At 40.7% G+C, this 207867-nt stretch overlaps 8 protein-coding genes and 1 non-coding gene across 18 annotated transcripts; 6 read left to right on the forward strand and 3 right to left on the reverse strand.

Moving 5' to 3' along the window:
* The first annotated feature begins 6437 nt into the window (after positions 1-6437).
* LOC145459154 (transcriptional adapter 2-alpha-like) lies at positions 6438-9042 on the forward strand. Its single transcript, XM_080337783.1, has one exon. It carries the CDS (start codon positions 6527-6529, stop codon positions 7874-7876), a length of 1350 nt encoding a protein of 449 aa, XP_080193909.1. The 5' UTR covers positions 6438-6526; the 3' UTR covers positions 7877-9042.
* A 3931-nt stretch (positions 9043-12973) lies between these two features.
* LOC145458738 (phosphatidylinositol-binding clathrin assembly protein LAP-like) lies at positions 12974-30061 on the forward strand. 5 transcript variants are annotated; one of them, XM_080337199.1, is made up of 16 exons: positions 12975-13202; positions 13826-13968; positions 14969-15044; positions 16333-16435; positions 17838-17934; positions 19453-19564; positions 20501-20649; positions 20821-20897; positions 22143-22227; positions 23515-23643; positions 24982-25180; positions 25263-25358; positions 26162-26324; positions 27630-27807; positions 27868-28002; positions 28571-30061. In XM_080337199.1, the coding sequence occupies exons 1-16, from the start codon at positions 13073-13075 to the stop codon at positions 28580-28582; spliced, it is 1884 nt and encodes a 627-aa protein (XP_080193325.1). In that variant the 5' UTR covers positions 12975-13072; the 3' UTR covers positions 28583-30061. The 5 variants fall into 5 exon arrangements, with proteins under 5 accessions (XP_080193326.1, XP_080193327.1, XP_080193325.1 ...); XM_080337198.1 differs by having other exon boundaries at positions 28771-30061; XM_080337200.1 differs by lacking the exon at positions 25263-25358 and having other exon boundaries at positions 12974-13202; positions 28771-30061.
* A 9357-nt stretch (positions 30062-39418) lies between these two features.
* On the forward strand, positions 39419-39544 carry Trnal-caa (transfer RNA leucine (anticodon CAA)). Its single transcript has 2 exons — positions 39419-39456; positions 39499-39544. It is a non-coding gene; the product is annotated as a tRNA-Leu (tRNA).
* A 515-nt stretch (positions 39545-40059) lies between these two features.
* Positions 40060-48506, reverse strand: LOC145458745 (multiple inositol polyphosphate phosphatase 1-like). Its single transcript, XM_080337210.1, has 6 exons — positions 48254-48506; positions 45622-45815; positions 45232-45405; positions 44816-45009; positions 43944-44061; positions 40060-40515 (listed from the first exon to the last, which is right to left on the reverse strand). The coding sequence occupies exons 3-6, from the start codon at positions 45386-45388 to the stop codon at positions 40166-40168; spliced, it is 819 nt and encodes a 272-aa protein (XP_080193336.1). The 5' UTR covers positions 45389-45405; positions 45622-45815; positions 48254-48506; the 3' UTR covers positions 40060-40165.
* LOC145458742 (uncharacterized) lies at positions 46392-123260 on the forward strand. Its single transcript, XM_080337206.1, has 15 exons — positions 46392-46416; positions 112831-112964; positions 114435-114523; positions 115231-115368; positions 115696-115791; positions 115864-116023; positions 116083-116180; positions 117181-117294; positions 117974-118083; positions 118139-118254; positions 121035-121124; positions 121181-121243; positions 121304-121400; positions 121458-121661; positions 122684-123260. Exons 2-15 carry the CDS (start codon positions 112874-112876, stop codon positions 122862-122864), a joined length of 1647 nt encoding a protein of 548 aa, XP_080193332.1. The 5' UTR covers positions 46392-46416; positions 112831-112873; the 3' UTR covers positions 122865-123260.
* On the reverse strand, positions 77149-88086 carry LOC145458677 (somatostatin receptor type 5-like). The gene is made up of 10 exons (XM_080337125.1): positions 87743-88086; positions 85693-85854; positions 84763-84897; positions 83937-84009; positions 82177-82320; positions 81427-81656; positions 80728-80903; positions 80533-80661; positions 79516-79612; positions 77149-77421 (listed from the first exon to the last, which is right to left on the reverse strand). Exons 1-10 carry the CDS (start codon positions 88013-88015, stop codon positions 77356-77358), a joined length of 1485 nt encoding a protein of 494 aa, XP_080193251.1. The 5' UTR covers positions 88016-88086; the 3' UTR covers positions 77149-77355.
* A 151-nt stretch (positions 123261-123411) lies between the features above and the next one.
* On the forward strand, positions 123412-138282 carry LOC145458740 (NAD-dependent protein deacetylase sirtuin-1-like). Of its 2 annotated transcripts, none has more exons than XM_080337204.1 (15): positions 123412-123765; positions 124352-124462; positions 125002-125126; positions 125186-125305; positions 125373-125465; positions 125896-125996; positions 126570-126676; positions 126733-126812; positions 126876-127062; positions 129134-129293; positions 129604-129959; positions 130255-130392; positions 130920-130987; positions 133791-133893; positions 138177-138282. In XM_080337204.1, the coding sequence occupies exons 1-14, from the start codon at positions 123648-123650 to the stop codon at positions 133851-133853; spliced, it is 1827 nt and encodes a 608-aa protein (XP_080193330.1). In that variant the 5' UTR covers positions 123412-123647; the 3' UTR covers positions 133854-133893; positions 138177-138282. The 2 variants fall into 2 exon arrangements, with proteins under 2 accessions (XP_080193330.1, XP_080193329.1); XM_080337203.1 differs by lacking the exon at positions 138177-138282 and adding an exon at positions 134812-135293.
* On the reverse strand, positions 136930-207021 carry LOC145458737 (voltage-dependent calcium channel type A subunit alpha-1-like). 2 transcript variants are annotated; one of them, XM_080337196.1, is made up of 43 exons: positions 206833-207021; positions 206071-206195; positions 204649-204812; positions 192681-192899; positions 190651-190756; positions 189258-189397; positions 185928-186031; positions 184518-184667; positions 175288-175505; positions 175105-175208; positions 171708-171823; positions 171303-171353; positions 170074-170242; positions 168181-168308; positions 168002-168114; positions 167826-167938; positions 165550-165681; positions 164476-164548; positions 164285-164405; positions 160853-161021; positions 159274-159493; positions 158727-158773; positions 158391-158663; positions 157354-157543; positions 156624-156730; positions 156449-156554; positions 155437-155597; positions 155228-155368; positions 154178-154379; positions 152861-153025; positions 152407-152517; positions 151930-152013; positions 151469-151585; positions 151249-151406; positions 149821-149977; positions 149642-149764; positions 149105-149206; positions 148899-149035; positions 147976-148076; positions 147523-147713; positions 147417-147458; positions 146909-147035; positions 136930-138314 (listed from the first exon to the last, which is right to left on the reverse strand). In XM_080337196.1, exons 1-43 carry the CDS (start codon positions 206870-206872, stop codon positions 137011-137013), a joined length of 6921 nt encoding a protein of 2306 aa, XP_080193322.1. In that variant the 5' UTR covers positions 206873-207021; the 3' UTR covers positions 136930-137010. The 2 variants fall into 2 exon arrangements, with proteins under 2 accessions (XP_080193322.1, XP_080193321.1); XM_080337195.1 differs by lacking the exon at positions 175105-175208 and adding an exon at positions 172932-173047 and having other exon boundaries at positions 206833-207020.
* Positions 140578-144169, forward strand: LOC145458747 (uncharacterized). 4 transcript variants are annotated; one of them, XM_080337213.1, is made up of 8 exons: positions 140578-141135; positions 141582-141745; positions 141808-142017; positions 142079-142153; positions 142211-142394; positions 142716-142859; positions 143103-143197; positions 144023-144169. In XM_080337213.1, the coding sequence occupies exons 2-5, from the start codon at positions 141737-141739 to the stop codon at positions 142331-142333; spliced, it is 417 nt and encodes a 138-aa protein (XP_080193339.1). In that variant the 5' UTR covers positions 140578-141135; positions 141582-141736; the 3' UTR covers positions 142334-142394; positions 142716-142859; positions 143103-143197; positions 144023-144169. The 4 variants fall into 4 exon arrangements, with proteins under 4 accessions (XP_080193339.1, XP_080193341.1, XP_080193338.1 ...); XM_080337215.1 differs by having other exon boundaries at positions 143106-143197; XM_080337212.1 differs by having other exon boundaries at positions 143103-144169.
* Positions 207022-207867: the final 846 nt, after the last annotated feature.

Genomic DNA, 207867 nt, shown 5'->3' on the forward strand with positions numbered 1-207867 from the left:
ATCATCGGCTACCTATTATTATAAGGCCCTGTGGATATAAAGCTGTATCAGCTGTATCACCCTGTGGATATAAAGCTGTATCAGCTGTACCACCCTGTGGATATAACGCTGTATCAGCTGTATCACAGCTCTATCAGCTGTAGCACTCTATCTGTATGGAATCGGTGTCTTGTGTCCCAAGACTCAAGTTTTTTTTGCGGAGCCTGACGAAGTGCTGTTTCGTTCCTGCCAACGGGTATACACCCGGAGATGTTTAATTAACTGTTATTCGAGGGGTCCTACATTTTCAAACACACCTCACTCAGCTCTACCGGTCGGTAGCCTAAATCTGATTACGTGAGCAGAGAGAGAGAAAAAAAGTGATAGCAATCTAGGCCTATATGCAATTTCTGATCATATATTGACCGACTCAATCATGAAATATAGAAATTTCTCTTGCTTTGCGCGTTTAGGCGAGAAGACCTGACTCACTAAATGGACACCCAGTGTAGATGATATGTAGCGATAAACAGTGTATAGCCTGAGGGGGTTCGGTTTATCAACCTATAGGGGGCCCAAGACCAACATTTTTTTTTTGGGGGGGGGGGGGGCTGACGAAGTGCTGTTACGGCCCTGGCTATAATGCGACCTGATAATGCTAATGAACCAATGATGATGATGATCTAGTTTACGTCTGACATTGCGTGTTTGCATAATCACTGTAGGGGACGATACCCTTGTGTACCTGCATGACTATTTTGCATCCCAGACGTAGTATTGGCGTGATACTTTTTATGCAGAGAGAAACCTGGATGATAAAACTGATAATTGAGTGATACAGTTCATACCTGAGTAACATGGTTGATACTTGAGTGATAGCCTACTAAACTATTTCGCGCAACCCAGACATAGTGTAGACGTGATACTTATTTCAGAGTGATACCTGGGTGAATCTCGGTACGGTTTGTCTTATATAACATGGGAGCAGCGATGATTCTCAAAGTTAAAGTAGATAAAAAAATAATAATAAAAAAATCAAGAATTTTTTGAACACAAGACATCGATTCCATACAGATTAGAGCAGGGGTGGGCAAACTACGGCCCGCAGGCCGCATGCGGCCCTCCACACCGTTTTGTGCGGCCCGCGAGAGTCTAAAGAAACTTTTTAAAAATACTGATAAATTGCGTATTAAAAATCGAATTAATGCAAGAGACTTGATTAACTTTTTTTAGTATATTTTACCATGATAATTCTAAAACAGTGGTTCTGAAACTGGTGGGCGCGTGCCTCTTCAGGGGCGTGAAAGCACCTGAAGGGGGCGCGATACTGAGTTCAACTGAAAAAAATTTTCGCGCCGTGCGCGATTTATAGCCAATTGATAGTTATTGCTCTGTATTTAGTCTGAATTAGATATTTTAAAACCTCTCATTCACAGTCGTAACCTTCCATGCCATCAAACTACCCGTTAGGTTTGCTAGCATCCTGGTTGCGTTTTGTGATATGACGATAAGGGGGCGCGAAATCTTCCACCTTCATAAGGGGGAGGGGGCGTGTCTCAGAAAGTTTGAGAACCACTGATCGAAGGTAAATGCCTAATATCATAGCGGGATAGCTGCAACGAGATTGGCATAATTTGGATCACGAGTGGGATTTCAGATTGGCCACCCCCTTTTTAATTATTTCAGTGATGTGCCTATAAAAAACGATACGGGCGTGTCTTAGGTAGATTCGTTGTCTGTATATGCGTAGAATTGATGTATTTATATTTTATCTACACATAGTAGAAGCGTGTTTGAAGCTAATATGGTTATGATGCTGTCCGCATTGTGTGTCCTGGAACTGCACCGAAAGTGGAATTTGTAAATCTACGAACAAATCGCTGCTCACAGATTTAAATTTCCCTCCTGTTCTCAGAATCGGGCCAACCGACTTTCATCTCTGTAGTTTTGACAAATTGGTGATTGAGGTTCGCCAGCCTATGAAATCTCGCCAAAGTACTGCATATATATATGTTTCTGACGTGTGTGCGATATCATCAAAGCAATGCTTGGTTTGTTTTAAATATGCACATATATTATCTCCATGTCCTCACTATATAATCAAATATCAATATTGCGTTTTGGTTTATAATCCCAATTTTATATAGTGCGGCCCGCGAATGGATTCAGATGTTGAATGCGGCCCGCGAGCTCAAAAGTTTGCCCACCCCTGGATTAGAGTGATACAGCTGATAGAGCTGTGATACAGCTGATACAGCGTTATATCCACAGGGCGGTACAGCTGATACAGCGTTATATCCACAGGGTGATACGGCTGGTACAGCTTTATATCCACAGGGTGATACAGCTGATACAGCTTTATATCCACAGGGTGATACGGCTGATACAGCTGATACAGCGTTATATCCACAGGGTGATACAGCTTTATATCCACAGGGTGATACGGCTGATACAGCTGATACAGCGTTATATCCACAGGGTGATACTATAGAAATTAAACATGGACGGCAACGACCGATTTTGCAGCTTCGTTCCGCTTCGCTGAGGCTGGAGTGAAGAATTGTTTTCCGTTAGCGACTGTAGGATTTCTGGCAATCCAAAAGCTATCTTCCCGAGCGCATAAATTACTGAATCTGGCCTTGATCAAAAGCTATTATTGCACCGATTCCGAAAATATAAATTAAAATATTGATCAGGCACTGATCCACCTAGAATCTGTCCTCTAAGTCTGAAATATCGGCATTGTTCAGAACAATCGGGTAACCGCAACACAATCGCCATAACAATGACCCGTTGCGACTCTTCCATTGTTCGAACAATGCCGATATTTAAGACTTGGAGGATGGATTCTAGGTGGATCAGTGCCTGATCATCATTTTAATTTATATTTTCGGAATCGGTGCAACAGTAGCTTTCGATCAAGACCAGATTCAATATTTTCTGCGCTCGGGAAGATAGCTTTTGGATTGCCACAAATCCTACTGTCGCTTACGTAAAACAATTCTCCACTCCAGCCCCGGCGAAGCGGAACGAAGCTGCAAAATCGGTCGTTGCCGTTCCATGTTTAACCCTAGACAGCTCAGGTTGGGGTCAATTTGACCCCAGGCGAGCAAATATATGAGTCATATTTTCATGTGCGGTCAGATTGTTCTTGACAGCCATGTAATCCTAAATGGTCATATGCACTATCAATTGGAATCAAGCATTAGCTGGTTATCTCTATTTCCTCGCCGCTATGAGCTATTGATTTAGCGTGGGTCAGATTCTGAAGGTATAGTGGCCAGACTAAGTATTTTTCTCCTCTTTGTAATCGGACCGATTCCGGCTGTTTATATGATTCTTTCGCATTGTCTAGGTCAAGTGGAGTCAACGAGACATGACGAATAGCTTTCCGATTGTTGTATTGTAATAATTTTTGTATTAAATAACTGATGGGGGGTGTTTGACCACAGCTCGCCATTCGTGTAATGGTATTAGGCCTCAGCGGGAACTGTGAAATGGGTAGAGAGTAGAGTTCAATGTTCCAAAAAGGTAGATGCATCGTTATAACGCCCCGCAGGAGGTTATTAGACAGATCTATAGCGAAATTGGTAAGAAAAAAAGCATATTAACTGATGGGGTCAATTTGACCCCACCTGACGCATCGTGTAACGATATCCCGCCTGAGCAGTCTAGGGTTAATTTCTATAGTGATACAGCTTTATATCCACAGGGTGATACGGCTGATACAGCTTTATATCCACAGGGTGATACGGCTGATACAGCTGATACAGCTTTATATCCACAGGGTGATACAGCTGATACAGCTGATACAGCTTTATATCCACAGGGCCTTATTATAAACGGCAATTCGGCGTCGCAACTCGCTCAATTTGAGCCAGGTATGTACGATGGTGAAGATCGCTCAGTCGCGGGATAGCAGTTGCGCGAGCGGGAGAGAGAGAGAGTCTTTATTTTCATCGAACCAAAATACATAACAAACGGCAGTGATGGTGGTACAGAAAATATGCGTGCACAGTATTCGGTATTAGATAGGAATGATCGATAAGACCGTGAAGGTCATCTAGTCTGATCACACCAGCATCAAACAGGTACACTTGACTCAGAACAGTCTGGCTGTGAAAAAATGTTTAGTTAGGAAAGGAAAATATAAAAAAAAATTAAACAATGGTAGCAAATGATCAATGAAGCAATGTCTGGGCGAGGTAGGGCAACAGTGTTAGTGTAACGACAAGAGGCGATCAAGTAGGGCTTTTTTGAATCTATTATAAGGCAATTCACGGATATGTGATGGTAATGCATTCCAGATGATAGGTCCCGAGTAGTCGATAGATCTCTTAGTTAGGTTGCTATTGGGTTGGGGTAAGTAGACGTTTCCTTTAGACGAAGATCTCGTGTAATGGGAATGGACATGTTAGGGACGTCATAACTTCTGGTGGAGGGGGTTTGATGACGTCTTATTTGGTGTGACGTCGGATGAGATTGTACATAAAACGTATGTCAAGTTTGGTGCCTATAGGTTGTATAATAAGGTAGGTTGTATAATAAGGTAGTAAATAAGGTGTGGATAAGAAAGTAGACTAGACCCTGAAATCTTAATGTTGATATGAAAGTTTGATTTGAAGTTTGGCTTATGCGCGGACTAATTCAACCCTAATGATTGTAATGAGATGACCCTAACCCAACCCTAAGGACCCTAAACACGCTAACCTCCAACCCTATCATTATGGTGACTGTCTGACTGACCTTATTTTGCATGCAATCAACCCAGGTTGGAATCCCGGTACGTTTAGCGCAATATCTTTGGTGTGCCAAGGCGGTACTCGGCGTCACACCTGTGTGCAGTCAGTAGAATCTTTGGTGTGCACGAGACACCGATTCCATATTGAGCAATCACACCAACCCTGTATAGGGTGGGTTTAGGTCAAGGTTGGGACATCCTAAGATTAGGGTCGGGGTGGGAGAGATTAGGGTCGTGGGAAGGGTTTTTTGGGGTTGGGTTGGAGATATTAGGGTTGGGGAAGGGGGTATTACGATGGGTCAGGGTCAAGGTTGGGATATCCTAGGATTAGGGCTGCGGAAGGGGTTATTAGGGTGGGTTAGGATATCCTAAGATTAGGGTATCGGGTGAGGGTGCTAGGGTAGGTTGGGGTCAAGGTTGAGTATCCCGAGATTAGGGTTAAATTTGGGATCAGGGTATCCCGAAATTAGTGTTTGAAATATTGTTATCTTCCCTGCCAACCCTGATCTTAGGATATCCTAACCCCATCATTGACCCTAACCCACCCTAATATCCCCCTTCCCCATCCCTAATATTCCCAACCCTAATCTTAGGATATCCTAACCCTAACCCACCCTAATCTCCCCAACCCTAATCTTCTTAAGCCACCCCAATATCCCCCTCCCCATCCCGAACATCTCCCGACCCTAATATCCCCAAACCTAATCTTAGGATATCCTAACCTAACCCTAACCCACCCTAATATCTCCCTCCCCATTCATAATATCTCCCGACCCTAATCTCCCCAACCCTAATCTTAGGATATCTTAAGCCACCCCAATACACCCCTCCCCATCCCTAACATCTCCCAACCCTAATATCCCCAAACTTAATCTTAGGATATCCTAACCTAACCCTAACCCACCCTAATATCTCCCGACCCTAATATCCCCAACCCTAATCTTAGGATATCCTAACCCTAACCCATCCTAATATCCCCCTCCCCCATCCCTAATATCCGTCTATCTCACCCCAACGTGAAAAACAATTCATTTTGACGTTTATAAATTTTTCTGTTTATGTTCATGGGGAAACATTTATTGGTGTCATGGGGACCATTTTTTCGATGTGTGGGGAATAACGAAGAAGTGCCAAATAAACTACGTCCTTTCCTTTGACGACCCTGTATGGAATCGGTGTCCTGTGCTCATACTATGTTTTATTTTTTAATAAATTAGTTTAACTTAGAAAATCATCGCTGCTCACCTGATATATCAGGCAAAAAGGCCAGCGATTCCAATCAGGTTGACAACAAAGATGCGATACGGCCTTTATAGTAACGTCATCTAGTCTGCACCCCGATTTTTTTCTCCTCCATGCTATCCGTGATTGCTGAGCGCCTAGCAGGATAGCCACGGATACCAGTTTTCGAGTCGTTGGTCCGACCCGGCCAGGGATCAAACCCACAACCTACCGATCATGCGATCAAGAAGCCGGACGCTATCTCGTGATGATCTCTGATCTCAAAGTAAACTTGATATCGTGTTTACACGGCTGGTCAGTGGTCAGTAATAGTAATGGAACTTACCTACTTTTTTCAAACTAATTGCTTGTGTGCTTTGTCCGGTCTACCTAATCTAAAAATTTCTACTTCCGCGAAGATTTGTGCTGTCATTGCCACAGTGATACTTAGTGATCAATAAACACCATTTACGTTAACCACGTCCGCGTATATTTGTGATGATCGAGAATCCTGTACTGATATTTTATTGAATACGTTCTTCTACAGATATCATTTACCAATAGGCTATTAGTATTCTTGATAGTATGCCGCTGCAATCTATTAATACACCCACCAATGATGGTTCCCACATCAAGACTTTGAATCTTGACCAAAGTGACCGACCGCCATGTTCCAGATGTTCCTCCTATCTTCAAGAACCATTCATCAGGTGCAAAATTTGCCGACCAACCATCTTCTTATGCTTGACATGTTTCTCGCGGGGAGTAACGATTGGAAAGCATCGCAACGACCATGTCTACGAAGTAGTCAATAATTCCTTTCCTATTTTCGAATCCCATTGGTCAGCTGCGGAAGAGATGCGTTTGTTGGAAGCATTGAGTGACTGCGGCGTCGGAAACTGGGCTGCTATCGCAAAGCAAGTCCGCACGAAATCGGCGCATGATTGCAAGAATCATTACATGAATTGCTACATTATAGCTGCTCGGTATCCGCTACCCGAACTTCCAAAGAGACAGATCACAAGGTTACATCCTCCTGTACCTTTCAAAGCTTGCGAAGACCCATGCCGGCCATTACCGGAATCTCATCGTGCTCAGAACTTGTCAGGATATTTAGCAGCAAGGGGCGATTTCGCGGAAGAATACATGAACACTGCGGAATGTGCGATAAAGGATGTGCAATTTTGCAGTGGTGAATGGCCCACTTTGAGAGCGCTCAAAATCGGATTAATCCAGATCTATCAATCGAGGCTGGAGGAGCGCAGACGCAGGAAACAAATTATATGCATGCATGGTCTCATGAATAACGCAATTCATCAAATACACTACTCAAGCCGACTTGAAGCTGAGGTGAGAATGATTGAAGACACTTTACGCCCAATCATGAGACTCACCCATCCGATAGCTTATGATAAAATGTTTGCTGGTGTCACGTTAGAGAGGCAGCTTATAAAGAAAATTCGGAAGCTGCAAGATTACAGGAAAATGGGGATCACGACTCTAGCAACTGGAAAGTTGTATGAAGACATGAAAGGAAAACGTAGACAGCAGAGACTGGGCACCATGAATCTTGATAAAGTGATATCGTTGAAAAACGATCCCGCATCGCTGGTGAAATGGCTTCAAGAGCAAATACTTCCCACTGAAAACTTGCGAACCACAATCATCCCGAGCACACAACGAACGCGTAACCCAATAGACATTTCTACATTGCCGGGAACTGAAAAACTTGATTCTCGCGAACATCAGTTCTGCTCGAACGCAAGGATTGTGCCGGAAGCGTACTTGAAGTATAAAAGTATACTCGTTAATGCGTACCAAAGCGCTGGATGTTTGAAGCTCGCTCAAGCACGAACTTTGGTCAAAATTGATGTCAATAAGACTAGGAAGTTATATGATTTCCTAAAGCAACAGGGACATATTTGTGATACATAATGAAATCTCATTATATGCTGTCTATCAAGTATCATGTTTAGCCCAGGGTTGTAACCAAGTCACAAGTCTCCGAGTCACAAGTCAATCTCACTTTTATAGTTTTGACTCGGGTCAAGTCGAGTCATTTCGATTCACCACCGAGTCAAGTCCGAGTCCAAGTCAGCGAGCAGAGGTTCGAGTCCGAGTCATGGAATTATGACTCGAGTCCAAGTCACTGAGTTCACTGCTCAGTTTCCAGTTAAAATCTTGGTAAACCCACTTTTTATAACTCTGTTTGGTGATATCGAATGGTTCGCATTTAAAATATACCAATTTTCCTCACTCTTAGCAGTTTCTGGTCGTATTTTCAAGTACCAGTACCAATAGACGAAATCCCAATAGTGTGTTGGCTCTGGAATTACAATGAAATGTCGGTCATGGCTGTCTGAGACTCGAGTCAATGACTTGGTTCGAGTCATGCGCAATGACTCAAGTCCAAGTCGAGTCATTTCCATATTTTGAAAGAATGACTCGAGTCAAGTCGAGTCATCAGAAAATCGTGACTCGAGTCATTACAACCCTGGTTTAGCCTATATCATGTGGTCGAACATCTTGTAATATTAGACATAGGATGGACAAGCTACTTGGAGCATGTTATTTCACATGATTTTGCAATATGCCACCCAAGATTTATGCTTCACCCACCCTAGCTTGCCACACCACTGATGCAATATTTAACTTGTCTGTGTCTGTCTAACATCCATTGTCCAATATGTTGTCCAATGTTCAATATTTTTTGCCTTCTGACAATTTGTGGTATTTTAGTAATGTGACGTCTCAGGATTTATTTTAAAATTTCACATCACTTGTCACATTGACAGAGTTTCGCATACTCGGAAACGGTCGTTCACCCTTTCATTTGTGTTCGTTGCAGTCGACTTCTATCAAAATACACCTGCCAAGGCTGTATCAACAAAAAGAGTTTGTGTATCATCTAAAAAATAGTACCTTGAACGCTCTCGTATTCGCCATTTCATACTGGTGACGTCATATTTTGTGATACGATTGCTGATATACTATGTTCTTTTGAATTCTCTACTAGTTACTGACGATTACCCCTGGCGAGTGTCAGCCGATAATATTCGGGTTCATTTCAATATGAATATACTATTCAAGTGTATATTAAAGTTCTGTGCCTCCAAGAAGCTGACAGAAGTTTATGTGCACCGTGGACTGAGAATGTCATGAATTGGGAAGGAATCCATGTATATTGTATACTGTAGTGTATAGTTACCAATGCAATGTTACTGCAGCCACTTGAAATTTCTGATAGTCAGTAGGTCGGATTCATTGTCCACGACATTGAATACATATGAGAAACCTGAAATGGTGAATAACGTGTGGGCAGCAATGGACAAGGCTACACGGGAGGGAGTGGTTACTGGTTAGTCATTAAGATTGGTGCAACCTTCCTTGTATGCATTGCACAGTTAAATTAGTGCATTTTTCGCTGACATAGGCAAGTCATGTATGAAGTTTGAAGATGTTTTTCAACAGTCTACTTCTGTAACGCCCCCTTTCACCAAAATATCCTTCCTCGACACACAATACACTGGAGCGCTTATGTAGTGGTAGCGATGGGCAGTATTGAGACCATAATGCTGACTGTTTCATGCAAAAGTAGAACCGTGGAAGGCAAGAGTCTTGAAGGCGATTCAAGTTCTGAATCGGTTAAAATAGTAAAAACGAGAGGGATTGTCGAAGTTTTTTCATGACATCGCTAACAGATCCGACAGTAGCGCGTTTCGAAGCAGGGCCGAAACAGGACTTTGCCAATCCTCCTGCCAAAAGGCTGGACTCTGGCCGAGATAGAATGTTCAACTAGACATCTGGGGGGATAACGTCATCTTTCAACGGATCATATCACAACCTTTTTCAAACGAATCAAACGCTCTCTTCGTGGCAGTCCATTACGCGAAATATTTAAGTCGAACAGTATGCTACATGTTACGAAAACGGACTGAATCCGTTGGTTCAATATAGCATAGTGGCGACATCCAGCACCAGCCACCTCGGCGGCACGGGGTCGATTCCGCGTCGGAGAATTATGTGGACTCCTCCTTTCCCCGCGTCGCTGTACTTTCGGCGACAAATAGGCCCAGAAGAAGACGCTCAAAAAGAAAGCGAATGGAAAGAGCACGAAAAAGCCGTGGATTCGAGAATAACATCGAAAAAACTGTGACATCGGGCACTAATAATTCGGGGTGGATGTCAGTCAATCAGTCAACCAGGTTTATTAATATTTTCATCGTTTCAAAACATCACAAGACTGCGATACAATGAAAGGATAGGAAGGTGTCGAAACAACTTGGAGTAGCCTTTATTATCAGACACCCACCTTAGCCTAGGGCCTAGGCGAAGTAAAGAAGAGCCATGCACACGGAATAAAAAGCAATGCAGAGAATATAAGACGCAAGCGACAAAATGAGGTGGCATGTGGCGGAGGGCGAGTCGATGTTAGATCGTGGTCCGGTAATCCTGAAGACTGGCTAGTATTCATTTAGAAGAAATTGCTTGTATTTCGACTTGAATGTGGACACTGGACATGCTCGACGACTGTCGGATAGCCGGCGAGATGCTGTTCCACAATTGGGGTCCGGTATACTTGATAGAGCAATTCGTTTCCTTGTATTCAGTCCTGATCATATGGTTCGTAGTTGTTCTTCGTTGACGCGCGTGTGCTGCACCTGTGCGTTTTTGTCTCCGAAGTGAAGTAGTCGTTGAAATTTGAGGGACATTGACCGCAATGGAACCGATACATAAACTTTGCAATGTCTAGCTTCCTTATATCTTTTAAGTTTAGAACACCAAATCTTTTGAGAAGCGATTTATCAGTTGCACATCCAGCCAACCCCCCCCCCCCTTCGATGTATCCGATGTATTTTTGCAGTGGGTCAATTGTATTCTTGCAGCCATGCAGCACCCCAACAAAGAATTCCGTATTGTAACTTTGATAGGAATAGAGTGTTGAAGACCGCAACTGATCGTTTCGGCATCCATCCTTGTAATGTAGATTGTGCGTGTCCTGATCCGATGAAAATATTTGACCTGACGATTATTGGAAAGGAGAGGACGTAGTTTATTTTTGTCCTTGATGTTTTTGCGGCATATACATCGACTCATGATACACATACACATAGTATTGATCACGTGACTGTGCCTTAATGACTAAAATTGACTCAACAATTCGTCTACGAGTCATTCTATGTTTTCACACGTCCAGTCGATTCATTTTCGGGTGGTGACTCCAGTCAAATCAAGTCATTCCACAATCATGACTCGAGTAATCACAACGCTTCCATAAATCTCAAGAATGATCCTGGTGAGTGGTGACAGCTCACGGACATATTCTATTTCGTAATGCAAAAATTATTTCTGTTTTGGAATTTCAATTTTGATTATTTTGCCTGTCGCCAGTTCCGCCACAGTCGCAGCAGTAGCGGAGGAGGAGTGACTTGCTTACGTGCGACGTTCTACTTCATTTTCGTAGTTTAGTTAGGTGAAATTAGACTTCGATAAAAAGCGTAACGAAGTAAGTATCAAGTGTCACAATATAACGACCACAAAAATCAGCTATGAAACGTGCTTCTTATACAAAATCAATTGTTATAGTGGTCCGGTCCGGTCCGATAGTAGTGTTAGGCTGTTAGCTTCCTATCATTCATTGTATTGCAGTCTTGTGATGTTTTGAAGTGATGAAATTTTATGAATAAACTTGAACTTACAGAGTGAAATTGGTGGCAACGTCACACAGAATTTTCTGTTTAAATACTTAATTATTCTTTATATAAAAGCTCTCATCTCATCACGCCGGATTTATTTCGTAAAATAAACCGAGATTCCATAGGCCGAGAGAATCCCATAGCTGGAGACTTGAGAGAAAAATAGAGCAATACTTTCCTTGGTCGAATGTGCTGTCGGCACTATTTCCGAAACACGAAAATTGAAATTATAATCATCTGTGTACTGGAATTCTCAGTCGAAACGAAAACCATACTCGCTTGGAAATCGGCATTGTTCAGTATCGCCGTATCGGTAGTTTATCAGGAATATAATCATTCTAAAAACCACAAGACTGCAATACAATGAAAAGATCAGAAGGTCTTAAAACAACTCAAAATATACCTTTGTCTTTGAAATCAGACACCCATCAGAACAGAACGCTGCAACATAATGACCGATTAACGTCCCGCACTGATTTTGTATGTTTGTATCGTCAGGGAGCGTCTTGGCGAGCCGTGTTCTCCTCTTAGGCTGTCGCCTTTAAAATACCAATCACCCAGAGTGGAATTGGTGGCAAACGTCACGCGCAAGTTTCCATTTAATTCCTTGATTATTCTATTGAAGAAACCTTGTTCTATTGAAGAAACCTTTGTCTTTGAAATCAGACACCCATCAGAACAGAACGCTGCAACATAATGACCGATTAACGTCCCGCACTGATTTTGTATGTTTGTATCGTCAGGGAGCGTCTTGGCGAGCCGTGTTCTCCTCTTAGGCTGTCGCCTTTAAAATACCAATCACCCAGAGTGGAATTGGTGGCAAACGTCACGCGCAAGTTTCCATTTAATTCCTTGATTATTCTATTGAAGAAACCCTTCTGTCACACGCAACTTATTGACGAAAACCACTGATTCCAGTCTGGCCCATCACTCTGAAATCACGGGCAAGAAATTATAGGTGAAAAGGTAGGCCTACTTACTACTAGATAGTTGATTCCACCCCAAGGTGCAGTGAAAATATAATACAAAATCATCAGAATGGCAGTCCTATATAATTCCAAGAAACAATATCCATGATGCAGAGGTTCACATGATTAATGATTATGACACATTTATAACCAAACTTTAGCATTTACTAGGCCTTATTTTTCATTGAGTTTTTGTTGACTTAGTCTAATGGTAGGCGTACGCTTACATTGAAATATATACGAAAATTATGAGAAAATGGAACATCGAGTAGCACTGTAGTAGTACCGTAATTAATTTCATGACTTAAATATAGTTAGACCCGGATAAGAAGTGTTAGCAGACTAACACAACATCATGAAGGTCACTGGCAAAATGTTGAGCTTATGTCAAAATACCTTTACAGTTCACAAAATAAATTATATACACGGATAGGTTAATCTAGCACGCTAGTCAAAGAAACTGGGAAATGGCTGGTCAAAGTTTCAGTGACCGCTTTACCGCTGCCCAGCATACCATTATCGGGTCGGATATGTCAAAGAGTGTTTGTAAAGCCAGTACGCACGAAATCATGGGACCAAAGAAGAAGCACCTTGACTGTAAGTCCGAAATTGATATATAGTCTATTTTGTCACTCTGTGAAAAGAAACAAATATTATATTTCCTGTGTGATCCAGGTTATTAACCATCTGTACCTGCAATGAGATTGCTTTCGTGGGATACTTGCAACTTAAACTAATAAATTAGTGTCAAGATTTGTACCATGTGCTATAATTTACTTTCGATTTTTTATCAATTTAGTCTTGTCTAGAGATAAATTCTTCAGATTGTTGTGAAAGGTCGGATTCTATTGTAAGATGTTTCACAAAAAATTTGGTTTAGCATCTGTAAACTTTACTATTAGCAGATAATGATTTATGATATGTTGGATATGCTTCAAAAGATTGACTTGCTGCTAGCTGTAACTTGTCATTTCTGACCAATTTAGTTGATTTGTAACTTATTAATTTTCAGCTATAGCTATATCAAATCAAAGAGGTATCTCATTCTGACATTGTTTAGTAAAATTGTATAATTTTTTAAACTGCAGTTTGTAGTTTTCAACATCATTCAAGAGCTATATTTTCCGAAGAAAATACCAATGAATTTTTTGGAAGATGTGTAATTTCTATATTGTATTATGATGTTGCAAGTCTGTAATTGTTTTATCAATATATTTCAGACCTGACTGCTCTTACCCGTGAGCAGAACGTGAACATTCCGGAATTAGTCGATATTCTCATCGAAAGAACGAAAGTCGGAAGCTGGGTTGTAGTTTTCAAAAGCCTCATTACTGCCCATCACCTCATGTACTATGGGAACGAGGTGAGTTGTAAAAGATTTTTCCTATGTCCTGTCTCTTCAGACCAGGATCGTATTCTGGATTCTTGGATGGATTTAATCGATTCAGTCCATGGTGTACATTTTAACTGATCATTTTAGTAGTGCTTATGTGCTATGTCAGCTGTTTCCCATTAGGTTGTTCAAATGTTCATCATTGGCTAATTGTTAACTAGTATTTCTAGTAGCACAAATTTTACTGGATAGCAAGCTACAATATTTAGTTACGACATTCCTTATTATGTGCCCCAATTCATGAAGTGATTGACGTACATGTCCTTGAAGAGTCAATATGTTATCTCTTATGGTTTATTATGCGCTGGATTACACCACAGTACATCTTCTTGCTCTTTTCATCATGCAAATCCCTTATTGAATTTTTCATAATCATAGTTGTTTTCCGTGAATGCCCTTTCAAGACCCTGCGGGTCCCTTGTGTATGAGTTGGATTAGCCTAATTTGTGAAAGTATATTTTGTGAAATTTTCAAGTTAACATATTTGCATACCGGTAATTTAGCTAAAACTATAAATTTGGCAAATCAGGTCTAATTGAAGAAGCAATTTATAGGCCTCTCTTTCAAAGCAACCTTCGAAGTGAAGAAAAATGTAGTATATTGTGATAAGGTATAAATTAGCTCGAAATTCAGTTCATCACGGTAGCAAAAAGAATTTGTGGAGTGTTATAGGCCCACCGCCTAGTCTAACTTGAAGTTTGCGACTTTGTTCGAAACTTGAATACCGGTATGGCATATCTGTTATCATTTCTGCATTTCTATGATTGACTTTTCATAAAGTGCTGGCATGATTCTCCTGCATCATAAAAATATTTGAAGATCTCTGAAGAAGTCATGGTAATTTGGTGTAAAATCATAGAAAGCCTGTTGTCGCTAGTTGCATTCTTTTTTGGTGTTGATCTGACCGTACTTAATTGCGTGCACTCATTAATTTGTCTGATTCTAACATGATATTTCTTTCAATTTTCAGCGGTTCATCCAGCATATTGCATCAAGACACGCACTCTTCAACCTAACAGATTTTGTTGACAAGACTGGTGTCCAAGGTAATCTGCAGCTATCCAACTGAGAATCTGTCTAATTGGTATTTGCGTTTATTGACCAGTTAGTGCTTGCTGGAAGTAGTAATCTGGGATGACAGGATGTGTAGGCTACTAATCTCGTAAACAAATACATCCTTTTTGTTATTAGGGAAATCATGAAAACTCTGTTTGATCAATGTTACGCCCATAATTCATTTCTAAACACTTGAATGATACACTGTCTGGGCTAATTTCAACTACTCTCGACCTACTTGGGTTTAGAAGATCTCTGTTGTTTATTCGTGAAAAGGGTAGCATCCTCTGTTACGGTGTTATTGACTTTATGTCATGTATTGAGTAGATTTTCTGGTTTCAGCTTGGTGGGCCATTCATGCTGTACCATGTATCATAGCCATTGATTCAAAGTGTCATGGGGCCAAAGAGTAATTAATCCTTTATATTGTAGCATGTGTCCCTATGGGCACGACAAACTTTGTGCAACATTAAAAAATAATGGCATATATTGTACTTTGTAAAAATTTTGTTTGGTTCAATTAGCAAACCTTTTTTTATCAACTGCAAATTGCCTATTGCAGTATAGCCTGTTATGTTGTGATTGTGGTCCTCATTACGTTTTTGAGTCGTCCATGAAATATGGGTAATATTGGGCGTTGCACATTGGATTTGTTCCTATCTGGTAGATGCTTACCTTGTGAAAATCGATACTGAATTACTGATAAGTTCAGCAAGGATAAATTATTCGTGAAAATATTTCATCTCTTGCGATCATCATGATAAGAGTAATTTTCTTTATTCACGATTATTATGTGTTATGTTTCGGTAGGTTATCCAATATTCGTTTTTGCTGGTCGAATGTCTTGCTGAATTTGACTTTTGTCAATTTATGTAATCTCTTCAACTGGAGTTGTTTTGGTGTTGCTACAATGCTACTTATCTGGAGGGGATATTGCTACTTATCGGGAATGAATCTTGGTGAAATTTCATACACGGCTTGTGGTAATTCGTGTAAACGCTTGTGACTCATATCGTCCAGGGCATTCAGTTAATGATTATGTATAGCTAGTGGACATGTACATATGTATGATGATTAGATATACCTTGATTCTGTGTTTGAGAAGGAACAGATGATCAATCCTTTTGACCTTGGTATGTTCTTGGTGGTTGTTTTTGCTTTTTATAGAGAATAGCTAGTATACCTGACCTTGGTATTACACAGGAATGTTCATGGCTTTGTCAGAAAAATTGCGGAGGTTTATTCGACAGATGTTGCTATTTGACATATATTTTTTAGGATATGACATGTCGACATTCATCAGAAGATACTCAAGATATCTGAATCAGAAGGCTGTATCATACCGAACCGTTGCTTATGACTTCACACGCGTGAAGAGAGGGTAAGTCTCAGCCGGAAACATTCACAAGTAATGTGTTATGTGTAGGCTATGTTTTTCCAATTACTGATCAATTTCTCATGGCATATGATGTAATTGCTGTGCTCGCCTATGGATGAACATTTTTCTTTCTCGCTGAATCTGCATGTGAATTCACGACTGCGCTCATTTCTAAACCAGGATTATACGGATTGTCAATGACCTTGTTGGTATGCATTCAACCGTAAATTGGTAGTGGTAGGTTTCTTGGTCAATGATGGAAACAACTACAAATTACACCTTCAGAAGTGCCTTCGATAGGAAGTAGTTGCTTTGAAATGCCCAAATTTGACCCTATTACGCAGTCCTGCCTTCTTATAGCTGTATTGCAGTGTCTGGTACGCATGAAAAAATACACATTGTACATATTCTATGTCTTGTTGTTACTTTCAATCCGGAACCTGTTTTTTCCCATGTAAAACTTGACTAATTTGGGCTTTTACTAATGTTCTCCTAACGGATACTAGATTGAGTTCATTGTGTCCAAAATGATATATCTTAGTTATTGCCTAATGGGAGTATAAACTAGCAGAGGAACAAAGCTAGACTTTATAACCTTTAATAATATCAAATAAATCAAAGCCGTGTGTCTTCTCAATTTGCTCGTAACTGTTTACAAAGGCCACCTGCCTGTATCTTTTTCTGTCGCAAACTTATTTAATACTGTTCAGTAACTATTTCTCTTTGGTGCAGAAACTGTAGATTCCATACATTTATGCAGCTCTGAAATTGAACATGATTACCTTATGGTTAAGGATGTTGTAGTAATAGAATTATCATAATGCAATAATAGGCAACATATTTTTGTTAACAGTGTAGTAATTTTGGTCGGGTATGTGTAGGACCTTCAATGAACTCTTCCAGGAAGTTTCGGAACAGAAATGGTGGCCGTTGACTAATATGTATCTATAAAGTACAGACGCTGGTATTGGGCAATGGGCATTGAAAATTTGTAATTGATATTGCCCTGGTAAATTGGACAGCACCATTGCCGCAATACGTTTATGTGCGAGTGCCGTAATGGTACGTTCCGCCAATAGAACACGGGCTCGATTACGATTTAGTTCATCTCTGAAATGCCTGCCTAAGTGTTCAAGGTTTTTATCGGCTTCCCATTGCCATCTGATCGGTGTAAGACTGAAACTATAATTCGGCAGTTCAATCTAATGAAAAATGACCATTGATGTTTAAACACCATGTATGCCAAACAACAACAAGTATCAAGTGTGGCAATAACTACTAACTAATTTGTTTTCTTGCAACTTATTTGTGATAACGATGAATTATATGTGCTGATGTCTCGGTTAAGCCTGCGACGTTAGTGACAATTAATTAATTGCTGTTTCACTTTGATCCATTCTCGCAGCAAAGACAGCGGAGTTTTACGGGGTCTGCCTGTCGAGAAACTGCTCAAGACTCTTCCTACACTCTGTACACAGCTAGACGTGCTTTTGGAATTTCAGGTTGGGTTCGATTACACTGTTTTGTTTATCTATGAGCGACCCGCCATTGTCCAAGTAAACCAGTCCTGTTTTCACAACTGTTACATAGTTGGCAGTTGCCCTTTAGTCGGTATTTCTTACTTTCATTGTCATTAGGCCCACCTACCAGTATATTATACCTTCCAGGTGATTTTAATGAGAGTGAATCGAGTTAACTACAGGATTGGTGTCAAAATTCGCAATGTTAAATTGACACCAAGACTTTTCACTACCTTATGAAAACTTTATGAAGACAGTATCAGTAATCATAAGAGTGTACAGGGCGCTGCTTACAGCAACGTAACATGGCAAAACTAGTGTGCTGAATAGTGGGTATATTTTTGGTTTTGTGTAAAGGAGATCTACTCTATGGCCATCTTTTTAACAGATTTTGATTCATCCTGATTGCTTATGTGTGTCCTAACCCCTGTCACAGCCCATTGAGCTATAAAACTTTCAGTTTCATTCATGCGCACATTGTGACGTTGCTGAGATTTGAAACCCCGAACATGAAGACCTGTGAAGATTGTTTTAGCTCCATGCCATTGGTTGTGGTGTTCTGGTCCATCTCAGAAGAAACGACTGTCTTGCATTAAAGTGAAAGTAACGCTAAACTGCCTAGTGAAATAGTTGATTCTGAAACCAATGTTAATCCATTGAAACATTTCTTTGTAGTTGGCAGAATTTCTAAATTTTTGGCTCGAAAGCTGCCTGTAGAAGTAGCCTGAAATTCAAACTTGAAACTAGAACTTGGCTACTCACTGGGAAACTGTACAGTTTTTTTTTCTATTATCGAAGTTGTATCCTAGTTAAAAATGATTGCTGATGTTTTGTAGAGTGTTGGAGATTTTGAAAGCTAATACCAATTTTAGAAGAATTAGCACTTTTTAAACACACAATAAAACTGCTGCCATTTTAGAAGGGCTCCAGTAGCTTTATATACTTGGGACAATGCATATGAGATACATTTTCCTACACAGCTCATCAAAACATACAGTTCTGAAATAACCTACCGCTTTATGACTAACCCACTTTAGCTGAAGTTTAAGCTGTTCGAATTGCCATGATGCAAATCGCAAACTGCGAAACTTCCCACAAATCTGTGAAGAAATCAGAAAATATGCAACTTTGTTGTGTAAAACTGCAGAGTGATCCTAGAACTTGATAATAGCCTGTGTCGTTAGTGGGTATCCTACATTGGTGTATTTTTTAAATACAGTTCTATTAAGATAGCAAGATATAAATCTCTCATTGTCTGTTTTGAGTCGAATTCCGTATGACTGATTTATTGTGCCCATTCGTTGTGATTAGATATTGATTTTAGTGACGTGTTACTATTTTTGTTGAATCCTGGTTGTTCTGCGTTTTCGAATAATTTAATGTCGTATTTTTCAAATTAATTTCTCCCGCCAGATGCACTTATCAAAAATAGTCGTTTTTAATATTTCTCCTGTCGTTTATATACTATTTATCGTCATTCGTTTGTGTTTTGTATTGAAGGCTTACCCTAACGAACTGACCAACGGCGTGGTGAATAGCGCCTTCATGCTACTTTTCAAAGATCTCATCCGGCTATTTGCTTGCTACAACGATGGCATCATCAATCTTCTGGGTGAGTGATGGTTTTGCAAAACAGATGAAAAAAATTGTATCTGTAGCTGGTGTCGTTTTGAAACTGAGCCAAATCGACAAACAATAATTGTAGCCATAGCTTGTGCCATAGTAATTTTCGCCTTGACGTCACATTCCTTTGGCTTCAATTGATCTTACAAGAAATGTTTTATTCTTGTTGCACATTCTAATCTATCATACCTGCTAGCTTTGTGGACCAGTCACTCAATGTCGTCAACATTGAGGTTCAAAGTGCTCAGGTATATCTTGATGTATCCAAATAATTTATGGCATTACAAACAGAACTGAAGGCGCCCTAACACTTTTGCATTGCTCATCGCTTGTTTGTGTCCCTCACTCATCTCTTGCAGACACGTAAATCATCAACAAATGATATTAACATAATGTGACTGATACAGCAGGCCTAGTTATTGGGGTATTGTGAAATGGTGATATTACCTGAATCAATAGGTAGGCTGATAAAGCTATCAGTAGCCTATTCAACGGTAAATTCTAGAGTGTTCGTTCTATAGTTTACCAAAACAATCTTGACAAGAGAGCATAATGGTGGAGTTTCCAGCTTCTTGATCAATTGGTCGTTGGTGCAATCCTGGGTCGGGTCCGACCAAAGACCTGATTAGTAAAACTGGTATCCATGGCTTCCTCGCTTGGCGCTCAGCATTACCGTGTTAGTATGGAGTGGTGGTGCAAGACTTGAAAGCCTTACAAGGCTGGATCTGCACCTTCCCTGTCCAGCCGCATGTGCACAGATCGCGTGTATGTATATCATGAGTCAGTGTATATGCCGCAAAAACATCGAGGACAAAAATATACAACGTCCTAGGAATTCAGTTTTTGGGCAACTGTCTGAACATGACTCGTCTAACTGCAGTTGTCATAAACTCTCTGCCGTCTACAACTTTATTTTGTTACACAGAAAAATACTTTGACATGAAAAAACATAACTGCAAGGAAGCCCTCGATCTTTACAAGAAATTCTTGACTAGAATGGACAAGGTAGCCGATTTTTTGAAAGTAGCGGAGCAAGTCGGTATCGACAAGGGTGACATTCCCGATCTGACGCAAGTAAGTTTGATTTTCTCAGATTTCTTATAAGGTGATTTACTGACTTCATAACAATTGTGAATCAGGAATTTTTTACGCCATATCCCTGTTTCCTGAACTTGAATTGTTTAATGCTAGCCGAGAAATAATAGTGCCCACCAAATTATAGAACATCAATTTCTTTTTCTCTAGGCACCCAACAGCTTGCTAGATGCGTTGGAACAACATTATGCGGCTCTGGACGGGAAAAAAGCACCAGCCACAAACAAGTATGTAGTCCATTCCGCAAAACTGTTACAGTAGGTCCACAAGATAGGAATGTTTGTAAATTGAAGTAGAACCCGCGGAAAAAACTATTCGCGATATGTAATTATGGTAATTTCCTGTTGCACGCACCAGATCGGGTTATGACGCGCGACACTACTGATGAGCTCCCACTGCATTCTCACTTAGCCTTAATCATGACTGTGACCGGTTTGCGATTTGCAAAAATTTTCAGTGCTCCCCGTAGGCAGACTTTATTCGGCCCGAATGGTAGGAAGTCACCAGGAACCAATGTTATGATGACCCGAGTCACGTTTTTTGAATTACTCAACTTGTCTCGAGTCACTGCCCGAAAATGATTTGACTTGACTCCACGGTCGACACGATGTGCGAGAAGTATGTAACGTCTCGAGTCAATTTTCAAGTTATTGAATATTCTGCTTTGTAAAGCATTCCGAACCTCGGCCGCACTGAGAAATAACCACACCATCAATATTGATATTTTTGACGAGGTTGATTCTATCAGCTGCGACACAGCTGACAAAACAGCTATGACATATCCTCAACTGCCTTGACTGGAAGTATAATATCGCCGCAACCATGCATAAATCATCCATAATAAGTATGATTTGCCTGAAAGTAGGTGAAGACTCTGCAGAATTGAGTATTCTTGAATAACATATGTTTGAATTCTATTTATGTGACATTGCAAACAGTTTAGAAGCACCAATTTAATCAACGATAGTTTAGAATAGCTATATACTTTTGCCCATTTTTTCCTGTCTGTGGTTGAATTCGAATGCATATTGAATTAGACGTGTATACGTTGAAACATTATTCCTCCGTGATGCGCATATGAGGTCTACTGTAGGCTACCTATAGCCTTCATAAAACATTTAAATCAATGAAGTTGATTACCGTTAATTAAACTTCTATAACGTTAAGCATGCAGTGTGCCCTGTAAGCAGCGTCCCCGCAACTGACAGATAACGTGTGGTTCATATCGCGATTGTCTTAGTAGTGTGGAAATGGCCTGCCTTGTCGCATGGCATCAAGTTTGGCCTGGTATAGCACTAGTCTAGATGTATTTGTATATGCATCCGTATCCGTACATGAACTCAAACGACTAGAACTGAAATATTTGTTAATTTGAAATTGATTTGGCGTCGGAAAATTTGAGGTGACTCGAGCCATTTTTTTGAAAATCTGATGGATTTGACTTGGTGTATATCATCTCGCGTAATATTTAGGCCTTCTTCGGCGACTTCAGCGCAGATGCAAACGTTTTCTGCCGTCGGTTCGTCTTTCGAAGAGATTGATTTGAAGGACAAGGAGGTAAGAATAGATTTGTCCGTTCCGGTAATAGCACGGAATATTTTGATCTGTAGTGAGATTTGGAAGTTGGATTTTCCTAGTGATGTACATCTGTAACCTTTCTCTTCAGATTAGTAGGTAGTTTGATAATTTCTACTACTGGAAACTACTGAAAATATTTTATCTTTGAGTGCCAACGTAACGCGAATCTTGTCAAAAATTTTAATTTGATGATGGAAATGAAGCGCAAAGCGTGTCGTGACATCGCGATATTGTTGTGATACTTAACTGTACTCCATCACTGCTCTAAAAGCACGTACTCAATCCATCAATCTTATTGGTCATTTATTGGTGGTTAGGTACTTATGCCCAGTGCAACCACGTGTTTCTGCCTGATAATTGAGCGAGCAGGTAGCAAATATGCATTCCCTATCAGCAGTTGTCATGCCGTGGAGTAGGTTATCTAGTTATTGATCGCCACCCCCATTTACTTCAATCACGGATCGAATTTACGCATCTCCGATTGCATGTTCATATGCCGCAAGCAGCATGTCGTAGCGTTGTTAGGTGCGTTTCTCCTGTCCTATATCCTTTTACTGCCCTTGTGCGATTGATTTGAAGTAGACCTTTTGGCGATCGAACTGGAGAAATAGAATAGCAACATAGCATAATATAAGTTATCGATACTACTGTACCGACTCCTTGCTGTGACGGAAACTTCATCAATTGGTAGCTAGTCAGCGCTCTGGTTTTGGCTTTATGCCATATCCAATCTTCTAATAATTTCGTATTGGATGGCCGGATTTAATTTTTCGTACATATATCCTGTGTCAGTTGGTGGATATTGTGTAACAGTTTTGGAGTTATTGCCTATAAAACTTATCGGAAAGCTTACCCGGATTGACAAATGTTGACTGAGAAATTTCAAAAATGTCCACGTTGCTTGGAGGTTGAAGTTTCATGCCTAAATTGTACATTTTGAGAACATAAACTCTGTCTGCTTCCGAAAATGGGACAAAGTCTATTGTATGTCTTGACAATCAAAGTATGGAAAAAAGCTGTCTTGGCTTACTGCAAGTTGCATCGTCATGCCTGTTATTGCAGTGTTTTTTTGTTTGTTTGGTAAAACTGAATGTGTGATTGTAGTTCAAATCATAGTGCCACGACGGCAAGCAATTCTTGTACAGGCGTGTACAATCAAATTATACCTGCCGCGATTTTGCGCTGACGGTGCCCTGTTACGTTCGATTTGCCGCCCGTTCTCTTGTCCTTCACGCGTGTTCACTGTTTCTCGATCGCGAAAATCAGGCGACCCTGCTGGAGGAGGAGAAACAAATGGAAATGTTCAAAAAGCAAGCGGCGGAGCAGCAACAGGCCAAGGCGCAGCGGGCGACCGAGAGTTTCACCGCGCCGGTCGCGACCACCAGCAACCAACAGGTGTTATTCGCGAGCTACGTGTCGTCGTGTCCTAGTTCAGTTTCGAGCGGGGCTGTGGAGTCGGTTAACTTTACCAAACATTTAATGATACCGATTCCTATTATTTTCCTCACAAAACTCCCGACTTGGACATTCTTTTGAACTACATACAAAATTATACATTTATTACACTTCTAATTGTCATTGCCAAGTGCATCAATCTAATTTTTTAGTATAAAATAATTGTGCTCGCAGAACGAAATTACTACCTACGTGAAAAGCTTCATAACTCGTGCAACTGACCCATTTTAGTAACATTTGGTTCGATTTTAAAGTACTGGATGTTGCAGACGAAGAATTTTAACAAACTCAAACTCAAACATTCGTGTAAATCTACTCATTTATTACATCTTCAGTTATTATTAGGGCAAGTTTTTGCAACTTTTTTTACAGCTTCCGGCAGCTTCCCAAATACTCGTAAGATATGTAGAATGCTGTTTCAAGCTGTTTGAAGGAATCTTATAGTGCAACTTTTTGCAACTCTTTCGATTTTTCATGAAAGTATTTTTGATTTTGGTGAAATACACGGTCAAATTCGGCTGAAATACCGTAAATAAGCACTGAAGTAACGCTCTTGCGGTTATTTTGGGAGGTGAACCTGAAAGTTGACCTTTTTTTTTAGTCAATCAATAGAGAATGAGGATGGAAAGCTGTATTTCGGGGGGTGGAACTGTGAAGTTGACCTTTTTTTTTAGTCAACCGTGCAAAATGAGGTCTAATATAAATGCAACTTTTGTCAAAAATAAATGCAAATTTCCACGGGTTTAACTGCAACAAAAACTTGCCCTAGTTATTATTATCAGCAAGGTAAATCAAGCTGCACTTTTTAATTAAAAAAAAATCCGGCCCACAAAGATATTAGGTTTGGTCCAACTTTAAAGTAGGTAAAGATGGAGTCAGCAATTTAACCAACGCCGACCCAAAAAAGTTACAAAATCTCTGTGACTCTGACTCCACGACCTCACAGCCCCTGACCCCGAGCCCCTCGTACTCCCGGTTGATATTGTTTTTTCAATCGCGTTCGGACTGGAAAAGAGTAGCCTCTGGTCTAGCGTCTATCCTCTAGATTTGGTACGTTAAATTTGGAACGCATGTGTGAACACTAATTTGACAGCGTTAGCGCATGAGCTGGCTTTGTACTATTATTTCTGACGCTCGAACTGTAGATTTCAATTCCTTTCCGTTTCGCGTTTGAATCTGCTTTTTTTCCTCTTTTTGCTTGTCGCGTAGTCGTTCGCTGTTATCGTGCAACGCACAATCGAATTTGAACTTACGTCTGTCTTTGTCTGGCGCTGGCAGACTCCATCGTCGAACGTTGACCTCTTTGCTACCGAACCGGCGAGCACCGCCAACACCGCCAGTCTTTTTGACATGTTCGCTACGCCGGCGGCGCCCGTGCAATCCGCCCCGCAAATGAGCGCCCAGCCTTTCGGCATGCAGCCCGCGCCGGTACCTCAGCAGTCGTTCAACGCGGCACCTGCCATGATGGGGAGCCAGGGTGAGTAGGCTTTTGTGGGGCGGGAGAAGATGACTCGACCTTTATGAATTTGTGGTTCAATTGCGTGATTCTCGATTTGCAGCGTTTTTGGGAGGAATGAATCAGCGACCGACTGTGAATCCCGCCGAGCCGTCTCAATCAAATTTTTTTCCATCCAATTCAAGTTTTTTCGATTCCAGTAAGCGATTCTTCTGTGATTTGAATGTTGTTTGCCATGCGGCGCTCATGATTTTTACGCGATGCTTTGAATATAATTCTACATCGCAGCAAACGATGATATGTTGGTTGTTCATTTTGTTGCGACATATTAATGACAAGTACACAGACTCGCAAGCGGCATATCACACTTCATACGATTATGTGAAAACAGAAAAATTAGACCATAAAGGTAACTATAATCATAGCTCAAAGCATATATGCCAAAAAGCTCTGAGTATGAGTGAAATATATTTAGGCAATATGTAGCCTACAGTACCTATTGTATTTGCGACATCGAGGTTTCATACCTCCAGAAGCCTATCTGATTATAATTTATTAGTCATTCCTTGTTGGAATTATCAAAGAATGGTACCACGGCGTGTGGCAACATCGCGCAAGGCAATTTATAATTATTGTCCTCTCAGTAGGACAACGATTAATGCATCCCGCACAAACGCCTAGTCATACCCCATAGAATTTTTGGCGATCCATTTCCTTCTTGGCATGAACGGGGATAGATTTCATTTACACAACACTATCGCAATGGCATGTGGTAATTGGCCCGGCATCAGGTTGCTTTTAATTCAGTGCGAATCAGGCGTGACAGTGTACAGAACCCAATGAGCAGCGGATTACATTTAGTGATGTGTAGCATATCATATGTGACACTCGATTTCGACGGTAATTTGCAGACTGTTGATATGTCAACATTCTCTGGCATTATCGATCTCTGTGCTACCGTTTTTATGTCAGATAGCTTGACCGTGGCATGCGATTTTTCAGATAATTCTGTACCGTTTCAAAGTGACGTTTTATTGCCGACCGTGTTCGGTGGCCAGCCGCAGACTCAAGCGGCTGTGTCGACGCAGAATTCTGCCGTCCCGGTCAAGGGCGATCTGGACCTGTCTCTCGCCAATGTCATGGCGGATCTGACAACAGGGGCCAAGTAAGAGATTACGATTAGCTTTTTCTCGGTAAGGGGTGTTGCGCATTCTTCCTCGTGGCATTGGTGCGGTTGATCGTGTTGTTGTTGAATCAGTAAATATAAAATAGGTGCTTGTCACCGAAATTTGTTTACCCATCCAACAGTGGTTTACTATTATTCCAGGTTACAAATGCGTTGCAGTTTAACAAGGTTGCCAAGGTTTTGTTTGCTCTTGATGCATAGTCAGTTTACGGTATTGTGTGTGATTGTAATTTTCAGTCAAATGCTTGCTTCAGCTACGCACTACGGGCTGTCGTGTTTTTCATTGTCACAAGATTGGTCTTTGTCACAAGATTGGTCTTCGTCTCCAAAGGCCTGCTATAAATGGCAGAGGGCTAGGGTACTAATTAATTTCTAGTGTCCTATAAGTATTTCGAAAATCCTACATGGATTTTCTTCTAGACCATTGGCTTCCAACCTGTTCTGTCATGTGGACCTATAAGTCAATTTCGATGACAAAATTTTACTATTGCAAAACGTTGTTTTTGCACGAAAACTCCCACTATTCACTGCAGTGCTAACCTCTTCAGTCTGCAATGTTCATCTCCATGCTAAAGTAATCGTAGATGAAAGTTGCGCTAAAATATGATATAATATTATTCAGAATGGAAGTATCAGTGCGTTCAACTCTGCGTATTTTCTGTCGCAACAATGTTTTTTCCTATAAAAGTCTCGTGTGCAGCAGTATATTTCAAGCTCTGAAAATTAGTGCTGTAATGTCGATGGTGCTTCTTTACCCACAATGTGCAGGAATTTATATCGAATTTCTTCTACCAGCCGAGTTATACCAATACATATCAGAACACGTGTACGATCACTCTCTCGTAAAATTAGTGTCGCCCATCAGCTACTTCCAAACTATCATGGTTGAATTGTATGGCGTTAACATTTCAAACCGCAATCACAAGTTTGAGGACTATAGTATCATCGGTACATGAAATTGGTTAGATACAATTGCTCACTTCCCATAACAGGCTCTAATGATGACAGTGCTACTTGCCTATGTGTCGCCACGAATGCATTGTATACTTGCTCATTACTTACACTTTACTTCTGGGCAAGAAACATAAAGTGTGTGAAAACATAAATTCAAAATTGATTTTGCTGTCTTACAGTACTGTACATCAGTACTCCCGTATTTTTCAAGCGGGCAAGTATTTTAGTGAAAATTTAGCTTGTATCTTCAACAGTAGTGAGAATTGTAATGCTACATTGCGACCAACCTGTATCCCGTATTCCTTATTTTGACTCCGTACTTTTCGTCAGGGCCAATCAAAGTTTTCAGCCGAAAACGGAGAAAAAACTGACGGGCGGCACAAACTTCCAGCCCAGAATGAATAACGTGACCACCGTCCCGCCCATGACCATGCAGATGCAAGCGCCCGGCATGGCTCCGGGGATGATGCAGCCCATGATGGGCGCTCAGATGTACAACCCGCAAATGGTAAGGCGATTTGTAAAAGCGGCGTGTTGCTTTACGACATCTTGACCGATGCATCCGCAGTCCGCACAGTACCAGATGGGCATGCAGCCTATGACGCAACCTACCATGTATGGCCAACCGCCGATGGCGATGCGACCTCAGATGAACCCCGGCAATGTGCAACAGTTTAATCCTAATAACCCGTTCGGACCAATGGTGAGTTGAACTATGGATTTGCAATCATGGATATATAGAGTTGTTATCCAAGACTTCTACATATCCCTGTTTGTAATGTATGCCGCTGGGCCAATAGAGATGTTTAGGTTCCGAAAATCATTGGTCAAAGTGGTCAGTTTTGGAACTCGTATATAACGCCGTAAATGTCTACTCAATTACAACTAGCATTAGCGATCTCCAAGACACATCACTACATCAGCCGGGAGCAGAGAATGTAGCTTCATACAGTAAAAAGTAAACTACTTCGTTACTGAGCGGTGAGCACCTCTGGTCAGAGTCGCCATTGATGATGCTCAAGACAAGTGCAAGCAATTTTATAAACTGAAACTAATGTTGTTCATGAAGTCGAAGTGTTTTTCACAGTTGACGAAGTAATGATTCGTAGCAATTCTCCAGATTGACAATCGATCTTCACCACTAGAACTTAACCTTTACAATCGGTGGTCAACTTATTAAGGTTTCTCGGATTCGTTTGCCCAGCCCTTTGTGAGCGACTTGAGCGAAGCGTACGGTCACTAAACTTGCTGCACAATAAACTCTCTTTCAGATCAATTATTGATGATTCAATCCGCGGCCGACGCTACCTGTGTCCACCCCTCTCCTGTTTTAATGAAATATGCGAAGGGTGCACGCAAATGTGATTCGTATCCGAAAAAAAAGCTTTTGTTCGATCCGCGCTCCTTGACACGTTTCTCCAGGTCATTAACAATGTTCTTTGGTTTCATGCCGTTCGTCGTTCATTTACAGGCCGGTTTACGTTGAGCGTGTGGCGCGCTACTGGCTTATAGATTTCTTCGTTATGGGCGTGTCCTTGATCTGTCTTGAAGTGTCTTACTCAAATCTGCAATGTGAAAAGGATGCCTTCATCCTGCTCTATCGGTGTGATCCGGTGTCGATAGCTTATCGCATAGCGCATTTTGATTGTTATCCAATCGTTGGTTAGAGAGCGTTGCTGGTGATAGCTCTTTTGTCGAATGCCTGGTATCCTGAGTCTCTTATTATATCTTTTGATTGTCATGGTGCAGCACCGTAATATTATATCGTTTTCCTCATCCAGCTGTAGTAGCTTTCTATGTGTGTATTCCGATGTCTTTTCCGTTGCTTGATGACGGATAACTTGTACCCATGGCTTCTGTTCCAAATCCATGGTTGATTCATTAGATAAAATATTCCTGCCTAGTCTATTCCATGGTCATTTTTGCGGGCCGGTTTACATAGTCGGCGTACTGGAGTCTAGTGTATCCACAACAACGTGACCATCGTCGAACGAATTTATGGCGGTTATAATTGATTTAGGGCATCATGGGAGTAGTCTTTGCCCTCCCCCCCAACTCTAATCCTGCAATACCCAGACCTGACCGCAAATCCCAACCTTAGTTCTCCGATACCCCAACTCTAACCCAGCTCACAACCGTGATCCCACGATGCCCTTCAACTGTTTATGAACATCATATTGTTGTTGTGTATAAGCGATTACACTAGACCCCCGGCAGTGCGTTGTGATCATTGTTAGGGTGATGGTAATCTGAAATATTGCTGGCTAGACCAGCTGATCAGAATTCTGTTGCCTGCGTCGGAGTTGCCATTTCGGTACCGGCAGTTGATCTGTTGTCATACCAGCTTTGATGCAGAATGTGCTCTGATAGAAACTATGTCCGTGCTTGCCGTCCCCCATGCATCTAGACTACCAGAAATTCGAGTCACTTGTGAGCAATTGGGTCCGGACGCGTCACTCTCTGTAACATATTTTATTGAATCAATTGCAACGTATCTTGGTGATTTTCTTTCTTCGTTTGTTTGACGCGTAATCGCCGAAAATTGCATCGCCCCGCGGCTTACTCTACGATTGCTCTGTGCCGCGCGTGTCTCCCGGTCGAGCCGCGCGCCTTGTACGGCCGCTTTTCGCTTAGATACGTCTTCATGTATAATGATCATATATCTTTGGTATATCGTACACGATTAATACATTGTACCACTTGTTCGCTCTTGTTTTCTATGGTTAATCACTAGCCGATGAAATATATATTCGAATCTCCAAGGAGTGATTTATTGCGAGGTTTCGCAGGGATTAGGGCTTAGAATTAATTGTACAATCAGAACATTTTCAGCTTTTCCACATTAGATTAGAATTAGAATGATAGCTGCACGTTTTCTTACATATTAAATTAGAATCAGAATGAGTGAATTTACAAAAAACTTGACATGTTGTTGACTCCGAATTACGCAGAAACGACGAGAACCGCGTTCGTTGATATCAACAGTTTGTTGTCATAAGCATGAAAATGACAAATATCTCTACACCGATCTTGGCTCGTATCGCGCAATGCACTTCTCCCGTGATATTTTCACGAAATACCATAACTGAATTGGAATTGGCGCATAGAAACGTTACGCAAACTAGATTAAAATTGGACTAACGCCATTTCGCTCTAATTGACAGTGGCGGCTCGTCCTATAGGGCAACTGGGGCATTGCCCCACCTAAAATTCTGTTCAATAACAATTTAACCATTTATAGATGCACAGCAATCAATATATACCGAGATCACAGCGAAACCCGCGTTCTTCTTGTGCTTATCGAATTCTCTTCTGTGTTTTCGCTATGTGAATGCCTAGCCCGTGCTTGCCCCGGTAGCGCTCATAGCAAGCTTTCACTATCTATTCTCTCAAAGCCGCGCACAATAAAGAAACTGTGATTTACTCTCTCCTATTCGTAAAATGGCCGAGCAACCGGGGCAAATATACCTGGTCGCCCCTAAGGTGTGATGTAACAATCGTATCTATATCTGAACTCGGTTACCGTAATATGCGTTGAGTCGACCTTTGCTGGTATAGGTCGATTTTGACGGTGTTTCGCACCATGATAATTCTTGAAACTGGGTATGATATGTCGTGAAGGTAGTATTTAACACTGCTCCAAGTTTCAGACTTGCTACTTAAAGATAAGGGTAGTAATTCCCTTTCCGAAGTTCAGTGTGTGCTGATCTATCATGTACATAGTACAGCAAACAGATTTTACTCAAAAGCCGGTATTGGTCTCCATTGATTTTGACGATGTTCTATACCGAGATCGGTCATGACATTTGGCACGGTAAGTGTTAGTATCGACCGCTGTAACAAGTTTTAAGTTTGTCACTGAACTATGTGGGTGGTAATTTCGTTTCCAAACTCGAGTAAGAGCTGACTTTTCATTTATCGCTAACAAATTTACGCAAAAGCCGTTATTGGTCTCTATTGATTTTAACGATGTTCCATACCTAGATCTGTCATGAGCTTTTGTCTTGATTTTAGTATCGAACGCGGTGCCAAGTCTTAAAGTTGACACTCAATGATTGAGGCAGTTATTTCGTTTTCGAGGTCGAGTATGGTAGAGATGCGCGCTGATCTGAAACTTAGCCTACCTTAGGGTTACCATATTTTTGTGAAGCAAATTCCGGACACTCTTTAGCGCCCACTAGCGGATTTAAAAATGAGGTGTCAATATGACGTCACACGAGCAAAGCATTGCCAAACGACTGTATACAGGAATGGAGTGGGACACATAGGTCATGAATTGGGCCCTCTGAAATGTGAGCTCTGGTGATTGCTACTTGCTATGGTGTGCAATAGATTTCTCCACTGGCCGGATGAAATCGTCTGGCGGGCCGTGTTTGGCCCGTCTGGATTGTGTTTGACAGCCCTGCTATCTACTGTTAGGTCGGTGCGGCTATCTGATTGTGTGTTTTTATTTTAATCAGGTCCGAAACAACATTTTTTCCGCCCCTTCCGCCCAAAAAAAGAGCACTGATCTCTAACCCAGCATAGGGTAATCGATGTAACTTTTTGGACAATTACTATATGCATTTGACTGTGAAATTTTATGAATGAATTCTTCAACAATATTGATTCTCCCATTAGGCTACCATAAAATGCACCAGCAGGTTGCACATCCGGTGATTTCCAACCTTTAATAGTCGCGACCTCCTTTCAAACTTTAAAATGTTCCGTGTCCCAGCTAAAAACTTGATAAGCTGATTGCTAAAATATTTTAACTTGCCCAAACTTACTCCCGGCCTAGGACGGTGATTACGTCCAACATCATCGCGATACCCAGATAAAGGTAAACGACCCCAAGATTTGGAACCACTATATCTGTGACTAAAGCATCTAATCGGCGTTGACCAACTCTAGTACTATACCGTTTGCTTATAATTGCGATTACCATTGGACTTATTTCAGTAAATGATGGTAATTTATATTTATTTTGATTGCATTTTTTGGCGAAAGTGGTGCCTGGTGCCCACACTAATATCAACATACGTGTCATTACCTCGCGCGCTGCGCGAAGAAGAATTTTGAATATCATAAATCTGCTTGAAAAAAATATTGTTTATGTTGATTTACGAAAAACTTTTCAGCCTACTTCAACCCTTCAAAATTCCGGACATTTAGGCATATTTTAGAAATTCCTCCCGGACGCAGATTTTTCAGCGAAATTCCGGACATGTCCGGGAAATTCCGGACGTATGGCAACCCTAGCCTACCTATACGTCATTGCGGATCTCACGCAAAAGCCGGTGTCGGTCTGTGCTAATCTATAGTCTGCGTTCCATAACGAGACCGGTGATGATATTTCCAATGGTATATCTCGATGATCGCATGAAACAGCTAACCAAGATTCTCGGTTTGCATTCAAATATTCACATAATTTTATGTTCGCCAATGTCCATTTCACTGTGAAATTGTGGCCTTCAAACCATTTGCTTACAATCCCCTGTCAAATGCGATAGCTATTTCATTTTCGATGTCGGCTAACAGCTGATCATTCGATCAGCCTATTCCTCGATCTATTTTACTCAAAGTTCGGTGTTCGTCTGTTTGTATTGATTTTGACAGTGTACCATACCGGAATGGGTTATGAGATTGCGTATGCTACTTCTCGATGATTTCTTGTAACAGTATACTAAGTTTACGGCTTTTATTCATGTATTTATTGATTAATATATTTTCCAACGGCGATTTCGCAGCAGACTTATAGACAGTAAGCCGTATATGTGTTGTGTCACAGTCTCCAGTTTCAAGGCCAAAATGTCCTATGTTGTTCCGAGACCGAAGTTCCGAGGCTGCTGTCCTTAGTTCTTCAAAGACCATTCAAATTGATGTTCTGGATTCAATATGACAGGCCCAATCTATGAGATAACGATTGCGTATTATGCGTAGCCTATGTGTCCGAACTCGTTGACCTTTCCAGTTAGGCTTACGCAATCTCTCGAGTTCTAGTCATTGGAATTAGTCAGGTCAAGTCAAGTGCGAACATGAATCGTATTGAATCTTTGCTCCGTCGTAGTTTACGCAGTTGCCTTTAGAGCGAAAATGAGAGGTCTAGAAGTTGTCCAGTCTATTGATTCAATCGTACGCCGGGTGCCTCCACTTTGGTTGCCTATTATGACCTGGTCGTAACCAGAGATGGCCACAGTCCGGTTCAGGAGCCGGAGCAGGATTTAAATGTTTTTTTACCTGGCCGGACTGGATCCGGATTTTGAATTTGGGGTGACGGTCGGATTTTAGCCGGTTTTTTTAGCTGTGATATGATTAATTAGCATTGTTCTGGCAGGATTTTTTGGATTCCGAACTGGACATTCACCAGCCGGATTTCTTTGGACTCTGAATTTCCAATTGCCAGCCGGATCCGGATACATTCGGATCCCGAAATTTTGGAATCCGCCCATCTCTGGTCGTAACCACCAGCTCAGTGGTCGTAACACACCAGGATCGTGTACGAAACACTTTCGGACGGGCTTAGAAAAATTAAGGTCTATCGATTTGCGTAATCTCTAACTCTACCATGAAATCATAACGCATGCTACTAAGGAAGACCTGATACTTGATTCGTGGCATAGGGACGATTCTTAGTTCACGTACATTTTGTAAAATAATCCTTTGATTAAAAATAAATGAATAAAACATTTGTTACCACACTTCAAGTCACGGCTCACCGGCAAACCTCTCGCGGCACCTACGGTAAAATCACTGTTGTCGGGAAATTAATGTGACCATCATAAAGTTACTTTTTTACGTTGGAAAACGCCATTGTGACGTCATGTTGATAAAAGTCGCTCGCAGCCTTTGCCCCGCCACCCGATATTGTCACGAGCCGCCACTGCTAATTGACTATTGTGGGAAAGTGTTTTAAACAAAGGCCTTTTAAAAAAAGAAATTGTGTTTTCATTTTTAGTTGTAAAATTACGCCATAATGGTGTAAATGCTTTCCAAAAAACTTGTTGTATGAGCTCATGGCTGAGCTGACGTATATCGATATGGCATGGTTGGCAGAGATGAGCATGGATTGGGATTGGATTGGGATTTAAAAAAAATTCTGACCGAATTTTGATTGGATTACCCGATTTTCTGGGAGATTGATATGTCGTGTGGCAAATGGCAACAAGCATTACTCAGAACAGTTATTATTGTACTTATGGTACACTCTGTGCCAATGAACATGAGAGATGCTGCCCAAATATGCCAAGTCATCTTAAATCAAGATAATTGTTGTTGTGAAAGAATAAATTCCCATTCCCGCCTTGCATAAATTACCATTTTTTCTGAATTTCAAGTTAAATATATATACAAGAATTCTGGATTAGGATTTGAAGCTTCGGATTTGGATTGGATTGGGACATCGAAATTTGAAATCCGCTCGTTTCTGATTGTTGGTACCCTCAAAATAGTATAGGTTCAACAGTTATAGTAGAGATATTTCGCGAAAGAAGCTATATTTCCCCTATCATTTCCGTTATGATGTCACAACTGAATATTCGTGACGACATGACTTGAAAAAAAAACATTGGCCCAGCTCTCGTAATAGCCGCCGGGGCGTTACTTCAGTGCTGATTTATTGTATCTCTGTCGAATTTTGTCCTATATTTAACCAAAATTCTCAAAAAATAGGACAAAATCTCAAGAAGGAGGACATTGGCGTCCTCGGAGGTCATTTTCAAAATCCTGAAAACGGTAACCCTATATAACAGTAAAACGTGCCTTACTAGTGGTGGTAAAAAGGCCCGTTGCGAAGCGATGCCCCGGAAGTTTGTTTTCTAATCCTATCGGAGACCCATGACGAAGTTTTTGTTGGGGGGGGGGGGCTGGCGAAGTGCTACTTTATAACGCCCACGCCTCGCATTATACAGGGGACTAACTGCAGTTACAATATTTCACCCGCCCTGGATGGATCAAAAGCGCGGATTTATCGAATTTTCTGTTCTGTGGCAGGTGGACCCGGTATTGTTTCGAATAGAATCATGGTGTAGCCGCACTTATAAACTGACAGGTATAGGCACCCCTACCTATACCTTCAGCGTAGCTCAAACGCACCGGCCTAGGAGCTGGATTGTATGCCAATTTCGCGGTGCTACGCGCCATTTGAAATTGCCCCTTCTTCGCGGGCCCCCGCTATTGTCTTGGTACTGTTATTTTTAGGGCCGCCAAGTGTCTAGCACCGACTACGTGAAATGGACACTTGGTGGACACATGGCCATGCATGCTTCCCTATTGTCTGAACTGGCTGCCCTGAGGACGCAGACATAAAGCTGTCTAAAAACCAGGTCATGGTATGGTATGGAATGGAATGGAAAATTCCCAGACTCCACACCCGCCTCATTGTTCCATGCCATACTTCACAATTTTCTATGCCATAGCAACATTATTCCATTCCATATTTGATACTTTTTCCATACTTTCGCAACTTGCCCAACCTCTCAAACAATATTCTATTTTTGGTGTGTGGAAATGTTCCGGCGTTTATATTCCAATTATTTTGGATGAAATTATCCATTAAACAGCCCTGATGCACCAATGATATCACCAGTTTATTATATATCATATGTCGTCAGCAATGCAAGTTGTCTAATCATGGAGAACGGAAGGTAAAATATAGACAATATGCCCACGGGATTTCTTGGAATCACAACAGAATCTCATGACATGCAGATGTAGTGTGGTAACGTACTTCTACCAGCAACACCATTTACAAAATTACGTAAAACAAACGTATTTTCAAATTAGAAGAGTGGTTCCCAATCTTTTTTCTTCATTCCTGACAGCCTGAAATCTTTATTTCCACCCTTTAAAATTGCCACACCATTAAAATTTGGAAATACCTAGTTCTGTGAAGACTTGCTATTGGCGAAAGATAAGACCCCAGAAACAGCACGCAATAAAATTAATGAGCAGTGAACTGGTAACCGTTCATGCACTGTTATGCCTACGTAAAGTATATATGTAAGCCGACAGAAAAATAGAAAAGAGTTGAAATTTTAACTATAGCCCTTATCTGACGATACCTTGCGGACTAGCATTCCACACAAATCGTGAAAAAAATGTGATTACTATTGTGAATTCCCGCCTGGCACGGAAAAAATGGTTGTATTTGGAATAGTATGTCAAAATATTAGTTATAGACACCATGCGAGAGTGCAAATGCATCGTAACATCCTAAAAGCTGCCTCGTTATAATTTTGCAGCTGGTGGACATTTGACGTGCCACAATAATAACAAAGATTGATCTGATACCAGAGCACTGGAGCAGTACAGCCTAATCCTGATAACTAGGATATTGATCATATCATTACCAAAGTCAAATTATATCAGCGTTAGATTTACCTTCGAATATTGGAACAGATCAATAACAACTTGAATATAATGATTGATGTGCCATAGCAATAGAAATGTCCAATCGTCGAAGAATCCATTGGTGATACAGCTGGGAAGCGTACCACACAGCCACTACTTTACTCACCACCTTCGATTATAGAGATGGATACCTAAAGAGACCCAAGATGACGCGAGATGCAACTATCGGTTCAGAATGTCAATGGTTGCCAATAGCCATACCGCCCTGCTTAGATAGCTAAATACGCAACGCAACGCAAGCTATACGACCTTTCGATATATTACTATTTCTCATAACAGTCTAATAGTTTGTGGCGTCTGTGGTTGTACCAAGTCACGGCATTAAGAGTCACAAGTCCTTCTCTGATTGTAACGTTTGACCCGACTCAACTCGAGTCATTTTTATTTTTTCTCCCCTTCAGTCTGAGCTCTAGTAATTCTACAAAAGTTCGCGTACAAGTCCAAATCACAATTTTCAGTCACGAACCATCAACGGGTCATGTTCTACCCAGGGCTTCGAATTGCTCCAGCTCCGGCTCCAGAGCTTTCTTCTATCATACATTAGCTCCGGCTCTAGCTCCGGAGCCGCATTATTACCACTGCTCCGGCTCCATCTCCGTCTCTGAAAACGATCGAATGGGTTTTTCTATATCAAGGGGGCAAAGCAGCGGTCCGCGGGCTATATGTGGCCCGCGAGAAGGTTTTGAGTTGCCCGCGAGGTAATTTCTTACTATATTATCGAAATCCGTACATCGCAATAAACTAAAATAGTGTGTTTAATTGCCACACGATTTATTGCTTTTTAGCCTACCCCCTCCTGCAAATGAAAAAAACGCCTATTAGCCGATTGAGTCTAACTATATTCGCAATTACGAGAGATCGCGTTTGCGCTCGCAGGAAGATCGTCGACGATGAAATGTAGGCACAAAATGATTGTCACATTATCGGAAACCTTCGATATCGATATGTCCAGATGCCGAATAGTCCTGTCCTTGCAAACTGAGCCCACCGGATGGTATGCAGTAGACTCGCAATATACTCAAGTAATAATATTATTGACCCAGTTCATTTATAAACTTTGATAATTTTACGCGCTTGGCGCGGCTAGTGGACAGCGCACGCGTTCGTCAATTGCATGTGGCCCTTTAGCCGAAAAGGTTGGCCACCACTGGTCTATAAAGATTACTAATCTACCCGTAGGTTAGTTATCCATCTATAGTAATCTTGAGTCTGTCAGCCGTCTGTAACATCGGATGCAGCAACGAAGACATAGGTGCAGCCGTGTCGGCTTGTGACGTCATAATGAATTCTTGTCAATTGTGCATGTGCATGACATCATAGTTGCACTAGAGCGCACTTTACTCCATGCCATTGCTGTGTAAGCATTACAATTCTGATGCGCGTTAACATTAAGCCATATAGCTGAATTCAATCGTTAAATGTACGATTATCATTCAACTGTAACTTCAGTGGAGCAATATGGGCGGATATCGCGACCTGATCAATAGAAATCCGTTTTGTACCAAATAGCCAATGGTTTTAAGTTAGATATTAGTGCACTCGTTACCAGTTCACCTGGTGTCGATCAATTTTATCGGAATATTATATTTTCCCGTTAAAACTAATCGAATAATCGAAATAAACACTGCGCCATACACATTGCGCCCTGCCCGTAACGAATTAAACTATGTACATTTACAAGCCACAGTGCGCGGTAATTCGAGAATACTAGTGTATCCAGCAGACACCAAGAATGAATATACGAAACAGATGATTACAAATTGGAAATCGCGTATCAAATCAGTGATTTGTCTACAAAATAAAACACCATGGGGTTCTGACATCGCATGGAGTAGCTCTCAACGCGACAAATGTTTGCTCAGTGTAACGGCGTTCTGGGCTATTCTTCTGCCATCCCCTATTTACGCTCGAAAATCCTTACTGGAGTGAATGCCGATCATGCGCAGTAATGAATACCAATTCGCAGGGGATGGTTGCATACACAATACCACTGTCCAATTTCGCGGACCGATTACAAAACTATCGCGAAATAACGAGTAATTGCTTATCCGATTCAGAACAACGATGAGATGGAATTTCGCAGCGCGTGATCGTCATATCGACATGTGCAACGAAATCACTATAGGAACATGGTTAGTCGTAAAAGGTAGCGCCAAAGAGGCAAAGATTCTTAATTTCGCGAAGGCCTGCGGTTGAATTACATGTAATCAGCAGATATGGTTGTTGTATATATAATAGCATCTCATGAAATACGTCGGAGCCGGAGCTACACCTCAAATAACTGGCTCCAGCTCCGGATCCGGATCCGGCTGAATTTTATGTAGATCTCCGGCTCCAGATCCGGTGAAAATGCCCGGCTCCGGGGCTCCGACTCCTTCTCCCGCTCCGGCTCCAAAGCCACATGGTTCTACCATCATAAACAGGTAATGTGACGTAATAGCTGATCTTTCACCACATGATAACCTTTGAAAATGAAGCTTGATGAGTGGTTTCCGGTTTCTGGAGTAAAATTTTAACGATTTTTAAGTTCTCAAATCTAAAAAAAGATATGTGGCAGTTAAATATTGTCAAAAATTTCAAAATTCATAATGCGCACGCGGGCCGGACAAAATGATCTCGCGGGTCGCGTGTTTGAGACTTTTGTGCTACATGATAAGTCGATTTCACGGTCCGAACGCCATTTGAAATTGGTGCTTCTTTGCACAATATTATGACATTTGCGAGCCGTTGTCAGGATGGCCGAGTGGTCTAAGGCGCCAGACTCAAGAGCATCGTCTCTTCATCGCGGCTACTGCTGCGGGACTGGGGTTTCTGGTCTCCGAATGGGGGCGTGGGTTCGAATCCCACTTCTGACACGTTTTGACATGGAGAATCACTACAAAACATAATCGAATTTTGTTAAGAGTGGATAAGCGTGATCGAGATAAGATATTCGCTGGTGTGACAAATAAATAAGTGATTAATTGATTGATTGAATTTCAAGCTAAGATATGATGTTGCAAGGTTGCAGCATCTAGCTTCGAGCAACAATGTCCGTCCTAATCACCAGAAAGGCTGCTATGACGTAAAATGCGGATCAGGGATTCTACGCGCCCCCATCGTTACCTATGTTACTGTATTTTATATCTGTAGCTACTAGCTATATTGCATGATCGTTGCATTATCATAGTGCGCCGACTACCATGTCCACGCCCACACTATGTTTGCTACTCGATCCTGAACTGTCGACTTAGCACGGTCTACTACATGGTTGTAAGACGATACCTTCGTAAATCATAATTCTTACTTTTTGTACTTCGGTCGCTACCTTAACCACCACGTCATGATTTTCAGATGACCTTATACTTGCTAATTACAAAATTGTTTCGATAAATTAATTCAATAAAATTACGATATATAACGACGAAAGGCAATGGAAAACTACACATTATACATTTTCCCATCAAACATGAAACTAACTGTACAACTTTGGTTCATCAGATCAACCAATATATGGCAGTTATCAGAGGTAACGCTAAATAGCGACAGTACGCTTCGTACGAATATCCAGCGCTTGTGGTATCTACTGTTACACGAGGCGTCGCTTTGTACGAATATCCAGCGCTTGTGGTATCTTCTGTTACACGAGGCGTGTTTGTTGCTTTTGTTTCGGGCGCGTCGGTACTGCTTTCTAGAGCACACATTGCATCCCAATTGCAATCATTCGGATCGTTGAATCCGAAATAATCAAGAGCGTCATTCAAGTTCCAAGAGCCGTCTCTAACTGGGTTGCTGTGAGGCAAATCCAGTTTGTTTTCATTGTGGAAAACCTGCAACGTCTTTGTACCTGTTTTCAGAGATGCAAAATACAATGGCGGTCATGACGAAGTGGAGGTCGCAGCCTAGGGTTGTATTTAGAACGAAACTAAATTTAAAACATACATGTTTAAAAACATGGTTCTTGTTTAAACATTTTTTTAGCCATGGCGTCACGAATATTCGATTTTAACGTCACAGTGGATTGACGTTGACAATTGAAAATATAGGGTAAATATGGCTCTTTGACGAAAAAGGCTGGCGACCGTCCGGACCAAAATATATCGCTGACCATCTTTATCAGAACATCCATTCGGTACCAATGATATATATATCTACACTACATGCTAAAATTGTTGAACAGACGACGATTTCAAGGTTTCCAACCATTTCTCCCGACCACTGTCACAAACAGACCAAAAATATCTTTAACGAGGATTACGTTGTTATGCAGCATTTAACGGTCGGTGGTCATTATCATCAGAACACCCATTCCGTACCAATGATCGATATCTACATGCTATTACTGTTGAACCGACGACGATTTCGAGGGTCCAAGCCCATCCGTATCGTATATGTCGACTATAGTGGCTGCAAATCGTCCGTCGGCTCATGCTACATGTTTTTTCGAAAGTATTTACCCAATTATGGCAAAATAACAACTTTTTACCAATTTTTTAAATGACAATTTTCAAAAACACTATTTAAAACGTTTTAAACAGAGTGTTTAAAGCAGGGGTGACCAACATACTGCCCACGGGCCGGATCAGGCCCGCGAAGGGATTTTGTCCGGCCCGCGGACAGTTTTCCGTCTTACACGATAATGTGGCCCGCAGCCCCAGTCTGCCGAGATTTCCGACTACTTGCTTACTGGGTAAAATTTTAGTGACTGTATATTATTATATACGTGTATGCGCAACGTGCTAGGGTGGAGCTCACGCGTAAGTTCGTCGAACTGAGAAGACTTGCATTATCAGCATTTACGATGTTATCAACCCTAATGTCGTTTGTGGTAATCATGGTGTTTGTCGACTACAATGGTTATTAACACCAGGCGGGTATTTTTTATTTTTGATTCCGTAACCGCCGACTTGTGTCTCGGCACATTTATAGGCACCGCTTATGCTAGGGGTCGCCAACTCAAAACGGGTCGCATGACTTTTCAAATTTCGTAGAGGACGCCGGTCGCATGAATCAATTATCGAGAATAACTAGGCAACGACGACGCTATCTCGTCACCCACTCAACGTTACTTAATTGATATCTTGGTAAATCTTGGGTACCGGGCTTATCGCCGCCTTGAAATCATAATTAGGGATTGCACCGTGTGTTGATTGATAAGAGGGAAGCAGACATGGTGGCGCCTGTATGACATTGCTGTTCTCAAATCCACATTGTCGTCTTCACTATCGGCGAGAAATGGCTTTGAAGTGACATTGGTGTCGTTAAAATACATTCATTAAATACGATATATTCCTTGCATATGGGCGAATAATGTGTCGATTCAGCAATCCGGCCCGCCAAGTACTTAATTTTCCTATATCCGGCCCGCCGACTAAGAGTAGTTGCCCGCCCCTGGTTTAAAGAGACAATTTGTTATAAATACAATCAGTGGTTCTCGAATATGTTATATTCTTTTATATCTCAGTTCGAAAATGCAAGAAGTTGGACGCTTTTCCGATAATTATAGAAATGAAACACCAGATTTTAAACTGGTTTCCAAATGTGAAACGTATTTTACTGGTGTCGAGAGTTCATATAATCTGCTTTGGAAGAAGTGTGTTTTCACACCCGTGTATTACCCGTGAATATACAATATACATCCCTGTTACACGAAACCACTCCAACTCAGACATACACCACGGTATATCTCAAACACAACATTTTAATCCAAATGGCGCTTGCTCGTATGGGGCGTAGGAAGGCATAAACGTACGCACCAAAGATTTGTAACCGCGATTAAACTTTGAGTTAGGTTCTGTTTTTCTGTAGCACCCTTTGGGTGTGAAGACACATTCTTTTCGCTACGAGTGTACGCCACAATGCTTCAAGTGTCGTACGGAACTGTTTAACAGAAGCATATGCAATTCGTTTAGGAACAGTTATATGTTAAAGTTATAAGAAATTTTACGTTCATGCAGAGTTCGTCAAATTTCGACTACAATTTAACGACATTTGGCAGTTGAATAGAGGCTATAACAAACAGCAAACAACAAACTCGCGTTTCTTTCAAAAGAAACCGAACAAACAAACTCAGCTCCTCGGAGAAAACTTCAATAGAGCCAGCATGTATAACAGGTATAATATCAAAAAGCAGCATTCAATGAAGTTTCCATTATTTACTTTATGGTTGCGTACATTTGTCATGATTGAAATTTGGGTTTGTTGTCAAAAGGTTCGCCGGGCCGTAGCATTTTTTGACCTAATGCAAGGAAGATTCTGACCCAAAAAATGAAAATTCTGACATTTATTTGAAGTTAAAATCTTGATTTTGACAACAATTTGCCGCATGTATGTAAATTAAGCGTTTTCGCACATAATGTTAGAATTGTACTACTTATCTTCATTTCTGGTTGGAGCTGTCTGTCCTTACGAAGTAGTTTGGCCTGAAAAAACTTTTTGACATACAAACTAACAAATTTTTACATGAATTTTTTTATTTTAACGAAACCTCGACCCATGAAGAATTACAGTAGTTACGCCACGCATTATGGTAGAAATAGTTAAAATTTGTTGTAGTACAAAGAAATATACTTTCCAACATTTTCGCATAGAAAGTGTATGTCCTTGCTAAGAATGGAGAAAAAACGTTCAACAGCAGCAGTTGTTGGCCGACAACACTGAAATTGTGCGTACACTGCTGGTGACAAACCGTGTTGCATTCGGACAATGTTGGCTATACATCACAAATTTTCATCATGCACTTCTTGATATAAGAACCAATGCCCGCGCAGTCATACTTCGGATAGGATATTGCGGTACGTTGAGCATAACACCATGTCAGCCTATTTGTTTCATTTGACCGTTTATGATTCACATGAGCAGGCAATTGACCGTCTACAACGGTAGGCCTATAAAGTAGGCTACAAGTTGTACTATGCCAAATGATAAGTTCACCGACAGTTCAGACATCTACGATACAAACGAAATGCAGGTTGCAATTTTTTTTGACTTTGTAAGCAATTCTGACAATTTATTGACCCAACGCTACAATTTTGACTTTTTTGCAAAGTCAAGAAAATCGCCCTACTTATAAGAATATAAGAATTATACGAAGCTTTTTACTGATGTAATGTGGAATTCGCAAAGCTCCGAGAAAGCGCCGTCGAATAGCATAGGGGTTTATTGAACCTGAAGTCTGCAGATTCTAGAGCAAGACCACAGTTCAGTGTAAATGTCTCTACTCAAGCTCAACGCACGTTGGTGAATACTGTCCAAGTCCGAATAGATCTTACTCACCATTACACTCATTCACAAGAAATGCCACACCGCCAGACAAGGGTGATATAAATGCACCTCGGTAAGTTTGATTGCTGAACCTTTCCGGATATTCGTCCGCAAAGAATGGCCCACCGTCCTGGTGAAAGGCAACATCGTTTAGTGTAGGCTTACCATATTTTGGAAATCAAAAACGAGGACACTTTTTCAGAAATTTGCAACTTGCAAAACCGGGGTGAAATTCTCAAAAACCGGTTAATTTTTCCCACTTTGTGATCGGTTGACTAAAAAAAAAGTCATCTTTTCGCTCAGAGCTAAAATCACCGTTTTTCGCCCGTCGGAGCTTCAATTCTGTACTAATATGCGGAATATCACTCGCAGTTTGCACTAAATCTGCTCTAAATCTCAAAAAAGAGGACAAAATCTCAAAAAAGAGGACAAAAGGGCGTCCTCCGAGGACACTTTCAAAAACGTCAAAAAAGAGGACAAATCCTCTTAAAAGCCTAGTTAGTGTTGTTCAGAAGATTGATCGAAGGCTTCAGAGACTTCGATTGATTCGATTGATTTCGATTCCATTTGCATATTTCACATGGTCCGTGGACATGAGCGTGCGGGGTTGTGAAACCGCATGTCTAATAAGTGACGCATGCTGAAGTGTCGCATGCTGATTTGTCGTTTCTCATTGTGAAGTGTCGCATGCTCATTGCTCATATGCGGGCAACCATTCCACATAACGGTGAATGTCGTATGTTGGCAAAGGAATTGGCTATGTTATACGGGTCGAGAAACACTGTGATATACACCAAATTCTTTGTACCCGTCTATTCTTTGATAAACGCGTATAAAGGTGATAAAACATGCATTATGCTATACACAAATACATCATATCTCACCTCTATCAATCTCATATCAGCAAGCAACCGAATACTATAATGCCCGAACAGATACTGATTGACTTCATCGCCGTTGCTTATGTTTTTCAATGCTGACATGATATAACGTTTAGTCGGGCAACTTAACTTGATAGTGAGATTGTTGCCAAATCCGTACTGGGCATAGTCTCCCAAATCGTTCCGGTATTCGAAAGCTGTAAGAGTAACAATAACAAGAATTCGATATTGGTGGTGTTCCCAGAATCCCAACGCATTGTTGCTCTCGGGAAAGTTAGGGATATGAACTCGTTACATGTAACTGCAGTTATAACTTGTTATATATGTTTTATCTTTCTAAATTGACAAATCATATCAACCGGACCAGTCCTGTAGACCTACACATTTTCGATTTGCACCCTGCTGCATTTCGCTGTTACCTTGCAAGTCCCCCTTGGTGAATAACGCACACCACGGGCTGTCTTCCCCATTAATTAGCTGCTGCTCTGTGCACCCCTCGCGATATAATATGATCAGGGTGTCTAGAGTGATGTTGTCTTGTGGTACTCCTAGTCGTTTTGCGATGTCGGAAGCCATTGTGGAAAAGACCGGGCCTAGACGGGAATAGAAAGTTGGAAAGTTGTCACGTGAGATATACCATGTTGCGTGTCCCTTCAATTCCTATTTTATTCAGCGAGCACCACACACTTTGACGCAATGACGATTGAAACAAATCTGTAAAGGGTATCGTAATTGCTACTGCTGTCTATATAAATTATAAAATATAAAGTGTCGAAAATATTCCGCTGGACGTATATCGATTATAGTACCGTTGAAAAACTTTCTTTCCTCCGCCAATGTTTCTTCATTTTCGGCTACTTCCCTCTCGTACCTTTCGCAGGTCTGACTAATCGGCAATACAACTGCTTCATCGATAATGATAGGCGGTGCTGGCTCTGTGCTTACTTCTTTTGCGAATATTTCGGCAGAAGTAAGAGCTTGCACTCTGCTCGTTGAGAGATACCTGCATACGACAATTGCATGAGACATAAGCCTCCTTCAAACATCGATTAGGTTGCACGACCGCGTATTTTCCGCCCAAGGTCCAGTCATTATCCCCTGAGATCCAGGGTTGTAAAATCAAGTCATGAAAGATACAATGAAAGATAGGAAGGTGTCGGAACGACTAGGAGTATGCTTCAAAATCCGACACCCAAGGCCGAGTCATAGTACTGAGACTCGAATCTGAGTCCAAGTCATTGTGTTTACTGTTCACAGTGTTCAGTTTGGAGTTCTGTTCATGTTCCACAGACTTTTTTCAACTCAATACATCAAATGCCCTGCATTCATAATTTCCTCACTTCAATAGTATATTCATATTGAAATGACCCCTAATATTTTCGGCTCGTCAGGGGCAATCGTCAGCAACTAATAGAGAATCCAAAGGAACAGCGTATATCAACAGTCGTATCACAAAATATGACGTCACCAGCATGAAATGTCGAATACGAGAGCGTCCAATGTACTAATTTTAGATGGTACACAAACTCTTTTTGTTGACATAGCCTTGGCTGGTGTATTTTGGTAAAACTCGACTCCAGATTGGAGTATTTGGTTGTATTACGGTAAGCAGGGTTTTTCGCCGGGCACTCCGGTTTTTCCCGCAAAACCCCTGTTTGCCGTACCTTAACTGGAAGATAAACTTTGAAGGTAAAAAAAGAAACCGTAGTAACTATGGGGTCTTCGTGTACAACGACACTTCGTAACCCTATTACCATCGGGGAGTGCCTACAGTTGGGTGAAATACCTCAGCTGTAGTCACAACTATCCCCTTGGGGTGAGGTTGGCTGTGGCCGCTCCGGACCCCTACAAAAAGTCGACTTTTTTGTTGTTGTTGTTGATTATTATTTGATTGGCGATTATAACGCAAGTGGTTTTGTTCGCCATATCCAAAAAGTCATTTATCGTCTAGGTGTGGGTATTGCATTACAAAATATAAACTCAAATATATGGCTCCAAGACACACAAATGAAAGTGCGAACGGCCCCTTCCGATGACGCGAAATCTGTCGTCTGTCGTCTATCGCGAATATACAATTCAATTGCATATTGAAGTTCTGTACCTCCAACAAGCTGTTCAAATTTCATCACTCTAAACAGTTTCTGGCCCAACTTTCAAGTACCGGTACTGATAGACGAAATACGAATAGTGGTAACTTTACAATTCTTCGAAGTTGCAACAATGAAATGCCTGTTTGGCCGTACAAGTCTAGAGTCATGTGACTTGGTCAAATCATGCGCAATGACTCGAGCACAAGTCGAGGCAATACAAAAATTGACTCAAGTCAAGTCGAGTCATTTCCGAATTTTAAGAAAATACAAGTCAATCAGAGTCGCCAAAAAATCGTGACTCAAGTCATGACTTGACAAGAATGACAGCCCTGATGAGATCACAAAAGGTATGACCCAGTGGCGGTAAGTCACAAGCCGAGCAGATGAGTAAAGATATTATTCGAGTGCATTTTATCTTTATCAAGTGAGGATATGAATTTCGTTGAATATTTGAATCTTATGCAATTGCCTTTAGAGAGAGAAAAGAGAAGTTAAGCGACTCAGTCCTTTCGTACCTATATACATTTATGAAGTTACTCAAATTACAAGTTTACGTCAATCTCGTCATTTTCCTTTTGGAGCAGGTTGCTCCCGGATCGTATGTTAATTTGCAGTATTTATTGTGAATAAAGATAATAACAATAACAACAGTGTGGCGAGATAGCGTATTAGTGGTATAATCCATAGCCGCAACACCAATGGGTTGCGGATTCGAGTCCGACCGAGGTCGACTCAGGAATCCCTACTTAAGTATTGGAGGTTTATCTTTAGGCTCCTCTTCGCCATCTCATCCGTGCGAGCGGTGTCTTATATAAGCCTAGAAGTGGGCCGTGCTACAAGTCGGCAGCTACGGAATCAAAATGAAGAAAATTGGCCTAGAGTGTAAATGACCGTAGCAGTCGAAAACACCACGAATACCACAAACAACAACGACAACAACAACAATAATAACAGATATGAATCGTAATGATCATTACAATGTAGAATAGCAAATCATTTTAAGCCAAGGAAGAATTACCTTGACTATAGCGATGACAAGAGGTGGTAAAGTAGTCATTGTAGATACTCAAGTATAGAAACCAAAGTAGTGTTTTAGTAGTACAAGTAGGCCTAAAAGTATAGATGGGGCGATTTCCAAGTAACCGTAGGCCGAGTATAAAAAAAACTGACAACTGTTAAATAGAATTGTGAATATTCTACAATCACAACCCTTGGAGTATAGGTATATTTTCAGTAGGCAAAACCTACTTGAGTACTTCGAAAAAGTATAAATACTTCGTCACTGACCGTTACTGCAGTGTCGTGATAGAACGCCTGTAGTATAGTAGGCCTACATATGGATGTCACGTACTTGGCACGGCTTGTTTCAGCGAACAAATCTGGGAAAGCTTTGACATATCTCTTTCCAAGTTCGCTAATTTCACGTTTGCCTAGCGGTGTAAGTTTGCTTCCGTTGTCCTCATCATACCAGGTTCGCCATTCTTTTATTTTCTAAACACACACAAGCATAAAATAAACATGAACGCTTTTCGATGTAGCTATATAACACTGGGCAACAATTTAGAACGAAAAATTTGTTGACTTTGATTTTGCACTTGATTTAGGCTAATTTTGACGTGCTGATTCCAAAAATGCCGCTGGTCTCAAAAATGCCGCTGGCTTTCTTCTATCAAGTCAACTTTTTGCTCTGTGGCATATGCCCAAAATATGCAAATTTTGACGAATTTAGCCATATTGCTTTTCTATACCATATAAAAATCCACACTTTTGTCATATAGTAAGTTGTATAGCCAAGGGCTCAACTGAATTATTAAGAAAAAAGTTACTGGCATACGAGCTAGGCCAGGGGCGGGCAACATACGGCCCGCGGGCCGGATCCGGCCCGCGTAGCTATTTTGTCCGGCCCGCGGACAGTTTTCCGTCTTACATGATAATGTGGCCCGCGGCACCAGTCTGCCGAGATTCCCCACTGCTTGCTTACTACGTCAAATCTTAGTGACTGTATGTTATTATATACGTGTATGGATGCGCAGCGTGCGAGAGTGGAGCTTGCGCGCAAGTTCGTCGAAGAGAGAAGATTTGCGTTATCGCCATTTTTGATGTACTCAACCCTAATGTCGTTTGTGGCAATCATGGCGTTTGTCGACTACAATGGTCATTTACACCAGACTGGTATTTCTTATTTTTGATTCCGTAACCGCCGACTTGTAGCACGGCACACTTCTAGGCTTTTGTAAGACTGCGCTTATGCCAGGGGTCGCCAACTCAAAACGGGTCGCGGGCCACTTTTCAAATTTCGGAGAGGACGCGGTCCGCATGAATCCAATATCGAGATTAACTAGGCCACACAGTTGAACAACGAAGCTATCTCGTCACCTACTCAACCCTAATGAATTGATATATTGGTAAATCTGGGGTACCGGGCTTATCAAACGCCTTGAAATCTTAATTAAGGATTGCACCGCGTGTTGATTGATCAGATTGTAGCAGACATGGCGGCGCTTGTATGACAATACTATTCTCAACTGCACATTGTCTTCGTCACTATCGTCGAGAAATGGCTTTGAAGTGACATTGCTGTCGTTAAAATAAATTCATTAAATACAATGTATTCCTTGTATATGTGGATAAATGGGCGAATATTGTATCGATTCAGCAATCCGGCCAGCCAAGTACTTAATTTTCCTATATCCGGCCCGCCGACTAGAGAAGTTGCCCGCCCCTGAGCTAGGCCGATGCTTTCACCCATTTTCGGTTAGAGGACGCAATTATCTGAGGATATTTCAAACATATTTTATGCAAACTGCAGGATGTGGCAAGAAAATTAAGCATTACATTTGCTATCAGCTATAGGTCCAATGCCCCATTCAGCTTATCCAGTGTAACTTGAAACTCCTATACGTTCGATAAAATAGATCAAGATGAAGATCTTAAGGATAGCCGTCCTACTGATGAAGATTTTGAAATCGAGGAAGATTCTGAACGTAGAGTAGCCGATGAACACAAGTTAAATGATCTGGCATAGGCTTTGGGACTTGGAAAAGAAATATTCGGAACTTTTAGCATCCTTGCGAATTCAGAAAAGATTACTTGGCAAGAGAGAATATATCTCACTTTTGATCATGAGAAACGGCGTTTTCATCGTAGGCTACTTTCGGTATTTTTGTGTATTGCTTTGATACTGGCTTAGGCATGATACTGTTGCCATGGATTGCTGGAGGAGTTTGGAATCCCGATTTACCACTCAAGTGACTGGCAAATGTCAATAGGTAGCTCAAAGAGGATACTAAAGTGTGGCATTCTCCAAAATGGCAACGTCTTAGGTGCATAAACAGTTGCACACTCAGTTAGTCTTCGTGAATAATACAGAAACGTTGAAATGTTGCACTATCACAAGCCCGATTGGATCATTTGTGTCAGCTTTGAAATATTGTGTTCTCCTAGTGGCCAGACAATAAGTATGCCCATGTAACCCTATGTGCCACCATCAAATGTTTATGATCAATTGTCTGATCAAAGTCAACAAAAATTGTGTTGACCTGTGTAATCGATCCTCAAGGAGTTCATCGAAATAATCGGATCTATCTGTATATATATATATCGACTTTTCAATTAGATAAAATAAAAAAGGGCAAAAGAAAACAGGAGACAAAAAGAACATCGAGATAATCAGTTTTGGGCTCGTGTTAAGCGTCTCCAACGTGGGCGGTCGTGGGCGTCTTCAAGCGACAGCCCGCGTTGCGCTAGATCAGTCTCCATTGTCGAGCGCCATGTTCTCCGATTCCAGCCACCTCTGCGCCTATCTGTAGTAGGCTATTAATGAAGCATTGAAAATGCGTGCATTGAGGTAAGGGCATTATTTATAATACTTGTAAAACATATAGGCCTAAATATTCACTGCACGAAACAATGTAGCGATGATATTGGCAGGATGAGAGTGAAATCAAATATAGTTGTAGGTAATAGTCGAAAAAAACTCGCACACACGCACAATTATACATACACATATACACACACACACAAAATTTATACATCAGTGTTGGAATCAAGTCATTTCAAGTCACAGCTAATTCTGACTCAAGTCATTCCTAGCTTTGTGGTTCAGAATGCTTTACGAAGTAGACTATTTGTTGACTTGAAAATTGACTTTGTCCCTGAGTCACAAGTCACATTCTACATTTCTCATATGTCGAGTCCGAGTCAAACGAATTCATTTTAGGGCTGTGACTTATTAAGTCAAGTCTAACGTGACTTGACTCATCCCAACACTGTTCTATACTCAGATAAAGTCATAGAGTCTGAGTAACCGACAGTAACTATGTAAACGTATGGACAACTGGCCTATATGTAGGCCTAACGAGTATAATATCACAATTCACTCGGTCATAATGATTATATTACATATATACAATATATATATATATATTGCATATGCATATTCTTGCCTGTAGATCTCCATCGCACGCCGTTGCATTTCCGGTAATATTAATGGTATCTCTGATTGCCTCCAGAAAGCTGAATCTAGCTACATCGTCGATCCATGGAAAGTACCGCTCTCCGTGACGTGAGAAGATGACGATGCCTACATTTCTACAGCCTGTTGTAACAGAATTATAATTTGTAATACATTGGGAGAAAATTGCACGCCATTGACTCCAAAGCGCTTTCAGAACACACTGGAAGTACAGGCCTGGTGCACGAATGTAGGAATGAATATCATTTGATTTCGTAATTGCATCGTAGTTGTGATAAAGGGACGAATGGTGAGCTTCGTGGAAGTGATTCCCATTTTGTATATATATAAATATATTAGGATTGATATGCCTCAAAGCATGTCATTTCTGTCAAGTCAAGTCAATTTTTGAAGCGACTTGAGTCACCTCGTAAAAATGACTTGACTTGACTTGACTCGAGTTGGCATAAATGTGGATTGACTCGTGGCAAAATTTTCACAAGGAATTAGCCTCCGATCATCATTTATACAGTATATAAGCCCATCGTCGGCCACGGGCCCATACATATGCTACAAGAGCACCCAACCACCCTGTCATTGATATAGATATATCTCACCATCTGGGATTTCATATTGTGTTATATTCCCCCTTTCTGAATCTTTATAAGCAGTTAAATGCTGGTATTTCTTGTAGGGATATTCCGGATCGCCTTGAAAATTTGTGGAGCAAAACGTCGACGTTGCTGCCACTACGCGTATAAATACTAAAACGGCTGCGTAATACATCATAGTCATTCTAAATGGAGATGCTTCTGAAGATAAAAGGTGTAACACAAACATATGTAACGGTCATGTTTTGTAGATGCGTGGATCTAACAAATGCAAATATCACAACGCTATAGGACGGGGCTCCTTTGAGTCTATATGGCTGCAGGGCAACGATATAGGAAATATCGAAGGCTGGTCACAGTGGTCAGCTGTCAAGATATATAGATAGGGCTATATATAGGGTTTCATTTAAAACAAACGCTTGTTTTAAAAATACTTTGTTTAAAACATGTTTTAAACAGTGTTTTAAACACAGTCATGTAAAAAAAGTTTGAAGTTGTAAAATTGCAACATAATTGTGTAAATACTTTCCAAATTACCACCGGATATAGCCGACGTATATAGATATGGCATGGTTCGAACCCTCAAAATAGTCGGTTCAACAGCAATAGGGCAGATATTTCGTCAAATGAGCTACTTTCACCTTATATTTTCAATAGTCAATGACAATCCACTATGACGTCACAATTGAATATTCGCGACGTCATGGCTTAAAAAAGAATAAAAAACATGTTTTAAACAAGGGCCTCGTTTTAAACATGTTTGTTTTAAATTGATTTCTGTTTAAATGCAACCCTACCTAGGATGCGCCCGTGCACCACCGGTTTAGAACCCTAACCACCGGCGGGAACTTATTTGTGATATATAGACTTCCATATTGTCACATTAGTCAAAAGCATTCACTTTTACATAGTTACAGTTTCTTATATTGTAAATACATCAATTGTAAATTCATTTCTGCAGAAACAATTTCTCTAAGAACTCGATTTCGGGTTGCTGCCAACTTGTCATCACCGCCTTGCACATCGATTACGATAGTATCGCTTTATGAATTTTTTAGGGCCCGAATATACCCACGCAGACAGCACAAAACACAAACTAAATATTCGAATATCTGATGATGGGTACTCCGCTGCCGATCTATATAATTCAGTGAATGCGTGCATGGGGTGACCCGAACCCCAAAATAAATATTTACTGGATGGGCACTCCGATGGAGCGGAAATTCTACTGCACCTAAAATTCTATTGTTATTTAAAGAGCTTCTTGGCTGGTACAAAACTTCAATATACAATTGAATAGTATATTCATATTGAAATAAACCCGAATATTTTTGGCTGACACTCGTCGTTATTTAGTAGTAAATTTAACGACACTGGTCATAAAGCAATGATATCAAAAATATGGCTCGGATTGCGGGTATTTAACTTGTTTTATTGAAAACTGCGTTTAGTTTCACGTGCTACTCGTTCAAAATCGTGCTGCATAGTTGAAAAGACTATCTTTGCTCTTTACACACACGCCCTTTGAGGTTATTTACGCCACGGCAATGATTATTGTCAGTGGCGGCTCGTGACAATATCGGGTGGTGGGGCAAGGGCTGCAAGCGACTTTTATCAAGATGACGTCACAATGGCGTTTTCCAACGTAAACAAGTAACTTAATGATGGTACGGTAACATGAATTTCCCGGCAACAGTGATTTTAACGTATATGTGCCACGAGAGGTCAGTAGTATAGTAGATCGCTCGTGAGGTGGGTGGGGTTCTTATGGGCGGGGTGGTGAGGTGCCTGAAAACCGGGGGTGGTGAGGTGACCCTTATCTCTTATGGCGGGGGTGGTGAGGTGCCATTGTGTCTTATGGCGGGGGTGGTGAGGTGACCCTTATCTCTTATGGGCGGGGTGGTGAGGTGCCTGAAAACGGGGGGTGGTGAGGTGACCCTTATCTCTTATGGCGGGGGTGGTGAGGTGCCATGTGTTCTTATGGGTGCGTCGGCATATCGTACTTTCGGGTGTAGGCATCTCTCGCACATCGTACTTTCACATGTCGTACTTTCGCGTATAGGCTGTGTTGGTGATTCGCTATGTGTTCTTATGGTCGCGTCGGCATATCGTACTTTCGGGTGTAGGCATCTCTCGCACATCGTACTTTCGCATGCCGTACTTTCGCGTATAGATTGTGTTGGTGATTCGCCATGTGTTCTTATGGGTGCGGTCGTGATTCGTACTTTCAGGCATCTCTCGCGCGGTGTTGAATAGTCACCAACAATAACCGCACAAACGGAAACGTGGCTTGTTGTGAGGATTTACGCAGTGCGTGCGACAGACGGCGATTCGAATATCAACAATAGTCGCGTTCGCAAACTAACACTTCAAAAAGATGTGAAATATTTGTAAAATCCTACGATCGCTCACAAGATACCACTTCCGGCATATCAATCTATCACTCAATACACAACCGAAGTTGAATTGTAATTGAATGCGTAAATTTATCACCTCGACATCAAAATTCGAAAACAACAACTTGATGCTTTATGTTCTCACTCTAATTTCATGATAAGTGTAATAAGTGTCGAATAACAGATACACCACCGGCGAGACTTGAATACCAACAAATTGTCACTTATTTCTATTCTAGCCGTAATCCTTTGTGAAGTTAACGCTTATTCAAAAAGGTGTGAAATATTTGCAAAACCCCGCGATCACCGACAAGATAATGTCTCGGACATAACCATCTTTCACGACTTGGTGTCATAACCATACCGATCGCTCACGCGGTGAAATTTTAGTAATCAGTTTGTCACAGAACTTGATTTCGCTGGTAAGATTTAACAAGTAACGAATAACAGACCGCCAATGCCGGTAACTTGAATAGCGACAACTTGTCACTTATTTCCGCTCTAACCCTAATCCTCTGTGAAGTGAACGCTTATTCAAAAGGGTGTGATATAATTTTAAAATCCGACGACCACTCACCGGATAATGCTTCAGACATAGCAATCCCTCATGCCCGCTCACAAGGCAATATTTCGGTAATTAGTTTGTCCCAGAACCATCGCAGACGGTGATTCGAAAACCAACAATTTGTCACTTGCCCGCGATCGCTATATGTTTCACGCCTCTCGAATAGTGGCTGACTTTAGTTGCGTGATAAGATCCATGAAAATATTCAATCAATGTGTTAGTTTGTCAACTTGAAATGTAACTCACTACACAAATCAAGTTGAATCGTATTTGAATGTATTGATTTGACCCAACTCAAATCCTTTGACAAATCCTATTAACGCGATCTGTTGAATCGAACGTAACCTGAATATTACTGACGCCAACATTCACCCGCATCGGATCATTCACACATTCCACGCCGCTGTTTTAACACTTATAGAATCAATACCAACTATCTCTAACCCGATAATATTCAATCATTTTGGTAATTTGCCAACTTTAAATCCATTCGCGGGATGTACTAAAGGTAAATCCAAATAATCCAGAATGAAATATTTGGACTTTGACATTGCGTGAATTGAAATAGGTTTGACAAACATGACTACCAACTTTCACCCAGTCACATTTCAAGATTATCCTTTGAAACAATCCTTGAAACTGACAACTCTATTCACGACTCCGTTTCCGTTTGTAAAATAGAGTTTCAGAAATACTATCACTATGACAACTCAACATTTTAACATCTCGCCATACACAAACGAGTAAAATACAAAAACCTTGGTAAGTCAATCCGTTTGTAGTAACTCACCAAACCAAAACAAAAAGTGTCCGTATGAAAAGTAGACAAGACTACGCGAGTAATCACTACAACCCACAAACATACCAACTCAGTTGTATCCATATCCCATATTTTTTATTCAACTGGAAGATGAAGTAATTACTACTTGGCGCGCGACTTGAGATTAACACATTACATTTGAGTATACGAGATTTGAATGTCTGACCAACGTAGCTGAGAATTCTTACAATCGAACGCAGGTGTTATATTGAAAATTTTCACGAATTGACACATTGATTTTGACATATGAGATTTTGTAATAGTCGATCATGACTTGATTATTAAATTATGACATTATTAGACCAGGTTGTCTTGAAGGTTATTACGATACCAACAAACTTTTCAGAAACATTGTTATTAACATATCGATTTGTAAAACTAGATTAACATGTCTGAAATGTTTTGATTGGGAAGATTAAGCCGTGTTCGTAAAAACCACGCAGCGTATTGTGGAAATCAGGAAATAATTTACAAATGTAATTGTCTCCAGTAACCAAGACTAAAGATGAAACAACAATTTTCTTTGTTGAACAATAACCGGTACAATACTTTATCGTCGTAATCTGCGGTGGGAATTGAAACACTTTCGCACATTTCCCGGTGTCAAGATATCACACTAGGTGAATTGACATATCGCCGCTTGATTAATGCTTAATCCGTTCGCGCCATTTCACACACTTTGATCATTACAAAAAACAAATTGGAATATGTTTGCTAGATGCATTCAATTCAGTTAGAAATGTCTGGTACACAACAATCGTAATATCAATGAAGTACTTGCTACACTGTAATTCACTTAACGTGTTTTGCATTGTTGTTCATTTGTAGTATTGATTGTTTTTGAACCCCCAAATAATAATTCCCCGACATGAAACCAAACCGCTGAAAGTCGTTACCATCACAACGAAACAATTTGTACGATGTTTGCCAAATGTATCCTATAGTTAGGTGTACTAGAATTATTTGTCTAACACATACACCGACAATGCAATCGAAAATTTTTCCGTTGTCATTCGCTAGAGTAAATGTCATCACAATACTCTGTCACTAAAAGACGTTACTTGTATGTGATTGAATCCCTAACAATTATCTCACTAAACCGAACTCCAAAGAAATTTTACTCACTCGACGGATATGAAACAGCGTCGCTTAATCGGTCTATATCGTTTTTCTAAAGGTAAATCATATCCATCCAATAGAAAACAATTTTCACTAGCTTGGTAATGAAACCGAAGTCTTCATTCGATATTTTGTTTGTGTCAAATACTTTGTAATAAACACATTTGAGTGGTTGAGCTTTACATCATCAAGCTGTTATTTGTAAATCAAGATTTCGGTAAACTTGTAAATGTATCGTTTAACTAACCGACATTTAGTGATTGGCGAACATACCAAACGATACACACCCATCTCCGAAATACTGCATTGATCTTAATTTCCACCATCGTGATAATCGAAGTACATTTCTTTCGAATTCGTAACAACCGACTACGACACGATAAATTTTTGACAAGTTACGCTTAGAAGATTGGTTGCATATCGCGAAAAAAATAATATACCACTCATATTGGTACTGTTACTCCATTGATCGATATTTTCAAACGAGTAAAATTTATTACTTGAGTTTCTCCGCTTAATGTAAATGAAAACTCAGCCGTCTTTTAACATCACAAAGACATTGATAAAAAGTAGGCAATCAAACACAACACTTTGTACGACACTAATTATTGTTCCACACATCTCATTTCATACTAAGTGTACACGAAAGATATTCATGACACATGAAAATATTCGCTCATGCTACGAACATACGCAATGATTGGTGGTGCTTTCAAACTGTTTCGATATCACAAGAACTTTATTGTCTGAATGGGTGTTCATGTATCTTAATAATCAAATAGTTCAACACAGAACTAGTACGAACAGAAACATCAGAGTTGTTTACACAAAAGTTTGTATGTGTACAGTATGCGAATACCATGTGTAAGTCCAGCGCAATTGTGGTATCCATCCGAGTTTAGTTAACACAAATTTATTACAACGGAGCCACGTAAAATTTCGTGAAAGAAAAGCATACTCACTTCCAGAGGGTTATGTCAATACCATAGCAGTAAATCAGCTACTCCAACAAGAAAGTACATATGTTTCTAGCCACGGTCCTTACATCTTTCACATAGATCAATCTACTTTGCTAACGAAAAGTGCTGAGTCATCACATGATCGCCCTCACAACAAAACAGCTAGTAGATATTATCATTCAAAATATTCCTAACCCTTTACACACCAGTGACAAATCATACAACGAATATGTTTTGTGGGTCGAATTGTTGTTCAGTGTCAAGTCTACCTGTTGAAACGTACATTAAAACAACACAGTCACAATTCAATTAAAACCACGAATCTATTTTCATTTCGTCACATACAGAAAAATAAATTTTATTCCGCCAAAAAATACTTGTAACCAATCGCTTTCATTAAACACACAACACCATAAAAGTATTTACTTTCTACAACATAGACATTCCGATGTAGTCAAGAAATATTTTTATTAATCAAAATCATCGACTTCTGTTTACGGCGTTAGTGTGTGCATGTCATACATGTGGGATCCGTATTAAAATGGACACGACACGACTGAATGTAAGGAGATAGAAGTCTATCGCATAGATTTACATGTGCTCTTCGCTACGGTTTCAAAAAACTAATCATCTCTTTTGCATTGATCGAGACCGAGCAAGTTAGTTAATGGTCATGATTGTGTTTGTCATATGCGAATGATAGGGTTACTGTCAAATCTACATACAACAACCTTCTGGCACTCATAATAGCAATTTCATTCTCTCCCTTCGTAATTGTAGACTCACGACAAGTATATTGTACAACTCGACAGCTACTTTTAACAACACCAACGACACTAAACATACGATACCTACCCAAATGAAATTACCATTTTCACCTGGAGGTCAGTCGTTACCTGAGTAAAAATACCATTATTCTTTGGAGATTTATCGTTTAATCAGAGTAACAAAACATTTTCACTTGGGGGTCTATCGTTTCCAAGAGTAACAAGCCCCCTTTCCTTTGGAAATCTATTTTTCCCTGGGTAACAAACCTTTTTCACTTACAAATATATTTTTCCCCCCGGGTAACAAACCTTTTTTCGCTTGGAAATATATTTTTTCCTTGAGCAACAGACCATTTTTACTTGGAAATATATTTTTTCCCTGAGCAAAAGACCATTTTTACTTGGAAATATATTTTTTCCCTGAGCAACAGACCATTTTTACTTGGAAATATATTTTTTCCTTGAGCAACAGACCATTTTTACTTGGAAATATATTTTTTCCCTGAGCAACAGACCATTTTTACTTGGAAATATATTTTTTCCCTGAGCAACAGACCATTTTTACTTGGAAATATATTTTTTCCCTGAGCAACAAACCATTTTCACTTGGAAATATATTTTTTCCCTGAGCAACAAACCATTTCACTCGGCGGGTCGTCGTTTACCTGAGTAAAAATATCATTTTCCTTTGGAGATCTGGCGTTTACCCATTGTAACAATACATTTCACTTGGAAATCTGTCGTTTACCTGAGTACCAATACCGTTTTCACTTGGAAATCTATCTCTTCCCTGGGTAACAATACCATTTTCGTTTTGAAAACTGACAACCACACCGGTCAATTTGATATTTTTTGTATATTGTTACAACAGCCAGCGACAAAATATACACCAACAACGACTCCGATACATTTGTCTAATCAAATATTCACTTGCTCTGATGCATCCCATCAAAATCATTGGTTACTCACATACAATAACAATGTGCTGTTGTACATCGACATGTATGTTTTCGGAATTGGTGAATAAAGGGGTTTCCGATATGTCCGTGATGTCCGGGTTCGTGCTTTGGATTTGCCAGAGTCAAAATGTCTGAATAAAATACCTCCTCGACTTTGGTAACTGGTTGATACACGGATAATGGTGTTCGGAAAACGGATGAATTTATGTTCCCCCATCGCGCTGACAACATCGGGTTACTTGTGAGTTTCCTCGGGTCTGTTTACTATATTGTGTCTTTACTGGTCAATACATGTCGCTCCAGTCAGCTGAAACCGGATCACTAATATGAGAAAGTGTGGGGCCGGATCCGGATATTCACTCATGACCCAACGACCGATATTCAAGTAAACATGTTACAGACCGTGTTTTGTCTCCATGAAAAATACCTATGCATACACCATCACATCAAGTACGTCACGATTGTTCACAAGTATTTGCGTAAACGAGGTGTATATACAATGTGTCGATGCACAAACATCATGGGACACAAATTCACGTTCTCAAGTCTCATCATGCGCCGACTCTGTACATTCAATGTGGGCATAGATGACACACGACATGATACAATGGATAGTGCATTATGCATACCGATATATTCTCAGTCAAATATGCGAACCATACACAACCATATACCCTGATTTTCGCTGAATATCCACAACACCAACAAATCTGTAGATTTCTTTTCCCTTGACCTCGACGATAGAGTTGTCAGCCCAATGTACCAATCGAGTGTATGGTTCATCAGGTGTAAAATCCAAATCAAATGTCACCAAGGTATCGTTTTTCATTTTCAATATTTCCACCGCTGCATCTTGTCTGTGTCGTAAAACCACGGTGTGTGGCCAGAGGAATCTATGGAACGTTACGCGTAGTCCCATAATTACTCGTGGATATAGTCAGGTAACGACAACGTTTTCTCAGTGGTCTGCGTGGGTGCACCGTTTCAATACGTAGCTGGATCAACGAGACCAAAAGTTTCCAACCACGTTTTATAAGGGCATGTAGAATTACGAGACAGCACCCTCTTGCGGAGTGGTTAACACGAAATCAGTCTTCAACCCACAGAGACACACCTTGGATTACATTATCTAATCGTATTCGAACTCGAGATTCACACACACACAGAGTCCCTGTTTATGATTTCAATCCGGAGTCGCTGCTCACGATGTTTAGCTGGAGTCGTTGTGTGGGAGTAGCAACATCGGGCATATTCATCGCCTGAAAGATTGATAACGATGGTGATCGCCAAATACCTAAAACCAGGTGAAACACTGCGGTCTCGGCGAAAAAGTTCACAGGTTATGACCAAGAATACGCGGGGATTGAGTGAGTAATTGAACTATGCAACCCGATTTTACTATATATCGAGGTCTGGATCACGATGTAAGTCTACCTGAGAATCCAAACAATCTTGCAAAATCAAGGTGTGAACCCGTGAAAAGGCTGTACTCGTATGAGATTCATTTTTCACAAGTAGGGTGGAGGTCGGTTCATATACTAAGACCATGTTACGTCCAAATATGACGGCTTGCTTGTCTCTAAGTCATCTATGCCCACATTGAATGTACAGAGTCGGCGCATGATGAGACTTGAGAACGTGAATTTGTGTCCCATGATGTTTGTGCATCGACACATTGTATATACACCTCGTTTACGCAAATACTTGTGAACAATCGCGACGTACTTGATGTGATGGTGTATGCATAGGTATTTTTCATGGAGACAAAACACGGTCTGTAACATGTTTACTTGAATATCGGTCGTTGGGTCATGAGTGAATATCCGGATCCGGCCCCACACTTTCTCATATTAGTGATCCGGTTTCAGCTGACTGGAGCGACATGTATTGACCAGTAAAGACACAATATAGTAAACAGACCCGAGGAAACTCACAAGTAACCCGATGTTGTCAGCGCGATGGGGGAACATAAATTCATCCGTTTTCCGAACACCATTATCCGTGTATCAACCAGTTACCAAAGTCGAGGAGGTATTTTATTCAGACATTTTGACTCTGGCAAATCCAAAGCACGAACCCGGACATCACGGACATATCGGAAACCCCTTTATTCACCAATTCCGAAAACATACATGTCGATGTACAACAGCACATTGTTATTGTATGTGAGTAACCATTGATTTTGATGGGATGCATCAGAGCAAGTGAATATTTGATTAGACAAATGTATCGGAGTCGTTGTTGGTGTATATTTTGTCGCTGGCTGTTGTAACAATATACAAAAAATATCAAATTGACCGGTGTGGTTGTCAGTTTTCAAAACGAAAATGGTATTGTTACCCAGGGAAGAGATAGATTTCCAAGTGAAAACGGTATTGGTACTCAGGTAAACGACAGATTTCCAAGTGAAATGTATTGTTACAATGGGTAAACGCCAGATCTCCAAAGGAAAATGATATTTTTACTCAGGTAAACGACGACCCGCCGAGTGAAATGGTTTGTTGCTCAGGGAAAAAATATATTTCCAAGTGAAAATGGTTTGTTGCTCAGGGAAAAAATATATTTCCAAGTAAAAATGGTCTGTTGCTCAGGGAAAAAATATATTTCCAAGTAAAAATGGTCTGTTGCTCAGGGAAAAAATATATTTCCAAGTAAAAATGGTCTGTTGCTCAAGGAAAAAATATATTTCCAAGTAAAAATGGTCTGTTGCTCAGGGAAAAAATATATTTCCAAGTGAAAATGATCTGTTGCTCAGGGAAAAAATATATTTCCAAGTAAAAATGGTCTGTTGCTCAGGGAAAAAATATATTTCCAAGTAAAAATGGTCTGTTGCTCAAGGAAAAAATATATTTCCAAGCGAAAAAAGGTTTGTTACCCGGGGGGAAAAATATATTTGTAAGTGAAAAAGGTTTGTTACCCAGGGAAAAATAGATTTCCAAAGGAAAGGGGGCTTGTTACTCTTGGAAACGATAGACCCCCAAGTGAAAATGTTTTGTTACTCTGATTAAACGATAAATCTCCAAAGAATAATGGTATTTTTACTCAGGTAACGACTGACCTCCAGGTGAAAATGGTAATTTCATTTGGGTAGGTATCGTATGTTTAGTGTCGTTGGTGTTGTTAAAAGTAGCTGTCGAGTTGTACAATATACTTGTCGTGAGTCTACAATTACGAAGGGAGAGAATGAAATTGCTATTATGAGTGCCAGAAGGTTGTTGTATGTAGATTTGACAGTAACCCTATCATTCGCATATGACAAACACAATCATGACCATTAACTAACTTGCTCGGTCTCGATCAATGCAAAAGAGATGATTAGTTTTTTGAAACCGTAGCGAAGAGCACATGTAAATCTATGCGATAGACTTCTATCTCCTTACATTCAGTCGTGTCGTGTCCATTTTAATACGGATCCCACATGTATGACATGCACACACTAACGCCGTAAACAGAAGTCGATGATTTTGATTAATAAAAATATTTCTTGACTACATCGGAATGTCTATGTTGTAGAAAGTAAATACTTTTATGGTGTTGTGTGTTTAATGAAAGCGATTGGTTACAAGTATTTTTTGGCGGAATAAAATTTATTTTTCTGTATGTGACGAAATGAAAATAGATTCGTGGTTTTAATTGAATTGTGACTGTGTTGTTTTAATGTACGTTTCAACAGGTAGACTTGACACTGAACAACAATTCGACCCACAAAACATATTCGTTGTATGATTTGTCACTGGTGTGTAAAGGGTTAGGAATATTTTGAATGATAATATCTACTAGCTGTTTTGTTGTGAGGGCGATCATGTGATGACTCAGCACTTTTCGTTAGCAAAGTAGATTGATCTATGTGAAAGATGTAAGGACCGTGGCTAGAAACATATGTACTTTCTTGTTGGAGTAGCTGATTTACTGCTATGGTATTGACATAACCCTCTGGAAGTGAGTATGCTTTTCTTTCACGAAATTTTACGTGGCTCCGTTGTAATAAATTTGTGTTAACTAAACTCGGATGGATACCACAATTGCGCTGGACTTACACATGGTATTCGCATACTGTACACATACAAACTTTTGTGTAAACAACTCTGATGTTTCTGTTCGTACTAGTTCTGTGTTGAACTATTTGATTATTAAGATACATGAACACCCATTCAGACAATAAAGTTCTTGTGATATCGAAACAGTTTGAAAGCACCACCAATCATTGCGTATGTTCGTAGCATGAGCGAATATTTTCATGTGTCATGAATATCTTTCGTGTACACTTAGTATGAAATGAGATGTGTGGAACAATAATTAGTGTCGTACAAAGTGTTGTGTTTGATTGCCTACTTTTTATCAATGTCTTTGTGATGTTAAAAGACGGCTGAGTTTTCATTTACATTAAGCGGAGAAACTCAAGTAATAAATTTTACTCGTTTGAAAATATCGATCAATGGAGTAACAGTACCAATATGAGTGGTATATTATTTTTTTCGCGATATGCAACCAATCTTCTAAGCGTAACTTGTCAAAAATTTATCGTGTCGTAGTCGGTTGTTACGAATTCGAAAGAAATGTACTTCGATTATCACGATGGTGGAAATTAAGATCAATGCAGTATTTCGGAGATGGGTGTGTATCGTTTGGTATGTTCGCCAATCACTAAATGTCGGTTAGTTAAACGATACATTTACAAGTTTACCGAAATCTTGATTTACAAATAACAGCTTGATGATGTAAAGCTCAACCACTCAAATGTGTTTATTACAAAGTATTTGACACAAACAAAATATCGAATGAAGACTTCGGTTTCATTACCAAGCTAGTGAAAATTGTTTTCTATTGGATGGATATGATTTACCTTTAGAAAAACGATATAGACCGATTAAGCGACGCTGTTTCATATCCGTCGAGTGAGTAAAATTTCTTTGGAGTTCGGTTTAGTGAGATAATTGTTAGGGATTCAATCACATACAAGTAACGTCTTTTAGTGACAGAGTATTGTGATGACATTTACTCTAGCGAATGACAACGGAAAAATTTTCGATTGCATTGTCGGTGTATGTGTTAGACAAATAATTCTAGTACACCTAACTATAGGATACATTTGGCAAACATCGTACAAATTGTTTCGTTGTGATGGTAACGACTTTCAGCGGTTTGGTTTCATGTCGGGGAATTATTATTTGGGGGTTCAAAAACAATCAATACTACAAATGAACAACAATGCAAAACACGTTAAGTGAATTACAGTGTAGCAAGTACTTCATTGATATTACGATTGTTGTGTACCAGACATTTCTAACTGAATTGAATGCATCTAGCAAACATATTCCAATTTGTTTTTTGTAATGATCAAAGTGTGTGAAATGGCGCGAACGGATTAAGCATTAATCAAGCGGCGATATGTCAATTCACCTAGTGTGATATCTTGACACCGGGAAATGTGCGAAAGTGTTTCAATTCCCACCGCAGATTACGACGATAAAGTATTGTACCGGTTATTGTTCAACAAAGAAAATTGTTGTTTCATCTTTAGTCTTGGTTACTGGAGACAATTACATTTGTAAATTATTTCCTGATTTCCACAATACGCTGCGTGGTTTTTACGAACACGGCTTAATCTTCCCAATCAAAACATTTCAGACATGTTAATCTAGTTTTACAAATCGATATGTTAATAACAATGTTTCTGAAAAGTTTGTTGGTATCGTAATAACCTTCAAGACAACCTGGTCTAATAATGTCATAATTTAATAATCAAGTCATGATCGACTATTACAAAATCTCATATGTCAAAATCAATGTGTCAATTCGTGAAAATTTTCAATATAACACCTGCGTTCGATTGTAAGAATTCTCAGCTACGTTGGTCAGACATTCAAATCTCGTATACTCAAATGTAATGTGTTAATCTCAAGTCGCGCGCCAAGTAGTAATTACTTCATCTTCCAGTTGAATAAAAAATATGGGATATGGATACAACTGAGTTGGTATGTTTGTGGGTTGTAGTGATTACTCGCGTAGTCTTGTCTACTTTTCATACGGACACTTTTTGTTTTGGTTTGGTGAGTTACTACAAACGGATTGACTTACCAAGGTTTTTGTATTTTACTCGTTTGTGTATGGCGAGATGTTAAAATGTTGAGTTGTCATAGTGATAGTATTTCTGAAACTCTATTTTACAAACGGAAACGGAGTCGTGAATAGAGTTGTCAGTTTCAAGGATTGTTTCAAAGGATAATCTTGAAATGTGACTGGGTGAAAGTTGGTAGTCATGTTTGTCAAACCTATTTCAATTCACGCAATGTCAAAGTCCAAATATTTCATTCTGGATTATTTGGATTTACCTTTAGTACATCCCGCGAATGGATTTAAAGTTGGCAAATTACCAAAATGATTGAATATTATCGGGTTAGAGATAGTTGGTATTGATTCTATAAGTGTTAAAACAGCGGCGTGGAATGTGTGAATGATCCGATGCGGGTGAATGTTGGCGTCAGTAATATTCAGGTTACGTTCGATTCAACAGATCGCGTTAATAGGATTTGTCAAAGGATTTGAGTTGGGTCAAATCAATACATTCAAATACGATTCAACTTGATTTGTGTAGTGAGTTACATTTCAAGTTGACAAACTAACACATTGATTGAATATTTTCATGGATCTTATCACGCAACTAAAGTCAGCCACTATTCGAGAGGCGTGAAACATATAGCGATCGCGGGCAAGTGACAAATTGTTGGTTTTCGAATCACCGTCTGCGATGGTTCTGGGACAAACTAATTACCGAAATATTGCCTTGTGAGCGGGCATGAGGGATTGCTATGTCTGAAGCATTATCCGGTGAGTGGTCGTCGGATTTTAAAATTATATCACACCCTTTTGAATAAGCGTTCACTTCACAGAGGATTAGGGTTAGAGCGGAAATAAGTGACAAGTTGTCGCTATTCAAGTTACCGGCATTGGCGGTCTGTTATTCGTTACTTGTTAAATCTTACCAGCGAAATCAAGTTCTGTGACAAACTGATTACTAAAATTTCACCGCGTGAGCGATCGGTATGGTTATGACACCAAGTCGTGAAAGATGGTTATGTCCGAGACATTATCTTGTCGGTGATCGCGGGGTTTTGCAAATATTTCACACCTTTTTGAATAAGCGTTAACTTCACAAAGGATTACGGCTAGAATAGAAATAAGTGACAATTTGTTGGTATTCAAGTCTCGCCGGTGGTGTATCTGTTATTCGACACTTATTACACTTATCATGAAATTAGAGTGAGAACATAAAGCATCAAGTTGTTGTTTTCGAATTTTGATGTCGAGGTGATAAATTTACGCATTCAATTACAATTCAACTTCGGTTGTGTATTGAGTGATAGATTGATATGCCGGAAGTGGTATCTTGTGAGCGATCGTAGGATTTTACAAATATTTCACATCTTTTTGAAGTGTTAGTTTGCGAACGCGACTATTGTTGATATTCGAATCGCCGTCTGTCGCACGCACTGCGTAAATCCTCACAACAAGCCACGTTTCCGTTTGTGCGGTTATTGTTGGTGACTATTCAACACCGCGCGAGAGATGCCTGAAAGTACGAATCACGACCGCACCCATAAGAACACATGGCGAATCACCAACACAATCTATACGCGAAAGTACGGCATGCGAAAGTACGATGTGCGAGAGATGCCTACACCCGAAAGTACGATATGCCGACGCGACCATAAGAACACATAGCGAATCACCAACACAGCCTATACGCGAAAGTACGACATGTGAAAGTACGATGTGCGAGAGATGCCTACACCCGAAAGTACGATATGCCGACGCACCCATAAGAACACATGGCACCTCACCACCCCCGCCATAAGAGATAAGGGTCACCTCACCACCCCCCGTTTTCAGGCACCTCACCACCCCGCCCATAAGAGATAAGGGTCACCTCACCACCCCCGCCATAAGACACAATGGCACCTCACCACCCCCGCCATAAGAGATAAGGGTCACCTCACCACCCCCGGTTTTCAGGCACCTCACCACCCCGCCCATAAGAACCCCACCCACCTCACGAGCGATCTACTATACTACTGAGGTCTGCTGGTGAGCTGTGACTTGAAGTGTGGTAACTGCGTAAACGGCGTACGGAACAAAGATTCAACACGGTTCATGTTCGCATTAGACCTGACTAATTATCTGCAGAAATGGAAATGACTATAACTCGAGAGATAGCGTAAGCCTAAAGGGTAGGTCACACGGTACCGAAATTCGCTAGCGACTTCGTTTCTTTCTTTGCTCCACTCCTTCGCTAGCGAGCGCTAACGGGGTCGCTAGCAAGGTCGCTAGTCAAGACGCTACCGATGCGTTTCACTCGCGAGCTCGCTAGTGAATCTTGTTGTGACAGTATTACCATAGTGTCCTATATGGTGTCGACACAAGCAAATCGCACGGTTCAATGAAATTGTATCACGTCACAGTTTCCATTTGGCTACAGGCAATTTGATGGTGATTTTTGACCGGCTTGCCGAGCATTAAATTTGATGAATCGGGTATCAATCGAAAGCTGACTCTGCACTGATTACGAAAATATAAATTTTATTCCGCTCTCGGCCCTGGAACCCCCACAATCAGCCCCCAATTATTCATTGTTGAGTAGATTGGCAGTGTGACGCAACAATGCTGTCTGGCGAAACGAGAGACTAGCTCAAGAGCAAGGATGCGGCCGAGTGGCGAGAGTGGGATCAGCTGACGTCGCGGCAATAGCGATGTGCAAACGCGCCACAGAGAAACGCTGCGCTGTTGATACTTTTTCTATGCGTTTCGGTACAAGCGAGCACACACCAGCCTTTTCTTGACTTGTAAGGGTAGAACTGGGTCCACAGAATGTATTAGGGCCCTACCAATTTTCGCGCAATATCCTTCAGCTGATAAAGATATGTAGGCTACGTCTAAGTGTAGTCTACATTGGATATGTCAGATTATTATGATATCGATTGCCTTAGCCCGCTTATTGCGTAGGGCTCCAGAGACACGTCGCGCTGTTGATGGCGGGTGTCGATACTTTCTATAGTCGCTTTTATGGTTAAGTGTGAGCAAGGAGCATTGAGCATGAGCATTGAGCATACATTACAAGCTTTTATTTGATCCGTATGGGTAGGACTTGGTCCGCGAATGCAGCAGGTAAAATGTTGATTGTTGAATAAAGTTTAACAGCAGGAGTGTCGAATTGAACTGGTATCGCTGTCCGGATTCAATCCGTTACTAGAAAGCTTGCGGGCCATACCTGCCAAACGATTCCAAAATGTTACCACCAAATTCATACCTTTGTTTTTCACTGGAATATATCTGATATCACTATAAACATTGACGTTGGAATTTAGTTTAGCATTTTTCAATCACCAAATAGTTTTTTTGAATGCCGGGGACCTTTTGCGTCAAAAGTAATACAGTGGTATCACAGATATTTGAAATATATTCATTCTGTAGCCTGTATATATATTCCTAATGTAACTTACGTAAAACGGATTTGCAGTATTTTTTTTCGCATCTGTGAATAACTGAATGTCCATTCGGCCCAACAGAGTTTGCACTTTCTCGCCTTCTCGGAATTTGGCTAGGTCACCGACGTGGTGCTTATGGGGACTAGAGTGAAAACTCAACACTGTAGTTGTATTACTACAATATGATATATTTACATTATCTAAATTTGCTGTCTTGAGTGAATCTTATTACTTGAAAGTATATTTTTCTTACTAGAAATATCTCTAACAGCTGAAGGATTGCGCGAAAATTGGTAGGGACCAAATACATTCCGTGGACCCAGTTCTACCATTACAAGTCAAGGAAAGGCTGGTGTGTGCTCGCTTTTAGCGAAGCGCATAGAAAAAGTATCAACAGCGCCACGCATCTCTGGAGCCCTACGCAACAAGCGGGCTAAGGCAATCGATATCATAATAATCTGACATATCCAATGTAGACTACTTAGACGTAGCCTACGTATCTCTATCAGCTGAAGGATATTGCGCGAAAATTGGTAGGGCCCTAATACATTCCGTGGACCCAGTTCTACCCTTACAAGTCAAGGAAAGGCTGGTGTGTGCTCGCTTGTACCGAAACGCATAGAAAAAGTATCAACAGCGCAGCGTTTCTCTGTGGCGCGGTTGCATATTGCTATTGCCGCGACGTCAGCTGATCCCACTCTCGCCGCTCGGCCGCATCCTTGCTCTTGAGCTAGTCTCTCGTTTCGCCAGACATCATTGTTGCGTCACACTGCCAATCTACTCGACAATGAATAATTTGGGGCAGATTGTGGGGGTTCCAGGGCCATGAGTGGAATAAAATTTATATTTTCGCAAGCAGTACAGCCTCAGCTTTCGATTGATACCCGATTCATCAAATTTAATGCTCGGCAAGTCGGTCAAAAATCACCGTCAAATTGCCTGTAGCCAAATGGAAACTGTGACGTGATACAATTTCATTGAGCCGTGCGATTTGCTTGTGTCGACACCATATAGGACACTATGGTATTACGTCACAGCGGAGAAAAAGTTACTGTGAAATAGGGATCAGTTGTTCGGAAACCTCCGCCGTGTACGGACCTAGCCTAGTAGGTGATACATTGTAGCATACAGACCTGTGTGGCATTTGTTATAACAAAAACAAATCTTATGACATTCAAATAGGTGAAAATGTTGGCTCTTGCAACAACAAGAATTCAAATGTTTAAATTAGAACACAAGGTATGTAAATCGATAACGACAAGGGCCATGCAATGGTGGACGAGGAGATTACAAAATCTGACCCGACTCATGCTTGATATGAAGGGATCAGGGCTTCTACTGGATATTTTATTACGCCGATTTCTGATTTGATCATCGTGGTCACTTCGTTCATCAAGCAGCCGTAGTGCCCTACAAAGCTCTCCACAACTGACCAACACCAAGCCAATCGCAGTTGAATAAATCACTATGATACCGCATTTCACTGCTGAAATATGTGTTCATTTATTGAATGCCACTACCAATGAAAGTATTGCCTCTGCAAATAGCTGTCAGTAATGCCTTGGACTGTGCGTGCAATGTGCATATAGCATTTTTTTGTTGTTTTCAACTTCTACCATATCACCCGGTCGGCTAACATATCTTGGTTGTACGGCGGAATACCTTTTCGAATGATGCCCAATGTTGAAGCTTTGTAATAAGTACCGTACCGGCGCAGTTTCTCGCTCCGAGAAAGACGTACTGTACTCGGTTAACCTTTCCCCACGCCATGATGACGTAACACTCGCCTTGGCGAAAAAGTGAGATTATCGCGAGTGATGTCGCTAGTGAATATTGTACGTGTGGCCTACGCTTAATTGGAAAGGTCAACGAATTCGGACAGATACGCAATTGTTATCTCATAGATTGGGCCTGTCCTATTGAATCCAAAACATCATTCTAAAGAACTAAGAATAGCAGCCTCGGAAATTTGGTCTCGGTAGTCGGTACAGCATAAGAGATTTTGGTCTTGAAACTGGAGACTGTAACACGACACATACGTTTTTATTACTGTCTTATAGGTCTGCTGCGAAATCGCCTTTGGAAAATATATTACCGAATAAATACGTGGATGAAAGCCTTAAACTTGGTACACTGTTACATGACATTATCGAGAAGTGGCCTCATGGCCCTTTTCGGTATGGTACACTGTCAAAATTAATGCGAACAGACCAACACCGAATTTTGCGTAAAATTTACTGAGGAATAGGCTGATCAAGTGATCAGCTGTTAGCCGCCATCGAAAACGAAATACCTATCGCGCTTGACAGGGGGTTGTAAACAAATGGCTTGAAGGCCACAATTTCACGGTGAAATTGACATTGGAGAATATAATATCAAAGTAAATATTTGAATGCAAACTGAGAATGATATCATCATCTCAGTTAACGTTACCGCAGATACACCGGCTTTTGCGTGAAATCCGCAATGTGTTGTAGGCTAAAGTGTCAGATCGGAGCACATCTTTACCACACTCGACCTTGATAACGAAATTACTGCCCTAATCATTGAGTGTCAACCTTGAGACTTGGCACAGCGTTCGATACTAAAATCAAGACATACCGTGCAAAAGCTTATGACGGATCTAGGTAAGGAGCATCGTTAAAATCAATAGAGACCAATACCGGCTTTGCGTATAATCTGTTAGCGATAAATGACTAGTCAGCTCTCACTCGAATTAGGAAACCAAATTACCACTAACACAGTTCAGTGACAAACTTAAAACTTGGTACAGCGTTCGATACTAACATTAAGACTTACCGTGCCAAATGTCATAACCGATCTCGGTATTGAACATCGTCAAAACCAATGGATACCAATACCGGCTTTTGAGTAAAATCTGTTTGCGATACATGACGGATCAGCACACACTCAACTTCGGAAACGGAATTACTACCCTAAACTTTAAGTAGGAACCCTGAAACTTGGGGCAGTGTTAAATACCACCATCACGACATGACATAACAAGTTTCAAGAGTTTTCATGGTGTGAAACCCCATTAAAATCGACCTATACCAGCAAAGGTCGACTAAACGCAGATGACGGTAACAGAGTTCAGCTATAGATACGATTGTTACATCACACCTTAAGGGCATAGAGCTATCGTGCCCCGGTTGCTCGGTAATTTTATGAATAGGAGAGAGTAAATCACCGTTTCTTTATTGTGCGCGGCTTTGAGAGAATAGACAGTGAAAGCTTGTTATGAGCGCTACCGGGGCAAGCCCCGGCTAGGCATTCGCAAAGCGAAAACACAGAAGAGAATTCGATTTTCGCAGAGACTTCGCTATATATGGGCATTTACAAGCGAAAGGACAAGAAGTATACGATTTTCGCTGTGATTTCGGTTTATATAGATAGGTGTGCGTCTATAAATGGTGAAGAATTGTTATTGAACAGAATTTTAGGTGGGGCAATGCCCCAGTTGCCCTATAGGACGAGCCGCCACTGATTATTGTAATGTTTTGTGCAATCGACTTTCGTAAGATTTGCGGACAGCTTCAGTACTCGCGCTCGTTCGTTGTCAGTCTTTTTTGATTCCAATGCGACATTCGTTGCGGGCTTTGAAGCTTGGCTTTCTTCATACGCCTGGACAATCGTATAGACCAGGGGTGGGCAGACCTGCTTCATGCGCGAGTCGCATATCAAAAATATTATCTTTAAAATTGCCACAACACAGAAATTCGAAATGCAATTATTATTATTATTCGAAAAAAATTGGAAATGAAATTATTGATATTAATAATATACAAAACAACGACACTGGCGCTTATCGCCTTGTTCAGGCCTTGTGCGCCACGACAATGCACTCGGCCAAGTTGAGTATCATTGCTTTTTGGTCCTGAGGACGACTTCTCACGCTCGCGCACTCCCACACTTTCATTCACTCTCGAATGAAGTTTATAATAGTGTGGTGAATGGTGGTGATACGGTGCGTCTCCACCTGGGCTGCAAAGTGTTTGAAATCAGGCTGATATGACGTCAAAGCAGTGCGGAGCAGTTCCTTCAAGTTCTGATGAGAATGTATGGAAGAATTCAGCTCGGTAATCTTATTTCTCCGTAAATCTGTCTTCGTTTGGTAATTCGTGACAAAGTTTTGGTGTGTGCTTTCGCAATGACGTTTCAAGTTACTGTTCTATTCTCTCGTTCATAGTTTCTTTTCTCGCAGTTATCGCTCGACGACGTTTTCTTGGCTAAACTGCTGTCAGGGCCGTAACAGCACTTCGTCAGCCCCCCCCCAAACGTTGGTCTTGGGCCCCACATAGGGTGATAAACCGGACTTCTTCGCCCCCAGACCCCCTTTTCTACCCGCTCTTTGAGGCGACTTGTCATCACTAATGGGTTTCCGCTTAGTGGGCCTCCCATTCTCGCCTAGACGCGCGACGCGCGAAAAATTTCCAAGAATTCATGATTGAATCGGTCAGTATCATCGGGGATTGCATTATATTGCTATCAATTTTTATCCCCTATCTGCTGACGTATTCGGATTTACCGGTAGAGCTGAGTGAGATATATTTAAAAAGGTTGGACCCCTCAATAATAATTAAACATCTTCGGGCGTATACCCGTTCGCAGGAACGAAACAGCACTTCGTGAGGTCCAAAAAAACTTGGGTCTTGGGCTCCCATAGGGTGATAAACCGACCCCGGTAATCGACCGACCCCCCCCCCCAATTCATCTTGTTGATCGCCAGCGCGAAGTGCTAAAATTTTCGATAATTAATTATAAAATCGGTCAATAAGATCGGGAATTGCATATATATTGCTATCAATTTCTTGTCCTCTCTGCTCACTTTATCAGAATAACCGGTAGAGCTGAGTGAGGTGTCTTGGATACTGTAGGGCCAGTAAATAATAATTAAACATCTTCGGCGGGCGGACCCGTTGGTATGACTTTGTTACATGATGTTATTTCGAGACCTCCTGTCTGCTATATCAAAAAATGTAGAATAGGGCAAACGTACTAAACTAAAAGACGCACACGATTGCAAATTGGTTTTTCTTCACTGGCGTATAATTTTTCCCGCGGGATGGAATTTGTCTTCTGAGGTTCAGATTGCCAAGACAGGAACATTCGGCGCCAGTCATTTAGGCGCCTAGGCTATGGACAATTAAAGCTATCTGTATTTTGTATATATATCGAAGTTTTCGGTCAGCGTAAGGGCAGTCCTTTTAGGCCGAGGTTGTTACGCTGCCGATCGTTCTGGCACACTTCTTGGAGTCGCATGTAATATGTCCTAAATCGTTATATGTCTTGGTGCGTCGTATCGCGGTATTGGCCAACGCCGATATGTCCATTTCTAAAAATCTTTCGTGTTCTTTCCTTGGGGGAAGAGTACCCAAAAAATCATGATATTTGGCACCTTGAAATCGCACGCAGCGCGAAAAATTTTTAAAAGTTGTATACATATTCAAAAAATACTCTCTAATTTATGCTAATTCACGAAATAATTTTGGGCCCCCTTCGAGCTCGCATCCTCAATTGGGGGTTTTGGGGTGCGGCAGGTACGGTCCTGACTGCTGTTATTCCTTGCTTTTACAATACAGATTGAAGAGCCGTATTCGTCATTGATTGCCCGGAAATGATTGTGACCTGTGCTGGCGTGATGAATTATCAAGTTCATTGTTGAACACAATGTATTATGATTGATTGATGTCCAGGCGCCACTGTTGCGGGTGAAACGTTTAAGTGACTCGCTTCGAGAGTTCAGTTGCAAAGTTTTAACCCTGTAATGTCACATTCCCCTAAATTTCACAAGTCTTGCGTAAACCGTAAGGAAAGAAACAACACGAAGACAATATGCATATTGTTAATGAGACAGAGAGAGAGAGAGAGATTTCTTCATCAACCAGGATAACAGAGTGAGTAAGCAAAAAATACACAAAACAAAAACACATAAACAATAATATTTGGTGTTCTAAACATAGAAGATATGAGAGAGCTAGAAATTGCCAAGTTTATGTATCAGTTCCATTGCGGTCAATGTCCCTCAAATTTCAACGACTATACTTCACCTCGGAGTCAAAAGCGCACAATACAGCACACGCGCGTCAACGAAGAACAACTACCATATGATCAGGACTGAATACAAGAAAACGCATTGCTCTATCAAGTATGCCGGACCCCAATAGTGGAACAGCATCTCGCCGGCTATCCGACAGTCGTCGAGCATGTCCGCATTCAAGTCGAAATACACACAATTTCTTCTAAATGAATACTATAGCCAGTCTTCAGGATTACCGGACGACGACCTAACATCGACCTCGCCCTCCGCCACATGCCACCTCATTTTGTCGCTTGCGTCTTATATTTCTGCATTACTAAGGTGGGTGTCTGATTTTAAAGGCTACTTCAAGTTGTTTCGACACCTTTCCTATCTTTTCATTGTGTCGCAGCCTTGTGATGTTTGGAAATGATGAAAATATTAATAAAACTGATTGATTGATGGACGGGTGTGCCGGCGATATGATCCTTAAGATCTTCGTGTCAAGTCGGGCCCTGGAGATTATAACTAAATATATACAATGTACATACACTCGTGCTAACTAGTTACACGGTGGTTTGGCCAGGGCGGAAGTGAAGGTTCGGCCATTTTGTTATTCATATTATAGCATTAAATGATGTATAAAGGTCACCAAACACAATACACACGACTTACATCTCTTCATTCTCAATTTTTACCGGACCAGGGCGGGAGTGAAGGTTCGGCCATATTTTCCAATCATATTATAACATTAAATGATGTATAAAGGTCACCAAACACAATACACACGACTCACAACGCTTCATTTTCAATTTTTACCGGGCCAGGGCGGAAGTGAAGGTTCGGCCTTTTCTTTCCATTCATTTTATAGCGTTAAATGATGTATAAAGGTCACCAAACACAATACACGTGACTTTTTCAGTCCAGTTCGGTATATTAGAAATTATTATCAGTTCAATACACCACACAAAAAATTGGGATACAATGAAAAGATAGGAAGGTGTCTAGAACACTTCATTCTCAATATTTTCCGGAGCAATTTATAATCAGGATAAACCTATCTAGCAAAATGACGAAACGCATGTGCATTGTGCAATCATTAAAGAGCTGTAATCAAAGGCAGATAGAGCCACAGTTTTCCCACCCCTGGTATAGTTTGCCTTCGCAGTGAGGTTGGCGATGAGGAGCCTCGATAAACCTCCAACAGATAGAAACTAAGGCAGAGCTGGGACTCGAACCTGCTTCCATTGGTGTCATTTAACACACTGCAACTTAACTGTGCATCTGTGATTTCATTATGGAGATAACTGAAAAGTTTGTGCAGGCCCCGATGTGGGGAATGCATGTGCATGTGGATTGTGGATAAAGCGTGACCACCTGTTCTACCGATCATCACGGACCAGAGGCAGTCAAAGGTTTGGCTGACTAGATATTACGCTTGTAAAAAAATCTGAGCTCACCCACACTCTCACACAAACGTTCGTTGTTGTTTGCGGAATTCATGGTGTTTTTCGATTACCGCACGGACTTGGAATGGGTATAAGTCGCAAAGTCGACTACTTCGTAACTGGTCGACCTGGTTCGTGTCAAATTATTGTCGATTCATGAAGTCATGTAAGATCGCATTTATTTATCAAACGTGAAGTTACCAAGGCTTCTGCGAAGTAGTCGGGAGAAAAGGACGGCTCTGACTAATCAAAAAGATGATCATTGATCGTAATCGATGACCCATCGATATGGAATCATAATTATGTTTATCGAAACCAGCTGATATGTTATATCCAATCATGGCCTACTTTATACTGAGTACAGTAGATCATGATCCCTTAATACATTTAAATCAGGGCGTGGGAAATTCTTTGGGATTGAATAACGAAATTATTGAATCGTGACCGTGTAGTCTAATTGATCTCGTCCTCAAATGCCAATCATTTTCTATCGGAAAGACATCGTTTACTATCAAAGAGTGTATTGCAATATAACGAGTTGAAAACACTTGGAAAAATTCATAAGTCGCACATCGTACAAGCGTCACAATGATGTTTTTCATGATCAAATTTGATGTTTAAAAAGACAACGCGGCACCAGATACAAATGCCACTCAAAACGCTGTATTAGGATTCAGCTGAAGGGCCGAAGGCACAAATGCATATGATGAATCCGATTCGCGGGCAAATGAAAGGAATGCTGATTCCACGCCTGCTCAGAGTGCCAACTACTCAAGTTTAATACTGGCGACCCGTCGTGAAGGCAGTGTGTAGGTAGAGTTATGTGACGACCAAGTCGCAGCTAACTTCCCATGATCATTTCTTAATTTCGTGGTTAGCATTAGCGTCAGCTTTGATACATGGCTGTTCTTCTTCTGGGAGCTGAAAAACCGGGGTTGAAAGTTATTATTGAAACGGTTCAATCGGAATCTGATAGATGACATATCCCACCAAAATGTACTGTCGGAATACCCGAAAATACTCGCCTGCGATTGGTTTTATGGATTTTAATTGACTGCGTGATATTATCACATCTTGCTACGTGTGAATAAATCGAAGGACTGTACACTTACGTAAAGTTCCATGACAGCCCTTTTAGTATTTCATGCATACATCGACGAACGACCATAAGGAAAGGACTGTCTATTTATAAGGAATCCTCTACCCAACCCGTACGAAATTTGCAACGCAAGCACTCGTACTGTGATGGGCGTGGGAACGCAGATGCGGGAACAAGGAAACCACCGTCGCTCGTCGGTTTAAACGAGTGCAAATGCATCATTGTGCTGGATGCTGTTTTGTTTTAAGCAACAATTTGTATAAGGCAGGGACGTCAAACTCAATGTCGCCGCTGGTCACATCAGCTATTAATACAGCAAACGGCCAGTCGCTATGGATTAAACACGTTCAGGAGTATATTTTCGACAAGGTATAGCTTCACAGACTCCATAAAACCGTTCATGTATTACTTTTACTTCAAGTAAACTTGACAAAGTTAAAAACTTGCTACCTTTATGTAAGTAGAATATTGTGCCTTTACTATCGATAATAATTTATTTACCTAAATAACAAACCGGCGTGCCTGGTACGGGACCATATGGTGTAAGTAAGAAAGTGTGAAGCTTACGCAGTGTGGGGATAATGAAACCAAATATTCGTATGCAGTATTAATGAGACGTCTTTCATTATAAAAAAGTGAAAACAGATATATAGATAGAAGATTCAGTGAAGTCACCACACCCTCAGCACACACCCCCTGATTACAGTCATTTGCCGACACAATTAAGATCACAGTAGGTGCCGATCAGACGCCGTTCTTGCATTGTGGGTGATTCAGTCGTTGTCGTGATTTGCTCAACAGTACATTTCCTGGATGAGGTCACAATATGCTCGCAAATGTGAACGCAACCCTACGGGAGTCAAATGCTTCCTGCTTGAGGCTGATCGAAGTATCACGGTGTTTTGATGGCATCTCACGCGATGTTTCATATGGTTTGGCGCAACCAGCAAGTGTTTGGGACGGTGTGCTTTTCAACACTTACGTACCGTCACGTATAACTATCTTTTGCCATGCATACAGTATTTAATCCAGTAGATATTTATCTTCATCTTGCGTGGGACTGCAATACAGATTGTAGATGGGATTTGGGCCGTCATTTATAGTTGCAGTAAGCGGCAGTTGCTGATGGCGGCTTTTAACAATAATCGAGTTTTAAATCATAATACAGCAACTGTTTGGTTATAACATCGGCCCTTTGCATGATCGTGTTTCAGATGTGGTCAGTAACGATTACGAAGTATTTATACTTTTTCGGATCACTGAAGTAGATTTTACCTATTCGTACTTATACCTTTCGCTTGTACTTCCTATCACATTTCTATCAATATGAATATATTGTTCAATTGTATACTAAACTTCTGTATCTCCACGAGTCTCTGCAATATTCGTTTGTTTGTGGTAGTCATGGTGTTTGTCGACTACTATGGTCATTGGTAATTTACACCAGGCCGGCATTCTCATTTTTTTCCGTTGCTGCCGACTTGTAGCACGGCTCACTTATATAGGCTTTTATAAGATACCTCCTACGCGGATGAGGAGGAGCCTAGATAAATCTCCAACATTCAGGTGGGAATTCTGGTCTCTGAAATGATGTTACTTCTACTGATTTACCGAGTCTTCTGGGGATGTAAATGGAAAATGATTAACGATCTCAGAAGGAGTCATATTCTCGATACCGTTCAGGAATATAACAATAAATACAATTTAATTGTTTCCGCGTATTTCCCGCGCTGCGCCAAGAGCAACGTTGTCTCTGTGGTTTCCGTGAGCACAAAGAGAGATCGAGTTGAGCAGACAGCCGCCTTGTGCTATAGCTGTATAATTTCTGAACGCTGCCAAATTACATTCGGCTCCTTCGATCACTAGTTATGAAGGTAAACACCCTGTAATACCCTATACAGCGTTATTCGATGTACCTGCGATTGCGTTTGAGTGGTTCTTGGAGCTCCATCCGCGGCAGGCTCTGTATTGGTAGCATCCATTTTCCTTGTTTGAAATCCAGTATCTGCCCGGCTGCAGCAAAATAAGCAATATTCTATCGAGTTTGCAACTCATATATCTCATGTGTGTTTCGTGCATGGTAGCCATGATATTCAGGGGTATCAATCATCGCGCTCATACAATGCCTACACATTGGTGTTAATGGGAACCATTGCAGTACTATATACGCCATGTCTACATTATGACAGTGACATGACAGTCACTATTTTGTTACATGAAAAATGTAAATATCTGAAGAGAGACATCCATCCATACTACATTTATACGAAAATAACCACGCAAGAGAAGTATACCTACCACTATCAATATGCGAATTAAACTATATACTGCATTCCGGATAGTTAATGCCTCGCTGAAATTGACTTTTGCACACCTAAGAACCCAGTGGTAATGTTAGGGATCTGATTATTCATTTTTTGGGGGAAAATATCCATTCGGAATATCACATTGGGTATCTTTAGAGATACTTCATATCTGGACTATCGGTTGACATTCATAATAATCTCCCTATACTCAAAAACACGATTTGAAATCCGACTCTCAGAACGCATGCAGGATCACCGAAAATACGGCAGGCGCGGCGGGCGCCACTGTGTCGGACTCACAATGCACGTTGAACAAAGACGACCTATATTTAGTGAAGCAATTCGGCAAGTTTGGAAGTCAAAGGTGAGTTGCGTGTATCCCCGTTACAATATGCTGAACCTCCATGTTTCGAAATGAATAAAAGGCTTATTTCCACCTTCAAACTTCTGCTATGGGTGAAATTGGTCGTTTATTTATGAGGTTACCAATATAGTGTTGTTTTTGTCATTGGGGCAATGGCTACCCCACATTAGTGCACTTGAGCATGTGGCTTTCGAAACCCAAAACTAACCCGATTCCTAACTCTAATAATAACCCTAACCCTAACTAACTTTTACAATCCTCACCTCAATGTATTAGACGTATATCTGGAGAATGTAGAAAACGTGAAAGGGCGTAGAGACATAGAGATGCTTCTTCGTAGTCGATCCTGGAAGTTTTGGCCCAGAAATGTGTACAGCAATGGATTGAGGCAGCTGGAATGAAGCGCGGGCTTGGAGAAAGAAACCATCGCGAAACCTTAATCACGTGACATCACAAACCTGTTCATGAATCCCATACAGAATGTGAGGTCTCTCACTGCGGTGCATACTGCCCAGCTCATGTCCACACCTTTAATCATTACGATGTGCCACACGTAGAAAGGGCACCAGCATACGAAAAAGGCCACGGATAGAGCTATGACCATTCGCGTAACTTTCCGCCGTGTTCGATCGGCCTGGTGAAGAACATATTGCGCGAGTGAGATTTTACAGTAGTAAGTCGGTCGGGATAATTTTAATGAGAGATTTGTTAATGTAACAAGCCTAAACTTTCGAAATTATCGACTCCGCATGACAAATTTCTGAAGAGACGATGACGTGATAAATATTCGTACAACTTATAGGCCTACTGGTCAACGCTCCTTATGTTGACTCATACAAATGCTGAAACCATATAGGTGGAATAGAAATCTGGCTAATGGTGGAAAACTTGGAGTGGAGCGAATATGTAACAACCACACGACGCCCATTCGAATATGACACCACCATGTCCCAGTATAGAAAATTTAGATGGAAGAAAGGCATTTTTCGCCCCCTGATTGCGCCGGTAATTGTGACTTGTGTGAGAAGGTGCGTTTTAAATGAAACGTATCATAGCTTGACAAATGATGTGTCCGAATATCTGCATATATCTGGAATCACTGTAGCTATTCGGTATATTCGCAAAATTTGCTGCATATTTGTGTCTATCATTCCTACCTGTCTTGAACGGCTTCGAGATTCGGATGGCTGCAAAAGTTTCGCCACTATCTTAGCGTAGCTTATGCAGATGATGGCGATGGGTAACACAAAACCAACCGCAAAGGACACCCACAAAAAACGCAGAAAGCCTGGGGTGTCGGGGTGCTTGCACATCAATTCCCCGTTATCTGCGTTTCTGAGTTCTTCAGACAACCCGTCGTAGTTATAATCTCCCGATCCACCGTATCCTGTAAAATGACGTGAAGCAATGTGAGGTTGATTGCAAAAATTGTGAAACACGCTGTGATGTAATGCAAGGACATAGAAAGAGCCCTCACAAATGTTACAACACACTTACGTAAAAGATAGTGCATTCCCAACATATCGAAATTACTTCAATTTTGAATGACGTCACATTGTCCAAAATCGACAAATTAGTCGAGACAAATGCATCATATTACTTACATTACTTCAGATTTTAACACTGTTATATGATGAGAAGCACGGCGAAAAGGTTTGACATGACATACTAATAATAGTGGAATATAGCTGTGAGCGATGATGCAAATATATCGTACATTCTCAACGACCTAGGACCACTTCGATCTAACATTCTACTTCTAGCACCACTATACACCACCAATACTATCTTAATTGGTTGTGTGAATTTTGCAAAACACCACGTTGTCAAACTCAGGAGTGCTCCGTACAAAATATACAACTGTAAAATACTTTGAAGCATTCTATTTGAATAAAATACATTCTCACCCGTTCGCAAAGGAGGAAATGTGACTAAATCGGGCGAGTAAAGCACATCGCATGGACTGATGTACATTGAATAATCTTCTTCGTATATCTGGATATCCTCGGTTGATGGATCCTCAGTGGGGCTGAACGCCAGTATGCATAAGTCTAGAAAAAAAGATGACGCGAAGTTACAGCTTCGACCCAAGAATTTGTGTCTCAACGGCCACGACATATTTATCTGGCACGTCATTAAGTGTTGTTCGTGCATTTTGCAATTGAGATGCAAAATTGTGATATACTTAGCGGACCGACCAAAAATTTGGCACAAACTAGCGGCGGAGCCCACTGCTTTAAACTCCTTCTACTTGTAGTCCTATTTGAAAAGTTTGTGATAAAAATTTACTTTTTATGTGCCTAATGTTGTACGACAGAAGTATATATTTATAAAAATGTAAATAGAAACGTCAACAGGAATTAAAAGGATCGAGTCTCAAGAGAAAAACAAATGTGTGAAATGAAGTCTACGGAGTAGTTTCAATTGATAGCTTTCAACCTGCGGGTTTTCTGGTGGTCGCAGCGCTGTTGATCGGCTTACAAAATTTAGAGGTGGGCCACGAAACATTTTCAAATTAGGGCCACGACCATAAAGATTATGAGAACCACTGGCCCATATGTCCATATATAACATGAGTAAGAGACACGCACACCGAATGAAAAGTAATATAGATGATAACATACAGGAACAAGCGATTTCAATGAATATGGCCCGCATAGGTAGGTACTAGGTAGGCGAACTCGGTATGTCAGATCGTGGGCTGCATGGTAATCTCGGGTGACGAATTTTGGTGGATTCGACATCCTCATATATCGGTTCATTACATCGCGTAATGCATCGTGCATTGTGGGTCTTCAGCAGATGAACATAATAGAACCGCTGATCATTATTATTATGATTAGCAGCGATCGAAGTTTTTCCCAAACAATTCTTGATTGCATGCGTCATTCCGATGTCTGCCATACCATAAACACACGCCCTTAGTTTTTTGCAGCAGTTCTTGTGCGGCAATGGGCTGCAGCAATCAAAACAGTGCAACATGGAATTGGGACAATTGGAGATATTATTACGATAGCAAAGTAAGAGCAGGCCAGGGCAGAGTACACGATAATTAAATCCGTCCCGTTATGTCTATATATATAATATGTATATATGCTTATTAGTGTTTCGACTACATTTGTCATTTCACACCAGGTCGGTGATTCCGGATCGTACATCGACAAGGAGCCAAGTAAACCTCAAACACTTAGAAGGGAATGCTAGAGTCGACCTCCGCCGGACGCTAACTCACAATCCATTGATGTTGAAGGTGCAGTTGTTGAACATAATCACTATACGCTCTAGACACGTCTATTGATTTCAACTGATCAGCAGTCGCGGTCTGACCTGGCGGACCCACGATTGACCTATCGTAGTGTCGGTGCAACTTACGCGGCGCTTTCCATTAAGGAAATGTGAACGAGTCAGTCTTTCGTGGACATCTCGGTATACAGATTGGTACAATCAGTAATGCATGCAGATTGCTGATGGACAAGTTACTATTGACGGTGTCTTCAAGCCTGGTTAAAATGGTTTGCGTAACAATAGATAGCTACAAATAGACCTCTTCGAATTGCCTCTCAAGCAATGACTATCGCAGTATCGCATGCCTGTTGTCTGAATTGACATGAACGGTTAAGCCCGGTAGAGAGATTTTGTGAAATATCGTAAGCTTGTTGCACCGTACCTCCGTGAACTTTGGAGTAGATTAGTAGGGGAATAGTCATCACGAACGATAGTATCCACACCATAAAGCACACCTGAAAGGATATTTTCAGCGGGATTCATATGAAGGAAAAGCAGAGTGACAAAGGTAATTAGTCTAATCAAACTCAAATCCCACCAACAATACGATTTAGTAGACTATTTGTCGATTACACGGTTCACTGATTCACAATAAGCTAGTTCTGTCGGGAAGTTAGTTTTCTGGGAGATGAAAACATCAAATCTTGATTTGTATTCCAGTTTAACTTGACCTCTATGAGGATAGCATCGCGCTATGATGTGAATCATATGAAATGAATATTCGACTGATCGTATAGTGCACTCAGTCAGTATGTTTTTCTTCATCTCACCAACAAACGAAACATGCAAATTGGCATGGATTGGAAGACGACGGGGGACCGGAAGGTCTTAGATTCAGTCGCCACCCAGTGTAAACCGAAATCATGTTCCAGTTGAGTCATAGAATAATGTCAATGTACATTGGGCCATCAATATGACGTCAGACTAGTCTTGAAAATGTCACTCTGGGGCTATATCATCCGATCAATAGATAATACATATGGTATTTTTTACGACTGATGTGCTTATTAAAAGTGTATACTGCATACGCAAGATAAAATAATGCTATCATCTCTCGTAACTAAGGTAGGTCTATACCATGTATATTTCAATTATTTGCAATTCGTGTGTGATTATTCGTAGATTTAACTTAAAGGGATGGATAAGATGTTATAAGCGGAAGAATAAAAGCTATCTATCCATGGTGATATACAAAACAAGCATCTTACGAGAAAGGTCATTCTATTAGTTCTGTAGCGACTAGCGGCCACCACATGCACCACCGCAAAATAGCGATCCACCGACATAGCCGCCAAGAAGAATATGGTCGCAAATTTGCTGAGATACTTGGCCGTCTCCACAATCTGCATGTTGAAAGAAATACAAGTTTTCATTTGTACTTTGCATATTGAAAAATAGCTGACGATAGTGCCCCAGGGCGGCTCGCGTGTTATAACTATGCAAATTTGATGAGCTTTGACCATGGCCCATGTACGAGATACACATGAACTGTAAATGGATTGATATGGGGATATGACATCCAAAATGTCATTGAAAAGGAATGAGGATCAGGATAATGTGACATTATAATTGATTACGTCACCGCAATCCAAACCTCGGTTCGTCAAAGGAATGAAATAAATCACTGATATGCACCTTCCAAGACAAAGAAAAACAAGCATCCCCAATTTGCACAGTACGTGCATTGTAGGCGTTTTACTACGTATGTAGAATCGGTGTACTTGACCATAAGTAACCAGTAGCCTACAGTTTTGTAGCCAACAGTGGGTGTTAATATGCAATACATCTTGACTTGATCACTCTATCATAATTGTTGCTTATGGCCATAGATTTATATGACAATGTACTACACACATTCTACAGTTCTCAAAATCAAGTCTTAATTTTATCAGACTGTTTCAAGCAGGCGTCAAATGAGTGATACATCGTGAATTCAAATAGTGTATGTGGTAACATGGGGTGTGGGTGAGTGGGCTAAAGTTCGCGGAAAACGATTCACCCTATTTTGCACTGGCACTGGCACTCATAAAGTCATAATATCCGTAGTCTCGTTATTTCCAACACAGTTTCATTACAAACGATATTTACCAACAACACAAGTACAAAAAGTATATGTTGGGACAGCATAAACAACTAACCTTACACATTCCAACGCCAAACGGCCAAGCGAACAGGGCCCTTTGCGCTGAATTGAAAGGCAGGACCAACAGCAGCATGGTGTCAGCTATCGCTAAATTCAGGATATAGATGTTGGCGACTGATTTCGTCACTTCCTTGCTTCCAACAATGACGAATATAACCTGAAGTAAATAAGAAACCTTCGGCATCAAACCATTTCGGGTATATTATTATGTACACCAGGGTTTTCCAAGCCCGACACGAGAAACGAGAAGGAAAATCCAATTAATACCGAGCCCAGCACGGCACCGAGGCGCGGCGGTTTGAGCGAACCCTTAACTCCTCTATAGCACGGCGTCGTAAACGATGCGAAAGATATCTGGCATTCTGGCTGATACCAACAGTGCAAAACAAACTCTGGGCGCTTCTTTTGTCAAAAAAGAATGTTCAAGAGAATGCATATTGTATATAAACGAAGTACAGCTTCACCACCCAAGATATTTTGTGTTCAATATGTGTTCCACCATGTTCGTTAACACCTAAATTTATTTTAGCATTTTTTCAGTTATGAAGTAACGGAATAGTGATAAATGCAAAGTCATGGCGAATAAGACCATACATTTCCGCTTACCACCATGTCGACAACTGAAGGCTTGCCTCGAGTCAGCACAACACCGCGGCAACGCCGTGCCTCGTGACATTGACATATTTTAAATGATTCGATTCGAATGCATTCATTACCCTAAAATGACGTGACTTTACTCGAACTCGACGTACGCGAAGATTGAAATGATTTTATTGAATATTCAACTTCGCAAAGCACTCTTGCGAACGACCGTTTATTGGTAACGAATTTCTCAAGCATATATTCCTATATTCCACCTACTCCTCCATACAAAGTACACACGAGATAGACGCTGTAGCATTTTAGTCAATAAACGTCGCTTACATTGAATTGTATACTCCCATAGCACCTAGCATGACCAGGCCATTGGCCAGGCCATGAAGTGAGTAAGCCCTGTGAGCATCATTCTCAGCAACATACGTGACTCATTTCGTCTTGAGCTATTTTGACATGACATGGCACCAAGTTTGATAAGTTTGTCGCGGTCTAGCGCTTGCTTGCTTGCAAATTTGCATCCGTACATTAACTCAAACGACTTGAACTGAAATGGTGAAGCAAGTTGAGCCGAGTCACTTTAAAAAAAATGCGTGATTTCACTTGAGAATTGTTGAAATGACTCGAAGGTAATGACGCAGGGTTGCATTTACAACAAATGGTTGTTTAAAACACTGTGTTTTTTCAAGTTGTATAATTATGCCATAATTGTGTAAATACTTATCGAAAGCATGTTGCATGAGCCTACGGACAACGATTACCACCCGATATAGCCGACGTATACGATATGGGATGGTTGGAACCCTCGAAATAGTCGGTTTGAGAGCTATAGTACGTAGATGTAGATCATTGGTACGGATGAAAGTTCTGATGATAATGAACCCCGACCGTAAAAATGCTGCAAGACGATGTAGTCCCGGTTAAAGATATTTTTGGTCCACATGACAGGGGTTAAAGGCCTATTTCTTCAAAAGGGCTATATATACACTATATGTTCAATTGTGAATATCAATCCATTATGACGTTTTAATTGAATATGCGTGACCTCATAACTTAAAAAACAAACAAGAAAAAACATGTTTTAAACAAGGGTCTTGCTTTAAACGTGTTTGTTTTAAACACAACCTAGGCCGTGACACAACCCTATATTGACGTGATCCCACACTTAGCCCTTGAAGCAATATTAAATGGCAAAAACCAGCAGATTATTCCAAACTATTACAATGTTCGGTAGCTTAGCTTGTAAATATTTACTTTGCCAGCAAGAAATCGCACTTTCAGTCTCAACTAAGCACAACCACAAACTATATCAATAAGTACTACGGCATGCATAAAATATTACGTTGATTAATGACTAGGATTCTATTATTCGATGTTATTGGAGCTATTGGCCCCCAGTGTTCTTCTGTACTCCGTAGATAAGGAAGAGAGAGAGAGCTAATGATACTTACCAGTCCGTTCCCGAGCAGTCCAATCAAGGATATTACGCAATAAACAACCGGGACCACAATTTGATGAGTAGTATGATATTGTATCAGTTCATCCAGGAAATCCGTGCAATTATCCTGATTCTGGTAGTCAATGCCCTCGGAGTTATTGTCATCCAAATCGTAGGCATACTTATCATCCGGATACAATGGTTGATAGTTATATGCCGAGTCTGAATTCGCCGCATCAAGCTCAAATGAGCTAGGATTCCGAGAGTTGAATAGCGAGGAGTTCATGATTACATCTGACTACGTATGAAAACGAAAATGTTCAGTTGCCTTACATTTTTGACCACATAAAAGAAATGTGTACACTGTACACTGTACACCCTGTGGCCTATGATATACAATATATAATATAGCGTGTTTGCGTCACGTACGTTTCTCGAGGCTCAGGGACTAAACACTGTAAGCTGCAGTGGTCGATCTGATCTGTTGATATTCTCGTTGAAGGCAATCCTTTATCTAGTAGTTGCCTATTGTTCCTGAGGTCGTTTCCTGTACTCGAAGTCGCAAGTTGGTACTAATTGAGCACTTGCAAAGGCTCCGCGAGAAACCAGATGCCGTCTCCGCGATATTTGGCACTTCGCCTCACTTTTGTTTATTCACGTCGCGCGTTTTTTTTTCGTGACGAGCGCAGACATACATTTCTCCGTGTGCGTCGCTGACAGGTATATCTATCGCCGTGTTTCCAGACTTTTAACGCTATAAAATGAATACGGAATGGGCATATACGGTCGTTGATTATACCATAAATCTAAAGTCTGCTGTCGCCTGGTTGATATATACCAGCAATGTGCTCTCGCATGTATTGTCTGCGTAACGACCAGGTTGCTAACGTGCAACCTCGTAAATACAACTGTGCAACATGAAGGAATGCGCATACCGTAACCTTTTGATAGGCATGTTAGTACACAAATCAGGCATTGAAATTTCTATGTAGGCAACCTGCGCCAGCCCCAGAAGCGGACTTCATCGCTACCGAACGTGACGACTGCATTAAATTATTTAATCAATTCTTTAATGACACGTTCCTTAAACTTAATAGAGTACCCCACTTTGGGAGAGCAATAACCTATTTCCTATAGCATGATGACCCTGTCGCAATATCATTTCCCTTGACGGATGCTACACTACGTAGGCAAGTAAGCGATCGGGATGGCATTTCATCAGCGTATTACCTTCATGTAACTAGTTTGTGACAGGGTCAATCGATGATGATATGATATGCCCCGAATAAAGTTCAGTTATCACTAGGTAAGTACTAAGTATGTTTTCAGCCAGGAAAAAGATGAAAATAAGACTAAATAACCTATTTACAAATTTAAGAAGTCTCAATATATTTCAATATTCTCCTTGATGCAAATGTCGGCAGAAAGCCCGACCACTGGCAATCTCAGATTAGACTTTGTTAATCAAAAATCTTTTGATTATGATGTCTTGCAAATTGATATCATATTGGCAATAAATCGGCACCTTTTCCCCATTCTCCCAACTGATTGGGAGAGGCGTATCCTGACATGGTTATCCACTGAATATGTTACATTCTGCACAACATTACTTGTTCGAAACGAAGGAATCCTGCTGGCTACTATTAAAATCTTACCTCTTTCACTTATTTAGACACACCAAGGCGGTTTGTAAGGCAATATAAGTTATAGTACGCATTTCGATTGCTAATCCATCTTATTTGAACCAGTCATTTATCAAGGATACAGATACCTGCAAGCGTGCTATTTTTATATCGATTCAACAATTCCCATCCGGAATTGCTGTAAGGCTCTCGGATCGTGTAGAGGAATCTTATTGGGGAAAAAAGAAATATGGATAACGACTGTCAGTGCCCAACTGCCCATACAAGGGCAATCGCTTCGATTGAAAACCATCCACATTTGATTATAATAGGAAACCACCACCATCGAGAGTATGATGTTTCAAGGTTGTTGTTGTTGTTGTTGTTGTGGGAAATGTCTTCCAATAATGGCCACTTATGTGGACGGTTACGACGAAACGTCCATTCCTGAATTGTTACTCAAATGCAAATTGAGCCTTACCTGTAATGATTCGAGTCGAATTATTTCGAGTAATAAAATCACACGCCCATTTTCACTACGAATTACATTACCAAAGATAATTATAATTTCGATGCTCTTTATCTCGCCATGGAAGTCTTAAAACTAGATAAACTCGTACCACAGCACCTCGAACATGAATCGCAAAGTTACGCACGTTAGTGGAGACGTGATCAACCCACACATCATTGTCGCAGAGCGAAATGAAATAGATACGAATTATTTCTAGTGTGAGGTGACACTGGCAATATTTTCCATGTAATAGTCTCGTATTTGGAATATATTTCGGCATCATCCATACCGTTATGACGTCATAAAGAGTGACACTTATATACTGGATTCGAAGCCTAATATTTGAATCGAATCGCTCAAGAACTCGATTTCGCCAAGCTCTAGTTAATATCTTCTCAAAATATGGTGGTGAGAGTCATTTCAGTTACGAATTCCATAGCGTGACGTATAGTCATCACAAGTAACGTTTCTCACTCCTGCTCTGTCTCACGGTATCGAGATGGCGACGAAACCAGCATTTTTCTTGATACGACAGACGAAGACAGTGATCTGCAAGCACCAGTTGTTTGCTAATATTCGCCCATAAAATGAAAGATTCTTAATGTTTTGTAACAGAGATGTCAACCGCGAGCAATGCATGCAAATAAAAATGTCAGTTTTTTTATATTTTGATTTATTTTCGCCGTTTTCGTGACTGCGTTCGCTAATTTTGGAACGGGGTTATCTGGATATAACTTTCTTCCAGGCCAAACAGAAGATTTAAATGCACAATAAGGCTATTACCAACTTATTTTTGGGATCCCCGAGTCAGGAGTTCGCGAGAATGCAGAATTGATCGATTACCAATTATTATCAATTTCACCTAACATGCAAAATAATTTTAATTTGCAGCAAAATTGACAAAAGACAGTCGAGACACTTACTGTATCACCTACTTTAACGCTATGACTTATATTCGACACTAGCATTGAATTATATAATTTTACAAAACTGAATAAGGAACATGTACATTACTATAAATGTAAAAAAAAAAACATATGGAAGCGAAGCATTGGCAATAAATTCAAAAAGTATGATCAAATAGTATGCCAAAGGAAAAAAATTGATAACCCTTAGTTTAGACCGCTTTCGTCGAGTAAATTTATTGAAGGCGGCAATGTTGTTTTTATCTTTACGATAGGCAAACATCATAATATCCAAAGTTTATTTTAAATGGACCTATGATAAGTACCAAATCTTTCCACACTAGCTGGTCAAGTTATATTTATCAAAATAGACAACAGCATATCACTTCATGTTTCCTCGTTTAGAAGTAGTGGGGTGGGAATGATTTTGAAATTTTTAAGTCGCACACGATGTAAGAAAGCGTGTTGTCATCGGGACAAGCACTTTTCCATGGATAATTTGAGATATATGTGGTTTGGTGACCACACAATTGGTATAGCGATAGCACCTCTCTCAATTTCTCATTACCACAAATATGCAGCTGATTTGTAACTGCTGAATTGCTCACCATGTGCCGAGTCTGAGATGATTAAAATAAAGGTGCAATATATTCATCACTCGGGAAACGACCACACTTTGAGGTAGCATTCTATCTCTACGTTGACCTTGTTAATGTGTTGATATACTTCACTTGATTAATTTCACTGATGCACTCAGTTGACGCCGGCCAATAGAGAGCGAAGCGGTGCACTATAGGGTAATCCACCACGCTAGCAGGTCATACATCTGTTGCGATGTCAACCAGCTTGAAGGACGGGGATTGAAAGGTGGTACGTAGAATCACGTATATCATACACTTCCATGTCAAACTGAGGGCTTGGGTGCAGTTACCTCATTTATTATGTTGTTCTCAATTTTGGTTTTGTACCGTTTACTATGGGCAAAATAAGTCTACGGATTAGCCAAGTTGTCATGTTCATAGTGACTTTTAAAGCTACTGACCGGAGATCTTATCCAAGCCAACACTCAATAGACGTATGCTTATTGCTTATGCTTTTACTTGAAGTTGTTATAATCTTGCTTAGAAATCACACATTTCTATAACTGCACTTGAGTGAATCTTATAACACGAATTTGTATGGTAGGCCTACTTGAGTAATAATGTAACTTACTTTCTTACCTTCAGCATCATCTCGATGCAATACGGCCCGTATTTTATTAACTCTAGAAGCGAATACGCTCGCTTACTCAGAGATTTATATTATACAATACAAGCATGTTATTTACTCCAGAACTCTGGATGTCTTACGTTGATACTGTCGAATTATCAAATGGGGAACGCAGTCTCATCAACCGATGTATATAGCGATTTTGTTGTGTATTGATATACTCCTGTTTGACGCGGAGATGACGAATCGGCACATCCTCTAATTCAGTGGTCGGGAACCTTTTTAGTCCGAAGAGCCATATTGACCCTATATTTTCCATTTGAACTACCAAAGAGCCATACATGTCAATCAACTATTACGTCACAATTGGAAAACCGTGACGTCATGGTAGCACAAATTCGAAATCACTGCATGGGATTGGTTGTTTGCACCGTATTTTCTATGTAAAAACTAGTACTAATAATGGTGGTTGCCTTCAGTTGAGTAATGAGTATGCAAAACTTGAGTTACATAGATATTTTGCAGTGAGAGACATATCATATTTTTCGAAGCTTCAACACAATTACCATTTAGATTTCCAACAAAACAGTAAACAGTAAAAGTATTAATATACTTTTTACTTGGTTTTACAGTTAATGCGTCTTTTGGTGTTGCATGGCATTCCTTATGACTTTTTAGTGTGGTTGATAATTGTTGAGGTTAAGCTTCATACAACATTTGAGACTTTCTTCAGTCATTACGAGAACTAAGTTCGTCTTGATGCTTATCTTAAATGCGAGGACCCAAGATTCGTAGGTGGAGCCAAACATGGTCACTTTGCAGCAGTATACGCTACATACCCACTGTAATGTGTGATGTGTCAGTGACGTGGGGGCAGGGGAGGCAGGTAACGTAGCGCCTCACCTGTCTATTAGACTTGGAACATTTTTACCACCAATATCACGCAAATTGCCTATTTAGTAGGGATGGTGTGAACGCGAGGTTCACGTTCGCGTTCTGTGTGTGAACTTCTGAAATTTAGAGGTTCACGTTCACAACAGAACCTTGGTAGGTTCTGCACTGTGAACCTTTCGCGTATATTACAATTTTCACTTCATTATGACATCTTTCGTTCAAATTTATTGCATTTCAACTGCGGGCCACTCTATGCATGGCGCTGACAGTATAAAAATAAACAGTAAACGACCATGCACCTTGACAATCTCAAAAGTTTTACTTGCTTTGTTACAAATGTTTGCTCGAAATATCCAGCTTTGTTACCCTTTGTGAACATTTATTGACTCTCTGCTGTGAGCTTGACCCGCAATCACACAACATCACGAGCGAAATGCGTAGTCAGCAATGATGCTTACTCCACCAATCAATGAGATTAATATCGTTTGCTGACGTAAAAAATCTAGCAGGAGTTCGGGGTCAAACTTGACTGCATATAGGTTCACTGTATTATTAAATCCAAATCCGTACGGTTGAGGTGTTGGCTACTGCTGTATAACTTGTTAATGGAGTAAAATCGGTAGCAAGTGTAGAAACCTGTTTTACACTCTGCTCGATATCAATGTAGCAATACTCAGACGCCGAATACATTGTCCGGTCTGGGCTAGACCGTTAAGGCGTCAGCTTTTATTCTCTGGTAAGCCGTCGTCGAAATTGTTGGCTAAGCGACGGAAAATATTGATTTTATGGGAATATTATGTCATTTGATTGCCTCAGTTGATACATTTAGCGACGTTTAAAACTCCAATGTGTACCTCAGCATTGTGGCATTATGTGGCCCGAGTCGTCGCTAGGTATCGTGTACCAGAGTACCTAGACCTACACTGTACAGTGTACAAGTGTACATTGCTATAGGCTATCACTTCACTGAAAGATAGGATTGGAATTAGCAATATGACGTCACGTGACGTCATGAGGTTCACGTTCGTGTTCACACAGAACCTTTCAAAAAGGTTCGCGTTCACACGAACCTGAACCTTTCAGAGGTTCGCACCATCCCTACTATTTAGTGTGAATGAATAGGTGAGGCATAGATGAGGCACGACCTGGCGATGCCTTACCTGTGATTGCGCCATTCATCGTAAATATCATAAACTTTATAATAACTGATATTAATCGAATGTAATTGTCGCACTGATTCCGATTCGACTTCTCAATTCTCAAAGTATTCGGCGGTAACATAACGTTGCGCCACACGCCTACATTTTAACACAGAATACAAAAGCTATACGTTATCAATCAAGAAAGTGGATAGCTATGGCGTTGTTTGTGATTTGAATTTGTAATTGTGAATGTAATTTCCACGGTAGTTAATTTCTCGTCGTAGGCCAGGAAGACAATGTGTATTTGAAAACTGCATTGCGATACAGGTGCGGCCACGTTACTCTCGTTGATCAATCAACGCATATCGTGCAATCCGATTTCTTGGCGGGTACATCGAATTCGAGAATGATATTGGCCGCGGGTGCGACAGCAACTTTAATTTAAAGATTATTAAAAGTGGGTCCGAGCCCCTAACCCCGAATACGCTACTGTATTAACCTCTCAAATACATGTTTGTACTTCCATAAGAATAATTATGCTGGTCGTGCTGAAGATTTAATAACAAGTTGCTGCAATATAGACAAATTAAGCACAAAAATAAAAATGTCGCGAAGAGCCATATCTTATGGCCAAAAGAGCCATATATGGCTCGCGAGCCATAGGTTCCCGACCACTGCTCTAATTTATACAACTTCCAAAATAATTATAGATATACTTGAGGTGCGACATCGTAAATGTGTAGTGTGTACTCATATATCCTTCTAGAAATTATTTGCGGCCTCTCGCTGTTTCATAGCGGCTACGCTCCTCACTCCCCATTTCGTTTTTATCTACGGTTGCCAGTATTAATCACGTCGATATGCTGTCGAAATACTCGCCTATGCGGTAAGTTAAAAGACATGCCTATATTTGTTTGAAATGAGATCAGAAATGTATAATCGCGTTCGAGATTGCGTCGACTATTTGGTAGCATTCCACATCTTCTGCGGCGGAAACACGTATGATCTCTTGAAACAATGGGCAATTTACTTTCAGTGAAATTCGTAATAGGCTCTTTAATTAGAGACCGCGTCCCATCGATCACTCTTATTCTGGTCGGGAAAGTGCGAGATTTCTTGTATTAAATTAAGGTCATGAGAGTGAGGTGAATCACTTTTGTTCTTCGCGTTGACTGTCTGCTGAAACACCCGGGCAGCCTCTATCCCAAATTTCTAAATCATGACTAAAGACTTGGTAATAGGCATAGAAGTATCATTTTCTTCCGATAAGCCATTACCCTCATAAATCAAGTTAACTGATACTGCCGAGCCGTGAGTTTATTGTCTCATTGGGTTCGAAGCGTGGCAACACATCGATAATTACTCAGACCGAGCAAATGTGAGTCTAAGGTCATTATAAAAATAGATCAATCTCCTTCACAAAATCATTATACATTAGCGTCGCGCGAGTGTGGCGAGATACTATAGTGGTATAATTAGGGTTGCATTTAAAACATAAACCAATTAAAAACAAACACGTTTAAAACGAGGCCCTAATTTAAAACATGTTTTTATTCAAATCCATGACGTCACGAATGTTCAATTGTGACATCATAATGGATTGACATTGACAATTGAAAATATAGGATAAATATAGCTCCTTTGACGAAATATCTACACTATAACTGTTGGATCGACTATTTTAAGGGTTCCAACCACCCCATATCTATATACGTCGGCTAAATCGGGTGGTAATTGTCCGTATGCTCATACCACATGTTTTTTGGAAAGTATTTACACAATTTAACAATAATCTTGAAAAAGAAAACAGTGACGTTGAACTTTAATTGTTGCGGCATAATTTGCTATATTGGCTTTGTTTTGAACCTGTACCACTCACACACGACTAGGGTTAGTTCGGATATCAATAATTTTCACTATCCGGATAACGGATATATCCGGATATTTGGAATTTAGCTAACCGGTTAACCGGATAATGAATGCTAAGTGATATAATCGATTTCACGAGGTCTGCATGAAAAATGGATCGCAAAATCATTACGCAGTGTTATTGTAGATTTATACTTACACGCGCAGTACGAGCGAATACGAGAAAAATCACGCAAATTTAATGTTCACTACTTCTGCAACTCCCTCCTTATTAAGTACACTGCATCAACAGGGGCATCCTGTAGCCGGGACTGGAGTTTTGTAGCAATGAGTCCACGCGTATTAAATGCCCTTTCTGCTTCCACAAAATGGGCTGAATATAGTAAGCAGCACTTCCTTTTTGCCCATTCTTCTGTTTAGGTGTCCAGTACTGTAAGGACGAGTAGTTGATACTGGAATTGAGACCGACATGATAGCTCACTCTAATTCCTCCATGGGAAATTCACATGATCAGGCCCGTAGCCAGCGGAACAATAAGGGGGGGGGGTTTCGATTTTTTTCGAATTTAGTATCAGTGGAAATTAATTACGCTTGCACGCACGAACATGTTTGCGAAATGCGAACATTCGATGTCATTAAGTTACGCGATGTCACTTATTAATCACAATCGCTGATCATAATAGTCTTACTGGCATATTGTCTCCAAGTCACCAAGAGATAGGAGCCAGCGCATGCCAGGCCCGAGACTCGATGGTTACGCCAGCGATGATATGATATCGTTCGTGCCATGCCTATTGCAGATGCGATTGTGTAGGCCCGCGATAATATCGTGAGCACCAAGCCAATGCAGGTGTGATTATGTAGGCCAGTGATGATATAAAGTCCACAGAGCCTATTGCAGATGTGATTCTGCCAGCGGAACTATAGGCTTGTTTAAGACTCGAAAAATACAGTAGTCTCCGTCCACGCATTAACATTAATAAATTGATTTATAGTATAAATTGCAAGGAACTTTTTCGCGGGCCGCTCAGAATCGCTTCGCGGGCCACACAATGCCCAGTTCTGGCTTGTACAATTTACAATACATACTGAGCAATGAGCATGTATGTACAAAATAAGAAAGCGACGAATAGATTGCATGACACTCCGCGCCTCATATTCGCGACATCCATTCCTCGTTTAGGATCACGACCCACAATTTAAAACTGATCCACACTGCATGTCTCTTAATTGTGTCAAAATATTGTGATGCTTCTAAATTTTTAAATGGTGACGAAATGACTGTTGCGTGCAAGATATATTAACTGGACGATGGCTTGTCCGTCTACCACAGATGAACAGGATAAATATCTTTAAATCCATATCTCTTTCCGCATTTGAGCTTGAATCTCAGTCAATTCCAAAATCCGAAATTCAGAAGCAGACGCACACAATACAATTAACCGAAGCACACAATACAAAAAAAGTATAAGTAAATGCAGAACCATACAGGCTCTGAGCAAGGGGTCGAAAGATCATGATATAGTCAGTGCTTTAGAACAGGTTGCATCATGCACCAATGCTGGGTGTACCACTTTGATGTGGAGTACTGAGATGTACGAGATAACCCAAACCAGAGGAGTGGATTCAATGTTTTCATATTCAAAGCTTCCGTAAAAACTTTCTGAATAAGCCTACACGTAGAAAGGTACGGCGAAGTCTTTCAATCAATTATAACCCTCGTTGGTGTACCTTTACATAAAATACTAAAATAGCACCTAAATATCCAGCGTGTACACTGAATGAAAAGTAGCAGAGGATAAGATAAAATGGACCGTACAGTTCAGTATATTTTTATTCATCTCACCAAAAAAAAAACAGGCGAATTGGCATGGATTGGGTGGACCAGGGCTCTTCAACCGGGTGTATCGTACATCCTCAGGCAGGGGTGGGCAAACCACGGCCCGTGACAACATTTTGTGCAGCCCGCGAAGGCATCGAGAAACGTGATAGAAATATTGATAAAAATTTGCAGTAACGAATCAAATTACTATGCAAGTTGATTAAACTTTTTCTTGATATATTTTGTCATGATATTGAGTAAGTCATAATCATAATATTGCATTTTCTGATTTTATTGTTGGTACAATAGTCGAGCTCGGGGCCTACGCATTTTGAAACGCTTCGGTTGCTAAATATCCGAGACAATCGAAGCGAAATGAGTTAGTTCGTATCACAATTGTGATTTTAGATCAGAGCTGTTAGAGTTGTTCTTGGAAAAACCGATTGGAGCGCGTTTTTGGTGGATTCGTCCTCTATATGCGAAGTTAGTTGCAAATCATTTAAAACGTCAGTCTTTACTCATTCATAATGAGTTGTCCGAAGTAATACGAAAAGCGGAGAGTTGAAGATGAATGCTTTGAATTACGCAATCAATAAAGAATCAACTGATAGGTAGTCCAACTTCTGTTCCGGCGTCGGTGGCAAGGCAATATGTGTTACTTGGCGTAATATGTCATTAATAATTTGTTACTGCAATTCAGATCACCATTTAAATCCAAACATACTAATTATAGGCACAATTTATCAAATTATGAGGTGCATAATAAATTAACAGAATTGTTAAAATATTTAGGACAATAGTAAATTATGTAGATGTCGCCCCCCAAAATAACGCGAAATAGGCAAGTTTATTACAGTAAGCCTTTTGCTGAAACGCATTTAAAGGTAACGCGCTGGATTGCTGGTGCTTGTGTCAGCATTGTGTGTTCTGAAGCTTGACCAAACGCTTAATCAACATATCTATAAGACGATCTTTGCTCACATATTCATATTTCCATCCTATCCTAAGAATCGCCACACTTTCATCCCTTATTTTAGCGAATTGATTCAGGATGGCCTCTGGCCAGTTCATAAAATCTCGGTTATGTTTCTGACGCATGTGCGTTTTCATCAAATCAACATTTAAATTGTTTTAGGTATTATATCTCCAAGTCTTCCGTTACTTATACCAGGGGTTCTTGAATTATGGGCAGCGGAGGGTATAATTTTTGGTCACGATGGCATGAGAGCGATCTTTTAAGTATGTAATATTTGTTAAGTTTCAACAAAAATTCTTCGCGCGATTTCCGGTGGATCGTTTGTTGTTGTTGTTATTAAACACAAAGATTCGGCACTTATCGCCTGACGGCCTTTTTCACCACGGTCAAGGACATTGTAAACGAAAAGAGAAGGTAGTTCGTATGAACGGTGGCTCGTTTGAAGATTTCCGAGTACACTGTGTCTTGGGTATACTATCGGCCAAAGCGAGACACGCGAAAAAGTCATTAAAGTAACTTGGCTTGAACATAAAAATGGGCCGACCTTTGTATTACATAAATTGGTTTCAATTCACTACACTGACCACAGGATTTATCGTCCGACCTTGTTTTCTCTGAAAAACACTGTCAGGCACCGTTAGGATGCTTCAGTGTAGGCGTGTGCAACGATCTATTGCGGGACTACGAGAGAGAGAGAGAGAGAAATAGAGAGAGAGAGAGAGAGAAGACTTGCGACCTGCGAATCCAACCTCTTGCGCGCCAGGACACATGAAGGCATTAAGTTTCTGGCAACATATTAGTCAGTGCGGTGCCAAAAAAGATTGGCAGCGATAAAACCCTGGCCAAAAATGACCGTCGCTGGCTTGCAACATCGTTATTGATATGTCCGGTCGTCGAAATGGTCGGCACTGAATAGTCTGAGTAGACAGTAGTACACAAATGCGACCCGTATGGTGAAATAATACACCATAATTTGGATGCCCGTCGAGTCAGACATGTTCTATGGAGCTGCATTGCGTAGGACTGCTGTCTGCGCGTTCTCCATATCGTATACCATGCCGGCAAAATGTAGCAGTTATGTGCAGGCCGTGTTATTTTTGGCATTTCAGGAGCCAGATGCCAAAACTGCCAAAAGAAGCAATTTTTGGCATATGCCAAAAATAACACGGCCTGCCACATAGTGTATTTCGTTCATGGTGTTGTGTTAGCAGGACCGCGTTACAAGCGAGAAGAGCGTTTGTGAAAGGCAGGTTTCTTAATCTGGGTCCAGCCCACCCATTAGGAGTGAATGCATGTGTCCTAAATGGTGTGGGCACAGCGAGATTGGACGGCTGTCTGCATTTGGTTTACGTCATGCTTTCCATTTGTCCAAAGGCAATTTTACGACAATATTTGACCGGCTTGTCGAGCGCTAAATTTAATAAAACGGGTATCAATGAGAAGCTGCCGCAGTACTGATTATTGAAATAAAAATTATATTCTGCTCATGGAACTGGAACCCCCAAAATCAACCACGAATTTTGCATTGTGATCGAGTTGAACATTGTAACGCAACAAACTGTCTGGCTATTTATGAGCTGCATAGTCTCGTTTTGCCAGACAGTTTGTTGCGTCAATGTTCTCAAACAAGCTAACCTTCCCAGGACTCTTCCATGCGAGTTAGTAATATTAAAGCCACCTGAAGTGGCAAAAGTCCTCTCAAAATATATCGGTAGACTGAGGGAGAAATGATAGTCGGGCTACTAAATAAAATGTGTTGAGAGACAACACAGGAAACTCCTGGAAAAGGATCGGGAAGAAAATTCTTTCCGCGATGAGATCGATGGCACTGGCGAAGTGATCTCTTTTCATGATGCATGGAAGCCGGTTCGGCCCTCCAAAGATTTTGAAGCTATGAAAACCTTTTGTGGATGACTGGCAACCTTCTTTCCCTTAACGACTACTGTTGAAGCCGATATTTCCCAGATTCGCTGGGCGAGAAATGAATTTAGAAACTTAGCCGACCTGAGTCTGGAAGCACTGTTACAGTGCAAACGATTTAAGTCTATTCAACAGCTGTAACAATCAGCTGTTGAGCGTGTTTGTTTGGCTTTTCTTTCTTTCTTTTTTGCTTATTGGCACCGATTCCGATGGATACTGCACATTTTGTGGTTTCGTTTGATATTATTAGCCTATGAAATCGTTAAGTTTTTTCTTCTTCTTATTGTTTTTGGCACTGATTATACGTGGATGCTGCACATGTTGCGGTGTCTTTTGACAAACTATAGCCCAAATAAAGCGTTTTTGTGACTAATTCGAGGCTGAAACTATCTATTTAAAGAGGACGATGCCAAAACTGCCAAAAATGAAAATCGAAAAATGCCAAAAATAAGTTATTTTTGGCAGTTTTGGCATATGCCAAAAATAACACGGCCTGGTTATGTGTGAAGCTTGGGTCGCGAGATGCCACTAAAACTCGGATTTGGGTCGCAGTCAAAATACAACCACTGCATTATATAATCGAATAAAAGTTTGGGTTTGGGTTTATAAATATGATTTTACATAGTGCGGCCCGCGAATGTATAGTCAGATGTTGAATGCGGCCCGCGAGCTGAAAAGTTTGCCTACCCCTGCCCTAGGGTATACCAAAATCGTAAAACGGTGTACCACTCAGATGGGATATACTGGGGTGTACCAGGTCCGCATTAAAATGGACCAATGACTAGCTAAGCTATCATATTATATAGGCAAGTTTATGTATCAGAACATGTTGACCGGGTGTGCAATATCGTAAAATGTTCATATTTGGCGTACGCAGTTTGTAAATTACATTCCTTTTGTGATGTCATTGAGAAAATGCTTCTCCTCGTCATTGAAACCAGGGGTGGGCAACCTGCGGCTAGAGAGAATTTGTGATTCAATTAGTATCTGCTGGAGGCCGTTTTCATGCAAATTGAAAATACGAATATTGACTCCTAGAATTCTTGAGAGATTTGAATTAATCTTGAAATTTTTCTGCGCGCGGATTCGTTGCGATCTAAAATTTTCCGATTTTAGTATAATACCGTCCTTTGCAATCTGAGTATACCACAGTACAGATGCGAACAGCAGAGGAAATTGACGCGTCGCATGTAGATATACCAACTCGGAATCGTGTGCTCTTCACGGAATAAATTTTTTTTTGGTACATTTGAGCGATCATATATATTTCTACTATACCGACAATCATGATGGGAGGTCAAGAAACAACAGCATACAACAAAATGACTAATATAACAATTGGCCCACCCGAAGATCCATCATCATTTATAACTTGACCTAAATTTTCATCAACCATACCGGTTTCTATGTGTCTATGTTTCTATGTTTCTATATGTTTCTGTGTCGGAGGTTTATCTGGGCTCCTCATCGCCGATCCCGCTGTAAATACAGCGCCTTGAAAGCCGAGAGGAAGAGAGAGCCGAAAGATGGCAGCAAGAGACCAAGTTGAGAGAGTAAAAAGCAAAATACATCTGACATTACTGAAATTAATGTACTGGGCGCAAATGACCTTATAGGCGACAAGCGCCAATGCTGTGTGAATAAAACAACCAACTCTACCGGTGAATCTGACCACATGGGCTTGGAAAGAATAAATTTTTGATAGCAACATGTGACGCTGCTAATAATAATGACGAAATGCGTTCGTGAATCTAAAACATTTTCGCGCTTGGCGCGACCAATACTTATCCCAATATTACCACTTGTGATTTCGGTGCGTAGTAGGCCGATATGGAAAGTAAATTAGACCGGGGTTCACTAGAAATATGGGCATGGACAGTTTAACAAGGGTAATTTGAGTCCAGCAGTTATTTCATCACGGCCATGTTCTGGAATGCGGCCGTAGGCTAAGAAATCGAAAACCGGCCGTGATTATAGTAAAACGGTTGGCGACCCTGATTTTAAAGTTGGATTGGTCTTATTGTAGGCTTACCATATTTTGGAAATCCAAAAAGAGGACACTTTTTCAGAAATATACCACTTGCAAATCCAAAAAAAAAAAAAAAAAGGTCATCTTTTCGCTCAGAGCTAAAATCACCGTTTTTCACCCGTCGGAGCTTCATTTCTGTGCTATTATGTGGCATATCACTCGCAATTTGCTCTAAATATGCTCTAAATCCTAAAAAAGAGGACAAAATCTCAAAAAAGAGGACAAAAGGGCGTCCTCCGAGGACACTTTCAAAAAAGTCAAAAAAGAGGACAAATCCTCTTAAAAGAGGACGTATGGTAAGCCTATCTTATTGGTTCTTTTGGAGTAAAAGAGGATGGAATTGACAAGTGTTCAGCTTGCAATATATGGCTATTCTGGAGGAAACCACTTCGACAGCTCAGACATTTCGAATTGGTACTTCCTTCGAGGTGCTTATGACTAGCTCAATCTTATTTGCACTTGGCGCGATTCAGGGGGCCTTGTATTTCTCGTTTTAAATATTATAGTGTTATCTGTGCTGCGCTGTACAGACGTGAACCGCAGAATAATGATACACCCCAAAAAGAAGTGCTAAGCCGGAATCGTGTGGTTCTCACGAATGAAGGTTTTCTGGTACGTTTGGACGATTCCGACATAGCCTATATTTCCACTATGCCAACAATTCTGATGGGACGTCAAAATAACAATATGCACAAATTTGATTGTTAAAACCGGAAGATGCATCATCATTAATTTCATGTCCAAAATTTCCGAAGACACCCCATCCATCAGCTTCACCGGTTACATCTGATCACTTGGGCTAAAAATAGATAAATATTTCACAGTCATATCCGAAACTATACCAATAGTATGGACGAAATGAATTTTCCCGGTTGAAGAATTTTTCGCGCTCCACGCGACCAGAAGGGGAATCCAGTTAATATTTCCTAGCATTTATACTCACGATTTTAGTGATTACATAATAGCATTTGGGGAGTTTGGGGTGCTGAAGTTACGGTCCTCTACACAATTATGGCATAGTTATACGTTTAAAAAAACATTTTTAAAGGCATTAAAAAGACTGTTTCAAACATGTTTTAAAACACCGTTTGTTTAAAGATAAGCCGATATGTCCTATTACAATCCGGCAATTAGGGATGGCAGATTTGGGATGACTCGAGCCAACTTTTTCATATGACTTGACTTGACTTGACTCGAGTCACTTTGCAAAATTGGCTTCACTTGACTTGACTTGACTCAGCGTCTCAAAAATGTGCGTTGACTCGTGACGTGAAGGAAAATTTACGAGTCAATTTCAAGTCATCAAGTAATCGGTGTCGACTGATTCGCTGTATCTTGTATATATTCGGCTTGTTAGCGATAGGCTGCGCTGGTGTGAGCTGTGAGAGCAACCAACCAATCAATCAATAAATGATTGTGTGTTTTACCGAGCCTTCATTGTTATATCACAAATATCTTGGAAGATCGAGTGACTTGAATTGACTCGAGTCACCTTGGAAAATCGATTAACTTGACTTGACTCGAGTCAAGATTGTGATGACTCGAGTCAAGATTTTCTGATGACTCGACTTGACTTGAGTCATTTTCTCAAAATACGGAAATGACTCGACTCGACTCGAGTCATTGCGCAGGACTCAAACCAAGTCATATGACTCGAGACTCAGATGGTCATCAAGACCGACATTTCATTGTAATTTCGAAGAATAGTAAAGTAACCGCACTATCGGGATTTCGTCTATTGGTTGCGCATGGTACTTGAAAATGCGACCAGAAACTGCTTAATGAGTCTGCCGGATATAATGAGTTAAAGTGAGGAAATAGTTGCGAACCATTCGATATCACCAAACACAGTTATAAAAAGTGGATTTAACAAGACTTTAACTGGAAACTGATCAGTCAACAAAATGACTTGGACTCGGACTCGAGTCATAATACCATGACTCGGACTCGATCCACTGCTCGCTGACTTTGCCTCCGACTTGACTCGGTGGTGAATTGAAATTGACTCGACTTGACTCAAATCAAATCTATAAAAGTGAGATTGACTTGTGACTCGAAGCCTTGTGACTTGGTTACAACCCCGTCAAAATGTGCAATGACTCGAAATGACTTGTGACTCGAAGATGGTGACTTGATTCCAAAACTAAGGGATGGTGAGAATCACTGCTAGTCTCTGGTGAGTCATGACTCATGCCTATGTTACTAATTCGTCTTACCGTAGGTTAACTCGTTGATACCATTTCGTCAGATCTGAGGTCACTTATAGGCTACTTGACCTGCAAGAGTCCCTCATTCCACCCGGTAATATGGGTCTGCCAAACTAAATTTTCGTGGAGAGTCTTCGGAGTTCACAATTTTGCACAGCTGAACATAAATGTAAGCGAAGTTGTATCAAGGCCAGCGTAGAGCTAACTCTGCCACTACGCAGAATTATACATTCGTGATCTCGATCCATTTCTGGTCAAGGACGTCGGGCAGACGGAAACATAAGTCATTTTATTATTCATCCACATGCGGAAGAGCAAGTCTCTCAAATCGGTACAATTTTGTACGACGTAAGGTTCATCCCAGTTTTGTGAGTTGGATCAGAGCATAGTTGATATTGCCGGGATTTTTTCTCATTCCACTAATGACTAAAAGCTTCTCAGAGTAGAAACTACCAAGGTTCGTTTGAAACACGAATTTGTGATATATCGAGGTTCGCGTGCGCACCATTCCGACCGGCAACGGTGGCAATCTCGCGCGCAGGCTCGTGTTCATTCAGTAGAACCAATAGTCAATTACCTGCGTTGGATCATCGCTGACCTCACTGTCATTCAGTTCAGTTCAGTTTTTATTAATATTTTCATCATTTCAAAACGTCACAAGACTGCGATACAATGAAAAGATAGGGGTGTCGAAACAACTTGGAGTAGCTTTTAAGATCAGACACCCACCTTGGCCTAGGCGAAGTAAATAAGAGGCATGCACAGTGCCCACTGAATGAAAAGTAATGCAATGGTCCGGTAATCCTGAAGGCTGGCTAGTAGGCCTATTCATTTAGATAGAAGAAATTGCTTGTGTTTCGAAACAAGACATGCTCGACGACTGTCGGATAGCCGGCGAGATGCTGTTCTACAATTGGGGTCTGGCATACTTGATCGAGCAATGCGTTTTCTTGTATTCCGTCCTGATCATATGTGTCATAGCAGTGTTTCAAAAAAGCTCAGAGTGATGGTGAGCCGTACCAAAGAGTCGGCAGCAAAGAACAAGTTATACGGGCGCATGAAGAGCGAGAGTGACTGTTGGTGAATGCATGCGTGGCTGGAAGTCGTCAAGAGTATTAAAGGCAAAGACACTGATGAACATTACTATACCTTCAATTAGGGTTACCATACGTCCCCTTTGCGAAGATTTGTCCTCCTTTTTCAGGTTTTTGAAAATGTCCTCTTTTTGAGATTTTGTCCTCTTTTTTGAGAATTTATAGGGCAAAATTCGACTGAGATACAGTAAATCAGCACTGAAGTAACGCTTCGGCGGGCCGGAAAGTTGACCTTTTTATTAGTCAACCGACCACGAAGTGTGAGAAAATTACCATTTTTTTCAAGATTTTCCTCCGGTATTCCAAGTTTGAAAATTTTGAAAAAGTGTCTACCTTTCCCGATTCCAAAATACGATAACCCTACCTTCAATATCATGGCACACATAATCCGATTAGGCGGTAAGCGTCGAAATTGTTTAATAAAAATAATACAAACATGCGTTGGGCGTTTATAATGTCATTCATCCTTCTAAATAAATTCAACTCTCAAAATTAGAACGCAATTAACATATCATTTACGAATCGCATTTCATATTGTTTGTCTTCAAAAAAATAGAACCGTTGGTCAGTGTTGAGATCGCATTATTTACAATCCCGCATATAGTCCATGGATTCAAGCATACATGCAGGCAGGCATATGTGTGTCACAATAAGTGTGCTCACTCCCCATGAAATTTCACACAAAGAGACTTATTAAATGAATATATATAGGCTATGCTAACTGCAATAATATTATAATTTAGCAATAAATTGAATTGAATTGCTCGACAAAGCCATTATGACGGCAGTTATGGAAATACCCAAGCTGTTTTATCTGCGATATCGCTGCAGCTTTACATAGGCCTAAAACGTAAATGGAAATATGGAATCCAGTAGAAACAAGAGATTGGTTCGGAAAACGTCGTCATTTCTAATGCAGATGGAATGTTCAGAATGCTTTGCGACGTAGAATATTTCAATGACTTGAAAATTAACTTGGAAATTGTCTTCGGGTCACCAGTCATTCATATTACTGATACATCGAGTCCAAGTCAAGTCAAATATTTCTAGGGCAGTGACTCGAGTCAAGTCAAGTCAAGTCCTTCGAAAAACGTGATATGTCATGAATCGACCCATCCCAACATTGCCTTTGAAGAATATTGGTGATCATGGTTGGTCGTTCAGCATCCCCCTACCTGCTCGTTACATCGCATCGTGTGTCTTGTATGTCGCATTGTGCATTATGTGTGTGTCTTGAGCAGATGAAAATATAATCTGACGATTCATGTGCTTCTAGCTACTAGCCAGTCTCCAGGATTAGCGGACCACGACCTAACATCGACCAGGCCCTCCGCCACATGCCACCTCATTTTGTCGCTTGCGTCTTATATTCTCCAAAGTCACTCAACTATGACATAGTTGAGTGACTTTGATATTCTCTGTATTACTTTTCTTTCAGTGTGCAACTGTGCATGCCTCTTCTTTACTTCGCCCAATGATATATATACAATGATTGGAAACTGCCACGCCCCTTAACGCTATAAGATAGTTTCCCGGCGAAATCAGTCCGTCGCGGGATATGCTTGAGTACAGGAACGGGATTGCGTATGTCGACTGTGGTGGGGTGCTGCGATCGGCCTTGCTGGCATACTAATTCACTGATTTTCCCCAATCGGTTTAGTTTTTGTTGGTTTCTTGAGCATAGTGAGGCAGTGCTGCATAATAGGATGTAATACAACTTTTAACAATGCACATTTATCAAAGTACAGACTAGCTGCGAGGTATCTTAGCATCAGTTGCAACCATGCATTTACGACACAGCCTAAAGAATTTATAGATACTGTGGGTGAGCGTCAATATAGATGTGCAGAACCTGGAAGGATTGTTGAAAGAGGATTTGAAATTTTTCTGGCAGCATTTACGTCACCTGATTTTTTAAAAGAGAAGGGTTGATTACGATAATTGTGTGAGCAACTAAGTTGTTTTAGATAGTATATATTGTAATATTGTGAGGCCGAATTCACCAAGGGCCGAGTTCACCAAGGGCCGAGTTCACTGGCAACCATAGTATCAGTATAGCGATTGTACCTTCATAATATAATATAAAATCGAAACTAACCGGAAACTAACATTGTACTGATTGGTAAAATGCTAACAGATACAACTTTTTACCGGGTCAGGCCGTTGAATTCACATTCCACATCAATGATGAGAATCGGCATCGTTCCAAACAATATTCCATCGGCAAAACAATGCACTAGAATGATATTGAGGATAATCACTCCATAGTTGGTATTGTGCACATCGACCTGGCGTGATATGTCGTACTACTCTCAATAGTTGAATCTTTCACACCGCGGTGTCCGAAAGCGTCAACCAATGCCCATTTATTAAAAATATACCTGGTAAACGTTTTGGCACTTTGATATGAACTACCCGTTGTGAAGTGTTCCCCATGCATTGCCTGTAAACCTTGAAAATTAACATGGAGTACTCGTTAAGATTGATAGCTGGAAGGATTGTACAAAATAGATGATTTATGCATTTGTGTACGTCTATGGTTTTTTTATGTATAACCTTCATAACTTTTCGCCATTTGCATCACGCTTTATGACCTGAGCATGAGCATCAACTTGCATTGTATGTGCTGCTACCCAGGTTATTTTTCCAGCAATGTAACTCCACAATCATCCAATGCAAAATCTCTCTCTTGAATATGCACATTGCTCATATATATTGCATATGCGGCAGTACGGAAAATACTTGACGGATTGAATAAATAACTTGATTTCAATAGTAGTTGAGTGGCAAAACTGTGACATAACAAATTCCCATTCTGTAAATGTCTAATGCATAAATTTTTTACAGGATCGTTAACATTTTTTTATAAATTATAGTCCATTCTAACTTTCAAGAAAAGATTGTTCGTGTATTGAAACAGCCGCAAAGCAACCCACAGTCGCGAGGAAATTGAAAAGGATTCAGGGATCCTAATAAAAGTGCAAATCATTATCTTATGGGATTTCGGCACGCCAGGCCGTCCATGAGAAGCAACCATTTCATGTTCCACTTCGCTTATATATATATATCGGCTTTCAATTAAATGAAAGGGCAAAAGAAAACAGGAAACAAAGGAACATCAAGATATCAGTTTTGGGCCCTTATCAAGCGTCTCCAGCGTGGGCGGTCGTGGGCGTCTTCGAGCGATAGCCCGCGTTGCGCTAGCTCGGTCTCTATTGTTGAGCGCCATGTGGTTCTATTCCAGCCACCTCTGCGCCATGGCTCTGTCGGAATGTGGTTGATGATGGCGGCGGCTGGTTGATCGTCTTGATGCCGCACTAGATGACCGATTAAGCGTAAGCGTCGTTCAGCAGCCAGCAAACGGCATGGGACTGTTTTTGTGAGTCTGCGCAGAGCATTGGTGGATATGTGCTCCGGGTGGTGGATGCCGAGTGCGTAGCGGAGGAGTGCATCGTAGTTGGCGTTGAGTGTCTTAGCCAGCTTTTCTGTCAGCGTGAGTGCTTCTATTCCGTAAAGAAGAACCTGCTCGACAGTGGCACGGAAAATGCGGGTCTTGAGTTGGGGTGAGGCACTTGAGTGGAAGAGGCAATGTAGCCGTCTTGCCGCGCCCCAGGCCTTTGCTCGCCTCGCCTTCAGTGCTTTTCCAGAGTCCGCGACGTCAATACCGAGGTATATAAAACTCTTGACATTCTTGAGCCTGACTTCTCCCAGTTGAATTGGTGTCGCGTTCTCCGGCAGAGCTGGTATGGCCAGAACCTCAGTCTTCTTGGCATTGATCTGGAGGCCAATACGAGCGGCGGTGGCCTCCAGTTGGTTCATGAGGCGCTGTGCTGACGCGGTATTCGGGGCCAGCAAGGCGCTTCGCTTCAGACATTGAGATATTTCCAAAGATTGTAGTCAATATGAATGTTACTTTGACGAATGGTGCCGGATTGGATTGATACTCATTGGATCGATTGATGCAGAGAAAAATAGTCTTGCTGAAAGACTATGCATATTATTCGAGTACGACAGAGGTGAAGAGATGGACACTACAATGCAACCTGTGGATAATTTCGTGTGCCTTGTGAATATGACAACCAAGTTCAGCTACAACTGCCGTTTAAGCCATATTGCATTCCAGATAATATTTCTTCACTTGTACTAGCTGGAAAAAGATATGCCGCTACTGCAAAACTGGAGATATTCTTATGCCGCAGAAACAGCAACGAAATTCGTGAGCAGGAAAGCTTATCAAAGAGACAAGAAAACAACATCAATGATAAATTTGATACGGACATTTTTGCCAATCCATCGAGCAGACTACCTCATTATCACCAAGAGATTGAGTCTTGATCCGTTATTGGAATCATTTTTATTCTGATCAGGAAATCTGGCCGCACCTGCGATATGGTAATTTTCAAAGAATAATTGATTTCTAAAGAGGCTTGAAACATACTAGTGTTCAAATGCCATGGTACTTGATGCTTGAATGCCCTCCGATGTTCAACGTCATGTGAGATCGCTGCTCTACCATCTAACTGCTGTCCTGTTATTGTCATTAAGAGAGGATAAGAAAGCTCGAAAAAATAACATTTGAGAATATATATTTTTGTTACGTGACTAGAAACATTGGTGTTATCAACTACTAGGCACAGTTATTCGATTGTTCGTAATAGCACAGCACAGTTTCATAAATTACAACAAAAATAGATGCAGACAGTACATTTATCGAATGGCTTAAACATAGGTATATCTGATATTGTAATTTGCATAAATATGAAAATCCCTTTTTGCTACATATTCACTTGACTTAAATGCTTTCCGTTAACTAGGTTCTTGTTATTCTGAATTTAGATGACAACAAGTCTGACATGATAACAAAAGTTGTTTATGCAGTTTTCAAGTGTTATAGTAAATGAAATACCCATACCCCGTATAAACTTCTCAATGATATTATGGTGTTGGTATCCTCATTGAAATTTAGACACGACTAGTATCAGAGCATTTAGGAGTCCATGAAAAGGTGAGGTATTTAAGCTGTTCAAAATCCTGCTTCTGTAATACCCATGCGATGACACATTGTTATGATTCTCGGATCCGATCAACTTCTTCCATGATCACCTGGACCGTTGAGGGAATAGATGGTGATGTGTAAGTTCGGAGATTTGTTGAGTGAAGGGGATTGTTGGATAGCCTCTATTCCGTCCCATTCTTCGAAGTCACCATCTCGCAAGTCAGCTATGATTGTCAGAGTTGACAGACAAACTGGACTGGACATGGACAACATTACAATTTAATGACTATACAAAGTATATGCTGTGAACAATCATTTATAGATCATTGGCTGTGTACAAGTCCATCAAACCTGACATGGACAATGGCAGGAACTTTCTACCTATTGTGGGTCGCTCTTGCGCACACATACACTTATAAGATATACCATCATATCATGGTAAATTGTACTCATGAAGTACCGTAGTTTGAAAAGGTAGGTTAAGACCAGGTTTTGCAGACGTTTCTTAGTCAATTGGATATTGAAATCTACTTGTTGAAGCAGAAAATGAACGGTCTGAAAAGTACACGAGTAGTATGAAGAAATGAGTTAGACTTTACTTTGTATACATCTGTTAGTCAATTGTATACTGTATCTAAAAGCTGCTGACGATTACTCCTGATATGTATCAAACAAAAATATTTTTATTTTTACTCATTTGTATATATGAGCATTCGGATCACAAGATGAATGTCCGTAACAAAGGAATAATGACTATTATTACTTCAAAAACGTGATGCTTTTTGCGATATCCTCAAGTAGGTTTTGCCAACTTTCACAACTTCAGAAGGCCTGACTCCAGAGTCAGTTTTAGAACCTGCCTGAATTGACTTGAAAAAATTAGAAATGACTTCGTGACTTGATTAAAAATTTGTAATGACTTGAAGATAGTGACCTGATCCCAACTCTAGCTCGTACTATGAAGTATCCACCTTTATTTGATACTGCGAGACCACCTCCGATCACAATGTTCATCACGTAGGCACACTGGTACATCAGTTTCGTCTGAATATTAAGCCATGCTACTGGTATTGGCCAAAACCTGTACAGTATGCACACAATTCACGTGCAAAAGAGGTCTCGATAAAAAACTTTTCACTACGTTAACGCCAGTTCCTGAAGAAAGATTGCTGGCGAACCGTTTGTTTACATCGATTTCATTCCTGTAGTGAAGCATGACTCGCGACGCGCTCAAACGCAGAGCTCACTTGAGTTTCCAATCATTGTATATATATCATTGCTTCGCCTAGCTAGACTAAGGTGGGTGTCTGATATTAAAGGCTACCCCAAGTTTTTTTGACACCTTTCCATCTTTTCATTGTATCGCAGTCTTGCGATGTTTTGAAACGATGAAGATATTAATAAAACCTGAATGATTTACTATCTTCACTGTTGCGTTGCAGTACATTCGAGCCAGTGCTCTATGGTACAGTCAGCTGATCAATGGCGTATTATGTCGTAATACAACAAAACGACGTCGGGGTCAGAAGAGGTTGTGTTTATAAAATGCAATTGTTCACGGAAGCGGTTGGAGTCGTATTCCGTCCACGTTTTTGTTTCTATTGCCGTTAGATGACTAATGGGAATAAGTTGAACCAATTTCAATCACTGAATTCTTGCGAGTAGGAAATTTATAGCTTGATAACAGAGCTTTCTTGTGGAAGAGTGTTTTGCACTGTTGCTTTATGATAGATTTTACGTCGTGTGATCGTCTATTAGCAGTGTTAGGGTTAAAAGAACACTTATTGCATCGATAGTACAATTACTCCCAGTCCATGATACTTTGTATTGATTCGCTGTGTTACAGTTCTCTTGATTCTTGAATCCATTGCTCTCTCTGTACTGACGTTTGGATATGTGTTTCAGATATATAAAATAAAGTTGAATATTTACCATACATTAAATCATCATGGCATGCGGATCAACTGGCTCAACGCACAATTGTTCGAGTCGAGGAAGCTGTTTAGAAGGAGTTTGTGTATGCACTGTGGAATTCGCAGGTATGTTGATTTTACTGCTACTGCTATGGGGGCAATAACTCCAATCTTGGATTCTTGATTTTTAAAAAAATATATCAATCAATCATCAGATCAAAACACAACGAGATTGCGATATAATGAAAAGATAGCAGGGTGCCGAGAAGACTTGGAGTAGCCTTTATCAAGTTTAGGCGCTTCCTCCTTTGCTGTACATATAAGACCCACTGACCCAGTACGTAGGTGCAGCAGATAAAAAGATATATGTGGATCTAGGGAATTGATGTCCAAAATGATTTCGTTTATTCTTCTGAGAAGAGTAACTATAAAAACATGCTTCATCATGATCATTTATCATGAAGATAAGCCTATATCATTCAAATTACGGTTTTACAGTGCATGTCGCAAATGTAACGTCATCACTTTACGTGAGCTATATGCCTTGCTATACCCCTGCCAAATTGTGTCAAAATTATAAAACTATTTGTTTGGTGTTCTGACGATAATCTCACAATAAGTAACATATTCAAAATGTTCTTCTTTTGACTTTGCCAAAATGTAAATTGAAAGTTCAAACGTTGCTGAAATGCTAATTGATTTCACCCGTTAGTCAAATCGCAACGACATGTGAAAATGTCAAAATTTTACGATTGACAGGTATATTATGTTACCTGATTATGTTTTAAAAAGCAGTTTAGTTGGACGTGTTTGGACGAAAACCTTTTTGCACTACTTGAAATCCAGCCTTTTGCCCTTGTCCTAAGGTTAGGCAGATCTCAGAATTGTGAACTTCCATCAGAATATGCATATGTGGTGCATAGCGAGTGAAAATAATGGTGTGTGAACACACGAAGAAGTGCCCATCTATGTACCGTAGTAATGTAGGAAATGACAGGGAGGTAAATGCGCCGTTCATTGGGTGACACATATCAGTTTGTTAAGATCACGATTACTATCTCCAACCTATTAAATCACAGCACTTCATATACTAAGCCTATTTCATAGTTCGATATGTTGAGATTTAAATGGTGTACTGTAGATACACATATCGTTGGCCTGAATCAAAGTCTCGCTTATTGACATATGTTATAATATTGCAAAGTCTTGCTTGGTTTGCTTTTGAGCGCAGTAGGTCCGATGATCTTGTATTGTATGGATTAAGTTATTAAAGTGTATATAATTTACCCTCTTTCATTTTAATTACTTAAATTCTATCGAGGTTACTGTCTGGATACTTCTGCAGCTCATAGCTCATTATTTCATCCAAATTGGTGCCAGTACTCCTATAGGGCTACAGATGTAGTACCAGATTCATTACTACAAGCTCATTTTGTATACTCACAGTGTGGTTCGGAAAATTGTTATCGATAGGCTTGTACCAACGAAATTGAGTCCTTCCAATATTGATCATCACTCCTCAATTCAATCTATATATGCTTTCTTGAGATAGTGCTTATGTATGCTTCCAATCACGTAAAATCCATATCTTTTCAGGTGAGCAATGTTCTGACACCAACAAAGGATTCACGGCCGCATTCAGCAGTCTTTATGGCATGCTATTTTTAGTCAGTCTGATTCAATTGGTGAGTATACGCGAGGAATCAATAGTATATTAAATTTTTCAGCGCTAACTGTAATGATGTATAACCACCATATTTGATTAGGCTATATATATATCCATCACCATATCTTAATTTGATATCTTTTTTCATTCATCAGCTACTTCCAAACCAAACATTAGTAAAAATTAATTTGAAATGAGATGAACGTTGAATTTACTGGGTTATAACTTTGAAACGTACTAGTTAGGGCTTTGGGGCAGGCGTAAATATTATAGGCCTATCGCTGCTTCTCCGGTTTCATTACGTTAAAAAATGGGGTTTTAAGATGAACACTCAACTTGAAATATCTATCACGCTCCAAGAATAAAGAAACACCATTGGTAATATTGTTTGAGTGAAATAACAGTGTTAATTTTCACAATTAACAGCAGTGTGATGACCAAATGTGTTCCCACTTGCTACCAGGAAAGGTACCACAAGTTGCGAACCACTGATGTAGAGTATCGAGGTTCTGTTTGTAATAATTCTGACAGGATTCTGTTATAGACCTATTTGAAAAGGTTACATATTATCCTAGTGAATAATTGAAAAATCTGAATCATGTGTTCACCATGTAACATCTCCTTGTTGCCTTATTGCTGTGGCTGATTTTAGATTGTATTGATGTAGCATATGTAACAGATGACAAGACAAAGTATCCCATAATAAACATTCAATTTTTGTCTCAGGTGCTGTGCGTTAATGCGGAATATAAAAAATTGAAAGGTGCTACAGTTTGGTCCGCGTGCCGTTTGACGACACAGAAATTATTGCATCTGTTAATATTGATGGCGGCTCTCACGAGAATACTATACTTTGCGTTAATGGTGAGTCTCGTTATTGGTTGCTTATGGTTTTGAGTACCAGAATTATACACCCTTGCTTTGATATTATTATCTCACCATGAGAACTCTGGAATCTGTTGTGCAATAATACTTGAAATGATAACAAAATCTATGTAATATATTATTGTATGCATTTTGAAATTGGAAACCATGCCCTGCTACATTATTTGCGATAATTATTGGGCTGTGAATTGATTCTGCAGAAGTAACTCAACTAATTCCTACCCAAGATGACTGATGTCAATTGATCCTCTATATTTTCATGTAATGCAGGCCTACTGTCATTTGAAATTTACCGTTTTCTTTCAGGGTTTGATTCCCGACATCTGGTTGAAAACCATGGAACTTGTATATGACCCGTTACTTATAACTGGAATGTCCTTGGTAGTGTGCTACTGGAGTGAGGTAATATACTACTGTCATTAGTGATTTACCGCTGAATAGAATGTAATGGGAACACTCTGTTATTCTTGACAGGCTTTTTTTCTTGAGGATGTTAGCACTTGCGCGTCCCGGGGCGGATGCTTTTTGTCAAAGTCCTGGCTTGCTTTTACTATCTTCAATTTGTTTTTGTATCTCGCTGTTGTCGCGCAATTCATCATTGTATATTCAGGCGTGATCGGGAATAATCACACTGGTTTGTATTGTACGTTTGGGTATGTTTAATAAGTGAAAACATCTCGTATTTTTGTTCAGGTCACTGGCTTGGAGGTGCGTTTCAATCATTTTTCGCTCTTGTTCTCTTTATTCTTTACGTGATCTTCATGACCATCGGAGTGGAAATGTACTTCAAGGTAAATGTTGTAGCATTGTAGTTGATATTTACCCAGTTACTTACCTAGATAACTGTATATCAAAATGTAATTCAGCATCTCAGCGCATGTTTCTCAGCCCAAGAACCGGTCTAGACAGTTACTTTGGTTGCAAAACATTGCCCGAGGTCAAGGTTTGATCAATAGAAAAGCAACTGCAAGGGATGATAATTAACACCTTAAACATTTGTGCCGACTGAACACTAGTGTGGCAACTGGTCTTATTGTGATCTGTAATCAACTCTTGCATTTGTCAATCACTGTTACTCGACAATATTGCTTGCAATATTTCACAGAACTTGTATTTGATTTGCTCCTGAAGAAAAATTGGTGTTGTCTGTAGTTTGCAGTTAACCGATCAATCCTTATACATCTTCACTGTGTAAGTTGCATGTCGCAAATGGGCTAGTGATGAGGGAAAGCCAATCACTGAAAACATGTTGGGGTCCAAAAGCATACCCTCCATAATAGTCAGTTTTTAAAAAAAGTGTAGGCCTAACATATGGATGAGTGATAATAATATTGTTAAATTAATCTAATGTATTGTGTTGATAATAATGTGATGCAAGGCCACTACAATGCATGTCACCCCAACCCTCCTACACGTAAAATGAGTGACACTTTTCTATTGGTGAAGATGTTTGTCCCCTTTTTCCACTGAGAATTTGACTCCTGCAATGTTTACATTCTACTGGTTTAGTTTAAAATACGACAGAATTTAAATTAGGTAGGCCTACATCTCTATAGGTGTTGCATTCTCACAAGAGCTTTAATAGCTTACCACATATCGAGCTAAGACAAAGAAGTCGACATTGTGCTCTGTGTTCACAGACTATATTGTAGAATTGTATACTTGATTCCACACATGAAGTAACAATGAGTATTGATTTTGAATTTGGCAACAGAGTCAATTGATATACAAGTGCTACAATAATCTATCCAATATAAGAGTACCATATGTCAACCGGCTGTTGTTTTTTAGGTTCGTGGAGCATTCAATTCGAAAACTGAATCGATACCAGCGACAAGAGAAGCGGCATATGAAATTGTCAATTCTCGGGAAGTATTGAAATCTCGATTGGCCATTGTGGTCCAGGTGAATTCTGATTTGTAAAGTTTCTTCCCAATGAGTCACGCGTTGCTGCGCAAGCTATTGCTCTGCATGTGACTGAAGCTCGGTGACGTTGTGCATCGTAAACTGATGTTCTCCACGCGAGAAGCTCGGCAGATCTCGTGTTTATCTCCGAAACAATAACTCACTATCACACTTCTATTTGTACGAGTAATTTTATGACAGAGTAAAAGTTCTTTCCCTCGCCAAAGTCCTCTTAATACACGCAATGAATTTATACTATCGGAGTAATTTTTCTTCACTGTATTGTGAAAAGGGTCGGCAACGAAGTACTATGTTGCAAGTGTACAACATACTCACTTGAAATTGCTGTTTTGGATAGAGCAGTTCGTATAGCATCAAGGCCAGATATGATTCCGGTCATGGAAGTAGTGGTAGTAGTGGTATGGCTCTAAATATTCAGTAATCATAACAATGACTGTCTCGGCTAGAGTGCTATTAGCAACTCTGTGGAGTAGTCTGTATGATATCAAATTTGCTTCCAGTATGAATTTCCGTATATTGTGTTTTTATCTTTTGATTTTAAGTATGTTGGGCATATCTCTGTGTGTCATTCAAAGTGTAGTGTTACTTCATTATAATGGATATAGTAACAAGACCAAACTCGTTTAGCCACAAATTTCACAGCCCATATTTTTTCAAGGCCTTATTTTTGCTGCTAATGGTGCTATGCGCTGTGTCGGAAGCTGTCGCCACACTGTGGAAGGACAAGGTCGATGTACATACAAGAAGCATTCATACTGTCATGCATAGGTACGTCGCATTTACTGTCCCGTCATTCAATAACATTGAGTACGTTCTATTTCAGAATGGCCGAGGTTGGAGTTATTTTGTGGTTTCCTTGCGTGCTGTGGAATTCGGCTTATCCGGAACAATTATGGTTCCTCAATCCCAGGAAATTACTTCGCTTGAGGGATAATAACGGTATTTGGCCTTTTGTAATGTCACCTTGTAATCCATCCAGCTATGGCCTGACTCTGTTGAATTATTTCATTAGATTACTACTTCCACGAATTAATATTGTAAATTGCTAGTTCTTTATTGCTGAACCCAAATTCCAATCAATTTTACTATTATGTGCATTAGGTGGCATTGTGTCAATGTATACCATAGCTAATTAATATTGCGCAATCAACAACCTATGGTCAAGTCAAACCTCTTCTTCGTTCTCTGGATCACCCCTGTTGCACTTTGTAAATAAATTGATTGCCTGATTTCGAATATAATGCAGCCCTACAGCTCTCGACTAGGTGCTGATTATTGACATCAATGGAATGCTAACTTCACCTCCACAAGTCTTGTTTGCAAAAACATTTTTCTTCTGAGGAATTATATGGTGAAGAATTGTTGAATTTACAATGTAGGTGCTACGGTGCACTTTGTCTGAAATCAATGCCATGTTTGCTTCAAATTTTGGAATCAAGTTAACGGGTGTCAAAATAAAATAAGTATAATATGATAAATAACATCTATAGTCGAGAAACCTGACAGTGTAATCAATATTAGCTGCGGGGCATGATATATTGCGTGAGCATGATTACGTATTCAAATTCACTGTACACAAGAAATTTGGTTCCAGCAAACTGTTAACTTCACATCATAAATCAGGGGCGGGCAACTTCTCCAAGTCGGCGGGCCGGATATAGGAAAATTAAGTATTTGGCGGGCCGGATTGCTGAATCGATACATTATTCGCCCATTTATCCACGTATACAAGGAATAAATCGTATTTAATGAATGTATTTTAACGACAGCAATGCAACTTCAAAGCTATTTCTCGCCAATAATGACGAAGACAATGTGGATTTGAGAACAGCACTGTCATACAGCAAGGGTGGCCAATCTTTTTGCCAGTCACGGCCGCATTTCGACTACTCATGTAGCCTACGGCCGCATTCCAGGGAATAGTCGTAATGAACTAGCAGGACGCCAAATACTCATTTTAAAGTGTCTATGTCCATTTCCGGCTGTTCATAGTCGCGCGAAGCGCGAAAATTTTTTCAGATTCATTCATGAATTTCGTCAATAAAATTAGTAGTTCTACATATTATTTCTCATCCTATGTGATCAGATTCACCGGTAGAGTTGGTGGAGGGTCGGTCAGGGCAGGCCAATTATTATTAGTCACTTTGTTGCATGCTGTTCTTTGCATGTCTTGACCTCCCGTCAGGATTGTCGATATAGTGAGGAGAACACGATTCCGAGTTGGTATTTCTATATGTGGCGCATCTGTTCGCAACTGTACTGTGGGGCTCTGATTGCAACTATATTAAAATCGAAAAATAAAGTCACATTGAATCGCGCTCTGCGCGAAGAAACTTTCAAGAATAATTAAAATCTTTCAAGAAATCGGGAGTCAATTCGTAAATTCAAACTATACGTCGACGGCCGCCAACACCTACTAATTGAATTACATGTCCACGGCCGCACAAATTTGCTTCTACGGCCGCAGGTTGGCCACCCCTGTCATACAGGTACCACCATGTCTGCTTTTCTCTGATCAATCAACACACGGTGCAATCGTTCATTAAGATTTCAAGGCATTCAATAAGCCCGGTAGCCCAAATTTACCAAGATATCAATGCATTAGGGTTAAGTAGGTGACGAGATGGCGTGGTTGTTAAACTGTGCAGCCTATCTATCTCGATATTGAATTCATGCGGGCCGCGGCCTTGAAATTTGAAATTGGCCCGCGACCCGTTTTCAGTTGGCGACACCTGGCATAATCGGTGTCTTACAAAAGCCTAGAAGTGTGCGCCGTGCTACAAGTCTGTGGTTACGGAATCAAAAATAAGAAATATCGGCCTGGTGTATATGACCATTGTCGTCGACAAACACTATTATTACCACAAATGACATTAGGGTTCACTACATCGTAAATGCCGATAATGCAAGTCTTCTCGCTTCGACGAACTTACGCGTAAGCTCCACCCTCGCTCGCTGTACGTACATCCATATGTATAAAAACATACAATCACTAAAATGTATGTGAGCAAGTATAGTGGGGAATCTCGGAAGACTGGGGCAGGCGGGCCACATTATCATGTAAGACGAAAAACTGTCCGCGGGCCGTATGTTGCCCACCCCTGTCATAAATGCTGTTGATATGATTACCGTGAATATCTAGACTCCCATCCAGGGTTGTAACCAAGTCGCAAGGGTCCGAGTCACAAGTCAATCTCACTTTTATAGTTTTGACTCGAGTCAAGTCGAGTCATTTTCAATTACCACCGAGTCAGTGCTAGTACGAGTCAGCAAGCAGAGGGTCAAGTTCGAGTCCAAGTCATTGTGTTGACTGCTCAGTTTCCAGTTGAGTCTTGTTAAACCCTCTTTTTATAACTGTGTTTGGTGATACCAAATAGTTTCCATTTATAATATACCAATTTTCCTCACTTTTAGCAGTTTCTGGTCACATTTTCAAGTACCAGTACCAATAGACGAAATCCCAATAGTGTGGTTACTTTAGTATTCCTCGAAATTACAATGAAATGTCGGCCTTGGCCGTCTGAGTCTCAAGTCGTATGACTTGGTTAGAGTCACACGCAATGACTCAAGCCAATACACAGATTGAATCGAGTCTAGTCATTTCCGTATTTTGAGAAAATTTGTCGAGTCATCAGAAAAAAGTGACTCGAGTCATTACAACCCTGCTCCCATCTATTTGTGTGAAATTTTTAACACAGACTGCAAATTTTCTTTCGCAGTACTGCAAAGCTTGATTTCCAGAAGGTATGTCGGTTATAGCACATTTGCGATGCCAGACGATGCCTCTAGTGTTGCCGAGGAACAAACAGGTGTGTATATCTATCTGCAGTTTACATGCTTGCTATAAATGCTCCCCACAATTTAGAGTGTTGGATATGCTTTGATGACGCGTCAACCGATGACTTCATAGCGCCTTGTGTCTGCAAAGGTATGATGTCAACTTTGAATCATCTCCTGTTTCTGAGATGACATCTTTCCTTACATACAGGTGGCATGTCAAAAGTTCATCACAACTGCTTGAAGAGGTGGCTGTTGGAAAATTTCCGTGATGATGGGACGCCCACCTGTAGTGTCTGCAAGCATGAGTAAGTTAGTTCGGTGTACGCCTGCGACATTTATTTCAATTGTGATTTTGTATCAAGATACAACATGCTGAAAGAATACCCTGCAGCTCTGCCCTGCCAGCCGTGCGCGAAGTGGACTTGCACTCTGTCGTCTGCGTTGCTTACTTGCGCCGTGGCCCCGTGCGTTTTGATATACCTGTTCAAAACGCAGAACGAAATCCCGACTCCGATAAAAGTGACTGCCGTCGGATTCAGTATTTTACTCATCTGCATTAGCTTGAAGTGAGTGCAATATATTTCCAACCTGGATGTCAACTAAGGTTGTAATGAGTCAAGTCATGACTCGATTCGAGCCACGTATTTTTGGTGACTCGAGTCACTTTCCGAAATACGAAAAATGACTCGACTCAACCCAAGTCATTTGACTCAAGACTCGCACCGCTAAGACAGGCATTTTGTCGCAACTTCGAATAATAGTAAGCTACCACAATATTGGTATTTCGTCTATAAGTACTGGTGTTGGTAAAATAAGGACATAGACCGTGTATAGTGAGGAAAATTAGTACATTATGAATACCAGGCATTCAATATCCCCGAACAGAGCTGTAATAAGTAAGTTGAACCGGACTTAATTTGAAAATGAACAGTTAACGCAATGACTTGGACTCGGACACGAGTCACAACACTGTGACTCGACGTTTGAACCCTTACTTGACTTGAAGCGAAAATGACTTGACTCTAGTCAAAACAAAAGTAGAATTGACTAGTGACTCGGGTCCTTGGCTACAACCCTGGTATTAACTGCGTCGTCCCGACACGGACCAAAAATGGAATCGTCTCAGAAAATTTCATGAGATCGGCGAGCCGGTTAGTGTTAGCGGTTACTATCAATCACTTCTTGTAACCGAACCGGCTGATAATTTCAAATTTTGTGACAGACTTGGCTGACAAAAGTTTGATTCAGACCACTGCTCATGGGGCATTGCAAATACTAAAAAGATAAGATTATACTGTTGCAGTCTTCGCAGACAATTCGTCGTGGACATGTGGAAACGAGTCGTGAAACTACAGTGTCATAAAATGGTGTAGACAGCCAAATCTCACGTCTCACTGCAACTGGATTACGGCATAGTTTCCATTTGGCAAGGTCAATTTTAGGGTAATTTTTTACCAGGTCACCAAGCGCTAAATTTGATGAAATGAGTGTCAATCGAAAGCTGCCGCTGTACTTACTACGAAAATATAAATTTTCTACTCTACAACATCGTAGGACACTATGGTGAAACCGTGATGTTCCCTTTCAGGATTTTTGACATCAGTCTGACGAGCCTGCTCCGTCTAACACGAGAGTCATCTGTGAGAATATTCAACTACGATGCATCGTTAGCAAGCGATGATGTGATATCAATATCGGGGGAGGACCAATCCACTGATGTAGTCTGCGTGACGTACCCAGGACCTCGGGAAATCTTATCAGCATCTTGACTCAATCAACTGTTATTCATAATCATGTGTCTGCAGTTTGGATTTTTTCATAATTTCCTTCTTTAGCAACACCTTTTTGTATGTGCTTAATTTATCAGTATTTCAGGACATTTGGCATTTATCAAGTGGAAGTGCAAACTCGTTGTACATAAGATTTAGGTTGTGTTACACCTTTCCTCATATCTGATAACGTTGCAGTGTAGCCACAGCAGGAACTGTGACACACAATTTTGTTACGCCTGGTAAACTTAAGACAAGATTTTCTTGACCTCTCCAATGCCCTGATTCACATGAAATACTCAATGTCTACGACGCTCCAGAGTTTTCCTTTATGTACACCTATGACGATATTTTACTCTTGATTTTGTTGATATGAAATATTTGAATTTCACGTTGTCTGCGTGTTTGTTTATGTTAGCATGTACCGGGAGCCGAAGTTGCAGAACTCTAGGTGTGTTGGAGTAATTACTTTGACATGCCAGTTTTACAGATACTCACTATCTCTTCGGTCTGACTTATGAAATTGCTATTGAAATAATTGTAACATAGTTCCACTACCCATTGATTCGAAGTAGTTCGATCATAGCAAATGGATTCTTTCTTCAAATTACCTCCAGTCCAGAAGCTGTCAGTTGTTAGACTGCTACCCATTAATTTCGAAGTGCTTCCCATGAGCATTATTTATATTCCGCTTCTGAACCGGCGGGGTAGGATTGGTGTTAGCCCCTATAAATTGCGGATTTCGAAGTTGTACGGAGGATAGTTTAATTTAAGTTGTCGCAAATGGACGATAGTGGCCAAAGTAGTCGAGCGCCGGACGCTGACGATCCAGTACCGCTGAAGAAAGTGAGAATTGAAGCAACGGATCCACCGCGGCGCAGTTCTACAGAAGCTGACAACGGTATGTTTTTCGACGAAAGGGTTGAACGAAGCCTGTCATACACATTCCAAGCCAGTTTGATATAGATATACTGCAATTGTCAGATGACCATGCGTCTCATATCGGTCTATGGCAGTCCTATTACACTAAAAAACCATGTCATATTTTCTCATTCTGGCAAAATATATATCTGGCGCCAACCGGGGATTACTAAAAATCGATAAAATCCTTCTCCATGTGCGGCTCTTGTTGATCCGAATTGTGATCACTTTAACCGTATACGACAGCTTGCACTCTTGGTTAATGCACAAAGACAAATCCAGGTGGTCACTTCACATGGTAAGCCTTATCGAGATTGACAAAAAGTATAGGCTTGCACTCACGACTTGTCCCCGATTTTACTGATAAGAAATCTGGTGTCTTGCATATAATTTTTGAGGCAATCAAGCTCAAATTACAGAAAAGTTTAAAATCACAGAGAAGCTGACTGCTAATATTTGAAAGAGTGTGTTGACATTGTCAACCTGGCAATATCAGATATTGAAGTCACGTTCTTATTGTTAATCAGTATAAGCCCTATACACCAATTTTGTCTATATTTTTCTAGATGACTCGTTTGGAACTGTGACGTCTGGCTCTTCGGGCAATTTTTCCCCAGAAAACTCTGCCGAGTCTGCTGATCCAGACAGTTTTCGCAACATAGATCGTCGGTCAGAAGGTAACAAGTCGTTCCATGAAAAAGTAACATTGCGAATGGTTAAGTTTGTTGCCCCGCACTCAATTCTTTCACTGCTTGTAACGAATTGCGAGGTCCCTCAGGCCTGATACATTTTTGAAACTTCACTTCTTCGCCTCTACCCATGTCTGAATTTCTTATGGATATTGCGAGTAACAAATATACTTAACTGGCAGTAGCTGGTACACGTACGGCCATGTCTTCGGTTAGGTCTTGATCTGTCAGCCCTCAGCTACCCTATTCTGTAGGCTGTTGATGGAATCGGCAAACACCTCTTCCTCATTACTCCGTTTCTTGACACTATGCTATTTCTCTCATTAAGTACGCAAACTGCATCTCTCTATGTAACATGATCTTCCATTAATATAACTGTATTTTGTAGGCTAAGGTGGGCGTTCGATCGATTGACTTTCAATAACCTGTTAGGACTCTTCCTTTCTTCATTGTATCGTGATTTCTTGCAGTGTTTTGAATCGATGAAATATCTAATAGGAGTGATTTCAATTCTAATATTCACCTAGGTGCGGCGTCTTGGATACATTCGCAAATGATACACGGAACGGACCCGTGCGATATCCTGAGAGAATTAGTGCCAAAAATAGGCTTCATCCCCCCTGATATCGACCGTAGAACACTCTGGAGACTTGTAAGTTGATCATGTTCGTTTGCATATGAATTTTCGCCACGGCCGCCTTCTTCACTTAGATCGTCGACATTCTAAGTGAGCCCGACAAACACAGAAAACTTCCGGACGTTAATTTACTCTCCGACGTCGTGAGGTTGATTAAGACTTCTAAAAAGATTCTGGTGCTGACTGGCGCGGGGGTATGTTGGATCCCATGACAGCTGCGGCGGCAGAATATCAGCACCCGTCTTATTTTTCGTGTTCTAGGTTTCGGTGTCTTGTGGTATCCCTGATTTTCGATCTCGCGACGGGATATATTCTCGTTTGGCTGTGGATTTCCCGGATCTTCCGGATCCGCAGGTATGTTTGTTTACAGCAATGCCCACACCTACGTTTGGGTGGAACCCATGAAGAATTGCCCACGACCAAATCTATTCTACACATCAGTGACTTTCTTAAACCACTTTCAACTTCACCTTAGCTGTTTTATATACCAACTCACGTACTTTTCACCGATTGCAATTTTTATGATAGAAGGTAGTACTTCAGGACTGTCAAACACTCTACCCTGTGGTAGACGATATGCGTCTTCCCATACTATTTGATTGTGGTGTTCATCGTTGCCCTCAACTCCTTTAATTTCTATTTGCACGTGAACTGGTTTGATATAAGTCAGACATATGGGCATTAGTGACTATGCATATAGGCCTAAGTAGGTATTCTTGATAAATAATGTCGCGGACTGAATGTGTATACTATGCTGATTGAAATTATGCTATTCATCTGACAGGCGATGTTTGACGTGAATTACTTCACCCAAGATCCGAGGCCGTTTTTCAAATTTGCCAAGGAGCTGTATCCTGGACAATTCACTCCAAGTCGGAGTCACAGGTGTGTGTTTGCCACAAACGTACCGACAAGACTGCGTAATGGTGCAGCTTACAGCTTCTTGATCGGTAGGTCGTGGGTTCAATCCTCGGCCGGGTCAGATCAAAGACCTGATCAGTAACACTGGTATCCATGACTTCCGCGCTTGGCGCTCATGCATTACTGGGATAGCATGGAGGGGTGGTGCAAGACTTAGAAAGCCGTAAAGGCTATATCTGCACCTTCCTTGTCCAGTGGCATATGCACATCATGCACATGCTCAGATCGTATGTATGTGTATCATGAGTCGGTGAATATGCCGCAAAAACATGAAGGACAAAAAATAAACTACGTCTTTTCTTTTCCTTCGGACTTCTGTGGACGCAACGCTTGAATTCTCGCTTTTGATCTCTTGCGAGGGGGTGCGGTGTGGTAATTCATTGATTGAAGTATTGGAAAAAACTTCGGGTAGTATATTTCTGAAGAGGGCTGTGAATTCACTAATATTTGTGATAATTAAATCCAATGATTCACAACGCTATACATCGCTAGGCGACTGTCAATTAGATCTGGAGCCTGTGTTTTAAAACCTTGCAGGTTTATACGAAAACTCGAACACACCGAACGTTTACTTCGCAACTACACTCAGAATATCGATACTTTGGAGCAAGTCGCCGGTATCACGAAAGTCGTACAATGTCACGGTAATGAATTGATTTCCAAAAATAAAGTCATCTCGTGCATTTCGAGAATTGTACAGGTTCCTTCGCGACTGCGTCATGCTTAAAGTGCAAATATCAAGTGGACTGCGAGGATATAAGAGCGGACATTTTTAATCAGGTGATTGTCGCGAGGCGATCTACACGCCGCGTGCGTAACTTTTAACCTTAACGATTCGTCCAGACCGTGCCGCGTTGCCCAAAGTGTCCCGCCGAGGAAGGATTGGCCATCCTGAAACCAGACATCGTTTTCTTTGGAGAGAATTTGTCGGATAAGTTCTATCGTCAGATGTCGCACGATCAGCACGAAGCCGACTTGCTTCTGGTGATCGGGTCGTCGTTGAAGGTCCGGCCGGTCGCGCTCATTCCAAGTATGTGTCGTAATGTAAATTCATTGGGGACAATGAATTTTACGTCCGCAAGTGCGCGTCGGGACTTCGAAAAATTTCAGAAAGTCGCTCGATAAAATAGAAAATTTTAGTTCATTGCTCTGTAACTTGAGTCAGAATGATACATCCTTTTGAGGCCAACACAAGACTTCTTGAAGAAGTTACGTATTGTATGTCTATTATAATTTATGTTGCGGCAAACAACTACATCACTAATATAATGTCATTTTCAAGCTGTGTACTGTACACTTGTACCATGTGCCACATAGGCCTAGTACATCCGGTCATAAACTTGCATCTTCATTGCGACAGCTAGTCATCGGCCTATTGTACAGGGTTGTAACCAAGTCACAAGGCTCCGATTCACAAGTCAATCTCACTTTTATTGTTTTGACTCGAGTCAAGTCGAGTCCGAGTCATGGTATTATGACTCGAGTCCGAGTCAAAGTCATGAGTTGACTGCTCAGTTTCCAGTTAACGTCTCATTAAAACCACTTTTTGTAACTCTACTTGGTGATATAGAATGGTTCACATTGATAAGATAATACTTTTCCTCACTTTTAGCAGTTTCTGGTCCCGTTTTCAAGTACCACTACCAATAGAGGAAATCCCAATAGTGTGGTTACTTTACTATTCTTCGAAATTACAATGAAAGGTCGGTCTTGGCCGTCTGAGTCTTGAGTCGTATGACTTGGTTCGAGTCATGCGCAATGACTCGAGTCAAATCAATACACGAATTGACTCGAGTGGAGTCATCAGAAAATCGTGACTCGAGTCATTACAAGCCTGCTATTGTAATGCGGTATCTGGTACACCCCATCAAAATGGTACACCTTTTGAAAATTGTGGTACACAATCGGGTGTACGACACACCAGGTTGAAGAGCACTGGAAGCCTGTCCTCGTTGTTATACTAAAGAATAGTCAAATAGTCATTTTCAAGTAAAATCAGAAGTAATGCCATAAATTTCTACTTAATAGCAGTTAGAAGTAGCTATTTCAAAGTGAGTAAAAAGTAAGTAACCTAGTTTTGCCTACAAACTAAGAGCTATCGAATAGAAGTAGTCTATAGTTGTAGCCTGTCCTCATTGTTATACTAAAGAATGGTCAAATAGTCATTTTCAAGTAAAATCAGAAGTAACTCCCTAAATTTCTACTCAATGGCAGGTAGAAATAGCTATTTCAACGTGAGTAAAAAGTAAGAAACCTAGTTTTGCCTACAAACTAGGATCTATCGAATAGAAGTAGTCTGTAATCGTAACTACTTGAGTAAATAGTGATATTAGACAAACCTACTCGAGTACTCCAAAAAAATATAAATACTTACCGAGTATCTCTGGTTATACTTCCGTGAATGCATTTGAAAATCTATGTAGAAGTCCTATAATATCAAAAACTTAACTCGGAGACTTTCAGGCGCATGACGTGAATGAATGTATTTGTCTGTCGGTAAATTATCGCGATTGTAATATGTGTGCGATTAAGTGTTGTGGTTTTGGGCGCGATGTAAACTTTTAAGTGACACTATTTGCGTCTCAGCAATTGTATGTGTGCTGTTTTTAATGTGATCATCTTTCAAGGTATGAAGGACATCTGATAACAGTGTGTGAAGGTAGGCGACATGTGATGATTCAATTCGGTGGTGTGTTTTGAACTTAGCTCCATGATCAAGTTTGGTGTAGAAGGTGTGGAGTGTTGCCAGTTTAGTATCGTCGGATGCCTGTGATGCTCACTTTTGACGAGGGCATCCAAAATTACGATTTCAGCATCCATGTTTTGAAAGTTGGAGGATTTAAAAAAAAATTTTAGTGCTGCTGTATTACATATACAATTGGACATAGAAGTTATGGGAGCTCCATGAAAGCACCGACCATTCATACCGACATTGGATTAGTGTTCGATGTACTTGGACAGATTGCTGATATTATGAAATTCACTTTATCACATAATTGACCAGTCTTTGCAATTCTCATGTTGGTTATAGGCAAAGGTGGTACATGAATCTATCACGAGGAGATTGAGAATTTTTTGTTACCGTACAGCTCGAATTTCAGGCTCCCTACCGGCGCACGTGCCTCAAATCTTGATCAACCGTGAACCGCTACCTCACATGCAATTTGACGTCGAGCTTCTCGGCGACAGCGACACGATAATCGGGGAACTGTCTCGACGCTTGGGAGAAGAATTCTCTACCGTTTCAGACGGATGCAAACCGTGGGTTATGGTTCGATTCTAAATTGAATACTAGGCTTTGAGTATCACTCATTATGACGCCACGACCCTATGAATGATGTGAAAAGTTCTATTATGTACCTTTTAATATATGATATATATGCCAGCTCAACATCACAGTATAAAGATTATATTCGTTATCTCGCTATCTTATCTATTCATTGCTCTTTGTGGCATTGAGTAGCAGGGTTGTAACAAAGTCTTCTCTCACAAGCGTTGAATCATTACAATGCATACTGGAATCATTGTGGCTAGCCCAATGGGCCCTGCAAGTAAAACTCCGGCATTGCAGGCTCGGCGAGATCACGGAACTGCCGGACATTGAAAGCAACCATGAATCGGTGAACTCTGTCGGAGACGAAGGTGCGGGAAACGTAACGTCGACGGTAACCGCTGCGAATCACAATTCGGAACACAAAGAGACAGCGGAAGCCGTCTCCAAAACAGAACTGTCATCGGGCGATGACCCGACGTCCGAGATCGCCGTTGCTAGCGAGAAATCGCAGCAGGAAACGGAAAAGACTGAGAATAGTAGTTCGGAAACGTCAGACTGTATGGAGGGCTGCTCCAATCATTACGCGAGAGGAAAGAAGGAACTGCCAATGTGGAAAAGCAAATGGAAAACTTCGATCGTCAAAAGTTTGCCAGGTATGTTGATATTGTTTGTGGCTGTAGGCTACGATGTAATTTTCCGACACAGTATACTCGTTGAAATTGAATTGGCACACCGTTCTTTTTATCGTAACCTAACGCTATGTACGGTATGCATGGCTGTCCTCTGAATATTTCTGGTGATTACTGTGTGTGTAATCGCGTTATGGTGGGTACTGACAATGAAACCAAAAAATGGTTACTTTAGTTTTGCTTCTGAAAAAGGTGTAAGCAAACCGTCGACACCCTTTCAAATGTAATGCGCCCTACAATTATGATTGTCTCGGTTTAGACGGGACGTTTTATTACGACGGACAGTACAGGTACATCTTTCCCGGCGCTGAAGTCACTCCGCAGAAGATCGATGAAGACTCGAGCAGTGACGATGATAATTCGACAGAAAATAGCTCTTGTGCGTCGGATAGTGACGGTAAGTCTTCGGATGATAGATGTGCCATGTCGCGTGTTAAATCAATATAACGGTATGTATCAGTAGGAGCACGCCACAATTTAGGTAACGTTAAGATTAGAGGTACTATTCAGGTTAATAAATGATGTACTCAAGTGTCGAATGTTAATCTGTAGTTCTATGTCGTGTCCCATGCTCAAATAGCTCTTCATTATGTCGCATGATAAACTGTTGCTTGCTACAATTTCAACCAACCACCGATAACGCTTACCTTCTATTTAAATAAACTCTTGGAGGTACATAACTCCAGTACACAATTGAATAATATATCAGTATTGAAATGAACCCGATTATTTTCAGCTGACACTCGTCAGGGGTAATCGTCAGCAACTAGTAGAGAATTGAAAATAACTTTGTACATCAACAATCGTATCACAAAATATGATGGTAATCGCCCACCGGCATGAAACACCAAATAGATAATCAAATGTCGCTGACGCGTGGCATTTTTATCTGAATTTGTCGTGAATATGCTCTTTTCTGTTCAGATCACGATCACAATGCCGAAATTAAGCAATCGCCCGAAACCTTACCATCAAAGTCGGCACTGGAAAAAGTACGTTGTACGCTACATATCTACATAGTCACGGCTCTGCATGTTTACACTCTTCAATTATTCAATTGATTTAACAAATCGTGAAGATGGCGATACTACCGAGTTACCGCGGTTGAACTGTGCTTGAATACCCGCGTTTTATGTCACAAATAGATAATGTTCTAGTATTGTGGAGTTGTGACTCGAATCGAATCTATCGACTATTGTACCTTAGAAGTTAATGTATCATGGGATAGATAGGCTGGGTAAAATCGAGTATTAGGCTTCGAGGCAGGTCATGTATTCCAGTACCACTTGTTCTTACGGTATAAAAAGTATGAATGATGTGGAAACTTCAAATATTTTCCTTTTATGCGACCACAAATAATGTAATGTCAGTTCTACTACACATCAGACATGGGGTAATCGCGATTAGTAATCGTAATCGATTACGACGATTACTGCATTTTCAAGTAATCGTAATCGCAATCGATTACATTCGAAAAAATCCCGAAGTAATCGTAATCGTAATCGACTACTTCCCATATTTAATCGATTTCTTTGTGAAATAACGATTACTTTTTATTTGTACAAGGACTGCGACATAAAGTGAACAGTCGTGAACAAGGAGGAGATATTATACCAGTTATTGAGAACACAAACGTCTGATTTTCAAATGCCACTGCTCATTATTACGTCAGAGGTAGCCTTAGCTTTGCTCGTCTTTGCGTATAGGAAGTGTCCACTGTCCACACATAGTAAATAGATATTCGATGTACATTAGTGTGGTTGTAATAACAAGTAACCCACCGTGCTGCATATCGGTTTATCGATACATTTCAGACGCCAGTGCCTCGCATCAGGATAATTAATCATAATCACCTCTCTGCCTATGTTAAAATAGCAACTTTTGTATTGATGTTTGGTTATGGTTATGCTTAGTTAAACTATAGAATGTAATAGTTCTAATTCTATAGTTAAATGCAGTTTCACCGTTGCTGCTTGGTGAGCAGTAGGCCTATATGGTACGAACGTACAGCAGACAAAGGTTTAAAATTATTGTGCTCGTCAAATAAAACATTACGGTTTCCACAACGAAGCATTAAAATCAACAGCTGCTGATAAATATCATAACTGGCCCGTTGTTTGCCGTTTCCCTTAATGGCAGTTTGCATTACATTATCTGCATTAAGTTGAAGGCAGAATTTTACGTTCACTTTCTGTTATTCTCATATTATTCTACTCATAACGGGCGCCAATCGCTATTTCACAATTCTTTACTGTACATTTGGACCTGCCGGCATCGCCATCGGCTTATATACCTTGTTAGGGTGGGTTGTAGCTAGAATTAGGATCGAAACAGCAAAAGCTTCCCCAAACCAAACGTTGGTCTTGGGCCCCTATGGGGTATAGTCAATTTTGAAGTTGGTTATTTAATTTCGTCAATAATATTGGTAATTGCATTATATTGCATTTTTAATCCTATCTCAGCGCCCGATGGTCAGATTTACCTGAAGAGCGCGGGGGGGGGGGGCGTAATTCATAATTATTACATCTGGTATCTTGCAATAATTACTTTATTGTATGTTGTTAATTCATGGCCTCCGGTCTGTTATATAGCCGAAAGATATTGATTGTAGTGGCCCAAATAGCAGACTAAAAAAAATTGCGTGAGACGCACACACAAATTGTCATGTCTAATGCTCTGTGGGTGCCCGGGTGGCATTTGCATCGTGGGCTCGGACTGGAAGGAATGGACTGTTAGTCACGCCCACCAAGCGCGGCTATTAGTAATGGACAAATACCCTAAGTTTTGGCCAGTGTCTTTCTTTAATAGCACACTTCGTGGAGTCTTATGTTGGCCGAAACTGTATATGTCTTTTGATGTGTCGAGGAGCGGTATTGACTGGCACCTAAATCCCTATTATGCATGCTTTATTTCTTGAGGGGGAGACGTATGCATTTCGAAATCAAGCTATCTAGAGACATTTAAATTGCAAAGCTCGAAGAGAAATTCCAAGTTAATGAAATCTCTCGAAAATACGCTATAATTTATGTTGGTTTACAAAATACTTTTGAGTCCCCTCCAACCACGCTTCCCACCCTATTGGGGAATTGGGGGTGCGGCAGTTATGGACCTGGCAAGAATGCAAATCATTGGGTGCGATAAACTGTCCTCTATAAAATGGGTACATTATGACGTAACAAGGAAATGTCCCATCTTTTTTCAAGACAGTTGTTATATCATTGGGTCTTTCCATGTATTGTCTTCCAATAGGCTACAACTACTATACGATGCAAAATAAATGTAATCGTGAGTAATCGTGATTACTTTTCCAATGTAATCGTAATCGTAATCGACTACTTCCCGATTTTGCTGTAATCGTAATCGTAATCGCGTGATTCAGAAGTAATCGTAATCGCAATCGATTACATTCATAAAGTAATCACCCCATGTCTGCTACACATTAATGATAATTTGGTATTTTTGACCATGTTTTATTTCATTGCATTTCGTGACAATGTTTTGTGTTGATCTCGACTTTACAGATATGTCATTCCCACTAACGCCCATAGCTTTGTACTATATGTTTTGTATGCTATGATATGTTTGATGGAGGTTTAGAGACTTTGACTATGGAAAATGGCATCGAAACTATAATTCTCATTGATAAATGATCTCCTAGTAGTGAAGAGCGTAAATTTCAGTGCTCGAAAAAAAATCGTCATGGGTATTGATTTTAGGGATTATTATCCGCACCAAATCCGTGATTTATTAGACACTGTTACTTTCATGATTTGATGTGGTTGTAAATTCTTGTAGATAAATACTTCTGACACCACGACGGAACCTAAAACGGACAAAGACGATGCTTCTCAATCGTGAGTTGGCAGGGTGACCAAACAGCTGTACAGTGGGGGATCAGGTGAGGATCGAAGTTAATGATCAGGGCTGTGTTCAAGTCGCATGGTTCCGAGTCGCAAGTCAATCTCACTTTTACACTTTGACTCTTGAATCAAATCGAGCCATTTTCAATTCACCACCGAGTCAAGTCCGAGTCCAAGGCAGCTAGTAGAGAGTCGAGTCAGAGTGATGGTGTTTTGACTCGAGCCAGAGTCCAAGCAATTATGTTCACTGTTCAGTTCTCAGTTCACTCTGGTTCAACCGTCTTTTTTCAAATTTCCTTAGTATCGGGACTGATAGACGAAATATCAATAATGTGGTGACTTTACTATTGTTTGAAGTTACAATGAAATGTCTGTCTCGGCCGTTCTAGTCTCGAGTCATGCACAATGACTCGAGTACAAGTCTAGTCAATACAAAAATTGACTCGAGTTGAGTCATGACAACCCTGCCGGTGATGCTATGTCGAAATCGTTTCACTTTCAACTATTTCGAGCGAAGTACCATTTTTCATAATACTGTGATTGAGTCGGTAGTGGCTTTATTGACATCGGTTTTCTCTATTAGTGGGCAATATAATAACTTTGTTAAATGCAAAAAAATATTCTATTAACTTTTTGACCCGGTATGGACAATGACCGTTTGCAAACACATTTTGTATAAATCGTACTGACTCGCCCCAGTGTGAGCCATACAAGCACTTTGACTGACCCTTGGGGGAGTGACTGTAGTGAGCTATAAAATAGGCCATATCCACTGTAGGTTATTTGTGTAATTATTTGTGTGATGTCAGCCGTAAGCCGTTCAATGCTTGAAAGTAAGGCTGCATAGGACCGCGGAAGAATTGGATATAATCAACACGAATCGATGTGTTGAACATCTCACTGACATTTTCCTGGGGCTTTATGTTATCGGATTTTTATTTCAAATTCCCTTGCAGCAAATCGGATGTCGATTCAGAGTGGGAAAGTGTTGGCCAACGACGCCGCGGGTCAGCTGTGGTAGCTCGGGATCAAAGGTGGCGGCCTTCGAGGGCTAACGTTTAATAACTTGCGATTCATTTGCACAGCCAGAGCATTATATTTTGTGCTATACGCTGCAGTTATTACGCTTTAGGAAAATTTTCAGCATATTAGTGTAATTACGAGCGATGGAATTCTGACACGCTGCTTACAATGTAAGCTGCATTTTCAAACATTATCTTTAGACTTCTGTATCAATACGCCTCGCGCGAAAATTTACACTATTTTGTTCATGTAGCGCTATACTTACTGCCAATTTTTAATATATTACGCGAACCGTACTTGCTTTCATCAATGTTATTGAACTCATGTCTGGCATTTCATATTTGCCGCCGTGGCCTATTATGAATCCTGATGTTTCGAGGGCACTAGTGCGAAATATATGAAATTTTCCTGACAATGACTGGTTCCTCGTCGTAGTTAGGAGGGCTAACATTTCGTTGCTGTGGAATCAAATTTTGAGGAATTCAAAGTTTTTGAATAATTTCAACTGTTTTTTCGATTATATTTTGCCATGTTGTGTTTGTCACCTTGTTTCAAAGTTAACCATGGTCAAGAAATGGTCAAAAGAAAATGAAAGCTACAAAAACCTAATTCTTTTCGACTGTGCAAATCAGCAGTTCTTAAGCAAGGGTCCACGTTGGAGGTGGGAGATGCAGTGTGCAATTATACGTTATATAATTACCTAGCCAAGATCTTATTTTGCAAATTAACAAAGTGGAATATTATTAGGCGGATTACTTCAACCCGAAAATTTTCTTTGTGCGATCCCCTTTCAAGAGCATCATTGCTTTAAATTTAGGTACGCCATCCCCTATGAGAAAATGACAGTAGGCTTTTAGTCAAAATAACACAACATAAGTTACAGAAATATTTCTAGACTTTTTCGCGGTTATGAGAGAGTGGTGAAGTGTCGCCGTTACGGTGCTTTAGTCCAGGGGGTGGGACTATTACACTCCGACCTTTCGGCGCTGACCAGAACACGCCAAGGACTGTGGTATTTAGGTGCGGCGGCGAGTAACATTTGGACCCTAAAATTACAGCACATCGCCGAAACCTTCGCTATTAATATCGCCGGTCGCTGAAATCCATATAAGATGTGTTGAAAACCTTATGGGGGACCAAGACCAGCCAATATGGTGGCATGACAAAGTTTTGTTTCGATCCTGGATGGGTGTGCGAGCGCGAAAAAGTTTAAGAAACACTGGTGTAAATAGATATGGAGCTACTCTGATTTCACAGTAACGATTCTGGATATGTCGCGGCGAGTTGGATGAGTTAGTATAATAATACATATTCTTACAAACATTCAATATCTCTCTTATATGTTGTGAGGTTTAATTCTTCTTCTTTGTCATACTTCAGTGACCCGCATTCCATAGTTCAGTGGAGTTCAAACGACAGGCCCTTCCTGTCGCAATCCTTGGCCGAATTGTGGCAGCCAGTGGTTGGACTTTAATATGAAAGCTACTGAGCTATAACAGCTGACAGGTTAAGGTTCAGACCCACTCGGTGGTCTCTATTTGGGAAGTTGGTTACCCAAAAATGTCGGCACCTTCTCTATCCCCACGTCGAAAACCACTGCTGTGTGCCAGAAAAGCTATGTGGCTCACTGAAAATAAATTCATGGCGGACAAGTTAAAAACCTCTGCACTATAGACAACGGTTTTGTACACCTACACTAGGGCTTATACAGCTTTGTGAGGGGCAAAAACAATCAAATATAGCGCTCTGCGACTGATCAATTGCGACGTAACCAGCAAAGTTTTGCCGATAAAAATCAAAAATATAGGAAAACTAAGAGATTTAATGTGTTTCCCGAAGCTAGACCTTTTATATTTCAGTTTAGTTCATTATTAGGGTGAACAAATGTCCTTTCTTTATGATGAGGTATACCTACCCAGCCAACATATAATTGTGAACTGAGTAGGCACCTTATACTGAAACTCGTTGCCTACTCTCTGTGTTTCAAATGTTAGTCACTCGAAGGCCAAACACGTCATGCGTGTCCTGCATTTATGAGAACTCGCATAATGTGTTTGTTGTCAGAAATTTATTTTCACATTGCGATGGCATAATCGTTCAGCAAAGTAGCACGTTATCATACGACAAAATTATCACTGCGTCCGATAATTAGGGTGGCTCTGATGCGAGGCGCGATTTACGTTGTCGCCGTGCAAGAAAAGTTCATTATCAAAGCTGTCGCTCGATTGACTCACCAAATCTTGATCGACATTCTGTAATTGTAAGGCGGAATGGCCCATCGGCCGAACGGGGTCGGATTTGAACAAGGCTTCGATTTCTTCTTCGTTGCTAGCGGCGGACTGCTTTCTATACTCGCTACGGTGCTGAAAAGCTCCGCGAGGCGACAGTCTTAAGTTTGGTAATTTCGGCAGACTGTTGAATTTGTTTTCTGGCCCATCCTGGTATTGCCACGCGACATCGGCGGAATTGTACCCTGGTCTCCCGAATTCGCGCTGGTCATCGTTTTTGAATCTACTGCTCGAATCCGACGACGCCATTCTCAAACTGATATCATCGGAGCTGCTGTCCCAAACAAGATCGGCATGTCTTCCTCCATCGACCTTTGAATAGTAATTGTCGTAAGGACTGTGTTCTATTGGATATTTTGCTTGCTGCTCAGCAGGCCATATCGTCCGATCCATCGCGTTTTGTTGTTTCCAGGCGGTTGCTCCAGTTTCTTGATATGGTGCGGACGTTGCAGTACGTGATTGATATCGGGTATCGTTATCACTGTACCTTCTATCGTTATCTGTATTTCTTGGATACGAATGCTCTCGATCAAGAGTCACGTCAAAGTCTCGGTCGGATGGCATTAGACTGGCGGGCGAAGCCGAATGCGACAGTTTGTCACTTTCATAACCTAGCTTCGTTCTATCTACGTCTAACCGTAGGAGGTGTCGAGGCGTGTCTGGCAGCAATCTACGTCTAGTTGTTGATGGAGTGGCTATCGTTCGGTCAAACGACAAATCTAATGAAGGCCTCTTTCTGCGAATACGTGCAAGGCGTTGAGAATCTTCCCTCGAATGACGGGAGATGGGAGTATCTTCCCTCTGTACACAAATAGTATTTGCTGAACAGTATCGTTCGGGCGGGTATGCTCGATTGTATCGTATCTGCTCGTAAGGTTCTAAAAATGTCGCCATTGTCATCGTATTAGGCATATCCCTAGAATTGCTGGTGTTTCTCTTGAAACCTGGACTTGTATGATGAAATTCTTCAATGCTAAGGTCATCATTATTGCATGTACTCCAATTTACAGTTTGCTCGGAAGTTCGTCTGTAGGACAAGTTGGCGGGAGAAAATCCATTTTGTTCCGGCGGATAGAACCGAGAAGTACAACTGTGACTTGATGTCATCTTTTGTCCGGTAATTGCACTCGATTTCTCGTCCTGGTAATCTGAAAACGAATATACCCAGACGTCATTATGTCATCGGTAAACAGCTGGACACAAATGCCATCTACGAAACTAGAGGCGGGCTAGTGTTTTCATCGCATTGTTTACCAAGATCACCACTACGAACCGAAGAGCATGCACTTGCACATTGCATATTGCATATTACCAGAGGTAATCAGTAACGAAGTACTTCTACATTTTCGAAGTACTCAAGTAGCTTTCCTCTACTTCTGGTACTTACCCAAGTAGATCTTTTTTCCGCTACTTCTACTTCATCATATTTTGTGATCTATACGTACTTAATTTTCGCAATTTTCAGTTTGTCAAGTAGAAGTAGTTTAATCCGCCAATAAGAAAGATAACCTAAGGAATTTCCGGACAGTTTTCACGGAGTACCAAAAATTAATTTTCATAAAAGTCATGTAATGCCCAGAATTTTCGTTGCGCTTCGCGCACAGTAGATACGGAGGACAAATATGTTTTTACGAAAGTATCGCTGAATATAATTCAGAGACCGGGTTGCGTGGTTCCATTCACGAAATGATATTTTCTAAAACGCCATACCATGATATTTTCTAAAACGGGGTGTTCGGGTATACGAAGGATCAGTATCGCATTTCCATATCAATACTATCATTTACATCCTATGAGGACGAATACTTATTCTGTCGTAAATTGATTGAGAATTTTACCTCCTGGGGTGCGAATCAAGCTCTCTGCACCGTCCACATAGCTCAATTTGCAGCTTTTGACAGTCCATGCGAACGAATTGCGACCGTTTTCACAACTACCTAGGCTACTTATTTGAGTAGATTTAAAGTCAGTCGATTCTACTTCAAGTAGTTTTAGGTTGCTTTTCAAAGTAGTACTTCTACCCGTACTAAAGTAGATTTTTGCGTCGCTAATTCTACTTCTACTTGAGTAGCTTTCTTGGCTACTCTGACCACCTCTACATATTACACACAAACGTGTCAGCTAGTGTGACTGTTTAGTTTAGAGTTTAACGGGTACTTATTAGCCTACTTATGGGGTTTTCACACAACCGTATCTTCCCGTGGATGGCAATTCAGGAAATAGTGAAATCCAGTTTTAACGCTTTTATCTCGCCCGGCACGGATTCTCCAGTCGCAATGATCGAATCGTTAATATGAAGGATATCCATTTAGCAGTGGTTTTTAAACTTTTTAGAATGCGACACAAATCTGAGTTTCAATGGCATCTCGCGACCAAAGCCTCACACACGGGCACGGGCATGCATGATATTGAGAAAGCGCAGAGCACGCAAAGCAGCTCTATGAAAAATGCCGGTGCACGCGATTTCAACTTGGGGTACATTGTTATTCTACGAGACTCGGATTCGTACTACTATCTACTCGGATTGCAAGCATGGAACTATTAGGTACCGACCATTTCGACGACCGGGCATATCAATATCGAAAGTTCTGGCCAGCCAACGACAGTCAATTACAGCCAAGCTTTTATCGCTGCCGATGTTTGGGAGCCGCATTTTGCCTAGCCGGTTGTTCGCCAAAACTCCATGTGCCCCGGCGCGAAAGGGGCTGGTCTCGAAATATCTTTGCATCATATTTTCATACCCGATCGTTGCTCACATGCACACCCTCATACTAAAGCATTTCGACGGTGTTTTTTCGGAGAAACCAATGTCTGACAAATGTTATCATGAATTCAAACCAGTTTGTGTAATACAAACGTCGGCACATTTTAATGATCAAACCATATTATAGTAACGACTATTCTACGTGTCACCCCTATTGACTATAGTGCACAACTCAGTGACTCGTATACGACAAAATAACCACCGGAAATCGCGCAAAGCGTGATGAAATACATTTAGGGATTCAACCAGGGATATCTAGATATCCCTGGATTCAACAATTATTTCATCCATATTAAAAGATCTAAAATGATGCCCTTCGCGACCCATACTTTAAGAACCCCTGCTATTATAGTGAGAGAGAACGATCCTTGGAACCTCCCAGCAAACACGAGATATATTTCGGACATGTTCGGATATCTTTTTGTTATCCTAATTATCTCAAAATTGTGTTTGTGCATATCTTGTCCGGAAACGTATCTTGAGTACATCTTTTTCTTATCCAACAAATTTCGTCAAAATGCCGAAAATACATTTGTGAGGAATCAAATTCGATTATTGTTTCATTTTATGGTATAATTTATCTATATTATCAATTTTATTGACGTCTTACTCTTTGGGGTGATATGTCACCATAATTGCCACTATCGAATCATAGCAATTTACATCGTTGTAAATTGCTATGATCGAATGTTTTTCCCTTTGTCACACGCCGCTTTCGCGTGATTTTGCAGATATTTTGATTCTTGGCCATCCCAAATTTTGGAATCCGAATCCAGGCGGCAATTTGAAAATCTTATGAATTCTGGGTAACCCGAAAAACTGCTGCCAAAATAATGCTATACTATTTGATAGTTCAATAGAAAAATCCTGCTACAATCCGACTGTCAAAGCAAATTCAGAATCCGGATCTACTCCGGCTACGCTGAAAACCATCCGGCTGCTCATCCGTACTCCGTAGTGTAGCCGTCTAGCCGTCGTAGCCGAGTGACTCAATGGCTTGAGGCACTTTCTCCCCACGCGAACACCCGTTTCGGCGCGCAGGTTTCAAACCGCCAGACAAAAGACAGAAGCGCTCTGATAATGGCGGCTTGCAATGCAGATATCGTTGTCGTTTGGGTTTTAGTAGCGTTCAGGGAAATCGCAGTTAATCGAGGCTAATCCAAGCATATTTCTATATAAGAATACCGACAACTTCACTGGGCAAGGTAATTTATATATGCTTCTTATATAATCATAGTGAAGGATTTGCTGTAAATGAATATAGGTGGGTATTAGTCGATCAATAAATCGTGCAATCATTTGCTGTTGTGCTTTTTGTTGAACAAGAACAACCGGTTGCTGTTGCTGTAATACATAAAAGCTGGAAAACCGATGTAGAAGTGATCTCATTGATTCCTAGCTTATATCTTTTGAATTGTGAATTGTGCGAAATTGTTTGTATCTATAATAGAATTGCATGGCTGGTGGTTGCGTAAGAATGCAAATAGCACGGTAAGGCCAAAAACAAAAAGCAACCATATATGATAATCGCAATTGGTCTCTGTATAAAAGATACAGATGAAATGCTCATCCAGTAAGTTATAAACTCAGAATTAGCATACTGTTTTCCAAGTGGGCCTACCTTGCCATCTACATTATCCATCTGTTTTAGATGTACGGAACGTAGCTTTTAGTGATATAATAAAAGTTGTGGAGAGTAGTGGCTTGCCCACGTCTTTGTCATAGTCTGGACTGAAAATGAAGCGCAGCGGCCAAAACGAAAACGTCAGCGGAACAAACAATTTTTGAATAGTTCGGCGTCAACTGATGGTCAAGGTATACCCTTTTATTCTGTGCAATATGGTATATAATATATGTAAAACGTTTATAATTTGTAGATGATGTTTTTCCTGCAAGGAATATACGTAATCCAAGTATTCAGATACAAGACATGCCAATTTCAAGAATGCGGTCATCTTATGATTCTGGCAAGCAGGAGTGATATCAATGATGCTCGCAATGCAAGTTTGCCATCATTAGCGAAAAGAGTGTTCAAGAATGGCATAATCCCATCATTGAATGTAACGGCCAGAGATCTAATTCCTGCAGTAAGTTCCTAGCACTTTGATGCGTTCTCGAATTTGAGAATAAAGTCTCGCTGTTTTTCAGATGCTCCTTCATTTGAAATCATCGCTGAACTACAAAATTTTGACCATCAACAACGCGGCCTGTCATAAAGTAATGGTAAGTTTATCACATAGGAAGATCAATCCAACTTCCTTGTAATCGAATCCTTTTTAGCTTGTGCATCAAAGACATAAAGTTGCAGAAAAACCAGATGATGGATTTCCTCAGACATCATATCGACAATTACTCCAAAAGACCTCAATCGAGTGCCCCAATTTTGCTGAAAGATATAATTGAAGATCCCTGTGAAACCTTGTCACAGTTGGAACACCTTTGAACAACGGCAAAGTCTGAACTGGTACCGGTATGTTTTTGTTTCTCATTCGAACAAAGCGATTGACAGTCTAAATCAGGGGTGTCCGCCGACACCAAGGAATCATTTTCAGACACAGCAGGGGTCCTTCTCGAAATTAGTTCTATTATCCAAAATTGAATTGCCAATGTGATTTATTGCGAAATCGCAGAGTCAACCAAGCCTTTGATGAGCGTGACCATGAAATTTATGGTGTGGATGGGTTTATCTAGAATGCCCATAAATGTCATTGTTAATTCTGGTGCAAACCATTAATGCAAGGCAGTACCATCTGTATTGTGTACCACTAATATAATGTTGTTACAGGTAGCCGCTTAAATGGGATTCCGGGGTGTACAATTGCCGGAAACTGTCGAAAATATGATGACCAGCATAGCTGTAAAGAAAGTATGAAAATCCTAGTCTTAAGGGTCAAAAAAGCAAGAGTGACACTTGAAAAGACTATTAGACGTAAGTTATCAACGGTTATTGACGGAAATTGAACGTAATCAACGTAAAAAAAAGTTGAGCCGAAGCCTCGACTTTTCAACATTTTAATCGTTTGACGTCATATGTCGTCACTGATGTGCAAAGTTATCTACTTTAGTACTCTAGTTGTTGACGAGTTTTGTTCGTTGTCTGATGGCTGATGTATAATATACCATGACTGTGACTGGACAGTGGATATCTTCATCTAATTATATCACTTTTTAGAAGCATGCAGATCGGCTCATCCTGACCTCGAGATCCCAGATAAAAGAACTAAAGATCAGGTTGCAAGATCTCTAACTGTTGCTGGATCTTGCAAGGTAATTTTGTTATTAAGTTTGATGATTGTGTGGTGTGACAGTTGTGTCTTTTATGATATGAGTGGACTGTAAGTGAATTGTTCTTGCCGCTCATCTTCAGAACATTGTATATCAGTGGTCCCCAAACTTTACGAGAAAATTTACGTGACAATTTCCCTCCGCGGGTCGCATTTGTCTCGCACGGGGAGAATAAAATTTAATTTGAATAACTCTACTTCATGTTGATTTACAAAATAATTTTAAGCAACTTCGATTTTGGTTCAGATAATAACCTGTCTAAAAAAATTTATACTCTTGGAATTAAAATATTCGAAAATTTCTGGATTCTTGTGAATTTTTGGAAGGTACTTTGCAGTCATAAAAATTGTCTCGCAGACCCCAGTTTGCGAACCACTGCATATATTTACTATGCCGTACATGGAATGAGCGATCATTATCACATCAGCCTCTCACAGGCAACTATTACCATATTAATAATAAAATGATAATGTAAAGAACAATCTTCACCCCGTGCCCAAACGATAGGTTTTGAAATCCGTTCCCAGCAGCACGTCTTCATGACGCCAATAGCATGAAAATATTCTCTATAATGACAGGCATTATTGAACTTGAACAGGTTCTGGTTTCTCATCTTGAAAGCGTAACTGCGTTAATTATATCTTCAGTGTAAAGGTGAAGGTCATGTCGCTTTTGAAAGAGGGCTTGAGGTCTTTTGGTTAATGTAACTCAGATCACCATCCCATTTTACCCACAACCAAACACATAACGACTTCTGTTCTACAGTGATAATAATCAATTGTAGTAATTTACTCATTTATGTTATAGGGTGGCGATAAAGAAAATAACAGGAGCAAGGCTGTCATCACAGAGTCTGACAATTCCGACAACGATTCCGAACTTATCCTTAGGCAGCAATATTTGCTGAAGTGATTGCGCATTTCTGTGCTGATTTAATACACGAACAAAGCCATGCATGATTTGTAAAATCATCAGTCAGTCTTCATTGATAAGGGCAGTGCAGGATGTGGCAGGTCCAGGTACCCAACCAGGGTCAGGGGTCACCTAGGGTCAGGGTTCATCTAGGGTCAAGCAAGATATCATGACAATGTCATACAGGTATCTTTGAAGATGTCCTATATATGTGCAAATGTGTCGACAGATTTATATAAACAGTACATATGACTAGATATATTTTGAAGTAGTTGAGTCATATACAAAATATATCTGCAATATATTCTGTGTTTGCTGGGCTGATATTTCTATGGATTATCCTAATATCACGTTGGAGATGAAGGAAACAGCTATGTCGACAGTGAAAGTTCGTTGTAGCTTTAAATCACGCACGGACCACAACTCTAACCCAAAAATAGCCCTGAGACGGGCAGCTTACCTATATTTTCCACGAAGCACGTCGTGGTCGTGACACGTCGTCAAGCATGCCTTCACATCAAACCTTGCTATCAGACAAGTACACAAGAGACACCGAGCGTGCTTTACATATTGCACCATGCTACACATTTATTCGTACAAAGCATGCAGAAATGAATCACAACTGCATAACGGAATACACAGTGCCTCTCAGGCACTGATATCAGACGGGAATCGTTTAAGCTGACTCGAATCACTGCAAGTTTCGGTTTTTATATTCGAAAATATCCTACGAGATCCCATTCTGATCGGCAAATAGTTCGCGAACGCAGCCGGTATCAAGCCATTCCGTACAGAATGCGATTCCTCGTCATCAGACGAGCTACAAGGACGACGAAAAATAGGCTGGGAACGGAATATATCGTCGAGTTCCTTATTTCTAGCCTTCTCCTGATCAAGAAATTCACTTTCGGACTGATTCTCGTGGTAAGCCAACGGGTTCCTAGTAAAATTAGTGCTTTCGAAAGGAGACGGGGCGCACACGCGAACGTTCGGGATAACGCCTGGGTCTCCGCTCTGAAATTCTGCCATTGGCAGCGACCGCGCTTTGTCTCGTTTTTTGAGCGGCGGCAGACGGTGCCTTTTTCTTTTTCTCCATCCGTCTCTCGTTTTTTCGAGGTCGCGGGCGGCCGCCTGCAGGCGCGTAATGCGCCATTCGTCGTCTGAGGACTCGAAAGCTGCGTCGTCGGTGTCGCAAAAGGCGAACGACGAAGACGTGTCGTCGAGGTAACGGTTTTCTATTGGTCCGAGGTAAAGTCAGGTGGTGACGGAATATGAAAAGAGACACAGATACACTTTCACAAACGAGCAGCATGCGGAAGGTGGTGCGACATCTAGACCCGTGCTCTTCAACCGGTGTGCACGGTGCTTGTTACTTGTTACACTAAAGCTGTGGTTTTCAACCTGGGGAGTGATTCGCGCTGGTGGTGACCTTTTATCAGCAACTCCAATAGGCCATAATTCATTAATTGGGTCTGGGTATATGTACTGACCTTATTTGATTCTAAGCTAGGCTTACCATACGTCCTCTTTTAAGAGGATTTGTCCTCTTTTTTGACTTTTTTGAAAGAGGACGCCCTTTTGTCCTCTTTTTTGAGATTTTGTCCTCTTTTTTGAAAATTTAGGTCAGATTTAGAGGAAATTGCGAGTGATATGCCGCAAATTAGCGCGGGTATTTCGGAGGGAAAAGTGGTGATTTCAGCTCTGAGCGAAAAGAAGACCTTTTTTTTTTTTTTTTTTCAGTCATCCACCTGGTAATGTGGACTGAAAAACGTGTTTTTGAGCTCTGAGTGGAAGTGAAGACCTTTTTTTTTTTAGTCATCCACCTGGTAATGTGGAGTGAAAAACGTGTTTTTGAGCTCTGAGTGGAAGTGATGACCTTTTTTTTTTTTTTTTTTTTTTTTTAGTCAACCGATCATGAAGCGGGTGAAATTTACCTGTTTTTGAGAATTCTTCTCCAGTTATGCTTGACTGAAATTTCTGAAAAAGTGTCCTCTTTTTTCATTTCCGAAATATGGTAAGCCTATTCTAAGCATACGCGATGCATGAGTTCGTCACATCAACTTTAGGGGTTCACCACCAATGTTCCCTCTAAGCTGCGCACGTGCGCAATTGCGCAGTGCTGACACAGCGTCTGCGCACAAAAAAGCTAAGCTGCGCACAAAAGATCCGAAGTTATGACCATTTTTTATAGTCGTTACGCACTGTTGTCCAAGGGACCGCGCAGTGAGTTGGTGAGTGCGCGCAGACTCATCAAGAATTAGAGGGAACATTGTTCACCGCACCAAAAAGGTTGAAGAGCACAGATGTAGAAAACCGGGTATTTTTGTGGCCTTCGCGTGGATCTATAGGTGAGAACCACTGGGTTTAAAACTAGAACTGAGGTTTATATTATCATCCTTATATATATGCAATATCCTCCCGATAGATATAATTGTCGTGGTAACACCGTGTAAATGTGTCTTGAACCTCTGTTTAAATCAGAGTAACAAAGTAGTTCTACTTTTTCGAAGTATTCAACTAGGTTATGCCTACAAACAAATTACTCAAATAGTTATGTTTGTAGACTATACTCTCACTTCTACTTCAGTAGCAACGAAGACTACTTTGACCAACTTTGGTAATTAGTACGTTACGATAACGCCGACAAGTGGATTGGTACACACCGTCGACTGTGCGAGAGTAATAAATTGTAAACATTGAACAGCAAGCCACCACATGCAAACATTTACCATTCTCATATCATCATCAGGTGTGCCGCACGACTGTAACTAAATAACTCACCCAAGAGAAGAGAGGGATTAACTCTGCTTCCTTCAGCATCATGCGAACCGTTATCCGGATATCTCATTCTTGAATTGCCATTAGAGTTTTCGGTTGACCTGTGTTGGTCCTGCTGGCCTGTGTTGTTCTGAGTAAAATATATATCGGTGTTTGAAAATATCGTGAAACGATAGCCAAATAAGTTGCCCCGAATTCGGAACTTAAACTAACAATGACAGCTTGTTTTGATTCTGTATCTCCAAGTTGTTGGGAATTAAGACCAAGGAAAATACCCGTATGTCCGCTTGGAACATAGCGCAACAACATGAGTAAAATAATTCCCTAATTCATTGTAGGACTAGGATTTTGCGGCGTCGTCTATCTCGATCAAAATCGATCCAAGACGAAAAGCTATTATTAAAATGATTCGCCGACAATCGAATACTTCATTCATTCGCATCAGACAGGACAATTAGCCTGCCCTAATTTTTTCTATCATTTTGTGACAGTGCATATGAAAATTGCGAACCATCGTCTCCATTTTGATCCCGGGATTGCGAATGTGTTCCTCCTGCAAGAGGTAAACGAAAAACCACGTATTTAAAATGATGAGTACGTTTCGCAGGATTGCATACCTCCGGTAATATGACCATGGAGCTTTTTTTCGTGGCTAATATTTGACTGTCGCTCTCCGAGCTCCGAGTTCTCTTTGCTGCCATGTTGTTACGTAACACCAAAGAAGAGGAGTTGCCATCTCGGCGGTTTCGGTAAGCCTTCCAATGTTCGTACATCAACAGTGCGCCGTACACCTTCCCGACAGTTACCTCTGTCACAACACGCACAATGGCATATGAGCAGATGTGGTCAAAGGCAGCGTTGCTATTAAGATGGATGTAGCAGTAACGGTAGAAGTAGCCTACTTCGTTACTGACCACCTGGAGTACTGATGCAATTTGAACCGATTTAAACGAAGCTTATAGCAAGATTCGTATATCTGACAGTTATACAGTAGTATTTCAATGGGATAATGTTCGTGATCTTTGCGCATGCTCGATACGGTGTGCAGGAAATGCAAAATACGGCCTCACCTGTTTCTTTAGGCACTATGAGCGTCAACTTATCGTCATCCAAATTATTCCACGCCATTTTAATTTCCTTACGAAGTTCATCGTCCAGCGCTTTTTGATCTCTGCAAAGGAAAGCGAGATATAACGTGATTGAATAAAATAGGGATAAAAACACTTCAAAGCCTAAAAATACCGGAACAACTGTATTTGTATTTCGCATCTCGTCAATGATACCGGCATCCACTTGATCTTCATCAGAGATAAACTAGCCAAATAGCTATTCATCGTACAGGATGCGTATTGAATACTTGGGTTCAGTGGAGAGCCCGGAATAAATTTTTGAAGGGCGCGAACGATGGCAGGCAGTGACGTGACGTCAGGAATTCATTGTGGCGCAACACGCGAACATGACGTCACGTCGCCGCAAACCGAGATTTGACGGGGCGAGTGATCCAAACTCTGGATACATGGCTATTAGGCTCAAGTGTAGCCTACATATCAATGTATGAAGAAAGTTCCGGTTAAATGCTGTCAGGAATGCAAAGAAGTAAAGCCAGCCTTCATAATAACGTTTCTTCAACTCTAAAACTGCCTCTAGTCACGAGTTACCGGCACAGAATCCGACGTTTGGTGTCGAATCCAACTTTTCAGTTTATTTCATGGTGCCTGCGACTCTTGATAAGATACACGAAAAAATTCTTCAAGCAGAATAAAGGCAACTTTTTAACACGTATTTGAAAATACACATCTCAAACCAGTTATTAAAAGTAAAGAATTCTTTTTGTGTATAATTATTGCAAGATTCATTGATTTACATTGAAAGGGTAAGCGGGTCATTATCTCGCATAGTTTATATTAGTTTGACACGGATTCTGTCAACGTAATAAATCAGAACGCCGGGTGAAAAATTTCCAAAGAAGCGCGATGCGTAATTTTGTCATTACTTGTAAGGTTTTCCTGCGCCGTCGATGGTCTGAGGTAGAATTTTAATCTGCAGGGAAGCCCGAATCAGTGCCATCAGCGTGGTAGTGAAATTGACTTTTTTCTCCGAATTCAAAGGCATGTTCATCTGAATAAGTCTCTAAAGAATGGATTGCATTATAAGAATACGATAGTAAATGCGCGTATGCATCTCTGTAAAGCATCGCACCCGATACGCCACTCTGTTGGGGCAGTTCTTTCCAAACCCAAGCGGGGGTTCCATGTGCCGCAACATATCGAACATATCACTGAATATTATGTAACCCGTTGCCTGTAAAATATACCGTTACGTAATGACTAAATGTAGTTGGTTAACTGATTTGTATATCATTATATACTTGTACTTATTATTTTCCACACTGTAGTTGCGAAAGTATCCTCGGTATTTGCTAAACGTATGCAACCTTTCAACCTCATCTACCTTGTGAAACTATTACTGGAGTACTTTTGAGACTTTCATAATCTACTTCCATTTAAGTAACTTTGACGGTCTTCCACTTATAGTTAAGTAGAAATATATGACGTTACCTATATTTCTATACTTGATAACCAACGATGAGTATATTTCGACCACTTTACCTGAAAACAATATTCGAACTATATATGAAGTGCAAAAACATAAAACGAAATCTAAGCTAAAAGTTAGTCTTCCGTGCTCGATATTTATTTTAAGTATGGAGCAAAGCCGTCGCAACATGATATTCACCTGCGGGTCGTAGTCGGCCCATACCCTTATGAATTCGTCGAGATGATGCGGTCCCAATATAGACGAATCCCTCGTCAGATATTCAAAGTTATCCATGATCACGGCCACAAAAAGATTGAGCATCTGTCGACAAAGTACAATCGACATTGGTTCCAAGTAAAAGCGCTCACCTTCCGTACCAGGAACGAACAGAAAAATATGAAACTTGTAAAGTAGAAGTATGAAATATGCGTCCCGCAAATCGTGAGCCCAGACACTTCGGTGACCACAGGGTCGCATTTAGCACCGTACAAACAATCGAGCATTATGCTTTGCCAAGCTTCGCCAGTTGCGGACCTGAAACAGCACCCTCTCGTTGTTAATAGTAGGACAGGGCAAAATTCAGTATTAAACCTGGACTATCACAAACTATGGCTCATACATAGCAAGAACAAAATAGAAACTTCAAATATGTACACTGTACAATTCATACGGCAGTGAAGAATTCAATATCAGTTACACTTTTCATATTTGGTAACGATTACTATGGCACAGCGCTCCGTGATTTACTGCGGTCTGATTTCAACATAACTAAATATCGTATCCGTGATCTTGAGCATATGCAGCAGTGCCGCCATGTTTCATTTTCAGATCCTATAGCGTAGGATGCGAATCAGGCATTCGGCATTTTCTGGTGCAAAACTTTGTTTTCACGCCCATTCTAATGGGTGAAAACGAGTCGAATACACCAATCATTAAGGAGACATATCTCACAGGTGCAGTGAGTTGTGTGCCTTCCTTTTGCGGTTCATGTGGAATGGTATATATCCAGAAGAATTGGTGCATTGGGCTCGTTTTCTCTAGTAGGAATCAGTGATGAGCGGATAGTGCTTTTCGAGACGCCGAATCCCTCCGACAACTTTAGTCTCTGAGGAAAACTCCCTCCGACTCCGAAGAGCTCAATCCCAGACTCCGAGATACTCCGACGAATCTCGTCAAGTATCCGAAATTGTGTCTACTACAGACACTGCTCAACGAAAATGCTTTGCTAGATCACCAGGTTAAGATAGCTCGTGGCAAATCATACCATTTTAACCAGTTATATAGCATTAGAGTGGCAAGCATGGTACACTTGGTAATGTGTTTTACTAAATAAATGTGATAAGATGGTTGGCCTTATAGTATTGTCTACTCTACAGTCCCCAATTGCAGTGCAGATCGCTGATTTTTATGCACTTGGCAATCATTTTTCCATGTTACCCGTCATGTTACACCTTTACAAGGTGTCATCTGCCTGTGTTTTGGTTTGTAATCAATAGTGTCTTCTGGTCGGAGCTACCCAAAGATATCGGGGGCAAAAGTTACAAAACTCCGAAAATCTCCGAAAAAAATATCTGTAGTAAACTCCGACTCCGCTCCGAGTGTCACAAAATCGGCAAAACTCCGCTCCGAATACACTCCGAGTCTCCGACTCCGCTTCGATGCTCATCACTGATAGGAATGGGTTTGAAAAGAAGATTTACCAGAAATTACTGTATATCTGATTTGCATCCTGCTTTAGGGTATAGAAGTGGCGAAATAGACGATATTCGTTTGCAGTGAAGGCGCAACCAATCAACACATCTTACCGAAAGAGCAACATCAGCGATTGTATGAAGTCCCGGAAATTATTGTGATGGTTGATCTGCGTCTCGGGATCGAGATCTATGTTCCCGAACAACTGCATCCCAATGATGGCGTAAATGAAGAACAGCATAGCCATCAAAAGGCAGACGTACGGCAGGGCCTGCGTGAAGGGAGAAAGACTCTTCCATCATATATCACACGTTTTGATCGCTTCGATCTCACTTTTATGGACTGCACGAAAGTCCAGAGTAGAATCCTGATAGTTTCTCCTTGCCGCAGCAGTTTTATGAGTCTCGCAGCGCGGAATAGTCGCAAAAAGCTCAAATTGATGACTCCATTCTACGAAAATTGAACTCGTAATGTTACTTGACAACTATATTATGCCTCGAATTTCCAGAAACGACGCAATATTGAGGAATGTCTGTTTTATTCAATATTATACTTGCAGGCAGTATTTTCGAACGATGCCCGTTTAAAATTGCGAACCACAGATGAAGGCGATCACTGATCATGTGACGAAGTACTTGACTTAAACTGAGTTTACCTTATCGTAGTATCTTTTTGCTCGCAACGACTTCAATACGGTTATAGGTGAGCAATTGTACATTGTACAAGCGCGGACCCCCTATCGTTTTCTCGGCCCTCAACGCAAAAGTAATATTCCGACCGTAGACTTTACTTACAGCAAGTAGAGTGCTGATGACATCAGCAATACTGCCGACGACCGTGATGAAATCGAAGAGGTTCCAGGTGTCTTTGAAGTAGTTCTACAAAATACAATCAGAAATGTAAAATCCAGGTGAATGGCATCGCAATGGTCTGTCACACTGCAGCTTGCGCACCGGAAAACGGATACCACGGCTCGACTCGCATCACAAATATATTAAATACCCGATTCGGATTCAGACTCAAATCGCTATGTACAGCCCTGGTCGTGCGTATAGTCACAGTGAGGACTTCTGCGTCGCGATTGGTATCGAGATGAGATGCAAGAGACATTTTGCGGACGGATTACACTAACGCTTATAGACGATAATGAACGCAGTCAAATAATATCCGTCAATTTCAACAAACATCATTGAGTTCGAATCACTCATCTTTTAGTAATAGCATTGCAGCAATTAACCCATTTTAAAAGTTCAAAAACCCGAATATTTTACCAGAATTCCATAGGCAAACAGTTTAACGAAGCTTTCCAGGCTGAACAAGACCGTGAAACAGATGTTGAGAACTCGCAAAGTTGCCTTGAAGTCGTCGTGCATCTCATAGTGCTGGAAAATACGTTACGCAGTTCTCGGAAAGGTTTCGACTCAATCTTTTAGCGTAAGCCGTTCAAATGTCAGGTGCGTGCGTGTTGACGGATAACAACGGATAGCATGACAACGCCTGATGGAGAACAAGCCAATCAATTTCCAGAGATAAAGCCTTGAAGTAAGTTGCAGAATTTGTCCGACGAATTAGCGAGACACAGACAATAAGTTGAAAGCCCTTGCCATAACGCATGTGACTTCTTGATATTAGAACATTCTATTCCTAGACTCTTGACTCCAACATCGTCTAACGAACACATCAGCCCGTGGACATGGACATGTGCTATATAGCTCGGCTTTTTACCTTGACCATCAGCACGATCGTGTTTATAACGATCAAAGCCATGATGAACCACTCGAAGGCGGTGGAAACCACAATTTTCCAGACTTTGTACTGAATCCCGTCCTTGTTCATGGGCATGTACCGCGTCAGCGGTTTGGCGTACACGGCAAAGTCAACGCACGCCCTCTGAAAAGAAATATCGCACAATGTGAATACATGGATGGCGAAGTGGTGTATTTAACAGGTTTCCGTCATAGCGTATGTTTCAAATCAAGCAATCGCCTCATTTTGGTACAAAGTTTGCACTTTCACCCTATCCTATGGGTTCAAACAAGTCAATTACACCACTCCTTATAACGGTGTATCATTATAGGGGTGTAATGAGTTCACGTCTACCACCGTGTTGAATCTTCTTGGGATGTTACACGAAATATGAGCTCACTCCAGCCCTCGGATATCTCTTGTGCATTTGACATGCTTTCACCCATTGGAATGAGGGTGGCAGCAGAAATTTGTACCATAATGTGCTGTTTACTTTATTCGTACCCTGCACTTGGAGATGGGTGCATTAGGCAGATATCCAGCATAGTGTAGAGTGGGAATCTGGCAAATCGAGTTTTTCTGACCGAGTATACTTTGCACCTTCTAGGAGTGGCGCAGGAATACAGAACCTCTCCACCCATGGGATATACCTCCATAAGTATTGGTGTATATCTGACTCGTTTTCACCCATTGAAATGGGTGTAAAGGCAAAATGCTCCATGCTTACAAAATTTGCACACACGCTATGGTAAAAACCAGTGTAATACACTATTTCCGTTTACAGTATACACCATAGGGTTGACTAACCCGTGGATCGCGAACCACATTTTGCCCGCTATATTGTCTACGCGCATCGCGCATATTAATGTCATTACATTTATAGATTTTAATATGGCTAGCCGTGGCCAGAGACGACACGGCCCTGGGTACCACCTCCCGAAGCTAACACGCGAGAACCTATCATGGATTGCCTTAACCGCGTTGTATGAAGAATTACACATGGCTTCCGATGTCTGATTTCGAAGACCCAGCTTCCATCAGTTCTACTGAAAGTAGCAATATTATTGGCGAAATTCATTCATTACCTAGAAAATAAAAGCAAACTCAGTTTTAACATTATTTTGGTGAAAAGGTCATCAATACTCATGTGCAAGCATTCGTAAACCGTATGTGGCCCTTTAGCCAAAAAGGTCGTACGCCCGAATGTATGCTGTGGTGGAAATCGGCCAATAATATATACGCTCTGTTCGTTTACCGTACAGATTAACATCTAACTATTACACGAGATTCAAATACCTCGTTCTTCTCCAGCGAGCATTTGGACATGGCTTCCTCGCCTTCTTGCTGAAATGTTATGATCACGAGAGCCACGAAGATGTTAACGAAGAAGAACGGGAATACGATGAAGAAGACGATGTAGAAAAGCGAGACGCCTATTCGGTTGTAAGGCATCGGGCCTTTGTCTTCTTCCGTGGATTCGATCGAGTGCCACAGCACGCTGCGAGGCAAGGGAAATGCAAATATGTAATGTGGATGTTATGAGCTGTTTTATGCATGGCCGTAGGGCGCAACTGGGAAACTATTTTAGCAGAGAGTCCGTGCAAATACCCCACGATTTCGGTGCAGAATAGGTGGAACAAGGAAAATAGCCTTGTTCACGAGTCAAAAGCATGCAACTAAACAATGTGTAATATAACTTAACTATATTCACCGTATAAGCTGGTATATTCCTAAATATTTCGCTGAAATATTGTGAAATTGTAACATAATTCTTGCGATTTCATCTAAACCGATACGATATGATTCAAACCAAGACATACTGCCAGTACTGGGCTAGCGAGCCATAGTCTTGAAGAGGGCGCAGTCGAAATATAAATTCGCATGGGGCATCAAAAGTGACGTCATTAATATTACGTCACAGTACCGAAAGGTCTAAATTCAAGAGAACAGTGTGGTGATAACTGATTGTCTTTATATTATAGAATGAACTATATTGTCTCTTGTCGATAAATTAATATTCAACAGGGTGCCCAAAGACTGTCAATGTTTCCACCAACTTCGCGGACGTATATGTTTCCGATTAACGGTTCTCCATTATTGTTTTCTAGAATTGATAGTTGACAAACTATACTATTCTTGAAAAAGGGTTCAATTTATATCAGATTACGTGTAATTATAGATGGATTCATGGCGGTGGCCATCATGGCGATGATGGAGTTAGGTACTTCGTACTTCAAACAGATCTATAGTATACAGCCCATCAACTTATACATCTATATTTCGGTCAACGTGCATTGTACACGTGCAATAATATATTCCAGGAAATTCAGAGAACCGCGCACTTACTCGGGCCATCCTTCCCCAGTTGATATCACGAACAGCGTTAGGAACGAATACAAAACGTTGTCGTATCGGAAATCCCTCACGTTCCACTCTCTCTCCAAAACCTCAAATGTCCCGTCCGAATGCTCGACGATGTAATTGCCCCTTCGCAAAATAAAACACAGCTCAATCAACCGGATCAAACGGGACTTTTCCTGTTGCTATTCAATTACTTGCAGTCCTCGCTGTAATGCTTCGATTCGTCTGTGCAGTAGAAGAACTTTCCCTTGAACAGCTCCACCGCTATGACCGCGAATATGAACATGAACAGCATGTACACGATAAGAATGGTCGCAACGTTCTTGAATGCGTTTACCACGCACATGAAGACCGCCTGAATGATTTTAGTGATGAATGAGTCTCCATCAACTTCTGCCAAGTTAGAAATGCTCTTTCGTATAGGAAAGGAATAGGAAAGTACGTAGTTTATTTTTGTCCTTGAAGTTTTTTTCGGCATATACACCGGCTCATGATTACACGAGTGATGAGCGGATAGTGCTTTTCGAGACTTCGAATCCCTCCGACAACTTTAGTATCAGAGGAAAACTCCCTCCGACTCCGAAGAGTTCAAACCCAGACTCCGAGATATTCCGATGAATCTCGTCAAGAATCCGAAACAGTGGCAAGCATGGTACACTTGGTAATGTGTTTTACTAAATTAATGTGATAATAGGGCTGGCCTCATAGTTTTGTCTACTCTTCAGTCCCCAATTGCAATGCAGATGGCTGATTTTTATGCACTTGGCAATCAATTTTCCATGTCACCCGTCATATTACAACTTTACAAGGTGTCAACTGTCTGTGTTTTGGTTTGTAATCATAATCAAGAGTGTATTCTGGTAAGAGCTATCTAAAGATATCGGAGACAAAAGTTACAATACTCCGAAATTCTCAGAAAAAATATCTGTAGTAAACTCCGACTCCGCTCCGACTGTCACAAAATCGGCAAACCTCCGCTCCGAATCCACTCCGACTCCGCTCCGGTGCTCATCACTAGATTACACACGATCTGTGGACTGCATATGCATACAATGAGTGCATGACGAGAAAGGCGCAGCTATAGCCTTGTAGGGCTTTCAATGTCTCGCTTCTACTTCTAATCATAGTTGAGTAATTTTTTACGGCGATACTTCACTTCTATTTGAGCAGCAACTATGAATACTTCACCGCCTATATGATACCTACCTTCAATTTCGGCAGCCTCTTTATAGTCTTTAGCGGACGCAGCACTCTCCCCACTCGCAGAGACTTGATAACGCTGAGATTTTTCAGGTTAGGATCATCTGACGCCCTGTCAATCACATCAGATCCCGCATTAACCCATATACACTCCACGCTTTATCGCAATCAAGACACTAACTGTAAGGCAAATCCGATCAGAGCGCTGCATACCACGATGAAATCGAGTACGTTCCACAGGCTTTTGAAATACGCGCCCTCGTGAAGCAACAGTCCGAGATCGATCATCTAAAATGTAAAAAAGTAGGTAGAACCAACAACAGACGGAGTGGGAGAAATTTTATAACACCCTTGGCAGTGGTAGTTGTAGAAAACACATACTGACTGGAGTCGGAGTGGGAGTTTGCTTAAGTACTTTGACGATACTCCAACTATACTTTAAAATTGAATCAAATGTTTGCAAATGATACTAAAAAGCGCTGTTACATTTAGAAAAGACTCAAATATAAGCCTACTTTAAAAACTAACCAAATGTTCTTAAATGTTAACAGCGCCGGTGCAGTTACAGATGTTATAAAGTTATTAACATTGGCGTACCTTTCAGAACTTGATCTCTTTCTGCGAGCACAATTTATAACAGGTTAAGTCTACTGATAATAATTATTTATCTGCCAGTGAAATACAACTATAATTTTCTGAGTAGATTTACAGGAATGTTGGAGTCCGAGTTTTGTGAAGAAAATATTAGGAGTCGGAGTTGGACTCAGATGCGGTGTGTTTAAAGTTTCCGGAGTCGCATTCAGAGTAGGAGTCGGTGCATTAGAAATGTATAAAGTCGAAGTTGGAGTCGTTAGTAAAGTGAGTCAAGCCTTGCGTAGCACGCATTGCGGACGACGTGACAAGCGCTTCACCTTCATGATCATTTCGAACGTGAAAACGGCGGTGAAGATATAGTCGAAGTATCCCAACACTTCATTCCGCTTGGATTCGGCGTTTACCGGGTCCTCGGCCGCTAGCGTGGCGCTGCTCAGAACGATGATGACTAAAATGGTGGTCTCGAAGTACTTCAGATTCACGATGTAGTGACACGCCACCCGGATCCTAGGAAAATGTGTTCGCTGTTAATGGCCGTTGAACTTATACGGAGGATTGTCGGCGTTGTGGATTTCCCACTGACATTTTAGGACAATTTCACAGTTTAGCAGAAGTGGCATAAGTATATACTCGTCTTTGCTGCTCGGATAGACGTAGAAATACTGTCTGAAATTTCTCCTCAGGTACAAGTTAGTGCTTTTCGACATACATCAAAACTAATAGCGGTAGCGAATGAAAGACCTGAGGGTAACCAAGTAAGGAATTTCAAAAGTAGTTTTGGACGAGCGGTGGCATATTTTCAGCAGTTCTTCGTTAGGGACTTATTTCGACATTGCAGGATGCATGCATTTTCATACCATCATACTCAATTGGTCATACTACCACAAAAGTACTGAAAGTGCCAGAAATAGTAACACTTTACGAGAAAATATCAGTTACCGTGATACAGTATAGCTATTTCGTATGGCTGTTGTTATAATTACACTCGTAAATGCGATGCAAAGCTGTCTTAAAATCCATAGGCCTACTGTGAAAAAAAGTACTTTTACTTCTAAATCCGTTACGGAGAAGTGAAATTCGAATTAAAAATATCCACTTGATTAAGTCAAATGAGTAGACCTAGGCAGTAACTACTCGAATAATCGGAAAAAAAGTAGGATTTCTTCGTTGTTGACCAATGTGACCATCATCTGCAGTTACGTTAAGTTGAACCTGTTGGTTTATAGAATGGGATTTTACAGATATGACAAAAATTTATATAAAATTGCGAATTATGGTGCCATAGTAATCTTTTGAAGCAAATACTGCTGTCACTGAAAAGAAAACGATTGTACGAAAATCCCCTATGACTTACGGATTTGTGGAGCTGAATATAAACATAGAACTCGGCCTGGGCTTATTCAACTCCCCGTTCGAACAGCCGGTTCCGCCCGACTCTTGGTCCGCCGTGCGATTCACGTCATTCAACTGCACATCTTCCGCGTCTCTCACTCTCCTCGACACCATCGTATCTTCGTCCGTAGCACCCGTCGCGTTCGCGGCGTCCTCCACCAACGGGGAGGACTTGTCCCTCGCCTTTTTGCTTCCAGGCGGCTTCTTGCGCATGCGTTCGAGGATTTCGTAATTTCTGTGCGGCATTTGAGGAATCTTGATACTCTGTCGCCTTGCTATGATATTACAATGATACTACCTCTGACAATGGTTCGGTGGAGGTGAAGATGTGCCGGTTGTTGAATTCTGAAACATACACAAATGGAAATCTTATTCTTGGAAATATAATATAAGCGAAGGTGAGTAAAGCAGTTATCGTTGGTACTCAAGTAGATGCAGAAGTAACATGGTGAAGTATAGGTGTAGCGCTTTAAAGGTAAGCATAAAAGTATAAAATCTAGGCATAGTTTTGCCTGAAAACAGAAAACTTTCATGCGTATGTAGAAGTAGTCTAGTCTACAATCCCAACAACTTGAGTAGGTATAGTGAAGTGGATAAATCCGATTTGGGTACTCCGAAAATAGAGAAGTACTCCATTACTGACCGCCTCTGGAAATAAAACCCATACATAACAAATACTTGAGCAAGACTGCCAAACAGTGTTCTGATCAGAATTCATGGTACAGCCAATCGTGCATGCATGGCAGTAAACTTAAACAGGGCAATCAATTTCAATAATGAAGTGCTTTGGTATACTAGAGATAAATTGGAATTGATTAGAGGTCTAAAACCAAAGGCGACTTTACCAGCAGATTGCTACGATCCTTAGACGGCGACGGTACAGTCTCAGAGTATTTTCCGCTTTTTCCGCCGCGCTGACCCGGCACGTACACGTCGTCGTCGCTGTCCTCGCCGAACGATTCGTCGCCGAAGTCGTTCCCGATTTTGTGCATCGTCCTGTTTTGCTTCCGGATTTCGTTACGCCTGTGATCCCACACCGAAACGGATTTGTCTTTGGCGGAGTTGCTGAGAGAGATAGGACGGATTTACTTGGTCAACAGATGAGGTCAAAAAATACACGCAAATGTGCGGTACAAAACAATGATTTATCGGGTAGCGGTAATAGGATCGTAGCGATATTCGCGTCAGCCTGAACCAGAGTATATGGTTGTTAAAACATCATAAAACCAATGAGCACGGGCTTGTAACCCAGGAGTTCACGACAAGTTTTAAGGGTGCATGCAAAACTATTCGTAATTAAAAGATCTGTCCTTATTTATCTGTCCCAAGGTCCTTATTTTGTCTTATTTTCATTGCTCACCATGGGTCTCACTAGCCGAGAAGATCACTATTATTTGCTCTACAACTGGTAATCATATTCAGGCAGTAAAGAGGTCTATATGGGAGGAAGTGATGACCTTTACAACTCATCGGGTAGGTATTACTACACGTTATGGTAATTAAACAGTGACTAGGACTGGATGAAAGAGGTGGACCATTTTTTTTTAGCTATCAGCTTCCCAAATTTCGTTGTTAGGGGTTCACACAGCACCAGCAAATATCAGTGGCCCGCGCTAAAACGGCTGAGAACCCCCGCCATAAAATGATATATGATCTTCATGAATATATACGAGTGGGAGAAGTAAAATTTTAGGTAACAAAAAAATAAGAACAAAATTTACGTAAGTGAGATAATGTATCATATGGAATGCAATAATAATAAACTGAACGTAATACGCAATGTCGAAAAATCAATGGGGGGAAGGGGGGATTTTTCTGAACAATGACGTGACATCACACATCCATTTCGACGCAGTGAGCAGTGAACAGTGAACACATATGACGCGTGACGCCACAATGCTAAAATTGAAGGTTTTGGGGAACGACGTATACCGACTGCCATCCTACGCCGGTAGTATACAGAAAATAGCTTAATGTATGTAGAGATGAGGGAAGAGAGAGAGTACAAAGAGAATTCTTTTATTCGTCAACCATGAAATATAGTAAAGGCAATGTCCACAAACATTCACGTCCAATAGTACATATTTTTAAAATTTTCCTAACCATATTTTATACGGTACAGACTGGGAGACCCGATATGACCGAAGTCTTCTAGGCCGAAGTCACACAGGCATATTTGGAACATCATATTTTAAAGCTCTAATCCAATTCTGGACCAAATCCAGCAACAAATCGCAGTACGTATGACTCAAATTCATTTGAATGACACATAAATGCACAAAATGGTCAACTATTCTTATATTCAAATCTATATCTAGCTCAGCCAAATCGTACATCCAAAACCGATTTAATTAAGGCCAACGTTATCAAAGCCAATTCCAGGATCATTGCTCATCTCCGGCCTACTATAGCGTTGTAGCATACCGGAGTAAGTTATCTTTAGATCCCGAACTCATAGACTCCATCTCATGCGCGACCCGCAGAGCCTTTTGGGCCTCTTTCGTGTCTTTTTCGTCTTCCTCGTCCTTGGTTAACTCCTGCGCGGTGGCCAGATTATCGACAGCGATCGCCAGAAACACATTCAGCAGCGTGTCTGTAATAAAGGAGGGGTCAAAGTAGCTATCGTTGGCACACAACTCTTAGATTTCTGCCCAAGTACAATTGGAAGTAGCGATTTTCAAGTAACTGTAAGAGAGAATATGCTCTAAGCTAGTGGTTCCCAAACGAATTAATGGGTTTCTGGTGGGGAGGGAACAGACGCACTTGTACAAAAATCACATACATACAATGCATATTTACGGAGGTGCAATACAGCAATGCGTTTGCCAGCTTACTGCTGTGAATTGTATGCGCCGATAATATCATCGCGATTCGTTCACAATTTTGAACTTAAGATAACCAATAATGGCGTCGCAAACGCGTCTAGCACGAGTATAGCATGACGTGCAATTATAGCTTTCACAGAATATTACATGTTGCCTGTACACAAGAAGTTTTAGTACAATTGTCTACAATCAGACGAATCAGAGATCTCGATCTCGACCTCGATCTCGACCTCGGATTGCCGTTTGTAGAGACAAATTTTGAGCAACTGCCCGAAGGATTTGTCTTCTTAAGACGGGTGGCCCACTATCAATTCTGGGAGGTTTAAAATTTCACTAATCGTGTGTCCTTATTAAACAAAGTCTCATCAAATGCTATTGGAGAGAGCATTTTTAAGGGGTGGATAGGGTTTTAGATGGTGGGAAACGAAGACTCGGTATCAGTCAGAAGAGGGGAATGACGAAAAAATGGTTGGGAACTGCTGCTATAGACCTATATATAGCCAAACCTAAAAAGACTGAAAACTGTTAAGTTAAATTGTAGATAGTTTAAAAACATAACAACTTGAGTAAGTTTAGTGGAAGTAGCCAAACCTACTTGAATATTCTTCTGAAAAGTAGAAGTACTTTGTTACTGACCATCTCCGGTAATGGAACGCGTGACTACTGGCCTTTAGATACCTACACTCACTTGATGCTTTGATCCAGGCTAATTATATTCAACAGATTTTAAGGCTATCGTACTTGAAGTTTAGCACGCCTTCAGATGTTTTTGATGATCGTTTTCTTTCCACGTAGGTTTAGAGGCATATATGCTGTTACGCGACAATACATTCTTATGACGTCACAGAGTAGAGAAATCAATACCGATATGATGTTAAAAAGTTCGTCTCGCGCCTTTATGACTGTGCGCGTCGACATATAAATCAATAATACCAATTAGATTACGGGGAGTTATCTAACTATAAGTTACGTGCGGAAAGTTTAACGGAGGCGCATCCGTCATGTTGAGTCTTTTATTGATCGAGACCTCAATAAGTAATGGACAACTGTATAGGAGCAGGTGCATGCAAATTATACCATCAGAATCAATAACATATGTATTTCTATAGCGGACATTATGATGAGGATGTAATTTAATTGTTGTGAGTTCCAGTGTTCAGACCAGAAAAAAAAAGATATACTTTCGGAATCAGTGCAAAAGTCGCTTTTCCATCTATATCGCTCCATTTTGAAGAATGGTTACCCAAGATATCACGGGAAAAGCGTTATTCGACTCACCCATCTACGCACTGGCTTTAACGTTTTAGCTATGGCTCAGAATTATGTCCTATACGTCCCTACGTGCAAGCATCATTTGGAATAAAATATTGTGTTTGATTTATTCCGTCGTGTAAGTCTGAGGTAGGGTATGGTTTCGTCTAACACGGGTGTATATTCACACCCGTATAGCACGGGTGGTACAAGGGTGTCAATACACACTTTTTTCGCAGTGTGGTCAGCAACGAAATATTTCTACTTTTTCTGGATATTCAAGTAGGTTCGGCAACCTTACAGCACTTACTCAAATGATTTTAAACTACTTCTACTTCCAGTCGTTTTAAGCTTTCGACTTCAACGGCTTTTAAAACCGAACTAATTATTGTTACATATTTTTGCAAGTAGAAAGTAGCTTTAAGATAGATTTTCATGATTGATATTACGGAAATCGCGACAAAATCCGGGTGCGGTAACTAATAATGGTTTCCGATTACTAATTCGTAAATTGTAAAGTCTTGCGATAGACCAGCAGCAAAATTCTCTGAACCATCGGTCCTATCTACTTCTTCACACTAATTACTCGAATACTATAGTCCGCCAACCCGGCCTGACCTCCGTGAAACGCCACCTCATTTTATCGCTTGCTTTTTATATTATCTTCTCTTACTTATCATTGTGTTTGCATGCCTCGTCTGTAAATCGAATAGGCCAAGGTAGGTGTCTGATGTCAAAGACTACTTCAAGTCGTTTCGACACCTTCCTCTCTGTTCATTATATCGCAATTTTGTGGTGTGTTGAACTAATTAAAATTGCTAATGTACCGAACCGAAGTACTTTTGAGAGAGAGAGAGAGAGAGGGATCAGATTTATTTTCGCCTGTACCATCGAGATGCTTTGACGATGGAGACTCGATACGACCTTCAAGTAAGGTCATCTAGTCTGCATCAGCAATTTTTCCACTCCATGCTATCCGTGGATGCTGACCGACTAGCAAGATATAGCCGCGGATACCAGTTTTGGAGTCTTTGATGTGACCCGACCGTGGATCGAACCCACGACCTACCGATCAAGACGCATCGCCATTACACTATATCTTATATCTCTACTTCAAGTAGCTTTGGCATGTCTTTAAAGTCGCTTATTCTGCTTGTAATTGTATATAAATTTGTGGCATTAATATTTCTTCTTGTATAGTTGTGTAACGCCCTGGTAATCTCATTGTGTTGTCATTGAGCTGTTTTATAGAATGCTGGGTATGTAGGTTACACGTGGCAGTCTGGTAAGAAGGAAAAGAGTTTCGTCTGGCTGGGAGTGTGGCTGGAGGTGATGGCTGTGAGCGAGTATGTTGGGTTTGAAGTTGAAGTAGTAGTTCAAGTGGGGTAGTACAGTAGGAAGTGTCCAGGGCTGACAGGGCTACTGGGGGTTGTGCAGTGATTAATGTGTGTAACGTAGTTGGTTGGGTTTAGTGCCAGTGTATGTTTTGCGGTGACATGTTGTTATGTGAATATATGCGTATAAAGCAATGCAGATTTGTGTTACCGGTGCTTGCGACCACGGAAAGGCGAGGTCTCGAGCCCACAAACACGACGAAATTCCTGTTACGTTTTGACACGCCGTATCAGGGACGCTACACTTGAATATAGTAACTGACTATACTTTGATCACCTCTGCTGGTGTGACCCTTAGACTCTATCTATCGCGTATTCACGTCATATGCAGATACTGAAACAGTTATGCACAGCAAGTCTGTCGACAGTGATCTGATGACACTTACAGTTTCCAAACAGCACCAAAAAGATGAAATATAACGAGCAAATAAGACCACCCTCGTTGACGCCGCCCAGAGCACGGACGCCGTTGTACATCACCACATTCCAGTCTTCGCCAGTGAGTATCTGCGCAATACGAAACGACACCGCATTTGCTTATATTTGAAAAAGAGAGCACTCTATCAAAACGGCATACCTGAAACACGGTTAAAATAGCGCTCGGAAAAGAGTCGAAATTGGAATTCGGGTTACCGTCCTCGAAGCTGAATCTGCAAACGTACGGTGTCTCGTGACAAGCAAAGCTGCGGGGTGATATTTACTGACGGGCGCAATGGTCCGAGAACTCGAATCTCAATCGAGTACCAATTCTAATCTGACTTGAGTATAGAGTAGCGAGAGATGGTTTTTGAGCGCTGAAATTTTACGCTCAATTCAAGGCGTGCAGTTCACAACATTTCAACATATTTTTTGTGGTCCTCAATGTGTGTGTAAATGCACAATGTGGCGTCTAACTCTGCATTCTAGACGTTGAGGTAGATACCACATTGCGCATTGATGCACATAATATGGGCTATATAACTATAGGATGACCACCTCGGATAGCAGGAGCTGGTCAAATTCTTTAAAAAGTATCAGTAAAAGTACAGATGTCGTCTGATACTCGTATTCTCACATCCAGGGCCCAGGCTATTTCGCACGCCGGTAACACGCCGCTAGGGTTACCATACGACCTCTTTTCAGAGGATTTGTCCTCTTTTTTCAATAAATTGAAAGCGGCCTTGGAAGACGCCTAAACGTCTTCTTTTTCGAGAATTTATCCTCTTTTTCTAGAAAAAGCAATAAAATGCCATAAAAAAACTCGACCTCAACGCAGCGAACGTCAGAGTTTCGTCAAAAATTCGGGTGAAACGGAGGTAGAGTCGAAGTGTTGACCTATTCTTTTCAAAATCTCCATCAAATATATCACATAGCATACAAGAAATGTAGTACAAAACCATGGACGTTAGTGGAAATGACATATCTGTGAAATTGTGATCAACCCACAGCATTTACACGAAGAGCAATGGAATATTGGTGGTCAAAAATACCAAATAATCTTTGATGTGATGTGGAACTGCATTTAATTCTTTGTGGTCGCACAAAAGGTACATAGTGAACTTTCCGCACCATTCATATTGTTGTGGTGCCCTAATGAGTGATACTCGATCCACTTAAACTCGATTTCGAATCACTCATTTTGCCACCTCTTGTTATCATAAATAATACTTACTTTCCGCCGAAAATCTGCATCCCCAACAAGGCAAAGACAACGAGAAATAAAAACAGCAGGAATATCAAGGATATGATTGACCGCAGTGAGTTCATCAGGGATACCACCAGATTTCGAAGGCCGGACCAAGCACTGAAATTATAACGTGGTGATAAAGTATTCGTGTTGGTACCAACTATATATCATGCCTTCCAAATTCCGGACATTTGAGCATATTTCAGCATTTCCTCCAGGACGAAGTTTAAATAGTGATATTCCGGACATGCCTGGGAAATTCCGGGCGTATGGCGACCCTAATATATTATACAGTTATACACTATAGGGAGCTAGATTTCTTTTTCGTAAATCAACATAAACGATATCTTATGTTTCGGGAAGATTTATGCTACTTGAAATTTTCTTCGCGCTGCGTGCGATTTAGTGCCACATATATTTATTGAGTTTAATATGGGTACCCCCCTCTTTGCATGGACTGCAATCAAAAATAAATTAAAATTACCATCATTTACTGTAATAAAATTAATTGTAATCGCAATTGTAAGAAAACGGTATATTCCTACGTCGGTAAGGCCGTTTGGATGCTTTGGTTAAAGATAGAGGTTCTCTAGCTGGCGGTCCTACATAGGCCGTGAACAAGTCTGACAAAGGTGTTGATGCTTTTTTAGTAATCAGTAGGGCGATTTTTTCACCGAAAAACGGAGGATTTTGACCTAAAAAATCAGAATTTATAGTTCGAACTATCTGTCCTTATACGAAGCAGTTTGGTCAAAATTTTAAGTCGAAATTTTTTGACTCAAAAACTGACAAATTTTTTCATGAAAAAAATTATTGTAACGAAATATGACACTATGAAGAATTCCAGTACTTACATCACTTATATGAAAGACATAATCAAAAATTTTTGTAGTACAACAACGAAAGCTACTTTCCTACATTCTCGGGTAGAAAGTGTTTGTCCTTATTTTAAGTAGCTTGCCAAGAATGGAGAGAGAACATTCAACAGTGGCAATTGTTGGCTGACAACACTGAAGTTGTGCGTACACTGCTTGCGACAAACCGTGTTGCTTCATTCTGGCAATGGTGTCTGCATCGCAATTTTTCATCACGTGGTTCTTGATATAAAATCCATGCAATGCCCACGCAGTCTTCCTTCAGTTGGGACATTGCGGTACGTTGAGCATAACACCATGTCAACCAATTTGCTTCATTTGAATGTTTATGATTCAAAATGAGGGCTGGGCACAATGATTCGAATCTGAATCGAGTATTAATTCTAATGATTCAAGTCGAGTATTACAATGCGATTTTTTCGAGTACTCAAAATATATGCTCTACCTACGCTACTGAAAGTTAATTTATCAACGAGCATTATAGTTTCGATACTATTTTCAGCCGTGGAAGCCTTGAAACCGTGATTGGCCGTATCACAGCATACGAAACACATAGTACAATCTACTAGCGTTACTGGAAATATCATATTTCTGAAGCCATGATCAACCCACAACATGCCACAAGGCGCAATGAAATCGGTATGGTCGAAAAGTGTCTTCAATGTGATAATGTGGTAGATAACAGACAAATATTCTTTGTAGACGCGTCAATAGTACAAATTTGAACTCGGATATCTTAAATGGGGCTATTACGTCATAATGAGTGATACTCGAATACTCGACTCGACTCGAAGCATAATGCGTGATTCAGAATCGAATCACTCAGGTTCTCGATTTTGCCTTGCCCTATTCACACTGAGCAGACAATCGGCCGTCTACAACGGTAGGCCTATGAAGTAGGCTAGTATAGCCGTAAAATGTCAAATGATAAGTTCACCGACAGCGCAAAATCTACGATACAAATGAATGCAGGTTGCAAAAAAGTTTCAACTTTGTAAAAAAATTTGACAGTTTTTGACCTAACGCTACAATTTTGACCAAATTTTGACTTTTTTTGACATGTCAAAAAAATCGCCCTAGTTATCAATCAGTTTGCGAATTGAAAGGTTTCGCCGGCCCCAGGAAATGCTTCGCGGAAACCCGGCTGAGAATCACTGTCTTATTGCCATTCCCTTGATATTGTGTGTTTGTAAACGACAGCTCTAATAATTATATCAGACACCATTCGATATTTATAACATTGATGGATTTATGAGACGAATCATTATCAAATTACGTCATAGGCCACGAATCAATTCACTTTCTAATGGATCAATCAACTCAATTATCCTTGCCAGTATCTAAATACCAAGCCACGCGAAGACGCATGATAATCGTCGAACTAACCTCGTGAATTTGAACACGCGAAGCAGTCTCAAGGCTCTCAACACGCTCAGTCCGAAAGACATGCTTGGCTGTATCATGGACCAGACAATTTCAAATATGGAAGCCAATATCACCTGCGGTAAACACGAAATACAAATGAAGGGCGAGTGGTTTCGGTGGTTCTCGTGAATACTTACCACGAAATCGAATATGTTGAATGAAGAGCGGAAGTAATTTCTGGCTTTGAGCCCGTATATTTTCAACAATATCTCGGCGGAAAATAACCCCAAAAACACCAACTCGGCGTAATCTGTGTCGTAATTAGAAAGTGGATGTCAAAACGGGATTTTGAAAGTTTGGATAATGCTTTGCTTACATAAAAAGTCAGTCCACCAGTCGGGTTGCTGGTAGTGGACGCTGGCTGTTAACGCGGTGTTTACAGCGACGAGGGTGATCACCAGCCAGTAAAACACCGGGCTTTTGACGATATGCCGCACTTTCATCCTGGAAAAATCGCAATTTCACGCTGGCGAATCGCTACCGGTAACCAAGTCAATTACGGGGCGAGAAATTACTGATATCGACCGCACGGAAATGAATACGCAATTACGCATCGTGCGAAATGCGGAACCTAAATTCGGAATATCGACAAAAGCGTACAATTAGTCACTGCGCAGAACAGCACTGCGACAAAGTATGATGTATCTCAGACCTGGGCAAAGTGGGCAATGGGCATTTACGGACCGCGGGCCAATCCGCGGGCCGCGATTCTGACCGGTCCCCAAAAGTTGCTTAAATTTTAGAATATAAAATCTACATTTGAATGTTAAGGTGTGGACTAAAACCATAGGCTGTATAAACTGAAATGCGATTGCTTTCAAGACTATGTTTAGATATGCACCGTGGTTATGTAGCCTGTTTTCCTCGTACGCATGATCCAGATTCACAATGAAGCCAACATAAAATAGTATTCCGTAACAAATAAAGTCAAAAGTCACTGTTTCCACATAATATAGTTCAAAACTGGTTTGTTACCATTGTTTCCATTTGCCTCAAAGGGTTTTGTTAAATGCTCCAAAATTTTAATTGGTGAATCAAGCTAATCAGTGCACGTGATTCGCGGTCATCATCACCCATGATGGATGAACGGGCATGGCAGAAAATGTGGGAGCTGAACGACGATCTTTCAAGAACATTTGGATCACTTACTATTACTATACTGATGGCAGGGGCAAGCCTATCTTTTTAGTTTGTGGTTAAGAGCAGGTCGCCGTGTATGATGAGCAATAACAAAAACATGCCGACAGTCGGCTGAGGCTGAGATAAGGTGAATTTTGGAAGACATGCCAGCGAAGCTAGCAAAACAGCAAGGCTTTCCAAGTCACACACTGCTCGGGATGTAGCGACCAGGAAATTTGTCTGCGGTTAATGTCATTAAAAAGAGTCAAAAATTGCTGTATGTAAAAAATCGTTTCGAATATCGTTTCTGGTTAAATATTTTTTGGTAAATCAACCATCACTGCCCTCATTACCTAATACTTACACATCCATTCAGCAGTTTGTATTAAAATGTCTATCCCTGCTTTCAACTTAGAGATTATTACGAAATTATAAATTATTAGTTACTACTTAGCAGAATAATTTGAATTTTTGTCTCCGCCCGCCAACGTATTTTCTGCTTCTCATTTTTCCCGACGGAAACAGAAATTGCCCACGCCTGGCAGCAACAACAGTGCGCATTGCCATATCAAAAGGGACCGCACGATAGGAGAACCTAGTTCACCGTTGGGATGTGTGGTAAATCGCTGTAAATCTTTCGAATTGTATATATATATATAGATTTCACTTCACTGTCGCCCGCCAATCACAATTTGCGACGCGACCAGTAATGAAAATGACATTGTCTTATTAACGACGCGTCCCTTCAATCATCTAATCAAAAAAAATGTGCTGCATGCGTTAATTGTAGGCTACCTGCTGAAGTTGTCATTCGCTGTTGGTGCCGCCAGACATGCCGACGTGGTATTTGAATAATCAAAAGTCAGAAACCATTCCAGGTAACACCACTAGTAATAAATGATTGTTCAGGCCAAGGTGGGTGTCTGATTTCAAAGACAACTCCAAGCCGTCTCGACACTTTCCTAACTTTTCATTGTATCGTAATCTTGTGGTGTTTTTGAGATGATAATATTCTTAACAATATAGTGAACTGAACTTCGTTACCGCCAAAACTCGCAGTGTATCGCGGTGAGTGTATCGGTATACCTACCACAACCGCCGTTCCTTCCTTTTCAGCCATCGCCACGTCGTGCTGGACGGCTTGCGCTGCGGACGGGATCGCACGAAGCGATTTTTGCCTTCCACGTTGCTTGAGATGTCGGAAAACGAAACGTCGGAGTAATCCGAGCCATCCGGGAATAGTACGTTCCGACGCCGACCTAGGTAATGCGAAATCCGCTGTATTGATGGGTTTCCGTGCGCATCGAATGTGGCAGGTATCAACATATGAGATACTCTAACAGGCTGGTCTTATAGACGCGTCTACACCGCGGAACGGGATATTCTTGCTCGCGCTGGCTCTCTTGGGAATGTGAATTCTTGTTATTCAGAACAATGCGCTTCATTGTATGAAAACACGGGTGTTCGCAGATTTTTCGCGGCGCCGGTGATTTAATCTGGGCTGCGGGCACAGAGAACTACGAATGTTCACTTATCGGGTCCCTGATCGCAGCATGTTCTACCGCAAACATGTTTTGGGCGAGATAAAACGCCGTTAATAATGGCGTGCGAAATAGCCTGGATTGGAGAATACAAATATCGCACTACATCTAGGGTCGCATTTAAAACAAACGGTGTTTGAAAACACTTTGTTTAAAACGTGTTTTACACAGTGTTTTAAACAAAGGCCATTTGAAAAGAAGTTTTTTTTTAAGTTGTAAAATTATGCCATAATTGTGTAAATACTTTCCAAAAAGTATGTTGTATGAGCCTACGGACAATTACCACCCGATATAACCGACGTATATCGATATGGGATGGTTGGAACCCTCAAAATATAGTCGGTTCGGCATTAACAGTACAGATATTTCGTCAAAGGAGCTATATTTTCAATTGTCAATGACAATCCACTATGACGTCATAATTGAATATTCGTGACGTCATGCCTATATTTTGTTTTGAATGCAACCCTAACTATACATCTGTACTTTTACTGATACTTTTTATAGAATTTTACCAGCTACCCGAGGTGGTAATCGCAGCGAAATACTTCTACTTACTTGGGGTTCTCATTATCATGTATTTTTCAGCAACTGAAGCTACATACTTAAGTGACTGATTCGATTTTTAAGAAACTTCCACTGCTTCTTCAACAGTTTCGGAACCCACTTGCCCACTGTTGCTTTAACGCTAATGTAAGGTATTGTAACTGTTGCGTGCTTTAAATATTTGTCTCTCGGGCGGCTGCTTCCTTTTCGGGAATAACTAAAACATAATCACCTTCAGTCGACCTCTCCAGAGAAAGCTCTTCTTCCTCGAGAATCACTTCCGCTGCAGGATAAAATAGTGAAACCGTGTTACGTCACATTTCGTTGTCAGCTCGCCAGCACAATTTAAGGGAGATGCACTTTTTTGTTAGGTCAAATTTGGAATTGCGATATTTCATAAACTATAGAGTTTGGCTTTTCAAAAATTCGCTTGTAAGTGCTCTGTACTTTCATATCTATATAATGTAAATTTCAGCGTTTCGCAATAATTCCTTGGGCCGAAATTTGACTGAGCCCCCTACTCTAAGGAATGCTTGGAAATTCTAAATAATTTCTAATAAAGTTTTCAGAGGTCTCTAAGCACAAGGAAGAATGCTTTATATGTCAATTGTAAGGAAACTAATTCCACATTGGTCACCTGCTTTCTGCATCCACTCGATGTAACCGGTCAGCTCCCGCTCGACCTGTTGGCGCTTGCGCAACTTCAAAAACGCTCTCCTGTTCTCCACTCGTTCTCTTTCTTTCGCGAACTCTCTGCGCACAAGCGGAAGTACTCCGTGCGATTATCTGAGTGGGGATTTGACAACCACGCACATACCATGCAATACGGCGAGAACACCTACTAAATATTCATGCTTTGGATCCACACAGCGTGCAACCCGTATGCCAGACACAAAGTAGTGGATTATATATTGAACGCCACTCAGATAACAGCTACACGAAACTAGTTCTAACGTAATGGATATTTATAATCGAGAGGCATTTAAATGTCTATTGTGTATACGTTTTATTTTCTAGGACGCTCAAGTATCCGTACTTTGTAATCATCATCACAATGCCACCGAGTCCCGGTTGGGTTCGATATAAGACCGAAAAATTGGTACCAAGCAGTTTCAAATTACCAAAATTTGTTTATATTTCGCGTCATAGGACAGATGTTCAGAAATGACAGCAATATCAGTATATAGATCTAACGGTATGCGCACCATCTCTACATTATTTCTATTTAGTCTACTGTTATAGCCCCAATAGCAACACTGAGCAGAGATGGAAACGGGCAGATTGAGCGAGACCCAAGCCAACAAATATGAACCCCAAACCCAATGAAAGGTTTGAATCTAATCTGGTCTAAATTGGAGATCGCATAAGCGCTACATTTATATGCAATTCCATACGACATCTTATAGGATATTATAATATCGTGATATTGATAAATAATTTCAAATACGAAAGTCAATGGACAATGGAGATGTGATAAAGAGGATTTATGTGATGTACGTTCTTATCGGTATCATAAGCATAAGCACTATCAAGTTTCTCCTTTATAGAAAAGCAGATTCCTACATTGAATATCCCAAGACCGTATAAGCGCAGCTAGACAGAAAATCTGATAGGGTTGGATTAATTTATAAGTTTATTTGAGGTCAAAGCTTTTGCAAGTCTATGACGTCACTTATATACTGTGACGTAGCCAACAAGTATGAGGTCACAAAATCCGGTCAACGATTTGGGAGGGGCTAAGGCGGCTTTTGTTTTCTTGACTACGCCACTGCGACTCAAGACAAACATGGAACAGCAAAGGCTTCCCAACTTCAGAAAACTCAGACCCAGCTTCCATCTCTGTCCCAGTGGGTCCACTCACCCGCTGAGTATACCCAGAACGAGATTTAACATGAAGAAACAGCCGATGATCACTGTCAGGGGAAAATATACATGCACCAGGATCTTATCAAACAGTGTCGGGAAGGCGTCCGAGGCCTGAAATCACACACGAAGACACTTCATGCATTCGTTACGCACAGCACGAAACAACACAAATTTACATTGACAACGATGCAAGAAAACTATGGCACATTACACAAAGAATAAAGTGAGAGTCACACTACATTGATGAGTTGGTTTGACAAAACTAGGCGTCCTCGATATCGAGGATTTCCCTCCAACATTTGTCGTTATTTGCCCGCATAAATATCATCAATGAAATCGTGAAGCTACAGAAAGCAGCGAGCGTATATTTCAGAACTACGAGAATCTAAGAATCTTATCACTATGACGTGAAGTACAGAACAGAGAATGAATAAGCGTTGAAATCGACTTTGATTAATAGACCGGCTCTGATCGATAGAACGCAGATAAACAAAGAGTTGTGTTGTCCACTCTAATTAATATTGTACTGGCTGGTGAGATTCCTGGACTGAACTTAGCCGGAAGCAAGCAAGCATTGCGCTAGTGAGCTAGTCCTACATATAATCTTGAAGGACTACATAATATTGAGATGTTAAAACGAATTCCGATCTGCGACAATTTTATGGTTTCAGATCGAATGGCAACACTGACAATTGACATAGCCTATCAGCAATCATTTTTGACAAGGTCTAGTATAGTTGAATATCCTAAGTTAACGTTGACAGTGATGATGCAATCGCATGGTCAATCAATCAAAGGGAAAATAACTTCGTAATGGACTTATTTCTTTGCGATGACCGATTTATCACGGACAATATGTGAAATGATGTATTTAACGCGATGTTTGGCAGCGCGAAACTTGCAAACCGTAGGCCCGACTATTGCATATAGCGAGCGATTACTGCTACGTAATAAAAGCGATCTGATGATAACACACAATATGCTACATAAACTGAAAGCACGAAAATGAATATATAAGGGGTCTGGTAAACGATATACTTCAGTTACGCAAGTTGATCGAAACATAGGCCTAATATTGTGAACCCTATATACACGACCTCTCTGAATATGTGCCAATGGTATATTCCCATCATCGCATTTACTTTATATGCGTGCAGATGCAGAGCTTACGCTTGCGAACATTTTTCTGATCAGTTTGGTAAACAGTGGTCAATCGATTAACGCTCCAGAAATGGAATTTTACCCGGATAGTCATGATCCCAATTACAATCATGAGGGACATCTATATGTTCATGTAATTAGCAATTGAAGTAACCACCTATTCGCAGAGGCTAATCCTATTAGCAACTGTAATCTAGGACGATATGCAGCAACGTGTCCGAATTCGAACTGGGGATTCAACAACTCTCCGAGTTATAGTTAAATACGAGGCCAGCGAAAGTAGACCTTGCCGATCTTGCTACACAGTCTAACCTCCGAGGATTATTTAAACCGAAGATCAGCAGATTTCAGGTCATTGTACCATGGAAATATGTCTTCAACAACTGTTTAAACTAACTCCAAAAATACATTGAGCTCTGGTTGCACTGAATTCTCAGGAATCACAATAAGCAATAACAGCCTAGTGCAATATAACCATAGATCTTGAAACAATGCTAAACAACAAGAACAACAAAAACACTGTAAACAGACACCGTGTATTTCACCAATTTCTAACATAGAGGAGGGCCGGTACAAATCAAGTAAACGACAATTTCTGGTACAGAATTTGCGTTCGCAACCATTCCCATATGAGGAGCACCCCAAAAGGCCCGAAAAGGTGAAATATACGTAAACATAACCAAGCCACTACACACATGTGATTTTTTCTCCATAAGGATTGGTGGATTTAAGGAGTCGAATCGTTTTCACTTATCGGAATGGGTGTGAAAGCAAAATTAGGCACCGAAATGCCTGGTGGGTGGATTTGCACCCTTCGGTATCGTAGAAATGTGGTTAATAAACCTATTTCCACCCTCGTATGTTTACCGCGTAAAGTGCACGCGGTCTTAGTAAGTGCTCGGGCGTAGACTTTTAGTGACGTGGATTACACTTCCCATTTGACACAAACAGCGCAAGCCAGCATGCGGACATACGGTTCCCACCCTTTCTATCCCGGCTAAACTCACCCACTCAGAACACCGAGAACAAGATTTAACATGAAAAACGATCCTATTATCACTAGCATCATGAAATACAGCCAGTTCAATCCGCGGGTATCTGCGTCGTCGGCCTTGCGAAGCCAAAAAAGGTCAAGTATAAGCAACGCGATAAGAGTCAAGATCCCACTCGCTATCACGCCGTATACTCACGAAATACATTATGTCAGTCCAGCCTTCCATTGTGATGCATTGAAACACGGTCAGCATCGAGAAAAAGATGTTGTCGAATGTGGTAATCCCGTAATTAGGGCCTAGCGGCCAGTCATCGCAACGGGTCCCGTTAGGGCAGAGGTAAGGCATGTCGTTACTGCTTGAACCGTCTGGGTTTTCATTGCCGTGACAAATTTGATTGGACCATAACGTTTCGTCTGGTAAAACAAAGGTAACTTTACGTAGAATAGAAGATTTGCTGTTAATTATATCCATGGTATTTTACAACTACAATGGTCATGGTCAATTACACCAAGTTGATATTCTTTTATGATTCCGTATTCACCGACTTGTATCACGGCCCACTTCTAGGCAGATCGGACGGTGATGTAGCTGTGGTTCGTACCGCTACAGTATATCACCACTTAAATTAGCTCTTTAAAACAAGTGGTAGTAAGCCTGTCAGAAGGTAATACGAACTACAATATTGGCGAGATAGCGTTGTGGTACCTGCCACAGCTGCAACATCAGTGGATTGCGAGTTCGAGTCCGATCAATGCGACTTCCGAATTTCTACCTAAGTGTTGGAGGTTTATCTATCTATACGCTCTTCCTCGCCATGTGATCCGCGTTAGCGGTGTCTTACAAAAAGTATAGAACGAAAGTGGGCCGTGCTAAGTCGGCAGATCAGGGATCATAATAGGAAATTACAGGCCTGGTATAAATGACCAAAACAGTCGGAACACCATGAGCAATATCAATAACTACAGTCAGCCACTATAGCAGAGGTGGTCAGAGTGGTCATCGGTGATACTCAAGTAAAAGTAAAGGTAGCTTACTAAACTGCTACTAATGTATAACTTGACGTGACTATTTCCAAGGTAGCAAAAGGCGAGTATTCTAGGCCTATACTTCAGCAAAAAAGTGACAACTGTTCAGCAGAAGTGTAAAATTTCTATAATGATAAGCAATTTAGTAAGTAGTGAAAGTAGGAGTACATAGATACTGGCCATCTTTTGACACTAGTGCAGGGGTTCCTAAACTAGAGGTCGTGACCCAATGGGGCCGTTTGCCTGTTTTCTTGTGTCATGGAGACGAAAATGAAATACCAAGGACTATTAGAAGAATGCGAATTAAGCGGATACTATCGGCGGATAATTTCTGAATCTTCTAATTCACTTTTCAAAATAGAAGAAAAGGCGACCACTGAGGAATGCGAACCCGGTAAACAAGGAGTCAGATCAGTCGAATCGTCCTTACTTAAACTAAAGGTTAGTGTCTGGCCATCACTATGAAGATTGAAGTGTCGAGAGCATAGTAAAAATCAATAAGACAGTAATTTTTCATTCCTGAAAAAATACAAGTGTCCGGTAGTTCTTTGTGTTAACATTATAATGCATACAGAACGGACCGTAACTGCCGAAACTCAGACCCCCCAATCGAGGGGGGCGAGCTCGAAGGGGACCAAAATTATTTCGTGAATTAACATAAATAATATAGCACTTTTTTGAAAATTTATGCAACTTTTTTTTTTAAATGTTGATTATTGAGTACCTTTCCCCAAGAAAAAATACGCATGAGTTATAGAAATGGGCATTTCGGCGTCGGCCATTACCGCGCCACGACGCACCACATATGAAGTTTTAGGTCATGTGACATGCGACTCCGACTAGTGTGCCAGAACGATCCGCAGCGAGAAAACCTTGGCCAAAAAGGACTACCCTTATATGCTGACTGAAAACTTCGATACATATACATATATGTTTAATTGTCCATAGGCTCCAGAATGGCTGGCGCCGAATGTCCCTGTCCTAGCAATCTGAACCCCAAAAGACAAATGTCATCCCGTGGAGAAAAATTATTATTTGCGAGTGCAGAAATACCAATTTGAAATCTTGTGCGCCATTTAGTTTAGTACGTTTTGGCGATTACAACATCTTTTGACATAACAGACAGAAGGTCACGAAATAATATCATGTATATCATCTAACAAAGTCATTATATGAACGGGTACGCCCGAATATATTTACTTATTATTTACGGGCCCTACATTTACCAAGACATCTCTCTCAGCTCTAACGGTAAATATGATTACGTGAGAAGAGAGAGGATAAAAAATTGATAGCAATATATATGCAATTCTCGATCATATTGACCGATTCAATGATTAATGACAGAAAATTTTCGCACCCTGCGCGTTTAGGCGAAATAAGCCGTCTCAGTTAACAGTACAACAAAACTCGCTGATAAGAAGCGGAAAACCGTACAGGTTATGGGCGGGGCTGGGGCGGAGCCCACAAGAACTTTTGTTCATCGCCCTATGGGGGACCCAATATCAACGTTTTTTGGGGGGGCTTACGAAGTGCTGTTAGCGACTGTGTGCTATTACTGCGCACATAGTCGCTAGCTTCACACATAGGCCGACAGTAGGTTTGGGCGAAGGTGCGGACCATATTTTTAGTAACCAGCACGCCAAATTGAGAAGTGGGGTCGCGCAACATTTTGAAATCGAAATTTGGGGACGCGACCTTAAAATTTGGGAACCTGTAACAGCTGTCCCAATTCCGTCCAGCACGAAAGCATAACTAGGCCGCATGCGAAACCACAACCGTGACGGCACAGGCAGTCTGCGTATAGATAACTAACCTACGGATAGATATACAACACCCGTCGTCACGCTTGCTTGCTCGGAGGAAAATACTGCTCACCAATCTGAACGCAACGTAATTGCGTTCGTAGGTTAGTTATCTATAGTCTGCGAGACAAGTGTTGTGCGCGCTCGCGCTTTAGTCGTAAGATAGACAATTTGCTTAATTTCGCTTCATTTATACTTTCTATTTGTTATTGTACCGCAGTATCATTTGAACCTGGTAAATCTACAAGTTTCTGACCACTAATTACTACCATTTGGCTGTTCTGTGCTATAAAAGAAAGCTCCTTGTATCTGCGTGTGTGATCAGGATTGCAAGAGTAGGCCTACTCAGAGCGATACAACAGAAACTGTGGCCATAGCGTCGACTCCAATCAAGCAATATACCAGCGTGCAACAAGTCGCTGTACCGACCGCTACAGAACCCCTGCACTAGAGCATAATGGGAATGTAGCAATAAAGGGATCAGTCCGAATGGTGATCGATACGAAGCCGCAAAGGTTGCACGAAAACGCGGTGGTCACGTAGTAGAGCGCCACTCATTATGACGTCAACTGAAAGTATCGAAGCTATTATACTCGTTGATAAAATACCTCGTAACGGCAAGAGGCGTACAATTTCAGTGCTCAGAAAATCGCCACTCTATACTCGATTCAATTCGAATTCGATAACTCGAATCATTGTTCCCAGCCCTAGTAGCATCACAGCAGTCGAAACGGCGGGCAAGTTTGCATTATAAAAGCGAGAGAGCGATGGCATATACTGGGATATGGCCTATGCGTAAGAGATTGCTTTGAGATTGGTTGAGAAAGCCAAGGCTATATTGAAACGCGAAGTCTGACGCTTTGATACCGGTCGATATTGTGGGATTTTCACAGAAATTGATATATGACTCAAAATCACAACATCGGCGTGAATATATCTGCACGACCGATTTATCAATCGATCGACAGTGTTTACAGCCGTATGATACCCGGACTAATGTGGATTTCGATGCGATTTGATTAGATGGCGATTACCAGACTTGTACCAAGTAGGCCTACTAATTTAGTTAGTTATCGGTTAACTGAATACTAGGGATGGTGTGAACCCCTGAACCACTGGCGTAGCCAGCGAGGGGCGAAATGGGTGATCGCCCCCCCCCCCCCAAATTTTTGGAAAATTTTTCGTAAAATCAATAAATATGACATTATTTTAGGGCAGATGAATGCAACCTAAAAAATTTCTACGCGCTTCGCGCGATTTAGTGTCCATGATCATAACAGTCTTGATTTTATTATCGATGTCACGAAAAAAAATCTTCCGCAAATACCCACTATTGATTTTAGCTGCATTCCTAATTATGAGAATTCAACAGTACCAGTAGATACACGAGAGTAATTCAAGGTCGTTGGGTTGATTGAGTTTACGGTTGTCAGTTGAGTATGGGGATTGGGGACTGTTAGCTCCGACAATTCCCGTTACGGGACACACGAAGACATATAAAGTAGGTTACATGCGACTCCGCAAAGTGCGCTCCCAAAATGATTTTCAGACCGACGCATGTATTCGATATAGATTTTCGGGTACTTAAATGGCTGGCGCCTAATGATCCTGTCCCTGCAATCAGACTTCTCCGACATGAATGCGACTGGCACAGGAAAATATCGCCACCTCCCTTTAAAAAGTGCTAATTTGAAATCGCACGAGTCTGATCAAAGGAGTTTTGTAATTTGGTCTGGTATATATATCAGCAATTCCAATCTCTAAATAAGCATCAATCTTTACCAGAGGTCACTAAATAACCGTGCTTCAACGAAGTAATTATGAAGAATGGAATCCACTTGCTCATATACGCGCACCAATATTATTGATCAAATACTTTGATTTACTAAAAAACATGTACGCTCCGCGCGACTAGGTCCGAAATGCACACTGCTTTTCAACTAGAAGCAACTGGAAGCTTCCATAGGGTATGTGTGTGCGTGCGTCTAAGAATCGTTTGAATAAAGGGTAGTGATGAGATTGCCCATGGCAGGATGTACGGTTCTGCCAGGTGTTCCCACGGGAGAGCTTCCCTAAACTCATGAACCCCCCCTCCGCAATAAAAAAATGTAATTCTAGCTACGACCTTGTGTGTGAGCGATCTCTTGAGTGGTGACAGCTTTCTCTGCAAGTCACGAGGTAACAGCAATAAATGACAACTGTCCCGTCCAGCGTCCACCCTATACAAACTCCAAATCAGTGGTTCTCAACCTTTTTGTCGTCGCGGACCCTCTTTGCACCTTCACGTACCCCGGCGGACCCCCAGTTCTTATTTCAAATTTGCCTCTATTATCATGCAACCTTCATCTGTCTTGTGCAATTATTATCTGTAGGCTAGTGATAAACAACAGCGAAATGACCTTTCTTGAAAATAAAACCGACTTTTTATTATTTTAAAGCGAATTCTGTAGCTGCATTTCTTGAAATACAGGGCTATGTCTTGAAAATCCACGTCGTCGATTTGATATGAACGAGTGCCGAGAATCCATTTCCACAGAGATAGGTGGTGGCGAATGTAATAATAACGCGTAACGCGTCCGACGACACATTTGGCTATGATGGCAACTCATCGTGAAGTTATTCTGGAATAGCGGTCGGTGTATTTCATAGGAGAAAATGGATCTCTGCATACAATTATTTCCAAAACCCCAGCAAAACATCGCTAAACAGCAATGTGTTCGTATAAGTATGCTATTGGCAAATAAAATGACTTTGCACGGTGGAATTTTTCATGTCAGACGGCCATTCTCTGTTTATGTGAGTCCTGAACTTTCAGCATTTATGAAGCGAAAGTGCTTCACCATCTCTCTAATTTAAAACAAACCAAATATAGTTTAGTTTATTATTAGGTTATCAACCATTTTGCAAATTTGGAGTTTTCGTGGATCCCTTGAAAAGGCTTTGCGGATCACCGGTTGAGAACCACTGCTCTAAATAGTCTTTCCGTGTGTTATGAACATAGTTCAAGTGTACTAGCCCTGAATGTTCGATGACACCACTTCTATCAGCTTTGCCGGTAAATCTGATAATGACAACGTATTTGCAAAATGCAAGTAACAATATAATGAACAATTTTCATTCTTTAACCAAAAAATTTTCGCGCTTCGCGCGAAAGTATTGGCGTCAGACTTTTCTACAATCACCCATCACTTTGTATGAGCGGAATATATTCATAGAGATCGCCTCAGATGTTGTGTTAATCATCCAATAAGGGCCCAAGACCATCATTTTAGCCCATTTTTCCTTATCTTTAGGTGGGAGGGGCTCATTTACGTCATCGAATTTTTCACCCCCCCCAAATATTATTTCTGGCTACGCCCTTGGTCTGAACGCGAACCTTTGGGAAAGGTTATTCTGTGTGAACGCGAACGTGAACGTTGTGAGGTCATATTGCATTTCAGTGAAGTGATAATGTTCAGGATACCTAGCGACGACTCGGGTCACATAATGCCACAATGCTGAAGTAGGCTACAAACTGACATTTTGAACGTCGTCAAATGTATCAACTGGAGCCGTGAAATGATATAATAATCCCATAAAATCAATATCTTCTGTTGCTTTGCGAACAATTTCAACGAGAACTTGCAAGGGAATATAAGCTTGCGCTTTAACGGTCTAGGCAAGACCGGACAATGTATTCGGCGTCTGAGCGTTGCTACGTTGATATTGAGCAGAGTGTAAAACGGGTTTTACGCCATTAACAAGTTATACAGCAGTAGCCAACAGCCCAATCGCACCGATTTTGTGGTTATGATACAATGAACAGAAAGCTGGATACTTCGAGCAAACTTTTGTAACAAAGCAGTTCATATTTTTGAGTTCGGCAAGGTGCATGCTCGCTTAGTGTTTATTTTTTTATGCTGCCAGCGCCCTATATGGAGTGGCCCGCAGTTGAAATGCAATAAATATGAACCAAAGATGTTATTATGACGTGAAATTGTAATATATAAAAAAAAAGGTTCACAGTGCATAACCTTCAACTCAACAGCTATTAAAGTAAGCCTACATTAGGTTAATAAAGTCAAAATACTGTTTTCGGTCTCTATGCTTTAAACTTGAAGTTTACATTAAACACGAAGGTGAATAATTACGTGGTTAATGTATCGATTCTGTAATTCGACCGTATTTCATTTTCCCATATCAGGCCCGCCGGCCGTAGAAGTTGCCCGCCCCTGTTCTAGTCGCACACGAAGAAAATAGTTCCGAACAAGTAGTCGACACGTGTCGTTGATTGGCGCGAATTGTGATACGGATGATGCGCGCGTTATCTTCTTGCAGCCATTGCTATCTCAGAGTCATCACTACTAACAGTGGTGCAGCCTGGGGGGGGTGTTTCGGGGGGTCGAAATACCTTCCATTTCAGACTTGTACTGATCATCATGTTGAAAACCGACCCGATTCCGATCAGTAACAGTATCAGTTTATTAATAATTTCATCATTTAAAAACATGAAAGTTCATGAGTTGCTTCGGAATTGAATAATATAGCTCGTTGTGTTTTAGTTAGTCAGTTGCGGATTTTTAAAGGACGTTAGTTCTAGTCCTAGTTCTAGATGCACATTCTGAAAATCTAGTAGTTTGTACAAGTATGGCGATTGAAGTCAGTAGATCATGTATAAGTCTCAACAATAGAACATCTCTCTACTTTTACGGGCTTAGCCGAATCGTCATGCGAGAACAGTGAATCTCATTTGTGACCTTGTTGATGTCGGAATATGCGCTATCACCTGGCGAGATCTTGTTTGCATGAAACTTTGTACAAAGAGAGCCATAATCCCGCGCCATGAACACATTCCACCACATATCATTCTTTTCAAGTATCGCTAATTTATACGCTTCGGTGAATTTCCGTAGCATTGATATATGACATTGGGGACACGCGCATTCAGAGGCGGACTCTGTGAATTTTGGAGTTCATTTAAAGATATCTCGGTGTGCGATTATTGACAGGTAGTGATTATGAGATTTGTGACAAACAGATATAGGCCTCTACATGATATTTACGTGAATGATTATTGGCTTTTAAATGTCATGCTTTTACAGACACACACGCCATCGAAGCTGATTATGGATATGCAATTAGAGAGGCAATGATTTTATGATAAATAGGGCAAGTTTTTGCAACTTATTTTACAGCTTCCGGCAGCTTCCTAAATACTCGTAAGATATGTAGAATGCTGTTTTAAGCTGTTTGAAGGAATCTTATAGTGCAACTTTTTGCAACTTTCGTCCAATTTTTTCATGCAACTTTTTGCAACAATTTGCAACTTTTTCGATTTTTCATGAAAGTATTTTCGATTTTGGAGAAATACATGGGCAAATTCGACTAAAACCCCGTAAATCAGCACCGAAGTAACGCTTTTACGGTTATGTCGGGAGCTGAGCCGGAAGATTGACCTTTTTTTAGTCAATCTGGGAAGTTGAGCTTTTTTCTAGTCAACCGAGCAAAATGTGGTCAAAATGAAACTTCTGCAACTTTCCACGGATTTAACTCTGATGATAAAGGCTTACGGTCCGGCAAATTTTGATATCAGATTATTATTTACACCGTATACTTTGAACAGCTTCTTGGAGGTACAGAACTTCAATATACAATTGAATAGTATATTCATATTGAAATGAACCCGAATATTTTCGGCTGACACTCGTCAGGGGTAATCGTCAGCAACTAGTAGAGAACACCGTATACTTTGCATTGCTGTGACAGAATATTAGATGTATGTCAATATAGACTCTTTAAATGGATTTTCTGGCCCTGTGGTTGCTTTATATATTTATGATGTAGATATTCATGAGGCATGCTCACTCAAATTACGGAATGAATCTGCTAATCACTACTGAAAAGATATTCCAATCGAATTTCCCTTCCAATAGTTTTGTGACAACAGCGTTATATCCACTAACCGTCGATACTCGATATGAATCGTATTTATCATTTGTTTCGTAACCTAAATATCTGCAAATATCTTATCCGTATACTTGCAGGCCATACCTATGCCCGATAACACGGCGATTAACAATTTAGACCAATCGCGACTCGAGTCAATACAACCCTGCAATGAACCCGATTTAGAGGTGGTCTCAGTATAGTCATCGTTGGTCCTCAAGAAAAAGTAGAATTACCCTCATAAATTTCTACTCAAGTATACCAGTATAGAAGTAGCGATTTTCAATTGAGTAAAAAAGTAAGCATTATTCGCCTAATTTTGGCTAACGAACGGAAGACTGTCAGATGGAACGGTAAGTGCTCTGAAATCCTGACCACTTGAGTATAAGTATATTGCAAGTGGGCAAAACCTACTTGAGTACTCCGAAAAAGTATGGAGTACTTCGTTACTGAGCACCTCTGCCCCAATTAAGTTGAAGCTTCGCGTATAGCTTATAAGCTCCGACAAGTGCACGCTAGAGATGCGAAGATTGCCGGCCGCAAGAGCATTACTTAAAATTGGTTTCATCAAGTTTTCATGAAAGGGAACGGCCCGCTACATATTAACAGCCTCCCGACGCACAGTGACGCACTCGCGTAGGCATAAACGCGTAAACAGAGGTAAACTTACTGCTCGGCTTGTAGCAAGTCTTATGAAATTTCCCCACGTACAGCTCCAGGCCGATGATGGAACAGACAACGATGAAAAATAATAAAAGCACTGCTATTTGCAAAAGAGGCACCATCGCTTTCATGATAGACTTCAACACCACTTGAAGACCTGTGGAAAAACGCAGAATACTTTGGAACGAACTAAAACATAACACAACACTATTATGGGGATTTATCAACTGAAAGCACTAACGAAACAGTGTTATATAGGAAAAATCAGGTTGAATAAAATGAGTCGTACATAAACATCTGTCGAGCGATAAAATTACATCACCTCTTTCACAGTGACATCACAGTGATGATGACGTCGTACAATTGAAATAAAAGACCGGTACTCCAGAATATTCCGTCGCAGTGGAGTCAGAGTATATCTTATGTCCATTTTAAGGTGATGTGAAAACCAATTTTTTGTAATATTTTCATTTTATTTCGGCCATATCTGCGCCACGGTTATGTTTATCACATTGCGTCAAACGTATGGCCAAACTATGACCGAAATAAAATTAAAATCCTGCAAAAAATTTGATTTTCTTAAGATGTTAAAAAGAACATAATCTACTCTAATTCCACTGCGACGATTTGAGCTCGAACTTTAAATTAAACAGCTCAGTGAGCTTGTTCAAACGCGAGATCGTCTGTTACAAACCGAGTTCAAAATTTGCAAGTGGCCTATATTGCTAGTAAAGATTGATGATGTTCGTGCGTATTTTGAATATTGCGCAAATGTCACGAATAGCTTAGCAATACGACGACAAAAACCGGTAATTCATATTCTCTATATATACGCATGATGATTTGAGGTGGATAGCAAACGCGTCCGTTTTCATTCAAATGCAGTAGACTGCTTCATTTCTTCTCGAAACGCGAATCTGTGACGTGACAACGGGTTGCTGTGCGGCGTCATCGTTTGTTGTTGTTTTGCTCGTGTTTTTGGATTATATATACTCCCGGAACGTCGTTTCCGTTAAAATATCTTGGTGACTATATTAATTGCGGGAAATTTTTCATCCAAGGTATGACAATGAGCATTCATAATCTGCTATTGACAGAACCCAAAGCGAGACGATATACATATATATATCATATAAAAACGTGCTTTTATCAAGATTTAACACGCATTCAACGCGTTCACATGCTTTGATCCAACGGAGAAAAGCTTTTAATGTTACCAGAGCTCATGCGAAGTCCCGAGATCACGAGTATATATGCGAACTAGTGTCGGTACTTAGCCCAGGCGTACACCGCAATACTACCCGGAATGGGTTCTCGCAGCGAGTGAGTCACGCCATGAAATTTTAATAGCACCACCTTCTTTCCATCGACTAAGAGCATCAGATACATCCAAATCCACACGCATGTAAGATCTCACTTGGTATTCCGGAAACCAGCTTCAGCGGCCGCAACACTCTGGCCGCGCGAAGCGTCTGAAAGCTGGATCCGGTGTCCGATAATAGTTTGAAGTAGGTTATGCATCTGTAAAAACGAGCGAATTCAAATGAGAAAGGAATGATTGTTAAAATTGGTGAATGAAATATACTGATGCTGTTGTATCGATAATGCATGTTATATCATCTCATGTTTTTTCATAATACTCAAGAAGTTTTGACAAGTTTTTAGACTTCTTTCACCTCTACTTAAAAGAATGACTTATTTTTCACACTTTGGATTTTGAAATGGTGAAAGTAGTTTCGGGACATGTTTGCATGGCTTTTATGTAGGGCTCTGGTTTAAATCAAGCTGATTTAAAATAAGTGCGATTTATTTCAGGTTTCTACCCTTTATTTTTGATTTTAATTCTACGGCGCTGATTTTATTGATTTTTGAGGCTGTTTTATTTTCTGGAGAGGTGTGTGAATGGGGTTTATTATGGTATGGACAACCATGTGCTTAATGTACATAAACCGGACATAGTTTTCGCATCCAGAGACCACTCCAGATATCATCAATGATAACCATAATACGTATGCTAGTGTTATGGATGATTCCGATTGGACTCAACATTTGGAATGACCTGAGGAATTTGATTCTGAGTCGAGTATTTTGCTTCTAATCAAGTACTCGAGCATCACACATTATTTCAATCACAGCTGTATAAATGACATGAAAATATCAAATATGTAGGGGAGATGTGGTACCGATGGATCACTGGGACCGAAAATACTTTGAAAATTCTCAATGATAATTCCATGATTACACTCCGTGAACTTGTCGACAATTGCATGCTGGCAAAATCTTTCCTCACATACCAAAAAATTCGACGTGCGCGAGCTATGGGGTCTCTCACAGTTGTTTTAGGCGGTGTAAACTAAATTCAGATCGACATATACATTTTTCTTTGTAACCTTCAACACGAACAAACCAGCAATCATTTTTATTGTGAAGTGTAGGGCTTGTATCAGGTTATATAATGTCACCTATTATTTTTTTCAGTACCTTCCTTGAGTGGAATTTTTTTTGATTCATGTATAAAATTCGTAGGGTGGGGACCGATGATACAATAGCCAAATCAAGCAAAAAAATCAAGCATACTAATCATGAAACAAATGAAACATGCCTATACGTACAGAAAATCTTTATGTTATAATTACATATGATGTTTTATCGCTATAACGAGGTATTTGGAAGTCACACTGACGATTTTCGGGAAATATGTATGTACCCTCAAATTTACAAGTTCGAGCCTAAATCGAAACGTGATTTTATGACAACATTTTAATTAGTATTTATTCTAGTTTTTGACGGTTGCGACCAAACATTCTTCTTTTGCTTGCTGTGGCTTAGATTATAATACTGAGCAAGAAAAGTTGTCACATTTGAGTTTTTTAGGGTATATGTGTCGTAGGTCCCCGGGTCATGTGCCATTGGACCCACCGGGTGGGTACCCATGATACGTTCGAGCAACAAATTTTGAACGTCCATAAATATTTTTTGAAAAGACGGATATTCATGTATATGTTCGCAATAGGTAGAGCTTGGATCAAAGTGCTGAGCCAGAAAAAGATCTGCTGTTTTCGGCTGAACATTTTGGGGCCAGCTATCTTTTTCCAATTTTTGATCCATCGGTACCACATCTCCCCTACACTTTATGCGACCACAAAAATAGAATGCCGCTTCTACACCCATACTTGGACTACCACTTGACTCTGTGGTGACTTGAAGAAGACTCGAGTTGTGAAAGTGAGATTGACTTGTGACTCGGAACCTTGTGACCATGGTTACAACCCTGCCTCAGCCCTATTCAACATGTCTCCGAACAGATTAATGGCGATTCTAGCGACATATTATTGCCAGTGAAGTTGAAGTGTTTCAACAATAGGATGGTGATTCCGAGCCGCGCATCATTGAGTTGATGCGATATGCTGCATTATCTTAAATGGCATGGTCGTCATTCATCCCATGTTCTTTTATTGTTTTTATTATAATAAAAATCATACAAAAATCATGATTTGAACTATTGCTATTCGATTAAAAGCGATTAGGCAGAATGATTTTACTAGAACCGTACTTTTTTGAGTGATATTGTCACAATAGCTCCGCGAAGTTGCCCTTGTGTTTATGTAGCATACGTTTACGAAGATTGCACCTATTTGTAATGTCATGAGTTACTTTGCGCCAGTCACGAAAACGCACCATGCAATTTTGAAAAAAGTCACCAACAAAGAACTGCCGAAAGTATGCGACCCCTCAACCAAATCTATGCTTCATATTTAAAAAATCATATTCAAAAATTACCCTTGCTTGGCTTGGAGTCTGGAGTTTATAATTAAGATGAGAGGACAGTTGTGGACAGACTGCTATTTCTACGTCACTGTTGTTTCAAAGCAATGTGTCATAACATTCCAGTAGAACGAACAACAGCTATAGTTAAGCCGAAACCCAGCAGCAGCTGTCCAGTTCTTCACGATTTTACTTCATTTTTGCGAACTTTTTATTGAACTTGATTTAAAGTAGCTACAAATGCTGCAAAACCGCAATATCATAATAAGTAATTTGTTTTAGGTGTATTCAAACTTTAAATTATGTCAGAACAGCTTTGAGAGAAGGTACGTACACTTCAGCACGAGAATCGCGTTTTTGCGAAGTGATTGGGAAGAGAAGTAGCCTTTTTTTCAAATTGAGGTAGACAGCAAAGCCCATTGCCTTCTTTGTCCTGTGGTGTATTGTAAAATCTTTTCACAAAGGCAATGCCAAGCTGGACATTAAATTCATTTGTGTATCTTTGCTTGTTAGTGTTGCTATTCGTTGGTACGTGCTTTCGTGCTTCATAATTTTTGTTATACTTAATGAGTGGATTCGTGCGGCTCCTAACGTACTCTGAACTTTAAATGCCGCTCCGACACCAAAAAGGTTTGGAACCACTGCTAAAAACTGTCGATCGTAACTGAGTCTAACCGTTATTATCTTTATATTGAACAATGACAAGAGTTAAACATTAAATAAGCACTTATCCTATTAGGCTATTTGGAATGACACATAAAATGCAATGATCGTATTATCTCAAGCTTCATCCATGGAAAATCGCTTTATAGTAAAAGAACCAGGCCAAACACGCCATGCATATAATCCTGGGCATTAAAGTAGCTGTAAATCCATGTTAAAAGTTTACTTGGACGATTAATGAGCGTATAATAATTATTATTATTTAGGATACAATGATTCACAACGCTATCTAAAATGATAGTGTAACACTGGACCTTACCCGGTAACGACCACAGTAAAATCCATAATATTCCACCCGTTACGAAGATACGAGTCTTTGTGCAGGACAAATCCGAGAGCAAGTATCTTCAAGGCGGATTCCATGATAAAGATGCCGAGAAAATAGGACTCGGTGTACTCCTGCAAAGAGGGTCAGCGCTATTTGCGATCAGTCCAACGATATGAAAATAAAGCACCATAGAATCTTCTGCGTTACAGTTACTAATCTATAACTAATCTGCTGCTATGTGACATTCGTTGGATGTATATTTAGGCGATTCACACCCTTTACATTCACATGGAGATGCACAATGCGTCCTCTACTATGGAATTTAGGGATTATCAAATTCGTAAAGCAAGCATATTTTCATGAGGCACGGATTACTATGTAGGGAATATCCCTATCTATAGATATCCCTGCACAAGGTCGATATCCGCACGTTATGCAAGCAGTCGTAATCTAATTTGCCGTTAATAGTCACGGTCACCATACCGCAGCATAAATCAAACACAACATTTTAATCCAAATGATACTTTACAAACTAGAATAAGCACAAATGGAGTACGAAGAACTATGGTACGTAGCCTATATAGGGCGAACTGAACTAGCGATTGGATATATACTGAGAAACTAAAACGTCAATTGATAATGATGATTGCCTCAGATTGAAACACACATATAAAGAAATGGTGCTTAGTCTCCAGCAAGTCCGGTGAAATATTCGATCGACAACCCTGGAATGGGGTTCCTGAAATCTTAAGTAGGTGATGTTTTCGTGCAACACCTTTACACACTCTTTTCGCGAATAATGCATTGATTGGGGCGTTTGTTTGTTTGAAGTATTCACGGTGTTTGTCGACGACTATGGTTATTTACACCAGGCCAATTTCTTCATTTTGATTCCATGCCTATACCGACTTGTAGGTCGGCCCACTTCTAGGCTTTATAAGACACCGCTTACACGGATGATAAGGCGAGGAAGAGCCTAGAAAAACCTCCAACATTTAGGTGGAAATTCTGAAGTCAGACTCGAACCCACCACCCATTGATGTTGCAGCTGTGGATTATACCACTCTGTTATTTCTCCACGGTTGTTGTTGTTGTTGTTGATTAGTATTCATTCTGTCTCGACAACACCGGTCATTTTACACCATGACAATAATCCGACCGGCAGATGATGGTTTATATTCAATATTCATACATCCATCTCAACGTAGAATTTACTGTCCTAATGTACGATAATTGTTACTGGATCAATTTAACAGATACGGATGACCAGTTCCAATACTTGCGGCAGGAAGTGGGAAAAGTGAATTAACAGGAATGTCCTTGCCTATCACCAGTTTGAGTGCAAGATATGCCTGTTTCCTATACCCATATTATAAATACTTGCCAGTTTTTGTGTCCGAGGCGTCTTGTCTTTTCCGGGTAAGTGTTCCTCTAACGCCAAAACAATGCAATTTGCTACGATAGTGAGAAGTATGAAATACTCGAACGGCGTACACGATACCAAAAATATTAAGGAAAGTTACATAATCATTACGACAACGTTCGAGAAATAAGGAAAATAAACAGCGACATAGTACTTTGCTATAGAAATTAGAGTCCAAGTTTGCCATTGGCAGGTCTCTACAGTGTAACCAATAGACCAGGGGCAGGCAACATACGGCCCGCGACGGGACTTGTCCGGCCCGCGGGCAGTTCGCCGTCTTGTGGCCCGCGGCCCCAGTCTGTCGAGAATCCCCACTGCTTGCTTAAACGTCATAATTTATTGACTGTATGTTATTATATACGTTAGTGCGCAGCGTGTGAGAGTGGAGTTTACGCAGGGTTACCATACGTCCTTTTTTAGGGGGATTTGTTCTCTTTTTTTTTACTTTTTTGAATGTGTCCTCGGAGGACGCCCAATGTTCTCTATTTCGAGATTTTGTCCTCTTTTTTAAAAATTTTGGTTAAATATAGGGCAAAATTCGACTGAGACACAGTAAATCAGCACTGAAGTGACGCTCCGGCGGCTATTTCGGGAGCTAAGCCGGAAAGCTGACTTTATTTTAGTCAACCGACCACGAAGTGGGGAAAAGTTACCATTTTTTCAGGATTTGCCTCCGGTATTGCAAATCTGAACATTTTGAAAAGTGTCCTCTTTTCATATGTCCAAAATATGATAACCCTAAGCTTACGTCTAGGTTCGTTTAAAGCGAGAAGACTTGCGTTATCGGCATTTACGATGTACACAACCCTAATGAATTGATATCTTGGTAAATTTGGATTAGCGGGCTTATCGAACGCCTTGAAATCTTAATTAAGGATTGCACCGTGTGTTAATTGACCAGAGAGAAGCAGACATGGCGGCGCCTCTGACAATGATGTTCTCAAATCCACATTGCCTTCGTCATTGTCGGCGAGAAATGGCTTTGAATTGATATTACCGTCGTTAAACGACAGTAAATACGACTTTTTCCTTGTATATGTGGATAAATGCGCGAATAATGTATCGATTCAGCAATCCGGCCCCCCATGTACTTAATTTTCATATGCCCGGCCCGCCGACCGGAGAAGTTGCCCGCCCCTGCAATGGACGAATAGAGTGTCACTGGAAGCATTGATGCGTGGGTGACGTAACGGTAACGATAATATCGCTCGGTGTACGTTTTGTACCAATGATGAGCAACTGAGCATTATTCGGATTCGGATAGGATTCGGACTAGATTTAGCCCTATTTTGTGGCAGTCGGATTGGACACGGATTGTATCTGAGATTTCGTATAGGTAGCTTTAAAGTTTTGTTTCGGATATTTTCGGAAAGTTGTAACCAGAAGGTTTGATTACAAACCAGAAGACAAAAATCATCGGATCGATAACCGAACACGGACAGTAGAAACATTGTGATAGGGCTGCTGGTCGACTTCTATAGGTTGTTCTGTCAAGGGGCCAAGCAAATATTCGTCAGTTATTGACCCTTGCTCTATCTACACATATATACATCGGTTAGGCCTAATTGTATCTCAGTTCAGATGTTCAATTGGGATTCTTCGACCAAGTTATTCAATACGAGATTCTTCGGATTTGGGCGGATTGTTCCTCAGATACTAAAACTGTCGAAATGATTTGGATCCCCCAAAATCAAAGTCGACTCATCGTTGCTAAGTACCAAACAGGCCATCCATGACCAGTTCACCATTGTATTGTATTCACAACTCGCACGGCAGATCGTACACTTTGACAGTAAATGAACGGTATTTGTTCGATTGTGCGTGTATGATCAGGCGTAATTATACGTCACGTTCATTATTTCGTGTCGAAGCGCACTGCTTATCATTACAGACGCGGAGGAGCGATAATCAAATGCAGCACAATATCGTGACATGACTACATTCGATCACTTCAATACGACACTTGATTGCGAATATTTTGAAAAGGATATGGCCACTCGATAATTCTCCTGGAGTATTTTCGTATGGGATTGTCTTCACTGAATATGAACAACGACCGATTCGCCGATATGCAATTTTGTTGCTTCGGTACGGGGTTGTAATAGGACATCGTTCTGGCTTGTTGCGCCAGGGTCATTTTATACTGTCCTCTCGGGCCGCCAGGGCCGGACCTCTTTTTACCACCGAAATCTTCGTTCATTCGTCTCATTCTAAAGATGAGATTAACAATATCAATGTGGGTTTAAAAATCAATATGCACGTTACTATTCTACGAGACTACGACCAACATGACACAACTCATTACATACCTTGAATGTTTCGACTTCCGAGATTTAAAATAGTCCAGTACTATGTTGAATTAGATCCGTTTATATAAATTCTTTGCTCTCTTTAGTTTGAAATTCTCTCAGTAAGCACATAATCCATCGATATAAATTCCTTTAGAGAACTATAATATCGCTAATATGCTAAGAGCATCTATGCTCAGTCAATATCCACGCAAATACAGTCCGCGCTAATGCATTATTGCATGTTATAATATAATTGCAAAAAAAGACTAAACTTATTTGCGAGCTATATAGCAGGCTACGACGTTTATGCCACTGACCGAAAATTTGCTCGCGTAAAAATAAGATTGTGGGCACACGTTTTAACTTCCACTGACTCATTACGTTATTGTTGTTTTAGTAAAAATGGTTTTCGACATATAGTGTCAAATCGGTATACGATTCCTGAGCTCCGACTTTCGCTCCAGTCCAGGGGTTTTTGTACGACACAACTTACGCGGATTGAGTAGCGATGAGTAGCAACCTAGATAAATCTCCAACACAGCACTTAAGAATGAAATCTGGAGTCGACCGTATACTTGACCCATTGGTGTTGCACCCGCGGAACCCACCCATACGCTTCCCGACACCCATAAAACTCATTATGGAAGTACGAACTAAATAATTACTAGTCGATAATGCGATATCAAAACCACTGTTTGTATATAAGTATTCTCAAATTAGGAAAAGGATCTAACGTTTAAATATATATCCTTACAGCTGACGAAACTGTACACCTAAAAGAAATTGCATTGTGAGTCAGTTAGCTATCATAATACCAGGCACTAATGATCCCCATAAAATACGTAAGCTTATCCTGAATCTTGAAAATACTATTGTTTCATAGGTATCCCTCCGTAATACCGCGATACGAACAGTACCAAAATCATATAATATTCTCGGTTCTGTCCCAACAAGCACAAACAAACGATACCCACAATAGCGCGCCGTCGCGCTGCTAAATAAGAGTACAAATGAAAAAGCATAAAATGTATACTAGAAATCAATTGATCAATGGTCTCTCGGTAGTCACCTGCTGAGTGAATATATATCGTTCAAGAATAACATCTAACAATGCCTATATAGCCTACTCACGTTCTACAGCACGTGTTGCCGTGTCGTGTGTAGTTTGTCAGGTAATCCTTCGCGCTACATTTAGGCGACATGCAACTGTGATGAGCTGCTAACTAGACTTGTGAGCACAGGGTTATTCAAGATATCGCACTCGGTGAATTGAAAAGCTAAATTTCGTTAGTCTGATTCATGATTTAGATCAGGGGTGTGAAAGTAAATTTGGGTCGCGGGTCGGCTTCAAAAGTTTTGATCGCGTGCGGACCGGGCACGTCGCATCATGCCGAAATGTTACCTGCAAATCCGTGCCCTCGTTTTTTCACTGGAATGCTATATTCGCGGACTATGGAATCGGTAAATAAACCATTATTGGCAGATTAAATACATAAATCCCGTGACATCTAGAAGTTCTCTGAGTTCTTGATATCCATGTGATATGATATGCCACTGAAACTGTGGCCCAAACTGGCGAGCGACTATACGATTGGCATATTTCCATGTTCCTTCGTTTTATTGGTGATGTGTGCATCGTGTACACCAGATTTATTAAATAACAATTCTTATAAATTCCTTGCATATGGCGGTTAAGGATAGGGTTTTTCACCTCTCTGAATAACTAGCTTTTATTTTACCTTAATTCCCGAAAACTGTGAACTGTCTTGGAATTCGATGTCAACGTCAGAGACTTGTGACCGATTGTGACGAGAGTGAAAACGCAACGTTGCCATCGGACGGTTAAATGTTGCATATGACCAATGTTCATTGAACATGTTCGACACTAGTTTTCTGAGTATTTCATTCGAAAATCACAACATTGCAGGATGAAACAAGAATTCTGTCGGTAACTCAGTATTGCTTCAAGGGCAGGATGCGGCCGTATGTTTGACACTCCCAATTTATAATTTTAGATCAAATCCAAGCGATAGGAAGACCGGGCATCGGTCGCATTACATGATTTTATCGAATCCAATCAGCCTAAAAAGTAGAAATGCGTTCGCCGCACGCACATGAATTGTCACGGTACTGTACGATTGGATCAGGGCGAAGAGTGCGATACCAAGCTAGGTTACTTTAATCGTAACGTACAAAGTTTTTTGGTACTTCTTACTGCGGATTAGGAAATGTCAAACAATACCGTATTATGTTGCGCTTAGGGTTGCATCTCTAACAAAAATCAGTTCAAACAATCATGTTTTTATTATTTCTTTAGCCATGGCGCCACGAATCTTTAATTGTGACGGCACAGAGAACGACATTGACAATGGAAAATATAGGGTAAATATCACTCTTTTGACGAAAAAGGCTTCCGACGCCTGTCTTAAACAGGCCAAAAATTATCGTTGACCAGGTCCACATCGTTATGCGGCATTTTTACGGTCGGCGTTTATCATCATCAGAACATCTATCCGTACCAATGATCTATATCTACGTGCTATAACTGTTGTAACCGACGACGATTTCGAGGGTTCCAGCCACTTCGCACCGTATACGTCTACTATCCCGGGTGCCAATCGTCCCCAGGCTCATGCTACATGATTTTTCGAAAGTATTTATACAATTATGACCTAATTACACAACTTTTAAATGCATGCACAATTGTTTCATACTATTGCATTGCGAATTGCTATGGTGCTCTACTACCGTCGAATATTTACATCACAATCGATAGTTAGTTTTGATGACTTCACATTAACCGTGACAGACAATGTCGCAGACAACAAGAAAACATAATGTGCTTTGCTGACTACGCCACAGTTAAAACGATTTATGATTCCCGCAGGGAAACTTCGTCGGTCCGCGAAGAAGTGCGAATTTGGAATTATGGCTTACAAAATGAGTTATGAATTTAGGCTATGGTCTGGTACGTTCGAGCTAAGATATATGTACGTTGTACATGTTCAATGTTCATCAACCAGCCGTCGCCAAACAGTGCATGTTAATGTATACTGGACGCTCGGATGGATGATAATTGATATCCTATATTATAAGTCCTTATTTCGACCATCCTCCCCACTCCTGTTAACCTTCATTCGTATTGATAATACAGTCGAGATAAAGGAGTTGAAGCTAGAATCGTCATTCCTGCTATACCTATCGTAAAACCCTGATCTAACGACTGGAAATTAACATCAAATGCCATTATCGGGTTATGCACAATGCACATACGCTCTTTGTCATCCGTACTGCAATTACCGTACCCGTTAGTATTACAGGTTTGCATGTGAGCGGATGACACACGACAGGGATACGCAAATACAGTTTCGTCAGACCATTGGAAATTTCTTGATTCAGTTTTTGAAACGCCTATAAAAGGAAAGTGCAATAAAAGTAAAACGAAAATCTTACACTATGCGGCAGACCTGCGATTCAATGCATTTTTACAGGCTTCCATTGGGGGTCGGTATAATATCTTACATAAACGTGAGCAACAAAAGATGATTTTTATATCGGTCCCGAAAGTTCTCACAGTGTCAATTGGTAATCCGCCAAGGCATCGTTGACCGTGTACTGTATAATTATTCGAATTGTCATCATTGACTGGTGCTATAATTCAATGAGTTATAGTCACAATTGGTACTATACATACCACCCTCGTACAGTTTAGAGATGCGCCTACTAGAACAGCTATACAGGTATATTTGTGAAATTATTCCAGTATTCTGTAGACTGATATCAAGCTTTATATGGATTACTTTTAGTGCACGCTGCACTACATATTAAAATCTAATTTTCGGACTTCCATCAATTATAACAATCATAGCCGATGTATCATAAACTCCATGCATGCACTGTAATTCAAACTAAACCCCGTCAATTATCCACGTGTTAGTAGCATGCATGCGGGGTATGAGTCCTACATCGAAATGAAGGTGAATTCTCGATAACCTTTGTGTTATAGCATAGGCGTTGTCATTACATTAATGATGCGCTACAAATGTATCAGGGATGTCTAGATACCCATGGTGTGTATACGTACAAAGTTCACAATGCAACGTTTCAATACACGCACGAGGATTAATGATTAGGGCGACTTTTATTGACATGTAAAAATTTTGTAAAAATTGGAGCGTTGGGTCAAAAAATGTCAAATTTGTTTACAAAGTCAGATTTTTTTTCAACCTGCATTTCGCTTGTATCGTAGATTTTGCGCTGTCGGTGAACTAATCATTTGCCATTTTACAGCTTGTAGCCTACACTTTATAGGCCTACCGTTGTAGACGGCCCATTGCCTGCTCATTGTGAATCACAAACACTTAAATGAAACAAATAGGACGACATAGTGTTTGCTCAACGTACCGCAATAACTTAACTAAAATAAGACTGCGTGGGCATTGCATGGTTCTTTTATCAAGAAGCGCATGATGAAAAATTATGATGTAGAAACCATTGTCAGAATGAACTAACACGGTGTGTCACCAGCAGTGTACGCACAACTTCAGTGTTGCCAGCAAACAACTGCTGCTGTTGAACGTTCTTTCTCCATTCTTGACAAGCTACTTAGTAAGGAGGGACACTTTCTATCCGAGATGTAGGAAAGTATCTTTCGTTGTGCCACAACAAATTTTAATGCATGCCTCCTCTTTACATCGCCTAGGCCAAGGTCGGTGTCTGATTCCATAGACTACTCCAAGTCGCTTCGACACCTTCCTATCTTTTCATTGTATCGCATTTTGTGGTGTATTGAACAGATAAAATTGCTAATAAACCAATGATGATGAAAAATTATTTCTACAATAACACGTGATGTAACTATTGGAATTTTTCATAGGGCCAAATTGCGTTAAAATGAAGTTTTTTCATGTAAAAATATGTCAGTTTTTGAATCAAAAAAGTTTTTTCAGGCCAAACTACTTCATCGTAAGGACAAATAGTTCCAGCCAGAAATGTAGATAAGTATAGTACAATTCTAACATTGCGTGGGAAAATACCTAATTTGCATACGTTAGGTCAAATTTGGTCCAAATTAAGTTTTTCAAGGTTAAAAAATGTCAAAATTCTGATTTTTTAGGTCAAAATCTTTGTTAGGTAAAAAAAATCGCCCCAATAATGATTTTTGCACGAGATATATAGTAATCCATAATATCGACATGACCATCATTAAATTTTAGATTATTTCAACAGAACACGTCGATGTGAATTTGATTCACCCGGACAGTGTCTCATCAAATGTTGTCAAAGAATTCAAGTAATATACGCAAACGCGATTGTGACTTGCTCCCACCTATACTTTATCGTACGTTTCGCTTACAAAGGTCATGGAATAGCTCTTTCGGGCCATGTAAGTGTCCAATTTCCATCTGCTACTAAAATATTAATAAGAAACAATATAATGAGCCTAACGCAACAAGAGCACCGTGTTACTTAGATACATATAATTCTACAACGAGGAAAATCCTCAATACTGCTGATCCATCCTCACAATTTCCTACATACCGCTTCATCGCACTTTCATACTCTGTACCCATTACAGCAACCTTCATTTACGCAGGTTCAATTAAACATGAAGGACATTGATTGCAATCAATCGGAATAAGTCACTGATATAGACAACGTCCACTTCACCAAAATTTGGATGCTAACTATTCTCTTTTAGCTGTGCCGAATTGAATTGTCCTGAGTGTACCGAACCTAATCTTATACATTGCATTTATATCTGCCATTCTAGCGAGCTCGTCTTCTGCCTATCGGCGGACCTCCCTTATATTTCAGGTGTAAAATATTGCAATGCAATACGTGTTCGTGAAATCTATCACGCGGCCAGAAATGACGGCGAAAAGAACGCCAGTAATCGATCCAGGCATAGCCCGCGCGAGCCTGTTCCCCGCATTCGATAGTGAAAACCTTAGTCAACATTTAAGCAGTCAAATACCATGAATTTTTCATGATCAGAATTACGCGCTGACGCCAGAGTCCTTGATGAGAATCCTACCGAGACGAAAGAGAGAATCATTTGGACATTGAGCGTAACACGACATGACTAATGCAAAATAATTTCTGCTCGGGCGACCTGGACGTTTAAAAGACGCGTGGATTATTGTTCTTGGCAAGCCATAAGATAGGCAACTTGACCGTAATTGTGATTCTCTTAGCGTTTGCTATAGCCAAATCATATTCTGTTGAATTGAGCAGCGATCAAAACGGTAGTGACATCTCAAGCGGTCAAGCATAACAGCTAAAATGTAATTTTCCGAGTCGTACAATGTGCTATCGATCGTTAATCGTTTTTGGTCGAGTACTACGGACAGAAAATCGGTACACTTCGCGAATAAGGGGCCAAAATCTCGCAATATATCAAACAATAAAAGCATACGCCTATACTGAGCAGCTCGTAGCGTATTTTTTCATGTCCCATAATCTTAAACCTGCATCGCGCTTTTTGCTGCCAAGTGAATATTCGCTTTCGGGATACTCGTGTGGCAAGATCCGATTTTCATAAAAATAGTACTTTGCTGGGGGACAGGCGAGCTGATGAAAATGTCAAAGTGGCATCACAATCAATATGATGTGGCGCAACGACTGGCATATGCAACATTACAGCGCGGAAAAGGTGGTTAGAATTGTCAAAGGGTGAGTTCTAATACAAGTTGGAATAGAATAGGGATGGTGTGAACGTTAGGTTCACGTTCACAAACGAACCTTGGTATAGGTTCTGTACTGTGAACCTTTTTCACATATCACAACTTTCACTTCATTATAACATCTTTGATAGAAATTTATTGCATATCAACTGCAATAACTGCGGGCCACTCTATGCATGGCGCTGGCACAATAAAAAAAATCAACCATAAACGAGCGAGCTCCTTAACAATCTCAAAAATTTTACTTGCTTTGTTACAAAAGTTTGCTCGAAATATCCAGCTTTCCATATGTGAATATTATGTGCTTCTTTGCTATGAGACCCGCAATCACACAACATCAAGATGTAGTAGCTATAGTAGGTAGTAGTAGGTAGTCAGTCCGCGAATGATGCTTATTCAGCCAATCAATGAAATTGATATCGTTGACTGATATAGAAAATCTAGCAGGCGTACGGGGTCCATCTTGATTTCAAACGTTTATTGTATCTTATATTGTAGGCTTATATTCTCCTGCAAGCCGTCGTCGGAATTATCGGTGAAGCGACGGAAGATATTGAATTTATTGGATTATTATATCAGTTGATACATTTAGTGACGTTTAAAACGCCAATATGTACTTCAGCATTGTGGCATTATGTGGCACGAGTCGTCGCTATAGGTATCGTGTACATTATTATAGGGCATATAGGCTATCACTGCACTGAAATGTACGGTTGAAATTAGCAATATGACGTCACGTGACATCATGAGGTTCACACCATCCCTAGAATAGAACCCTCGAAATGTATCCATCGAACGCTGTATTGATAACTTGATAACTTTGCCCAATCTGGCATTGTGACACTACCCTTCCGCCTACGTAACGACAGACGCACCTGAAACGGACCAAGCTGTGGAATTTACGTTTGTTATGTCCCTTCGGAGATCGTATCAATGTCTCATAACAATATCACATAGAATCGTATCCTATGGGAATAAAATAAATCGAATAATTTTACTTCACCTACATCGAGATTGAGCAAGCGATATGCAAGCGGGAAAATGAAATGAAGAGTGTTGTTGCGGTCTAATCATTAGATCGAAACCAACATACTGTGTCTGAAGGTTTAGACCAGAGGTGGGCAATTATTTTCCTCCGCGGGCCAAATGAGAACTACAAATACGTTGGCGGGCGGAGTGAATTTTTTTAGCTGTATTCTCCAGCGTATATTAATTTTATTTCTAAATTACATTGTTAATAAATGCCGCTCTGTGAATTATGTGTTGATGCTAGGTAATTAGAAAATGACAATTAATTTAAAAAATATCTATCTGCCGTCAGGATTCTAAACAATGTTACACATGATGCATTCTAACTCTCTTTAAACCCCTATCGCTCTATCCACGTTCTTGTATTAGGACTCTAATACAGTGGTTCTCAAACTTTTTTAGGCACCCCTCCCTTTATGACGGTGAAAATTTGCGCGCCGCCTTTATCATGATATCACAAAATATTAAAAAGTGCAACCAGAATGCTAGCAATCCCAACGGGTAGTTTGGTGGCATGAAAGGTTATGGCTATGGATGAAAGAATTCTGAAATATCAAAGTCGGACAATACAGTGAGCAATAAGTATAAGCTCCGCGCGAATTTTTTTTTTTATGAAACTTCGGCTTCGCACCCCTTTCTCCCCTTCTGATGCTTTCACGCCCCCTAATTCGAGAACCACTGCACCGAAATGCTTATGCAATATAGTACAAAGCTTATTTTCTTGGTCGCTGCCTTCCGAGCAGTGTGACCTGTGGAGCTTAAAGAGCCTTGATGTTGATCGAACTTCACAGTTTTTTTCAACTTCAACCTCCCTTGACCGAGTGTTTCCTGTTTTTGTCATAAGACAGACTTTAAATAAAATCTTTAATTTTGGTGACATAATCATCAAAAACTAAAATGACATGTTTACGACTGACTCCGGTATACAAATATTTAGTGATCTGGAGTCTTAACCTTCTTTGAATTTCATTTCTCGGTTTTCTTTTTTTTACCATGCCCGGTAATCCTTTATGGTTGATCGATGTGGTCAGTTAAATAGTAATCGCCAGCACTGATTGACTTGTTTCACGATTTAGGGATTTCGAAGCGTATAACGTAACAATTTGAAACACATACCGTAAAACGTGTAATGTGACAATGGCAACAAAGAAGGTTTGAACTAAACTATATATGGAAAGAGTGATTTCTTGTCATTTAATTCCTATTCATACTTTGCCACATTGCCTTTATTTTGAATATGGATTACTTACGCATGAGAGTTACGTCGGCAGCGTAATCATGGCATATTAATGTACACTATGTACAGACTTCAAAGTAAATGAATTTCCTATTCAGTTGATACAGCCTATGGTTTAAGTCATTCAAACAGCAAGTTTTATGTTTTGAATTCCATTCGCGAGCCGCACAAAATAGCTTCGCGGGCCGCATTTGGCCCGCGGGACGCACTTTGCCCAGGTCTGGTTTAGACTTTAGAGTTAGGCTCTACAGAGCGTTTGATTCTGCACAGGCATATATATGTTGGTCTCTCATCGGAAGAATGTCCGTTGTTCATGTTCATCAGGCATATATACTTCAGGGTGTGTGTGAATCGGCGGGCCCGAATTTATTCCCGTTCCCTATAGCCTTGGGTTGTAATATGTATGGTTACACCGCATAAACACAAATTGCTTCGAAGTGTCCGCCAGAAAATCCTGCCTTTCGCTGATGGCTCCTAGTTTTGAGGGGATAAAAGAGTGGATTTCGTCACCTTTCGAACGAAAGCAACGAGAAGACGGCACGAAGTCGTTACGGTGGCGGGGTCAGAAAAGTCATCAAATAAAAGGTAACGCTACTGCACGCAACGGTGTCACCTTTTAGATATAGACACGTAACGCCGTCATTACACTGATTTGTTAATCCGATATAGACACGGAGACAATAGCATTACAGGTGTTGTGCAACATCATTATAATAATACCGATTGTGATAATCCGATTACTATCAGCGTACCTATGGGCTGCTGAGTAGCCTACTACTAAACTTGAAACGTGAATATGATGCCTGGGAGAGGTGAGATTAAAGTACCGAATACGTATATTCTGCATCTTAGACTGAGATATTTTATGTTATAGAGATCATATGATCAAATATTTCAAAACCAAATATATTTCTGGATTAGCTCTTCAGATCCAAGTACATCCTAATAACTGCTAGAAACTAAAGTCTAACCAATAGTCATAAAAAAATCTATGCAAATTAAAAGGCTAACCAAGCAACTGTGAAATTATTCTCACATATGGGGTTTACGAATGCTAGCGATTGGCGGTTGTTAATTCCGAAATCCTGTAATGGATTAGATTTTTATAAATTCAATCCAATAAATTCATCTAGTTTCTTGTATAATGCCCAAATTGTAAACATACCAGTCAAAATCCAATATGATGTTTCGTAAACGTTGTATGACGGATAATCCTCAAAAATTTGAGAATAGCCCTATCGCACTGGTATATAGCCTCTACACGGGACCAATAAACGTAAGTGGGCAATGGAGCCGCGGCATCCAAATACTATTTTAGCTATACTGAAAACTGATATATGACTATCGGTGATAGCTCTTTCATATTCGTAAAATCATTGAATCAATCTCCAGTCGATATCTGGGTGGCAGAAACATGCTTGATGCAATACATTGCTCCGTTGCGCCACCCGAGCCTATATTCAGCAACCATATCATAGAATATTGACAAATACAACCTCAAAACTGATTACGAATTTTACCTATTCCTATAAGACTAATTTACATGCAAATCTGTATTCGGCGTTACTAATCTGCAATTCAAGATATGTATTTCGCGGCCACGTGTATAGCCAACCAGCCGCAATAGTAACAATTATTTTAGTTTTATCGCAAAGGCTTAGAACAGACACATGGCCTACATGTCTACAGAGCTGGGTGGTCGGGCCATTTCGGAGTCGGAGCAAAGGTCGGGAGTCGTAACCAAAGTCGCGAAATTCGATATGAAGGAGTCTGAGTCGCAGTTTGTAATCGTAAAAAGTCGCTACCTTAAAACTAGTTGAGCAGTGAGTTGTAGTTGATGTCCCAAATTTTAATTTTGTGGAGTCGGGAGCAGAGTCATATAGTCGCAATTTCAAATGGATAAAGTCGTGAGCCGAAGTCAGAGTTGCGATTTGGAATCTTATACGAGAGTGCAGTGGGACCACATATAAATTTAAGCGACTTTGTGCATATCCCCTCATATATCTGTCATCATATACACACGCCCGGGTTGAGTGATATCGTATATCACGGGCGACCAGCCCGTGGCCACATGCGACAGATCTATTTGGCTTGATATTTTTCTTAGCACTTCGCGCGATTTATGGTGGCTCGCTTTCTTGCTTTCAGTATTTATATACCCCTCGCGAGAATTTAAAAAATACGCCCAATGTACAGAATTGATTCTAACTATATTCGCAATTATCAGAGAATGCATCATCCAACATGCGACTTTGCATCTGCATTCTGCACTCGCAGAAAGATCGCCGGCGATGAAACCTATACACAAAATGACTGGCGCATCTTAGCCGAAATCTTCGATATATATATATATCTAACGGCCGAATGATCCCGTATACTTTCCAAATGAGCCAAGCGGTATACACATTCAGCTACAACCCGCAATAGATGCAAGTGACATTATTATTGACCGATTTCATTCAATGACTTAGAAAAACCATCATCGGTATTGTCACTTGAACGGACTACTAGCTGCCACTCAAATGAAATCGACGTATCTGAACTTGAATTATTTGTCACTCAAACGACCATCATCGCTATTGTCACTCCAATATACGGTCACTCAATTGAAATAGACTTGTGTTAATTGTCATTCAAATTTTAACTTGTCTCTAAAGGGGTTACTATGGATCAGCTATATGCGTAAAGCCATTTCTCAATTTGAACACGAAATTACCTGTATTTCAATTTCTCTTTAACTCCTCGTGGCTTTCTCGTTCGATTTGTGGCGATGTGAGGTAGGTACTGATACACCTGCTGCATAGTCACGTTGGGGTCTACAGTTGAAGCGTATCTCGCAGGACAGTCAACTTCCGGGATAGCAGGAAGGTAGGAGTTGTTCTGGCGAGAGACAAACGGTGCGTAATATTTTGATTTCAATATTTGGGACTCAAGAGATTACAAATTAAGACAGTATAACATTAACGTATATATCGTGGCAAATCCGCTAAGAATCAAACATAGCGAGTGCGAATGATTCGAAATAATGGTACAAAATATTGAATGTTTTAATGTTACTTGACAATCTCGATATGCTCAAAGCAAGTGCCGCATTTTTTGCAGCTCGTATCTCAAAATATACTAAAATTGCCTACGGTCTATTTTAATCAAAACCGGAGAACCATGAGAAAATGGTAAAATGATATTTTTTTCTAATTTGTCATCTCAATGTCCACTGCGCTATAATTTTAATTTAAAGTTACGTGCTGTTTTAATTATTCGAAGGTTTGAAAGTAATAGGGGGCCTGGGAGGGCATTAAGTATTAAAATTTTCAAAGGGGACCACGGAGTAAAAAAGGTACATAACCCTTGTCCTAGCGCAGTGGTTCCCAACCGGGGGGGAATTCCCCCATTGGGCGGAATTTTGAAATTTTTAGGGGGGAATCTGGCTTCAGGGTTGTATCGGAAGATACACCGAGTTCACAAGGTATTTAGATTTTTATGGTAGAACTGTTAAGTATGAAACTGGTTCTTTACAATTGTATGTTACTTTGGCGGATTTTAAGCTAGGTGAATGTTTAAATGCCCTCCGTAGATAGTACACCCTCTGATAAAGTGAGGATCACGAGACGATTTCGTTGGGCCCGAGACAGCCTCTCTACCAAATTGCTACTAAGCAGGAAAAAGTCAAGCCGAATTAAGCAAAACGCCGCTGGTGAAAATGCTAACCTTTTTAAGCCAACATATGAGCGAACGTGAAGAACATACCAAATTCATCGATTCAACTCGAGGCCTTAGCAAGAGGACTTATGGTGATTTATTTTTCGTTAGGGGCTACTAGAATGGTAAAAAAAACAGGTCACATTTAGCGGTACTTTACCAAAGTGAATTGCAGTCCGCATTCGACATCGTTCGGACATATCTGAATATGTTTGGCCATAAATTGTTTAGTCAAGAAATGGTTGTGCGGTAAAAAACACCTTTTTTAGTCACAGGCAACTTATTCATAGGGGGGAATTTTAGCTCAAATATCGGCCAAGGGGTCCACGAGACCAAAAAGGTTGGGAACCACTGTCTAGCGTAACATTCGCAATTGACCGCCATATCTAGCAAAATACAGAATCACTTCTGCTAACGTAAATGGATGGTGCATGGTTACCTGAAATCCCATCGAAGTGGAGTTCGTACCATTCTGTGCCGTTTGTGCGATTCGTGCACTTGAAGAAGAAGATTTTCGCCGACGGCCATCGTCAGACAAGAATGATGTCTTGGCTTTCTGGCCGACTGTGAAAATGAACACAGCAGTTTATATTCGCGGCAGTATTATTTCCGCTTCCGTGTGATGCTATGCATTGCAAGGTCCGAAATTACGGTATACGATAATTTTACCGTACCAGTACGGTATGAAGAATTTCCCTCGTATGAATCACGATATATTTTATCGTAGCGTACACTGCAGTACCCATTCCGTGGATAGCAACAAACGACTATGTTATAGAAAGTAACCTATGTTTCTATACAGCGAGGCTATGGAGCTGTAACGCCACTGTCCAAGTGATGGCCAGTGGTCAAATCGTAGTAAGAACACTTGCAAACGTAAAGTGATATCGGGAAATTTAATATATCACGTCACCCGACTCTAAGTTCTGCTTTGAGTGTTGCAGTAGGCTATAGCCAAATCAGAAATGGACTTGCCGCCGTCACCCACACGTTGATTCGCCATGGTATGACAACTCTCGTCCAGTTCATATCGAAACTAGTGTCATTCAACAAACAAAGCCCAAAGTCGTCTCAAATCAGTTGCACAATGTACTTTGTACAATGAAGATAGGTCCTTAAAATTTTGGTCAGCATCTCAGGAATGGTCGAGGCCTATCTTACGAGGGGATAAGCTGCACGCTGTAGTCTTTACTGTACTTACCTCTGACTACTCCCCACCATCCGTTTCGAGCAGTGTTCATATTGCAACCTTCCCTGTTGATATTTTAGGGGGAACGAGCGAATGCGCCTTCCATACGTCGTAAACAAATTATTGCAAATTTATAAAGTCGAATCAACCCGCATCGACTAGAAACCAGTATGCCTGCGCGGTTTGATAGAAGGTACAAAGAGCGATCTGCCTACGAAATCATTGATTACGAAAACGATTATAAATAAATCAACGTCATGAATAGGTTGAAGGATTTCAAACGGGAATGTGAAGAGACACACCCATCGCTCTGTGAAGTGACAAAGCAATGTATAATAATTATATTGACTATGAAAGAATCAGCGAGGTACATCGCACAATTGAAGCTACGCATGTTCCTTTTTACGAGCAGTGCATGACCATTGACCATGACCATTGGCCAGATAAAGCTAGATTTCAGATGAGGAATGTAGCCACCAATCATCGTTTGTTTTCTTCCCTAATCGAATCATTCAAGTCGAATCCAGGCAGTGTTGGGATGACTCGAGTCATGACTTGACTCGAGTCACTTTTTTTGCATGACTTGACTTGACTCGAGTCACTTTGCTGAAATGAATTGACTTGACTTGACTCGGCGTATCAGAAATCTGGATTGACTCGTGACTCGGAGCAAAATTCACGAGTCAATTTCAAGTCATCAAGTCAGGGATATCTAGAACTAGATATCTAGATATCCCTGCATCAAGTAATCGGTGTCGATAAGAATCACTGTATCCTGGATATGTTCGGATTGTTCGCGAAACGCTTGTGTAACCCGTGAGAGCGACCAATCATTCAATGACCGTGGGTTTCACCGAGCCTCGATTGTTCTCTCACAAATAAATCGACCGCAAACGAAGTGATCGAAGCTTAAGTTGTCGTAACTCTAGTAGTAAAGTGATAGATTAACAAAATGTCTATTTCTGCTCTCTGTTCTTACCTAAACCAAATCTCTTGTTATATTAAAATTGAAGTCGAATATAGTTTATGTAGTCCTCAACCATTGGC

This window comes from Botryllus schlosseri, chromosome 16 (genome assembly GCF_051294905.1).
Source record: "Botryllus schlosseri isolate E-star chromosome 16, Bs_hap1, whole genome shotgun sequence".
Lineage (NCBI taxonomy): Eukaryota > Metazoa > Chordata > Ascidiacea > Stolidobranchia > Styelidae > Botryllus > Botryllus schlosseri.

Excerpts from the sequence above, each read along its gene's own strand:
- LOC145459154 (XM_080337783.1), top strand. The coding sequence starts at position 6,527 with ATGCCGCTGCAATCTATTAATACACCCACCAATGATGGTTCCCACATC.
- LOC145458738 (XM_080337198.1), top strand. The coding sequence starts at position 13,073 with ATGGCTGGTCAAAGTTTCAGTGACCGCTTTACCGCTGCCCAGCATACC. Across the intron at positions 17,935-19,452 it reads ACGTGCTTTTGGAATTTCAG|GCTTACCCTAACGAACTGAC; the intron begins GTTGGGTTCGAT and ends TTTGTATTGAAG. Across the intron at positions 26,325-27,629 it reads GATCTGACAACAGGGGCCAA|GGCCAATCAAAGTTTTCAGC; the intron begins GTAAGAGATTAC and ends ACTTTTCGTCAG.
- LOC145458745 (XM_080337210.1), bottom strand. The coding sequence starts at position 45,388 with ATGGCTTCCGACATCGCAAAACGACTAGGAGTACCACAAGACAACATC. Across the intron at positions 45,010-45,231 it reads CACCAAGGGGGACTTGCAAG|CTTTCGAATACCGGAACGAT; the intron begins GTAACAGCGAAA and ends TTACTCTTACAG. Across the intron at positions 40,516-43,943 it reads TCTTGTGAATGAGTGTAATG|GTACAAAGACGTTGCAGGTT; the intron begins GTGAGTAAGATC and ends CTCTGAAAACAG.
- LOC145458677 (XM_080337125.1), bottom strand. The coding sequence starts at position 88,015 with ATGAACTCCTCGCTATTCAACTCTCGGAATCCTAGCTCATTTGAGCTT. Across the intron at positions 80,904-81,426 it reads CTCGAAGCCGTTCAAGACAG|GCCGATCGAACACGGCGGAA; the intron begins GTAGGAATGATA and ends GTTCTTCACCAG. Across the intron at positions 79,613-80,532 it reads TATACGTCTAATACATTGAG|CCGGGCAGATACTGGATTTC; the intron begins GTGAGGATTGTA and ends ATTTTGCTGCAG.
- LOC145458742 (XM_080337206.1), top strand. The coding sequence starts at position 112,874 with ATGGCATGCGGATCAACTGGCTCAACGCACAATTGTTCGAGTCGAGGA. Across the intron at positions 114,524-115,230 it reads TAGTCAGTCTGATTCAATTG|GTGCTGTGCGTTAATGCGGA; the intron begins GTGAGTATACGC and ends TTTTTGTCTCAG. Across the intron at positions 115,792-115,863 it reads TAGTGTGCTACTGGAGTGAG|GCTTTTTTTCTTGAGGATGT; the intron begins GTAATATACTAC and ends TATTCTTGACAG.
- LOC145458740 (XM_080337204.1), top strand. The coding sequence starts at position 123,648 with ATGGACGATAGTGGCCAAAGTAGTCGAGCGCCGGACGCTGACGATCCA. Across the intron at positions 129,960-130,254 it reads GATCGTCAAAAGTTTGCCAG|ACGGGACGTTTTATTACGAC; the intron begins GTATGTTGATAT and ends GTCTCGGTTTAG. Across the intron at positions 130,988-133,790 it reads CAAAGTCGGCACTGGAAAAA|ATAAATACTTCTGACACCAC; the intron begins GTACGTTGTACG and ends AAATTCTTGTAG.
- LOC145458747 (XM_080337212.1), top strand. Across the intron at positions 142,018-142,078 it reads CCAGAGATCTAATTCCTGCA|ATGCTCCTTCATTTGAAATC; the intron begins GTAAGTTCCTAG and ends GCTGTTTTTCAG. Across the intron at positions 142,154-142,210 it reads CGGCCTGTCATAAAGTAATG|CTTGTGCATCAAAGACATAA; the intron begins GTAAGTTTATCA and ends AATCCTTTTTAG.
- LOC145458737 (XM_080337195.1), bottom strand. The coding sequence starts at position 206,872 with ATGAACACTGCTCGAAACGGATGGTGGGGAGTAGTCAGAG. Across the intron at positions 152,518-152,860 it reads CGATCGTGCTGATGGTCAAG|CACTATGAGATGCACGACGA; the intron begins GTAAAAAGCCGA and ends CGTATTTTCCAG. Across the intron at positions 147,036-147,416 it reads GGATCAAAATGGAGACGATG|AACAACACAGGCCAGCAGGA; the intron begins GTTCGCAATTTT and ends TATTTTACTCAG.